The sequence below is a fragment of the Ochotona princeps genome, chromosome 22 (assembly GCF_030435755.1).
Source record: "Ochotona princeps isolate mOchPri1 chromosome 22, mOchPri1.hap1, whole genome shotgun sequence".
Classification (NCBI taxonomy): Eukaryota; Metazoa; Chordata; class Mammalia; order Lagomorpha; family Ochotonidae; genus Ochotona; species Ochotona princeps.
The window spans coordinates 30671598-30959955 of NC_080853.1; the positions used below are offsets into that span (position 1 = coordinate 30671598).

A 288358-nucleotide genomic window follows, 5' to 3' on the forward strand; every position below is an offset into this window, starting at 1 on the left:
ATCAAACAAGTTATTATAGATGGCTGGGGCCCAGCCCTATGGGGGATATCTGGGCAAGTGTAGAACATATGCTACAGGATTGGCTTCCCCAAGGTGAAAGGGAGCTGGGGTATTTACACCCCATCTCCTTCAATCATAGGTTAAAGTTTGTTCCCTGGTTCTTCCAGCTACTCTGGGATGAGCAATTTGGCCTTCAGAGGCCAGAATGAGTCCGTAGGCCACGGCAGCTGAAATTCAATGCAACTGTCTAACAAGACGGTTAGAGCCAAGTGCATAAAGCGAGGGTATAAAGGGTATTAAAGCAAAGGATGGGGTAACTGGAACATGAGTCTTCTATGGCAGTTACTCCATCAGCACAAAGATGATGAGCGAAAGGTCCTGGTGGCCAGAGTCAAGCCTTATTACATTTAAAATGACTCTTCTGTGAGAAAATCATGGTGGGTACAGAGACAGAGACCCAGCAAGCTGTCCTGATAACCAAACCCATGAGGGAAATTACATTATCATAGTGATCATGTGGATTTTTGATACTGGTTGACTGGATTCCAACTTGAGAGTCTTTCCATAAATGGTAGTGGGTCAAATTTTCCATAGCCCAGCAAGAGGTCATTGTTTTGGTGGGAATTTTACAAGCACTTCCCTCTTGCTGCTTGTAGCTCCTTGGCATGCTTCTGCCTCATGCAAGAGAAGGTATCTGACACCAGAAACAGATTTTAAGTGAGAAGAAACTTTAAAACTGAATGACACAAAGCAAAGTACACTCTGCCTGGAGACTTGCCTGACCTTAAATGACTTAATATGCCTCTTAGGAAGTTGCTCAGTTCAGAAAAAATAAATGCACGCAAGAAATGGTGAGTTTGCCATTTCAAACATTAAATAAAACTATTTTTTTAATTAATTGAAAGTTTCTCTTTTTCTTTAAAACGACTCAGACTAGACATGGAAAAAACACCCATATTCGCTTTTTTCAGCTAATTCGGACAAACAGCTGATGCCCTCATATGGCACTTTATGAAACAATCTAATTTTCTTGAATTAAAAAGGAAAATCAGTTGTGACTTTACACATACTCAGTACCTTCTCTGAAATTGTGAAGCAGGATCCATGGCTAGATACACTGCAGTGTTGGAAAGAATTAAAATCATCCCTTTTTTCTAGAGAGGTCAAAAAATGAATTCCCTTGCTTAGCTACTCAGGGCCTTAAACACTGTTTGAATAGCATTCAAATGTTCCCCTGACACTCTCCACTAGAGATTTGAAAATTCATCAAGTGGAGATGCTACAGAGTAATACACTAGATTTAGATTTTATTCCAACTCTGATCTGTTCCCAGACTCATAAGACGCGTGTGCTCTGCGAACCTGAGAAAGCCTATTTTACATTTGACACACAGAGGCATGCATTCATTGTTCCCTGAAATTCCATTTGTTCCCACTTCCATATTTTGCTCCGCACCAATTTTTACAAATTGCAGAAGGGTTTTCTGGCTACCACTGTGCTCTGGATGCTTTCCAAAGTAGGTTAGCATAAAGCTATCAACCTGGCACTAGGCGTAGTAATGTCAGAACAGATCCTAAACTGAGTGTCAGTTTCTCCAAGTTTTCTTATAGTTTGGTCTCTGATATACTTAAGGGACACTTTTTGTTTCATTGAAAACTATTGCCAAAACAGCTTTTCTAAGGGAGAAAGAATCTGACTATTAATTGTAACTTGAATATGGGTATAATTTTACAACAGAGACTTATTCTGCTGATTTGGGTACTTTTTGTATGGCTTTATTTTCGAGACCAAAAAGCCAAAAATATCTGCTATGAAAACCCCAAAATCAACGCTGGCTACTGAGACCCTTGTGTGATAAAACCACATAAAAATATCCATTTTAAAGTACCAAGATAATAAACTAGGAAGGAACAGAATGGACTAAGAGATGTTGCCTAAAAGACATGAGAGAAGAAAATTATATTAAAGTTAGTCATTTCTTCTTTCACCTATGAAAATGGAAAGTAACAAGAGAAACTTGGGGAAAAGCCAAAAAGGGAAAGAGAATAGGAATGCAAATCAAGATAGACACAAAGGAGCCTTCGGAGAGATAAAGACCCTAAAACACAAACAAACAAAACATCTTGTCTTTGGGTGTGTTCATAAGAATGTTCTCAGGAATTAATGCTAAAGTTCTACAGTTTCTTCATTCTTTGTTTTTGTGGTGAAAAGTCTCCATTTAGCCATGAGACAAGGACATATTTCATTGTGATGGTCTCTCCTTTCTTTGTAAAATGATTTGCAGAACAAATTGTCTTCCACGGGCCCCAGTGTTTCCAGTGTTTCCTTGTCATCATTTAAGTACTTGAGAAGCCGTGTCTATTCTGGATTGTTCATACAGAGTATATGCGTATCATGAGGAACATGAAAGGCCCTGTGTGGGCAAAGGAATACTATTGAATCAGCTTACCAAGTTATGTCAGACATGTATACTAAAATAGCTCAGAAAACAGGGAGCAAATGTAACCACATACCAGAATGTTCCTGATGGTATAAAAACCATTGTTACAATCCTGGAATTTCACATATTTCTGGTGTTGGGCTCATAATTTCCTCAATACAACCAAAGAAAATGGAGCTCCTTTGTAAGCCAAGCAATGTAAAACCTTGCAGGCTCAGATATACAGCAACCCAGTACTCAAAATTCTAGGGTTTCTGATTTAAATTATGCAAATAATTGTCATCATTGTCCCAGATTCTATTGCAGAGTACATCCCTTAGTTTATAAAAGACAATTACTATCAATTAATGATGTCTTTATGAGTGTAGGCATTGGAAACTCTGAAACAAAAACACAGACCACCAATTTTCATGTAAAAAAAAACAGTGTCAACATCTGGCCGTTTAAAATGGGAATCAAGGCTTTATTTCTTAGCTCTCTCTGAATTTTGTTCTTTTAGGGTAAAGTGGGCAACAGAATAGCTTATGAAATACTTCCTTTTCTAAAAACAAAATGGAGGGGGAAAAAAAAACCCAAGGTAGAACTCCCAGGGGAGAGTTGGTCAACTTAAAATGATGCTGCTATATTTCAGACTTCACAAGGCTAAGGTCTGGAGGCAGCATCCTGCCACGTGGACACGTGTAGTTAGAAGTGTGGATTAGTCACATTTTTGGAAATCTGGGTTACTCCATTCTTGTTCACTGCAGGGATCCTGAAATCTGACAAGACCGTGTTCTACAATCCACAGGACAGGTAAATGGTAAAGAATATGCTTTTAGAAAAGCCAGAATTATCCACTGTGATTAATTCATGGTGCAAATTAACATTCATAAGAATGTCAAAAATGGAAAAACACATATTGTTAAACTCCATCTCAATGTACTTAATTCAAAATCAACCTAAAAGAAGAAAATCACCGGAAACATTTGAGCATAGGGAAATAATACATTTTTAAAAGATCTTTTGTAAACAAGATAAATTTAACCTTTATTGAGCATTAGTCATACATTTCAGACAAGATCTGATTTGTCCAAATTTGATTTACATGCATTTACACACACACACACACACACACACACACACACACACAATACCCCAAAAAGGAAAAACAAAGCTATAAGAAGTTTGCTCTGGGCCTTAAAAGATACAAATTACATTTAATTTAACTCATAAAAGTAAAGCTCCAATGAATTGTAAATGCAATAAAACTTGTTCCTGCTCCCAATTTGCTCAGCACCTGTTTTAGGCCATGAGAGCATGATGGAGCAGGAAAGGCACTGCACTTGCACTATTATAGAAAAATACTATCTTTGCATTGCTTACATTCATTAGGGACCATATACCAATGTAGAAGAAAAGAGTCCAGCAGCCTCCCTTCTTCCAAAATCAACTACTTACAGGACTGGGGTTATTGTACAGAAGAAATGACACATCCACTACTTGGCGTGGAGAAAGAATATGAAGAGTGTGAGAATTACACATAGAACTGTGACAGCTAGTTTGAACCTACAATTCTGCCACTATGGTAGGTGTTTCTAAACTGCACTGAACTCTAATATCCCCTAAATGTGCTTGAACAGTCAACCTGTGACACACAGGTCTCATCAAATTCATGTCACTCCTTAGTTTAGCATCTGGTATCCACAACAACTTTTACCAACTGGTGCAACACAAACACAGTGACATTGAATCTTGGAAAAAATCAGTTTAAAAATGCTGAGGTATTGTCTTAGATGCCTCAATTTTTACAAGAATTTGACATAAATATGTGCTTAACCTTCCCACTTGTACCTTCTCAGTCATTAGCAACCAACAGATCAGTGACATAAATATGTTACTGCATGTTCCCAGTAAGCTAGGATAGGGGATTTGGATGCATGTGTGACCCCTGCCTTCCAGAAGCTCAGGGAAGATGCTGTTGGTTGGTGCTTCTCTCGCTGCTTCTTCAGCACTCACACCTCTCTGCTCATGAATGTTTTCTACCAGAAAGATTATGCTGGGCAGCCCAGAAGTGCAAAGCAAACTGGCTGTCCCAGAAAATGTCCTCATTAACAAGAACAAGAATTGGGAGATCCATTCATCTTCAGCTTCCACGGTTGTGAGGTGTGTCCAGGTGCTCACGGCCTGCTCCCTTGGTGGCAGTGCTAACCCTCATAAGGAATGTATCATGAGTTGCCTGCCTCACTTCCCCACTCCTTATCAGTGATTACTGGAATCACATCTTTACACTCTTGGGATCTGCTTCTAGAGAATCCCAATCTGAGACAAATTTACAGTCTACTTCTTGAAGCCATGATTAATCTTTCTTGAAAGCAAACAACCCAAGTCTAATTAAATGTTAGGCTGTCTGGAGCTTACCCTCATGAAAGGCGGGGGTGGGGCTGAAGTAAGCTGAAGGTAAGGCATACACTTCTTACACTGGAGGGGAAGTGGGATTTTGCAGATTTTTAAGGATAAGTGAGCTTCCAGCTGCATATGATAGGTGAGACATGTTAAGAGTCAGAAAAGAGATACAGAGTATTTGTCGACTTGAAGAGGAGCAGACTGGGTCCTGCGTGGTTGGATGAAGGTTCAATAGATACCCACTAACAGGCAGGTGCTACTATAAAGTGTCCTCTGATTGCCCCAATGGGCAGCCAAAATACTCAGAGTTTACAAAGACATGACATCTCTAGGTGTCAGTTAAGTTCCCTAGGAACACAATATGTAACCCATGCCATCAATGTTCTGTTTAACCTGTCATGTATTCACTCCCTACCCTTGATAGCAGCTAAGTGCTCTTAGCTGCAATCTTCCCTGAAAAAGTAGTACCCTCAGCTGAATGGAGCCTCCTTGCTGGAAAATTATCAGCAACCTGCAACGGATGATGGATATGAATGTCAATCAAGTACCGAATTTTGGGTTCCCAGGCATCCATGTGCTGTAATAAATATGACAGAATTTGCAGAAGTTCAATAAAGATTGCAAATTTACTTAAGTTCTCTGCTTTTCTTTTTTAAAGATTTACTTTTATTGGAAAGTCAGCTATACTGAGAGGAGGGGAAAAAGAGATCTCCCACCTGCTGATTCACATCCCAAGTGGCCACAATGACTGGAGCTGAGCTGATCCACAGCCAGGAGCCAGGAGTATCTTTTGGGTCTCCCATGTGGCTGCAGGGTCCCAAGACTTTGGGCCATCCTTCCACTGCTTTCCCAGGCCACAAGCAGGGAGTTGGATGGAAAACAGGGCCACCGGGACACAAACCCATATGGAATCACAGGGCTTGCAAGGCAAGGACTTTAGCCACTACACTATTGTGCCACGCCCTCTCCTGCTTTTCTAGAACTTCCATTTAGTGAAAGCATAACTTCAACCAGTTACCTTGAATCTATATCCCTATTTTAGGCTCTGATTATATAGCAGCCGATCCAAAACCTACACGTGCAGCAGGAAGGAACCTCATTCACAAGTCCGTAGGGAAGATATTATGACCCACTGGTCCTTCTCAGTCTTCGACTGATCCTCTGTGGCAGATGAGTAACAGTTTTCCACTTTCCTGAATACATCCTCTGAGGCACCCACAGACTTTCTCAGGGTCTGTGAATAGCCTGAGTAGAACACACCTCCTGAAGTGGCTCCGTCCATGTAAGGGCTGGCAGGCAACTAAGTGATAAGGTAGACGTGACCTCTGGCAGCAACAAATCGCCAATAATAGTAGCACAAAGACATCAGTACTGTCGCTTGGGCCAAGTTGTCCCACCCACATAGTGGAAATACTGAGCAGGTGACTTTCTGAGAGGTCTAAAAATGGATCTTTCAGGAAGGCTTCAGAAGAAAAGAACCATAAAACTGTTTATGTACCAAATCTCACCATCAATGGCATTGATGTGTGGGAGGCCCTTGCTCAAAGTTCTGAGTGCTGCACCTTCAGTTAAACTTAACACAAAGCAAAACAAAGCCCAGTGCCACCATGCCTAACACTCCCCAGATGACTCTAAAAGGGACCATTAGCAGAGCATAATGTTTTTCTTTCTTCTCTTTTTCTTTTAAAGGGGAATTTTTCTTCAAACTCACTGTAACATTATTACTCTTATTCCTACCACTGAAAATAAAATGTGGTCCTTCGTTTGCTACTCTGTGGTTGGTATTCAGTGAACAATGTGTCTCCACGTTAGCCTAAGTAAGCTTAAGCAAGGAGTTTATCTGTGTCTCAGATATACACAAACACAGTTCCTTAATGCATGTAAAACTCAAGAAATAATGGTGTTCCCTTAGAAGGCTGTAACATACTTGAGACCCCAGAATCAACCCATAGGCACATGAGTTACTGTGCTCGAGGAGTGTGCACCTCATGAACTAATCCTCTCCTTTGAATATACCCAATAGAGATCAAATTTAGATCACGAAAACACATTTAAGTATTTCAGAATATTCACATCGGTAATATTTATAAGAACCCCACATAGGAATTACCCAAATCAACATTCTGATAGATGCATGCCAGGGGTTACTTTATAGAGCTATGAATTAACCAATTCTACTATATGTTACCCTATAAGTGAAATTCAAATTATTTGATCAAAGGAACACAGATATGAGTAAGCCTAAAAATAGGCAGGAAACAGTCAGGTCAGTGGCTCGTCCTTGGGGGAATGGGAGGTGGTGAACAGAAGACAGTTAGATATGGAGGTACTTGGAGGTCTCGGGGATGCTCTGTTTCTTGATTAAACTGCAGGTGGCATAGATATATTCATGCTGGGAAAAAGCAATTGTCCACCTTACAGATAAAACTATTTTAACTTCATTTGATATAATTCTTTGAAAATTAAAAAGAATAAGCTAGCTCAACTGCACCAAATGATCCACGGCTTGAAGTAATTGAAATTTACTTTTCTTCTGTGGAATCTGGTGATCATATGTGCAGTGGCTGAAGTCAGTGCAAGATGTTAACCCAAATCGTCCTTTAGTTTGTTTTGGGAAACACTGATGAACTGTACAGATCCCATGAGAATCAAGGGAAAAATATAATAGCCAAATGTCTTTTTTTTTAAATTGGGTTCTCCCCCAGGGGGAATATTACCTTGCAAAGTGGGTTGGAATTATAAAGAGATCTAGTAGATTTTATTAAGTGATATATTTTTAACGTGAGAGTGAGCTTGAAGAACAATTAATATAGTCCATGCATTTTTACAGATAAGAAAATTGACCTCCAGAGGTTAAAGAATTGGCCCAAGGTCACTCGTGTAGTCAGTGGGCAGCCCTGGGAGGAGGTCCAAGGTCTTGAGCCTTGTTTTTCCAGACCACACAGCCTTCTTGTTTTCCAGACTACATGAATACATATTCCATGAATACATTTAGATGGTCTGCTGCTGAGTTTTTAAAGTTCAACATATTTCCCCCAGTTGGTACCACATATAGGATGTGAACTGGCTCAACTCCTTGCACGCCAATGTGTCAACAACAAGCAAGCCAGTAGTCTGCTGGCATTTCTGTTTTGACTTAATAGTTGATTTTAATTAGCACATTGTTTCTGTGTTCACCAAAACACATTAGTTCACATGAACAGCTTTAAACATCAAGAAGTATTCTCAGGAACTAAGACAATTGAGGCCCTCAGGGTCACTTTTTCAAAAGCAATAACATTTTTACATCCCTTGAGAGAATCACAAAGTCCTTGGGACAAATCTTTCCTAATTGTTTTAAGCCTAGTGTAGAGATTCCCAACCCTAACTTATTTACAGTGGAATCTGTAGAGGGTTTTGAGCATGGTGGTACTGTGGTTTCATTCAAGACCTCCCAAGTCAGAGCCTCCAGGGCTACAGGCTGGGCATCTGGAGGCTTTAACAGGCCACAGGTGATTCTGATGCAGTCCCAGCTTGACCAAGCTGGCTTGTTGCATCTCGATGGCATGGCTGTCAGCGCCCAATGCCTCTGTGACAATTTAGATATGTGAATATGTAACAAACAAACAGTAACTGGTAAATAGTTGCTTCAATTCCACCACTGAATATCTGAACTTTTCCTAAAGTTTCATTAATTACAAACAGCAAATTGGTATTTTGCCCACTTGAATAGCAACATCCAGCCAGTTAACAATTAATTTCTTATTCCTGGGTGCTGTGAGCTTCTTAAGGACACATTAATGTGATTTTTGAAAGCCACAGCAGTATTGTTTATAAAAAAGTATACACATATTACAATGAAAGAAAAATCAATGCAGCATATGAGAATTATCAAGGAAGAATCAGACATTTAGCCAGTGTTCTGGATAGAAGGTCAGAGAAGGTTGGGAGGATTGGGGAGAGCTGCATAGATGAAGTAAAAATGGAGTGCTAAGTCAAAACTCCATCTTAAGTAACAATACTGTTCCAACATTCTTACATAACTAAATGAATACTACTGAAAAACATTGCAATAGAGTATCTTGAACTCCATCAAGAAAAACCTAAGAGTTATAAAGTACCAGTATTACCGAGCATCCATAATTACTGAGCTATTGACATTCATCTGATAATTCATTAGGCATTTGATTTATACGTACTATACTATCAAGAGGCATACATACAAACTGATATTTAAAAAAAAATCTATAGCTCTTCCATCTAATGAGATAAAAAGTGGGTAAATAGATTCCATCATGTGGCATTAATAAAAAAAAAATTACAGACACGAGTCAGGAAGTTTCAGGACACAGTTCCTGATTCAAAAAAGCTCACTCATGTGAAGTAACATCGAAGATTAAAAGCCAAGCAGGAAATGGCAGAAAGACACAGAGATCCAGAGATTGACTCTCGCACTGGCAGCGGCCCCAGGCACTCAATTCAAAGATGCTGCTGAGTCTATAGAGCTGCAAAAGTTCAACATGATACAGACAAGGAATTCATGGAGTCAAAACTCCTGTCTCCTTGATTCAAAAATCTCTGTGCCATTCTATATCTCCACTGCCCTAAATACATATATGTATCTTATGACTTCCTGGAGGGCAAGGGCCATGACAGATATCCTACATCCTACAATACATCAGATTCATTGAATTTCCACTGACAGCTTTGGTTAAGATACAGTTTGAGACGTCGACGTACATTATCAGAGCTCCAGTTCCAATGCAGGCTTCTCTGCTCCTAACCTGGCTTCACGTTAATGTACCCAGGGAAGGCAGTGAGTGATGGCCCAAATACTTGGATTTCTGCCACCTGCATGGGAGACTTGGCTGGAGGCCGTGGCTTCTGGTTTTGGACTGAGTCAGTTCTGGCTGTTGTGGACATCTGAGCAGTAAACCAGCAGGGAGAGATAAAATATCTCTATCTCTTCTCATCTCTCCCTATCATTCTGCCTTTCAAATAATAAATACATAAATTATTTTTAAAACACATATTGTAATTCAACTAATTGAGGTCAGGAAGATAAAGCAGACTGTTTTTAGACATTATTTAATGGCTGATCCAGTATTACAAATAGCTTTTGAGAGTTTTTCAGCTCCTGGTTAATATAGCCAAAGAACATTGGTACTAGAAACATGTTTGGATTATTATTTCCTAACGTAGGCATAATGAATTCATTGCAGAGAATGAATATGAGTCACTAGTTTAGTAGTCAGAATTATAATTGCAACTTATCTTTGAAAGTTGGTCATTTCATGACCTATAATCATATATTTATAGCAGCACAATCTGCAATAGCAAAGACATGGAAACAACATGGAAAGTACTCATCAAAAGAGTAGATAAAGAAACTGTGGTACATCTCTTCCCTGGAATACTACTCAGCCATTAAAAAGGACGAAATTCTACCATTACAACAAAATAGTCCCAACTAGAGATTATTATGCTCAGTAAAATAAGCCAATCCCAAAAGAACAAATATCATATGTTCCCTCTGATATAAGGCAACCTTTGTGCAAAATACAAATCAATGGATACATAGGCAAATACACACACACACACACACACACTTATTCACCCAAAGGAACTGTATAATGGAGACTAGTATATTGAGAAGTGAAGATAAGTTGCAGTATGCATTTCTACTCCTGAATAAAAAATGGACTCCCATTGAAATTGTTATATATATATTTTGACAATAGGATGCTGAACTCTCTATCACTGTTATACCTACAATGTCATGATGCACTTAAATAGCAGAATGATGGACTGTGATTATCATAATAATATAGGGGAAACAGTGGAGTTGGAGATGGGGAGATTAGAAGAGGAAATACTTGAGCCTATGGAATTGTAGAGTTCAAGAGAGATAGGGAGACATAGGTCATCTGTCTCCTGTTTTGCTCCCTAGAAAATCCCAGCAGCCAGGGTTGGGCCAGACAGAAACCCAGAGCTAGGAGCGTGTTCCCGGTATCAGACATGGGTTCAGGAACCCAAGCACAAAGGCCGTCTTGCACTGTTTTCCTGGATGGAAAGTAGCCTGCCCAGGACATGAACCAGCACCCATAGAGATGCCAGCATTGTAGACGACAGCATAACTCACTGTACTACAAAATCAGTCCCAGAAATAAAGCATTTTACTCAATTTTATTTGCGAAAATGGAAGGCTGAGCGTTACACTCAATTGTTGCTTAAAATTCTGAATGTTTAGGTTTAGCTCCTCTTCCTCCCAACACCAAATTTGGTATCCAAGCTCCACTTAAAAACAAAAGTTTGTTTTGAGTGGTTCATGACACAATCATTTCCTTGGGCCCTATTACTGGATCAAATGTCATCACTATGCCCTGGCTTGTTAGCATCTATCACAACTCTCATGAACCTACATTTACTGAGTGCTGGCGATAACCTGGGACTGTGCAAATGGACCTTTGATGAGTTTTTCCATGTGAAGGAGGATGAATAAACATCTCCCCAGAGCCAATAACCACCACCATGGCTGCGCTGCACCCTCACCCTGTCCCTATTTTATCCAGCGGTCTGATGTCAAGAAATGACAGGAACACCCAGAGGTGCAAACAAGGAACTTGCCTGCAAGTTAAGACTGACAAGGCATGGAGAAAATGATCAAAGAGAGAAGTATTAATTAGCTGTTGTATATTTCACAGATTTTCAAGTAGAGTGACCTGGATGCTCTATATATGTATTTAGATTTTTCCTAGAAGTTGCAGACAGCAGTTAACAAAACTAAGTCGAACTGTTTGAGGGAGCAGTCCTGGTGATGGAAGTGCTTGGAGACGTCAGCGTGAATGGCAGAGAAGAGGTTTTTTAGGAGATCTATGGCTTTGCTACTCAGAGCAGCTGCTCTAAATTTGTTACAAATACAGAATCAGACCAAACCCCAGACCTACTAACCTAGAGTGCCCTTTTTTAGTGAAATCTCCAGAAAATGAACTGTGAAGGGCACTAGACCAACTGGTAATGATGCATATCCCTCTCTCTGCAAGCCTTAGGGCCCACAGCTCTGAAGAGGACTGCATTTCAAGGAGCCAGGACTGTTACTTTGCTCCTCCTCGAGTTTAGGAGAAAAGCCAAATCTGAGTCTAATATGCTGATCTATGCTAAACTCTGGGAGGAGAGGATAACTCAAAAAACACATGTGCAGGTGAGAAAGACTCGCTTAGAAATGAAAGGACCACCAAAGGGAGCGGGAAACACCTGGACAAACTGGAGAAGTTTCCACAAAGCAGCTGCCGGGGAGGCTGAGTGACAGGGCTCCCCCACAGATGGGGATGGGGTAAGAGGAATCATTTGTATTGGGTGTCATCTAGTTCCACTTATGGGGAAGAGCAGGCAGTTGGTCTGAATGGAAGGATCACCTGCAGTGTAAGTTTGAGTGACCAATTCTATGTGAGAAAGGTAAAGGGGCTATAAGGAATACCTATGCTTCCAACCTGCTGAATTGCAAGAAGGAGATGCTAACTACAGTTAAAATCCAACACTCTGGGCCCAGTATGGTAGTCTAGCAGCTAAAGTCTTCGCCTTGAACATGCTGGGATCGCATATGGGCAATGGTTCGTGTCCTGGTGGCCCCACTTCTCATCCAGCTCCCTGCTTATGGTCTGGGAAAGCAGTTGAGGATGGCCCAAAGCTTTGGGATCCTGCATCTGCATGGGAGACCCTGAGGAAGTGCCTAGCTCCTGGCTTAGTATCAGCACAGCTCCGGCTGTTGCAGCTGCTTGGGGAGTGAATCAGTGGATGGAAGATTTTTCTCTCTGTCTCTCCTCCTCTATGTATATGTGACTTCCCAATAAAAAACTAAAAACAAATCTTTAAATAAATCCAACACTCTAAGATGCTTTCCTCAGAACATACATACAACTGTACCTACTGGCTGCCACATATGTAAGAATCAGTAAAATAATGTTTAATGAACACTTTTTGATATAAAACATGAATTTATAAGTGCTTGAAATTAGGCTTTGTGATTTTTTCCCCCATTTTTCCAGAAGAGTAACCTGAGACACGTTAAGACTACTTAACTTGTCCAAGACAAAAACCATGCCAAGGCTAGGATTTGAGTCTGGTTAGTAATGCCAGAGCCAGCAAACAGCAGTGTGGCTGGTCACAGCCTCACCCCGTCCTTACACTTTTACCCAGTGGTCTAATACACAGGGCATTCCTAAGTTCAAACGAGTAACCCATTTTTTTAAATATACAAATAATTGGACAAGAGATTGTTTAATTCCTTAGAATAGGGAGAATCTCAAAATCCCAGACGTTATTCTTATGAACGGAAAAGCATGAAAAGAGAAACTTCGTTTCTTAGAAATAGTCAAATTGCTATTCAAACTGGGATTGAGTTTGGATGCTGAATATTTGTAGTAATTAGTGATCGTGTCAAGGGAAGCAATTGGCATCCTTTGAATATATTATGAATGTTGATCTAAATGATCCACAGACAAATGGTCCTTTGTCACCCTCTGGTCTAGAATCCTAGCATCTTGAGAAGGAAAAACCTGGAGAACATACAGGAAGAGAGCATGAGAACCAAGTACTGCCTAAATACTTGGCAGGGCGCTTGTACTCACCCTGAGTGCGGAACCATCTCTTTCTCACTTCTTTATAACTAATATGACCCTGACAAATCACTTACTGTCTACATATCAATTTCCCCATCTGTAAGTGGGGGCCATGCTTCATATTTTTGGGTATCATTGGAGGACACAGAATGATAATAATTCAAGAGGAATACATAGCAAGCACCCAGATGATACAACAATCATCAAATTAGTCAGTAAGAGGAACACAGACATTAGACTGAAAACAGCAACTCTTTTTTTCTTTTACTAATTGTCCACCAGACGCAGCATATCTGTGTCTGTCTCCATCTCGCTCTCATTGTGGGTTGAAAGATGAAGCCCAGGTTGGCAAGAAAATTCTCTTCTCGGTTTTCTTTAAATGAGCTCCAAAGGCCTTTTTTTTCCCCCCTTGGCCACTATTATTTATTCTGGCACTCAATGTTAGCAGCAAGAACTATTAGCAAAATAAACCCCCAAATCACATGGATATCAATGGAATAAAAACCTTCCAAAATTCCATAGCCTGCCTAGGCTTCCAATCCAGAAGCATCCACTGACCTCGTAGCACTGACTGATGACAATGCAGATATTCCTGGCTGCTCACTACAGCCTCTGAGCTTGTTTTGCCCTTGGACTATTTTTGCTCACATGGTTACTGTCAGCCACAAGCATTCAAATGGGAACGAGAGAGACCCAAATTCTTGGGAGGAACCTATAAAAACATGTAGGAAGAATCATGCCGTCTGACCATGGCACCCACAAAAGTTTCTGAAGACAGAATATAAAGTACTAGGAATCCAGCCTCTACTTCTTGAGAACTGGCCTAAATCTTTCTTAAATATTTATATATTTCCTACTGCTTTTGCGCATATTAGTAGTATGCTATTTGTGGAAGACTTTGCTAAATATTTCTTTGAAGCCTAGAAGAGCTAGATTTCTACCGATTCATGATTAGAGAGAAAAAAACAAGCTTTGCTTTTAAAAAAATTTTTGAGATTTACTTATTTATTTGAAAGACAGCGTTAGAGAGAAAGAGAGAGAGATTGCCCATTTGCTGGTTCACTCTCCACATGGCTGCAAAGCCACAGCAAGGAGCCAGAAGCTTCTTCCTGGTCTTCCAAGTGTTTGCAGGAGTCCAGGGACCTGGGCCATCATTGGTGGCTTTCACAGGCACATTTGCAGAAAGCTGGATTGGAAGTGGAACAGGATTTGAACCAGTGTGTACACATGGGATATTGGCAATCAGGGCGGTAGTTTTACCTTTTATGCCACAAAGCTGGATGCTGGGCCTCGCTTTTTTTTTTTAATTTAAAAGTAAAGGAACAGGTTTCTTTGCCCAGTGATTGATATTTTGATTAACATATTCTTTTCTCACTTCAGAGTACCCGCGCCAGAGTACTGGCCCAAGACCTGGATCCAGGCTCCTGACTCCAGCCTCCTACTAACAGTAAACCCTGGGAAGCAGCAGGAGTGGCTCAAGTCATGGGGACTCTGACATCCATGTGGGAGAATCGGATTGAATGTTCATTTCCTAGATGTGGATGATTATGAACATGTGGAGAAGGAACCAGCAAATGCGAGTGCTGCCTCTGATTCTGTCTCATAAATACACTCGAAAAGAAAAAGGTCAAGCATTGGGCATTCAGCACAACAGCTGAGAAATTCTCATCCCATATTCATCAGGGTTTGACTCCCAGCTCCAGCACACAGCTCTGGCTTCCTTTTAACTCAGACCTAGGAGGTATTAGGCAACAGTTCAAGCACATGGACTCCTGGTATTCATGTTGGATGCCCAGATGGAGTTCTCAGCTCTTGGCTTTGCTCCCAACTTCTGCCATTACCTTGCAAGCATTTGGGAAATGAGCAAAAGCGCTCCAGTCCATCTCTTTGCTCTCTTTCCCTACCATTGAAATACATAAAAAGAAGTATGTTTTAAGCCAAGCTAAATAACAAAATATAATTTTATAGGTTAAGAAAAATACAGGAAAAATTGGGATCAGTTAAGGTGCCTTTCAATGAAGAAAATGAATTTTATATAAATGGTATCAGTTTGGAAATCAATACGACCCCAAACTCAACTTGCAAATACCTAAATACCATTAGGTATTAAATAACCCTCTGATTACACAGAACTCAGAAATGTGGGAACAGATATGGAACTATATTCCAAACTTCAATTCTTTCTTCCAAAATGTCAAACTCTCCTCTCCTCCCAACTCCATCCACCTTGGACCACATCCAGCCAAGAACGTGATGCGAAAGTAGAAAAGGAGGGAGCACACACCATGAGGCTGCTCTGGAAAAGTCTTCTCATTGGAGCATAAACTGAGCTTACCAGCAGCTTCATTCATCACGCCCTGGGTCTTATTAACTCATCACTGTGTTGTCACCTTTGAAGGATTTCCAGCTACAAATCTCCAAGGCAGGCACTCTAGAGAGAAACAGATAATGTTATCTGAGACCCCTGCTGTTCTTACTTAATGGGAATGTCAGGCCATTGGATCTAAATAAACACAAACACAAAGAAAAAAAAACTCACCACAAAGAGGTAAGAAAACTAGAAGAAACCTTGCTTTCACAAATGGCCAAATCTTTAAACATGCGTCTACTAAATACATTTCTTAAACCACCTAAAAAATGACAGCCTGCCAAAACAAAATCAGGTTACAGAACATTTTCACCTTTTCGCCTTCCAACAAATTGCTTGTTTTCCCATCTGAACAATAACCTTATTGTTTGCTCTAAAGTACAGTGCATGACTAGTCATGTTAGGAAGTGAATGAATTGTTATGCTGTCAACATGATTTTTTTTCCCACATACCTATTATATCTAGGAATTCCTTCCAAAGTTAGCAGCTTTGGAGAACACTGTTTTCAATTGCTTTTGCTATCCACAGTTTGCTCAACATTTAGATTAGGACTGATTAGCAAAATGAAATTATCTTTCTTATTTGTACAGATTTTTGAGTACATATAGTTGAACCTTTGAAAAGGTTAAGTGGGGATTTTAACCTGTGATACTTTGATGTTTTGTTGAAACTCAAGTCGTAACCCTGCCCTTGAAGTTTGCTTACTGAACAGAACACAAAGGCATAGGACTAAAATGAGATGCCCTGATCCTTCCTTTCTCTCTTTCTGGAGTACTCAGCAGTATAGGAGTCTACAGGAAGGAAGAGTGTCTAATAGACATCCATCTATGTCTGACCCAGTGAGTCCAAGCTTTTAATTAACCTGGTGAAAATGGAAATGCATGAGATACTTTAGTTGGACATCATAAAAAAAAAAAAAAACTTCAGCAGATTGTGCATGGAACTGAGAAGACAATTTCACATTCCACCAAGGGTGCACAAACAGAAAATTGCTCATATCTTCCTACTTTGTTCATCAATGTTCATAAAGACATAATGAGACAGAGAAAATGAACATGCATGAAACACACTTCATGAAACATCCACTTCCTGCTCAATCAAGGCCCTGTCCATGTGAATAAACACCTAGTCACCCTCACAAACTAAACCTAAGTTGTCCTCAAAAATTTTACCACATGGACCAACTAGTCTTCAGCATGTAGCTTCACTTTTACCTCACATTTTAAAAAATGCTACATTCATTTCTCCTTGCCTTTATTTTCTTTCAAGGCATTATGTAGTATGGAAAATACAATTTACCCATATGTCCTTGGTATGCTCAGAATTTAAAGAACAGATCCGGTTCACATCAAGATTGAAACTGACTGGCATACATATGCTTTCTTGTATCCTTGCCTGTACCAACACACAAATGATGAGTAATGACTCGGGGAGAAAAGTAAAATCTTGCAATATGACTGTTTAGTCTCCTGGGTGATTGACAGGAATTCGTAGAGGCTAAACATTCTTCCCCACCTTCACCCTCCCTTTCCTGCAAAGGCTAGCCCTGTCATGTCCTCACAGTGAAGACAGGTGTACCATTGGAAGTGGAAACATAAAAGGAGTGTGTGTCCCATCTGCAAACATCTCCTGGGTCTCATGGGTCATTGGGTCACAGTTGAAATCAAGAGGAAGAGGCAGATTCCAGTTACTAGACTAACGGTGTGGAAGCTGAAGAGCAAAAGAACTGCGATCAGGAACTCAATGACTGTGCCATGCGCCTGGATGTATTCACAAGTACGGATAGATTCCATACATGAAAGAATTACGAAAGCTTATCATGACTTTGCTATTATCACGCATCAACCAAAAAATAGAAACTAAGAAAATGTCCATTAAATATATGTAAACAGCTTTGAATCAAAAACAGAAAAAACTTCTTTGCCTGTCTGATGTTTTAGGAGTTGAAATTTTACGTATTTGGAGAAGATAGTGAAGGGCAGATAAGAATAGGATGAAGACAATCATTTGCTTGACAGCTGAAGAGTTTTTTAATCTACTTTGGGTTGCCAGATTAAGCAAATAAAAAAACAAGATGGCAGTTAAATTTGATTTTCAAAAAAGCACTAATTTTTTATTATAAGTATGTCCTGTAAATTTTGGTAGATACAGCAGATTCAATATTTATTTAAATCTGAAATTTGCATTTAACCAGACATCCTCTATTTTATTTGACAACCCTAAGTCTATTAGGAGATCTAATTGTGTATGTATATATATATATATATAATTTTATGTATATACATAATTATATATATAATTAATAGGGAGTGATAGATAAGAAGTTACAAACAAATAAGATACAAATTCATTTTTACAGTCTTTTCAGGGAAATCTAAATATTCAGAATAAAGACATATTTTTTAAAATATTTACTTATTTATATCTGTCTTTGTAAAAAAATATTTATTCATTTATTTATTTATTTGAAAGGCAGAGGTACAGAGAAAGACAGAGAAGAAAGAGACTTTAATTGACTGTTTCTATCCCTAAACGACCACAACAGCCTGGACTGGGTCAAGCCGAATCCCAGACTCTAAAACTCCATCCCGTCTTATATATGGATGGTAGGGATCCAATCACTTAATTCATCTCTGAAATTTTTCTCTGGCAAATTAGCAGTGAGCTAAACCAGAAGCAAATAAGTGAGGACCCAAACCAGAGAGAGTACAGAATGCTGGCATTTGCAGGTGGATTAACCTGCCATGCCATGATGCGGGCCCCACACATTTTATAATGAAAGGTGCCACCTTTTGACATGTTCGTGAATATCTCTTCAAGACTAAACTTTCCACAAAATTATATAAATCCGTATGAGTAGATGGCATGTAATTCCACAACATGGTGTGAGTGCATGGAATTGAATATTTGCAAATGTAAATATAGCTGTTAGCTTTCTGGTGTTGTTCTGCTTCTTTGATAGACATATGAAATTGGAACTTTCTAGACAACACACATCACTGTGAAAGACACCATCCCGTAGAATGGGGCTGGTAAAAGGCTTCAGTAGTTTCAAAAATTTCTTCTTGGGGCAGGCAGTTGGCCCAGTGATGCCCACACCTGTGTCGTACATCAGAGTCTTGGTCTGAACACAGCTCTGGCCAGCTTCCAGTGCATACAGACCCTAGCAAACAGCACCCATTGATGGCTCAGGTGGTTCCCGCCACCTATAGGGGAGACCTAGGCTGAGCTTCCTGCCCCCAAATTCAGAGTAGCTGAGCTCCAGGTGTTGCAGAATGAATCAGCAGATAGAAGTATTTTTCTGCTTTTTCTCACTTCTCTTGCTCTCTCTGCCTCTCAAAACAACAACAATAATAATATGATCATTTATTCTTGGTGTCTTTCACAATATCCCACTGTCAAACACTTACTGAATTCAAGGTGTTGCACCCTGACTAGGAGTTCCAGACATGGTATCTCTGACCCCATACCAGAGAAGCTAATAAATAGTGGAGAGAATGCAAAATTGTATAAAGAAAAAGACAGAAAGGAAAAGGTCAAAATTTTAAAAATTAGATAGATGTAAAAGATTATGCTGACATGAATTTGGCAGACAATATGAAGAGTGAATATTTGCTTATAGCAACAGCTGCTAGTGAGAAGGAATTGGAAAAAAAAATAAAACAATAATAATAATAAAACTTCCTCTGAAATCTGGCCATGCTATCTGTTAAAGCTGGTTCCCATTAACTGTTTGTTAATTCAATTTGTACAAGGCAAAGCCCAATGGCCACTGTCTGCTGCACACAATGGGGGCTGTATGTGTGCAGATGGGCGCCCTGCCAGGGATGCAGTGTCATGCAGGCTGGTATCTTGTATGTAAACAGTATTTGTATCTCTAAGAACCAAAAACTTAAAAAAAAATATTTAGGGCTCCAATATCCTCATAATGCAAAACAAATATTAAGCTTCCTGTGTTCAGTTCCTGTGTTCAGACTATGGGCCTGCCTGTTGGCAACTGGATGTGAGGAGAGGGTTTGTTTGACTGTTTCATTAGGTCCAAGTTTTTACTTCCACTGTCAACAGAGAGGACGTAACTCTGAAAAAAATTCTACATCATGTTTTAAGTTTTCTTGTTATTGGAGCAGAACACTACACTTAGTAAGATTTCTACTATCACAAGATGCTTACTTTTTAAGTTTTTGTTAATTTTCATTTTATTTAAAAGGCAGAAAGACAAAACCAGAAAGAGATCTTTTGATTTTCTGATTCACTTTACAAATGCCTGAAGTGAGTCCAGGCCTGATCCAGGAAATCAGAATTCAATGGGAATCCCTCATTGTGTGGGGCAGGAACACAAACACTTGAGCTGTCAACTTCTGCCTTTCAGGGCGTGTGTCAGCATCACACTGGATCAGAAGCAGAGGGACTGAGACATGAACCAAGCACTTTTAGAGGGGATGTTGGCATCCCAAAGGACAACACCACCAGGCCTATGACCACTGATTTCTAGTTTAAATATTAAACAGGTACAACCTATACATGAATATCTTAAGAATATGTTAGAGTTGATAATTATACACCAAAATAGTGGTAAATGAAAAAGTGGTGCAGATTATCCAGTAAAGTACATTGCAATCTAAATACTATCATAATTATTAATATATACTATAAGAAGAAAAGACCTTGAAACAAAAATTAGGAGGAAAACACTCATTCTCCTTCTCTTGCCTCCATGCACTCTGTCAATTTCCATGACACAACCTTTCCACATTTCTCAGAACACAAGCAGTTAAGGTTGACACTGATTCTCTCACTTTGCTAATTTGGGAGTCTTCGCTGGCCATCTTCATGGTGCTCTGTGCTGTGCTAAACAGAGTGAACAATACAGAGCAAGCATAAACCATGTGTCTGCTCTGCAGGGCACTTCCATTCCAATGTCCTCATGATGGCTGCACCCTTGTATTTCATCATTTGCAGAATCACATCCCGCTAGCAGCCAAGGATCCAGTGTAAATCCAATAGATTAAATGGTTAAAAACACGTAAGGGCACTTAGCTCTTTTCTCCTCCAGGAATTATCTATCAAGCACTCATCATGTTCCACTGCATATAGGAATATGTGTTCTCAGCTGTATGTTTCAGTCTTACTTGGATAGCTCTAACCTGAATGAGCCTACAGAGTACTAAATGGTTCGTAAAGGAAGCTCTCCTCCACCAAAAAGAAGGGGGGGGAGGGATAATTAAAAAGCTTAAATTTTAAATTCAGAATGAATGTTGGATATGATGTAGGATAAACAGGTTAATTGACTGTTTCTTTTTGTTGCTTATTTTTACTGAGCTTTATTTTCCAACAGTAACCAGTTGCCATGATGCTATGCAGATGTCATTTAATTCTCAGTCCAGGACGTCACTTTGGCACAGGCAGAATGTGGTTTGTTGATGAAAAACTTATCTGTATGCAATACTCATGTGAACTTCATTCCTATTAAAATAAAATGCTTTACTTAACCAATGAATTGGAATTTTTAAAAAATTCCTCTGTGCTAAAGTCATCCCTGTGTCTCATTTCAAGACCAACCCAAATCTGTCCCAACCAAAGCGACTGATTCAATCAACACTTCGTCAAGTTCTAACATGTTGACTTCTTAACACGAATTTTTCTTTGTTTTCTTACATCTTTATTTTACTTCGTGATCATTCAGCCAGGCAATTTGCCATTTGAACAAATGGCAGAGCAAAAAGTCTGTGAAAATTAGACTATTGAGATCTACAATATGACACCAAATGAGTCAGAGTTGGGAGCTGGGTTCTAGCCAGGACAATTGTGCATTTGATATCTGGAGATCAAGTTTCAATGTTGGTTCTACTTCTTCCTCGATTGGTATTGGGCACAATGTTAAATGTCTTCTGGGCCTCCTTTCTCAGTCCTCAAGGTAAAGGTGAAACAAACTTACATGCGCTTGAAGTTCCATGACATGTGCTGAATGGGACAGTGCATGCAAAAGCTCTGTAGATGACAAGATATGGAAATGCTACACTGTGGCTTCTGACAGTCCACAGAAAGGGGCAGAGAATTCCCATTTTTAAGGAAATACACAAGCAGAATAATCTAGAAACTCTGAGGAACTTACTCAGGCAATGACTCTGATAAAAGAACCAATGCTGAGATTTTGTTGCTTAGCACTCAAGGAGAGCGAGAGTCAACCACGGCAGATATTTCCAGAAAATATTTTCTGATCTAAACACTGCAATAAGCAGATACCACTGGAAAGAATATCAGGTGTCATATTTTGGAGTCATACATGTAAAATGATTGACCTTGGAAGTTGAACTAAACATATGAAGTGTGAGAATTTTACCAAAAATACTAAATGACTGAACTAATGAAAATATGTTAAGGATTTAGTTTTGTCCCAATCTTTGCACTAACCATGAACAAATTTTTTTAGAGAAAAAGACAATCCTCATTATCATAAAATCTTCTAATATAAGATTTTATTGTAAGAAAACTTTTATTTCTGTAAGCAAATTATGGTGAGAATTTGTTTTTTTAAATTTTCTGTGACCCCTATCAAAACATAATGCTGTATCTTAAGCTCCCTTGCCAATCAAATCCTTTTACAAAATTGTTGAAGCCTTACATCATAGCAAATCTTCTAAAGTAGTTTTAATTTATCCCATGCAGTGATACGTATCCCTCATAAAGTACAAAATAAAACATTGACACTTAACTCACAAAGGTGCATGTTGGCCAAACCAATACAAATACATGGAGAGGGTCTGTTCTGTACGACAAAGGAAGTAGAATTATTCTCAGCATGTGGTCCTTCGAACTCAAGAACTGCATGAGAAACCTTCAGAGCACTTACTGAAATGAAAATCTTCAGAATATGTCCAAGGCCCAAAGGATGGTCATTCTTGGAACAGACCAGAATTGCTCATGGGACGCAGTGTAGACACACTACAGATTCAACACCATATTCAGAAGGTTGAAGGGCATGAAATTTCTGGGTATCACTCTGTTCAGCCAACCATTTGACAAAAGCTTTCTGGCTACTAAACTTCCAATGGTATTTCAAGCTGATTAAATAGCTACAGTGCAAAGAACACCATTCTAGGAAGAAAAATTATTCCTGGAATAATCAAGAACTTAGAATCTTATTCACTTGGGAAACGACAGTACTGAGTGGAAACGGCTTTTCAAGAGTTATCAAAGAGGGTCAAGCAGTCTGCTCAAGTGCCTGATCAAATACTTGAAAGAATAACACACACACACACACACACACACACACACACGTGCGCGTGCGCGAGTATTCTTTCTCTTCACAAAGAAATCTAATTTCCCATGCTGTTAAGAGAGAGCATATCACAATGGAATTCTCTGATTTGTTCATTTTTGAATCAGACTGCATCAGGGCAATCTCAGAGAAATTCGTTGATTTGCAGACTTTTGGAAAGGATGATCAACATGGAACTGCTGTTGTTGTTTCTTACTTGGAAATAATGGATCGGAGAACCTGTATGTTGCACTGTGTCTGACAAGTTCTCGCTTGTGCATCCCTCTGCAACTTAGAGGGGGATTCAAAGATGAACATTGAACAGTATCCACATCTCCAGGCAGCTTATAGGAAATGCAGAACTTTAAACCTCACACAAGGATGACTGAAACAATCTACAGTTCAGCAGAATCCCCAGGTGATTTTTAGCACATGAAACCGGAGAGGCAGTCCTGTAGAACACATTTTGAGAAACGCAGCCAAGGACAATGATAGAGATGATTCTAACCTGGGAAGCTTCAAGAAAGGTCTTAGAATTCTTTCACCTTGGCCCTGAAAGATATTGGTGCAGTTTCCAAGGAATATCTGCTCTGGGGCAGGGGGATTTTTACTGCGACAATTACATTAAAAGCTATTTTTAAAAACATTTCTTTCTGCAGCTGAGAAACAGACAGATCTCTGCTATGCTTCGCAGCTCTCATGGCCTACCAGTGATTTTGATGTGTTGCAAATGAGTCTCACAGAGGCAGAGATATGGGAAAAGTCAGAACTTTGTCTACCATTGGAAACAACTTCTCTCCCAGAACTCACCCATTCCCCAGCTGCAGCTGCAGCTGACAAACAATCAAAGAATTTTCAAATTACTGTTCCCAAACCACTCTGAGTCCCACTCTGAATCAGGTGCATGTGAAATAGAAACAGAGCTTGAGTTGAGAAAGGAAAAGATGAAGCCTGAGCCGTAACAAGAAAAATGCACATTTTAATAAAAGCCATGCACGGCCTCAAGTCCTTGTAAGGTATGGATCAACCAGCAAGAGCAAGGTTCCCATCGGAATCTTCCCAGGGTACAGCCATGACTCATGCCCAGAGCCATCTTGTCCTTGCAAGAAAAGCATAAATCATCATCCTTTTCTAAAAATGATGCCAAAAGTGCATTTTATTCAAATTCATTCCTTAAAATAATTGCTGAGAAAATAATACAGGAGTGCTCAGCTGACAACTGACCCTTCAGTTTTCACATCTGGAAAGATAGGATGTTATGGAGTGGGTAAGTGGATTCCAGAGATGCTAAAAGTTCCTAAGCACACAAAATTCCAAGAACACCAGAGCTCATTCACTCTTTTCAAGAAGCAATGTCTATGTCTTGATCACGCCTACCAAGAAGTCTCCCAGATTTTAGCACACAAATCGTATCGCATTTTTCCTCTGCATTGTTTTGTACTCTTCTCTCAAATATTTGAACCAATAACGTCAGGAATAAATGTAACTGTGTATACAGATGCCTATAAAATCTCCCTTTATGCCTCCTCAAATGTTTCAATCAACCCAGCATTCTTCACAATGAAAATAAAGAATAAAGCAGTGTTGTTTCTCCCATTACTATCAGTCATTGAGTTTACATGTACTGGTCCATCTCTTTATCTTCTAGAAGGTTTTGGTACTTCTAAAACAGCCACTGAGGCACAGATGGAAGGGTGAATAACGTGTTTGGTGGGGGATTCTCACCAACACTGCTCAGGGAGTTGAGGAGTGTGCTCTTGAAGAACAAAAAGTTCATGGAGATTAAATAATCAAATAAGTCAATCCCCTTGGCAAACTATGAGAGACTCGGTTAGGATCAAAGGACAGGTATACTTAGTTATCATCTCCGGATATGTCATTTTTTCAGGGCTGTTTCTCAGTGAATTAACTGTCACTCCAGCATCGATATTTAGGTTAAAGGTGATTTCCAGTCCCCCTCCTCCCAAGCAAGATAAAAATAAGCAACAGCCTCAAGCAAAGAGTTACAGGTGTTCATAATAAGCAGCCTTTGGGATCTAGAAGTGACTGCCAAAGGGATGTGGGCAGGACACCAGCAGCACTGCTTATACCTTCCTTTCATTTCTCCAGGACAAGGCCTTGGAAGAGCTCCTGCTAGGCCCCTGTGTGGATAAAGCACTTCGTTTTTCTCAGAAGTAACGCAGCTTCAGAATTCTGAAGATTATCAGTCTTTGTTTCTGTCTCAAAACTCCCTTTCTTTGGCTTCTTGAGCACATCCTTCTGCGCATTCTTTCCTCCTATTCCTGACCATTACTGCTGGCTCATCTTCCTGGAGCCAAACAAGGGAGGTTCAATCCTTTCAGCGTATTAAACCCTTTCTTTTCTTCTCTTGCCCTCTTTGTCTAGGTCATTATTCTCTACTTTTTCAGTTAAGTATTTGTCTTTTCACAACTGTGAGGATTTACATCTCTAATAGCTCTACCTAGCCTTTCCTCTTACACCTGTACCTGCATCTTCTTGTCCAGGAATGTCTCAATACTGATATCTTGACATCTTCATTGCAAACTTTCCGACTCCCTTGACCTTGAAGTGATTTCTTCCAGCATCTCCTTCCAATGACCTACTACTTTTCATCCTTCAGATGCAAGTACAAACTTAAACTTGACTGCTTCAGTGAAAGCTTTTTCCTTTTCAGGAGTCCTCCAAGAAAAGTGTTGCTTCCCCAGCATTCTATTCATTATTTGCTCTCTTTGTATTATTAATTGTGCAACTATTTGCCTGTGCCAGCCTAAGCTTCTTGGGAACTGCATCAATTTAGTTCACATCTAAATATTCTGAAATTCCTGTCATAAAAGATTCCTATATTATAAAAATAGAGTAACTCCCAGCATGTGTGAAGATACTTCATGAATTTTTATCAAGTCCATTCGCAATTCCACAAATCAAGCATGCTTAGCTGGAGTTACACTTGCTTGATGTTGGTGTTTTGCTTCCCTCCTTCCAGGTATAGGACGTTGGACTTCATCTTACAAATAATGGAAATCTATCTTGCACAATTACTCCTTTTGTTTAGCAAGGTTCCCCCAGATGGGATGACTTAAACAACCTAAATGAGTTGTCTCACACTTCTGGAGGCTAGCAGTATAAAATTAAGGTGCCAGCAGGACTGGCTCTCTCTAGAACTATGAGGGAAGGTTCTATCCCAGGCTTCTCTCCTTTCCTTGTAGATGTTCACATGGCATTCTCTCTATGTGCATCGCTGTGTCCAATTTTTCTCTTTTTTTATAAGAACATTAGCTATATTGGAGTGGGGCCACCCCAGTGACTTCATCTGAACTAATTACATCTGCAGTGACTTGACTTCCAAATAAGGCTGCATTCTGAGTTATTACCAGGGTTAGGACTCCATATAAATTTAGGGAAACACAGTTCATTCCAAGCCATATCCAAGAGTTTTAATCAGGGAATATAGAGCACTATGTTCACAGTGCAGACATATTATGTAGGCCACAGGATGAGGAAAGACTGGATGGAGTAAGACTGAAGGCCTTCCAAATGCTTAGAATCTATTAGAATGCTCTGAGCAATGCCCGAGTGTGCTTCTTCTTAGTTAGCATTGCCTTGGGCCAAAGCTCTGATCCACTGAATGCCAGTACTACGAGTTTCATGAAGCAAATATCAGTTTTCTCATCTGCAAGCTGGCTATATTTTTAGCACTACATAGTTTATAATACCCGATGAAAGAACCAACACCAGATTTAGCTATGTCCTGACTTATAAACTGGCATTCACTCTCTACCCTCAATGTTTTAACATAGCACTCAATTTAAAATTTACAAAAAAGGGTTTAAGATAAATCCATCTATTGAGATAACTCATACCTTCACTTTGTCTAAAGGAATATATTTTGTGTCAAAATAAGAATCATAAATGTATTATTCAAATATTTCTACATGTATGTAGGCATCTTCCAGGTCCAGCTAATAGAAAAGTAGATTTTTATTCTTTACAAAACAAGAAGCATAAGTTAGAGTAGAAGACACACTTAGGACATTTAACCTATTCTCTCTCTATTTCTGTTCAAATCCTTTCCTGTCCTTTCCTTTTAATTGTGTGCCCTAATCCCCACCCAACATTTTACCACTACTACTAATACAACATGGGGCCTTTCCCAAGAGGCAACTTGTTTCCCCTTCCCTCCCAATCTTTGGCAAGTCTGCTGGGTGACCCACTCAGATACCTCAGCGGGTGGTGCCTCACACCCCCTCAAGCCACAAGCAACAAAGACTTAGTCATTTCAAGCTCTTGGTTTTGTCATCATTTTGATTTCTTGAACATTACTTTGTCATTAACTCACTACGCTTATGTAAGGAGAAGCAGCCAGGGATAGGGAAGGAGCATCTCTGATCATTCAGGAATTTCAAAATACTCAAAAAGAAAGCATTATCATTGGCCAATGTCTTGAAGACACTGACCACCTTGGAAAGTAGATATATGAGTCATGGAACAGCACAACTGATTTATTCTATGAGTTGCTTTCTGTAAAAGAAACAAATTAGGCCACTTTTAGTCACTGTTTTAATGATTATAATTTTAACTCCAGAAGAGAAAGAAATATGCCCCCCCATATGAAGAAGGTTCACATGGAGTTATTGGGATCAGACAGTTTAGCTAACACTTGGTGCCTAATAATATCCTATATTTAGTTAAAGTATGTATACATTATAAGATGAAAATATGTGTCATGTGGTATCTTTTTGTATATAACATTATTATATAAGCATATCTATATAATACTGTAAGGACAGAATATCACATAGGAAAGCTATATCACAGGTTCCTGTTTTGGTTTAAAAAGTTTAATAAAATATTATAAAGTGGGAAACTAATGAAAATCACCATTTTGAGGAGAAAAACATATTATCAATGACAAGGAAGGAGCATGGAGATGTCCAAGAAAAGCCTCTTAAACTTTCATGTACTTATGTACTTCCATTTAAAGAAAACTAGACTTTTGTGTGACTAAACCTAACACAATTCAAACAGAAGTGCTCATGCAAGGAGCTCTGAGGTGGCAAATAAAAATACTGGAGTCTGCAAAATAAAATACTCAGAACAAGATGATAGAGCCCCAAGTATACTTGGAATTAAGGCTTTTGCTATGATTGTCACTATTTTTTTTGCTCATCCTTTGCTGAGGTCAAGTTTATAGATTAAAACTCTGTTGAGTCTTCTGCCAATAGCTCACACCTACATGATCCTTTATGTGTATCATGAAAATATAACAAAGTAGTTATAAAATTCAGAAACTGAATTAATGTGAACTTTCTGCATAACCTTAATATAATGTGTTTGTTTTTCTTAAAAATAAAGGAGAAGGAAAGAGGAGAAGAACAGAGAAGGGCAAGAAATGGAACAAAAGGATGAAAGAAGGAGGGGCAGAGGAAAGAGGGCTGAAAAGGAGGCAGGGAGGAAAGGGTGAAGAAACGGAAAGAAGAGGTCACGCGAAATACTTCACTACACTGCAGTCTAGTCTGTGACCCCTGGTCTCACACCTTGGTCAGAAACACACTGCCTGTCATTTTTCCTTTCTAATTCCTTTGAGTGTTGAGAAGTTGGAAAAGTTTTAATCATGGGCTGAGCTTCAGTGCAGCACTTGGCTGAATATCACTTTTCTACTAAAAACTATGAGGAGTTTCCAGGGAGGGCTTGTAAACTAGTTATCTCTGTTGATGACCACATCTGTGTGCACATTTGTGGTGCAAAAGCACTCCATGTAATAAAGTACATCTTCTGTTCCATGACTGTGCGCCATGTGGGCTGGTCTTCCCCACCACATGCAAGATGCCCTTTTCCTATTAAAAAGAATTAGAATACAGAAGAGCAATACTCCACCCTTAGGGTGAGAAGGAGGTTTCTCTGCTTCTCCGTTTATGTCCAAGCAAAGCAAACACCACAGAGTTCATTTTGAGATGCTAAATGAGTTCACCCTGGAGGTATAGACAATGCAGATTGCTTAATGTGTACCAGATAGAACGCTGTCTATTTTGCATCACTTCATTGTGTCCTCCCAAAAGCCAATGAATGAGGCAAGCTACTTACCATCTCATACAGGGGAAAACAGAGTCAAAAGCAATCTGTCCAGCAACAGACGTGAATTGCAAAGTCCAATCGGAAGGCTCTCTGAATCCAAGGTTAGTTTTGGCACTGTAGTCTCATCAGTCCTTATTCCCAAGGTGCCCAGCACCATCAGAATAACAGTACACTTTCCACCTCAGGTAACCAATCATTCATAATTAACCCTTCCCTTTTCAAAATCACTTTGCTAAATGAACTGATTATTCAAATACCATTTTGACTCTGGAAGAGTATGACAGCAACAATTATGAGATACAGTAGGAGAGAAGTGAAACATTATATTTAAAGCAATTTTATACATTTAGACAAGAGTAAAACTAGCAAGACAGGAAGCATAAAAAATGGCCTGCTACAGCAAGGGTTACTAAAGTTAACTACAAGCAAAAGAGAACGGTCTCAGATTTTTTTTTTGAGCTCATGAGGCTAAAGCAATGGGAAATGAATGTGGTTGCTGCCAAGGAATTTGCACCCCAAAGTTGTAACTTGGTCTTCTTAGAAATCTGATATCCTGAAGCATCTGCCCAGAAACGTGACCTCTGACTCCATCACTGCTTTCAGTAAATATGGGAAGAACATGATTTAAAGGAGATTGAAAATAAAAACCTTTATTATTATTTTTTTAAAGGCCAGGAAGTATGTCAGTCAGTCAACTCAAAAAGTATCTGATTTAAAAATGTAATAATCAAATCAGGGTAGGATGAAATGATTTCCAAGTTAATTTCCAGGCATTTCCAATTTCATTTTTAGTGACATTGCAATTTCAGGATTTGGGTGCACATCCACCAGGAAATGTACATAATGGATGCCAGTGAATTATATGGGGCTACAAATGTTTATGGAGTAATATGATGACCTTCTAATCCTACAGTATTGTCACATGCCGTGAACATTAGTTTTTGGTACAGAAATCATTTTATATCCCTATATGTAAACTATATTTTAAATAACATGACTTTTTCAATTCCACAGAGCAATGCAAAGCATGCTGATGAAAAGGCAATAGAACAAAGAGTAGTAAACAAATTCGAATGATATTGAAAGTTACCACAGTCATTGCTGCAAGGGTGATGAATGACATGACCATTTTGCTATCTACTTGTGGAGAAATTTGCACTGCCTATTATTGGTTCAGGGAAGCTACATTTACAAGTTGTGCCACTCGGTCCATTCTAGCAGCAGATAAATACTGTCATTAGGATGTCAGTACTCTATGAACTTTAACCCAAAAGAATCATGGGCAATTGCAGCACCTACTGCTTCTTTGTTTCATCATCTTAAATCTAAAATGAGTATTGGAAAGGTATGTGGACCTGTGAAATTGCTGAAGCCTTCTATCAAAAAAGATGATATGTAAATAAGACAACAATGAAACTATTATGAGAATCTGTGAGCCCTGGCTAAGTCTGGCAGCTGCTCTACATAGAGTCACTTGGCTTTCCTAGGAGGTCAGTGTGCAATTGGCTGCAGGAAGTACTGGGAAGATGAAAGGCATGTTCCAGAGAAATGTCTTCACAGTGCTCCCCTGGATTTGTCCCGGAGCTATTCTAGAGACTCCATGTATGCCCCTGGGGTTTCCACAGCTGGAGGAATTAAGACCTAGCAAGGCCATGTCAAATTGAAACAAACAAGCAAATCAGCAATGCAAAGGGGATTTTGGAGTCCTTAGCAGCTTGTTCATGAGAGTGAGGACACAAAAATAAATACTTTGTATCTCCTCAAAACTATGTGTGTCTAAGATCAGATGTCCCTGAACAGGACAAAGAAGTATGCGCACAGTTTCAGAGGTGTCAATCTGTACCTTTAGGCTAGCTAGTAATTACCAAGATTCACTAGTTCAACTCTCACTAGCATCAGCTAATGAGGGGAAAGATGCATACATTTCTCATTCTGGATTCTCACCAGCACCACTACCAAGCAAGGAAAGCGTGCTTTTCATTGTCAACGACAATGAAAAGTTTTCACAGCTATGGAAGGATGAAGATAAGGTTGTTAGCTACGGGCTAACGCAAAAAGACTGAGGGAAGAAGCTTAATTAACTCGCACAACATGACAGCTGGTACTTGCAAGCAGACCTCTGTACTATGAGTTTTCATTGTTTTGGGGTGGGGGAGAATTAAGCACTGTCGTAAAATCTTGACATGAATGGATGTATCTTTTCCTTGAAAATGTCATCTTTTTGCATATTTATATAAATAGTCATTTATCTTTAAGGGACATCTGTAGAAATATTTTTCTGACATTTATCTTTTCCATACATGTCATTATGTAACAGCTGCCACGAGTGGGGAAAAAGATATTAAGATAAGAATTTTTATTTGCGCCTGAAAATTGGCAATACAATAGGTGAAGAAAAAATGAATCACACATTCTTTATCCCCTTTCCACTCTTACTTTAGATCTAATGACTCTGCTCAATCAAGTCCCTCAGTCAGTATCTGGTAAATACTTGTTTGGGATAATATGTGTTGATGGTACAATTGAATGGCAGGATAACCAACAATCTGTGTATCTCATAACAGTGTTGAATCAGCCTCAGGATTAAGAGGGGGAAAAGCGGGGAAATCTAAGAAAACAAGAAAATAGATCCTGCCATTCTGGAGAGTAATTAGGAGGCAGGTGTCTGAGGGATAGCATCTTTGTCAAGGAAACGGAAGAGATTTTAGGCCTACTGATTCCAGGTCTACAGTCTTACCACTTGGCTTTCCACCATGCACATTTTTCTTGTAGATTTGTCTCTACTTCTTAAATGAAATCAATGTGATATGTTCTTCTAATGTATTTTTGCTTGTTAGTACATTATTTGATGATTTTTTTTTTAAGATTTCTGTGTTTACTGGAAGGGCAGAGTACCAGAAAATGAGGAGGAAAGAAAGAGATCTTCCTTCTACTGATTCATCTCCCAAATGGCCAGAACCACCAACGCTGGGTCAGGTCAAAACCAGTAGTTTGGAACCCTATCCCATGTAGGTGGTAGAAATCCCAGCACCAGGCCCAGCGCGAGAGCTTAGCAATTAAAGTCCTCGCCTTGAAAGCACCAGGATCCCATATGGGCACTGGTTCTAATCCCGGAAGCCCCGCTTCCATCCAGCTCTCTAATTGTGGCTTGGGAAAGCAGTTGAGGACAGCTCAAAGCCTTGGGACTCTGCATCTGCGTGGGAGACCCAGAAGAAGCTCTTGGCTCCTGGCTTCGGATCAGCTCAGTTCCAGCTTTTGCGGTCACTTGGGGAGTGAACCATTGGACAGAAGATCTTCCTCTGTGTCTCTCCTTCTCTCTGTACATCTGCCTTTCCAATAAAAATAAATAAATCTTTAAAAAAGGGAATCTCAGCACTTAAGCTATCTTTACTGCCTTTACAGACACATTAACAAAAATTTGTGCCAGAAATGGATTTGAAAGGGATTTGTGTATTTCTAATACACAATGTTGACCTCATAAGCACTGGCTTAACCTCCTGCACCACAACTCTGGCCCATCCCATTGAGTTGTTTCCATATCCTGTTGTTTACTGTGAAATAAATGTGTGTGTTTGTGTGTGTGTGTGTGTGTGTGTGTACATATATTTAAAATTTGAATCAATGAGCTGTAAGGATGAATATTTTTACCTGACAGGATAGCACAGATTACCAAGGTGAGAATCATAAACAGGTAGATGTATGTATCTCTATGTTTTTAAACTTCATCTTTGACAAGGGCTTCTGTGTGGGTGTTTATGGTTAGTTCTTAACCACTAATTTTATCTCATCTAGACTTTGGAGGCTTTACTCTCCACAACTCACTATTTACTTGCTTATAATGAGATAAATCATCTTTCTATGTAAAAATAATGCAAAATACATTCTGAAGATGACAGCACAAACATTAAAAGGTAAAATGCAGTATCTTAGCTTAGATTTCTACCCCCACCTTTTTCAGCTTGAATCAATGTGGTTTTCCTACCCGCAGAAGACTGTTCATCTTCATTCCCACCTAATGTTCAACTTCGCTTTTGTCTAAAGAAAATGCTATTTAGAATAATGGGGGCACCTCCATGATTTTCAAGTAATCCCTGGCATTGGTTTGCCTTCTCATAGTTCTCAATGGGTATGTCTATTATAGCATTAGTCTGCAATCAGTACAATCATCAAATTAAGGCACTGGTAGGCTCTTTGGTCTTGCTTTCCAATCATTTCATAATGAACAATGAAACATATCTTTATGCTCATTAGAAGTCTATCTCCGGCTGCCTTTAGTCTTCCCCTCACTCTTCATTGTCCAGGCAAAGTTTTAAATGAGTGAGGACTTGGCGTCCCTGCAAATGTGCTAAGAATAATCTCTACCATGTATTTTTCTTACTCTTGATAATTAGTTCATGTTTTTACTTGCTTCATGTTGAAAAAAGATTCTTAGATATTTTCCCCAGCACTAGAAGCACAGACTAAGTTATTTTCAATCATTTTTCATTTCATTTTGACATGTAGATGTCTTCTTACACATATAAATAAGCCACACTATGTAATTTATCACTTTATCCTTAAAATATTCTTCCCTCAACTCTCCTTAAGCCATAATTTTCATCTATCAGTAATTTTCACAGTTTTTAAACTTGAAAATGTCTTGGAAAATGGTGGCATAATACAAATAAAGGGTTTAGTTATTACAGCTCTGTTAAGTCTACCCCACAGATATCCTACAGATTCATAAACATTGCTAGGTTCAATTCCATGAGTTCACCTGCTGACCCAAGAACTCATGTCAAATGAAAGCTTCTTTCCAAGGAAGAATAGTGCAGCATGTTAAGTTTTTGTAGTGGGTGGGTGGGGAGGGATGTATGAAAATTATCATCTTCCCTCCGAATTCAAGTAGAGAACATTATATATGAAATAGTGGGCCAGAACTTTTGAAACTCCAACATCAGTATATTTTCAAGATATGCAATGCCCATCATCTTTTTTTTTTTAAGCTTTATTTTACTTTTTTATTGCAAAGTCAAATATACAGAGAGGAGGAGAGACAGAGAGGAAGATCTTCCATCCAATGATTCACTCCCCAAGTGAGCGCAACAGCCGGTGCTGTGACGACCCAAAGCCGGGAACCAGGAACCTCTTCCGGGTCTCCCACGCGGGTGCAGGGTCCCAGTGCTCTGGGCCGTCCTTGACTGCTTTCCCAGGCCACAAGCAGGGAGCTGGATGGGAAGTGGAGATTCCGGGATTAGAACCGGCGCCCATATGGAATCCCGGCACGTTCAAGATAAGGACTTTAGCCGCTAGGCCACGCCAACGGGCCCCCATCTTCTTCTTCTTTTATAAATTTCTATAGGTTTTCATTCACACAAACTCATCTTCTATATTTTGGCTGATGGCTTATCAGTGGCAAGAATAGTTTGTTTCTCCAGTTGTGTGTCTTTGCAAGATCTATAAATATTATGAAGTAATGTTCGTATGTGTAAAACTAGAATAACTATTTGAGTATAAATTTAATTTCATATTAATTTTCAAATATTTTATATTAATTTTCAAACATAATATTTGAATTAATTTTAAATTAATTTGAAAGTGCTATAGATTTATGGCATTATATACTATAATTAGCTGTTGAGTAGAGAATGCAATTTTTGAATTACATCTAGAATAAATGACTTAAAGATAGAATATAATAACGTGGAGGTAAATGCCCAAAGTTTGAGACAATTATTTTCATTTCTCCCTAGCCTGAAGCTTGCTGGAAGCCTCCCTTGTTCCTCCAGCTCCCGGACCTTGGTGGAAGCATGGTGAGCTTGCGTCACTGTTCATGCTGCTTCTGGTGGTCCAAACGCTGCCTATAGTCAGAGTCCCTTCACGCAATGAAAGTTTCCCACGATAATGACAGATTCCATTACAGCACATACAGGCTCATGCTTTTGGGTCCCTTCAAGGCCTGCAGAGTATTTGGGGATCATTCTTCCATTGCACAATGTAACATCTTGACCCAAAACAAATTTGCTCATGTCCTACACAGTTATTTTTCAAGGACAGAAATGTCTCCCAGCTGCTGGGAGTGAGCCTGCTCTTGGGAACAGCAATGGCAAAATAATAATAATAACTTTTAAAAATGCTCAAAATTCCAGAAGCAGGGAAACAAGGAAGAACAAGAGAAGAGAAAAAGCTCTGCATTTCAAATTGTGGCTAAAGTTTTCAAGAATCACAGACAACCTAAGAATTCATCCCTTGAACCGAGTTTCCATGGTAGATCCAACTAACATGACCTCAGAATGCATCCCACACGCAAGCTGGCTATTGCCGTTCTGGAGTCTGTCATTGCTTTCCTTTCTATCCTTTCATGCACTTCAGCTGCCGACACAAAATCTAGAGGACAGAGAGGAAGCCAAACGTGATCTGAGATTAGCTTCTCTCGCTCCCAAGGTATCTCGGTACAAGAACCTGTGCCCAGCTCCTAGCTCCCCATCAAAATCCATTCCTTTCCTCTCAAGGAGGGGAGGAAAAGGAAGCAAGTTCCAGATGTCCTGGGCAGAGGCAAGTAACGGGTCTTAAACAGCGTCTCAGGAAGCACAGTCACAGTCACTTGATTCTCACCAAATCCCCCTGGAAATCCCCAGGTATGCCATTTACACGACTAAAAATAATTAGAGGAAATAAAGGTGACTATTTAAAATACATAATCGGTGGTTATTAGGCTGTGTCGTCACAGAAGATGGCCAAGATATCTCTGTCCACAGATGGGATTCCACTGCCCCAAATGCACCCGTGAGCACTCAGCTCATCTCCAAGCCATGCTCGTCTTCTGCTGAGTGTTTTCTATCAGCAATCTCTCAGGCCTGCTAGGAGCTCACTTTTAAGCTATCAGATTTGTCTTTTATGGTGATATTTAGACTTTAGAGCTTTCCCCTGGGATAGTTTTATCTTTAGTCTTTGTTTTCCTAAGAGGGTTAATTTTGTTTGCTTGTTTGTTTTTCAGGATGGAGAGACCTGGGAGGGGTGCTATACCTTAGGAGACGTTATAAGACACAAATGCGCAGGGATGATTTTATCCTGCCAAGTGCATTTTCCTCTTTGCTTTCCCTAACACAGGATGGTGATAACGCTGTTAAGAAACAATCTCAACTCTTTGCTTAGCTCATGAGGCTCAAGCAAGGTATGTGACTTTTGGCTGCTACATCTTCCATAAATGCCTATCATCACTGGCTCACAGGAATGTATGTGACTCGGTTCAATCCAAACAAATATCACTGACTTTGCTGGAAAAACTCTGAAACATTTTCTATTTTCATAATTAGATTGGGGAAGGGTGAGGCATACACATGGTGGTGCTTTAAGTCCTCTTTCCACCATGAAGAAAGAGTCCACGTGGGATGGAATACTCACGCGCACACACACACACATACACACACGTGATGGCGGGAGACACAAAGTGATGGCATTTATGTCAGTCCTTACAGCCAGACATGCCGAAAGCCACAATCACTCAGATCTTTTAACTCCTAAGCCAGAGGAGTTTGGCTTAATTCTGAGTTTGATTTTGGCCAAATCTGTGCTGGATTTTCTACTATTTGCCACCAAATCTGTTCTGTTTCAGTACACTTCTCTTTGTGCCAAAAAATCACTTTATCTGAGATTTTATCAGCAATGTTCTCACTTTGTCACTTAAAATTATGCCTGGACACCAGGTGCTCATGATGAAAACAGCTCCCAAGCGAAGAGATGCATCACCAGCTGAACCTTCGCTTCCAATAAATAGAGAAAGTTGGAACTTAATGAAAGCACGATGAAAATCATTCCCAGTGTGAATAATCCTTGGGACAATTCCATTCCCCTTCACTTCAGAGACAGTCAAGAGTCACTTCTCCTTTCCACTGACAGATTAGCCGAAAACACAGCAGAACACCATGCAAAGCTGGGACTACCATAGAAAATAATTCCAATAAATAAGAGCAGGACAGGAAAAGGAATATTAGCTGGAGCTTTGTAGATTGCCACTTGAGTGTTTATGAAGTGTTAGAGTTAAGTTTGATTATAATGAGTGAAGAATTTCCATGCGGTAAAAACGAGGCTAAGACAGCCAAGAAACAATTGAAAGTCGCACAGATCTGCTCTTGGCTTTCCAATGGGTGTGGAAAGAGCAGACAGTACTAACAACACAACTGGAGCTCTGGCTCGGTTTCTAAATATTAGCATGGAGGGACGTGCTAAATATTAGCATGGAGGAGAATGGCTAGAGAACCTACAGAGCTGCTCTAAGAATGTTTCTGTTCCTTTGGACTTGGCCACTTACCCAGAACAGATGTGAAACGTTTGCTGTGATTAGGAAATGACATTACGTGTGAGAGTGTGGATGCTACAATTCTCAGCACAGCTAGGAAGGCTTAATAAATGGTGAAATTTTACATCTTTTGGGAGGAGCAACTTATTATTTTTTTTAAAAAGTGTTGGTTAAAATAAACACCAAATTCCTAAGGAGAAGACAGACTTGGACAGTGCACAGCCCTGACCATTTTATTAATCACACAGTGCAGCCCACTTCTTGTTCATGTTCACAGTTCTCCCGTTATCACTGGCGTATGAGCACTCATCACTAACTTAGTTCTTCTGAGGAGTCAAAAATGGAAATAAATGTGCACCCTCATTAGCAAATAATAAATGAAGAAATGACTACTTGTCACAAACAATGGCAAGTTTTTTTTTTTAATTTTACAACTGAAAAAGCAAAAGTTGATTAAATTCTGCATAAGCACTTAGAGAAATACACTTGTAGTCTGGTTTCCCATTATTCTAGCCAGCTGTCTGACCTGCAGTAAGTAACTTCATTTCTCTGGCCTTCAGTTTCCTGTTATGTCAAAGAAGAGCAATGGACTAGATCAGCATTTCCCAGAGTACAAGTTGTAGAAACTAGTTCTGTGAGATGTTAAAGAAATGTCAAAGCAAACATAGGAATTCACTGATACAGCAAGATACACAAAGGCACTAGGGACATAAGAAATAATACCTGTGGTGCACAGGGATGCTACATGCCTGTCATTCATGAAGCAACGAACACTTACGGAAGACACACGAAGCATCAGGTGTAAGAGCTGGGGACTCAGTCATAAGTAGGGATGACAAGAAACTTTTCAAAAAAGATGATAAAATAACAAAACAAAATAAATCAAATATGTTGAATATTATTGCAGGGAAATAGCACAGGGTCCAATGGAATGTGGGCCCTATGAGAAGTAAGAAACTATTTAAAGTTATTTAAACTCGCACAAAATGGTGAAGTAGGCGTGATTCTGGAAGACAACAAGAGAAGCATTCTGCACAAACGGGTGGGGGGAATGTGCCAGAGCATGGGAACTAAAGAAAATGTTAAGATTGAAGAATGTGACCTTGAAATCTAGGAGGCTGAATTTAGTATGGATGCATAAAATTGGAAGGAAGTAAATATTAAAATTCATGGGCTTTCCTGTGTAGAAAATAAGAAGTAATGAAGGATTTAAATAGATGAACCAAACGGTCATACTCATGTCTTGGGTAGCACAAGATCTCACTGGATAAAATCAAGATATGAAATCTTACTACTTGGGAGATTCCCATCTACTTGGGATGGTAAGTGGAAATAAAGAAACGAGAAAAAAAATGTGAAAATCTTTTTAAAAGATTTATGCCTGAATAGATGTTGGCAATAAACAAGAGGGAAGAATCTTGGCTGACACTCCTTTATTCGGTTTATGTCACAAAGCAGACGGTGAGACCGTAAGTCACAATAGGGATTATACGACAAGGAGGAGGAGGAGAAGGAGGAAACAGAGTGAGAAAGGAAGCCGAGCTCCTTTTGGAGCACATTCATCTTTTTCATGTACTAGATATTTAAACGGAAGAATGTGGCTATCCAAATCTAAAACATAAGAATGCCGTGATACATACACACACACACACACACACACACACACACACCATAATTTTATCTATATGGCAAATAAATCATAAATTCATCTTGATGGCTACAGTAGATGAAATGTATAACTATTCAGTTTCTCATGGTCTGACAATGGACTAACACAATGGCTTCTACCCACCATGGCCACAGACTCAGTGTTTCCTGCCATCTCCCAGCCTACACTCACTGATGCCAGAACAGCAACCTGAAAGGAACAGCGATTAATGTAAAGGACAAGTCGCTGCATCCAGAAATCAAAAACAACACACGCAAAAGCTGGTGTCTGTTTGTTTGTTTGCTTGTTTTCCTTTCCAGCGTCAAAACATACTCATTTTACCAGGGTCACAAGAGTGATTTTTCAATATGTGAATCCTCATTGTATCCTCAGCCCATCTGATTTTCAGACTAAGCTGGAGTCTTCTGGAGTTGATTTCATCAGTGGCTGGTGAAGCATGACTCTGTTTTTTTTTTTTAAAGCTTTTCTTTTTAAAACAACATTTTGATGAGCTAAGCATAAATTAATCAGAAACATATGGATTAAATTGACTTCAAAATACATATGGGTTTTAAAAATAAGAAAACTACTTGGGGCAAAAACACACTCAGGATTTTATAAGCCCAATATGTTTGAGAGCCATAGCAAGAGGAGTGCAGAGTATGACCTGTCCTTCTCTCTCTCTCATGGTCAGCAAAGTCTTCGTTAACTTCTCCCAGAAAAAGCAAGTCAAGAAACAGATGAGCCCCGTGAGACTGCTGGGCCCTACAACCACACTCCTAGACAGTGTGGTTTCAGTCTGTCTGGCTGCTGGTCCTCTGAGGAGAACTAGAGCCCTCCAAGAAACATTGCTTTGCTTTGGGGACCCTGAAAGCTATCATGACAACTTCGGGTTGACTCTCTTCTTTGAAGACTGACTTTGCTATTCTCTACTTCTTCCAGGACAGTTGGATTCTAGGTAACTGTTCTCACATCAGAATCCACAAGCATGGGGAAAGTGTGCAGTGCAAGAAGTTAAGCCACATCAGCATCCCAGTTCAGAGAGTGGGCTTGAGTCTCAGCTGCCCCACTTCTGATCCAGTCCCCTGGTAATGTGCCTGTGAATGCATCAGATAATGGGCTAAGGGCTCTGCCAGCTACAAGGGAGACCTGGATGGAGTTCCACAATCCTGGCTTCAACCCATTCCAGAAGTCTAGGGAGTGAACTGGCAGATGCAAGCTCTCTCAGCCTGTCTCTGCTCTCTCCTCTCTCTATCTCATGCACACATCGTATTCCACTCTCTGTAATTTTTGTCTTTCAGATAGATAGGCAAATGAGCCTTTTCAAAAGCAACATTTAAGTATAACAAACTCATTTTGCTGTTCACTTACAATTTCCCCAGTCCTTTGTTGCACTGGGTCCATCTTTGACTCATTTGTCCTCCTAATCCTTTTTATCCTGCCAGTCACCAAGTCTTCTGTCCACCCTGACAGCTGTCACTCTCATCCAGCCCCTCCTCATCTCACACCTGAATTAGAAGGACAGCCACCAAGTTGACCTCACTGCTTCCAGTATCCCCCCAAACTAGACCACCCCATGACATAAGACTGACTAATCTGTGACTCTGACTTTTGTCATATCATCCTTTCATTTTCCTATCACTCTGCTAAATTCAAATTTTTTTCCTGTCTCCCGTGTTTCTTCACAGCATGAATATGTTTCATATCTCCAAGTAGGTTTCCTTTATTGCTCCATACTAGTTCCCTCCCAGAGCCTGTTATCAGTCCATTGCTATGTACACTTTAAGCTCAAGTTTATGTCTCCAAAATGATTCCCTCACTACTTATTTTCTCACTCTTTCTGACCCTTCTTTATATTTCCTTTCTAAAGATTTATTTATTTTTATTGCAAAGTAAGATATGCAGAAAGGAGAAGAGACAGAGAGGAAAACCTTCCATCCATTGATTCACTCCCCAAGTGGCCGCAATGGCTGGAGTTGAGCTGATCCAAAGCCAGGAGAAGCCAGGAGACTCTTCCGGGTCTCCCACGCAGGTGCAGAGTCCTAAGGCTTTGGGCTGTCATTGACTGCTTTCCCAGGCCACAAGCAAGGAGCTGGATGGGAAGCGGGGTTGCCAGGAATAGAACCAGCGCCCATATGGGGTCCCGGCATGTGCAAGTTGAGGACTTTAGCCGCTAGGCTACCATGCCGGGCTCCTTTGTTTATATTTCTATGGCATGATATCTATTCACATCATGTGAGAAACCTTGCTATTATGGGTTTAAGTGAATACCTGAAGCACAAAAAGGACTTAGATCACAAAAAAAAAATATGGACAGAGAAATAGTTTGAATAAAGACTGTGTAGAACAACGAGTAGAAGAGAGTAGGAACAACTTTGTATGTTTAAGAAATTATAAGTAAAGAAATTGTGAAAAAGAAAGCCATTGTTGCTAATGCATAGCATAAAGGAGCAAATGATTGTGAGATGAGGTTGGACAACAAGCAGGAAGCAGCTCAGAGATCTTGGCAGCTGTGTGAAGTGGATTTTGTTCTGAATTCAAGCCACTGTGTGGTTATTTGATAAAGACAAAATGGTCCTTTTCTAAGAGATAATTGCTACCCTGTGAAGAATGACTGATACTAGAATATGAATGTCCAGCAGGACACAGTAGAAAAGCTACTTCAATGAAACAAAGAACAGAGCTCAGAACTGGTGACACCAATTTCAGAATTTTGGAGAATTTCAGGAGCCATTCTCTAAGGACAACTGGGCAAAGTTGTGATTAAGCAGGAGGTGTATGAAGAAGCGAACAATTACAGATAATTTTTATATTTTAAGTTTGAGGAATTTAGTGCAATTTAAAAATAGAGGAGTGTGGAAATAACACAATAGAAACACTGAATCAAGATTTTACTTTTGTGCTTTACTGCAGAAAAATGTATGTTGAGTAATTCTAAGCCGTGTGTACCACGTTGAAAACAACTACAAGAGCTGGAGAAAATATTTTAAAATCTATTTAAAGGCGTTAGAAAATTATGTAACAGTGTGGATTTCCAGAATGTAGATACATCACAAAGAATAAAATCTAAAGATATGACCCTAACACTTGATTTTCACTTTTCTTTTTTTTTTTTTAATCCATTTTATTGTATTGTTGTTGACAATCTTTACATAGTTAACTATAGTTGAAGGAAAAACAAGAAAAAGAAAAAAAAAAGGTTCAGGGGGATAGGGAGGTGGGCAATGCTATTATGTCCATATTGTTTCCATCATGTATCTGAGGTAAAGGGGGATATTGAGGGAGAAGCCCCACCTGGTTTCCCGCCCACCCCAAGTCCCGGATGTGGGGCATGCTCTGAGATATGTGCTCAAGTGGAGTTAATAGTTCTCCAGTTATGAGTCACTGCCAGTTTCGCTCGATGAGGTGGTCCACTGATTGATATGGTCAATCATGAAGTCTCCATTTGTCCCATATTTCGCTGCCAACATGTAGCTGAGATGAATGATTGTCCTATTCTGTCTTCTGTCTTTTCTTGGTTAGAATTCTGAGTCCAGCAGTTCAAGTGGGGAGATCTCCAAAGATACTTTGAGGTATTCCCAGATTAGTTTCTTGTGTGTTCTAGCAAGCACAGGGCCCGGCACAGTCCATCACCCTGATCAGCTGGTGGTTGCAATTGCTGGGTTGGTTCTGTTTTCAGTCCCGAGTTGCACTGGAACCAATGGGTGTTGTAGTCCAGTCTGGTTCGGCCCTTACATCAACCAGTGGGAGCTGCAGCCTAGTTGGGGCGACCCACAATAACCCCCACCAGACCGCCCCCTATCCTGGTTTGCCAGTATGTGTAGCAGAAGACCAATCTGTCCCCCATCCCATTTGGCTCTGGTACTTGTCAATGGGTATTAAAGCTTAGTTTTATCTAACCAACTCAACCATCTCGGGGGCTGGGATGGCTAGATAGAGAGGTACTCAACAATATCTGTGAGGGCTAGATGGTTGAGTTGGTTAGATTTTCACTTTTCTTAAGGCGTTTTCCCATTATGAAAGTTGAGAACCAAAGAATTAGAAACTGATTTGAGATTTTGTTAGATTCAGCTTGCGATGAATGTGTGTCAAATTGGAGAGTGTTTTCTGTAGAAAACAGCCCTGGCAAAAAACCCAATGTCATGATTGCAGCTTTGAAGACCACATGCAAGGAAGACAGCTGAACTGGAAGCATCCGTCAGGTGGTCAAGAAGTAGTGCTGGACCTGCGTGGTGGCCTAGCAACTAAAGTCCTCACCCTGAAAGCACCAGGATCCCATATGGCTACTGGTTCTAAACCCAGCAGCCCTGCTTCCCATCCAGCTCCCTGCTTGTGGCCTGGGAAAGCAGTCAAGGACGGCCCAGAGCACTGGGACCCTGCACCCGCGTGGGACCTGGAAGAGTTCCTGGCTCCTGGCTTTGTGTCAGCTCAGCTCCGGCCAAGTGTGGCAGCTTGGGGAGTGAATCAACGGATGGAAGACCGCCCTCTGTCTCTTCTCCTTTCTGTATATCTGACTTTGTAATCAGAAATAAATAAATCGTAAAGAAAAAAAAAAGTAGTCCTGAGGTCAAAATATTTCAGTCCAGAGTTGGATCGATGTGATACATAATTTCATTGACTCAACTTTCCTATAATGAAAAATAGTAAGTTTTCTCCCGAGAAACAGTAAAATCATCTAGGATTCCAAACCTCAATTATTAGTGTTGAAATTCAAAATGAACAGAATCTTTAAACAAAGATAGCCCCAACCAACGACCAAAAAGCAAGAGAAAATACAGATAACTGAAACAGACAGACAGCATATCTTGAATACAAAGATATCAGCTACAGAAATAATTATGAAGGATATGTTATACAAAATTTTTGAAACAAGAATAATTTTGGAAGAAAGATGAAACATTTTATAAAATAAAACTCATTAAGATCAAAATATGAAATAACAGGCATTAAGAACTCAATGGACATTTTTAAATAACATACATAGCTGAAGAGAGGACTAATGAAATGGAGACACATATACTAAAATTTCAAAATAAAAAGTTATTTAAAAATATCGAAAGTAATGTAAAAAATCATATTTGAGAAATACTAAAATTCTACTACACAAGTAATTAAATTTTCAAAAAGAAAGGAGAAAGAGAAAAAGAACATAAAAATATTTGAAAATAATTGCCAGGGTTTGTTGAAAATGATCAAAATCTTCAGAATGAAAATCCCAGCAATGTAAAACACCAGCAGTACAGATGGCTACCTCCCGCGTCAGAGAGACCGGGTCCAGTTTCTAGCTCTGGCTTCTGCTTCCAGCTTCTTGCCCATGCAGACCCTTGCAGGGTCCTGACACCCACGTGCAAGTCCAGGATTGCTACATTCCTGCCTTCTGGCTTTGGCCTAGCTCCAGCTCTGGCCATTGCAAATGTTTTCAAGAGTGATTCAACAGATAGGAAACTCCTTCTGTCTTTCGGACATACAAACACACACACACACACACACGCACACTTTAAAATAAATAGGAAACAAATTAAATTATATGTAATTATTAAATTATATATAAAAGGCTATTTGATCAAACACTGGTTGGGATGTTTGCATACTCCTTAAAAATGTCTGGGTTCGTGTTCTGGATCTGTGGATTGTGGCTTCTTTCCAACAAATTCCCGGGGAAGCAGCAAGTGATGGTCTAAGGAACCAGGCCCACACGAGGGACACTTGCATTCAGTTTCTGGCTCAACTTCCTGCTTTGGTTGATTGTGGTCATTTGGAAAGTTTAAACCAGAGGGCAGGAGTCTCATTCTCTCTCTCTCCCCTCTCTTTTTCTCTCTCTCGCTAACTCTCATACACATAAAAAAAAAAAAATGTTTCCAAGTCATAAAAAATATGACACAGAGCATCTAAAAATAATAGAAAAAGAAAATAACAAACATGACAGAAATGACTGAAATAATTAAAACTACAAAACCAAATAGAACATGCCTCTGACAAGACTGACAAAGAAGAGAATGGGAAGGGTAGAGACAGACAAAAATAATTTCTATCATTAAAAGGAAAATTCACTAAAGATCCCAAGTAATATTAACAGGAAATTATCAAATTTGTGCATTAAAACTAAGGTAAATGAACATATCTCCATAAGTATTTGTTTACCAAAATTAGCAGTAGAAATAATACGTAATAAATTTATAAATTAATTTCATTACTTTAAAAAATTAAATCCTAATTTTTCATAAAGTGCAGTATTCCCAGTTTTCTGGTACAGACTGCAAACTGAGTTATTCCACTGACTTCCCCTATCATTTTAACTACCGGCAGGAAAACTTAATTTGTTTCCAAATTGCATTTTTCTTATTTGTAGGTAATGTTTTGAAAGTATGACCCTTAAGACTCATTTTAGTGAATTCTAGCTTCATCAGTGAGTGCCAATATTTGCCACTGTGACATTTTCAGGGGACCTCATCACTTTCTCAAACTATGGGATGGGGGCCCTGCATGGTTGCCTAGTGGCTGAAGTCCTCACCTTGCATGCACCAAGATCTCATATGGGCACTGATTTATACCCTAACAGACCTACTTCCAACCCAGCTCCCTGCTCGTGGCCTGGGAAAGCAGTCGAGGACGGCCCAAAGCCTTGAGACCCTGCACCCACGTGAGAGACCGGAAATAGGCTTCAGGCTCCTGGCCTCATATCAGCTCAACTTTGGCCATTGCAGCCACTTGGGGAGAGAATCAGTGGACATAAATTCTTCCTCTCTGTCTCTCCTCCTCTCTGTTTATCTGATTTTCCAATAAAATAAATAAATCTTTAAAAAATAATAAAAATGTGGGATGGGTCTAAAATGCTGTGAATTCAGTTTTCTCCATGAGTGTAACAGGGAATCTGTTGGAATTTCCTCCATAAAGAACTTCAGTAGTCAAAGTATAAAGATTTGCCAGTAAATGAGACGTTAAGTAACTCTGTAGCTACTAGACTTCCGGTTAATTTTTAGGTGTGTTTACATTGCCAATATCTAACAAAATACCAAGTACAGAGTAAGTTCTCATAAGTACCTTTTTGGTGAATATCACCTATCAGCAGGAAACATAAACTGAAGAATTTTGAACACAGCCCAGGTGGACCCAAAGCTATCAATACAAAATTGTTACGATTCAATCTGTCATGTCCTTATGCAGTTTACTAAGTTTTGAGCCAAATATACAGCTAGTCGCATTTTCACTGCCTAGAATGGTAGATTTGTTGTTCCAGCAAGAGCTGACTTGTCTTCAAGTTCCAGTTCTGCCAAGTCATGACATTTAGGTTATTGTTGCTTCACTTAAAGTTCTGAATACGCTCATCTGAACCCAGAATTGTTTCAATCCCTGGTTTCTTGTTTTTTAGACCCTATAATAATTTAAGACTCAATACTGTCATCATTTCTTACTCCACCCAGAATAATGAGCAATCCTTTCCCTAGTAATGAAAAATAAGCATGGAAAAAGTGAAATGGCCCATAAAAGTTAGCACAGTTAGATAGATAGGTGGGCATCCGTAAAACTGGCAGTGGACAGATCAGCATACATATGAATACAACAGCTTTTGAGAACTTGCCCTGCTTTTATCACAGGCTTACCACTTGTGAACGATGTAGTCACTGCTGGTCTGTGGCGACAAATAAGCTTTGTAGCACCCAAACACCATCAGAGGGTCTATATTTACCTTATATTTGCCAACAACCCATGTTCTTGCATTTTCTGTGTAAAAGAGCTCCATGTGTGCCAGATTTAATTGAATGCAGAAATACTACATGTCACTTTCAATCAAAGCAAAAAGAAGAGAAAGATTCCCACCCTGACTCCTCTAGGATGGCAGCTCATGCTGGTGTTTGGAATTGTTTGGAGGCAACTGTTTTATTTACAGAGCCCTCAAGTTCAAAGAAAGGTGCACAAGCCTGATTAGAATGGCCTTGCAAATCTGTTTTCCAAATAGAAAACACATGCTCCTGTGGGTTGAGCTCTTTACTTCCATCTATAAGTAAATTGGAAAGCAGTTTGACTCTGGGGAGGGGGAATGTAGTATGGAATTTTTCCTTACATATTGCTATTGTGAGTTATGTCCAAGGAAAATTTCTGAGAGTCAAGGTAAAAATGTATACCAAGTGTGGCCAAGGCTTTTACTTAATGTGTTTGCCAAGGGAAGCCCTCCAACAGCATTGTATCCAATTCCCTGTAGGCTCCTCTAGGTGTAGATACTGACGCCTAAAAAGATTATGTGATTAGACCTACAACCACACAACACATCCCTGGCCAACTTGAAACCCTACTGCTGGTCTCCTGATTGATGACTCAGCACTCAATATTACATTTTTACAAACTTATTTAGAAAAGACATTAGGGAAAGTAGGTGATCGTATTACAGTAACAGAACTAAAAAGGCGTGGATAAATCACTTCCCATTTAATACACAGAAAAATCTTTATATATGACTCAAATTAAAACTTTGTAATTCATGTAAGACTCCAGGTCCAAATAAGAATTTTCTCCTATTCCCAGTGGAACATTTTCATTCTTTCCTATGTCAACATGTGGCGAGTAATATTTAAAATTATCCTCTTTCAGCTACATGTAATTATATCAACTTAAACGTTTGCACTATAAAATTTAAAAACCCTAAAATATTTAACTTTGTTAAGTAGCTTATTGTGACCTTATCTCTGAAGGAAATCAGTTTACACAAAAATATAGAAGTTTTTAAGAAGTTTTTTTATAAAGAAAAATGAGTTGGATTTTAAATGTCATAAATCTGGAAAAGGAAATGATATTTACATGGCAGTTTCAGACAACAGAAATAAATCCTCTTTTCCATCCTTTTGTTAGGTACCTGGTAATCTATGTCTTTTTTAATAGGAGCTTCAAGGATCGGAATCTCTCTCTAGAACTATAAAACATCATTACTTCCTGATAAACATCTTGAGATTTCTTACTGTACCATTGCGAGAAAATTGAGAGCAAAGTAGACATTTAAAATAAAGCTTTGTTACTAGAAAACAGACAGTCTCCATTCTTAATCTGAGTAATGTCTGCCTCTGTTGAGTCCAACAGCCCACAAGAAAGTAATAGACAAAAACATTCCAAATGAAAAACATCACACTCTTAGAACCATACCTAGTAAAGAAACACGGGAAAGTGTTTGCCTAAAGTTTTACTTTAAAAAACATGGCACAGTATAGAGTATCATTAAATGTGTTATTATTTTCCCCCATTCAAAATTTGCATTAAAGCTTTTATTGAATAAGGATTTTGTGTTCGTGAAAATCCCATTTGCTTGATTTTGGCCGTGGAGACACTCTGGGCTTTCCCCACTTCAGATCCCGTAGATACTAATGTTGACTCAAAAGCCAACTTTCTTTGGCACTTTCCCTGCTGTGCTCAGTCTTTGATTCTGCCAGTACCCCTTGGCCCACACTGATGATATCACTGTGAGTCACAGAAGCCGCACACATACGGCTCAGACACAGTAATGATGCTGATGACAACACCACTGTTAATAATACAAAGCATTACCTGCCTCTGTATCTTGAATTACACCTGGTTAGTTCTTACACAGTGTATGCCATCCAGATAGAATTAAACCATGTATGTTTTTGCCTTCTTTGCTTTGTCTTTACTCCTGATTGAGGTATGAGCAGAAAACATTTTTAATATCTTCTCAAATCTGACCTCTACAATACGTCCACAGCAAACCTAATCGATGTTTCACAAGTCCCTTGAGGCATAGAGATAGGTCTAGAAGTGAAGAGATAATCTTAAAAAGCTAAGCCAAACACTCTTCTCTTAAAGATGTGCTCCATTTATTTCATCTTGCCTGCCAGTTATGTTGCCACAACGCTTTGCTGCCAACCATTAATACAAGGACTACGCGCTACAGATTTTTAAGTCTGTACGATTTGTATTCCCAAATTGGGAATGATGGTGGCTTTGCCCAGAGCTCCTTATCAGTGAATGCATGGAAGCACATTGCTGATTCTTCCTAGTGCCTGACAAGATTTCAAACAAGATTTCCTAGTACCTTTCAAGATTTTCTAAGCTTGCAAATACAAGCTTAGAATCAGACAGGAAACAGTCAGCATGGATTCACTTATACCTTACTAGGTGGGACACAAAGATTGGTTACTCCTCCCTAGGCTATTGAAGATTTCTCTGCACACTCCTCCTAAAACTGTTCTGCACCTCAACTGTTGACATATGTCTTGTTAGAGTTATAAGCCAGTCTAGACTACCCGAAAAAAAAGCCAGGTTCGGCAAAATTGTGCTTCAACGCTATAAAATGCTAAATACTATAATGAAAATAGACACAAGACAGCTGAATCATAATCTATAGCCATTTTAAGGTGTATAGAATCCAGTTGTATATAAACTAAAATTGAAATGTCAATGAAAAAGTCACAGGATGTGGTTAAGAACTTGCATTTTTTTTAACATATTGGTTACTCATTACTATGTCAATTAACTCCATAACGTTATAAATTGTTGCTGATGTTATGTCAGGGCTTTTAATTGATTGGGATGATACTTTGCCGGCTCTACCTTCAGAAGAGAGATGGTCTCCCCAACAAGCCGTTGAACTTATCTGGACAATAAGATGCTGGACTCTATGCTTGATATATGCTTGCAATGAAAGAATCTCAACTGAACTTGAACTGTGGTAATGCAACAAAGGTGGAGGAATCCACCATCGGGGGAGGGTTTGGGGAGGGGTGGGGAGGAAATTCCAGTACCTATAAAGTTGTGTCACATAATGCAATGTAATTAATAAAAATAAAATAAATTTAAAAATTTTAAAAAGAAGAAAAAATGCAAATACAACAATCATAAATACAACATCATAAAAGCTTAGCCAAAAAGCACAGTCTCAGAGTATTTTTCAGACAATCTCAAGGCTGCAGGTAATGGTCACGCAGGTTAAGCCAGGAAGCCAGTCAGTATTCACTCTTAGGGACTAACACAGGCAAGCCACAGGTTCAGTGCAGGAAGCCAGTCAGTATTCACTCTTAGGGACTGAGAGCTGACCAAATTTACTGCGTGCTACTCTACTGAACAAAGTTGAATAATAATATACCAAATAAAATGAAAATCAATAAGTAACGATCTTCCACATATTAATGCCATTTCAGAATTCACATTAGTTAGGAATTGAAGAAAACAAATCAGAAGAAACAAGATTTGAAATGGCAATGTGACTAACAAGTCAGGGGACTGACATTTTTCTTTATTATTTCAATGTTTTCATTTATACATATATGCAGAATGTCCCATAAGTCATACATCATAAAAACTTCATGCACTGAAGTATGCATGCTTGCTGTGGTTGGGAGAAAAGAAACAGGACAATGTGAAGAACTGAGGGTAACTGTCTCAGCCAGCATTCAATAAATAATGATGGAACAGCTGTAACCGGCCATGCCCGGGCAAGAGTGTGATAATAAATAGATAGGTTTCACACTAGTCCTGTTCCTACAGACCTCACAACACATTAGGAGGTAGATATGTAAACAGTAAATTATATCATATGAAAATCTGGTTTTATAGTGGAGAAAAGATTCATTAATTTCATTGAGAAAATTAAGACAGTCTTCATAGAGAAAATGATTACTTGAATCTAGTTTTTAATAATAGTAACAATAACATCTACGATACTATTATGTATCTTATGTGAATTTAGATCAGTAAAGACAAGGGGAATAGCATTTACAACTGGAAGACTAATGTGAAGAAACGTAAGAATATATCCCAGTTGTGTTTAGAAGGAAAAGGAAGAGATGGTCAGGCAGAAATGATAGGAGAAGAATCAACGAGAAAAGACATTTTAAATTAATTTATTTGAGAGACAGATTAAAAGGGTTCCCATCTGTTTGTCCCCTTCCCAACTGCTGGCAAGAGTTTGGTTTATGTCAAGTTCCACTGGGAACTCAAGCCACATCTCTCCCAGGGATCGCAAGAACCCAACCACGTGAGTTTTCACTGCTATCTCCCAGGGCCTGTATTAACAGGAGGTTGAGTGAAGGGACTTACCTAGGTACACTCCTATTTGGAACCTGAGTGTCTTAACTACAAGGCCAAACGTTTGCCATGGTTTTACATACAACACAATGACATGTATATTTCTCTCTCAGTGGTTTAAGGGAAATGACACTGAGGAAGGATTAGGTAGAGAGAACTTGCCGATACCGGTTAGAGAGTACTACAGTAGCACCAGGGAAGACCAGGACATGAACCAGGACATTGATAATGGGAACAGAAGGAAAGGAGTATATTAACTGGCAGTATCTGTCAGTGGAAAATCAATCAAACTTGGTAACAAATTAAATGTGGGAGGTAAAAATAATACAGGATCAAATATGGGAGATTTTTTTTTTTTGCTTTGGACGGTTGAATTAACAATGATGTCAGTAGCTGAGACAGAAGACACAGAAAAAGAAATAACATCATGGAGAGACTAATTAATTCTATTCAGGACATGTGGGCTTCACATGCTATCAAAACAAGCAATGTGGAGGCTGCCATTGACAAGTGGCAACTACTCCTGTTGACATTAAACAAAGATGCGTTGAGAATAACAGAATTTGCCTTTGCATCCTGGCTTTGTCAGTGGCTTTGAGCAAATCACCCTTTTGTCCCCAATGTCGTTTACTTTTGTTTTAGATGAGTTTTCTTAGTGTCTTTGTCTATTTTTCTCCTTTTCCATATTTTTCTGCTTACAAAATTTTAATAAGTAGTACATACATTTGTACTGCTAACATATTTCCAATCATTTATGCTTTTTTACTGGAAACACAGAAAGGGGAGAGGCAGAGATACACAGAGAAATAAAATGGAGACATAAACAGGCAGAGGCAGAGATCTGCCATCTGCTGGTTCACTCTGCAGAAGGTATTTTACCTTCTACAACTAAGGTTGGAATTCAAGTCAAAGCTTATACTTGGTAATTCAATTCAGTTCTCCTACATAGGTAGCAGGGACTCAACTCCAAGGTTACTCATTAGCAGCAAACCAGAATTGAGAAGGATGGGTGATGCAGGCATTTCATGTGGCATCCCATCAATTTCTAGTTTAAAGTCTTTTATCTCAGTGAAGAAAATTTCACTCAGTCATTCTGCTGCCCCTTCATCTGTTTTCAGGTTTTTGCCTGTAAGAAGAAGCTGCAATCAATACCCTTGCGTGTATATCTTTTGTTTGTTTGTTTGTTTGTTTCTTCTTCCTATAAAAGATTCTCAGAAATGGCGGGTGTTCTGATTAGCATCTTGAAAGATCTCGTCCACTGGACTTCATCAACTGTTGAGCTAAAAGTCCAGCAACAACTCATGACAGTTTGCACACATGGTAGTGAGTGTAGAGTCTGTTGAAACATGATTCCCCAGACCTCACCTGCAGAGACTGTGTGACTATGAACATTTGTTGATAATGCTATCTGCAATTGCCAGCAGTGTGAGCAAACAAGGCCTTATCTCATTATACTTCATTTGGCTTTGTTTTGACTACTACTGGGGGTGAGATTTCCAATGCTTGTTGGTCATGCAGACTTATCCTTCTCTGCTATTTCTCATGTCCTTTTCCTAATACTTTTACATTAAGTTGTAAAGGGTTTTTTTTTTCCTTTCCTGAAATTACATCAGAGAGAACATCAACGCTTTTCCATACTCCTTGTGTGCTCAAGGTAGCCCTCTAAGCACTTGGACAAAAGAAGCACTGTCCCATACATTAATACATCTTGTCATTATGGCATCGAGACAAGCATTATATATGCTGTATTATCTGTGTATATAAGTTATTTATTTGCTTTCATAGAGGCTATGCTGGAGCCTATAGGGTGGCAACTGTGTCCATTTTAAAATAAATTTTTGTTATATTTGCATTTTTTATAATTGAATAACCTTATCTTCATTTCACACTATTCATAAAAGCAGGTTAATCTGCTCTGTAATCTAAGAGAGATTTCCCCTAAATCATTATTTCTCACTAAGCCTTCTGGGAAAGTTAAGGGTGGAAACCCTGGAAACTGGAAACCGATTTCCAAACTTTCAAAGTGATTCAGGTAGGGTACTGTCCAGTTAGAGTTGGAGGCTCATCTTGTCTCAGCCAATCCTGTTTACATGGTTGGCCAGCCACGGACTCCAAGACGGAAGCGTTTGTGGCACAGACATGTACTTGCCAACGACATGAACCCCCACACATCTGGGACTTCTGGTTTAGTGGGACATGCAGTTGTTAGTTGTGCTCTAGAACAATTTCATTTTTAAGCAACTTGCTGAGCACTGAATATGCTCCTGGCACAGATAGAGCATTGAGCATTTATCATGTTTTGCTTGTGATTGTCTTTTTTAGCCAACGAACAAACTGAAGGTCATGTAGGCCAGTTTGCAAGATAAAATGTCTGCCACAGGTTACAGTAAGTGGCAAAACCAGCAATATTTTATAACTTCTTCCTGTAAGAGGGTCTGTTTCCCCCAATGTTTCATTCAGAATACACCTGCTATTTGCTCTGGGTACTAAAATACACAGACATGTTGGTGAATGAGTACCAGGCATAGGGCGCAAGTGAGTGTGCAACTTCCATTACTAGGTAATTGAAGCCCAGAGGCTGTGTGCGAAAAGCTCGAGCCTGCTGGTAGATTAGTTGACTCAGAAATCCCTTTATCTCTAGGTCAAAGGCAGCTAACCCTAAGAGAAAGAAGAAGAAGAAAAAGGTGCACCACACATGCCTAAATAGTCCAAGCAGATCGATGGAATCATCCAAGGAATCCCATTATGTTACTTAGAATGAGACACAAAAAAACTCTTCTTTAGCTAGAACACTTAAGCTTAGTATAATGAGACCTGGGGTTGTATGTTACATGGTGAAAACTAACTGATAGATAAATGCAGGTGTATAAATGGGGTAATAAGGAGTGGTGTGGATTTTGCTGAATGGAGAAATGCATTCCTATCTAAAGTTCAATATAGATTTTAAAAGACAATCCTTGCTATATGAAACACATCTGGAAGGTGCCTGCCAGCCAAGAGTGCTTGCCTTGTGAACAAGCCAATTCTCTCATTCTTACAAATGAGAAAACTGGTCCAGAAACTGACTTTCTTAAATTGCCAAAGCTAGTTCATGCCAAAACAAAAATAGAATCAAGGTCTTCTGATAGGGTTTTCTTCTTTTTTCCTACAAGAGATTGGCTTTTTCTACCTAAGCAGGCATAACTTGAAGATAAGAAAAAGGACAGAGTAGAACTAAGATTGTTCAACTTTTTATTAGGGGGTGTCTTTAAATTCTTTTCTTAGGAAAGCTATTTCAATAAGACAGAATGGGCTCCTTGGTTTAATTTTCAGACAAAAAATATTCTCAAAGTGTTTGTGAATGTAAAATTCTCTGCCCATTGAACATATAAGCCTCTTGCATTAATTCTATCCTTGTATATTATGAAATTCAGAGAAAGTAATAAAGTTCTCAGAGTCTTAAAATGGAAGAAAATGGTACTGCTGCATAACCCTTTCAGCAACTAATGCCCATCAGATTACATAAGAGCATAATAAATCTATAAATCCCCTAAATACACAATGCCACTTTCTGTCGATGTATAAATTACTACCTTTCAAATATTTCCTTACTGTTGGTATAAATCATATTGTAAAAGACAAACAAATGTTTTGTCAGATATCAAGTATCTGGCTCTCAAAATAAGTGGTTGGAGAGCTGGTATTCATTCAGTCTTCTGTCTGTGAAAACAGCATAAACCAAATTATTTCTTACACCTTATGTTTATCTGACATTTCTACCTGGAAGTTTACTCTTCTACCCATATTAAAACTCTTGCATGAAGCCACCAAGATAAAGGATTTCAGTAAACAGTCAGGTTTCATTCAAATTGTCCCTGTTGCCATCTGGGTTTTGACAACAAGGAGATGGTGCTATGTTCGATCTAGTTTCCAGTTTACATACTTAAGACATGAAAATGAAATTATACCGTCAATATAGTGTTGGCATCCCTTGACGTGTTTACATCTGTATATGGTGAACATTTGGAAATGTCTGTTAGATTGTAAACAGAAGTAAGCACACCTACATTTTTGCTAGAGACAAGGGAAGAGCTGTAAAGGAAAAGAGGGTGGCAGGCCCAAAGCAGAGAAAGAGCGCACAGCCCAATTCCCATTACTTAATAGAACACATTGTGAGGCCAGAGCCTCGTGGGAGCCAATCACCAGCTGACAAAATTAGATTCTGAATCATGCTTTGTAATTCTTTCTAGTGCCAGCCAGGGATGAGAGCCTTCTCTGGGGACTTGTTCCTCCCAAGGCCTGCCCCCACCCAGCATTCCTTATCAGCCCCTAGCCAGCTGCCAGCTCTTAAGGTTCCTGGACACAGCCTGTTATTCCCAAGGTTGTGTATTAATATTCAAATTCCTTCTTATCCATAGACTGTGACTTAAGTATGGGCATTTTTTTTTCCATCTCCACCCTCTTTCCTGCATGAATTTCCTCCCATAGATTTTACCCAGAAATCTTTGAATTGAATGAAGGTAGAAAAGAGAGTCATTTATACAAGCTGTCTGGAGCCAGTGCTTCTGCGACGCAGGCATATTCCCAGAGTATTGCTTCTTATTTCCCTACTACAAAAATGAATTTTATTAAACATCCTTTAAAAACATATCACTGGCTTCTCTTCCCCGCCCCCCCTTGATTTGATGTCTGAAGCTGTTGGCAAGTAAACTGGAATTATTTACTGTGGAAAACAGCTATCAGAAAGACTCCAGATATCTTACACTGTTTAGGATGGTCCTGGCTTCCACTTGCTTGCCTTGGAGAAAAGAGATAGGAGATTTCACCAATCTGAAATGTTTGGCAAGATCACAATACAAAACAAACAAATAAAAACACAAGCTGCATGGTTATTCGGATCCATTCAACTAAAACATTGTAAGAGGCATGACACAATTTGTGCAAGCTCACGTCAGACAGCAGTCTCACTTCAACTCGCAGAGTAACTAAAAGAAGATACCATGGAGTGATGCTAGCATTCTTCATCCATGCATGGCATCCTCACATTCCACTTTGATTTGCACATGTGGGAGAAGTCAGATCCAGTTGCGGAAGTTCCGTTCATGAGACTGAATCAATATTTATCAGTGGCAAACTGTACCAGGTACCTCAAAGGACACAAACATACAAGGAGGACTGTTTTTTTCAATTGTTAAGAGCTAGGTAAAATTTCCCAAATTCTTGTGTAAACCAACTACCACACTGACATTTTGAGTAAATAATTTAAATGTCCAATGATTCACGTTCCCTTTCTATGGCATAAATGTAACAAATGTTAAACCTGATCCAATATAGGAACAGTTTTAACATTTTTCCTATAAAACATAAGCAACAGGTATGCTTTATATTAGTAATAATTTGAAAACCCATAACATTAGATGATACACTAGAACACAGATCGAGGCTTTACAAACATTAGGAAACAAATGTGGGAATCTTCAGTCTCTCTGTCAGAGTCTCTTTAATACAACTTTCCAACATCTGAGACATAATCCAGACAACCACATCCCCAGGGTTATGAGAATCGACCTAGACATGGCCGATTACAGTAAAATGCCTTCTCAATTTGTGACCAAAATTCACAAATAACATGTAACATAGATCCACGTTCCACTTAACTTCATGTAAATATGATAATTCCAAAATAACAACAACAACAACAACAACAATGACAACAATAATAAGAAGAAGAATGGTGCCAGGGCTGGTGGGTTCTGCATTACTCATTGTGAATAATGGATACCCTCTTAAGCATCTTCTATAAAATTATGTCTTGTTTCTAGCTACAGAAATGATTGTGGAAAATCCAGGCAAGAATAGTATGCCCCTCAGACCACACTGAAGGACAAGCATCCATCTGCCTAATCCACTTCTGTAATGTCATTATGAGACCTCATACTTATAAATAGAAGCTGGGCAGGCATATGGATCAGCAGGTTAAGCCAATACTTGAGCACCTATGTCAGAAACCTGGTTTGAACAAGTCCTGGCTACTCTGACACAACTTCCTCGGGGGTAGTGGATGAGGATTTAAATATCTGAGTCCCTGCCAGCCTCATGGGAGACCCAGGCTTAGTCCTGGACTCATGGTTTCACCTGCTCAGCCTCAGCTATTGAGGGCATCTGGGGAGTCTCTCTCTCTCTCTCTCTCTCTCTCTCTCTCTCTCTCTCTTTCAAATAAAGAAACAAACATTTTAAAATGGAAGCTAACATACAAACCTAAGAGTTATAAAAACCAGGCAGGCAAAATTATCTCACTTTTCTTAAGCATAATCATTCCAAAACTTGGAATGACAGAGAATACCCAAAACTAATTTAGATTTGAAGAAGAAAAAGAGAATTAACTAGTTTCCTTTTTTTTGTACCATTCTGTAGACAATGCACCTAATTATTCTTTTGATGCTTTGATATTATCATATGTTAATTGAATTTAATTACATGTCTTGAAATGCTTAATATTATATTATTATTATTTTTCCCCAAATGACTATATTCTACACTTTAGTTTATGATCTAATATTTATATTTGGCAATGACATCAGAAACATACAAGTTTACTTCTTAACATTAAAATCTAATAAGGTGACATCTAATCACTACAGTTCATCAGATCTGTCACCTAAACTTCAATTTTTGTTCAATCAATTATTAGTCTATTTCTATGGCTGCAATTCATCAACTGAATGTGGCTGGAGACACCACAAACTCTGAAATGTCTTATTTTTTTAAAAAAGATTTACTTCAAAAAGCAAAGTGATAGATTTTTTTTTTCATCTGCCATTGCATTCCCCAAATGGCTACAACAGTGAAGACTAGGCCGAACTGAAGCGAGAAGCCAAGAATCACATCTGTTTTTCCCATGTGAGTGACAACACTTGATTCATCATTCACTGAGTTCTTGGCACATTAACAGGAAACTGTATTAGATGTGGAATAGACAAGACTCAAGCCAGCACTCTGATATAGAATACAACCTTCCCAAGCAACAGCTTAATCTGTTATACCACAATGTTCCCCAACTCCTGCATATTCTTTTATGATGAAGTATTTTTGTTGTACCTTAATATTACTTAGATAGTACGCTACATATCTCTAGCACATTCACTCTGGTGCATTCAACGTCCTACTCATTGGAAGAACTGATTAGTCTCTTCTCTGTCCTCAAACACCCACTATTCCCTCCTCATTGCTTCTATGAGCTAATAATCCTGCTTGTAACTCATTCAGAGTATAGGGGAATCATATCAGATTCCACTTGGTCTTGTCACCGCAACAACTGCTATCAAACCTAATTCTACTTACTCTGTCTTCTCTCCTTCATTCACAGCTATTAAAACATATTGCTCTAGCAACCCATCCCTCTTTTGGGGGGATCAGAGAGGATTTCCATTTGTGTCTCACTCCTATCTTCATACAATCAGGCTCTTAATATCTTCCATCATTACTGCACAGACGTCTACTGATCCAACTCCCCTTCCCAGAGAACAATTTCTAACCTATAACAAGAACAATTTTACTTATAGCAAGTATCTCACAAGGAAGTAACTGTGTTACTTCCATAAACTCTCCTGAATACACTACTTCAAAGTTTTGGTTCTACTAATAGTGAAGGAAGGCTCAGTGATGTCATTTGTGTAAATAAACTGGTTAACACTCCTCTAGCTCAGTTAGTAGCACCTGACTATTTCTCGTTTGGGAAGAATCCTCTACACAAGACATCAGGATCACTTGCTTTTCTTCCACTCTGTGATTGTTGCAGTAAGATCTTTCCGGATCCTCCTTGTTTTCCTGAACTCTTGTTATCGAAGTAATGTCATCAAAGCACAGTTGTTAGGACCTTTTCTATTACATTCATTCTCTTGTGAGCTCATCGTCTCATTGAGTGTTGCTAGATTTGGACCTCTTTCCAGAACTCGAGGCTCATAGATGGAACATCCTACCAAATCCTCTTTTGAGTGCCAAGTGTGCATCAGAACTTAATCATCAAAAATTAAGCAGTTACATTTTATTCTATCTAAACTTCTCCTTTTGTATTTTAGTCCATTTAAGGAAAAGTAAACTCTGGTTTTCAAGCTCCAATTTCAAAAAACGAAACAGCAACAACAATAACAACAAAACAAATTTTGATCATCCTTTACTTCATGTGTTTAACCCTCCATATTTAAGCTATCAGCAAATTTTGTCTTTCCTACCTTCAAACTTAGATAACAGAAACAACTCTTATCACTTCTATCACTGTTACTAACCCATAAAACTTGCATTTGTCTGTGACCACCCTTCATCATTCTATTCTAAATCAACTAATTTGCTTTCAAGTTTCTGTGGTTCTTGTTCAACCATGGGAAATTCAATCAAGAGCCTGAGGGAATGGGGAGAGTGAATTCAGAAGCATTGCTCAAAGTACTTCAAAATGTTCATGAAAAATGAAAATAAGAGAAGTTTAAAGATTTTGAAATTCATGTATGGTTTTACTCCCATGACTCATTTTCACAATTTTTTAAAGTTTTTGCTCAAAGGCTAACTTAAAGAAGAGAAACCAGAGTTTAGTTTCAATTTTCTGTGAACTTCTTTGAGTATTCTCTTACTCCTCACTCACATGAGGCAGTCCCCCTCATATGACGTGTCTACTAAAGGATCTCATTTCCCTCAAATCAGCTTACCTGATGCAACTTTTACATCTGGATTCTAGAACATGCTATCACAACCCTTTCTGACCTGAAAGTAGTAATAAGTCCTCTGACAATAGGTTATCAGAGTAAACCTTATACCTTCCCTTTATCCCACCTTCACCGCTGCAGATAGTCACTTTATGATTAAACTTGATCGTACTTTGGAAATAATACTTGTTTTCTGATGAGGAATTCTAATCACACTAATGTCTAATAAAATCCACCTCCAGAAATTGATTCTCATCTCCTGGGATCACTCCCTAAATGCCCATGAGAGCCAGGGCTGAGCCAGGTCACAGAATGCAGAGCCTGGAACTCTGTCTCTCTGCTAGCTGGCAGGGGCTCAAGTACTTCAGTCATCATTCACTTTACCTCAGGTTACTTTAACAAAAAGCTACATCCACAGCACAACAGCCTGGACTTAAACTGGCTCTCCAAACAGCAGCTTAACCCACCTGCCACAGTATTTATCCTTACAAATTTTTTAATTAAACCCTGCCTTATAAACCTAGTAATAATAGCAACAACAACAGCAACTCCACAAACCCACAAACGACTTCTAGACCGATAGTATCTTAACTAAAATCAAACCACATCAATAATTAAATCACAATGCAATGATGCAGACGGCATTAAAGATCAGTTCATGTCTACTGCAATAAATCAACCAAACACCCAGCACTTATCGTAAAGCTACTGGTCTGAAAAGTTTTCCCCTCAATATTTCAGTCAATAAGCAATTTTTTATTCTGTGGACAAATCAGTCCTACTATTCTCTATCATAATATAATCTCAAGAGAACAGCATCAGTTTGGACTCCCACAGAATAAAACACTGGTCCACTTGTTCATTCACTGAGCCTGGTGAGCATAACCTATCATGTTCTTTATATATATATGCTTTCCAGGCTGTGAGACAAACTTTGCCAAAGGTCCCTATCCTAGTAGGCTTTACCGTAGTCATCAAGGTGTCATGATGACAAGATAGTCCTTCTAAAGGAAGTGTCAGATTTCTGCAACTTACAAAAGTCCTTTCCAACAGTGACAGTGCTTGGAAGATATCCTTCAGTTTGGAAGGAAGTTATTTAATACATTTGAATGAGTCACTCTGAACCATTTACTCTATTTTATAACTGCCAAACTGGGCAATTCTGAATCAGACTTAGATGACAAAAAAAAGATTATTCAGATGGTGGAGGCATTGGAGTAAGCTGCCCTATCACTGGCACATACCAATCAATGTCCAGCAGAACCAGAGAATCTACACATGGCGAGAGGATTTTAGCTTTTTTAGATGATAAAAAATACTGTTTGAAATGCTTCTTTTACATACTTCAGTAAGTATGTCCATAAACAAAATGGAGATAAAAACTATGACTCTCATCCAAGCTGATCAGCCTACTGCAACTTCCGTGTGAGCTGATGATACAATATCCTGCTGTTCACTGCACTCCTCTGCCACAGACCCAATGATAACTGATGATATTGACCAACTTATGTCATGGCGACAGAAAGCTACAATCTCAAAAGGATAGACAAGGATTGAAGATGCTGAATTACCTTCCCTGTCTAGAGCATTTCTGTAAGCATACACATTTCTGCAGGTGCAGCATATCTGTTCTCCGTCATGGTATTCTGTATAACTTTTTCTCCAAAGAGATTCATTTTACAAATAATGATGCGATGTGTTCACACTCATTGATTCGTCTGACGGCCATCACCCAAAAAATAGTTGGCTTTATGAAAGTATTATATGACCAGATGAAAAGGCAGCAACTAAGCCAGCTGAACGTCAATGCCCAGGAATTTAGGGTGGTATGCTATAGAAGAAATATATATGCCTTGTAATATCCGGCCAATACATTTGTTAACCTTCTCCATATGTACAACCAGGAAACAAATGGCAGGAAGGCTTCTCTCACTATTACACTAATAACCCACTTGAATTTTTTTTTCTTTCCATCCAGCACGGAACAAGAGGTTTACTGTGTTTTGGGGTTCTTGGTGTTTAAAAGAAGAATGCTTTCTCCAGGAAACAAGATCAAGGACTCAACGATTTGGAAGCTGAGACTCCAATGAGGACATTTGGTTACTTGTTCTAGTGAGATTTCAAGCAGAGAAGGGTGACCCTGTACGAGTCAACATGATTGTTTCTGACCATCTCTAGAGATGATTGTTGCTACACCACAGGGCAAGGTCATTCTTAGGACCACATGTCTCCAGCAAGGTACCTATCAGTGATTCCTTGATCAAAAGCTTTTAATCAGAAAAAAAAAAAAGATAAAACCACTAAGGAAACCTATTTTGCACTTTGGAAGTTTTAAATCAACTTCAGCTGGTAAAGGTGCTGGATTAGGATGATTTGTAGAAGCGACTATGATAACAAATTCTGGTTCATGATTAAATACAGAAGCAATGTAGGTATATATTATGTTATTTAATTCTTCCTCTTCTCTGTTTTCCCACAATCTTATATGAAGTATGCAAGTGTTGTTTGTCCTTTTTTTTTTAAAAAAAAGATTTATTTATTTTTATCTCAAAGTCAGATATACAGAGAGGAGGAGAGACAGAGAGGAAGATCTTCTGTCAGATAATTCATTCCCCAAGTGACTGCAATGGCACAGTGCCGACCGAAGCCAGGAGCCAGGAGCTTCTTCCAGGTCTCCCATGCGGATGCAGGATCCCGAGGCATTGGGTCATCCTCTACTGCTTTTCCAAGCCACAAGCAGGGAGCTGGATGGGAAGCGGGGCTGCTGGGATTAGAATTGGAGCCCATATGGGATCCCGGCACATTCAAAGCGAAGAAGTTAGCCTCTAGCCCACCTTGCCAGGCCCTGTCCTTTTTTACAGTATGAAGGAAGAATATTGCACAGGCAACATCCAGAGTTCATAATAATTGATGGGATTTCACCCATTATTTGCTTAAAAGGCACAAAAATTTCCCCCAAAGAAATGAAAAGTACAAACATCAGGATAAAAAGGGTGTATCACTTCAGTGTGTCTCTCCACACCGCTTCTCATCATGCTCTAACCTGCTTCGTGATGTAGAAGGCTGTTCGTACAAGGATGTCAAGGTTTCCTTATTCTGGCTTCCTAGTTGGTTAAGACGATGAAAAGCTTTGGTGTCAGGCAAAAAGAGACAAGTAAGGTCACGGTGTCTGCTGTCCATACACAGTCTGTGAGATCACAGCAGGATGACTGCTTCTCTGTCCCTGCAGAAGTCATTCCTTTACCCTTTTCTGGCTTAAACATAGTAACGGGCTTATCCAACATTAATTACCACATCACCTCTTGTGTTTTCTCTATACCATGATTGCACTTTGTTAACTCTTTCATTAAATGAACTGACAAAGTGTTCCCCATATTATTAAATATTTATCAAAATATCAAATACTTGCTAGTTGGCACCCAACCACTACTTAAACTGATCTAGTCCATTATTATCCTTGCCAGAATTATTGCAATAGTATCATAACTGACTTTACTTGTTTTGTCCTTTCTGCATGTAACGTACTCCCAACATGGCAGCCACAATGATCATTTTAAAACACATATGAACGAGGCACGTTGGATGCAGTGGTTAAGTCATTCTTTTTATGCCCACATTCTACATGAGTGTTCCTGGGTTTCAGAACTCCACTTCCAATTCCAGCTTCCTGCTAATTATGGTTGGGCTGCTATCACCCACGTGGGAGACTCAAGTTGAGTTCCAGGTACCCACGTGGGTGATAGGAGCCCAACCACTTGAATTATCTCCTGTTGACTCCAAATGTACATATTAGCTAGCTGTTGTGGGAATTGGAAAGTGTATTCATGAATGTGAGTACTCTGTCTCCCTCTATTTCTTTTCTGTCTGCCTTTCAAATAAATACATTGACTTACTGAAAAAAAAAAAAGTTATAACATCAAGGTTGTTGGATATTTCAGGCTTGGATCTGACTAGCTCCAGAAAGGTTGAATTCATTTTCTACCCTAATTTTAAGTAAATATCACAGTTTTGGTGAAGTGAAGAATGAACTTCATGAAAAATTTCTTTTCGTTTTATTATGTTCCCCTTATGCAGAACTTTGTTGTTTAGGTTAAAAAAAAAAAAAAGACTTTCTTCACATTCAGAAAAAACCTTGAAGTAAATGATGTATCTGTTTATCCAACACTTCCTGGAAGGGCAATATATCAGGAATAGCATTTAAAATGCTGGACTCATGACACTTACTCTATTATATAGGTCATATCCTTTGGCTGTTTAATGTTTCCCCAGCACTATGAGAGAGTTATGTGTATTTTGTATTTCAGTTGCCTTTTTCAGCTACACAGTTTTAGGTATCCAGTAACCTTTAGAATAAGGAAGTGACCATGTTGCCTATGGAACCATTCACATGTCACAGATACTCAATGAGCCAGGGAAAGCTGACAGTTCTTGAGTTACAATCACTTGTCAAAAATACATATTATGGGTCTAATCAGTATGGTATGGAGAGTGCTAACTCTGTAATTTTGGAATAAATGATGGAAAATTATCAATTGTCAAAGGTACTAGTAAAGAATGAGTAGTTTGTTATAACTGATTCAATTTTGATTCTGTTGTTTAGAGATAATAAGTTGATTCATGTAGATTGTATAAAGCCTTGACCCATCAATTCACTATATTTTAGCACCACAGTACTAAGATAAAGATATTAATTTCTAAAATACCTATAAATAAGAACTAGCCACAGACAACCCTGTTGTTGAAGGTACATTGAATTTTCAATTTGATGTAACAGAATGATAATTCTTTCACATGCTACATACAGGATTATGCACATTTGGTCAATTGAAACACTGTGATAGAGGTCTAACTAAGAGAACACTCTTTCAATTCTCATTAAATCACTCTGCCAGTTAAAGCACACGTCACGTACGATGATCAGAGTGACCCTTCTTGAAAAATTAATGGGCAAGCACTTTGCAAACCTTAATAATAATTTAGTGACATAGTATTTTGTGGAACACAAGGCACTTCTGGATTTTCTTTCATTGTGTTCTTCAATAATACTGTGAACTTGTGGATGTTGGAATTCCCTTATCAGGTAATTTCAGATTCCCACTCCAATGCCTTTATGTCTAACCTATGGTGGTAAAATAGGTTTTAGTAAAGAAAGCCCTGAATATATGTCTGGAGAGAAGTGTAGATTTCCCAAAAGATTTACTATGGAATTCACCCAAGAAAAAGTAGAGGAAGAAATGCTTCCTTTAGAAAGCGAAGATAAGAAACTTAATGCTGTTGGGCCCGGCGGCGTGGCCTAGCGGCTAAAGTCCTCGCCTTGAAAGCCCCGGGATCCCATATGGGCGCCGGTTCTAATCCCGGCAACTCCACTTCCCATCCAGCTCCCTGCTTGTGGCCTGGGAAAGCAGTTGAGGACGGCCCAATGCCTTGGGACACTGCACCCGCGTGGGAGACCCGGAAGAGGTTCCAGGTTCCCGGCATCGGTTTGGCGCGCATCGGCCCGTTGCGGCTCACCTGGGGAGTGGATCATCGGACGGAAGATCTTCCTCTCTGTCTCTCCTCCTCTGTGTATATCTGGCTGTAATAAAATGAATAAATCTTTAAAAAAAAAAAGAAAAGAAACTTAATGCTGTGATGGAGCATGGCTCTATTTAAAAGATCTACTGTCGATACCTGATGCAAAAATCAAACAATGCTTGGACGTTCTCAGGAAGCTGCACAAAGGGGGTTTTCCCAACTCCTTCCACAGGTCTCAGCTCCATCCATGTTTAGAAGTTAACAACATCTTGACTCCCAGAACTCCAACCACAAACTTAGTACACACGCATCATGTATTGTCAACTTTGATTTCAAAGGTTTAGTATAAGTTTCACATAAAAAATATTCTCAAAGGATTTCATATCCATTAAATAGTTCTTTAAATGGCGATTTTATGATTTATTATTTAAGAGATCAGAAACAGATGGTTATACATGGTTTAAAAATGTTCTAGAAAAAGTAATATACTTGGATAAATATTTTGGTAAATGGTTTATATCTAAGAAACTTTTGAAAGCATCTGCCAATCTGAAAAACCAGTATCTTTCTACGGCAGATAATTTTCTCCCATGGGATAAAATTTTTGAAAAAAAAAACAGAGAATACTGATCTTTAACAACAAATAAAAAAATGCAACGTCAAGTAAAATACATCTTATATGTATCCTATAGTTATGGTGAACCTCATGAACAAATAGGAATAGATAAGCACTGTGCTAAGCATTTCAGTATCAAGACAGCACAGACACTTGATCTGACAGTTACAAATGTCTGGGTTCCTGACTTTGAGCTCTGCTTGCAACTCTAGCATCTTACGAATGCACTCTGAGAGGCAGCGGAGGTGGCTGAAGGAAGGGACACAGGAGATATGCACCTGTGTCTGTTTCCTGGTTTTGATATGCTTCATTCCCAGTTGTTACAGGCATTCAGGGGAGTAACAAGTACATGGGACCACTCTGCATACCTGCCTCCTTCCTCCTGTCTTTTAGCCTTGCAAAGAAACAAAGCATAGGTAAACAAAAAAAAATTTTAAACTAGAATCCCAATGTGAATAGAACTAATCTTGCCTTGAAACCAACTTAAACAAATTAAAAAAAACAAACCAAAAAACATAGAACCATGCCCACATTGTACTCATCTTTAAAACCTAATTTCTAGAAACAATTACTCTGAAAGGTTGATCTAATCATGGCTGTCATTTATTTCAACTTAGAAAAGCCATTAAAATTATTCAGAGCAGCTGCCACCCATGAAGAGGTAAAGCATTTTTGCCCTCTGTGGATAACTCAGCACGTGCGAGCGCGTCTGTGTGTGTGTGTGTGTAAAACAACCAAGAAAGAAGGCAAATCTGGCTGTGTCTACATGACCATATATGTGTCTTATATAATCTGAATGCTCGCCTCACTGCTTCAACCACATCCAGGTGTACGTATATAAGACTAAACAAATCAAGATATGAAAACATTGTTTAAAAATGAAATGTTTGAGGGGCCTGGCAAGGTAGCCAACAGCTAAAGTCCTTGCCCTGCACATGCTGGGATCCCTTTTGGGCACTGGTTCATGTCCTGGTGATCCCACTTCCCATCCAGCTCCCTGCTTGTGTCCTGGGAAAGCAGTCCAGGATGGTACAAAGCCTTGAGACCCTGCACCCATGCAGGAAACCCAGACGAGGTTCCTATCTCCTGATTGGCTCAGCTTTGGCCATCTCTAACAACTGGCTGAGTATTAGTGACTTAGTTATAAGAGTACCTTCATAGGTTATAATATAATTTATTTACACATCAAAATATGTTACAGTTCACTACGCCCAGAGACTACTTTAGGCCAAATTTTAGCACTCAAGCACAGAGACAAGCCTGGATCAAGCAACAATATCTAGAGCAATGGCTCCCAAACTTTTTTGAGCAACAAAGTCAGTAGAGTTCTTCAAGAAAGCAAAAGCATTAGCTCTCTAAAGCTGTATGAAGCCTTGGCCCTTGTCTCAGAATTATTGTTCTTGGGGCAAGCATTTGGCACAGTGGTTAAGACACAACTTGGGGTAAATACTGGGGCCCCTGACTTCAAGTGCCACTTCCGTTTCCTATCCTATTTTCTGCTGACGCACATCCTGAAAGGCAGCAGGTGATGGATCAAGTAACTGGTCTTGCTATCCAGGTGGGAGACCTGCAGAGTCCCTGGCTTCTGTTTTCAGCCTGGCTCAGCCCCAGGCTTTTTCCAACATTTGGCCAGGAACCAGGAGCTTAGAATACTTTATTACTTTATTCTTGTGTTCTGTATATATCTATTATGATATCCATGTGATGCAAATAAAGAAGGTGTCACTGGAAAGAAATAAGCAACTTGGAGATTTAACAGATCATTAAGTCTCAAGGGAGATACTACCACAATCCCTCTGTCCACCAGAAGGAAAGATGAACTCAGCTGTCTGCAACAGTGAAAAATGCACAACCTATAGAAGAGCTTGATCACGCTAGGGGAAGTAGCTCGTAACACTAAGAGATAGAAGGCCAATAGCCAAACAATGAGCACACTGACTTTGAGCAGAATATATCATGTGAGAGCCACTTTCTCCGTTATGCTTTGAAATACAATATATTCTTTAAAATAGAAACATTAAAAAGATAACAAAGTGTCAGTTATAAAATGTGGAAATGCATATGAATGGCTCTGCAATGGAAAATAATCACACAGAACAGAGACAAAAGACCTATTTAAAAAGTGAGCATCTAATTGAGTTTTTAAACATTAAGAAGATGAGCAGCCACTGACAAGTGGCTTCACCTCCCTGTCCAAACTGCCATTTTAGAACTGCTTTCTCAGCCTACTCTCTTTGCTCTTGCCCCTTTTAATCCCAAACCTCAAAAATCCTAGCCCCTTCCAGCAATGGTTCTCAAGTTCTGCTTGCATCAAATCTCCTGGCAAGCTTCTAAAACACAAATATGAGCGGGGGGGGGGGGGGGGGGAGGCGGGGCAGGCCTCTGAGTCTTGCTTCAATGAGACTGTTGTGGGTTCCAAAGTGACAGTGTTAATACGTGCAGCACAAATTCAAAGGCACTGTCATAAAGAACGTTCTACTACTAGACAAACACAGCTTTGGTAAATGATAAAGCCAGGGATCCAATTTTAATCCCCAGTTCACTTACTCTCTCACTATCATTTGTAATTTATTTCCACCTCCTCCTTTTAGAAATTCTGGCTTAACCTTGGTTTCCACAGCACTGGTTATGAATTCTATTATTTGCAATACATAATTTCTCTGCAATCCAAGCTCAATTATCACATGGTCCTAGCTTTCATGACTCTCCCACCCCATCCTTAAAGCTGCATCCATGCTGCCTCCCCTCCAAAGGCTGGCAATGGATGTGGCTCTGTACTTCATGTGTTTTCTTCCCTGTCTCTGCCTGATAAATAACCTATTATTCCTTCAATATCCTTGAAGAATTAGCTCATTGGTGGGCATTTAGCCTAGTGCTTGAGAAGCCTCCATCCCATCCATATCTGAGTACTGGTATTTGATAGTTGGATCTGGTTCCTAACTCCAGCTTCCTGCCAGTGAAAACTCTGGAACATGGTGATGATGGCTCAAACACTTGGGTTTCTGCCATCTCAGTGGGAGACCTGGATTGAATCCCTAACTCTAAGTTTCCACCTAGTCTAGTCCTGTTCACGGCAGGTATTTCAGGAGGAAACCAGCATATTGTTTTCTGCCTCAATCGGTGTTTGTGTCTTTTTTTCCCTCCTCTCTCTTCCCTCTCTTCGTCTCAAGTGAATTTCTAAAAAACTCACAAAACTCAATGCAAAGGACAACTCACACTGATAAGAATCTTGACCAGATGGAATTAGGTTTCCCTGACTTGTCTCAGCAGTGTATAGATTACTTCTTATAGTCCCAAAGCAATATAAGCCAAATTGTTTGTTTATCAACCTAATTAAAATATGAAATCATCACAGGGTTATTTCACATGCAGGTATCTCATGTATGGTTGACTCAAGGATACTGACAATGTTTCAGGAATGAATCAATGGGCCAAAAGTGCCAAATGGTAATCATACGAATATGCTGCTTGGTGCCAATGTTTAAGGCACAACTGTTTCTAGACCTACCCTGTTGCCATGCCACTGAAGACATTTCTGTAAACTGATTGTAGAATCTGAACAGGTAATGACTGACAGATGTTTTGCAATGTACCTGGCACAGCAACTCCCAGAAGAAATATGAGATAAGAATAGAACACATGATATTTTCCTCTTAACACTGTAACTACATATCAGTAACAATTTCTAAAAGTCCAAAAATTAAAAACAAGGAGGGTGATAAAACTAAGATACTAAGATATATTTACAACATAGATATATTGTACATTGGGAAGAAATATTGCTCTGATGAAATTTTCTGGAAGGGAAATTCATGTGAACTTCAGAAAAAAGTTATAAAAGCTACTTTTTAAGTATTTAAACCTTGGAAGGATTTAATCAAACTCCATGATTCTATAGAAGTACTACTACTACTACTAACAACAACAACAACAACAACGGGTTGGTATTGTGGCACAGATTCTACCAACTATAATGAGAGCAAACCACATGTACACCAGTCCAAATGTTGTCTGCCTCACTTCATCTATTCCAGCTTCCTGACTGCATGCCTGGAAAACAGCAGCAGACGGCCCAAGTGCTTGCTTGGGTTCCCACCATCCAGGTGAGAGACATGGATGGAGTTCTGCGCTCCTGATCCAGTCCTGCCACTGTGGCCATATGAGTAGTGAACCAGCAAATGGAAGATATGTGTGTGTGTGTGTGTGTGTGTGTGTAAGAGAAAAAAGAGAGAGAATTTCTGTCTCCCCTTCTCTCTGTCGCTCTTTCAAATAAATATTTTCAACAATTAAATAATAGTAATAAATAATTTAAAATTTCTCCATCATTATTTCTTAATCCTGGAAATATTGGGTTAGAGTATTTCACACTGTCAGGAAATACTGTTTATCCTGTTTCTTGTTTTATGACTGTCATTCAAATATTTCTATGTTTATATTATATTTTTTAAAAGTAATTTTCTATACATATTAAGTTAAAATGATGATTTAAGAGCTTGTTTGAAGCTATTATCAGAATTATTTATTTATATACTTAGACCTCACTACAAGATTCCATTAATATTTTAGTAGAGATAAATAAGAAAATGTTTTCACATCAACATATTTGGAAAGGAACCATTTGCCTTGGAAACTTCAACTATTTATGTTTTGAAGCAAGTGAACTCTTGCTGCAAAATAAGGGTTCAAAAGAAATCCAAAAGATAACCAACACAATATTATTTCCCTATGGGCTTTGCATTTTGACATCTGAGATGCCAGCGTCGCACCTGTGTGCTGCCTTAAAGCCCACTGCTCCACTTCCATTCCAGCTCTCTGTTAATGCACAAGATGGCCTAAAGTCTTGGGTTCGTGTATCCAGAGTGCAGACCCACAAGAAGATCCAGGCTCCTGGCTCTGGCCCGGTACAGTTTCAGCTGCTGCAGCCATTTAAGAAGTGAACGAACTGATGGAAAGTATCACCCTCTTTCTGTCACCCTGCCTTTAAAATACATTTTTAAAAAAGAGTCTTAAAAAAAGAAAATGATTTCACTGTGACAAAAGGACATGGTCCTCACAGCAGCTTGCTTTCCTTTTCAGGATGACATCTTCAGTTTGTATTCCAAACGTTTTAAACAGCAGTGCCCACATGGACCTGTCAGACTCCGTGTGACATATTTTTTTCAGATTATTTGGACAAACATAAAAGTTCTTTTGTTCCTATTTTTAGGAATTCTTTCTAATAATTTTAACAAGCTTATGGATCAAAACCAATTTTACATCTTTCCTCAGGGGTATTCTAGCAACTTAAAAAGGTATAATTTCCCTATTTTGTCATGTTTTGAGCCCTTTGAGTTACCTGGACATCCTGAATGTGTTTTGTCTTTGCTTCCTTAAGTTGTTTAGAGCTCACTTTCTTACATTATCTTCCTAGTTTATCTGCAGGTCTGTTTATGGATTCTTATCTTCATGGCCCTTACTCTTGCTGACACCCTCAGCCCTCTATCCATATCCACCATATCTCTGACAGATCATTTGCTCAGTGTTTCAAAAGAGACCAAACAATCATAAAAGAAAAATGCATTCACTTAGGGTTTATTTCTTTGAATGAATGCTTTTATTAATTTTATTTTTAATTTCATGATATAATTTCATACGCTATGGAATTTTCCTTACTCCCTCCACAAACTTCCTCCCTGCAACTGATTTCCTTCATATTATTCCAATAGGATAGCCCTTCATAATCAGCCATAAGTCCATCATTCTGCTATTTAAATGTATCCTGACATCACAGGTACAGACAATGGCAGACAGTCCAGCATCCTATTGTCAAGATGCATTCAACAGTTTCACTGGGAGTCCATCTTTGATTTGGAAATAGAGATGTATACTACATTGTATCTTCACATCTGGATTTGATAGTCCGTATTACACAGTTACTATACATTCCTTTAAACCAAAAGCCATAAAACAAAATCAACAATAGGAAAAAAGTTTAAAAGTTTACAACACCATGAAGTTAAATAACATGTTACTGAATAACCAATGTGTCAATGAAGAAATGAAAAAGAAAACAAAAAACAAAATCCTTCATGGAGAGAATGATGCTACTGTATGATCTATGAGCCAGTGGAGAATTTACTAAGAGAAAAGAAACTATTTTGAAGAAATAAAAATAAAATAAAAACAAGACTATCAAAGCCCATGAGTTGCAGCAAAAATAGTATTGAAAGGGCTATTGAGCTTATATTTGGCATGAAGGTTGCCTTATATCAGAGAGAACATACAATATTTTTCCTTGGATTGACTAATTTTACTAAGTATGATGGTCTTTAGTTGGTACTGTCTGGTTGCAAACAGTAGAATTTCATTCTTTTAATGACTGAATAGTATTCCATAGAGTAGATGTACCACAGGGGACTAATATCCAGGATTTACAAAAAGCTTCAGAAACTCAACAATTGCAAAACAAACAACCCTGTGGAGAAATGGGCAAAGGAAATGAACAGACATTTTTTCAAAAGAACAAATTCAAATGGCCAACAGACATATGAAGGAATGCTCAGGCTCCCTAGCTGTCAGGCAGATACAAATGCAACAACTTTGTTCTCCAGAGCTTTCTCATTCTTAACTCCATAGCCTGCATACTGTGGTGGCAGCAGGGAAAAGAAGCAGGTCTTACCTTCCCATATCGGCTCAAAGATACAAGATGTATATTAGCTTCCTACCCTGGCATGACTATCTTATTGACCAGCAGCAATTAATCAGGAGCAAGGATTGTCAGAGGAAAAGAAGTTCTGTCAAAGCCTCTAAAATAACTATTCCATGAAGTCAGCCACCAAGACTTCCCTGTGTAAAATATCTGTGTTTTACCCTTTGATCAATCACCACTTTTAATTTGACTAACAGTTCTCTCTTCTCCTTATTCCTCCTAACATCAACACACTGCTCAAGGAGAAACGTGTAATTCCAAACTCCAAGCACCTCAATTTAACACCTGTCTCTTCTATGGTATCTTCCTCACCTCGGACACTCACCTTCAGATATTTTTGGTGCAGGTTGCAGTTATCAAACATCCCGCTTCACACCCACTTGGCCCAAGTCTGTTTCTATCCATGGCAGTGTGTTGAAACATCTTCCCACTGCACACAGTGTCCTCTGTTGCCATGTGGGGATTCGCTCCAAGAACCACTCTTCATCAGACAGGAGAACAGTGTTCATGTAAGGGAAGCTTACACATGTCAGTGATGAAATTCCTCCACAGATAAAGCTCAACCCATGAGAGACAGGAGTCAGTGAGAAATACTCCAGGTAGTTTAGGCTTTCAATGAGTAATTTAGGGTACCGTCTACATAGTTCTACAGAGAGTTTCCAATAGCTCTGAGCACGACATGTCTACGTATGCCCATGCTCTTCACTGTGATTTCTGCATTTCCTGTCTCACTTCTTCCCTCATTTGTCCTTTCTGAAATCACCTCCTAAGCAAACTGCCAGCTCCAGACCGTGTCTAAGACTCTGATAATGGAGAAAGTTTTGGCATATATCAACAACTCATGCACATTTGTATGTGCATAAATAGGCATATTGCTGTGCCCTGGATGAATAAAGTGAAGAAATAGAAATGTGAAAACAAGTTGAAACAAAATCCTATTATTAGCTTGCTAATAATAACTTTCTATCTGAAATGACTTCATATTATCAATGTGTCAAGAAACAATGTCTTCCTAAAGTATCGCCTGAGTCACCTTCTCATTAACAGTCTGTTAAAGTCTGTACTTCGAATAGTCTGGTATTTTCTGATTTTTCTATTTTTTTGTATACTAATTGTAATACTCAATTATTTCACTGCTCATAATTTCATGAAAGGAGGATACATCAACATGAAAACATCTGGCACAGATGTTTTCTCTTTCTTGCTTCATTGGTATTATTTCCAAGGTGATGCTTCTTTTAGGACTCCTTTTCAATGAACTTGCTATTTTGTGAGGAAAAGTAAAATAAAAACCCAATACTTAATAACAAAATTTCTCCTAACCAGGGGCACTCAGCCAAGGATACATCCAAACAGAGTCAGAGGACCAACAGGGAGGCTGTCCCAGGCAGCCACATGGCTCTACTGAGCTGACCTAGGAGAGTTCCTCCCCCACCCCCCCGGTGATATCTGACCCTGTGGGATTGAATTGCATTGAATGCTATGATCCTGGTATATACTAAATCATTGTCAAGCATAATTTGTTTCATTTTTAAGATGACAGATCTATCAATAATCATCCCCACTTTGGATATTACCGACCTAAATTCCAAGTGCTAGAGAAAAATAAAAATGTAAACTCCAAGGAACTACTTAATTTAGACTCTTCTTGATTTGCCTTGTGCTTGCTTTACCCAAGTTTATCTTGACTCACCATTTCACATCCTGTGCCTCAGCAGCACAGACTTCCTCGCATTTCTAAAATAAGTCTTGCTCTTTTATACCTTTGAGCCTTTGTAAATACTCTTCTTTTGAGTCCTCAGCTTTTGATTCTTTTACCAACTAAAAAAGTCACAGGATCCACCAAATTCTTCTGGCAGTTGCCTTTGGTGTGCCTCTACCTGTTGGCTCATCTCCAGTGACAACTGAATGTGCACTTGGAAATCCTTGGGGATTTCAGGCCTGCCTCACTCTGTCGGCGGTCCCACTTCCAGCAGGAGCATCTAGTGTGTCTCTGAGCTCTGTGGACCCAGGAATTTGCTAATGCTGTCTTTCAGGGGCAGGCACAGTCATCAGAGGAAGCCTTCCACCAGCGCAGACAGGAGCCAGTGACTAAGTGCTCCGGTTTCCTATCTTCCAAGTGAACAATTATGTAAGGCATTGTATCCATTTCCCAGGAAGTCTTGGTAGAGCCAAGCCTATTGCCTTCTGGGGGACCTGTGATAAAGTTCCCTTAGGTTGGCTTCCTCACTAATGTTTGGGACCTACTCCAAGACGAATGAACTTACACCCAAATCCTTTCCTCAGGTTCTACTTTTGGAAGAAAACAAACCAAGATACTGAAGTTTCTTATGCTGTAAATCTGCCCCTGGGACTGTGAAGTCCCTCTCTGCCAACAGACTGAAGTGTCTCTGTTCTTTTGGCTGCGATCCAACTTACATATAACTAGGCTGTTTTTCTAACCATAGACACAACTTCTGATTATTACACATGTTCTCGGGTCCACCTTTGAGGGCCCTACAAAACTGGCCAGGCAGAAGCTCATTAGTGCTTAGCCCCCGGACTCCTTTTACTATTCATCTGATGCAGTGTTCTGAGGTGTTTGATGACACTGTGTTTCACACGCCTGTGGTTTTCTCAGACATTGACATCCACCCTGATCTAAACCTTCTCCTCTAGGCACGCTTACTCCTAGCCAGGCTCAACTTCCTTTTCTGCTACTTTGCAGTCAGTGTGGTTCTTATGGGGACTCACACTTAGTCCTTGAAGCACCCTGTTCATGTGCTGCGACACTGCTTGGAAGTACTAGTCAGGGATTGCTCAAGCTGCTGCACAGTTTTCCTGTTCACTGAACAAGTTGTTCAGTTTTAACCTGTCCAAAACACCTCACTCATTCTAAGGGTAAGGCAAGAGGCAGCTTCAACCAATAGCTGCCATTCTCTGTTAGAGTGGACTGGGTGTTTGGCATGGCATTTACAATGTTGGCTTAGAACACATGCATCCCATATTTTGACTGCCTGGTTCAAATATGAGCTCCTCTATCTTGGGTCCATCTTCCTGCTAATGCAAATGCATGCCTTCAGAGGCAGTCAGGACAGCTCCTTGCCTCTAATGTGGGAGACTCCGATAAAAATTGAGGCTCCTGCTCAGGCCAGGAGCCAACTCTGACTACTGTGGCATTTGGGGAGTGAACCTGTGGGTGAAAGATCTTACTCCTGCTCTCAGTTTTGCAGATAAAATGAAAACACATAAATATTAAAACTATTACCCTACTGACACCCTTGAATGACTAATTTAGGGTAAATATCCTCCATTCTTGATAATCTGTGTGGCTCAGCCAATTCACTCAATTTCTCTAGGCTTTAGGGTTTTTCTTTTTCAAAGAGAAAATAATAGTTACTTGCCTAATAGGAGACAGTAGACACAATTAGATTATCTTGATGTTTTTATAGAGCTCTTGGGTAAGGTATGTGATTATCACCACTTAACTATAATAATAACTTAGTTTGTTATTCTAATTTAATAGCCAAAACAACACACACACACACACACACAAACGTCCTCCTGCTCCTCTTTGACGAATGCTGTCATTCTTTCAAGGATATTTTCACTATATGCTTGAGACAGAGGTATAAATTTAATTGCTGACATCAATTAATCCCTCCCCCAAGAAAAAGCCCATCATAACGTTGCAAGTGTGTAGTTCTTAATAAAGGATGTGAGATGTGACAATTACAGATATAAATTCAGGCTCCAGCATGCCACAATTACAGCAGCCTCATATTTAGACATCAAACAAGACTTCTACATTGTACAAAGCAAAGGAACAGGAAAACATCGACCACTCGGCATGACTGCGCTGGCTCCAGTGGGTCAGCAGGCTGTTTCTGCAGAAGATGAAAACATTCTGTGTTTCCTGTGTTCCAGGAAGTACCTGGGCCCATCTTGGCAACATGAAGCTCAAAAACAAGCATGCCTCATGCCCACATCATCACTTCTAAGATTAAAAGGGGAAATGAAATCTTTAAGTTCAAATGCAAGACAGATATATCAACAGAAGTAAATAGTAACTACTAAGATATTAAAAGATAAGAAGCAGGAATTAAGATGTATTTTTCAGTTCTGTTATCCTGGTTCATTTATTCACCCCAGTACATTTTCTAATCTTGGTTCATTTACTAATCCTGGTTCATGTATTCATGCCTGCTTTGAAATCTTTGACTCTAAAATCACTGGGAAGGAGGATAAAGGTAATTCTAACCTTAAGTTTAGAACGAAAATATCAATTTGGAAAAATGATTTTATGCGTAGAATTTATTGTGATGGGAATCACGAGCATACCATAGAGCACTTAGGCCAATGAAGACCATAAATAAGGGGACTAAAAGCCTATAGCAAAAACACCTATTGTTTATTTAAAACATTTTTTATGATGCACATTTCAAATTAACCACCAGGCTCCACATCCTTGTAGCTCTCACACTCATCAGTTGAGCAGTAGAAGAGACCAGTAGAAATATTTTTAGAGTTACCAATACTGGGCCACTCCAGCCATGTTAGGCCTTGTAGCAATCTTTAGCATTTTTCAGCTCATGATCACATTTCCCCCTGATGTTTGTAGCCACTATAAATCCACCAAAGAGAAAAAGAGGCCAAAGCTCCGTGAACGTGTGGGTGTTTTCCCATGCATGGTATTTGTTTATTCACACAGTCCCTTCCCGAGGGAAAAAAAAAAAAGTTTCACTCGAGGAGATCCAAAGAACTCAGATTTTACAAGCTCTGGGTCATTAATCCTCATAGCCACTTCCCAGTGACATCAACAAGTGGGACATATTATTATCCCACTTCACAGATGAAGAAACTGAGGACTTTTATGATTACACGTCTCATCAAGAGCCAAACTTGGCTGGCAAGAGAATCAAGGACTTCGTATAAAGCCTCTTCATTTAATTTCTAGACCATTGCCGTCCAACAGAAATATGATGGGAGTGATGCATGATTTTCCAGTAGCCATGCTAAAAAAGTTTTAAAAAAAGGGAAGGTTAGATTATTTTTAATAATATGTTGTGCTTAGCTCATTTTATTTCAACAAGTAGCTATTCTTTAAAAAGTACTGATGAGTCATTTACATTCTTTCACTCTACCAAATCTTCAGAACTGGTGTGTGCCTCACACTCAGGCACATCTCAGCTTGGAGTCTCCGTATCTCAGGCGCTGCACAGCTACCTGTGGCAGGTGACTCTCAGGATGCAGTGCACATGCGTGCAGTAGCGTGTGTTCTCTTCACATCAGGCTATGCTTCTCTGCATGACACACTTAACCAGGATGATGCTCCCGCTTTCTGCTGCCTGCTTAGGGTACATCTGATTTTGTTTTAGTATTATTAGATATTTTGGTGGCGATTATACAGCTGGCCCAATGGCAAGCATGATCAGGCTCTTAGAAAGCGATGTCAAGTCCAACTCTGAGAAGAAGGGGAACTGGACAAAAACAAATAAGAATTGCCACACATTTACAAAAGAGCACACAGGGCATACTGAATCCGAAAGAGCTTAATAAAATTGAAACTGGGCCTGCAATGGGTAAACAAATGCTTTGCAGCAGTACGAGAGCTAAGAAACAGTGATTTTTTGGCATCCGTTCACAGGCAAATATTTAAAATACCTTTTTTTCTGCTGACAAGGAAATAAATTCTGCAAATCACAATACAGACATGGTAAGGGAATACTATTGTGGGGGCAAAATATAACCTGTATTAAATCAGTCCTTAAAAGTATCCACATAAATAGAGCTTTGCCTCTTATCTAATTAGAGCATACTTGAATTTCTTCATGGAAGGTGGGAAATTGACCTTTAAATACCTCTCAAAACCACAAAGCAGATTTGTCAGAGCCTTTAATTTATTTTACTAGAGGTCCCTGAGTATGGCGGTGCCATCAAACAAAACATGCGAAATCTCAAAAGTATTTCACAAAGTCCCCAAACCATGACAAACTAAATAAATCTTAGCATCCGGTTCAGAAATAAACAATGCAATGTTTCCAAAGCCCAAGAACTTATGATCCTAACTTGTGCTCCCCAAATGAATGCTGTGACGGTGTACCACAGCCTAAAGTGAGATAAATCAAGTTTGCAGTCATCAAAAACACATAGCTTATTAGCAAGTAGCCTTGGGATTAAAGAAAATATTACACAACAAGAAATTAAAGTCTTATAAGGAAATGTTCGACACAGGTTTAGTACCATTTGTAAATGGCTAACCATCAGACAATTTTCTGAAAGATTTTTCAGGGGAAAAGTCTGAACCACAGATATTCATAGAAATAATCTGGAAGCGTTGCTCTTATAAAGGTTCAATTAAAAACTAAAAATTTTAATTTATTTATATGGTTATCTGCGCATTAATTTTTCTTGCTACCTACTTATTTGTATTTTTTTCTAAAAGCAATAAATCATAAAACCATACTAGAAGAATGCAAGTGAACTGAATAGGAAAATACTAACATATATCAGCAAAACACAAAAACTGCCCATTTGCTGAATAAAAGATCCATTCAGGAGATTAAAAAAAACATTTTTAATTGAATTCTGTCTGTCTTAGCTATTTTTGAAATTCACCAACTCTTTGATTTATACAAAGAATGTCAACAAAAAGAACAACATGTGAGAGATCTGGTAATGAACTACATAACTACACATTTGCTTGGAAGTGTATGTTACAGGCCAATCAAGCATGGTTTTCCTTTTTCTTTATTTTTTTTACTTATATGATTAAAGCCAATATTGTTGTATTAGCTCTAATTCTCCAGGCTTCTCCTACAAATTCATTTGACTTTACAACAATTCTGGCATCAAGTAAAACCCTTTGTCCACAAGGAAAATGCAAAGCACCCAAGGCACACAGCACCTAAGACGCTGGACAGGTCACCAAGTCAAGTCATCGAGTCCTAAGGAATCATCAATCTTTGAAGAGAAGACCAATCCACGACAAAGGAAATAAACGCATCTCAGCTACGTCACTGTTGCTTTCTTTCTAGAGATTCAAGACACAGAAGCTTCAAGACAACTTCTTGGACAATTTCTCTGACTCCCATTTGGACAAACTCTAGTACCTTGGAGGCAGGTTTAGTTAAAAAAAATAAAAATTTCTCTTTTCTAGAAACAATAGGAAATCATCACATTATCAGATCATGTATGTGCTGACTGTGACTTGTTAAAGAAAAAATAAAGTTGTCGGTAGCATGCATTTTGTACTTTGTCATTCTAAACTAATTCCTCACTTTCTTGAAACACATTTACTAGTATAAAGCTGTGTAAATTTTATGGCACTGTGCACTTATCAGGTACATGGAATCTATCAATGGCAAACAATAAATCTTTGAATCCTAAAGAAAATTTCCACTAATGAAAGGTTTCTTTCGTAGGAGCATCTTTTTTGCCCAGATATTCCATGATCTGGAGAAAGTGGCCATTTGATGAGGCAGGGTATCAAATAGATTGGCCTTCTATCCCTAAGGCAGTTTACTTGGTGGCCCAACATCACATCTGGGATGCAAATCTACTTCCAGTATAACCTTTATGCCCAGGCCACTAGGTTTACACAAAGAGACCGCCCAGCTGCTAGCTGGTAAAAGTCTCCCAGAGTCTCATGTTAGCCTAGGAGAGCTGCATAATTCAGTGTAGAGCCATCCATGCAATTACATGTCCCTGTAGACTACAGTATAATTACATGGAGGAGACAGAAAATAATTGCTTGTAACTTACACTGTTGCTTAAGAAGGCATAAATAAAAATGTATGCACTATGTAATGATGTGAGATCGCTTTGCCACTACTGTGTCACAGCTACCACATTTAGTAGGCAAGTAATATCCACAGGATTTATAAAAATGCACTTGTGGGTTATTTGCAAACTGAAATTTAAGGAACGAAAGCTCTGACATCTATACCTTGCCTTGCAGAAGACTGCCTTAGGATAAATTGTGTAATACCCTCCCCGCAACCTGCATTCACACCAAGAGTTAAAAGTTGTTTGACCTTCACACTAGAATTTGATTTGTGCCATCTGACCCCTATTTCTCAGGACCTAACATTTGTGCTCTGATAGGATATCAATAATAAAATTATACAAACCACTAAAAATTCAAGCTGATGCAGCATTGGTGATTGAGACAACAACTCGAAGTTTTAAACAACTAACATTTGTAATTCATAGAATCCCAAATATAGCTTGCTAAGGTTATACCCTTGATCACTTCAATAACTCCTTAGTTTCATTTATCTGTTGGTTCAAATGAATAAAATAAAAATGTTCTGTGTTCAAACAACAGCATACAGGTTTAAGGTGATTTGCTGTGTACGAGTAATTTACTCATAACTTATGAATTAGTAAATGTACCTGGAGATCAAGTGAAAAATGTATCTTCGAATGACTCCTTTCACATTTAAAAGTAGCTACTTCATCAAATCTTGATCATTAATTAGTGGTATTAGAGAATAACTCTAGTATTACATGAAGAGCTTTGGAATCCCATTTTGAAATGTACTTTGGACATTAAAATAGGGTTATTTAAAAATATTAAAAAATAGTTATTTAAAAATATAACATTTTCATTTGATTTTAAAAGCCCAATTATTTTGAAGAAGTCATCAAAATGTCTGAGACATTTAAGCCTCGTGATTTTCAATTGATGCTGCTATAAGAAATAAATGTGAATGAGAACAGTGGTTTGAATGAGACACTGTTTATACTAGTTTCAAAGTTGCATAGTCAGAGGCATAAAATAACTATAAACATGTTAAGGCATTATTTATTACGGGCGTTCAAACCTTTTCTTTGTCTAGATTTATTAACTATCTGGTTAAAAACTAAGTAACACTTAAATAAAATTTCTGAAAGCTTAGGATAAAATACATAGAAAATTATAGAAAACCAATCCTATGAAAGCAATTTTATAATAGTGATTTGTAATGCAGTAAAACACACACTTTTTATTAATGAATTAATATGTATCTATTAAATGTAAAGGAACCTATTAACTACTATAATATTCTGTGATATTAAACAACTATCAATGCATATGAAATGCCCATGTTCTTTTACAGTGATTTGTTGTTTACATTCATTGAGAAAAAACATATTCTATTTGGGTTGAAAATAAAGGTATAATTTTCCTCATCAAAATTCTCAGTCAAAACTTTTTAAGATTTATTTATTTTTATTGGAAAGGTAGATTTACAGAGAGAAAGTGAGACAGAGAGAAAGACTTTTTTCATCTGTTTGTTTACTCCCCATACAGCTACAATGGATGGAGCTGAGTTGATCTGAAATGAGGAGCCAGGAGCTTCTTCTAGGTCTCCCACATGAGTGCAGGGTCCCAAGGCTTTGGGCCATCCTCTACTGCTTTCTCAGGCCACAAGCAGCAAGCTGGTTGGGAAGTAGAGCAGCCAGTACATGAACTGGTACCCGTATGGGATCCTGGTGTGTACAAGATGAGGATTAGCCACTGAGCTATAGTACCGGGCCCAGGTATTCTCATTTCTATTCCAAGGTCCTCTGAAGTGATCCCTGAGTTGCAAACTATCTTCCAAAAAAACAGCAAACGCAAAACTGTTTATGGTGCCATTTCAGTCTAACTATTCCTGGATTTATAAGAAAGGGAAAAATAATTGTTCATTTTTATTTACAAAGTTATTAGCTATGGAAAGCCACGTTTCTCAAAGATCTACCAACAGGACCACAGATATAAATTATGAGAAGAATCTACAGAAACCAAATGGAAAAATGTATTATTGAAAAACCATGCGTGGAATTTTTTTAAATTTTTAAAAATTAAAGAAAATAAACATTTTTAAAATTTCCATGAACTTTTTTTTTAATCTCTCTCTCTCTCTCATGTGAAATGTGTTTTATTAAAACTTGCATTTCGTTCAGCTCTATGAAGCCAGGGAATCGGGCTGCGTGATCTCTGGTGCCATGGACTTAGATGGAAGCTAACGTGAACCAGGTCTACACAGGAACTATTTTCTCGTTCCTATACTCTCTATCTCACCAGTTTTGACAGCTATAGCAGCCTTGTGACACTCTTGACGTTTTACCAAGCAGTGCCAGACCTTAATTTCCATCACTACTGGAGGATAACTGCAATGCCAACATTTAAACTTCCAAAGCATCCTCAAAGATATAAAATATTGTTCACTCATATAGCCAGCTTTGTGGTTAAGCCCTCCCATGGGATAATTTCTCATGAAACTTCCAAGTGCCCACCTCTGAATGATTATGCCATTATTATTTATTGAGCTGTGAGAAACGCTTCTCAGTACACATGGCGGAGAGGAACAAGCTCGCAATTTTAAAAAGGCCCACAAGATAATTAAGCCATACAATTTTTTCTTCTAATGCCAGGCCAGAAGGACTTTTCGGCCTATAATATGAATGACTAAATGCTTTCATGTTTGAATTTATGCACATCTATAAAAACATTTTGACTTTTTTTTTTTTTCTTTTAAAAGCAACCCTTTCATTTGCCCTCATTTCCTCAGGCCAAAATGAACTATCCCACATCATGCTCCACCTAAAGTGGGGAGGTTCAAGTGGGCTGCATCTCCTTTTCCGTTTCCAAATTTACTCTGAACACTATGCATACACTCACTTACCTGCCCTTGAAAAAGTAAAGACAGATTGCATTTTTATCTCCCCATATTTGTGCACTTCTTCCTCCAAATGAGGCACATCTATGTTCCTGTGAGCTAAACAAGGGTTGGAATGACTAACCTCACTTTATAGATTCATTTTTGTAGTCAACATAACTCCAGAGTTCCCACAGTGATGGGCTCTTTTAGGGACGTGGAATATGCATAGCAAAAATCCCTTTTCTCCAAAATATGCATCTAGTTTGGAACATACCATGTACAGAGAGACAGGGCAATACAAGGGACCCTGCAAAAAGTTAAAAAGAGATCTCAAAGAAGGCATGGGAAGGGAGGCACCAATTCACCTTTGAGGCATGACAGAAACTCTGTAATTTAATGTGAGTAAGTCTTGCAAAATGGCATAAGCGAAGTCTGGATATTGGCCTTCCAAAAAGAGGAAGTGGTATAGGCAAGGCTGGAGAGGGGAAGAGGTAAGTGTTGGCTCACTGTTGACTGTGGAAATCTGGGCACACACACCTTGGATCACAGGTGGTCTTACACATTGGGAGTTACAGCAAACAGAACTTTCTCTCTGTATCTCCTTCTTTCTATAAATCTGCCTTTTCAATAAAAATAAATACATAAATTTCTTTTAAAAAAGAAGTTACACTTATTAACTAATATAAAGTATTATCTCAAAGAAGTTTTGATCCATTGCAGGCATTAGAATAGAAGAAAGGATAGGTGGTACAAAAGGTACACACACACAAAATTACCCAAAAGTATTAGCATTTTTCAAATACATGAAAAATTTAAAACATAATTCTGAAAAACTCCAAGTATCCACAAAAATATTCATAAATCAGAGTGAAAATATCTGATATTAATTACAATCAATACAAGAATTTTTGAAACTATTTCCTGATATTGACAAGGAGAGATAGTCTCAGTGATGTCGGAATGGGCATTTTCCAAAAAAGGAGATAGACTTAATTTCTTTTTTTCTTTTAAGATTTATCTATTTTTATTGGAAAGTCATATATATAGGGAGGAGGAGAGACAGAGAGGCAGATCTTCCATCTGTTGATTCATTCCCCAAGTGGCTGCCATGGCCGGAGCTGTGCTGATCCAAAGACAGGGACCAGGAACTTTTCTAGGTCTGCCACACAGGTACAGGGTCCCAAGGCTTTGGGCCATCCTTGACTGCTTTCCCAGGCCACAAGCACAGAGCTGGATGAGAAGTAGAGCTGCTGGGATTAGAACCAGCATCCATATGGGATCCCGGTGCATGCAAAGTGAGGACTTCAGCCACGAGGTTACTACACTGGGTCCTAGATAGTCTTAATTGCAATTGGCAAGATAATTTAGCAACAGGAAATTTGATTCTTTTAGGGAAAAAAATGAAAGCAAGTAACCCCTTTAGGACAAACCAAGAACGTATCTGCTGACATAAATATGAGGTGGTCTCCACTGAAGGAACGAGTTGAGCATGAAAAAAGAGGAGCCATATCAGACTACTTCAAAATGTTCACACAACCCCCATGCTAGCCCCCGTACTCCTAGGTGGGAACCTCAACCCAGCCAGGGTGTTTCCTTAGCTCCCCAACCAAGCCTGTTCTGGGCTGCAACACCATTGGTTCCAGTGGAACACAGGGCTGGAAACAGAACCAACCCAGCAATTGCAACCACAAGCAGACTGGGGTGATGGACTGTACCCGGTCCTGTACAGTCCAAGTACACACAAGAATCTGATCTGGGATCACCTAAGACAAAGTTTCTTTGGGAATCTCCCCAACTGAACTGCTGGACTCAGAATCCTAACTATGAAAAGACAGAGGACAGAACAAATCAATCAACTACCCCAGCCATATACTGGCAGTGAAAAACAGGGCAAATGGAGACTCAAAGATGGATTATATCAATCAGTGGATTCTTCAGCGACCTCATTGTGCTTGGAATGGCAAGACTGGCAGTAATTCATAACTGCTGAACTATCAAAACCACTTGAACAAGACCCTCGGAATATGCCCCACATCAGGGACCTGGGATGGGTGGGAGACTGGGTCGGGCTTCTTCCTTAACCTCCCCCTTTCCCCAGTTACAGGAAAAAAATGTGGAAATAATAGTTCTACCCACTTTCCTGTAGCCCTTAAGCCTTTTTACCCTAATTAATCATGTAAATATTGTCAAAAATAAACAAAAAATAGTAACAAAACAAAACAAAACAAAAGAATGTTCACACAAAGATGGAATTTGAAGATTTGTTTTACTTCCATAAAACCCATAGTGGCACATGTTTTCCATGAACTTTTTGCATATGCTTTGTATTTGCTCTTGATAAGAAAAGCAATTTCCAAATATCAACTACAAATGACTTTAAGATTTTGTACCAGTAGAAAAACAGTTATAATTATAACTCATTTCATGGCTCTATAGTGAGCCTAAATTATGTAATTATTGTTTTGGTTTTCAGCTGGAAGTCTACTTACAGAAAGGCAGAGAAGACTTGACCAAAGCTACAGAGCAGAAATGTGTGCCCATGCAGACTAGGCCACAGTTCCCCCAAGCACACATAAGACCTGGGATGTGATGGAAGCCCAATAGCGGAGTTGCAATGGCTCCTCTGCTGAACCGCTGCTCTTGATGACGAGTGAGAGAGCTGGCATTATGGGTAGTCAGGTCTAATCACATTGGCCTGCATGTGAGCTGAGTTAGGGTAGAGCCAGGCTGGGCTAAATGATTGCATCCACTGGTGTAAGAGTTAAGAGCAGTCTGGTCAGGTTTGCTACAGCACTGTCTAGCAGGTACTAGGACTGGGGTCAAGTACTGTCAGGCTACCCTGCAGAACCACCTGGAGTATGGAAGATCAGGGGCTGGGAGTGGGCATAGTAGGGAAACTGTGGGCACCTCTATGACAGGCTGTAGCTCCTGCCTGTGAGCATGAGAACCAGGGTAGGCTCAGGCCTGGATGGACAGGAGGTGGCACCCACCAGAATGAATGTGGGCTGGTAGTGGAGTCTGCTGGGTTGAGATAGGCTCAAACTCCAACTGATGTGCATGAGAGCCAAGTGGGATGCGCGACAGACTGGACCAATCTGCCACACATATCAGCATGTAGAGGAAATGCGCCTAGGGACGGGCCTGGTGGGGGTTATTGGGATTGCTAAAGTTCCTGCTGGTATGCATGAAGGCCAAGTGTGGTGGGAAGGGTTAGGGTGGGCTGTAGCATTCATTGGTTTATGTATGAGATGTGACTGGGGACAGAACTAGGTGATTCCAACCAGTTACCAGTGTGTGTGTTTGTAGGCTGATGTGACAGATTGAGACAGACCCTGTGGGCTGGTTGACACATATATGAGTCAGGCCTTGGGTTACCGCTGGTGAGGTTTCTTTGGGGATCCCCCACAACTTGATCACTGGACTCAGAATGCTAACCACAGTGAAGATCATAGAATCTGTGGTGTGACCATGGAGTGCATTGCCAAAACTGAGTCTCCTTTAACTGGTTGTTAAAGACTGTGCAACAGATGGCATGCCCAGATGCATATGGGAGCATGACAGCCAGTTCATTGAGCCCTACAACAACCAGTTCACTGAGCTCTGCAGAAGATGTCTAGTACCATGGACGACAGGACAAATTGGACAGCTCTCCCAGACAAGTATCTGGGTGAATCAAGAGTCTAAGGTGGACTCTGTCAGTCAATGGACCTTGGAAGGATTTCCTGAACCTTGGAGCAATTAAATCAACAGTGTCTCAGGACTATCGAAACAACTTAAGCAGCACCCTCAGAACATGCTCTGCATCGGGAATCCCGGGATGACATCGAATGACCGTCCCTCATTCCCAGGTACTGATGTAGCTGGGCTGCTGGGAGCAGCCCTCTCCCCTTCTCTTACCAATTTCCCTTGATACAGTAAGAAAAAAAAAGATTGGAGGCAGTGTCTCATTCACTTTCCCTCAATTCTTGATTCTTCCAAACCTAATCAGTGGTCCGCATATGCATGCATCCCTCTCAACTATGCAAACATCATCAAAGATCAAATGAATGTATAATTTAAAATAAAATAAGAAGGAGAAGGAGAGAAGGAAAGAAAGAAACATGGTCCCAGCACAATGACTCAGTGCTAAATCCTTACCCTGCAACTGCCAGGATCCCTTTTGGGTTCACGCCCCAGATGCTCCACTTCCCATCCAGCTCCCTACTGGTGGCCGGGGAAAACAGTGGAGGAAGGGACCCCGCACCCAGTTGGAGTCCTAGAAGAAGCTCCTGGCTCCTGACTCCTGGTTTTGGAACAGCTCAACTCCAGCGCTACAGCCATTTAAGGAGTGAACTAGCAGAATGAAGATCTTTCCGTTTCTCCTTCTCTCTGTAAATCTGCCTTTCTTTTTTTTTTTTAATTCATTAATTACATTGTATTATGTGACACAGTTACATAGATACTTGGGTTCTCCCCACCCCTCCCCAAACCCTCCCACCATGGTGGATTCCTCCACCTTGTTGCATAACCACAGTTCAAGTTCAGTTGAGATTCCCCCATTGCAAGCGTATACCAAACATGGAGTCCAGCATCTTATTGTCCAGACAAGTTCAACGGCTTCTTAGGTATACCCTCTCTGGTCTGAAGACAGAGCCAGCAGAGTATCATCCCGATCAATTAAAAGCTCCAACATACCATCAGCAAAAATTTACATCATTATGGAATAAATTGACATAGCAATGAGTAACCAATATGTTAAGAGTAAATGCGAGTTCTTAACCACCTTCTGTGACCACCTCATTGACATTTCAATTTTAGTTTATACACAACATATAACATACATAACATAACATGTTATAGATAACATCATACCATCTTAAATTAAGGCAAACATGTGTTATTTAACCTTTTGGGATTGGCTCATTTCCCTTAGCATTATAGTTTCCAGTTTGGCCCATTTGGCCACAAAGAACTGCATTTTGTTTTTTTAATAAGTCTTACAAGAACAGAAATCTGAAAGTAGACACCCAGGAAAGAAGTGGCACAAAGAATAACTAGAAAAGGCATCTTTTACATATGATTTAATAAACATTCAAAATGAAGGGAATACATATCTAAAGATGTGAATTAAAGATTGCATAGTAAGAGCTCAGCGATCTCATAAAGCATGTTAAGCATGTTACGCTGCCTCTTGCAGCTCCAGCATCACACATCATAGCACTGCTTAGCATTCCCTGATCCTCCATTTCTGATCTCGTTTCCTGCTAACAGAGCTGGAAGGCAATAGAAAATGGCCCAAGTTTTTGGTCCCGTGTCACTCAAGCAGGAGAGCAGAAGAGATGTCCTGGCTCCTGGATTTGGCCTGGCTCAGATCTGGCTGCTACCCCCACCTAGTGGGACTGAACCAGAAGATGAAGATATTTTTGTTCTTTCCTTCCTCCCGTATGTGTGTGTGTGTGTGTGTGTGTGTGTGTATTTCCCTGTCACTGTCTTTCAGAATATAAATAAATAAGTAAATCTTTGAAAACGTTGTGTAGTGGGTCAATGGGGGTAAAGAAACATAAATTAGCTACTAAAATTGGGAAGAAGCAGGGTCCTATATGAAGCTATCCCTCAGTTTTCGTATTTAGAAAAGCGAAGGTACAGGAAATGCTGGTATGACGATGTGATTTGAAAGTATGGCAGTAATCACCAGGAACACACGAGCAGAAACAACATGAGAGCCGCTTGGAAATGAAGCAGGAAAGGATGATCTGGTGGGAAGAAACTTCTTTGTGTGATTATCTGTCATACTCTATTAGACTGTTATTATGTAATATGACAAATCCAACAACATTTAAAAATTACATAGTACTGAGCGATAATGGGAAGAAACTTTCAAATAGGAAAACTTCAACCTTCAAAAGCACATGGGATCCTTTTGGAAGTAAAGAAAAGAAAGGGGAAAAGGCCAGAAATTTTTCCACCAATGGTAGTCTATGTCTTTGCATGCTGAAGAGAAGGGAGATCAAAGTGAGGACAAAGGGTCTGTTAGTAGAAAGGAAAAAATTCTTGGCCATAATTTGGATATGACTCTGGGAGAAACAACCTAAAATTGTATGATTGTAGGTCTGTGGCAAGCAAAAAAAGTATTTCTAACGAATGAAATATATTTAAGAGGAGCCGGCACTATGTGCAGTAATAAGGTGCAGCTTATAAATCTGGAACCCACATAAAGATGGACTCGAGTTTCCTGCTGTTCCACATCCCATACAGCTTCCCGCTCATGCACCTGGGGAAGCAGCAGCTGAGGATGGCCCAAGTGTGTGAGCCCCTGCTACCCACATGACCCACCTGGATGAAACTCAGGCTCCCGATATCAGCCAGGCCCATTGCAGACAACTGGAGAGCAAACCAGTGGATGGAACATTGATTCTCTTTCTCTGTTTCTCTCTCCCTCCCTCCCTTTCTCTGTTTTCAAAGTAAATATCGTTTTAAAAGCTCTGACAATATGGCACAAGAAAAAATAAATCTCGGTTGAATAGGCTTACTTAAAATAATGAAAATTATTTGAAACCGACATGGAGAAAGAATCGAAGATTACTGAAGTCTGAATGGCAGAACTGCACATTAATAAGGATGTAATTTTAGATTTCCATGAAGTTTCAGTCTTTTCAAAAAAGATATAAAGTATGAGTGTATGTGTCTATGTTCAGAAGGCAGAGAGCCAGAGAAGGGGCTACGATGGACAGAGAACGCCTCCACCCCTGTTTGCCCAAATGAATGCAAAATAGGCAGGACTGGGCCAGGTCAAAGTCAGGAGCCATGAACTTCGTCCAGGTCTCCCTTTACGGAGACACATCTGCTTATTTCCCAGGCAAATTATCAGGAACTCAGCAGCAGAGCAGGCAGGATTCCACCCAGCTGTCTGATACGGGATATTGACATAGTGAGCAGTGGTTTAACCTGTTTTCTTTTTTCTCATTCTTCTCCTTCCCTCCCTCCTTCCCCTCTTCCCCCTCTCCCTCCCTCCCTTCCTTCCTTCTTTCCTCCCTTCCTTTCTTTCTTCTTTCCTTTTTCCTTCCTTTTCTTTCTGTCTTTTTTTAAAACCTCAACTCTGCTCTTCTGTCGATATCCTAAGAGTTTATGAAGTCTGACTGGGTTAAATTGTTAAAAATTGCCAAGCATCAAGACCTTGTGTTCTTAAAAACTCTAAATATGCTTCCTTCGAAGATTCTTAGAATTCCAAATATAAGCACCAAGAAACTATCACTCTCACTTTGCAGAGGGGGGCACATGAAGTCTGTCGTGTAAATAAATCTTTTAATCGAGGTCATAAGCTGGATACAAGACAGAGCCTGATGTCCAATCCAACTCTCAGCCTCAGACAAAACACTTGTGTTCTTCCTCCATTAACATTCCACTTTCCATCATAGTCAACAATCACCCCTTCAGACATCTACTTTTTAAAACTCCCATGTTCAACACCAAAGGGAATATAAAATTTCTCTTCTAGTTTTCTACACAATGTTGCTAGCGAGAAGTATGAAACATTGAAAATACACAAGTCCTAGAAACTCTCTAATTCTCCAGCAGGAATTCTAATAATATTTAACATGCCTTCCTATGCTGATAATTAAAAAAATGGAAGATAGCACAGTTCTCAACTCAGAAAAATGTCGAGACGTTTGCTGCATACTGGATCCAGGAACTGGAAACATCTTTAATGGCAGTCTCTTTCCCCTCGTACTCATTTGTTCTTATAGCAATGCTATTCACATCGAAAGTATTTTCATTAATACTCATCAGAAAACATGCTCTAAAATCAATGCATTTTTCTCTGTCAGGAGTAATACAGTCTTTATCATAAGCATCGCAGGTGTATCTTATTTTAATGTTCTTATCATTATTATTATGCATATATAGCTTAATAGGCACAACCCACTCCCACCCCTTCCCCTGTCACTGTTTTCCTCCATTTTATTAAAACAGTATAGTCCTTCAGCAGCAGTCACAAGTCCAATATTCTGCCATGTAGGTGTCCATGGCATTGTAGTTTAGACAATGGTAGAAAGTTCAGTGCCATATCGTCAAGGTATACGTGACAGTTTCATTGGGACTCCTCCTTTTATTTGGGAGTAGAAATGTATACTGTGTTATAAGTGAACTTTTTGGATTAGAGGCCAAAGTATCTTTCCAAGGAAAATTAATTCATTACTTAAGAAATGATAAATTTGTGTTTTTGTGTTTCTTGTATAAAAGTGCACTAGAATGAGTTGAACTCTAAAGCATTCACTGTTTTTATAGGTAGTTTAATGTGCAGTAATATTTGATTTGCTTTTCATTTTACTCAGCTTCTTTAACCTCGGGACAGTAATGACTTTCACCTAGCCAGGACTATTTTTAGAACCTTAATTATCTGTCCTTAATTTTAGCCCTTTCTTTTAGTGACTGATTGTAGCAAGAATTATAGCACCTTTTCAGATTTCCATGGTATCGGCTTCTTCCAACTTAAAGGCCAATTTGATCACTGAGTACTTGGCCTTCCTTTCCCCATAACAATCCCTTCCACTTTTTCTTTACTTCCAACAAATCCTTCAGGACAATAAGATTAAATGCATTTATCAAAGAGCTCTAAGTCATATAACATTTTAGACAAATATCAAGCAAGACAATCACTTTTCAAAGAGATTTCAGCCATGTGGCTACTATTAAGATGAGTAGTAAAATCTATCTATTAAAACACTTTGTGATATTTGGGTTGGAAATCATATTTTGCACATTAAATGTACAATAAAACATAAATGTACAATAAAAGTTATATCTAAGATTGATAAGTTTCTCCAATTTCGAACTTTAGTGAATTTGGCTATCTCCTTTGGAATGCCCCTATTAAAAAAACAATGTAGGCTAAAATATTTATAACTTCAAATTCAGTATTTCTTTTTCCTGCCCATCACACACAGCAAAGTAAGACACCAAAATTTTGTTCAGAATTGGTTTATCTTAATCAAGTAGTTAGAAACTATTTTATACTCAAATAGGGAAATGGCAAGGAAACAGATCCTGCCTCATTGTACTTTACTACTTTAAACCTCCATTGTCACCAGCAATTAATTTTTTTTTTGTAGAGCAACAATTGTTGTTTGCCAGAGGAAGAGTAGTTTTGAGGGACACTGAGGGAACAGCTGTGGAAGTACAGAATTAGGCACCCCATTGTACACAAAATAATAATATTGACTGTACTTCTCATTGCATTTAATACTTTCAGTGAAATATCATATCCCCTGAAATGTGAAAGCAATTATCCAAGCTTTTCATCAAGAACGAGGTATACAAAAATGTTTCATAAACTCTGAAACAAATCACAAATAGAAGGAACTAGACATTATCCCTTTGGAGTTATAAGAATGCACCATTATAGTGCATTAGCAAAGGGAATATCAATATACAGGCATATTCAAGGTCAAATTTTGAAACAAGAACATTTGCTCCTGCACTTGGCTAATTTAACCTTGGTCTTTTAGAGCAAAACGTGCTTTCACGGGACAAAATAACCATATGGGCTCCACATCCCCAAGGAAGGTTAACCCTTCAGGAAGGTACTAAATGGCCCACATTATCTTGTATGTCTTACTAGGCACATTTTAGATTGTACAGACTACAAAATAAAATCTGTGCTTCTTTTAAAAACACTTTCCATGTAAGTTTTCATTTGAAAAAGTATATAGCACACAACACATCAAGACTTACATGACATCTGGCAAAACAATCTTTCAAAATCTGAACTATGTCCATACCAAATGGCCACAAAGCCTATGGTGAGATAAGGAGCTTTATCCAGGTTTCCCACATAGATGCCAGCACCCAAGTACTTGGTCCCTCTTACACTGCTTTCCCAGGCACATTAGCTGGGAGCTGAATGGAAATTGAAGCAGCTTAGACTCCAACTGGTACTCAAGTGGTATATTAGCACTGCAGCCGATGAATTGTCAGCTCGTCTTCTTTGGAAGTCTAAGCTCTCATGGAATCAGGTGCATGATGGGTATGGGAAAGTCAGTAGGGATACAGTCAGCAACTGTGTTGGTTGCTACAGCAGTGCGTTCAGACTGTCGGTCTTGGGATGCGTTTTTAGAGCAGTCGTGGAGGAGAAGGTGTGGATGTGTTTCCTTTTGTCTATGTGATTTCTGGCTGTCTTTTCACATGTAAGAGTTCCCCCTAAAAGTAGAGCCTGAGCTATTCTGTGCACAAATTGTGAGGGAAAATGATATTAAGAATAGGAACAGAAGACTGGGAAAGTTCAATGGGCAGTTCAATTGGGTCAAGTGATTAAGGACTGTGAAATGTGAGTTCCACAAGCTACCAAGGCATACACAGTTCTCTTCCCACTGGTTCTCCATGGGGTACAACCATTGACACTTTCTGGCTATGCAGAAAATGTGGCTCTTGTCCTAGGGCAGAAAGCAAGAGATACACAGGTAGGACACATTTATCTGAGGTAGACACCATCAGATGAGACCTATACCAAGCCAGACGGTTCAGAAATGACAGAAGATAAAGGTGAGTAGGCATGTGAGAGCTCTTCCAAGAGGTAACTGGATTTGCTTTCCAACTCCTTTCACTCAAGAAGACATTGCCTTTTTGAAAGTCTTTCTTCCATATCACCATGGGCAGTGGACCGATGCTATTTAGGCCTAAAGAGGTGGGAGAACATTGGATGCAAAGTCTGTGAGATAGAAAAACAGAACTTCCAGATGATACTTGGCAATGTCAACAAAGCAACTGCCAGACACAAGCAGTTGTGCATCACTGAGTCCATAACAGTCGATACATGTCAAGACACCTGTTCTTACACAAGAAAACTCCAACAAGCAAACACCACCTGTATGTATATCTGCATACAATTATGTATCAATTAATTTTAAAATTAGGCAGAAGAAGGGGGTTATGTATCCAAGGACCTTAGAAGATGCAGAAATTACCTTGAACTTGGTTGCATCATACTTATTCTAGCAACTTCTGTTACCAAAGAGAACTGGCAGGCATTATTTATTTTAGATCCTCTTGGTGTCACGAAATCACTGACAGAAAATACAACTCTTGGAATACTTACCTTTAAATTTTTTTTTTACATCTTTGTAGTTTGAATAGAACAAGATGATTGATAGACTGTTTATAGGCCATGTCTCTAAGTGGGGGAAGGTGGAGAAAACATGAATGTGCTCAGAATAAAAGTCAAAATACGCAGTTTCGACGTTTTTATGGTAAATGGACTTAAGAGATAGTGTGCATTTGCTATAAACTCTTTGAACACTTCTGTTACAGCAGAAGGGGAGAAATATTGGCAAAACAAATGAGTTATGGACCCAAAAGTGAAAGAGGAAAAAACCCATAAACCTGCTGCTTATCCTTAATCACAAGTGACTTATTTAAATAGACAAAATGACAGGCTGACCTCCATCTATTTTAACTGCCAAATCCTATCAGCAGGGTGTGATTACAGCCTCAGACCACCTTCTGGGGCTGGGGGTAGGGCTGTCTTCAACTTTGCCCTAGTGTTCCGACATTTCTCCTTCCATCCAGAGATCCTGAATCCTTCTAAGAAGACAGTTGTGGCCATTAAGCCCACTGGAGTTGAACCCCTGTCCTCAAAGGTTGATGAGGTACTTTATTAATGTTCTCTAAAATCAAGTCAGGATTCAAAAATTCTTAACACAATTCTCTTTTTCTTCTTCAAGTTTGACAAGATATTAGGAACCTTCAGATCTGCACCTAAAGAAAGCAACATTGTAGTTTATGGCCTAAAATCTTCTGTACTTATTTGAAAAAAATCTTTATCATTTATTTCAAAAATAATATCAGAAGGAATTAAGCCTCAGGGAACATTAATTAAAATTGTGTACTATGAGTTAAAGAGAGCGAGAAACAGTATAAAACATCAGAAGTACTTTCTGCAAATATAGTACCTAAACTAGTAGAACAAGGCAGCTTCTTCAAATATACAGATATATATGTATACATATGTATATGCATACTCATGCATTTATATATATGTACACAATCTTATTCATCAGACTTTTAGAAATAGTCTAATAAATTACTAAACATTTGGTTGTATGTTTTCTTGCTTACCTGATGGAACTGCTGTCCAAGTTAAAAGACCTAATCATATGTGTATGTAAAAGAATAGAATTTAATGTTTGCATCTTTATTCTCTTTCCAAAATGATGACTGGGGTACAAGCATAAATATATATTTTTTTTTATTGGAAAGCCAGATATACAGAGAGGAGGAGAGACAGAGAGGAAGATCATCCATCCGCTGATTCACTCCCCAAGTGAGCCACAACGGGCCAGTGCTGCACCGATCTGAAGCCGGGAACCAGGAGCCTCTTCCAGGTCTGCCACAAGGGTGCAGAGTCCCAAAGCTTTGGGCCGTCCTCCACTGCTTTCCCTGGCCACAAGCAGGGAGCTGGATGGGAAGTGGAGCTGCCGGGATTAGAACCGGCGCCCATATGGGATGCCGGCGCATTCAAGGCAAAGACTTAGCCACTAGTCCACGCCGCCGGGCCCACAAGCATAAACCTTTATGGGGAGCTAAGAAATAAATGAATTTGTGAATAATAAGTGTGTAAAACTTTATGCTGTGCTTTCAACATCAGCAAGCTCCAGGATATGAAAATTCCAAGCAAAGGAAAATAATTTCATATTGTATATTAGCACAGATTTTCATACTCATCTAAGAGGCCTATTAAATTAATTTCCAATAGATTTGCCTTGAAAGTCAGAAAATTGGTTTCGTAAACATCTAAATTTTTCTGTACATGCAATTCTGTTCTTTCCAGAAATCAACTGTGTAACTAAAATGTCTCAACCTAGCAATTCAGATTTCCCTTCGTATTTATAGGTGTTTTTTCGGAGCAGAGAAATGCTCTTAGACGATGAGATAATGTCATCCTGCTGCTTCAGTCATGTCTAAACTGTATTACCCAAGGACCATTATGGTTCTTCCCTTAAGCATCCATCTTTGTTAGATTAACAAAGAAAACACTCCATGTAAAGCAAGGACATGTTGTCTTTGTTCAAAATGATGAGAAACAAATTCTTCAATATTTTAACTTTTCACAGCCCTGATGGAAAATAAAACATCCCAAGATAAAACAACATTTTGAGGTTCGGCAGCGTGGCCTAGTGGCTAAGGTCCTTGCCTTGATCCCATATGGCCGCTGGTTCTAATCCTGGCAGCTCCACTTCCTCTCTATCTCTCCTCCTCTCAGTATATCTGACTTTGTAATAAAAATAAAATAAATCTTTTTTAAAAAAAAAAGATAAAACGACATTTCAATGATCCTAAGTAAGAAGAGAAGCGGGGAAGGCGCAGACAGGAGCACCCATACTCCTGAGCGGGAAGCCACAACATACTCCGTGTAGACTTGCTAAGTGTTTTCCTTGTTCCTTTGAGCTCAGATGAAACAGCTGTTCATTGTTTAAAATAGCATCTCACATTTAGAGCCCTCTTCGCGTCAAAAGGAAGCCATCTTATCCTTCCAGTTTGCTAACATTAGAGAGGAGTAAACATTCATTTCCTACCTATATTATTTATAATGCAGACTTGGGAACTTTCATATCCAGTGTCAGACTGACCTTTCTCCTACTAGGTTTTGAACCTCCCTTCCCCTGACCCCATCGCAGACCAGAGTAACCTGAAGGTCATCTTTTCCTTTCATTCATTTCATAAACACACATTTCCTTATTACTGTCCAGCAACTCTGACTAATCCAAGGGCTATTCCTATAAAAGGAGGGGATGGCCATTATTTTATGACATTTTATCAGTGGATTACCAGAGCTGTGAAAGAAACATTTTGATGGCAATGAGCTCTTTTAAACAGTGCCCTCTTCTCTGTTTCTTTACTCAAAGTTTCGCAAGGACTCCCTAATTTGATTTGAAATTTGATTTGGGAGGAAAATTTTTTTATAACTAGCAATTCTGAAGTTGTTTGATTTAAGTAGTTTGAAACATGTCTGCAGACCCATTAAGTGGAAAGTCAGGAAGATATATCTCTTTGAAAGGAGTCCTTCAAAAAATATCCTCTGGCCTTAATTTAGGAGGAATTGTGAAACCTGTTACACCAAAACTAATCATCCATCCAGACTCAAGTCAAGCCTCCTGCCTGCTCAATTCCTTTACAAATAAAAAGTAAGCTTCATTAAATTACAATGCTTTGGGGACCTGGCATGGTGGCCTAGTGGCTAAAGTCCTCGCCTTGAAAGCACCAGGATCCCATGTGGGGATCTAATCCCAGCAGCCCCGCTACCCATCCAGCTCCCTGCCTGTGTCCTGGGAAAGCAGTCGAGGACAGCCCAAAGCCTTGGGACCCTGCACCCGTGTGGGAGACCTGGAAGAGGCTCCTGGCTCCTGGCTTCGGATCAGCGCAGCACCGGTCTTTGCAGTTGCTTGGAGAGTGAATCATCAGACAGAAGATCTTTCTCTCTGTCTCTCCTCTCTGTATATCTGACTTTGCAGTAAAAATAAATAAATAAACAAATCTTTTAAAAAAAACAATGCTTTGGGGTTTTCCTATGATATCAGCAGCAGTTAATTAGGAAAATTCTTGAATTATTTTCATTTCTCCTAACTCAGGTGCAGAAGGATCAGAATGGGACATATTTTTTTTTTTTTTAGAAATGCAAGCATCTTTGAGGCATGCTTCCAAATTATGACTCTTTTTACTGAAATTTTAAGGCTGTAAGACATCAAACAATTCGAAGAACAAAATATGGAAACCAATTTATCACAACCATCAATTTCTAGACAAGGAAACTGAAGCCTAGAAAGATTAAGGACCTGATACAATGAGAGTTTATAGAATTTTGTTGTTATTTATTGAATCAACTATGTGATTCCTTTATTACTCTCTTGAATAAGACACAGTGTGGGACACTGGAAATGAGCCAAAACAATCACAACTGTCAATTCGATTTTAAAATAAAACTAACACTGAGACTGAACTGGTTATTTATCCTTGCCTAGTTAAAACCAAACAAAGTAACGAATTACGTCATCTGTTTTTCAATTAATTGGATTGCGTTCATGCTTGAGGTCCTAAAACCTCATGAAATTCTTCCAGAATATGAGAGAAAGATCTTGTCCATTATGTATTATTTCTTGTCTGCCTTTGCGTATTTATTCATTCAAATGTGGCTTTCATGTCCTCTAAGCTCCTCTAAAAAAGCCATTTCTTTTCACAACCAATGATTTAAATTTTATCTCCAGACATTTTGGAAGTTTGTGAAGCATGAATGCAACAATAGTCAAAAGAGAATGGAGAACACATTTCAGAAATGATGTGTAACCTTTCCCTCTTCCCCATCTCTAAATACCACTGTTCTCCTCTTGCTGCTAGTGGTCGGCATTTGGTCCCTATTTCTCATTTTGTTCACTAAGAAAATGGGGAAGACTCTAGAAGAATGGGCCATGTCTGGGATCCGGCTGGTTCCCACCCTTTTGAGACCCTGTCTCGCCCACGCAAGTGGCACTCTGTAACCTTATTTCCACTGACATTTTTTTTCTTTTTGCATCTTAGAAAAACTGGCACAAGGAAGTATATACACCCCCAAGATCTTGAATTTACTCAATCAGGCCTTACTCAGCAGCTCGGTGTCTTAACAACCCTGGCAAAATGACATGGGTCATATTTTCACATGGATGAACTGTTCCTGAACAATTTCTCCAGTGTATGAGATACAAACAGGCTTTTCTTCAACATCAGGCATGCATGTCTTCCCCGCCTCTTGCTTTTTAACAAACATATGTATTGTGGCCAGAGCAAGAGAAATTCTATTCCCTATTACTGTTTGAGTTTCTCTCCTACTAACCCCCTTTTCCTACCCTTTTCAAATACCTCTCTCTTGACATTTAAAGGATGCAACAATGTGGAAGACCTCTGTCCAGATTTGCGGGAACAGTTTTGCTTATAGACATGGATAACATTAAGTGGTCCCTTCATCGTCCTCCTACATGGTTTCCACGTCGGAAATTGAGGCAATAAGAATACAATATCACAGTCGTCTTTGTTTTTCAAAAGTTCTACTTATTCGAGAGCTGGAGTGATGGTGGAAAGGTTGTGGAGAAGAGGGAAAGAAAGTGCCTCCATCCACTGGCTCACTCCCCAAATGTCTGCAACAAGCCAGGGAAAAACCAGGCAGAAGCCAGGAACCTGCAACTCCATTTCTTTCTCTTACATGAACATCAAGGAGCCTTAATCTGGGGCCATAATCTGCTGCTTTTCCAGCTCCATCAGCACAAAACTGGATCAAGTTTGGCAAAAGAGCTTGAACTGGCACTCCACTAGGGAATGTGAGTGCCCCAAGCAGCAGTCTAACCCACCGAATCACAAGTCTAGCCCCCATCATAGTCATCTTGACACTTGAAAATCTACCTTCCTCTTCACTTGAAAAGATAATCTATCCCATTTCAGGACATTTTAAGTGTGGGACTATGCAAACAAATATCCGATATAGGACTATCTGGCTCCATTTGTATTGCCATGACAAAATGCCCAAGATTTGGCAATAACATAAATATAATTTTTACAGTTCCAAGTTCAAGGCAATGTCTGGCAAGGACCCTATGTGCATTTCCAAGATGGCACCTGGTTGTTGTGACCTCCAAAAAGGGTATACAGCTTCAAAACATTTGGGCCCAGCGTGGTGGTGTAGTGGTTAAGGTCCTCGACTTGCATGCGCTGGGATGCCATATGGGCGCTGGTTCTAATCCCGGCAGCCCCGCTTCCCATCCTGCTCCCTGCCTGTGTCCTGCGAAAGCAGCTGAGGATGGCTCAAAACCTTGGGATCCTGCACCTGCATGGGAGACCCAGAAGAGGTTCCTGGCTTCGGATTGGCTCAGCTCCAGCTGTTGCGGCAGCTTGGGGAGTGAATCATCGGACGGAAGATCTTCCTCTCTGTCTCTCCTCTCTGTATATCCGCCTTTCCAATAAAAGTTAAAAACTAAATCTTTAAAAAAAAAAACATTGATTTTGAGGGCCCACTCACACAACAGCAATTACAATGCTGTATGTTTTGCTGGTTCTACTTTGAAATAATAATGAGATTTTTTAATCATCTTGGTTTCTACCACTTATTATCTGAGTTATATAATACCCTCTTAAACACAATTACAAAACAATAAGCAGTTAATTTAGTATACCAAATTAAAAAATAAGTGAATAAAGAATCAGACCAATAGGAATTTCATTTTTTCACTTATTACCCCTGATTATTTTTCATAAATTCAAATAACTTTAAAACAGTCATTCTTAGGGATAAAATAAGTATATTTCTTTATAGGAAAAAATGGAATCAAGGAATCAACTTATTGACCAATAAGGCAATGAAAAAGAGAAATTTTCCACGCTGTTACATATATAACATGTTTCAAAACATTGTAAATTGGGCTCTGACTGAGCACACTGGCTTGACTTTATGGCTTGGTTGTCCTTCAATTCATAAAATCAAAAATTTCTTTCTGCATTTTGAGATTGCTCCTAATGTCAGCATGATCAATAATAAAGAAGTGGCCTACAAAATCAATGATCTTAAAGGGAAGGGAAAGGCAGTGCTCAAGGGCATGAGGAGTTCACCAAATCCTTCTCCAGAGGTGAGTTTTCTGGAAAGATTGACGAGTGGCACAGAATCATCTCTCAGAAATTCCAAAGTGTGAAACCCAAGTGGTGATACTGTAAAATGATTCTGAACCCATCTCTTTCCTTTCTTTGATGCTGTTCTACACTTTTCAGTCCGTTAGATTTGAACTGTGTCTGCAGTTTGTCCTCTGAATATAGTCATTTCCCTCTATTTTTAAAAGACATCTCCAGTTAAATTTTCCTTCATCAGTTTAATGACCCGCATTATATGACTCTCTGGGGGCTTAGACTATTGGGAAGTGCTTTAATACAACTTGTGAAAAGAGAAAAAAAGATCACATTTCTGTTAAGTCAAAACAAAGAAATGTCTTGATGGGACATTCTGTTTTTTCAATACTAAACCTACCAAGGAGAGCTTTTCTGAGTTTTCCAAAGAAACTCTGAATATAATCTCTAACTATTTCTTGGTGAGAGGAACCAAAGAATTGTTGGAAGCCAACAGTGCAAATTTAGATAAGAAATGCTGTATGACTATACATAAAGGAAGACTCATTTTCCTTCACTGGTCAGCACCCGGGTCTGAGGACAATTCCAACAATGAAGCTACGGATGAGAAGATGATCTAAAAGCGAGAGCTGTCATCCGTCATCCCATTGACCTTCAAGGTTAATTCACCTGATCTGGCTGGTTGGCTAAGGGTCATCTCCATCCACCCTCACGATCCCATGGGCATCCCCTTTGAAACTTCTTGATGATAATAAAGAAAGGAAAAGGAAGCCCTTCTTTCACTAGGGGTGGCTATTCATTCTTTCAACAAATGTTGATTGATCTTCTTCCATATCAAACATTGTCTGAGATACACTTGGGATCAATACAGGTCTGATTCTTACACTCAGGGTAAAAACACAGGGAATAAAAAAGACAATAAATTAACACAAATAAACTGTTAATAAACGGAATGAAGAAAGATGGGGTCATCAGATTAAAAAGTCTTTTCTATCAGCAGGTTGGACCAGGCCTTTCTGTAAGATAGCATCATTTCCAGAAAGACCTGAGTGAAAAAAGCTAACAATCATAAGAAAACAACATGCAGGATTTTCAGGCTGAGGGAAGAAGCAGTCCTAAAATGCCAGCATAAGTTGAGCCAGGTGGTTTCCTAGCACTTGGCAAAGCTCAGTTCCTGTGTGCCTGAGCGCGATCCATTGTATATCCAAACAATCCTATTCTCCTGCCCAGGGCATTATCATGTCATTGGAGTTCTCAAGATATTCTAAGAGAAAGTAGCATGTGAACATTGATAAATGCTGATCACCCTGAGTGATGACTTGACAAGAGACAAAACTCCCATGGAGAGAAATGTGCTCAGGTGCTACCGTCTAAAAGAAGATATCTTCAAACTAAATTAATGTAAGGAAGATGATAGTGGTATTTAATTTGAGAATTTTTCCCCCTTAGGCCTAAGCATTTGCTTCCTGTTCAGGCAAGCTTGAGAAGATGGGATCAAGGGAGTTTTGTGGTCCAGTGAGCAAAGGATGGGAAAATCAGAAAGATTTTGAGTTATAATCCCAGTTGAGCTACCAGGTGACCTTTAGGCAAGTCATTCGACCTCCCTGTGCCTCATGCTCCCAGCTGGAAAATTGGATAAGACCAGCAGGATATCACTGAAAACCAGATGCTGCACCAAACCCAAGTTTTCCCAGCTAAATAAATTACTACCGAAAAGGAGGGGGAAGACTAATCTATCGGCCCATGTGAAATACCCAATTAATGACACTCTATCATTTTTTATATGGAAAAGTTTTTCACTTCTCCCATATTCATCAAAAGACCCTCATAAAATAAGAAGTTCAGACACACGTACTATTTGCTAAAGCATTTAGCACTGTCATTCATATTTGCATTGACTTTGCTATAGCATATTTGTAGGTTAATAATTGTTACAAGCCCGGTCTTGCCTCATTACACCTTCCCATGGCCAGTCAGGTCAGCGTCAATGACACACAGCTGGAACAACAAAGAGAGGGTCAAAATAGAAGTTTATTTCCCCATTTTTCAAACAAAATAAATGTACAGTTTCTTTAGGAAACAAGACAATGATGTTTTGTGTCTAGGTATTATTGAGATATTTAAGTATAGAGCAAGAATGTCATCAGTCATTGGAATGTTTTTTTTCTATCAGGTTTTATTTTATAAAATCTAATTCAGAATGTGAAATTGTAAAACTGTCACTTTCTTCAGTTTAAGACACTTCTAAGTAAAGCTAATGGGAGGCAACAGGATCATTCATGGAACTAATTTATTTTTCAGTAGAGAGAAAACTGGCATTATTTTTTCCCTTTGAAAAAGGTAATATTTGGATGTATTTTGATAAGTGCTGATTTTCTGATTCTTTAACCTGAAATTAAACCACAGGTAGCATCAAGAAACTAAGTGCCATTTACAAGGAGATTGACTCAACATAGACATGTTACTATGGATATGAAGTAAATACCGGTATAGTCAGCCATTTCTGTCTTGCTTAGTTTTGCAGCTTTACTTGGATTTTTTTTTGTCATGTGAAAATACACAGAAATGAAGTTACATAGGCTAAAGACATTAAAACATCACTGTGGTACAACCATATACTTAGCATTACTGCCAAGAATTAATCATATAGAATGTATGTGGTATGCAAAGATTCTAATGGAGGTAGGCATGTGGCACAATAAACTTGTAGAACCAGCATCCTATATGGGCACTGTTTTGTTTACTGGTTGTTCCACTTCCAATACAGTACCCTGCCTATAGCCCAGGTAAGCAGTGAAGGATGGCCCAAGTCCTTGAGCCCCTGTACGCACATAGGAGACTGAGAAGGAGTTCCTGGGTCCCAGCTTTGGATGGGCCCATTCTAGCCATTGCAGCCATGTGGGGAATGAACCAATAGATGGAAGGTCTCTCATCTCTGTCTCTCCCTCCCTCTTTTTGTAACTCTGAATCTCCAAGCAAAATAAATATATATTTAAAAAGAAAGAAAAGTCACTAATAAAAATGTACTAAGGGGCCCGCCGGCGTGGCCTAGCGGCTAAAGTCCTCGCCTTGAACGTGCCGGGATCCCATATGGGCGCTGGTTCTAATCCCGGGAGCTCCATTTCCCATCCAGCTCCCTGCTTGTGGCCTGGGAAAGCAGTGGAGGACGGCCCAAAGCTTTGGGACCCTGCACCCATGTGGGAGTTTCCAGGTTCCCAGCTTCGGAACCTGGAAGAGTTTCCAGGTTCCCAGCTTCGGATTGGCACAGAACTGGCCGTTGCGCTCACTTGGGGAGTGAATCATCGGACAGAAGATCTTCCTCTCTGTCTCTCCTCCTCTCTGTATATCTGACTTTGTAATAAAAATAAATAAATCTTTTAAAAAATGTACTAATTCCTTGCCCACTATTACCAAACAGCATACAGTAGCAATGTCCCTCTGGGAAACATGGATGAAAACAAGATGCCTTGTTGAGTTGCAAGGTCTGTGAACAAGACAATTTTTGTGTGATTGCTTTTTTTTTATAATCTCTATGAAATGCTTCTCTAAGTCAATATGAAGGTCATTTAGTTGTACCTTAATTTTTAACCAAATGTTGTTGGTAGCCTTAATTTAAGTTTTCATATTTATTTATCTAGTTAAAAGGCAGAGTTACAAACAGGGAGATAGAGAAAGGAATTTTTAATCTGCTGGTCCACTCCTCAAATGGCTCTAATGGCCAGGGCTGAACCAGCCTCAAGCCAGGAGCCAGATACCCAATCTATGTCTCCCATGTGGGTGGCAACAGGTCAAGTACTACAGTCATCATCTTCTGTCATTCCAGGCATATTATCGGGGAACAGGATTGGAAGTGGAACAGCTGGGGCTTGAGCGGGCAGTCATACATATTGCCAGTATCAGCACTGGTAACTTAACCTGCTGCACCATATGCATTTGCCAGCCCCAATTCAATTATAATAAAAGTATTTTCCCCTAATAGCAAGTTTTCATCTTGTTAAAAAATCATTGTCACAGGTGGGAATTTGGCACAATGGTTGAATCACCAGCTGAGACATCATTGGAATCCCAGGTTTGCGTCTATTCTTCGTGCCTTGCTGCTTAGGCACACCTTGGAGGAATCAAATGATAGACTAAACATTTGAGGACCTTACAACCACTTTGGAGAGCCTCACTGAGTTCCTGCTTCCTGACTATTGTGGGAACTTGGAGAGTTGACTCATGATGGAAAAAAATCTCTCTCTCTGCATCCCTCACTCAATTTCTCTACCTTTGAAAGAAAACAATAACAAATAATTAAATGCAATTTATTTTTAAAACTCCACTGACAATGTGATCAATGGATGAGTATCTAAACTACATGTATTTCAGATGGTAATAAGGTCACCTTATCTAATATCTCAGAGACTCATTTGCACTCATCATATATACTAGAGAAGAATATAACCTCTAACTTGAAACACTGTGATAGGAATTCACAAAATCACAATATTGCATCTATTATACTATACTCCAGAAACGGTACTTAATGTTCCATGAGGTTACCCAGCCACATTGTCCTTCATTCCCCCTCCCCATGTACCAAGTACTTCTACCAGGTTTAGTCAGGTATGTGCTAGACCTGAACAACACACACTGATGAACAATTTTCTAAGCGGCCTCCATCCTGGAGAGCCGGCTGAATCTGCATGGTCACATTCCATCATTTTTCAACCTGTACAGCTGTCAAGAGAACAGCAGAGAGAAGGCAAGAAGCAGTGGGTAAACTGAAGAAGAAGAAAGGGAAAAAGAAGAGCCAATCCTTGCAAAATCATCAACAAGTACAAAAAAGGTCTTTTGGAAGCTTCTGTGGATATACACAGTAAGTATAGATCATGTACAGAAATCAAAAATACTATCACTAACTGGCTTTCAGGGAACACGTTCCATGGGTTTTTTTTTGTTGTTGTTGTTTTGTTTTTTAGGATATAGAAGTGACTTGGTATAAGCAGCTTTCTTTACAGAAGGATATGTTTTTTTTTTTGTTTTTTTTTTAAGATTTTATTATTACTGAAAAGCCGGATATACAGAGAGGAGGAGAGACAGAGAGGAAGATCTTCCATCCGATGTTTCACTCCCCAAGTGAGCCGCAACGGGCCGGTACGCGCCAAACCGATGCCAGCACCAGGAACCTCTTCCAGGTCTCCCACGTGGGTGCAGGGTCCCAATGCATTGGGCCGTCCTCTCCTGCTTTCCCAGGCCACAAGCAGGGAGCTGGATGGGAAGTGGAGCTGCCGGGATTAGAACCGGCGCCCATATGGGATCCCGGGGCTTTCAAGGCGAGGACTTTAGCCGCTAGACCACGCCGCCGGGCCCACAGAAGGATATGTTTTAGAGGTCTTTTCAAATAGAGGCTTTAAACACTAATATATCTAAATTTCTAGCAAGCAGATTAGTTTAAAAATTGAAGGAAAAATAGTATATTCTGGGCCCAAAATGATAGCCTACCAGCTAAAGTCCTCATCTTGAATGCACCGGGATCTCATGGGGTTAGTTCTAATCCTGGCGACCCCACTTCCCATCCAGCTCCCTGCTGTGGCCTGGGGAAGCGATTGAGGATGGCCCAAAGCCTTGGGACCCTGCACCCAAGTGGGAGACCCGGAGAGGCTCTTGGCTCCTGGCTTCAGCTCCGGCTTAGCTCCAGCTGTTGAGGCCACTTGGGGAGTGAATCAATGGATGAAAGATCTTCTCTGTCTCTCCTCCTCTCTGTATATCTGACTTTCCAATAAAAATAAATAAATCTTTAAGAACATAGTATATTCTACTATAGAGTGGAACTAGATCATCTTGTTTCCATTTTTCTCTGTACACTGACGTGTTACCTTCTTTTCAATAGGCCATAGCTCGGCCATCTTCTTGTTAAGACTCATTATTACCACTGCGGTTACATTTGCTGCCTAGACTCAGAACTATGTTAAATAATACAAGTTCCATAATTCATTTCAATGAGCAATCATTAAAGTCAATGAAATACATAAACGTTATTATAATGACGTTTCATAACAAGGATTTTAAAGCCTCAGCCTGGCAACCTTTGATAGAACAGAGCTTCAATATTGAGCAGATGTGTTTCTTTGAAACACATGAGCATATTTATAGTAAAATATATTTTTCAGATGCTATGTTCATAGGCTACCCAAGTAACTGGCTTGAAACCTTTTTACACCAGGCATTTAATATCACCATTTAAAATCAACCATTTATTCCTCCTTTATGACTAACAATTCTTTAAAACAGTTTGCACATGTGGAAAGCCCTAGACATGGAGTTATCAATAAAAGAAATGATAGAACTTGGGACATTGCCATCATTCTTTGTTCAGTTAGTATCAAAAGCCTTGAGAGTTTTGCCCATACTTCCATACCCATAGCAATGGCTTTACAGAATGATGTGCTTTCCTACTGTTGTGTTTACAAATTTCTGGCATGTACCTAAAAGCAAATGACATTTGTTATTATGTTCTCATGAAAATAATCAGATGAGAGAGTATGAAGTTTTTCAGTGATAACAGTTACAGCCTCTTGTATTAATAACATGCATTTGTGGTCCTTCGAATTAATAACATGTTTTCTGCAATAGGTCATTGTGGCTGTTAAGGCTTGTATGGTCTCTTGGATTAATATGATGGATATTTACAAAAGAAAAGCCACTGATCTTTAGTAAGAATTTCTATTACCTAGATTATATCCAGTATGTCCTTAATAATTATGGGAAGCCCAGATGCCAAATTGATTGCTCATTAACTCAAAATAAGTATTCACACAAATTCATCAGTGCAAGGCACCTAGAATTCAAACGCATGAGGAAAAGGAAAGGTCTTGGAAAATGTATGTTGTGAAGAAACAGTTTTAAGAACCCTTCCATCAAAATATGCTTACATTTTAATTTTTCTTCCATATTGAAGTCCCCTAAAGTTTGGAAGGAAATACAATGCTAGCCCATACAACTTGGTCAGCATCAATGGCAAAAAGTATAAAATAATTTCACAGGTACTAAGCAGAGAAAATCAGCAGCTGCTACAATCATACACTGAAACTCCAAATATTACCTTGGATAGACCCATATTAAGGTTTTTAATATGTTCTAAAACAGTTCATTTAATATTTGGATACATGCCAATTCTTGAAACTTTTCCTGGTATTTAAATGTGCTTTTAATAATGACTTATATTCCATGATACATATTCCAAAATGATCTTTCTGGCAATTATTCACTTGTCTTTACTCATAATCAGTATTTTATACATGATAGGTGATACTATTTTCTCACCCACTTAAACCTAATGCTCACCTTCTTATATTTGTGTATTTGCACACTAGAACAACGCCTAGACGTTCATCTCCAGTCTCCATTGCCACTCCCCATACCTCCTGGTCATCCCATCCACAATTTCTTATTTGCATTTGCAGATGGAAGACTTTGTAATTGGAAGTGAAACAGAATTAAAATGTGAAGCACTGGCTCGGATTCTGCCCTGGTTGGAAGGTGTGTTACAGACTTCAGGTTTAGGATGTCACTAATTGTCAGGCACAGCGATGGAACGTGAGATACATTACGCAAGTTGTATCCCCAGTCTTTCATTTCCAGGCCCAGGTATCTAGGAACCTGGATATCTCAATGGCACCTCAAACCCCAGGCTTTAAAAATCCCCCCTTCCTTCCTCCTCCCCACCCCCTGTGCATTCTCAGCAAACCTGTCTCACTTGCTGTTTCCCACACAACAGTGAGTGGAACTACCACCTACAAGAGAAGAGGAGGGGGGTGGCAGGTGGGGGAACACGCTTATAGGGACATTTAGAAAACTGGATGTTAGTTTTGTATTGTGCGTTTCATGTGTAATGTTGGTCAAATGTACTTCAACATTTTTACTGAAAAATAATATAATAAATCTCTTACAGACTTATTATATTAAGTGATTACATTTCTTTTCAAGTGTTTTTCCAACTCAAAATTTAATTCTCTTTTTAAGAAAAGTGAACAACTTCTCATCATTGCTTTAAGACCTTTAAAAGTAGATTTCCAATCATGTAAAACCCTATAGTTTGGTTTCTTCCAAACTGCCCTCAATATCTGAGAATCCATAAAAGCCAAAGCAGCGTGATTACACAGCTGTACAAAACTTGGCTCTGTATAAAATATACTGGCAAAATTCTTTGCATGCCAAGAAACTGCAGTATAAAATACTTTGAAATCGAATAAACTATTGTGATAATTAATACCCCAGATGTGAGCATTTTTATTTATTCCAAGCAGGATTTGAGAGTCTTCCAAAGAGCAAGTTTTTCTCCTCTGAGTCCCAGAAGAAACATCAGAGTACAAGATGACAAGTCAGTTGTCATTTGTTCAACATGCACAGTCTCTCTCTCCCTCTCAAGATAGTGCCAACCTGAGCAAACATTATGCTGATCGTTTGTTGTTGTGTTGTTGTTGTTAGCTGAACTCCAAACAACTGCAGTCTTGACTCAAGCCATTAACTCATTTCACATAACTGACTACACAACCACCAGTCAGCCACAACATTTTTTCATGACTTACCTCTTAGGTATAGTCTCTGAGGTAGAGTCGGGATTTGAATCAGTGCCTTGGGGGCAACAGGCTTCAAAGTACAACATTAATAACCTCTGCATTCCAGTCACACTAGATAAGGCCATCTGTGCTGGAGGAAAATTCACAAGTCCTATCTCTTCGGGCTGGCATTACTCTTCTGCCATGCTTAGCTTAACCAGTATAATTTATCCCAAGCCACGACTCTACCTTTGGGGGATAATTGTAAGATTTCAGCTATGAGAAAATTGCAAGTATGCCCCCCCCTCCACACACACAAAGTTAAAGTAAATACAGCAGCAACCTGTAAATTTAAGTCTTGCATTTGTTTTCATAGTTGGGCTGCATTTGTTCTATCAATCCATTTCTATAATAAATACAGTAGGATAATTCATTACTCTTCATTTCTTGGTGACTCTGATTTTTTTTCTGTAAAATAAGTTACTGAGAAAAAATCTTACATTTTAAAACCACCCACATTAATTAAAACTAGAATAGAAAAAAAAAGACCAAAAAAAATTAAGAATCTTAACAGATTTTGAAAAATATAAAGACTTTTATATTCTATAAAACAGTATATTTTTAGAATATTTTCTAATCATCTGTTCAATTAACCTCTTTACCTTGGCTTTCAATCTTTTATCAATTCTCTCTCATCTATAGCACTAATGATGTTCACACTGATATTTTTGCCTTGTAAATTCAACTGCTAAATAAATTGGCCATATCTTCTCTACCTGGAATTCTGAAGATCTTATCATTTTATTATTAGAAAATTCTTCTTATGTCTATAAGATTTAAGTTAATGAACTTCTTATTTCTACAAAATATTCCATTGCTAAGAAAAAACAGCAGGCGGGATTTGGTTTTCTTGTCTTGCATATACATTTCATCTTGCAAATAATAATGCATTTGAATCATTAACTGGTTTTCTGGCATTGGACTATAGTGTTATTAGTTACATAACGAAGTGCTCAAATTAGAATTTGTTATTAGACTAATCAAACTGTAATGCCTTCAAATTAGGTTAGGGGAATGTCAGCACGTATTAATTCATTTAATTTGAAAATTACATATCAGAGACCAAAGTGATTTGCAAGGTTAAATTGTCTCTGAGCATATCAGATTTGTGATCTTCTGGGTTCACAGATCAAGTTCCCTTCTTCCCATGTGCCATGTGAAATCTGCCAAACACTGTTTAGCTTACACAATGTGTTATACACTGCAAGTCTTGCTCCTTCAGTGGGTACAAAGAAGGTAATTCAATCTTAAAGTCCTCCTGCTGTCATAAGTGTGTATGACATCACCAAGACCTAACAGCTGAATTGTAGCTTTGTCTTCCTTCTGCTAACATGCATTATCAGAGATGGCCTGTCAACATCTCAGAAGTCATTTTAACCCCTCCTTTACAAAAATCGCTGTTTATAAAAATTCCCTGAATTGCCAGGATGGAACAAAATGACTATTAGTCTTCTAATCACTCTATCCATGTACCAAAGAACAACTGCCACTGTTAGTTCTCAGAATTCACACACAATCATGCTTTTCATTTCCAGACCTCAAAAGCTCTTACAAATTAGGGAACATTTTTTAAGATCACCTCGTTTCATCCAACCCATAAGACTGAGTTCAAGCCCCACTTCCTGGATGAAGATGGTGTAGGAATAAGGGAAAGTGCATGGGGGCAGAGTTGGATAAGACAGACACTTCAGATGCTGTTTGCAGCACCTTCTAGTCAATGTGGATGCACACGGCCTCTGCATTCTCCCTCTGCATTGTGGGGAGCTAAGAACTTTGGATGCTGTTAATCCTTGTCCATTGTTTGAAGGATACACCTTGATCAGTTAAACCAAACAGTACACACCCATTGCTAAGGTGTCTTTTAGCAGTGGACACAACCTAAACTTAAGCTAATTAGCATATGGCTTTTTCACAGCCACAGTAACTGATTCCTAAGTGAACATGTTCAGAGACCTAACTTCAGAGCATGCAGGAAGCCTGACCTTAAGGAATCCTGCAGTGAAAAATTGAAAGGTCTAGTAACACTCACTGAAGATTGATCTACTATGCTTCTCTTTTCAACTATGTGAGCTAATCATTTCTATTATTTAAGGCAGCTGAAGTTGCAATCAAAGCACCTAAACTGATTTAATAACCCCATCATCTGCATCGACAACCTTATCTGTGAAGCGAAGATATCAGCGACTATTTTGTAAGCATTTTTGAGGATTAAATGAAAGGGTACACATAAACGAACTCCACATGAACCTCATGGACAGTGACTCTTCAGGATCCAAGAGCACGTGTGTGCGCTCTACACAACTATTTTTCTGCACAGGCACTTTGAATCGGATTGCTGATTTGTTAGGGATTCTTTACTGGAGATCGAGGCTGGCTCTCAATGACCACTTTACAGACTGTTCACCAGGACAATAATGCAAACACTCCACATGTGCACTGAAAACAAAGTGCACACAGCATCATCCATGGAAAGCATGCCCAATGCATTAACAATGACTGACGACACAAATTAATGAAGCTTCCTCAACTGATATTCATCTGCAACAAATATCATGACACCATTAAGTATGCTATCAGCCTGTTTCACCCATCGCTGAAACTCACCGACCTAATGCTGCAGGTTCTACTCTCATGCTACCTGACTGACCCAGGCGGTCTGTCCCATGAATCAAAAAGCTTGTCTTCCCTTTTCTGACAAAACAACTTACCTGCTTAAAAACCAAAATGGGAGAAGGCCAGTCAGGAAAGCCACTGTTCCTGCAAGGACAGGAGGTAGACTAAGTAGGGCTGGCTTATGGACCCACCAATGGGCACGAGAGATCTAGTACTGGGAGAGATTCTGATGGAGAAGCTTGGGGAACTCCTCTCAGGATACAGTCCCTGCAGGTGAGTGCAAGAACCATGATAGGGAGCAGCCCAGACCAGGCCAGAGAATGGTACCCGCTAGCATACATTTGGCCCAGGTCAGGGGCAAGCCAGGCTGGGCCAGTTCATATCACCCATTGGCAAATCTGAGCACCACAATGGAGCATGGGTTGAGCCAGGTTGGGTTGCAACACAAGCCAGTTCACATAAGGGCTAGGACTGGAGGCTGGCTGGGCTGGGCTAGGCATAGCCCCCACCAGCATGAGCTGGAATAGGAGATGGGCTGGGTCCGGCCAGGCTACAGAACCCACTGGCAAATGCTGAGGTGAGGCGGGCCATGCCAGACTGGGCCGCAGCACCAAACCAGCACACGTGAGAGCCAGTGGGAGGGTGTGAATCCAGTAGGGGGGCTGTGTGGGGTTTCCCTGCTGGACCACCATTCCCACCCGTGAGTGTGAAAGTTGGGATGGGGCAAGCCAGGCTGGGTAAAGCTTTAATACCTGTGGGTCTCATGTGAGCTGGATCAGGGAAAGCCAGGCTGGGTTGCCTGTTACTGATGCATTTGTAAGTCAGAGTGGGTACAGGTTGGTTGGGCTTTGCCATAGCATCAATTGGTAGATGCTGGCATGGGGGGGGGCAAAATTCTTTCAGGTTAAAATGCAGAATCACGTGGAGACTGCAGGATTTGGGAGTGAAAGTGGGCCTAGTGGGAAACAGTGGGCACCTCCCTCTTGGGTTGCTACTCTAATTGGTGAGCCTAAGAACCAGGACTGGAGCAGGCATGGCTGGACAGAGTGGCACCCACTGGCACGTGTGTGGGATAGTGGGGCTCAGCTGAACTAGGCTTCAATGCTCATTGACATGTGTGAAAGCTGAATGGGATGTGGAACAGACTGGACCAGTTTGCTGTACATACTGGCAAGTACGGGAACCAGGGTGGGGTTGAGCCTAGTGGGGGTTACTGCAGGCCACTCCAACTAGGCTGCAACTCTCACTGGTGTATGTGAGGGCCAAAGGTGTGATGGGCAGGATCAAGCTGGACTGCATCCATTGGTTTGTGTAGAAGACAGGGTTGGAGACAGAAGTGACCCAGCACTAGCAACCACCAGCATGTGCATAAGCTGACTGGGGCAATGGACTGTGCCAGACTCTCTACTGGCAAGCACACACAAAACTCAGATCTGGGATCACTTCAGATTAAGTTTCTTTGGGGATCCCCCCAACTGAATTGCTGTACTCAGAACCCCAACCATGGAGAGAATTTCAGGTTCCATGGTCTGACTGCGGAATGCATGTGTCAGAGCTGGGCATCCTAAGTAGCTTAGACAGAGCAGTAGCTAGCATACCCATGTGCACATGGAGGATATGGCAGTACATTGGAGCCTGTAAAGGACACCTGTTACCACAACAGAGGAAGGAGGACAGAACAAATTGATCAACTACCCCAGCCAAGTGTTAGCAGTGAATATTTAGGCAAATGGAGACTCTAAGGTCTCCATTTGGGAGGCTGGGTGTAGCTTTTCTCCATCCCCCACATATAGGAAGGGAAAACAAAAAGAATGTGGAAATAATGGTCCCACCTCCCCGTAGCCCTTGACACTTATTACCCTAATAAACTATGTAAAAATCATCAAAAAGAAAATAATTACCAAAAATAAAATAAAAAATAAACTTACTTGATGAATCTTTGTTGATTACATTTTAACCTGGTATGTTAAGGTGCCAAAGCTAATGGTCTCTAACTTCAAGTACTATATATTTATGCTCTCTCCTTCCTGCGTCTGATTGTTAGGAAGCCACTAAATTTTATCCTGACACTTATATGTTTAAGTTATGGATAACCTAATTTTATGCCATCTGTATCCATTTTACTTTCTATAAATATAAGATAGCACAAGGTGACTTTAAAAGGTGATCATTTATTTAGTTTGTGGTTCTGATGACCAATAATTGGACCTCAGTTTAGCTAGTTGGTTATTTTGGTTTTAGCTGGGCTCCCCCATGTGCCCCTGATGAACTGAGAAAGGTTTGCTGATCTTGGATGAACTGAGACTCAGTCCTATTCCTTGTGGCCTTCCATCCTGCAGGAATCTAGCTGGAGCTAATTCTCCTAACGAAAGAAGTGTGCTGAGAAGGAATACAAACATGAACAAAACCTCCTGAAGCCTGATTTGAGGACTGGCACAATGGTACTTCTGTCATTTTATCATCTCAGTGAAAGCTTAGGACTAGCCCACAGTCGAGGATGGTAACATGCACTTGACTTTTTGATGCAAAGTATATCAAATCACTTTGCAAAAAAAGGATGGTGCAAGAAGGAAATAACTGTGGACAGTTTTGTTGTTAATCTACCATATCTGCCTTTTTTTCATTATAAATCCTCAAATACCCCTGTGTCATGCTACTTGTGGGAACAGTTACCTGGAGTGTCTACCACTATGCTTCCCATTCAGAACACTTCACATGTACTTTGCGCCAAGTTCCCTGTATGTCTTGGTGATGATAACGTTCACTGGCATATCCATTTATAACAAAGCTGGTCAGCCAGAAGACATACTCATTCATGTGGAAATAGAGTCACAGCCATCGTAAGTGGTTAGGTTAATTGGTTACCAGACAATATTTATCTCAGTCATTTCACAACCTTGGCTGTACAATAAAATCAATTGCAGTGTTTGAAAACTGCACATGCCCACCCATGTCAACTGAATCAACATGTCTGAGTGAGGTAGGCGGCTAGAAGAGAGGATATTGAAGAAAATTTGTGATGAATGAATAAAAACAGTACATTTAATCTGGCACAGATTTTTTTATTCATGAATCTATTTTTCATAAAACACATTCTCCATAAATTATTTGGAGATCCCTTGCCTATATTTTGAAAATTGCATAATAAGCAATTTTCAATTCCATTTTCCATAATCTTTTTGAGTTTTCCACGCAAATCTTTAGCACAATTATGTTTGAAAATGACCCAAGGACCTATCAAACCATTTAGCCATCCAGTAGAGCAGTGGCTCTCAAAACCGAGTGTACGTCAGAAACACCCAAAAGCTTTTTAACTACAGACTGCTAAGTTCAAAACCTCAGCGCTCTGAATGGGATCTCAGCTAGTGCTGAGGGTTCCACTTTAAGAACTACTATTGTAAAGGAACACAGCCCATTGGCATTTTTGAAATGTTCCACCTAAGAGAGCACTCTGTCCTTACCATAACGCGGAAGCTTCTGTTTACAGAGGTGTGCCACATCCAGGGAAGGAAAAGCAAGGCTTCTGTACACTCAGCAATCTCAGGTCCCACATTCAATGATTCTGATTAAATTGGCCTGGCTTACAGCTCAGGCATCCCACTTAGTAAAAGTTCCTCCCTGTGATTCCCTACTGCTGCCAGGATTGAAACCTACCACTGCAGAGGCTTCACAGTGTAGCCCTACCACCACCACCATCCACATCACCAGAAGACACGTGAAAAATGCAAATTTTCAAGCTCTGCCACATACCTACCAAATTAGAAATTGGGGATGGTGCCTAGTAACCTGTTTTAACTAGCCTTCCAGGTGATTCTGGCAAACACTAAAGTTCAAGAATCTCTGTACTAATGTATGCTAGCGGCACAATGAAGCAATTCATGCCAAATGAATGAAACATATTCCAAGCATCATAGTCATTCCCAGAAGGGAGTGAGTGAGGGATTTTGGTAACATTGGTTTATAAAGAAAGGGTAGGATCTGAACAAAGAGAAGCTGATCTTTCAATTCCTCAAGTCAAAGGAGACGTATGATCCTGTGTGCAAGGGTCACAATAGTCAGATGTGAGTCTGGGGTAACAAGCTGGTCATGCTGGAGGCTACAGGTACTGTACACAGCACAGCAGAAGTTCTAATTCCACACTGGATCACAGCCCATTCCAGAATTTCGCAAAGTGATGGAAAGCTGTATAATGGACTTTTCTAAATTCCAAGCTGAAGCAGGAAATGACCTTCAGAAACTCAGTTACCTCCAGAGAATTGGAAAGAAAAGGATCGCTGGTGGAGAGGTGAATTCTTCTACCATGGGAAAAAGGAGCAAGGAATGGCTCACTCTGAGAATATGATACTGCCCCCTTTCAAAGAAAACAGATAATGCCACAGGCACTATTTCCTTTTCTCATTCAATAAAGTTTATGGAGTGTTTCCCATGCGCTGGGGATCATGTTAGTCACTGGGAATACATCCGTGAATAAAACTCAATCCCTGTCCTGAAGCAACTTGCCTAGTCAGAGAGGAAGAGTCAAAGGCATCTCCAGGACACAGTATTTTCATATTAAGGTATTTCATCACATTCAGGAAACTCCACATTTTCTCTAGGTATCTTTAAAATTAAGACTTCCATGGAGGACTGAGCACCTGAATCTTGTCCCTCATCCCTCCTGCCTTAAGGAATTCCTCCTGAGAGTGATGCACAATGAACACTTGAGGAACTGAGAAAAAGCACCAGGAGACTGCAGCAAGTCAGTGCACAACACACACTGGATAGGAGAATCTGAGCATTCCTATTTCCTTAAATCCAAAAATGCTGATCCTTTTTTTCTTTTTTCAGAGAAAATACTGAAACAGAAAATCAGCTATGGGAAAAAGACCATGAGTAGAAGGCTGGAAAAGGAAACGACACCAGAAGGTTAATAAACTGCTTCTTCAGGACAGGCTAATGCATGGGAGAAGAGCAGAGAGGATGGAGAGACAGGGTTTGCCAGTGCTAGAGAGTAACGCTGCTTTGGTGAATCATCACTTGGAAGAGCAAGGGCAGAATAAAGGACTGAACCATGGGGGTCACGATTTTTAAAGCACAGCATCAAGGTGAAAAACACCATTACTCCACCTCCTGTCTTAGAATGCAGTAAGATGAAGGGAGCTGGATCTTACACAAAGAATGAGAAAGTGATCCTCAAATTCACATGTAGGTTATTACCCCGGAATTCTCAACAAAAAACTAACAAGAATTTCCTTCAGCAGTTATCTGATTACCTTCTGGGTTATAGCCAATCTCTCGGCTTTCACTGCTCATAGCTCAACCAAGTTGTCCATTGCCCATCCAAACTTATTCCCTGAGCTGTAACTTTACATAAATTGTCTCTTCAATATTCCAGTTCCAAATGTGACAGAACTCTAAGATTTACATAGTAAAGGAGCAGCATTGGCCTAGAGGTTACATTGCCACTTGGGATCCTCACATGCCCTATCAGTGTACATAGATGGAGTCCCAGTTCTATTCTCACTTTCATCTTCTGTGAATACACATGCTAGGAGGCAGAGGTGATGGCTCCAGTACTTGGGATCCTGCTGTCCACATGAGAGACACAGATTCCATTCCTTGTTGCTGACCTGTGTTAGCCTAACCCGACCTGCATTCACCCAGTCTAGATGTGAGCTTAGGATTCTTCCCCTGGAAGGTGCTCCTTGGTAAATGACAGCTCTGACCAGACAGTAACTCCAGCGGATTTGTAACCATTGAAACCTACAAGGCTGTACATTATCTGTATCTGATGACCCCACTGCTCTTAACCTCATGTCTTTGACACGTGCAACCATAATTGTGCTTTTGCTGTTCCTGGAATATGTCAACTAGCATGCCCTGTGATTTGTTTCTTCCTTTTCTTTCTTCTCACACAGACCCATAGACCTTCCTCCTTTGGTACGTTAGGTTGCAGATCACGTACTACCTTGTCAGAAAAGACCTTCATGAAGATCCTATCCAAAATGGCACTCCCTTTGGCCTTTAAGTCCTTTAATCTGATTTAGTTCCTCTCTTTTTACTCACTAAAATGTGAAACCCAAACAGAATACAGATTCCCTGACAAGTGTGCCTTATCCGTTTTGTTCTTCAATTGTCAAATTGCTCGTGTACAGTAGACGGTTGCTAACGATCCAGTCCACTCACTTCTTCAGAAACTGGATGCATGGCCAGTGAGAATGAGTCTTGAATTACAACACATTTCCCATATGTTAAAAAAAAAAACCTTGAGATTTCTATAGCAAGGAACACATGACAGTTTTAGGGTCATTAAGCTCCACTGCTTTTATAAATTTCAGGCTTGGTCTACCACTTGCTTGATTCTTGGTTATAAATTCAACTATTGCCAGCCTCCCTAATCAAACAGTTCAAGAATGGTACCCATGTCTTCAAGACTCCCCCTAGCCTCCCGTAAGATGTGTGGTCTGGGAAATGACTGCCCTGCTGCTTCCAGCTGTGGTATGACTCTTCCACATGTGCAAGGCAGCATGAATGCACAAATATTAGATTATCTGGGACAGTTTTATGGTCAGTGGAAAACCATAACATAATAGTTAAATTTGGAACTGCCAAGGGATTACAGGTTGAATAATCATTATAATCCTAAAGTGTTTATTTCTCTTGAAAGCAAATTGAAAAAAAAAACTTATTTAATAGAGCTAAAGATAGATGGTAAAATTTAGAAATCAGAGATTTAAAGAAAATTTCCTAACAATAATTTACTGAGGAATAAAATTTGGGTCCATATGGCTGCTTGTTTATGGCTTACTGTAGTTGACACAAATCTTTGCAAGTTTCAGAATTCTTAATGGCACCTATAATGCATTCAACTCTAATTTGACACTTCAAGCTTTTGCTTAAACTGGAAAATCATTTGCAGACCACTGAAAATAAACATCTATATTCATGGGTCATCCAAGAAACAAACCACTCTGAAAATTAACAAAAATAGTCAATTATAACATCCTTCTTTTTGCCAAACACTCTCAGTGCACATCCCGTCAACCTCCACAGGGTGACTTCGATCTCATTTTTAAGACTGTACCCTCCATGCACGTCTGTCATTTGCTCAGTCTTCCATGCATAAAGAATGAGTACCAATGACACTAATCTCTGTAGGAAAGGAGAAAAATAATCCTGAAAACCTTCATTAGGTCCCCCTTTCCCTTTAGACTGTCAAATCTAATCAGCACTCCCCTTTGGTAGTGCCGGTCAGAATGGTAAGTGATAATAAGTTTTATTTTCACCAAATACATTTAAACCTCACTACCTAACATGTTAGCAAGGCTGGATGAAGATCACAGTCATATCTCCTAACACATTAAGGCAAGAAATGACAGTAATATATGTTCTGGTACATTGTTGGTATAAGAATCCTCATGTTCTCAAAAAGATTTCTTCAGCAGTTGCATATAGAAGTACTTCAGAGTCCACAGGAAAATGGAATTTGAAAAATGAACTCATGTGAAAACTCTTACATGTGTAATTTTCATGAACTTTTTTGGAGATTTTATCATGCAGAAAAAAACTTAATTAAGTTTCACATACCTTTTCTCCATTATACTTTGCTTGCAACTATAAAAAAATAACTAACCAATTTTTCCAGCAGTTTTTCTCTAAAATAATAACTGCTTTTTCTGTGTATTATCTCACCATCTGCTAGATCCTTAGAACTTGTGGGTTATAAAATCATCACAAAAATCCCAAAACTATATCCAGAAATATAATAGACCAGGTATAATTTGTTCTCCTACTAATGGCAAACCAAGTAACGTTACTGAGCACCTACTATGAGTTCCTGGGAACAGCAGTAGTAGATGCTATACTCCACAGAGAATCATTCAGCAGAACACTAGCATTTTCATACTGAATGGACCCCAGACTGCATTAAAGCAAGGGTACCATTTAGGAAGTTGGATTTCAGCATTTGGGGGGGCGGACACTGTACACAAGAGGAGCCTCCTTATCCATATGACAGAGGTTCAGAAACATCATATGATTACTTGGACTTTCAATTTGTGTTTCCTATAATTTTCATTCAAAATTCCAGGCCCCTGTGTGGGGAAGAGATAGAGTCACATGATGCTGATGTTCACGTCAATTGAAGGAATGCATTTCAGCACAGACAAGGCCATCAAAATGTTTACCCTTTGACAACAGCAAAGGGATCACCCTTCCTTCTTCATGTCTTTCAAAGGATAGTCACCATCCTGAAAACCCAAACCATACAATCACTTATATCCGATGCTATGTCTGTGTTGTGACTTCCTGCTGGAGCAACAACCCAAAATACATCCAGTTCAGGTAGCCTCCTATTTTGGAAACAAACAATACAGGTGATGTTACCAACAGCACACTCTTCCTATCTACCACCGAGAGACACACTGTATTTCTCAATTATCGCAAAACCTAATTCCTAGCTGGCTCTTTTGTAGCTTGATTTTTCTCAAACTTTTGATTTTTGTCCCTTATCTGAATATCCCTCCCGGCTTTCCCAGTTCATGTAAGCTCACTGAGGTCACCCAACTTCAAAGTTCCCCTCTCTGGCTCAGATGGTAGAGTTCTACTCTGTGCGGTATCTTTGGGCTGCCTATGGAAGGAGGAATAATGCCCTTCTGTAAGGCGATCCAGAACCATGACAATGCTGCACTCTCCATGTCATGAATACCAGTGGTGATGTCGGCATCACAAAGAGCCCTGATAATGTCTCTGAAAGACATCACTGTTTTCAGAGGTGCTTCCCAGGTATCCTGTTACGAGATCTAAAGGGTCTGTGGACTGAATGTACTTGCTCAGTTTGTCATAGGCGGTGCCAGAAATGCTAATTGATTTCAGATACATTCCCTGAAGAGTGGTAGAAATGTTCAGTTTTAAATCCATGCATTCAAACGGCCAGTTACAGGAACGCCTGTCTGCATAGCTTCAACCTTTTTTTTTCCTTTTCTCTGGCCGCCCCTCCTCTGGCCTCCCCTTCCCTTCCCTTCCTTTGGCCTATTAGAGATCACAACACTCAGTTTCCAGCCACTGCCCCTTCCTGATGTGCAGTCATCCATTTGTGCCTGCAAATAAATCCACTTGAATATAACCATTATGAGCTGAGGGCTTTAGTAATAACTTCTTTCCTCTGGATCTGGCCAACAGGCATCTACAAAGCATCGAAAGAAACTGATTTCTCTGATGCACCACCAAACTGGACAAGTCTAAATATGCAAGGCATAAAAGAGAGATGCAGGGAAAGTCTCATGGTGACACATCCTAAGTTCTAACAAGGGGAGGACAAACACAGCACAACTAGACAGCCTAGGAGGCACAGCCTCTGTGCAGAAAGCGCTGTCTGCAGCCATGGGGCTGTGACAACGTCTGGTACTGTGCCCAAGAAAGTTGGAGACAGAGGGAAACCCCTTTATCATCTCAAAAATGTGTCTCCTTGGCAAAAAGGCCAGGAGCGCTCTGTCTACTCATATAATCAAGTATCCCCTTGTGGTTAGTGGCGTTTGCCTCTTTCTTTTGAGTTCTGTCAGCAATGCCAGGAGACGGTCTGCAGCTGTGGTTAAGTAGATCCAAATCTAATATTCATCACTTACCAGCTGTGTGACACTGAAGAAGTCCCGTAACTTCTCTGTGACTTACTTCTGAATTAAGAAAACAGTAATAACTAGACCAGCACTTACTTCCTTGGTATGGTGTGAGTGTTACACATAATAATTTCAGTCAAAACATTTAGCATGATGCATGGCATATAGTAAATGGTCAATAAATAGCCACTACGGTTATTCTCAAGACAGAACAGAAACAGTCAAAGCAAGGAAAAGACAAAATATCATAGGCCCCGCTGGCACAGAGGGGCTTGCCTTGGTCCAAAGCACAATGGCCTGTCTTCTCTGGAAGTCAAGCGTGATAATGGGGAAGGTTCCACTGGAGGCGGGAGATGCCCACAGGGGCTCCAGGACAGAGAATGTTTTCATTGGCAGGCTTCTAACTAGACGAAACCTCTGGAAAGTCATGACACCCACTTGGCAAAGTTGATGCTATCTGTCTTATTGAAAACACGCTAAGAGTACAAGAAATAAAACACATTTTTATATCCATAGTTTAAACTTCTAGTTTCAAGGGCCAAGAGGCTGTTGGACAAGGGAAAAGAGGGAGTGCAATACGAACTCACTTAGCAAAGTTGGGTTGACCAAAGTAAAAGGTCAGCAAGTAGCTCTTTTTCTAGACAATAACACGTTTTCAATTGGGACAAACGAGGCACTTCCCTGAAGGTCCTAGGTCCTGGCAGGGCACACTTCCCACAGCCTGGTACCAGAAATGTTTTCAGAGTCACCCACACACAGAGAAGACGCCATAGGTCTCAGTCTGTTTTGTGGCTATGCAAGATGGATCATCAAGACTGGAAACTCATGAGCCTGCCAACATGTAAGGCAAGCACAAACACTAGGCTTGTACAAAATGATGGGAAGGCAGACAGGACTCCAGGACTACTACTAACTTGTGGTGCTGGGCTGTAGGGCCATGGCCTTGTGAACTGGTAAAAGAAGTGGAGTGCCAGAAAGGAGTGGGTTTTTCTCATGCCAGTAGCATAGCCCATGATAAGGTGGCACAGGCCAAGAAATGCTGTTTTGAAAGTGGTGGAGGAAATGATGCATGCGGCTTAACAGGGTGGAATGTATCATTGACCTAAAATTCAGTGCCTTGGGCAGCCAAGCAAGCAATGGTCTCAGGAACAAAATAGAGCAATTAAATGCAAGAACTCTAACTGGGTTGCCCATGCACTTACATATGGGGAACAGTTAGAACAAACATACTGCAGGTTCCATATCCTCACAGCATGGAGCTGGCACATCCTAAAATGATAGAAAGGTCAGGGAAACACTGTATTTACAAAGTTAATCTGTCCTTTCCCATAAAAATGCATGCATGACTCTAGGATTTAGGTAACAAATATGTGGATGCAAATGATATTTGAATCTACTGTGACCTGTGAGAATGAGGTCACATTTTCTCTAAAACCAATGTTACTACTTCTACCTTTCCCCACCTGCATCTCCCCAACATCCACCATTATCAACATCTCTCTATCATCCTCAACACAAACTCCACCAGCTCTACCAAGGCATCAACCCCTCTGCTTCTAAAACCACAAGCTTTGCCACTACTTCATCCACCAGCTCCCACCACAACCACTTCCACAATCTCTCCTTCCACTGATGCTCCCTCCTCTGTCACCAATAAGACCACTAATTCTACCCTTCCCCAGCTCAAGAACCACCTCATCTTCCCTTCCCCCATCAGATCCCCCACCACTGCTGCCATCTTTATCTTCATCATCATCTGTATCACCACATCATCACTGATACCTTTAAATAATGTATATAGATTTCTGGCAGTACATGTTTTTTTTAACATCATTATCTCTGTCTAGTTTGTATAGGAATATTACATGTGGGCATTCCTAGTTCCATTTCACAGATTAAAGTCAGAGAAATTATACCCTTTGCTCCAATGGCATGATATAAAAAAGCAATATCATGTCTCTACCTCACATTTCCAATTTCAGCCTCCTCTGTTTTGTTGGACAATGGACATTTTTCCTCCAAAAAAAATAAAGTAAAGCAATTATAACAAACACACATTCCTCAACTGTTTATATAGACACAACAGCATGTGGAATAAGTATTTAGAGCAGAGATCTATGTAGCTTAGGTTGCCCATTTATTTCCAATTCTCAGTGCATATTCTGCCTATGTGTAAGGCTTATCTACACATTTTGACTGTGGATGTTTTTGACCATGGAAGTGAGACAAATATAACACTCATAGATATGGAGCTATGAAAAATGTCTTTTTATATAACACTTAAAGTAAATCTCATTTCTTTACACTAAAATTTATTTAGGCTAATATAATTTTTTAAGTGGGAAACATGTAAGAGATCAAATAAAGCAAAATATGAAAATACATACAAATTGGCTATTCAAGTATATCTGTAAGTTCATATTCTACATAGTAAAATATAAGAACTGGTCATTTATGGTTAGTGAATGATAATTCAGAATATCTGAAGGATACATTACAGGAAAGAGAATCACCATACTCACTAGCATTTACCTCTCCTACAATGTTGAATCCACTTTAAAAATTAAAAAAAAAAGACATCATGCTCACATACTTTAATTATGGTGTGAGGATATCTTTCTGACAAAAACTATCCTCAGAATCTGTATTCTAAAACTCAGGGAAGATGACCACATGAAGTGGTTAAAAAAAGTATCTGAACTGAATTCTCATCATGGTTTTGCTGCTTATAGTTCTATTACTGTAGACAATTCATTTAACTCACAATTGCAAACTGATTGGCTGAAGCCTACATATTTACAGCATATTTAAGTGTGTCAACAGGTTGATGCTTCTTTCCACAAGGGAAGCTTGATTGGCCTTGGGACCCATAGCCTCAGGTCTGCGGCAGTCCTTTACAGGACCTGTATCACATCCCATGTGTGCTTTGACCTGGAACATCTTCAGAACCGCTGACAACCTCCAACTCTCAAGTTCTTCAGCTGTGATACAGTCAGAAGGCCACAGACAGGACTGGTGAGACAGCAGGAAAACTACATTGTTCAGGAACCCACATGTAGCTGGCATCTCCCAAAATGGTTTCTTTGCTATCTTGAACATCTGATTCCTTATATTGAAATCAGTTCACCAAAAAAAAGAAATGGCTTGATCTTGGATGCTAAAAGTGAAAAACAGACTATAGATTTTTAGCCACTAGCTGGACTATTATTTTCTTGGCATCCACTGTGTACAAACACAGCTTAGCCGTAGCTCTAACAGGCATGACTTCTCCGCACCACCTACACTACCATCTCTTCAAGTTCTTAAAAATACATGAACGGCTTAATAATTTATTTCGTTATGGTTGACTTCCCTACTGAGTTCCAGAAACAAGTTTCAAAATTTCTTCCTAGCCATCACAGATGACCCATTAACACTGACTCACCCACCACGAACCCCAACCGAGCCTACTTCCTTTGTGTCCCTTGTGCTGACTAACGGCCTTATTATAACACTGGTCACTTGGGGCCACAGCTTCTGTTCCTTCACTACATCATGTATCACTTTAACATGCTCCCCGTGCCAACTTCTGAGACAGCCTTTTATGATATACCAAACATACCTTCTACCTCCATTGTCACAGTTCATCAAGCCCCACTTTACTTCTCCCTGGCCTGTTATTTTAGTCTTCTCAATGGTTAACATGCCCCAAATCTCACTTAATCTTCATGAATTCAACAATTGGACTAACATTTCATATTTTGCAATAAGTGAATCTCAAAATGTAAACCCGATGTGTGCTGTCAACACAAATCTCTTTTTTTCTTATATTCACCCCGTTTGAAATGCCTTCAGCAAGATAGAGAATATATTTTGCCATTTTTTAAATACTCACAGGTGCACAAACTTCTTTTAACTAAAAAAAGTGGCAAAATGTTAGGATGTGAGTTCCATCTATGGACAATGCAAAACATTTGCTTGCTTCTGCTTGCTCTGCTCTGAAGTTCTTGTCTCCAAATAAATAAAGCTCACTGCCCGACTGGAGGCTAAAGGACAGAGAAGATAGGTAAGCTTCCCTTTCTGATTCCATCCTTAGCTTCCCTGTGCCAAAACAACCCTGTAGCTGGGATGGATAGATGAGGAGCCCAGTCAAGATGAGCCCAAAATGCAGACCCTCAGTTGAATCACTGTGTATTACAATGAAAATATAATCACTTTGGAGTTGGCATTTAGTCTAGTGGTCAGGAGGCCCATGTTCCTCAAAAGAGTTCTTGTGTGTAATTGCCAGCTCATTCCAGTTTCCTGCTAATGCAAACCCTGAGAGGCAGTGCTGAGAGCTCAGGTCATTGTACTCCTGACACCCAAAGAGAGGAGAGACATATGTTAAATTACAGGCTTTCACCTTTGCCTGGCCCAGTTTCAATCATTACGTGCCCCTGAGGAATGAATGCTCAGATGGGAGTTCTTGTTCTGTCCCTCTCTGCCTCTCAAATATTTTTTTACATGAAATAACTCTAATCATTAAAACTAAAACATTGCCATCCACTCTCAACCCAGAAAATACAGGACATAAGAAGCATTCTACATCCTCTCAGACATTTTTAAGAAAAGATCTGGCTACCCATTCATCTTTTGATTTAATATAGTACAGAAACCATTTTTATTTAGTGCCAAATAAGTTATTAAATGGTCCTTAACTTCAAGTGGAGCTGGAGTTTTAAGTACACTGACATAAAACCAAGGTATTTGATTCCTGTGGGAACTCTGGCATCACAAGTGTAACAGAGTAAATACCAGGAGAGATGAGTAACAAATAGACCAGTCTAGGAAAAAAGACTAAAGGAAGAGGTGAATGGGAAAAGAAGCAAAAATATCATGACCTGAACTGAACCAGGTGAGAAAAGGGAATGTGTGTGGTGATAGCTCTTTTTAGTGGATCAGAGAAAGGAAGCAGGGGTGAAGATAGTAACGTAATTCTTGATATTGCTGAATTAAAATTTAAAAATAAATGGTTGGGGGAGCTCAAAATCATTCTGAACTTTAGGTTGCACTAAGCATGAATTGGCAAAGTTTTAAAAAGGAATATAAAATCGGTTGAAGGGGGTAGGCTTTGGTGAAGGTGTTGAACTTTTTTTAGATGTGATTGTTGTGCCAAGATTGCAGCCCAGTGTTGATGCACAAGGCGAGGAAGACTTCGTGAGGAGCTCGGAGGAGGTGCTGCACACAGACACTTGGCAGGTTCTGTTTTTCATATACATGACCTTTCCTTTCTTTTTGTGACATCATCAACTTTTGGACAAATGACAATGTTTGTATAGCTCTCCAATATCATCCAGATCTATGGGCAAGAAATATGTAGGCTAGGTAAAGTTAGCCTTGAGAATTGGGTTATGAAACAACATTATTGCACCAAAATCTGATGAATTTACTGTGTGTATGACAGAAATGAAAATGTAAGAAACATGTGAGAGTCAAACTTAACTTTGCACTCCAGACACTAGAAGAAAAGAGTTTGGAAACATCACTTCTCCATATACTCCTACAGTACAAACCTATCTTTTTCATTTATTCTTTATGCTTAGTGTTTTTACACTTTGTGCATAATAGTAAATAATACTAGAGTATGGGGTCCCAGACCCTTCTGGGAATGAGGAAAATCATGGAAACTGCCTTGAACAAATTAGTTTCATAAACCATCTTTGCACAAACTCTGAGAGTTAAACTGATAGTAAGAAAAAAGGTTCTTACTAACATTTTCCTGATTAGATGTTGGAATTTGCTTTTCTCTATGCCCTGTCTGCAACGATTCTTATGATCAACATTGTTCTCCATCATGAACAGGGCTGTTCAAAGTTTCTACATTTCATTTTAAGAAATCTTTGGCCAAGTTCATTGCTTGGTAGATAAGCAAAGATACATCACGATATTTAAGATGGGCAGCTTGTACAAATTAACATTCACTAATCTTCAATCAATTTAGTGAGAAGTGTACCATTATATAAATAAAAGTAGAAAGCAGAAATTGTGAAGTGTAACTCATTTCCTTCAAAAGTAGAATGCAAAAGCATTTTACTTAAGGAAAGTTTTAATTAAATCTAAACTTATAGAAGTACATCTCTCCCAGCTTAGTAATGTTCGCTTCATAAAAGGGACAAGTTATTGCAAATATGAAGGATAAGATGTGTGTTTTTTCACACACAGGGCCATATTTCCTTACACAGAACTCTCACCTTTATACTTCTAGAAGATAAAATGTTTAATAACAGACATATCTGAAACACTGAACCAGGACAAGAGAGGGACATCATTCACCAAAAGGCCACTTGGACTCCTCCCATGTGAACCTCACCCACAAGCTCAAACTGGTTCTTTTGTCCCTGGGACTCTATATGTAACAGTTTTTACTTGAAGGTGGGAGTTGCATTTGAAATAATGCGAAAATACTTAAAGCAGCAAAACTAAAAATGTTCTTTGCCTTGGCCTGCCACAATTGCTTCATTGCTATGACATATGACATCACAGTGAGTCCTCAGACTTGGGGGTGTTTCTAATGAGCTGGAGTTGGAAGGGTCCCAGTGGAATGCACTGAACCAAAAGGCCCACTGTTCTTTCAAATTCCAACATGATATCAGGAGACAAAACAAAGGGCTCTTCAAGATCCAGCCTATCAAAAGGTGACAAGAATGCAAAGAGATGAGTAGTTCAGAACACAGGAAGATACCTATCTCAAACATATTTTCACTTCTAAGACATTAATTATGAGAGTAAATATGATATTCTCAAAATATCTGATTATTTAGCATCTTATCATAGGATTTTTGCCATATGACTATGTCAATGGAAAGTCATTATAAAGTTATTAGGGCACATACATAATTACTAACAAATACTTTAAACAAAGAACACCATTAAAACGATAAAACAAATAGAAAAATCCAACTAGCAATATAAAAATTTGAACTACAAAAAGAACTGTGTAACATATCTAGATACAGAACTTTAGAGCCAACAAGTTTAAGATGTGTTATTTTAGTGTTTGTTACAAAGGAAAATTCCAAAAGGACATAAATAATAAGGAAAACGCAGTGAAATTTCATTGTGTTCATCAAGCAGCTGTAGCACTGCTACATCAGGATGATTTTCTGTCTCGTGGATTTCTATCCTTTCCACGTTTCCCTTCACCTTTCTGTTGGTGAGTGTATGGGGTGACGGAATACACTCCTTCATGTAAATGTTTGTTAGAGAGTTCTTCATATAACTGCACATACTCCTCCCACTACTGCTGCTTCTCTGTGCACTCTGTGACTCCTGTCACCAGCTGAACTCTTCAACGCTGAGCACAAATGCAGAACTTGGCTTAACCAGAGTGATGCCAGTAGAAGTTCCACAACACTGAATCAGTATTTATGCCCATAGTTCTTGTTTCAGCCATCCTATAGCAAAATGCCTGAGGTGGCTGACAGGAAGCAGAGACTTCCAGTCGTCCTTGCTGAGCCCATCCTTGATCAGTCAAGAGCCAGTCAACTTCTCTTTCATCACACACGTCTCTGCAGAATCATCAGAAAACTCTAGCCAACTGTGCCTGGAATGAGGGCAGGAAGTGTGCATGATTGTAGGATACTGTAAGTTTGTATTTGTTTCGTAGCATTTCTTGACAGTGAATACCTGACAGAGAACCTATGGATTGTATGCAAACATGCATTTCTACCAAAATACAAAAGAAGTACACAAACATTTCTGTCTCACTCACATTGTGTCTGAATCTCCTTTGTGTTGCTTTTCCTGCTCTTTTTTGCTGCCTTGCTCCATTTTATAATTCGGTGATACCAGAAACTGGGTAATTAATAAAGCAAAGAAATTTATTTCTCACAGTTTTGGAGGCTACCAAATCTAATATCAAGATTGGCAGCATCTGACAATGGTCTTCCATCAAGACTGGCAGCAGGGCCTGGCACAGTAGCCTAGTGGCTAAAGCCTTGCCTTTACCGGGATCCCACAGGGGCACTGGTTCATATCCCGACTGCTCCACTTCCATTCCAGCTCCCTACTTGTGGCCTGAGAAAGCAGTCGAGAATGGCCCTAAACCTTAGGATCCTGTACCCATGTGGGACATCTGGAAGAAGCTCTTGGCTCCTGGTTTCAGATTGGCTCAGTTCTAGCCATTGTGGCTACTTGGGAAGTAAACAAGTAGATTTGAAATCTTAAAAAAAGATTGACAGCATCTGGCAATGGCCTTCTGTGTGCCATACCATACTGCAGGGTCGTGATGGAGGTAAGGAAACTCAACTCGCTTATGCAACAAAACCATTGCCACAAAAATCCATTCCCAAGGATGGTATCCACATGACTCAGTCCTCCTAAAGCCTCCACCTCCCAATGCTGTCACAGTGGGTACTGAATTTCAGGATGGGTTTTGGGGATTGATTTTTTGCTGTAGCAATACCCCATAAACACATATCAAAAATACATAAATGATAAATGAGAGCTGGATAGATCTCTTTTTTTTTTGGCAATTGGATAAACTATCAAGAAACAAACTATACATTAACATTAAAACAGAAAGTAAGTGACAAGAGAAACAGAGGGAGCTGATAATACCGGCTTTGGAACCCTGAGCTAGACAGAGATATTGTACATCTGAATTCCTAGGGTGAGGGATGTGATCTAGCCTCATATACACCAAGATAAGGATCAGATCACTGTGTGAGTCCAGGCATGGATTCAGTCAGGGCTGCTGCAGAGCAAACACTAGCTGAGCAAAACCATTACTACTCACACACATTTACGTTCAACTGATCTTCAGTGAGACAATCCCATGGAAGGAAAAAATAGTCTTTTCACCTAAGGGTGTTAGGATACCTGTGGCTACCCACATGAAAAAGAATGCATCTGGACTTCTACCTCCCATTGTACATAAGAGTTATTTAAAAGGCATAGGACGCCTAAACATACAATAAGAAATCCTCAAACTCTTAGAAAAAAAAACATTGCTGTAGATCTTCACAAACCTCTATTATACAACGGTTTCTTGGTTATGCCATCAGAATTAAAGTAACCAATAAATAAACAGACTAGATTCTATTAAAATTAAAACCAGTTGGGGGCCAGCATTGTGGTGCAGTGGATCAGGCTTTACTTGCATCCCACACTGGGGTGCCAGCTCAAGTCCAAGTTTCTCTGCTTCTGATTCAGCTCCCTGCTGATGGGCCTGGGAGGAGAGTGGAAAGTGTTCTAAGGACCTGGGCTCCTGCCTCCCGGGTGGGAGACCTGGAGAGCAATCCCCCCTCCTGGTTTCAGCCTGTGGCTAAATGGGGAATGGTCAGCACAGGAATATCTTTGTGTTTCCCTCTCTGAAACTCCACCTTTCAAATAAAATAATTTTTAAAGAAAATTAAAAATCAAAAACATTTTTGCTTCAAATAATACCATCAAGAAAAAGAAAACCTACAGATGATAGAAACACTTCCAGATTTATATATCTCTTAATATTTATGTGGTATCCAGAGTAAAAAGTAAAGAAAGAATGCTTGCAACTCATATATCCTTGTCCAATCTAAAACCTGATAAAACATTTGAATAGACACTTCTTCAAAGACGTAGAAATGGCCATTGTACATAAAAATGTGTAGCATGCGACTGGTCATCAGAGAAAGACCAATCAAAGTCACAATGTGAAACGATGTTATCCCTCTAGACTAGCTCGAATCAAGACAGACAAGGGGTGGGCACTTGGCCCACCAGTTAACGCAATGGTTCGTTCTGATGCCCCCATCCCACACTAGAGTGCCTGCGTAATTCCTGACTCCCCTTCCAATGCAGACCGTGGCAGTTCCAGGTAACAGGTCTAGTAGTTGAATCCTCGCATCCATGGAAGAGACATGGATAGAATTCCCTGCTTCTGACTTAGCCTGGCCATTCCTGACAATTGTAAGAATCTGGGGAGTGAACTACAAGATGGGAACTCTTTATCCACCTCTCAAGTAAAATTTTTGAAGAAAGTAAATGATAATAAGTATCGTCCATTATGTGTGAAAATTGGAATGCTTATTCATTGGTAATGAGAACATGAAATAATGTAATTACCTTGGGAAACATTTTAGCAGTTTTTCAAGTAGTTAAACATGCTACCCATAGACTCAGAAATACACCATAGGGCCCAGCACAGTAGCCTAGTGGCTAAAGTCCTCACTTTGCATGCACCAGGATCCCACATGGGTGCCAGTTCATGTCCTAGATGCTCCACTTCCACTCCAGCTCCCTTCTTGTACCCTGGGAAAGCAGTAGAGGACAGCCCAAAGCCTTGGGAACCTGCACCCGCGTGGGAGACCTGGAGTAAGTTTCTGGTTCCTGGTTCCTGGCTCTTGTGACTACTTAGGGAGTAAACCAGCATATGGAAGATCTTTCTCTCTCTCCTTCTCTCTTTAAATCTGACTTTTCAATAATAATAAATCTTAAAAAAGAAATATGCCATACACTCCTAACAATTCCCACCTCTAATTATGTACCCAATAGAATTTAAAACGTACAGTTTTAAAAATGCTTGTACATGACTGTTCAGAGAAATAATTGGTAGTAAAAAGGTATAAATAACATAGGTGTTAACCAACAGATGAACAGATAAATAAAACAGCACAGAGTAGAATATTATGTAGTCATGCCAAGTGATGGAATACTGATATATGTTACAACATTGATAAACCTTGAAAATATTATGACTAACTGAAAGAAATTACACAAAAAAGACCACATGCTGTATGATCTAATCAATATGAATTGTTCAGCAGAGGCCAGTCCATTGAAACAGAAGGTAAATTAGTGGTTTACATGGGTTGGGGAAATAGGGAATAGACACAGGCAGTTCATGGGTAATTATTTTCTTTTGAAGGTGATGGCAATGTTCTGGAATTACAGCATTGGTGGTTGTATAACCTTGAGAATATACTAAAAAAAAAACACTGAATTGGGCCACTGGTGAAAAACATTTTAACAGGATCCGCTATGTGTTGTGTGAATTGTATTTCAATAATAATAATAGTAACAAAGACATATGCGTGATTGGTTAAAAAGATCCTCTGACATCTACTATGGGTTCCACAAAGACAGAAGAGAAGAAGAAGAAGGGTATCAGAAGTCAAACAGATAATAAAGGAGACCTTCTCCATTTTTGAAGGTTTGCTCCGCAGCAAATGGCGAAAGTCATGACCGGTCAAACATGGGACTGCCAATTACTTATAAATCTACTAGGTTTAAATATTCAATATACAACTCAAGATAATTATCTCCAGTTTGATTATTTCCACTTCGTTTCAGGATCATTTTATGTACAGTGAGAGATTCTAGTGCTGTATCATTTTTCTCACCGACCTATTTCTATTTCATTCCCATCACGTTTCTCTTCTCTATTCTTGTTTCTACTCTGTATCTCTCACTGCCTCCCAAATCATTTCTATTTTTTAATGCATTAACTTCACATGCTACACATGGATGCTCAGATAGAACACAGGATTTGGTTATTCGCAAAACCTCGTTATCTCCTAATATCCTTGTCGTCCTTGTGTTGGTGCTGCTGAGTCTGTCTTTTCACTACGCTCAGTCCTTCCCGCTCTTATCTCATCCAAGTCAGGTCTTCTTCTGCACACAATATCTAAATCCATTCCCAGGTTTGTCACAGTCCCACTCATCCCCTGCTGACGTTCCTGCCAGTTTACTCTACTCTGTCACTCATCTCCCACTCTTCAGACGTGCCAGGCATCCAGGCCTGTGTACATCCCCTCATTTTACACCTGCAGGTCAGACTCCTGCCTCCACTCTGGGCTACAGACCAGAACTCCATCGATTGCTTCTTGTCCCGGAGTTATAGTGCTCACCTTTTGCTGCTTTTGAGTTCTCACAATGTTTCCAAACATGTTCTTTCAAGTTCTCCTTCATGTTCATCTATACTATGCAGGAGTCTCTGTGATTCCTTCCTCATTCTCACATTTTTTTTCTGGCTAATTTTATCATAGTAGAGGGAGAACTAATCTCTGCCAGGATGCTTCAGAAAAAGTCAAATTTAGAGGGAAGGAGAGGTAGAGAGAAAGATCTTCCATCTGTTGGCTCATTGGCCAAGTGGATGCAACAGCTGGAGCTGAGCCTATCCGCAGCCATGAGCCAGGAGCTTCTCATGGCTCTTTCACATGGGTGCAGGTTCCCAAGGTTTGGGGCCATCCTCCATTGCTTTCCCAGGTTAAAAGGAGGGAGTTGGAATGGAACTGGAGCAGGCAGGACATAATCCAGGGCCCAAATGAGGCTCTGGAGCATACAAGGTAAGGATTTAGCCACTAAGCCATAGTGCTTGGCCCCATCTGACACTTCTTAAAAAGTAATTGGTGTATTTCAAAGTGAAAACTATTAGAAGTGAAGAAGGACACCACATAATGATCAAAGGTTTTCTCTCTTGCTTTTCTTTGCTAGTCTGGCTAAAAGTTTGTTATGCTCTTCTTAAAAAAATCGCTCCTTCTTGTTGCAATTTGTAGTTTTTTAGTTCCAATGTCATTTATTTTTGTTGTGATTTTTATCATTTCTTGATTCATGTTCATTTTTGTTTTCTTAATAAGTTCTTGCATGCATCATTACATCATTTATTTGAGATGCTTCTATTTTTTATAAGCACCTGATGCTATAAATGTCCCTCTCGATACCGGTTTTGTTACATCTCATGGGTTTTGATATTTTTGTTTGTATTTTCTTTTCTTCAAAAAATTTTTTCTTCTTAATTTCTTCAGTGACACATAGGTCATACAGTAGCATCATTTCTTCAAGGTTATGGTTTTCTTTGTCATTTCTTCAGTGACACACTGGTCATTCAGTAACAGATATTTAACTTCATGCTGTTGTAAATTTTCTATTTGTGTTCCTGTTGTTGATTTTGTTTTATGACTTTTGATTTAACGGTACATACAGTAACTGTGTAATTGAGACTATCAGATCCTGATGTGAAGATACAATACAGTATGCGTCTCTATTTCCAAATCAAAGATATAATCTCCTCCTCCCCCCCAAAAAAAAAACCCAGATACATTTTGACAATAGGATTCTGGACTGTCTGCCACTGTCCATATCTATAATGTTAGGATACAATTTAATAGCAGAATGATGGACTTACCACTGTTTATGAAGGACTATACTATTGTCATAATATAGAAGGAATGAGTGTTGGTGGCGAGAGGATTTGGGGAGGCACAAAGGGAAATCCCAGAGCCTATGGAACTGTGTCATAAAATAATAACCATAATAATAAAAATATATGCAAGAAAAAGTAAATGGTGAGAGTTGGGGGAGTTTAGGTGCCAGTTTAAGACACCTGACTTACACCCACGAGCACAGTTATCATATAAAAGACAGCAGGGCTGGGAGTTTGGTGCAGTAGATGTCAGTTGGACTCCCGAGCACCTCATCAGTGTCTGAGTGTCTGAGTTCACCGCCCAACTCAAGCTCCTGACTCAACACAGATCCTGGAAAACAGTGGTGTTGACAGAAGTAACTGAGTTCACACCACCCACATGGGTGATCTGGTTCGAGTTCTGGGTTCTTTTCAGCCTGGCTACAGCTGTTGGGGAACTGGGGGAGTGAGTCCTCAAATCTGACAACACTACTCTAGTGCTTTGATTATCAAAACATGTTTTAAAGATTCATTTTTATTAAAAAGGTAGATTAATACAGAGAGAGGGAGAGACAGAGAGATCTTCCACCCCCTGGTTCACTCCCCAAATGGCTGTGACGGCTGGAGCTGAGCTGATCCAAAGCCAGGAGTCAGAAGCTTTCGTCTGATCTCCTGTGTGGGTGCGGGTACCCCAAAACTTGGGCTATCCTCAACTGCTCTCCCAGGCCATATTCACGGAGCTGGAGCAGCCCAGGCTAGAACCGGTGCCTAGATGGGATGCCAGCACTGCAGGTGGAGCACTAGCCTTCTACGCTCTGGCAACAGCCCCAGACTCTCAAAACATTTTAAATAAATGTAATTTTAAAGCAAATAATTGTACAATATTTAACAAATGGACTTTAATTTCTATAGGCTTAAAAACTCCACTCTCACTATTCATGTACCTTTATCTACATATTACAGGACAGTACTTCAAAAAGCTCATTGAAAATGGAATTAAAATAATATGGTATAAAACTTGAAATTCATGTATAATTTTTGTATAACTGGCATATTCCATGCACTTTCTGAAAAACCCCAAATCTTCACTAAAATAATGTTTCATAAGATTAAAACTTCAGAATCTAATTTAAATTTGAAATGAAGATAAATTAGAATGTTAACCTATATATAGGTCAAAATGCTAACAATACTTCTGTGATTGTATTACATTTCTCTAGGGCTATTTTTCTTCTTTCTACCTTTGTGAATTTCCTAAATTTTCTATTTGTGTCTATGTGAGTCTCAAATGAGTGACTGTAAACTCTATCCCCTTTCCAAACTGCATTTTTTGGCAGAATGGTTAATGTAACATGGCATACATGTTAGAGATACATATATAAGACACATCCTAGACACACAAGCATTGCATATGCCCAGACTTCATCTCGTCTGTTACTGGTTTTCTTTCTTCCTCTGTATTTTCTTTACTGTCTTCACCTCCCTCTATTTCACATTTCACTGACGTAAATGCTCCTACCCACGCTACTTCAAAAATTCCTGAATTTAAGCACTCAACAAATTTTCAATATAAAAGATATCTGAAAGAAAACTGTTTTTTAAAAGTTTCCTAATAGCTAAATGAAGATATTAAATAAAGGACATTTTCAGATTCATCATGATAATGAATTGAAGCATTTGAACAGGAAGAAGTTTCAAACCATTTTTCATTTTGATTCAGCATTAATATTTTGCTTTCATCAGATATGAACACAAATATAAACCTTTTAGAAGTTGATCCATTGCTTATAACAAGCCCAGAACAGTTTTTAAACAATTCTCCTTTATCTGATAGACCAAAGATTGTCAGAGATGGGCCCCAGCTGGGTCCCAAATTAGAGTAATTAAGAAGCAAAAAAGTCTGAGTACTTTCTTTCAACTTGTTTATTTTATTAGATGATTAAACAGTATATTTGGTGGGGAATTTATCATACTTCTAAGAACAGGGAAAGAGCAAGAGAAATGTTAATGTGTTGTACAGAACAGATATGATAAATGTTAGCGTCCCACAAAACAAGACTAGACCATCACATAGTAAGAAACTACTATTAAGACAGCATGCAATTTTACTTTTATAATGTGATTTAAATCATTAAGAAATAGAAAAATGATTCGTTAAAGCTATCAAAAAATCCCTCCATGGTTGTGAGAAATGATGTGAGAGAGACTTGCAAATTTCAATCAGCACTAATTTGTCTGAGAATTTTAAAAATGTCGCATACTGAATGTATGCGGGAAAAAGAAAATCTTTGTGCACGGGACAAAAATGTTTTAAGGATTTATTATATTTCCTTTTTTGTTTCCTAGAGACTCTAACTCACAATTGCAGAAATTTAAATTAAGGGTGAACAATTAGAACAGCTGTTAAAATCTCACTTGGAATGCCTGCATCTTATTTCCAAATGCCAAGACTTGAGTTCCATTTGTTGGCACTTGACTCGGGCTGCCTGGTAAAACAGACACCCTGGGAGGTAAGTGGGATCCTGACTCCCAGTTGGAATACCCTATTGAGTCCCTAGTTCCCACACATTTGAGAAGTAAACCAACAGCTGAATGTCAGTCACCCGCTTGCTCTCACTCTCTCTCTCTCTGGTGTATGCACTCTTGCTTTCGCTCCCACACACAAATAAAATGAATCAATAATTTTTCCAACATAAAACTTTAAAAATAAAATCCATTACACCTCATATTGTTTAGAGCCATCTATCCTTACTCAATATTGTAAGCAGTGTTCCATAAAGAAATACTCAGTTACTAAAACTGGCAGTGGTATCTTCAGCTTTATCTGAAATAGCTTTCACAAACATGGTCAATGTGCTGTGTGCTGTCCACGTCCCCAGGCTTTCCGCATAGCCCTTTATTTCCATAAGCCCTTATAAAGGTAGACATCCTTTAAACTTAATTTTTAGTGTATTGTTTATATTTATTTGCAAGAAAGAGTGACCTCACTTCCTTTGTTTGCACTCCCAAATGCCCGCAATGGTCTCTGCAATGTCCCCTAGTTAGGGTTGTTGCAAGCACTGGACAGCAACTCAATCCAGACCTCCCACATGAGTGACAAGGACCCAAGCACTTGGGTTGAGCCATCAGCTGCTACCTCCCAGGGTCTGCACTGCCAAGAAGCTGCAGTCTGGCCTGGAAGCGCGTCAAATCAAGAACTCTGCAGTGAGACCCAGGTGTGCTCACGCTCTTCTCAACTCCCTCCCCTTCTAACTTTGAAATAAACTCTTTTCTGTACAAATTAGAGGCATAATTGATGACATCACTTTTAGTTGTTTTTCCTTTCCTGATGCCAGCTTGTATGGATTAACCTAATCAGTTCACCTAGGTAACGCAAATATTGACAGATTTTAGAAAGAGAAACTGATTACAAAATAGACAGGGGCCGGCAAAATAACTTACAACAATGGTTGTCACGGAAACAATCCAAACTCTCTCTTGCCAAAATATCAGGGCAATTTAACCATACTGTAAAGATCACCAAGAACTTGGGCAAGTGCGGTAGCTTAAAGGCTAACGTCCTTGCCTTGTATGCATCAGGATCACATATGGGACACTGGTTCATGTCCCTGCTGCTCCACTTCCCTTCCAGCTCCCTGCCTGTGTCTTGGGAAAGCCTTAGAGGACGATCCAAGGCATTGGGACCCTGCACTTGCATGGGAAATCTAGAGGAAGCTACTGACTTCTGGCTTCAGATTGGCTCATCTCTGGCTGTTGCAGCCACTTAGGGAATGAAACAGCACATGGAAGACTGTATCTCTGTGAATCTGACTTTCCAACAAAAAAAAATAAATCTTCAAAAAATTATTACAAAGAACTTTAATATTTATTGACTCACTAAACTGCAATATACTGAATAATGCTACTCCTTTTTAAATTTTATTTATTTATTATTCATGATACAGTACCATAGTCTCCAGGATTTCCCTTATCCCCCAAATTCCTGCCCCCCTCAACTAATTTCTGCCATGTCATTACAATAGTGTAGTCCTTCACAATCAGTTACGAGTCCATCATTCTGCTATTTAAGTGTGTCCTGATATTGAAGGAATGGAAAAATACCGGATCGTCCAGCATCCTAATGTCAAGATGCATCCAACAGTTTCACTGGGAGTCCATCTTTGGTTTGGAAGTAGAGATGCACACTCCACTGTGTCTTCACATCTGTATGTGATAATCTCTACTACACAGTTGCTATACATCCCCTTAAATGAAAAGCTACTCTTTTTTTAAGCTGCCTATTTTATATTCCATACTCTTGGCAATAAATAAATTCTTACAATGGAAATAAACAAATGATGAGAGGGGTCATCCAGTCAGTTTTTGTATGAGAAGAAACCACTGAAGAATGACCAGCAGGAGAGTGGCTTACCCACATTTTCTCTCACATAGTTTATTCTGGCAAGGATGGATATTACAGCAAAAGAGAAACGGAAGCAAGGGATTAGTTTGATGAATTGTGTTACTTCTGTGAAATGATATGTAAACAGTAGGAATGGAGTAGAAGGGACAGGTTTAGGTATTATTTGGACTAAACAGTCCTAGGAGTTATATAGGATGTGACTGGGCTGATGGGAAGACGAATTTAGGATAGATCGTGGATTTGGGTTCACATAGCCGGGTAGACAATGATACCATTACAGAAAAGAAAAAGTAGATCTGTACAGGAATTAGGAGAAGCAGAGAAGTTAGAGGCTCTGTCAGACATGATAGGAAATATCAAGCCCTTGCCAAGACAGGTAACACACCACAGAGATCACAATTTCAAAAGAGAAATCAGTTCTATCTTTGAGATGGTGGTTAAACCACAAGAAGAAGTTCAACTAGGGAAAGACACTAAATACTAAAAGCTTGAAGAAAAACTGTAAGCTCATCAAATGTCCAAGAGAATCAAATGGTATATATGCCAAAGAGATCTATATACTACATGGTTACAGAGGAAATGGCCAACATTGTCAAAGAGGAGGTTGCTACAGAATCTAGTCACAGCCCGTCTGGTGGCATCTTCTCCAGCATTAGAGAGACTAAGCCAAGTTAGGTGACAGAGAGGGTAGAATCCTGAGAAAAACCCATTGAAGAGATTTAGCAACTACCTTGGCCGTGTAGCCAATAAAATGGTTTGTGGGGCCGGATGAACAGAGAAGGAGGGTGGGAAGTGTGCACGATTGTTTGCTTAAAGTTAGGAACTGGACTCCTGTCTCTCTGTTGTGATGGTAATCATTGAGATCATGTCACCTGCTGGCAGTGTGAAGGCTTGGGTTGTGTAGAGAATGTGAAGAGAGCAGTAAAGTTTGGGGATGTATTCTTCATGAATGCAATCAAACTGGAACTATGCCAGGTGATCTTCAACGGCCTGCTGAGGTTGGGGGAAAATGACACATTTCACTTTTGCTCTCTTTCATCTTGCTCCCTGTTACTTTAGCTTCTCCACTTCCACTGTCCCACTCTCTCATTCCAGTTAGATGAATGAAAACGCTGACTAACTAACAAATGGCAATGAAGAAATGGTGGTTGCTAAGGTGGCCACAGGTTAACCTGAAGCTTGGGATACCTGTATGCATACTGGAGTGCCTGAGATAAAATCCTACCTGCACTTCCCCTCTCACTTCTTCCTGCTAATGCACCTGGGAGGCAGCAGGCGATAGTTCAAGTACTTGGATTTCTGTCACCCATGTGGAAGATCCAGAAGGAATTTCTTGCTCCTGGTATCAGCCTAGTCCAGCCCTGGACATTGTGGATATTTGGAGAGTAAACCAGCAGATAAAAGGTTTCTCTCTTGCTCACTCTCACTCTCTGGAACTTTGATATTCAAACAAATCTTGTTCAAAAGGCAAATAATATAATTCACCCCATAACAAGGTGGGACGAGGATATAAGGACCTAGCTGTAAGGTGTGCATCTGCATGAAATTACAACACCATACCTTTACTCTCCTCTCTGGAAAAGAGAACAGATATTACTGCTGAACAAGACTATATGTGTGGATTAACTACAATCTATTAATTGAGATAAAATATGCAAAGGCCTAGAGCACCATTTGGTTTATAGCATATTATCAACAATATTGTTTTTTCCTTTTCATTAAAAGAGAAACATAATGATCAATGTGTTAAAACGGATAAAAGGAGGAGGAAACCACATCGGATAACATAACAGGAAATGGGGCAAATGAATGGAAAAGAAGCTTGCTAAGTAGATTCTCACTGCAAAGAAAAACATATGAGAACACAAGACATGGATGGAGATGGATGTTGCTAAAGAAAGATGTTCCTAGTACAAGAAGTGTGGAGGAGGGCAAGGGAACAACTCAGACACCATTAATCACTTTCCTTGATGTCAATCCCTCTGGGATTGGAGGAAAGAAACAGGCATTAAAAGCATGTGTAGCACCATATATCATTCAAAAGAGCAGCTGCTACTCAAATCTGGAAAGTCAAGACTGAAAAAAAACAACAAAAAAAAAGAGCCAAACAAGATCCCAGAAATAGCATACTTGTAGAAAAACCACTCACTGATTCTGGGAAAATAGATTCAGAGTTGAATTGAGGATAACATTGCACAAAAAGCAAACTCAAAGAAAAAGGAAGCAGGACTCAACCGAGTTGATCTGGAAGGTTTTTGTCACTGATTAGTTGGGCAAGTAACTACCAAATGCTTACTGTGTACCCTCTGCAGGAGAACTTTCTTTCCTTCAAGTGTATTCAAAGTTCTTCAAAACAGATGTGGGCCTCAGGGATCTGGAAATACCAAACATTTTTTTTAGAATGAAGAAATTCAGTCCAATATGAAATAGCCTTGTCCTGGAAAGACAGGAGAATCATTTCATCTTTTACCTAAATTAAACAGCTGTGCCTTCAGGTAGCTCGCTGCATCACAGCCTCGTCTCTCAACACAGAGGAGCATCTCTGACCTTGATTGCCAAGAGGCAAACAAGCTTCTCTTGGATATTATAAATGTTATTTATAATCACAAAGCTGATTTTTTTTGCTAAATGAGATTTAATATAAGAAAACAAAATAACCCTAACGCAAGGAAGAAATTCGGTTAGTTATGATTTGTAATTTCTTGAGGACACTATGTAATGAATAAAAGGCCATATCTGTCAATGAGAAGAAAATAAAATTTCTATGATATCCAGATTTTTACCCAAACTATACATTATATAGAATCACCTGCTGCTTGAATAACCCTGATGGGAATCTGTCATAAAGTCTTTCCTATTGGTATTCATACGAACACAGTCAAGAAGATTTAGGGTCACTCCAGATCAGGAATATAGGAATCATATGATAACCAGAATCAAATAACTGCATACATACCAACAGGATCAAACAGTTGATACAGGCTGGGACACACTGAGGGGAGACAAGAAACAGAAAAACTCCCCTGGTTCTTGGGAGCAGCTCCACTTGCTAGTGAATCAATTTGATTCAATTTTCAGGCCCAGCACTATGGCTCAGTGGCTAAACTCTCACCTTATGAGCACCAATTCATGTTCCAGCTGCTCCACTTCCCATCCAGCTCCCTGCTTGTGTAGGAAAGCAGTGGGGGATGGTCCAAAGCCTTGGTACCCTGCACTCACAATGCAGACCTGGAAAAAGCTCCCAGTTTCTGGCTTCGGATCTGCCCAGCTCCAGCTGTTGCAGCCACTTGTCAAGTGAACCAACAGATGGAAGAGCTTTCTCTCTGTATCTCCGTCTTTCTGTGCATCGGCATTTTCAATAAAAGTAAATTAATCTTTGGGGAAAAAAAGCTGTTTAATTTTCAACTCATGTAGGTCAATCAGTACATGACTGGGTTCAGATAAGCACAGGACGTCATCTAAGGTGTGCTGAAGAGCAAGAGTCGAGAAAAAAAGCTTGTGAATCCAAAATTTCATTCTAGTTCTGGAACTTACTCTTGAGAGAGCTGGACCAAGTTGCTTAGCTTATGAAGTGTCTGTTTTCTCACCTTTTAAATACATGATCAAAACCCCAATTTGCCTCAGGAAAACAGGAACATTTTGTATCTATAGCACAGAGAATTTAACACAGAACTTTGGTGAACAGGCATTGGAGCAGCTAAGAAAAAGAGGATTTCATATAACCCAGAAATCAGCAGCCACTGTACACTACATCTATCTTAGGCTGGATGGAATGAAGAGATGCCTGGATGGAACCTGGAGGCCCTGGGGGCTTCCTGTCCTGACGAGCAGCTTCAGGACAAAAACAATTTGCCAACTTCAAATTCACTCTTTCTTCTTTATCCTTCTCCCAAGCAATAATGTCTATGAAACTACAGGTCTGAAATGTGACCTTTATTAATTGTAGCTCAGTTAAAGAGTATGACTTTTAAACATAAATACATTACCAATGTCCAACAAAACAACCAGACCGGCCACATTAGTTCCAGCATCTACCCATAGATACCAACAGCCACAGATGTTCAAGTCTCCTATAGGATATGGTGTGGTATTTTCATATGTACATCCTTTGGCACACTTTAAATCATCTCTATATTACAGAACATACAATTTATATTGCAATGTATATGCTCTGTAGATAGACTTTATTGTTTAGAAAACAACAACAAAATATATACATGTTCAGTGCATATGCAATCGCTAAAAACAATTTCAATCTAAGGTTAGTTGAATCTGCAGATTTAGTCCCAGGATATTGCTAAAAGACTCAAATTTGAAGATATCTGAGACAGAAACCCAGAATGGAAACATGGGACAGGGATTTATACAAACACTCAGAAGCAACAGAGCTACTCTCCAGATGTGGGAATTTGGTCAAGTAAAGAATAAACCTTCCATTCTTACCTGCTAAAAGAAGGTTGGTTCTGGGTCCTGAAGAGAACCCAGCCTAAACATGGGATATAGGAGACTATTCAAGGGGAGGGGACTCAGAGAATCAGCACACAGGACATTCACCACACTGGGGGTGTAGCTGAACAATCTGTGACCTGTATGGTAACCAAATAAGGACGACTTTGAGAGGAAAATGAAATCCGATGAGACCAGAACTAGAATGTTAGCCTTGCATTACAGCGGAGTACAGTACAGTCCTCCACATGGCAGCACCTGGCTGAGATGCATGTACCCGTGTTTCAAAGCTGCATGAACCATGTTTAGGAGTGTTTTGATTGAGGTGGAATTGCAGGAGCTGCTGTTTGCATATGTGTCCAACGGAAGAATATGAGACCGAACCAGTATGGTTTTTCAAAACCATTTCTCTTTTGGCAGACTAAATGCCACACATCCAATAAAGTGGATATTATAAAATAACTTTAAGGGTTTTTGTTGTTGTTGTTGTTACTTTCTTCCATATATAGCAAGCTTATACATGCTACAAGATCACCATCACCGTAAATGAAACATGAAGTATCCATTCAGTGACGTGGATACAGAAGAGAAGATGACATCTTAGAAAGAACATAATGGAAAAAGGCATGAGAACTGAATGCCATTCAGAGACAGAGACACATTAGTAGGCAAAAATGACTTTGGGGTTGTATTCATTGGAAAGGAAAAAGGGTCAGCCGTACATGAAATGAAATGTGCCCTTTCCACGGAGGCCCCTGAACCTAATTTATCTTGCTTCACTAAGACGGGAAATGCACTACAATATTCAGGATAGGGGGAAATGACAATTTAATGATTACAGAACATCTTTCACGTTTGGTGGTAATTGAACAGTCTCAACATCAAAGGCAAAGCTAGTAGCCTGTTGGAAAATGGAATGTCGTTTTGCTTTCCTTTTCACTTTTTTACTACATCAATGAACTTTCACATCTTCTCTGGCTTTATTTTTCCATTTTCATTTAGCAGTGACACAAAGCAGACCTGACTTTAAGTGTGCATGCAAAGTAGTAATTTATGTTGGAAACTTTAAATGGATGGGACAGAACCACTTTTGTCTCTACTACCTTTTAATGACTTTAAATATATCCAGAAGAATAAAGTTAACATATTCACTATTACAGGTGAGGGGAGCTTGACATAATAGATGTCCAATTCTGCCAACCACCTCATAAAGGGAAATATACACACTGTAGTCTGTAAGACAAACTGTCCTTCAAACTCACCAACTGTCTATCTATAATGTAATCAGAACCATCACATTTCAGAGCTGCTTTAATATCAGCATTTCTTTATACTTTGCCGCAAGTACCATGTACTCATTTCAAACTGAAAAATCCCTAAACTGAAATTAGGGAAGGAACACACTTACAGTCACAATAAATATGTGATACCTTTGCTTTTTTAATATTGAAACATGTCTGAGTTCTCAAGCAGTGAAATTTTAGGGTGATAAACAATCTTTTTCCAGATTAGCAGCTTGATTATAACTTGCTACCAATGGGCCCATTAAGAAGTGTCCATACACAAAACCAGCACTGCCTACATGAGGGTGATGAACAGATGACAGCAGGGGAGAAACACACTGTGTTTTGTTTCTGTGTTTGATTTTTTTTAATTCACTTTTTACCATAATTAATTTGCAGTCCCCACAGATTTTACAAATATTTGCATTCTTTCACCTTGACATTCTGTCTAAGAAAGAAACCAAGGTGTTGTTAACTCTGTGGAACTTATGAGCGAAGCATAGTTGTTGCATATTTTACAAGGGGTCAAATCTAGAATTTGAGCTCTCAACTCCTTTGACTGCCAAGTCCATCTTCTTTTCATGTGACTATAAAATCAGCAACTACAAAAATTTAGAAGAAAAATAAATTCTTCTCCAGATTTTAGGGGAACTCTGGCTGACTCTATTCCCTCTGTGTTGTCTCTAGGTACTGAGACATTGAAGTACATTTTAACTGAGAGGAGAAGAGCTTATCTTCTCATTTTTTCCCTTTTGGAGTTATAAGTCATTTGATGTTGAAAGTCTTTTAGAGTATCATGATTTGTCATTTTATTCAAGACTAGAATACATTCAGTTTAGGAAACATTTTGATTCATTTTCTAAAAGCAGCAAAAAAATGAAAAAAAAAAAGAATATTTGGCTTCTTTCTTGGTTATCTAGAAATTGAGAAAGACCAAGCTCATGAATATTCTTTGCTTTCCCTCCATATCACCCAAGACAACTTTTCTGAGTTGAAAAGTAGATAGTGGATCAAAGTAGCCAGATTCTACTGCACCAACGTTGTTGAACAACAAACCCCAAACTCTTAGAAGCTTTCAGCAACAGAGATTTCACCCACACTCATGGATTTTCAGGTGAGTTTAACGAGTTGTCTCAGCTTTTCTGGGCTGAGCTGTACTCTTAGCTTTGGGCCAGGTTCAGGTTTGCTCAAAAAGTGCTTCATCTGAGAGTTTGGACAGAAGATATAATAACTGCTGGAATTAAAGTCACTGCATGACAGAGAACAGAGTGCCACTGGAACTGATGGGTCATGTCATTAAAAGCCCCTGACATACTGCCACTTCAAATTAAGTTACACTGAACCGTCAGATCATGTGGCCAAGACTTTCCAGGTCTCCCACATGGCTTCAGGAGCCCAAGCACATGGGCCATCTTCCAATGCTTTTATTAGACCATTAGCAGAGAACTGGATAAGAAGCAGAATGGCCAGGATTGGAACTGGCACCCATACGTGTGGTACCAGCATGACAGACAGCAGCTCAATCCATTTCATCACAAGGCAGGCCCCAAAAACCTTACTTTTAAAGATGACTAGCTTAAAGGCTGGAGACCTGCGGTAGGCTGACAAGTTCCACTTTCATTCCATCCCAAAATATCAGGTCCAAAATCTTGGAACCTATCACTGTTACCTTTTATGGAAAAAAGAATCCTTGCACAGGTGATTAAATTTTAATGACTGGGGTTGAGGGTATGATCCTAAATTAGCATTCTTTGAAAGAAAGATGGTCTAAGGCACACACGGAGGAAGTGAACATGGGATCAGAAGAGGGAGGGGTGGGAATGATGAGGCCACAGGCCCAGAAACGCCCACAGTCACCAGAAGCTAGAAGGGGTAACACGGGGCTCCTCCCCTCACAGATCCTGTCCAGAAAAAGGCCTGTAACAGCCAAAATTTGGAAACACCTCAGATCTCCAAAGGTACCCCAACCTCGTAGGCATTTGACACAGAAAAGCTCACTTTGGACTTCTGGCTTCCAAATGTGTTAAAGTAAGAATGAAGACAATTCGTGACAGCAACCACGGGAAACTAATACAATGCCCTCTTAAAGTAATTTAAATGATGAAAAGAGAAGTATTCAGGTGGGCTCAATTCCCAAAACAGAGGGCAAACAGAAGCAACGTGCTGAGCAGTAGTGTGTCATGAGAGCCACTGACGTCAGACCATTTCATACTAACAGATTTTCTATATCTCTATTCTATTTTAGAAAATAACTGTCCCTCTAGTTAGACTTAGCCTCCAGGAAATCCAAAAGGGAATAGGAGAATAAGAAAAATACTCCACAAGGAGATGCCATTTAAATTTATAAGAACAGCTAAAATCAAAAAGATTTGGGATTGATGTCTCTCTGTTAGCAAACATGTGGAACAACTGAAACCATCATACATTTTCTGTGAATGACCACTCTGGAAAAAAAAAATTGGCCAGTTGCTTACAAAGTTAAACACGATCAAGTGATTCCACCCCTAGGCATTTACTCAAAAGAAATCAAAACATATGTCCAGAAAAAGACTTGTACAGAAGTGGTCAGAGAAACTGAATCTGTGATGGCCAAAGCGTCATGGATGCAGGAATGCAAAAGAGTGAATTATTAGTATGTGCAGCAAAACAAGTGAATAGCCTTCTTTTCCTGAAAGAATTTTGAAGTCTTCCATAGTTTTCTCTTTCCAAGAAAATGCTTGCCTGAGGCCTATGTTGGGATGTTCACATTCTGTTGAGTAGAAGAAGCCATGCATAAGCTTGCACTGTGTGATTCCATCTGTGTGAGTTCTAGGATAGGCAAAGTTAATTGAAAGTGCTAGAAATCACAACAGTGGTTGTCTTGGGCAGGGCTGGGGGAGAAGCACTGCAGATGGATAACAGAGAACTTTTCTGGACCGACCAGAAAGGCATATGTATGAACTTTTGAGAAAGCAGTATACGGACATTCATCTCACTCATCCAATCCTATATTTAATAATATTTTATTCTATGGAAATGATACTTCCATTATTTTTTCAGATCTATTTATTTTTATTGGAAAGGTAGATATGCAGAGAGAAGGAGATACAGAGAGGAAGATCTTCCATCCACTGGTTCACTTCCCAAGTAACCACAATGGCCGGAGCTGAGTTAATCCAAAGCAAGGAACCAGGAACCTCTTCCAGGTCTCCCACACTCCCAGGTCCCAAGGTTTTGGGCCATCTTCAATTGCTTCCCCAGGCCACAAGCAGGGAGCTGGACTGAAGTAGAGCAGCCAGGATATGACCCAGCACCCAAACGGGATCCCAGTGCATGCAAGGCAAGAACGACTATACTGAGCCCCATAAAATAATTTTTAAGAAAGTATCTTTTTGAAACAGCTCACAATAATATTAAGTGATATGAAACCCGAATCCAAAATGCTATCAGTGATTGGACACAGCAATTCAGACCCTTATCCTCATGAAAAGCTCGATCCAAATGGCAGGAATGGGAAAACAGCAAGTGAGAGAAGAGAACCCAGTGCTACTGGTCTTCTGGGTCTGAGCTAGCTCCAGGATAGTAGACAGAGCTCACCCCTGGCCTCTGCCAGGAATGCTGATTCTGCCTGTGCCTTTGAAGACCTCAGAGGAGAGTGAAACTAACAGTAAACACAGAATCAGGGTTTGCTCGCCAACATGTAATTGCACTGCCTTCTTTTCCTGAAGGATTTTCAGGGTCTCTCATGGTTTCCTCTTTCAAAGAAAATGCTAGAGTGAGACTCAAGCCTGTGGGTTTACATCTGCTTTTGCAGTGTACCTTGACAATTTTAGATAAAATTAACCATCTGCATGCTGAAATACTTAAGAAATCATGTTATAACCAATCAGATGAATGCCTGGTGGACTATCATCAATTTAAAATATTCGCCCCGTTCCTAAAGGTTCAATTCATTTTTGTTATATCTTTGGCGTTTTCCCAACACTTAGTACTCCAATAGGATCGACTGTTTGTTTGTTTGTTTGTTTGTTTTTCACTTCAGGCTCTTTTGGGAAGCATCAATTTTCTACTCTCAACTTATTTTAAGGAGAATGAAAGCTCTGAATGTGAGCAGCCACAGCATAACCTACTTAAGCAGCAGAAAAGTATATTCCACAAACACTTTCACATAACTTCAAGTGTAAACAAACTATCAGAGATTAACGATAACCCTAACCATGGAGTTAATTATTCAGTAATTAGATGGGTGGTCACCAGGCTTTTCCAAAGTTTGGCACGGAAATTAACATATGGTAATATGTTGCTCAATGATTGGATGTTTCTGGAAGCAAGGATTGTGATTATTTCTTTGCCCTGCAGTACACAGTTACGGAACAGATATCACAACCTGCTGACACAGCAGTGGGAAGATGGCCTTCCTCCAAATTCTCTTCTCTCCCTTTATAACCCAGAATGATTTTTTGTTGTTGTTGTCATATATACTCAAAAAAGGCCCATAATTAAAGATGCCCTGGGAGAAATTTCCAGAAAGAAACAAGAAAACTAGAGAAAGAAAAAACCAAAACAGTGTTTGGAAGCAACCATGTCAAAGAAAACACACAAAAAAAGTTAGAAATGTCTCAGAAAATCAAGAGACCGACACTGGTGTAACAGGCATCCCATCGGCAAGCATTAGATTAGAGAGTCATTTTGTTCATATATACAAGGTGCAGGAATCAATATCCAATCTTGCTTCATGGTCGTTATTTCATTGGCCTTCCCCTTGAGAAAAAAAAAAGAGCTCAGGCTGAAGGAAATTGCAACTCATATTTTATGTATGTTTACTTTATATATCATCTTTCTTGCAAGACAAATCACCGCCACTGGAATTCAAAAGAAAATGGAGAGACGGGCTCCTTCCTATGCTGACAGTCATAATCTTTAGGCTTGGCAAAAAAAAAAAATCTTTCAAGAGAGAATCTGATTTCAAACTGCAGCCTTTTTACCTAGAAGTCTTTTTTTTTTAACTTTTTTTTTATTGTATTGTTGTTGACAATCTTTACATAGTTAATTGCGGTTAAAAAAAAAGGTTCAGGGGGTATAGGGAAGTGGGTAATACCATTATGTCCATATTGTTTCCATCATGTATCTGAGGTAAAGGGGGATATTGAGGGAGAAGCCCCACCCGGTTTCCCGCCCACCCCATAGAAGTCTTTTGTTAAAACACAAATGTAGACCATCAGAGTTGCGTATTTGGTAGTTTTACTTCTGTAACAAGTTCTCAAATGATACTGATGCTGCTGACCCAGGAGTAATGGTTTGCAAACCACTGAGGTGGTAGTTGATGCTATTTGTTTTCTTAACATCAACTCCTGTATCCTTACTTCCTGCCTCACTATTCACCACAGATGGGGGTTGGTCCCTTTGTAATAACAATCAGGTAGTAAAAGCCTACAGGTTTGAGACAAAGAATAAGTTATAGATGTCCCCAACTCAGGATGGCTTGAATTGGAAATTTTCAACATTAAGATGATATAAAAGTATACTCATTCGATAATTATGTTTTCCGGCAGAATATTTAATAGGCTATATTAAATAGTCAACAAGTGTTAAAAATATGCTTGTGTTGGATGTAACTGCTTAAAGGTTAATGTTAGCTCTCTGAGCATATTGAAGCTAGGCTAGGTTAAATTATGCTATCTGGCAGGTGAGGTCTATTCATTTTCAATTTATGATGAACTTTTCAGCAAGTAGCCCCATTATATATCAAGGAGTTTCTGTATTCTATATAGGGATGATGGCTGCTATTTTTGGACCTTCTAGTTCTGTAGGAATTAACTTTAGAGTCCAGGAACAGATGGTAGATTTGCAAAGAGGATTATTGCTTGTACCAATCCACCAGGAGTATTCCTTCCAACCTCCACCCATTTAAGTGATATAAAAAATAATACTGAAAAGGAAGGTACATTCACCTGCAGTGGATTTCAGAATCTCACCTACCAAATTGCAAAAGTATGTACAGGATACCTGGAGCGACAAACAGATGAAATTCTCAATGGCTTTATGCCAGAACGAATGACCCACTACAATTAAAAACAAGTTAAATCAAACTGTCTGGGCTTAATTGAGCCCATTCTGACAGTTTCTCTTCAAGCAAACATGAGGCTTCCCGTAGGTGAGAATGAAATAGTCCAGTCCCTTAATGCCCCTCCCCTCACTCTTCTGCCTTTCAAGCAAGGCTTTTTCTGAGCGACAGTGAGATAGGACAGAAAGGATGCCGCAAAGTGAAGAAGCCAACTCCAGGGACTCAAAATTTCTCACAATTCATATGACATTCTAGCTAACTGATGCCAGATGTTCTTTGGTAATTGTGTGGGGCTGGTTCCATGGAGATATGGCAGAGCCATTGGCAAGCAGCTGAATGCGCAATGCCTGATGTTGACATGCACAGAACACATCTGCACACACACCTCTACAGTAATATCGGAAAAGGCAACTCCGAGGATCAGGAAAATGAATTCAGGGAATTCTAAGCAGACCTGGCACATCTCCCTGCAGGCTCCATTCCTACCCATACTTTCTAGATTGTGAGTAGACGCACAACCAGACAGACAAATATAGTGGATCATAAATGATGTGATATTTTGGAAAAAGTCAAGAGAGGTACAAGAAAGCTATGTGTCTTCACCATCAGAGGAGCAAATGAATGCAATTCTACTGGCAATGCTTACTTTGCCCTCTGGCTGTCAGAAGTTGCAGACTAGGCCTGGACTTGCCTGAAGAGGGTGGCTCTTGGTGGCTCAGCCTGTGTCCAGAGGATTTACCTATTAGTCATTAACTTGGTCTCTCCGTGTGCTAAGAAAGAGCCATGATTCATCTTGACAACTGTCAGTATATTACCTCAAATGGGCACAGGAAGGGATGAGCAACCTGGTACCGGAAAAGAACACAAAGGAGCTGATGCCACTTCCCGTAACACTTTCAAAGTTTAGGCTATGAGAATTTACGTGGCAAGAACACGAGGCTGGGAGCAGCCTGGCAGAAAATGGCCATGTCAGCACACTTCCAACATCCTGCCATTCAAACATAGGAACTGACAGTGTTAGATCTGAAGACCTGTTATTCATTCCCATGGATTTAAAAAAAAATGTTATTTTCCTTTACATTATTCATTTTCCTCAAATGGCATATGCAGCTTCAAAAAGCTAGTGTCATGAGTCCATTTTTTTAAATAAAAGTATGCCCTTGAGACAATATTCTATAACTTGGTACATTCTCCAGAAAAAAAAAGTGTACAGGTGTTCACTGAAGGTATTCATTAGAATGTTATTGACAGCATTATTCATAACAGCCCCAGAGTGGAAATTTCTCAAATGTACATTACAGTGAGATGGATGAATGAGAAGTACATGTTTATATGATTGGCCATTATGAAGCAGTGAGAATTAACAACCGCTCACAATATACGGATTAAACTCACAATCGCAAGGTTGAATGACATAAGCGAGACAGAAACGAGTAATGGCCAAAGAGAGGAATTCAAACAATTCATGAAAATGGAATTAAAAGATTTTAATGCAAAATGTTGAAACCCATATATATGTTTATTATATTTTGTATTTTTTTGTAAACTGCTTTTGTTTCACTATAAATTCCCCAAAACATAATCTGTTGGGTTATCTTGGTCAAGATTTGTAAAGTTTAGGATATGAATGTAATGAGTGATACAAATAAATGGCAAAAGAATTAGACACATGAACTGTCTTATCCCAATTATCATACATATAAAACAGAGCCAAATGTTACATAGCACAAGAAGTTAGTTCCCTGCATGAAATAGTATTATTGTAAGTTAATCCAACAAAAGTGCATCTGATAACACAAACTTCAGATGTAACCAAGCAATTTGCTATCCGTGAAAAACTCGAAGGACCGTTTGGATGGTATAACTTTCGCTCAATATTCCCCGGTGGGGAAAATTCGTTTCCCATCATCCTTATTTCGTCTATCTTTAGATTTCCACTCCAAAGAGTCAGTGTAATCAAAGGAGATGGCCAATCAATACAAAACTCATTTTTCCTGGATAAACAACAAATGAGTCACTGAAGCCCATAGATCATTGCTTTCCCCTTAGCTGAAGTTGGTCAGAAGCCTTTCCCTTTAAAGAAAAGAATAAAGCAGGATAACAATGAAACTTCTGAACTGAACCTTTGCGTTGGAATCTATTTCAGCGGTGATAGCAATGGAATTGCTAAAAAAAAAAACAAAAAAAACTAATACCTTGGATAAGAAATTCAATAACTGGTAAGTCACATGAATTATGCTAAACCCATGGGATAAAAGCAATAAATAGTTCAACTATATAGGCAAGGATGAAAAATATTTTCACTTTAAACATATTAAGTAGAAATGATTATGAATTATTTCAATTGTCAATTTTACCTGGACATGGGGCTGACATGCTGGCAGAGCCAGTAATGTTGCAATGCCAAAGTCCCATATGGACACAAGTACAAGCCCTGGTTGCTCCTGCTCCAGGTCGAATGCAGCTCCCTGCTACTGTGCCTGGAAAAGCAGCAGAGGATGTCCCGGATGATTGGGCTCCTGCACCCCCCACATGGAAGACCGAGAAGAAACTCCAGACTTTTGCCTTCACCCTAGCCCAGCCCCAGTCAACGATGAGGAATGAACCAGCAGAAGATTCATATTCATTATCTCTCTCTCTCTCTCTCTCTGTCTCTCTCTCCTCCTCTGTCCCTCCCTCTCTCCCTTCCTTCTTCCCTCCCTCTTTCTCCCCCTCTGTAACTGAGTTTCAAATAAATAAATACATCCTTTTTTGAATTTTTATTTTTCAGGATAGAGTCTCACAGACTCAGGGATTTCCCTTTCCTCTCTCTCTCTCTCTCTCTCTCTCTATACATATATATATATATGTAGATATATATATGTATATATATATATAAAGTATATATATATAAAGTATATATATATAAAGCATTATGATACTAGGTCATGACTTTAGTGAGCACATAATAAATTTTTTTGAAACTGCCTGGTTATAGACCAAAAGGAATTAAGAACTTTATGAATTCATGTTGTAAAGATGGCTATTAAATTCAGGTAAGAAGGGAAAGTGAGTGAAGGAAGCAACCTTAACATCCTATAACCCAGTATTTTACCTATTGAAAGAAAACCAATGAGAATCAGAGAGACTGAATATGTTCTCCAACAGTTACCCGTTGTTGCCGTAGCAGACAATTATAAAGGAATGTAAAAGATTCTGAACTCCAACTTTCTTCTCTTCTATGGATAAGAAGGACTCCAGTACTGACTTACTCAAGATTACACAGGACAAGGAGGCAAAGCAAGAATCAGAGCCAGGACTGCCGACTTGCAAGCCAGCTCACTTGTAACATAGGATGCTCCATCCCTGAACAGCCTATGCACTATTTACTTGGCTCAGTGGTCCATGGCAGCTGTTCCCCTGCGATCACAGAATGAGGCTGGCAGAAATGGACAGAGGGAGAATCACCACACTCCCAGCCAGCAAACCAGGACAATTCTCAGAAGCAGAGACCTCAGCATTTACAGAAAGTGGATATTTCAGGAACTTAGCAAATGACTGGTTTTTAAACTCAAAACAGAGTTTAAATTTTTTATTTTTATTTCCCAACCTTGGAATTCAGTTGCTGCATGAAAACATAAGTATTTTCAAGGATGGAAATTGATTCAGATACCATTCATAAGGCAGAATGCAGAATATGTAACCATAGGGCAAGGTCATCCTCCCATACACAGTTACCTCCATTCTGACCGTGACTCTCGTGTTCTTCTGTCTCCTTCAGATACACAACCAATTAATGATCCAGCTCCCACAAGTTTCTTGGGGAGAAACTTGTCAGCAAACAGCACTCAGATATGGGCCTACAACAAAACTCCACGCTTTGGATGATGTTTTTGAGATACTTCATGAAAAGATAAAGTGGGTTACCTGCAGCTTTCTCTCCCAGCATTTACCAAGGCTTATGTCAAACAAATGCTTGGAAAGCCATTCACATCCACACGGAAAGTGGAGTGAAGCAGAGTGACTTGCTCGTGTACCCTGCTCCATTTGTTTTAATAAAATTGCTTGGAGTCTTGGATCAGAGTGCAAAATTCTGTAATTATAGTATAATGAAGCCAAAGTTCATTTTGGCTCCTCCTCCTTGAAAATCATTCTGTTGGTAAATAACATGTCACATAACAACAAACTGAACATGTTCCTTTTAATATACTCATTTCTGCATAGACAGACAAATTACTGGTATTTAGAAATCCTCTTGGGTATGAATCAAGTTAATTTGATAATCATCTTACAATAAGAAAGCTGAAGCTAACTGATGCAATAGTATAATTAGAAATGTATAATTAGTGTTCATAATTTTTATTTTTAGCTGGCATTGTCCTTACAAGGCTTATTGTTCAGAAAAATCCTCCTGACTCCTTTCACAAAATGCATTATGTAAAATTAAAGTTTCTTAAATCTTACTTTGTTAGCTATTCCTGTGTAACAATCCACCTGAAATGTAGTCACTTAAAACAATAACCCTTTATTTAGATTATGATTCAGCAGTTAGGCAATGTAGGCTGGATGGGATGGGATATTTCCTCATTTGGCTGGGCTCCATCATGTGGTCTCCATGGTCCTCCGGCAACTCTGAGTCTGGAAGCTGAGTGGCTGTCAGCTGGGACAACTAGAATAATTAGGTTATGGGGCTCTGATCGTCCATTAGTCTAGCAAGCAAGAGCAGAACCATACAAGAGTTCTCGAAGACTACTGGCACACCCAACTCTTCCTCATTCTCTGACTGAGCAGGTTGCAAGGCCAGACCAGAGCCAAGGCCTGGGAAAGCAGATTCAGGCACAGCTGCAAGGCTCACTACCTACAGCACAGGTACATGGGAGGTTAGCCGTCTTTCACAGTTTAGTCTACCTTGAACTAATTCTAGAGCTTCAGTTTGCATTGTCTTGGAAACAAGAGGTCAAGCAGAATCAGTTCATGTACTAATACATTTCACAATCATTTTCCGCTTTCTGTGTAAATTGCTACAGGACAATAATCATATCACAGTTTTATATTGAAACCCAAACAGATTTTTCCTGGAAGCACTACCTCAGCAGACCCTCCAAGACTCCCACGTGTGGAAAAGCTGATGAGGACACTCAGATTTGCTGACAGCGCATTCGGAAGAGAGCACTGAGTGCTAGGTAAATGTTAACTGACATTCTTATGCAAAATACGACAGGCTTCTCCACCAGGATTCATATCTTCTCTGGTTCTTCATTCCACTTGTATCTTTCTAACATGCCTCAGTAATTAGCTGATCTGTTCTATTTGTCAATGTGGTGAGTGCATGAAAGCGTGCCCTAGGCAACAGACAGATCCCATGCCATTCTAGCCTTTTTCGTTCTATCAAAATTTCTTTGTTCTGGCACTAACGTCAAGCTCTCGGCACTTCCACAGAATTTAAATACTGTCCCTGCAGCCTCAAGCTCAGTAAGTCTCACCTGTGCTGCTCATTAGAATCACCTGGGACATATACATATATATGTATATATATGTATATATGTGTAAATATATATGTGTGTGTGTATATATATATATGTGTGTGTGTGTGTCTTGACTCTATCCCTGACTTGCTGAGCTAATTCTTCCAGGATGTGACCTGAGGATTGGCACTTTTAAAGCTCCCCAGTGTGCGGCCAAAGTTGAGAACTACTAGCTTTGTGGGTCCTCCCACGCCACACTCTATTATGAAAGACTTTACAGCACCACTCCAGCATCCTACCCTCAAACCCATCCCCTGTCATACACTTTCATGTCAATATTCCACCTTCCTTACTGGAAATTATCAGAGCTGAAAGCTGGGATTGTACATTTATTTATGTCTTTTTGACCATTTGTTTCTCAAAGACTTTGGTTTTTTTCTACATAACGTCTACTAGAACAACGGTAGTTACTACACACAGTAAGCAATTGAGAATCACTTGTCTAATGTGTTAATTTACTGTACCATGTGCACTTATGAATTATAGTTTCAATCTAATAACATTTTCAAAGTTCAACCTGAATCAAAATCACCTAAATGTTTTTAACATAGCTAGCTGGAACCCAACATCAGCTTATGAGCCAGTAGTTCTGGAAATTGATAGGAAATAGTTTTCAATAATAGTTTTCAAATAATAGTGATGTTATTAGTGCTTAGACCAGGGTTTGACAGGTTTTTATCAAGGTGTGCCAAATTGCAATGACAGCAAGTATGACCTGTGGATCCAGACTACCTGATTCAACTTCTAAATGTACTGTGTATTAAGTGTGTGGCATTGACAAAATGCCCAGTCTTCTAAGTGCAATTGATCAGTTACATGACCATGGGTAAAGATGCTTAATCCATGTTTCCTCTAGGTGCCAAAACTCATTTTGTCAATTCATTATAAGCAGTAAGTGTATTAATGTTCATAAAATGCTTAAAGGAGTGCTTTACAGCTAACGAATACTCTATAAATATATTCACGCTTTACATTTTTAATGGAGACCTCATGATATAATACCTTGCAAAATTACTGTATAATTTTAATTAGAATATGAAATGTAAAAACAACCCTCACCCCCCCCCCCCCAAATACACTTGAATATAATAGCAATCACTAAAGACATCCAACTATCAGGTGATGGCACATCAGATTCATAATCATCATGATAAATGCCATCTAATAACTATCTAACCCAGGTTACTGCTTTACAGGGGCACCTTATTTTATTTTTCCGAATATGAAATTTTAGTAACATCAATTAAAATTCAGAGAAAAGTGAGGCTTAGAGGGTAGTGACACTTGAATAACTCAGTCAGAAACTTTTAGAATTAAGGTATTAAAAATTTCCTTAAAGTTGGAAAGCATGGAACCAGGCAGGAAAAGGTCAGCATGGACTCACACATACCTTACTAGGTAGGACACAAATATTAATTACTCCTCACTAAGGTATTGAAGATTTCTCTGCACACCCCTCCTAAAACTGTTCTGCACCTCAATTGTTGACATATGCCTTGTTAAGAGTTATAACCCAGTTTAGACTATCCTAAAATCTGCCAAGTACAGCAAAATTATGCTTCAACACTATAAACTGCTAAATACTAAAATGAAAATAGACATGAGACAGCTGAAAAGTACCCTATAGCCATTTTAAGGTGTATAGAAGCTGGTTCTGTGTATAAACTAAAATTGAAATGTCAATGAAGTAGTCAAAAGATGCGGTTAAGAACTTGCATTTTTTTTAACATATTGGTTACTTAATACCATCTCAATTAATTCCACAATGTTGTAAATTGTCATGATATTATGTTGTGGCTTTAAATTGATTGGGATGATACTCTGCCAGCTCTGCCTTCAGACAAGAGATGGTCTCCCCAAGAAACTGCTGAATTTACCTGGACAATAAGATGCTGGACTCTCTGCTTGGTATACTCTTGCAATAAAAGAATCTTGACTGAATTTGAAATGTAATACAGCAACAAGGTGGAGGTATCCACCATGGAGAGAGGGTACGGGGAGGGATTGGGGGATCCCCAGAGCCTATGAAACTGTGTTGCATAATGCAATGTAATTAATAAAATATATATATACATTAATAATAAAATAGAAAACTAAACAAAAACAACAACAACAAAAAAGAATTTCCTTAAAGTAAGCAACAAGAGCAAGTTAGATGGTGTATAATTTGGGAATCTTTAAGGCACAAGAAACGGAGAACTCAAACAAAATCAGTCTAAAGAGAATCACTGGCTCATGTTCTAAGGGTCCCATGGACTCTTGCCTCAAGTGCAGCTGGATGCAGAGGTTCACATGTGGACCTCTCCCCCATGCTCTCTCTCATTCCTTTTCTCCCTTGCTTCCTCCAGTGCCCTTTCTCCTGTGCTCTGCTTTCCTTGTATTAGCCTCACTCTCAACTAAGCTCCTCCAGGAGTGGCTCCCAACAGACCAAAGTCTATTCCACCGACAGGGTTAATGGTTCCAAAGTCATCTACTCTACACTTAAAGGGGAAAAAAAATCTGGAACTGAGTGTCACTGAGCCAGGATGAATTTCACGCCTGTCAGTAAGCAATCACTGTCGTCAAGGATACAGAACATGCTCATTCATTTGGCCTGGGTCACATGTCTACCCTCAGCGTTACAGAAGGATCCCTCACAGTTAGTTGGCCCAGGACTTCTAAATGATCAAGGAGGACTCCCCAAACGAAAATCTAAATCTGTTGGCAATCAGCAGAGAAATGGATGCCTATTTCTGAGTCAACTATTCCTTGCCACGTCTACTGCTCTCTTGGAAGGCCACTGGGCGAGAAGTCAGACTATCTGGGACTATTTTTCCTCTATGTTACCAAGTTATGTTGATTTTGTCAAGCCTATCATTTTCTCTTGGCTTTATTTTTCTCATCTGTTAAATTAAGGAGTTGGCAGGGAATTCTAGACTCTGTCTTATCAGCAAGATTTGAAGATCTATATTTGCACAGTCAACTCAAACTATCCCAATGCAATAATTTTCAAAACTTTTCATTGGAAAAAAGAGCCTCAAGTAAGCCTGGGAATCAGACAACCCAAGAACTAGAAATACACAGAGGTGAATGAGTCGGGGGAATACTGGTAGCACTAGCAGCATCGTGCTCATGTGTAGTAGGTATATGCAAGAACAAGAGCGAACATCAGAGGCCAGAGGAGGGAAGATTCAGTTAGGAAGAAGCTTCAGTAAGAAAATGATGTTTACACTAAACCTTAAAGCAACAATGAAACACTGACAACTGGATGCAGGTCAAGGGGCTCTTCTGGCAAAGGCATGAAGAACTACAGACACAAGCAGGAAATTGGGTGCCTGAGGGTGGAAGAATGGGAGAAAGACTCAACTGGGAAGATAAGCCAAGGGCATACTGTGAAAGCTAACATCCGCATTTGGGTGTTAGGAATTTATGTATAATTCAGGACAAGAAGGAGGGGAATGTAAGGCAGGAAAGGAAATCATGTCAAATATTGTATTATACATTGCATAATATAATTATCATCAGGACTCATTAATATTGATTACCCCATTTTACTGAATAAAGGAGTCTAGGATTAACTGATATCAGCACTCATAAAAACGTTCATAGGACAGGGGAATCATTAGAAACATGTATGTGTTCATAGATTTCAAAACTTTTGGCACCAAAATAAACTTACAATTTAATTCCATTTTCCACAAATATTTTGTACGTGAAGGTATAGAACCCCTCGTACCCTGAAAGTATGTTGCTGAAGCTGGTGATCTTACCAGACAGATAGCTGGCACATTTGAAACCAGTGTTTCTTCTTCCACTCAGTCCTTGGCGTCTCATCTTTCTTCCACCCTAGAGGAGTCCTTTGGGAACTGAACTTAGTTTTCTACCAGTAGAAATTTGGACATGATTAGCTAAAAGCATCATCTCTGTTACTAATGCTACCCTTTGATGTTCCCAATGTTTTCAGCAGTTAAGTGCACCATTATTCTCCACTTGGTCCACTAGCAGTTGTATCAAAATCACAATAATATGATGCTCATAAAACTTAGTAAGCAACAAAAGGATGAACTCTTTGCAATTGTTAAGACGTATAACTGGTTGTTTTTGCCAACAAGTTATTGTGCAAGGTTACTGTAAGGTGGATAGGAAATGTTAGAGAACAACTATAACTCCAAACATAGAAGAGATTTAAATCCAGTAACTTTTCATCTAAACCAATGGACATAGGCTCCTAGGTTATCTTACCACAAAATATTACTGTGGAAAAAATATCTGTCAAGCTCACAACTGCTTGGTTTGCCTATGAATTAGGGGACTAAAATTGAGATTTAGGCATTAAGGATGAAAACCTTTCCTGAGCTATGGGCATGATATCAATTAACGGTTGGCTTTGGATAGCTTAACCCTCCTTTTCTCTATTGATGAACAACTTCAGAGAAAAACACTAATTTGATTTTTGTCACATATCACCTTGGCATTACTCATCTGCAATGCCAAGATGACAACCCATAAGTCCATCCTTCCCATTTCAAAAGACCCAGAGAATAGAAGTCTGTGTGAAGTAATGCTTCAAGAAAACCCTCACTAAGGGTGTTGGTCCTGTATTTCTAAAAAGAATTGAAACAGTCACGACCGTAAAACTTGATGCTTTACCTCCAAGTATGTCATTTAGCAATTGCGCTCCAATTTGAGCCATTTTATGACACCACTGAAAAGTTTGCAATACAGTGAAAGTCTAAGAACCTATAAACAATTATGTAATCATTATGTCCTATGTATGAAGTGTTGGTTTTGGATTGGTAACAAATGTTCAAACTCCTTTGGAAAAGAAAAAGAAAACAACAAATTGTGGGGCCAAGAGGATGACTGGATCAAGTGTCAGCGTTTATGTTCAAGCAGTGTGGATTGGCTCCAGCCTGAGGTTAACTTAGAATTAAAATGGAACTGGTGGTCTTTCTTTGGCAGACAAGAGGTTATAACAAATCTACGACCACATGCATTCAGACACCACGGTCGCCAGCTAAACCACACACATGTGGCACACTCAGAGAGCTTTAGTAAGGCAGTTAGCAACATAACTGGAATCGTCTTTCTTCCTTCTCTAACACAGCAAATCTCATTTTTTTACACAACAGTTAAAAGAACCTACATCACAGTTTACACACAACACTGTCTTCTATCTAGAATTTAAATTAACAAAGTTCATCCTCATATCATCATCCATGTATTTATCTGTTTACCAAAGTGATCATTTCAAATAGTGCCTCATCTTCACAGATGCTTATATATAACTCCTTTGCTTTTTTTAAAAACCTAGTAAGTGAGACTCTTTTTCACACGAGAAAATCAAATTAATTGGCTGCTCCTGAAGCAACCAAGATTCAAGTCACAGTAATTAAAACTTTTTTTACACAGATTAAAACAGCACCATACATATTAACATCAGCGAATTACAAGGATTATTTTGGAAGGCAGAAAGAACGGGAGAAAGGCGGCAAGATTCAGGATGGTGGGATGCAAATGCTAACATGGTGTACCTCAGATTATGGTGGGATTTGAGAATTAGCCCCTGCGTCTATGGGGAAAACTTGTGTGACATGGAGAATGAAGTATGCTCTCAGTTCTTCACAAAGTTGAAGAAGATATCCTGTCTTACAAGGTAAAGGCAGGATACTATAAACTTTAATTTTTATTTTTGATGATGTTTACATAGTTGATCAGGGTGGGAAGGATTGAGAGTGAGGGGAAAGTGAGTGAGACCATTTTTTTCAAATTTTCTTTTTCTTCCTCCTGTATCAGAAGGAAGGAAAAGGTAAGGGCAGAAACCATAGCCAGCCTCCCAACTGCCCCAGAACCCAGAGATGGGGAACAGCCACCTGATACAACCCAAGGACTATGATGTGGAGCATGTTCTGAGGGTTCTTCTTAAATGGCTTTGATAGCTTTGAAATCCTGTCAATCTCACTGATCCAAGGATGAAGAAATCCTTTCAGTGTCCATTGCTGACATAGTAGACCTTAAACTTTCCATTTGCCCAGATATTTGCGGTCATCACTTCCTTTGGATAGTTGTCCAATTTGATCTGCCCTCCTTCCTCTGCTATGGTACCAGATGTCCTCTGCAGGCTCCAGTGGGCTATCATGTCCTCCACATGCATCTGAGCCTACTACCCACTGCTCCATTTTTCCACTGAGGATGCCCAGTTCTGATTCAAGCACTCTATGGTCAGACCACCAATCCTGGATATGGGCTCTCATGTTCCTGCATGTCCCCACCTGTGCCATCTCTGAGACTCCCTGTACCTCACATGAAGCTCTCACAAGCATGCTGTCAGGTGGACACCCCACCCCCGGGGCTCATGGACCTGGCACACCCTCCCACACACACACATCTTCAGAAAAAAAAAATAGAATAGGCTAGGCAACTATTCTGATACAGTGGTACGGTTAGCACAGCTTGGGCAGGATACGCACCAGCTTAGCTGCTTTTCTCCCAGCAGAGTAACACTTGACTAGGTACAATGCAATCTAAACCATTACCCACAGCTGGGGAGAGGTTATGAAATGTTTACAGGGAAGTCTCATAGTGCTGTTTCATGAGAACACTGTAGGTCTAACTGGTTTCCCAGGCATCAGGCAATATCAGTTCTTTTGGTTTTGGTTTTATTTTGTCATTGTTGTTGTTGTTGTTTTGTCTACACAATGAGACACCCCAGACATACGAACACCAAAAAGAATAGTCAAGATGATAATTTATGGTTTAGGCCAAGTTTGGCTGACATAGGTCATATTCATCCATAGCCAGTCAGTTTACGGCTGGAACGGCTCACTCTGCATCTAAGCACTGGGTAGTCGCAGGCTGTGGTGATGGAGCAGATCGGGCCGTGTGTTGGTCATCCTTGTGGTACACTTGGTGTTCTGGTAGTCAGCAGAAGCACGCAAAGCCTCTCCAGAGACCTACAATCACTTTTACTTCAACTGTCAAAGAAATTCAACAGGTAAACCATGCTTCCTGGGAGTGGCCACAAAGTTATATTGCAAGGGATAGATTAGAGAGAGAGAAACTTTGGGGGCCATTCTTTTTTTTATTATCATTTCATTTTTATTTTGAAAGACAGAGAACCAGAGATAAACAGAGAAATCTTCTATTCCCCTGTTCATTCCCCAAATCTCAATCTGAGTCTCATATGTTACTGACAGGGACCAACTACTGGAACCACAGTCAGCTGGTACTGATCATATGTATCAACGGAAGCTGGATTCAAGCACAGGAAAAACTTGAACCCAGAAACTATGATGTCAGGGCCACTTTTAAAAGCAATCTGCTATTGTCATCTCATCAGGAGCAGAGTTTGGTGGGAACATTCATATTTCAAAGTTTCAGATTCTATTATCTCACATCAAGTTGTACAAACTCCAATCCCTATCTTATCCATAGACATCAAGAAGTCTAAAGCTTGCTCTCTTTACAGCTGTATGTTCTGTCATTGCAAGCTCTGCATAAACTTTCTAGCAATTATTTAACCATTCTGAAACTTCTAATTGTTTATCTTCAAATAGTTAATAATAGATTCCAGATCACATGGTTATTGCGAGTACTAAACATCCATGATGCTTTAAAGTACTCAAAGTATTACCATCATTATTGTCAACAGTCTCATCATCAGTATTGGCAAAATGAGATTCTGGTCCATTCTTCGCCCCAGACATATCTTTCTCTCTACCACAAGACTCTGAAACACAAATATTTCTCAACTAGCAACCAACTAAGCCTTTTTTGTTGCTCTGTACCCTCCACACATATCCAACACATACACACAACAGCGGAAGACCAATACTTCTCCATCCATGCTAATTTTCTGGACAGATTGTGAACTCAAATTTCCAAATCAAGCTTTAGGCCTGGGGGACTGCCTGCCAGCAATTCCTGCAACTTCCCGTAGCTTGAACTCTAAGAGTTTGGAGTTTGCCTTACTTAAATGTGGTATAGGCTTAGATTCCCCACGTCTGGGAGTTCTGTTGTGGCAGAGACATTTGTGGCCTTCATTGGCTACAGAATTTATGGTGTGTGTGTGTGTGTGTGTGTCTGAATGGGTGGGTCTTCCCATGTACAAACTCACCAAAGTTCGTGACATTGGTAAAGAATATTGTACATATTTGCCATGAGGAAGCCAATCCCTTTATGATAATTACAGAACAGCATTTAATCTTCAATCACACACACACATTATATGCAAAACTTCAGAGTGCATAAAGAAACAGTTTCATTTGCCTTCTGCTCATTTTTAGGACAACATAGAACCTACTTTTTAAAAAATGATCTCATGAAGGCAAATGAATAGCATGAGAGCAATTCACAGTTTGCATTTTCTATTCTTTTTAGCATTCTTCCTCTGTATTTTTTTTAATTCAACAGGAGCTTAGACATGATCTCCAACCCTTGACATTAACCTGTGATGTGTGTGTTTCTACAGTCAGCTCCTATGGAAAGCTTGTGGGTCCAACTACAGACAAGCAGGACAAGATCTTTGGCAAACCCTCTGTTGGTGATGCTCATTGCCATGTGAAAAGCCTTGGAGATCTCCAACAACAGCAGGGAGGATGTGGGAAAGGACTGATTTCAGGGCCCTGTTCCTGGAGAGTCTGATGCAGCAGATGTCCCGAGAGGCTCAGGACTCATATCTGACAAGTTCCCAGGTGCTGTGCATGCTAGTCATGCAGATCATACTTTGAATAGTGAAGTCCAATGTTTTATTTCACAGTGGGAACAACATGACTTGGGTAAAATGGGTGCATATATGTACTAACTAATCACTCAGCATCTTAAAATGCAAGGCCAGACCCCAGTCTCTGAATTTCCTTCTCAAAACACATTCTGATGTGTAATGCTGCTTTCAGTTGGATTCCCATCCTTTTTTTCCCCCTTCATGTTACATGACTCCTATATTTTCTTTTTGCCATATGACCTATGCCATTCTCTCTCTGGTTTTCAACTGACAATTCCATTTCTGTAACCTTTCATTTCATTTTATCTTCTGATTTCTCAGAATCTTGGTAGTGGGTTGAGTGAAGAGGGAAACAGACTTCTCCTGTTTCTTTTCTCTTTCAAAGTCTGTTCTTTTACCTCCTCAGTTTTTCTAACCAAAGATCATCTTCCCCGCCATCGTCTCTACTGACCTTGCTTCTTCATATGCCCTGAGGTCTCTTCCTGTCTCATCTTATGCTTTATCCCTCACTTTGCATCAGCTGTTTTCCTATACTTTGCCTCTCAGCCACTTCCCCAACAGTACGAAGTGATAATGGGGGGGGGGGGAGGGGACGGCAAATAAACTTGATTTTGGGAAAAACTGCATACACATTTGCTCACCAAACATATACTCAAAAATATTCATACATCACCATTCATGATAGTCTAAACCTGTAAAAACCTACAAGAATAGAATAACCAATTACGGTATTTCCATAAAGTAATAAGTAGTATAGTAGTGAGAATGAATAATCAGCATTAAAGTGAGACAAAATGACGAAGGTCACATACTGAATAAATTTTGAAGAAAACAAACCAGACACAAAACAGAACATATATTTTGATTCGCTTACTTAAAGTTTCAAAGCCAAGCAAAGCTAGTATTAGGTACAAAAAGTCAAAGTGATGGCTATCCTTGGGGATATGGTGACTGGATGTGGGCATGGGAACCTTGCAGGCTGTTCTGTTTTCATCAATTTAACCGCTGGTTTGGTCTCACTTTATGGAAGTCATGGAGCACTTAGAATTGCCATTCTTTATGTAACTTGACGTTATCCTTTAATAGGACTTACAGTAAACCTTCAAGGAAAAGATGGGAACTTGCTGAACTCAGACATGTTTGTGTAGCAAAATCAATGCCATTACCATCAGAGCAATTATCACCATAATCAAGACACTGTGTAGAAGAACTAGCACAGGCTAAGATTGGTTCTCGGTACTTCGCTTATAGCCATCTCATCTGATCTTACTAATAATCCACAGATGGTTTACTGTGAGGTAATCATTATCCTGCACTTTTTCAGATGAAAACAAAATGTGTGAACAGGGAACGGCAGTCTTTATAAGTAGAGACAGATTTTGAAATCAGGAGCCAATTCAGGACATGAGAAAAACAGGTGTCTTTCTCTCCTGCCTTCAGCCACAACAGGATTACAGGCAGAAACCAGGAACTGCAAAGAGAAAAACATTTTAAACTTCCTCCCAGTCATTGGCTTTCTGAGACCTGAGATAACATGAAATCTTGAGAACAAGCCATTCCCTCCGTGCTGAGAAATAAATCTGCATTCTGGATTTGACTCAGTTACCTAGAGTTAATTAATAATTTCTGCAATCAATACCCAGTTAAACAAAGAAGGAAAAGTAAACTTCCCTTCAGTATTCCAGCTGTCTCCATTACCAAGTAGCTAGCTAAGGAAAAGGCATAATATAGTTTAACATTCAAGCCAACAGATCCTCCCATATAGTCCCACAAACATACACTCACTTCCCAAGGCTACATTTACATAGCCTTAATAGCAGTGCTTCTTGTCAGTCTTTCTCAAAATTCACAGTCAGGAGGAATCAACTAGAGCTTGTTTCATCAGATTTCTGGGCCCTGTTTGCAGGAGATTCTGATTCAGCCAGCCTGAAGTGAGCCTCATAAATGCGCATCCCAAAGGAACCTGGAGGGAAACTGATGCTGTTTGTCCTTGCATCACCCTTGGAGCAGGACAGTTCTACATGAGGTTCAACAAACTGCCCACAACAGCTTTGTGTGGGGACTGATATCTCTGTTTTCCTCATTAACATGTACGACTGCTACTCTGCCTAAGTCCACATGACAGTCTGAGAGGCAACTGGGTTCCTTGACCTACCTCCATGTCACCATGTTACCCTTTCTGTCTCAGTGAGACTATGGGCTACACTGCTTCCTGGGGGCCTCAACTCTGCTTTGCTCTGAATTCTGCAACCTTTCAGGTCCAATTTTCTTCACATGATGCGCATGTTTGAAATGTTTTGACTTGATGTGTGCCAAAGATAAAAGACAAACAGGCAAAAATGGACCTGTAGGAATTAAAGCCATATCCTGCAAAGTCCTGTGGTTCATTTTCACATGACCCCACCCTGCAAATCTAGATCATTTGAGATTGCAGTAAATGCATTGTGTTCTATTGATCTGTGGCAGGTAAATGATCTCCACAGATTCTATACTGATTCTCAGCACCTTCTTCACTTTCTTCTCCCCATTAGAAAACCCAAGGCCGTTCTTTCACTGTTAGATGATCAACTCTAAAATTGTACACATGGTCAGCTTCCTCAGATCTGAGTGAAAAATTTTATCACAATCTAGCAAGCATCTGACTATAGGAAGGTAGTCACCTCTCTGTCTCTTCATCCCATCAAGGTATGTGGGAAAACACCGCTAAGTTTAATTTTTGCTCCGAACTGGCAGTATCGTTCTTGAAAAAGCCACTTGATAGCTCTTCCCTTCAGCTTTAAAGTAGGAACTGATTCCAAGCGATCCTCGAGATTCTTTATCTCCAATAGTCTGCAAGCTCTTCATGCTAAAACAAGCGTCAACATAATGGGGAAGGCGTTTGGTCAGTGATTAAGACACCCATGTACCTTACCCAAGTGCTTGGCTCAATTCTCAACTATAATAGTCCAGCTTCTAGTGGTGGAAAACCGAGAAGCAAGCTGGGCTTAGATCCCTGTGGGAGACGTAGGTTGAATTTCCGTCTTCAGGACCAACGGCCATTGCTGATATTTGGGAACTGAAGCAGTAGATGAGTGTTCGTGCTCTCTCTCTTTTCCTCTCCCTCTCCCCCGTTCCTCTTTCCCTTCCTCCTCCCATCTCTTAAGTATATAAAATATTTTGCTTTCTAATTCACTCAGCATTAATGTGGATTTTGTTCTAGGCAGACAGAGCCACATGATCCGTGGGACACCAAGAGATACTGTGCAAATAGCATGATAGGAAAAAAAAGGACTAAAGACAGAAAAGATGGACAGAATGCACCACTTGAGGAGAAAGCCTTTGGAGTTCTTTCTCTGTCTCCGAAATCCATGAAGAAAAAAAACAATGAAATCTGCCATGGGGTTATCCAACAACAATATCAACCAGAAATCACTTCAACCAATATACTTCCACATTTTGATGCTACAGTATCCAAAATAAAAAAGAAATACTAATGTAGCTGGCTTCTTCCCAGGGGCTCATGGGTAGAGGGCATCCATCAAATCACAGACACACCCGCTATTCAAACTCAATTTGGCTAAAATGACTTTTTTATGAGAACCCATGAGAAAATGGTTGACTCCAGTCCTTATGTTATCAGAGTTGTTTGACATTGAATTACATGAGCCTGGACTATAAATCTTTACTTCAGTCTCAAATGCAAGGCATTTGATGTGTCTGGGAACCTGCTGGAAGAAAGAAATTAGCTGTAAAACAAAGTAAAATGCCTGTTCCCATGGGAAGACTCGGCAGGGCTGCTAATAGATCATGTGTTCATTTGGAAGACACTTGTTCCTTTGGTCAAACAGCAACTAATATTTTTGCTTTCCACTGCCTTGAACAGGAAATATGGTAGTAAGGGCTGATAGACAGGGCAAGGTATCATATTAATTACACGGTCCGTAAACATTTGCTCACCCGTGTTTCCTAACAGTCTGAAAGCTTCCTGGTTAGAGATCAGTGATGTTGTTAGCCTCTGTTAACTTGTTTTACTCTTGTATAAATGTCTGGGAAGATGAAGTACATTTTCCAGGGGGCTCAGATTTGGAGGAAGATGGGGTACAGGACAAGACAGGAGCTCTTTCACCTAGGAATGTGAACAGCAGCCTTTGCTTACAGCCCAAACCACAGTTGCACAGTCCACTCGCTGCAGAATGGTGCAATATCAGGGGACCTCGAAAAAGGGCTTGATTTCTAGCAATTTGATGCTCTTTAGAAATTCTCTTTCAGTTTGAGGATTTAGCATCAAACAGAGGTTCGGATGTGTCTGAAAGAATACAAAAAGCAACTTTCCTAGGAAAGAGAGAAGTGGCAAATACATCATAGGAACACCTGCAACTGCCAAGGATAGACAAGATCACATCTCCCCAGGGGTGCTCTTAAAAGCAATGATTCTCAAAATATGGTTCCCTGGGTCAGGTGCACAGGCATACCCTTGGGAACTTGCTGAAAAGGCAAAATTCCAGGCAAGCCCCTCCCTGACCTGCCCAATAGGAAACTCTTGGAGTACATCAACAATGGGAATTATAAAAAATTCTTCAACTGACTTTGTGACACAGAGATGCTCAGTTGCCACTGGCTAGGTAGATGCTGCCAAAGGCCTGAGATCAAAACATGCACTAACTTCATGCTTAATTGTGCTGCCTCTCTCTGCACTTTAAATCTTTCTGTTTTGTATATATTTTTGAGATTCATTTTTATTAGAAAGGCAGATTTACCAAGAGAAAGAAAAACAGAAAGATCTTCCATCTACTGGCTCATACTTCCAAAGTGGTTGTAATGGCCAGAGCTGAGCTGATTCTAAGCTAGGAACCAACAGTTTCTTCTGGGTCTCCCGCACAGGTGCATGGTCCCAAGGTTTTGGGTTGTCCTCCACTGCTTTCCCGGGCCACAGGCATGGAGCTGGATAGGAAATGAAGCAGCAAGGACACTAACTGGTGACCATACGGTATGCTGGCTGATGCAAAGTGAGGTTAGCCACAAGGCTACTACACCGGACCCTGTGTACCTTTCATAATGCTCAACTTACTGACAGAAACATAAGTTTGAAGAAGAGTGTCTCTATGGATCCAGGGGACAAAATCACAATGCAACAGGTTCCTTTAGCGGCCTTTCAACAGCACATGCTTGAATGGTGCTATTTTTGCCTGCATGATATGTTAAATGCATGCAAGAGACATTACAGTCTGCTGGGTCCCAGCAGAGATGGAAGCATAGCACTGATGACAGTGCGTTTAGAAGGAGGCAGACAGTGCCCACGTTGGCTCCATTACTCTGTCATCGGGGATATCAGCTCTAGCTTGGGTGCTAAGCATTAGCCCATGTAGCCTGAGATGAGTTCATGAGACTGGAATTCAAAACACTAACCAGCTGTGGGAACCCAGGGAGAAGTCTGTCACACTGAACGGTGTCCAGATTAGAGCTGTGAGAATTTAGGAAAAAACCCTTCTTGCTAAGTGATTTGTACTACTTCATCTTCTTTCTGGCTTGCTTTCTAAAGTTTGCAACATTCAGTCAAATCCCGAACCTAGGGTCATATATATTAACAATGGGGAAAAAAAGTTTTGGGGCAATCAAAGAAGTTGTGATATTGATTGGATATTTAATGACTTTGCAATGATAACTTTTGAGTGGGATTATAGCACTATTATCCAGAGTGAAATATCCAGAACTCTGAAGATGTGCACTGAGAAATACAGTGATGGGATGAAGAGACATCTCAAATTTGTTAGTAAATAATTTCTTTTAAAAAAAGGGAGGGAAAATAATGGACTCGACAAATACGGCAAGCCCTTCGCAATAGCTGAATCTTGGGCGGATTACAATAGATTAATACCCTATTCTGTTTGTAAAAGCATAAAGATTCTAATAGTTAAAAAGAAAAACAGCATTAGATGACATGAAAAATTATTTCTTAAATAATGCAAAACGCCTTTTCAAATAAGGGTTTTCTTAAGTGAGCCACTGTCATTATTAAGCTACAAACTCAAACACGGGAAGCTCCTATTCCTACGTTCCTGGTTCGGTTGCTTTTGCACCAAGAGGAGAAGACACAGAAGGTCTCATCATCGTTATTATTAACAACAGCAGTAGTCACAACAGAAGCAGGCCAGGTAAGGATGTCAGAATCCCAGGATCTGCTCCTCAATTTTCTTTTCTCCTGAATATCTCTGTGACCTCCAGTTTCCACCTGTAAAACCTGGGGTTGTAACAATGGTACAACTAGGGTTTCTTCTGGGCCCAGAAATACAAATTTCAGATTATATTAACAAATCTTCCTCAGTAACATGGAAGTTAAAAAGGTCGAATTCCACATATGAACAGGCAAAGCAGGAGACAGGAAATTTATTAGACCTCTGGTGAATTCTCAACACAGGAAACACAAGTGTAGCAATCTTTGTCTTTAAGAAAGTCTAATTGGCAAATGAAGCAATATGGAACATAAACAGGTTCTCAAAGAGATCTTAGCCACAGCATAATTCTATTAAGAAAAGAAAATATTGCCAACCCAAATATTTTGTGCGTTTGTTTTCTTAGCACAGAAAAGGATGTAAATGACCTTCAGTTGTGCATCAAGAATGTTCAGAAATACTCTTTATTTCCTACACAGTGATTGAAACTGTACAAAAACACATAGCTCCAGTGAAATGAAACTGTTGGAAGCAGGAGGACTGGGAGAACAGTGCTGACTTTCCAAGATCACCCAAACCACTGGTTTGCTAATGTTCTCTGACAAGGTTAGCAGGGTTTGGTTTTGCAAATTCGTTACTGATTTCAGAAAGATGCCCTGCCTGGAAGCCCCATTTAGATGATTTTATTTTGGGGTCTTGCTTTATTCCCCAGGTGGTTTCCAGATTTCTTCTATTTGTGACCTTTCTACTCAAACGTTAAGTTTAATGAGCCACTAACCCTCAAGCATACAGGACCCTTTCGGCAGTTCACCAGGACGCTGGGACTGCTCCAAAGGGAAAGAGACCAGATCTCCTTATGCAAATTATTCTTTAAGAAATAATGAATGAATTTTAAAAAAAAAACTACTTGATAATGCTATCTCAAGATTTCTTTTCTAAAAATAGAAAGGTCTCATGTTACAAAAAATATGTCTGTTAGGTTCACCTCTCCACTTACGAGTCTTGCCCTCATCTCCCCACACATCCCCCTGCTCCTTTTATTTTTCAACCAGATCTTCCCAAGCCACAAAATACTGAGGAAATGGTGGCTGGACAAGAAGGAAAAAAAAAAAGTATTTTTCTAAGAAATCTTGAAAAAGGAAAGAGAATTTACTTATTCCAGTGAGTTCTAGTCACTTAACTATCATTTATGTGCAGAACATAAAAACACAGGATATAGGCATCCAAATTTGGCCAACAAGAATTTTGCCCTTAAGTCCCAGCATAGTAACCTAGCAGCTGAAGTCCTCACCTTGCACATGCCAGGACCCCATACAGCTGCTTGTTCTAATCCCGACAGCCCTGCTTCCCATCCAGCTCCTTGCTTGTGGCCTGGGAAATCAGTGGAGAATCATCCAAAACTCTGGGAACCTGTACCCATGTGGGAGACCTGGAAGAAGCTTCGGATTAGCTCAGCTCTGGCCCTTGCAGCCGCTTGGGGAGTGAATCAGTGGACGGAAGATCTTTCTCTCTCTCTCTCTCTCTCTCTCTCTCCCCTCCTCCTCTCTGTATATCTGATTTTTCAAAAGAAAATAAAATAAATCTTAAAAAAAAGAATTTGCCCTTATATCAGAAAATGATCAATTTTTGTTTTAGAAGATTATTAAAATATTTTCTCAATTTCTACTTTCTGGAGACCCATTCCTCTCTCCAGCCAAAAATGCTCCCATAATTTTATAAAGAACATCAATAAGGGCAAAATGATTCACCCTAGGGACTAGTCTTCATTTTACCGTAATCCTTTGACAGTGGATATGGTCCCACAAGATTAACCATAATTATGTATAATTCCCTCTCATTTCTGTATTAGAAGAATCTCATAAAAGCTACGAGCTTCAGAAAAATTATTTCACCTGATAGAGAAGATTTCATCAGACTCAGCTAGAGGATTTGTTAAAACGCATATCCCTGGTGAAACTGACAGCATTTCAGAATTATCAAAACCCTCTGGGCAGGACCCTCAGTACACACGCCACCTCAGGACTCAGGGTTGATATCCCTGGGTACTGGGGCAGTTGGGAGGCTGGGTATGGCTTCTCCTCTTATCTCCCCCCTTCCCCCAGAAACAGGAAGAAGAAATAGAAAACTTGAAAACAATGATCATATCCAGTTTTTCCTAACCCTAGATCCTTCCCACCCTAATCAACTACATAAACATCATCGAAAACAAAAAATAAAAATAAATAAAAATTTTAAAAACACAGATCCCTAGTGCCCACGCCAGTATTCATACATTCTGGTCTGGAACCTTAGAAATCACCGTCTTAAGCTCCAAGGTGATGCTGAGCCTGATGCCACTGCTTTTAGGATCACACTCTCAAAATAACATATTTAGACATAGAAGGGTACTGCTGAAGTTCATGAAAAATACAATCAAAAGATAAGCTAACTTTTGGTACAACAGAATTTTGAAATTCATAAATAAAGGGGTTTGCAAAAAGGTCAGTGGAGAAGGCACTGTGGCACAGCAAGGCAAGCACCTTTATGGGCCAACTACATTGTGTAGAGAGTACCAGTTCAAGTATCGATTACCCTCTTTTCAATCCAGCTCCCTGCTAATGCATCTTGGAAAACAAAAGATGGTAGTATAAGGACTTGAATCCCTGCCATCAACATGGGAAACTCAGACGGAATTCCAGAATCCTGGCTTCAGCCTCGCCTTGGCCTGTCAGTTGCTGGCATTAACCAAGTGAATCAGCAAATGGAAGATTCATTTCTTCTTTCTCTCTCTTCCATTCTCTATCACTCTGCCTTTCCACTAAAGAAACAAACAGGCAAATCCCACCTTCCACATTGGAGCACGTAGATTCAGCAGTACCTCCAGCTCCTGACTCCTAGCTTTCTGCTACCACAGACCAGGGAGCCATCAGGGATGGCTAAAATAATTATGAACTTGCCACGCATGTGGGAGACCTGGATTTCATTCTCAGGTCCCAGCCTTGGCACCGGCTCAGTCTCTAACTCTTCAAAAATTGGCATGTTGGGAATGAATCAGCAGAAGAGAGTTGTGTCACTCTCCTGTACTTTCTCTCTCTCTCTCTCTCTCTCTCGCTCTCGCTCTCGCTCTCTCTCTCTCTCTGTCTCTGTGTGTGTTTATTCCTCTGCATTTCAAATTCATCAATGATTTTTTTAAAGCTGAACTTTTAATAAATGTCAGATTATTTTTTTAAAGTGCATGGAAATGCTCATTATAAAAAAAGTTTTGGGGCCCGGTGGTGTGGCCTAGCGGCTAAAGTCCTCGCCTTGAAAGCCCCGGGATCCCATATGGGTGCCGGTTCTAATCCCGGCAGCTCCACTTCCCATCCAGCTCCCTGCTTGTGGCCTGGGAAAGCAGTCGGGGACGGCCCAATGCATTGGGACACTGCACCCGCGTGGGAGACCTGGAAGAGGTTCCAAGTTCCCGGCTTCGGATCGGCGCGCATTGGCCCGTTGAGGCTCACTTGGGGAGTGAATCATCAGACGGAGGATCTTCCTCTCTGTCTCTCCTCCTCTGTGTATATCTGGCTGTAATAAAATGAATAAATCTTTAAAAAAAAAAAAAGCTTTGTAGGTATTTAAAGTATTCTTACACCTAAATAAAGTTACCATGTAATTCGTGTTTCCACGAGCTTTTTGAACTACCTTGGTATGCAGCACAGGTGCTTGAATGCCTCAAGCCATCCAAATATTCTGGCCCACGGGCACCTCCTACCAGTTTGGAAACCAGATCTGAATATAAATAATCCTTGGTATAAACAGGTTTGAGCTCAGCTGGAGCAGAGTTCGGTCAACTTAAAATTAGGAGAGCTATTGCTTAATTTTCAGTCTCAGGAAGTTCGTGTGGCCTTCACAGCCGCCTGGTCAAGTAGGTGCACAAAGTATAAAGAACAGAGGGGAGTGGGGGTCAGTGAGAGGAAGTGCTTCGCTTTCTCCCTCCCCTAGGACTGTCATTAGTAACATGACAAAGCATCTAAAACCCTCTGAAGTTTCAGGGTGTGATCTAAAGTCCTACGGATGTGACCCTAGGAAGTGAAGTCCACCACCTCTGCTTGTGGCCATTGATCCCTGTGCATAATCGGTTCCATCTCCATTATCTCTGGTTCCTTGGGTATCCTCGCTGGCCTAGGCCCCTGCTTTCGTCACTGAACCCTCTGCTCGTTCCATACACTAAGGTGATGATGACATCAAGAATAAAGAAGTCATTCAAGAGTGATTTCCTGTATCTTGCTTATCCCAGCTCGGAAAAATCTTGCCATTCAAATGAACTGGCGTCACTGATGCACTGGAAGAAGGGAGGGCTGGAGGAGGGGGGAAGGGGCAGGGGGGCAGGACTCTTTTCAAAAGCTCTCCCTGTGAGAGAGGAGACAGGAGCAGGAAGAGGAGGAGCCCAAGGCTGGTTATTTTTAAATTGTAATGGGAGCCCTTTGGTCCCTTCTCCTCTTTCTCTCCCAAGCCCCTGAACATCTTGCCAAAGGCGTAAATCGCCTCAGCGATTCATTCTGTCTGCATTTTCTCTGCACTCAAATTGGCAAGAAAGTGCAGCCAAAGCCACGCAGAGAACACTTTGGGCTTTTCCCTCAACATCTGTAGCCTCTTTTCATAAAATTCTCTTCCACCAGGATCAGTCTCCCAAATTATGTAGCTCAGGGAAGGATTTAGGGGAGAAGGAAGAAAGACATATGGCAGTTCGGAGTGCAAGTTGAATTTTCACACACAAGGGACCAACAGGCTCCTAAAGCAAAGGGAACAGCCCACATCAGGAGGGAAAGGGAACAGTCAAAGCTGTGGGGTTTACCAGAGAGTGGGTGATTCACTTGGTGCACAGGCAGACATCTGACCCCATTCCTGGTCTCATCTTGGGGCTGGATGAAGGGTCCACAATAATGATTGTACTGAACCAACTGCCAATGGACAGAAAGAATCAGCTCCGCTGCTGATACAAAACGGACAGAGAGAGCTCCACCCTGTGCCTCTGGCCTACTTTACTGTCATAGTCAAAGGAGTTTTGTCTGCACCAGGAAAGAAAACTGATGCCTGTATTAACACTCATTGCCGAGGTTTTATTTTTAGGCTCTTCCATCAGAGAAAGGAAAACAGAACCAGTTACAGTTCAGGGTTCAGAACGGTTTTCTCAGGTTCCCTGAACACAAATGCCTTCAATACATTTCCGCAGTGACCTGACCAGGCAGTGTGGCCAGTTCTTTGTACAACCACTGAATGTCAGCATGCGAGCCCACTTACCTGTCTCCGATAGACACATAATCACACCATTTGGTTTTCCCATGCAATTGGTGGGGTTTTTTGTTTGTCTGTCTGTTTGGTTTTGGTTTTTTTTTCTGAATCAATGCTTGGTCACAGAAAGATGGATGGAAGGAAGGAAGGAAGGAAGGAAGGAAGGAAGGAAGGAAGGAAGGAAGGAAGAAAGGAAGGACGGACTATAATGAGGATGCTGGTGGCAAAGTAAGGAAAAATGAAGAGCTCTAAGGCCCAAGGCATTGGTGAAAGTGTCAGTACATTGACAAGATTCCAACACTGGGGGGCTGGGACAAGGGACTTTCTAGGGTGCTGTGCACTCTTCATTTTCCCTATGGGGGAAATGTGGCTGTCACCTAAGACACCTAGGAAGTCTACAAACACCCATGCCCCTCCAGGAAGAGGGGCTCCAACCATGCTGCCCACCAGACTGCCAGGAATTCTAACAAGAACAACTCCAGACCAGCTTTAGCACTATTTACTATACATTATAGCTGAACTACTTAGAGTTTTCCATCACTTTTTTAAAAATTTAATCAGGTCATTGAAAACCACCCAATAAATGTGGGACAAAGTGCAAAAAGAAGCACGGAATAGAGGCACCCACATGTTTCAATGGACAGCAACACTTGCACAAACCAGCAAGCCTCTGGGCCTACCCTCTGCATCGGGGGTGGCTGCTTTGCTCCGCCGAGCTGCCCAGCTGGGGGAGAGGCCGGAGCAGTAGGAGAGCAAAACAGATACAAGAGCAAAACAGACACAAGAGGAAGCAGAACTGGAATATCCATGCAAAGTGGGGCTTCCAACCAAAGAATGAAACTGGAGGTTAGCTTTCCGACATAAAATCCCGGGACAGGATGATATCAGCTGGCATTTTGTCACTTAGAAAATAATCTCACGAACTTTTATTTATATATTCTGGTTCTCTCCTTTACAAAATAACAGATGCTGGGGTGGGTGTTGTGGCATAGCAAGTAAAGTATCTGAGACTGGCGTCCCGTGTAGGAAATAGTTTTGAGACCCAGCTGCCCCTCTTCTGATTGCAGCTCCCTGCTAAGGAACGTGGGAAAGCAAGAGAGGATGGCTAAAGAGCTCAGGCCACTGCCAACCACGTGCAGAACCACAGAGCTCCGAGACTTTCAACAAAATAAATAAATCCTTACTTTTGATTCTTTATAGCCCTTCTCTCTATTCTTGAGGTACAATGGTACTTCTACTTAGTACTTGTTGAATTCCTTACTTAGTGGAAGGTTAAGCTTGTGAATATGAGGACAACTGAAAGCATGTCACTGTAAAAATTAAAAGAAAAAGGGAAAAAGAAGAGGGGTGAGGGTGAGAGGGGAAGAGTGGGAAGCATCCCTATGTTCTTAAAACTGCAATATAAAAAAATGCATGAAAATTGTAAAAAATAAAAACAACAATTGTAGTACAATCTTATTTTTAGACTTTTATGATTGTATGTCACTGTCCTTAATTCAGTTATTTACTCTGGTCTGAGTCATTATCCCAAATAAATAATTTGAAGAAGTACTAAAGTTAGTATTTTCCTAATTTATTTTCTGTGAGGACCCACTGGAGAAGCAGATTGTAGTGTGCAAACTACAAGCACACACACACACACACACACACACACACACACACACATAAATACTCATCATTAGAAGCTGTAATGCACTCTAGTGCTTTTTGTTCTGTTCCATTTACTTTTTTTTAATGTTGAGTGTGATCCACAGACATTTATATACTACAGTTTCAAAAACTTATTGCCAGACCCAGCGCAGTAGCCTAGCGGCTAAAGTCCTCGACTTGCATTCACCAGGATCCCATATGGGCACCGGGTCTAATCCTGGCGGCCCTGCGTCCCAACCAGCTCCCTGCTTGTAGGATGGCCCAATGTCTTGGGACCCTGCACCTACGTGGGAGGCCTGGAAGAGGCTCCAGGCTCTTGACTTTGGATAGGCTCAACTCCAGCTGTTGCAACCACTAGGGGAGTGAATCAGTGGATGAAAGATCTTCCTCTCTGTCTCTCCTCTTCTCTATATGTCTGACTTTCCAATAAAAATAAATAAATCTTACAAAAAAACTTACTGCCTTAAGTATTGGGGGACATTAGTTAAAACCCCATTCCTGACCTCTATTCAGTGCAGAAATCTCCTCCATTTCATTGCATTATCCTATCATTACTGTTCAGCATACCTGAGCTCCTATGTACAGTTATTCTTACTCAGCTTCCTTTCTTTTACACTAAAAGCAGAATTTTTCTCCTGAGCTAAATTGTCAGTTGTTATAGACTAGAGAGAAAAATTTTAAAGATGATACATTTAGTTTAGTGGCTGAAGTCCGGTGCCAGGATCCCATTAGGGTGCCATTTCCTGTCCTGGCAGCTCCACTTCTTTTTCAGCTCCCTGCCTGTGGCCTGGGAAAGCAGAAGAGGATGACTCAAACCATTGGGACCCTGTACCCATGTGGGAGACCCAAAAGAAACTCCTGGCTCCTGGCTTCTGATGGACTCAGCTCTGGCTGTTATGGCCATTTGAGGAATAAACCAGCAGATGGAAGATCTTTCTCTCTGTCTCTCCTTCTCCCTGTAGATCTGACTTTTTAATAAAAATAAATAAATAAACCTTCTAGAAAATGATCCATGATTGCAGCAATTACAATTAATCTTGACACACTGTTGGATATGTGAAAATTTCCATATTTTTTCCTTAGTAATTTAGTCTTCACACGTAAGGGTACTATTATCAGCATGGTTGTCATTTGTTTCAGTGAAGATGAGGCAGAAATGATTTATTTTTAATTAAGATTTATTTACTTATTTGAGAGAGACAGAGAGAGAGAGAGAGTGAAAATTTTCCATGCATTGGTCAGTTCCCAAATCACTACAACAACAAGGGATGGGCCAGGCAGAAGCCAGGAGCCTGGACCTCCATCCAAATCTCCTATGTATGTGGCAGTGGCCCAAGCCACCTTCTGCTATTTCCCAAGCACATTAGAAGGGAGCTAGCTCAGATGTGGAGTAGCCAGACTCAAATGAATCTGTGTATGGAATGCCCTCCTCACAGTCGGCAGCTTCACTGGAGATGCTACAATGCCACCTCCTGATTCCCCCGTTTCCTGCTAGATCACCTCCCAGTGTTCACAGGTAAAGCTTCTCTGTGTCGAGAGGCAGTGTGGCTCACACACACATCCACAACAGACAAACCTGGGCAGCACCAGCCATTCTTGGCACAGTCACCACTCTGACCACTAGACCACACTGGAAGGGACTGTACCAACGTGACACTGCATCACTGGTTTTGTCACCAGGACGACTGCAGCTTTAAAAAAAATGCTGAAAATAACAACCTTCTTCTGATATAAAATCCTGGGACAAGACCCCATCAGTTGGAGTTTTATCACTTACAGAACAATCTCAAGGAATTTTAACCAGGGACTCTCATTTTCTGCTTTGTGGAATAACAAATGTACTAGTTTTTATTTTTAGAATCTTTTGATTATATGCGATTGTTCTTAATTTGAAACTCCAGACACAAAATTATATTATAGAAATGGCAAGACAATAAAATTGATTGTTATCCTGTTTTTAGCCTCAAAATAACTTCAGTAACAATAGCTTGCATTTTGAAATCTATGTGCCGTGGGCTGAACTAAGTACTTTCTTGGCATTTCGTCCAATTAACCATAGTATTAACCCTATGAGGTTAACCTCCTATAATGCATGTTTTGAATTCCTGGCTCCAAGGTGATGGTATCAGAAACTGGGGCTTGGGCAGGTAATTAGGTCTTGAGGATATAGCCTTACTGAGCAAAACTAGTATTCCTGTAAAAGAAATCCCAAGAAAGCCCACTTAGTTCTTCCCTTTGTGGAAACACAGCAAGAAGTTACCACCCTTGAGAAAATGAGCCCTCAGCCGTCACTGGATGTGCTAGTGCCTTGATCTCGGCCGTCCTGGCCTGGAGAATCATAGGTAGTAAGTTTCTATTATACACAATCCACCCAATGTAGGTGGTTTTCAAGACGAAGGTAATTAGTTCTTCCCAGGATTGCTAAGTTACAGAAGAGACAACTGAGGCTGAAACACAGGAAGTAAATTTCCAGAGGTCATGTAACCCTGTGACACTTCACAACTGGACTGAAGGCCTTCGCTCTCAACAAATTCTCTGCTGGCAAGTAATTCAATGCATGTCCACTGTATTAAGACACAGGAAGAAAACACGACACACAATTAAGATGCTTTAGTAAACCCCCAAGCAAAATGATAAGGCGATGAAATGGATTTTACTCAAGCATTCTCTTGCCCATATACTACATCAGGATACCTCCAATAGCTTTTCCTCTCACCGTCCTTCCACCACTAACAGACACAAGCAGCACGAGCTGCACCGTTCTTTCCCACACTGATGCCATGAGTCAGCCAGGTAGTTAGCCTTCCCTGTGGCAGGAGGCAGTGTGTCCTCTTTCCTGAGAAGCTGTGCATGTTCACTATCGTTTTAATGGAAAATGTCTCTTGATCTGTTTATTTGTATATGAAAGGTGAAATTCTCACTGTCTCTGGGACTGAGCTAATCCTGAGAGGGGCAGTTATTCTGGGGACAGACCCATATATCAAAACATCAGAAGACAGAAAGATGGACTAATTCTCTGGCTATCAATGGAGTTTTTCCTTTCTAGGAGAATTACCATCTGTAAGGATAGGTATAAATGTATATAAAACAATTCAGGGCACTTTCTTTGGATACATTAAATACCCCCAAAGTCTACAAATATTAGAATACTGTGCACTTCTTTCTCTATTTCTCCAAAACAGTTTCATGTCTAAATTAAAGGCAATCAAAATCTCTTAAAAATATATAGCACACTGAGGCATTTCCAATGGACTATTTATTTAAAGCCTATGCTTAACCTTCAGAATGATCAGTGAGACAGCTTTGGGATCAAAGGCACCAGATAGCTTCTTTGGATTTTCACTCTAGAATGTTCCATTTAATTTGTTTTTCATATGGTGCGGGAGTGGAGGATCCAAATGTGGGACCCAATTCTAGTTGCATGATTATGAGCTAGTAAATTAATCCTTTGTGATTTTATTTTCCTTAGCTGTGCATCGGGCTGTTAGGTGAGGAGATATTTCAAGGCAGATGTGGTTCTGTCTACATTTAAAAGGCCAAGGGAAATCTCTCACTGCAAAAATTCCCTTGATTAACACAAGGCTTTTGACCATAGTCAAGTACAGATCAACTTTTCTCCCCAGTGTGACCTCCACAATCTCAAGGGTAAATTTCTGAGACAGCCCAGTTCACATGTCCATCTATAGCAGAAGTTCTCACTGTTGGTTGCACATGAGAACTACGCAAAGTTTGAAGGTGGCCATGACTGAAACTGGCTCCCAGAGATTGCATGTTGGCTAGGGTATTTTCAAAAGTATCTCACGGTGACTCTAATGTGTAACTAGTGTTGGTAATCCCTGGACTAGAACAAGTTCTGGAGCATTCTTTTAACTCGTTGTGGTAAGTTCTGCAGTTCTATGTGAATATACGGCAGGTGGCTGCTACGGTAGCATTTTTTTTTCTATTTAAGAAAGAGAAGTGGTAGGAAGAAATTGATTTAGAGCCGATGAATGATACTAATGAGACCAGGAATAGGATGTAGGGTAGTTAAGAATCACTTTCTACCTTCTTCTGATGGGAAGGAGAAAGACTGTTCGGCCCGGGCGCTTTGGAGATGGTGCAATGCTCAGCTGTGAGTGTTTCTCAGGAAGCATGATGGCAGGGCATTCCTGTAGGTTCCTGTACATGTGGGAGTTTTCAGGCAGCAGATAGCCTTAAGGGGATGCCAGCATAGGGAAGCACCCAATGGGATCCTTTGTTCTTCCAGAAATGCTGACCAGAAACAGAGGGATGAGATTTGCCCAGGGGTGAATTCTTGGATTTTACAGTTGAGAGCAAGAATGAAGTTCATGACCCCTGCTTTTACGCCTTCTGTAGCCACACCTTTCACTGCCTAACCTTGAGAGGACTGAAAGCTCATTTCCTTTCTGCTCCCATTCTTTCATTTCTGTGTCTGCCGTGTGAATGCTACTCCCTAGGTCTGCTGAAAGTCAACTGATCCCAAACACGGCAGCAAGCCCAGCGGAGGCATGTGCACCAAAGGTGGCTCACTGATTGCCACTTCCTGGTGTTCATGCTTCTTCCCTTGAGTATGTGTGAACACTGTGGCCTCTAGTGAAGGGAATATGGCACAAACGACGGGATGGCACGTCCATGAGTATGTTGGTTATAGAAGACCATCTCACAAGAGTCACTCTTGCCCTCCACCTGGACTCGAGCAAGGAAGAAGCCACGTGTAAAATGTGGACAGGCCATGTGTCAGGACAAACTTTGACAGGTCTATAAGAAGCAAGAAACTCAATCCTCTAGCTGAAAAAGAAATTGAATTCTGCCAACAACCTGAGTAAATCTGAATGAGACCCTCCTCCAGTCAAACCCCCAGATGAACACACTATCCAGTCAGCAAGGATTACAAACCTGGTGAGACACACAAGCAAGGAATTCAACAAAGTCATACCCAGATTCCTAACCTTTCAAAAACAGGAAGTAATTGTGGTTTTAAATATTAAGTTTGTGTTACTTTGCTAAACACCAATGGACAACTAACACACCAAACAAGGCCAGAAGAACCATCCAACCGACCCACGCCGCCTTGTAATCTAAGTAAGTGATTGTTATACACATCACTGGGTTTTGGAGGGAACCAAGCTACTTCTGCGCATGCCTCTGTGCCCGCCCTAGATGAGTAAACCTCCATATAGGTGAATAAACAGCAGCTAAATCAACAAAGCAATCACTATTGAAGCCAAATGTGAACATAAATGAGATGAAGTAAAATCCACCAAGTCCAGCAAAGATGAAGTAAAATCCACCAAGTCCAGCACAGATCAGCTGAAACCCACAAAATCATTAGCTGACTAGATGTTTAGCAATTTATGCAATTGGGTTCTTGCTATTAGTACACAGCACTACATTATCAATAGAAGGTGATATATGGGCAGTGAAATGTAATCAATGATTTAATACTCAGACAAATGAGGTTTCAGGAAATTGGTTATAATTTATATTATAATGTGACAAAATAGCATTATTCATAACTTGAATATTACCAAACAATATAGAATTCCTGTAATCTAGAATCAGCAATGATTCAGATATATAATCCTATCCTGGGGAAGCTGATATATAACATTTTCTTTAACATTGTTTGATTGATTTATTTTGTTTCCTATCTATCCCAGTACAATGATTAGTTGTATACATGTAATTTTCCATAGAGTTTCAAAGAAACAGTTGCTTGCAACTCTCAAAGTTCATGCTTGATGTATATATACACATTAACTGAACATCTGGGGTTCTAGCTACTGCTTTTATAGAAGCACATGCAATCACTATTATCATTTAAGGCTCTTTCTCTAATGATGGTCACTGTACAGTTATAGCTATCAAGTATTAGAGTACATCCTACCAGACGCTGCAATGTGATAGGCTTCATTTTCCTCCCTCTCTCAAAGCATCCACTCATTCTCCGCTCATCCTCCATTCCAGCAGCTGAAGAAACTAATATCTTTCTGTTATTAATGAGTAATGAGAATCTCTGAAAGAGTATGCCCTGATAAAGAATTTGCATCAATTTGTACCAAAAAGATTTATACCAATAGCTGAATTAGAACACCTTCTCCATCTTGATGCAGGTAACTTAGCAGCCATCTTTAATTGTTTATATTTATATGTACAAATTAAACCATCCATGATTTGGAGATCATTCCTATAAAAGAACAGTTTCCTTAATGTATAATGGAATGCCAGAAACACAATGCAAGAAGTTCTGTGTTAATTTTAACATCGGTGGATTTTTTTTTGTTTGTTTGTTCATTCAAGGGAGTTTTGTTTATCTGTTTTTGGACTCATCGAAACAGCTAAAATAAAGTCACAGTCAATATCAAGTTTGGCAAGGATGTAGAGGACTTTGGGACACTTGTTTACTGCTGCTTGATGTATAAATCATGCAGCCATTTCAGAAAGAGGCCGGCAGCATTCCCTAAAAGCAAATTTGTGCACATCTTACAGCCCAGCAGTTGAACCCCAACACAGTGCATGCATATTGTAAACACAGGGTTGTATAGAGATGTTCATACTAGCATTGTTCATAATAACCAAACTAAGAATAACCAAAACGCCCATGACATTTAAACGATAAATCAACTGTGGTTTATTCATACAAAGGAATACTATAGAGGTTTTATAATGAATGGATTTAAAACCTCAGACAATGACACCATGTATTTCACAAACATGCAGTAAATAAAGCCAGGCACAAAAGATGGCATTCTTTGTGTTTCCATTTATAGCAAGTAAAAAAGCACAGGCAAAATTAGTTTATGATGTTGGAAGTCAGGCTAGTGGAAGTCAATGGCTAGTAGTGACAAGTTGGGAACAAACAGAGGGACTAACATCCTAGGAATACTGTTTCTTGGTCTAAGTGTACATTTCCTGAATGTGTTTAATTCTGAAAATTCATCAAGCTATATACTTACACAGTGTGTACTGCTCTGTGGTTGAGTTACACCTTATTATAAAGTTCATAGTTCACTGAATTACCTTCCAAGACCAGAATGCATCTAATTAAGTATGATTTACTGTAATTCCCCTTTGGCAACTTCAAGCCCATCCTTATGAGACTTGAGGAGGAAACTACAGTTGAAGATCTTACATTGCAATAGAGGATATCTCCAAACATGTGTCTATACTAAAACCAAGAGATCTCTGTCCTAGGCGGAGATTCTGAGAACTCACTAGGCTTGACAGCCAAACACATGAAGCCAGAAGCCTGAACACCACTTTGATGATTGTAGGGAGGTTTCCTTGTAATGTGATAACTGCCTAACTTGTGAGAATCCCTGGGCATTGATACTTCTCATTTCATGAAGCACTCTGTCCCCACTTTAAGTCTATTCCAATGGTACCATCTCCCTCTGGAGCAACAGTAAACCTGTTCTAACAAGAAGAAACCATCGCATCCATTAGCATATTCCATAAGCAGCAGATTTCAATCTCCAGAAATTCTGTGAGTATGGGATCATTTTTCCCATTTCACAAACAGTGAAACAGGATCAGGAACTTTGCCAAAAGTCACAAACTTGGCAAACTTGGCTCAATACGCACAACCAATGCCTTTTCATCCAAATCTCTTCTTCTCCTATGGACCAAAGTAGAAATGATATCTTCACTACTGGGTCACTCTTGAACATAAAAGGTGATTTTCCACTGTATTATCCTGACTAAATTTCATCTATGTGCCCACACTACAGTATCCGCTGCCACCTGCCAACCCATGAGTTCAGGAACAAGGAAACAAGTTGTTTATCTAGGCCATGGCCAACATGAAAACAGAAATCACTTATTGACAGGATTCATAGATTTTTGCAACATAAGCTTCCCACATAAGAACCATGCAAAATTCATGAACTTAATATATGAGTCCAATAAAATGTTCTACAGCAAATACTTTCTATAAAAGGAGAAATCACAAAATAAGGAAAACAAGTCCAAAGATGAAAATATTTAATGAGGGTAAGGAAATGTGATTGTTATTCCTAATCAGCAGCCTCACCATTTATCAAAACAAGTCTCACTCTCTCTTCCTTTTAAATGAAATGAAACTAAACACATAAAATTTTGATCACTATACATTGTATATGTAGCAAATATAATACTGTAAACATTAGATAATAGTGAATACAATATGCAGAAATTTTAAAAAAAGAATAAACAAAATCATAGTAAGTTACTTAGCAGTATTCCAGGGACCAAAAACAAAACCAGAGATCCTAGATGTTGAGCTTGGTCATCTGAACTGATAGAAGTCCTCAGCACAATTATGATGCAGTTTATGGTCGAAAATAGAAGAGTTAGGTTAAAGAACTATTGGGAAAAGTGTTAGAAATGCTTAAAGAACAGAACAACAGGTCAATTCAAGTTTAAATAATAAAACAAAGATCACTGCTACTTTCAGGGAAACACACAGACACACAAACACACACAGACCCCAGAAGGAAACAAAAAAACATGAGTGATGATTAATAAAGAAGGAACAAATCCTAAAACATGAAAAGCAAGCCTTTTCTCTTGAAAATGATTTTGCCCACATTCTATGATACTACTAGTTGCAAGCATTCAACAGTGTTTTATACGGAGAGAACTATGTAGCAAGAAAGTATCTTAAAACCTAGCTGCAGTCGATCCTACTAGCTATACTTCATTGTGCACTGGACTTCCTTCCAGTATTGCTTATTGTCCTATTTTAATCTTCCTCTCTTAATCTTTCCTCTTCCCTCCCCTTAACGAGGACATGCACCTGCCAGGAGAACACTAAGGACAACGGGCTCCCTTATGGAAATCCTCCATTTAAGGACACTGACTTTCAGAATCTGCTTTTCATATCCCAGAACTGCAAAACTAATGCTTTCCTATTTCAACTACAAAGTACTGCTGTTAGAGAAAACCCAACTGATTTTACTACAGCACTTAAATTTTTTTTCATTGAATTATACAGATTTTTATAAGTCAATTACCTATTTATGCAGTTCAGTGTAATTTTTACATACATGTATATTATGTGAAAACAACAGATCAGGGTATTTATCCATCCTCTTACATATTCAGCATAAGTTTAAAATCCTCAAAATCTTCTGCAACAGCCAGTCTGAAATATATAATTTAGCACTGCCAACTGTAGTTACCCTGCTGTGCTGTTACACAATAGAGGGTTATTCCTCCTATCCACCAGCTGATTATCCTCTCTATCCACCTCTTCTCTCTTCCCAACTTCCGTTAACCACTATTCCACTCATTCTTTCTTCTTTATCTGCTCTCTTAGCTTCTAAATGTGATAATATGTTGCACATTTCTTTCTGTGCCTGACTTACGTTACTTGACACACTGTCCTCCAGGCTCACACTCACTGTCATTTGTAAAGGACAATATACTATACTCTTCATGACTGAATACTAGCCCATGGAGTACATATGACCTAGTTTGTTCACACATTCATCCATCAACACTTAGGTCAATTCCATATGTTGGCTGTTGCTAATGATGTCACAACAAACACTGAAGTGTGGGTATCTCTTTAGCATACCATCTGCTAATTTTTTCCAGATATTGAGATGTTGAATTTCACTCAATGGTTTTCTGTACCTCTGAAATGCCTATATTGGCCTTTTCTCCTTCATTCCATTGACGTATGTCAAATTTGTTGATTTGCATATACTGAACCATCCTTGTATGACTGGGATAAACCCCATGTGTACATGCTTGTATTCTAGAACTTTAAGTGATAGTTTTCAACTCCACAAGCATTGTGAGGTGAAGATTGCTTCCACAAAAAAAGATTCACTTTTTATAAGCTTCAATCCCCTCAAAGGGAAGACGGCTATCTTATTATTCCCCACAAGAGGAGTCCTTAACTAATTAATTTTGGTAATTTTTCCAAAGGCTCCAAAGGGAAAGCAAACAGCTTTCCTCGTGGAAGATGAGAAACAGCATGACCTAGAATGCAGGTTTTAGCTCATGCACCACTCTAATATTTAACCCAAGTGTCTCAGGCATGTGCTCATGAGACCATCCATTACATCAGCAAAACTAAATCCTTTTTAAGAAATCCTGGAGGAAATATGAAGCAATTGGTTTCAAATGCCTGAAATGGCTTCCCAAGGTCAGTGAGCAGCATGCTCTACAAATCCAGCTGGGGAGTCTATCTCACTGACCTCGTACACCAAAGAATTCATCTGGTTTCTATTTCTAACTTTTTCAGTTGTGCAACTCTGTTCCTGGGATGGGAGAACTGTTAACATGCTTGAGAACTTTTTGCCCTTCCCCTGAGTTAAACTATCAATCTTTGGACAAGGGACATTTCTCATCATTTCTCATCAGCAGTGAAAGTCCTAGACTGAACTTTTAGGTGCGTATTGAACAGGCCAATAGGCTGGAACTTCATAAGGATGGCACTGTCCAGCATCCAAGAGAGGAAAAGCATGAGGTTTGCTCAGGGAGCAAATATCCCAATTTTAAACTCAAAAACACCCTACGTACAAAACTTAGTAACAACAGGCAGAGAAGTAAGGAAACCAGTGGACTCGACAATAGGGGAAAGACATTCAGAGGAAGACATTTGGAGATTGCTTCATCAACATATTAAACTAGTACTATAACTGTTCATAATGTAGATTTCACCACAGCCCACTTTCTGAGAGAAAATTAGGGGCAATATCCAACACAGAAGACCAGACTGAAAATCAAGCCAATAGTCTTCATATGCATGGCACAAAGAGAGGATATCTTGGACAAAATTTCCCGGTGCCACATTCTGATTTGATTCTAAGGAAGCTATTTCCCTTTTTCCTCTCGGGATTGTACCTGCACTTCATACTACTCTTAGACTCATTCCCTAATATATTCAGTTGCTTCTGGGGCCACAGATACAACCAACTTTGGATCAAAAAGAAAAAAGACAGCTGTATCTGCATTGAAAATATACAGACCCTTTTTCTTGTCATTATTCCCTACTGTGTATAACAACCAGCTACACAATACTCATAATGTGTATTTGGTGTTTTAAGCAACCAAATGATGACTTAATGTATATGGGAGGATTTGGGAAGCTTCTGTCAAATACTACACCAATTTAAGTAAGCGATTTGAGCATCCTGGGGATTTGGTATGCAAGGTGGAAGAGTGCCTCAATGGCATAACTCAAGGATTATCAAGGGATGACAGTGCATCATACAGGTGAGCTCTGCAGCTTCTGTTTTTCAGGCACCTGCACCAGCCAATCAAGTTCATCTGTAGCAGACCCTAGTAGGAAGCTAGAGGGCAGAAAGTGAAAGAAGCCAGGAGATCCCTCCCTTTACTTTGTTGTCATGGCTGGTGTCACCTCGCCCAGAGCTGGGCCTTCTCCAAGGTTCTGCTGTCAACTAGAGAGGCTGCTTGCTGGGTAACCTCAGCTCCTACTCTCAGTGACACTACCTTCTTCCCAATGCTTCTAGCCAATGGGAAGATGACGGTATACTGGTTTTACAAATTTCTACACCACCTTGTATTTCAGTATCTCAGATTTTCCATCAATCATGTGTGGACTCCACACTTCAGCATCCCAGGAAAGGTGGTAATACAGCCCCCACTTTGACATCCCTCACTCACTGTTCATCCGATGAGGTTGTCAGTCCTTTGGTTAGATGAATTCTTCTCCTTCTGTCAATATGCACTGCTCTCTCTCTTTCTGCAACCAAAGACAAAACACGTCAGTGAGTCTTGGCCTGTCTTTTACTACTCATCCTGTGCTTTCTACCACAAGCATATGATGTCTATAAGGAATTAGTAAATACCTGTAGTGCATGTAAGTGCTGAAGCTATTACATTATGGTAGTCCACTTCAACATTAAATCCAGATAAATGTTTTTGTGCAGTTTCTGAAGCACTCCAAATCATGCTTTATGAGGAATTGTCTAGTTTACAATATTAGCAACTGCGACCGGCCTAACACGGGTTGGAAAAGCAGTGGAGACAGAGCAGGAAGAAAGGGAAACTGTCCAGCCCAGAGAACAGCAGTTGACCTTAACTGAGTGCTTACTGCCTACACAACATTGTCCTAAACGTTACATGGGTATTATCTCATTTCATTACAACATAGGAAAATAGAGAATAGGCAGCTTATTTATCCAAGATAATATGCTTGATAACAGAAGAGATAAGATTCAGGTCAAGACTATAGGGAACCCATGGGATATAGTCACCTCCTAGCAGTGAATCAAAGTAAGGAGAAATTAAGTGTAAGATAATAAAAGCTATCATGTTATTAATAAATCAACATAAAACAGCATTTGCCCTCTTTGTTTCTGAAATTTCCTGATGCCCTGCAATTATAGGGCATGTTATGTGTTTGTTCCAGAAAAAGCCATCCACTCAGTAACAGGCATGCTGCAGAGGGGAGTTGCTCCAATGGGAGACAGCATAATTAGTAACATGGGACAACTCCGTTCTGTTATCACAGCCTGGCGGTGATTTTTTTTAGGCATGATGACTTTGCAAGGCTGGAGACATGCTTCCTCAGGAAGAGGGAGAGTGACAGAAACATTTCCTCTCTGGAGACAGGATTCAGCTAAGCATGGTTCATGAGGGAGGGACTTGGCCAAGGTACAACTTAACCCATACCTGTAACAATTACAATCTAAAAGATGGCCAACATTTTTGTATTTTCAGTCCAGGGACAATAATACACTGAGAGATTTGTGTAGCATACTTTGGAAAAATATCAAGGAAGATACCAAACCATAGTAATTAGAAAAGAAAAGGGCACAGAAGAAAACACTGTTGCCATTCCAGTTTAGGTTCTCTAAAATAAAGATGCTGGTAAGTGTCTAATGGAGATGCATTCATCAAGAACCCTTCTGGCAAATGGAAAACAAACCTAACTCAACTGCTCTATAAACACTACAGTGTTTTGTTGAATCAGTTGCCAATAACCTGTTTCAGAACTACCACATCTAAGAAGTCAAATGATATCCTGAAACATTTCAGAGCCACACCCACCCTCTGTGGACTCCTTTCAGAGTTCCCACATATATATACACACAGCACAATCCAAAGTGGCAAATGGTGGTCCACAGTTCAGACCAATTTCTTATTTACTGATTAGAAAAAGAGAGACAGAGAGCAAGAGAGAGAGCAAGGGAGAGAGATTCCTCAACCACTCAATAACTCCCCTAAATGTCTGAAACAGAGTCGAGGCAGGCCATAGTTAGTATTCAGGGTCTCAAAGGCAGTGCATTGGCTCAAATGGCGAAACTTCCACCTCCAAGAATCAACATCCCATATAGGTTCCAGTGCATGTCCCAGCTGCTCCACTTCCCATTTAACTTCCTGCTTAAGGCCAAGAAAAGCAGAGGAGGATGGGACCCTGTACCTGTGTGGGAAACATGAAAGAACCTCCTGGCTCCTGGCTTTGGATTGGCTCATCTTCAAGCATTGCGGCCATTTGGGGAGTGAACCAGTGGACAGCAGATGTTTCTGTCCCTTCTTCTCTCTAGAAATCTGCCTTTCCAACAAAAATAAATAAATCTAAACACTCAACCAATTGGACTGTCACCTGATGCCTCCTAGAGTGTTCATTAGCCAGGAGCTGGAATCAGAATTGAAGCCAGGACTTGAGCCAAACATCAACATCCTGCCACCTGATCAATGTGTTCCTTTACCAACAGCAAGGAAAAGCCAAAGCCTCCTGTGATACCTTCTCCTTTATTTCCTTCCAAAGCTCCTATGCCTTCAGCAGAAGAATAGAAATGTACTGTGACTGAGTGGGTGAGGGTTACATGCTCATCTGCTGAGCCTGGCCATTCCAACACCCTAGGACATAAAGGTAAAAATTAGCTCTACTTAAAGAAAGATGCGTAAGAAGGAAGAAAGATGTGTAAGAAGGAAGAAAGATGTGTAAGAAGCATACAAATGTTTCTACCAGAAGAAAAAAGAATAGTGGATAGAAACCCAACGGCAACCATCGAGTAAACAAAGATACAGAAAAAAAAAGTTTTATTTTGGTGTAAAAACCAATAGTGTATGAAACAATAGCAGCAGATAACTTCCAGAGAATGGAGAAGATGAGAAAAAAAGGAAATTGAGAAGGGCTCAGTCATTTAATCACATGGTAGTTGTTTGTTTGATCTTCTAGCAGGACCTAACTCCAATACACTTTCAACTAATCTCAGGGCAAGTTTGATGCAATAAAATTTAATATTTAAAAGTATAATTTTGAATAACAAGTATTAAAAAGGAGTGTTCCTCGAAGGGCTTGCTAAACCCATGTATACCCTTTCCCCCTCTATATATTTAAATTTATATTTCACAATAGTATCTGGTTTTCCAAGAACCATTCCCAAAGGTGACTTATTTTCTGCTATTTTAGAACTAAAAATCTAACTCTGTACTGTTTAAACACTTAACCAAAGGAGCCACCAAACCACCTAAGTTGTCTTGGTGCTTTTCAAGCAATTATTCAGAAATGAAGGTATATATTTCAAGCATTTTTGCTTTGTTGAGTTGAGAGCAGAAGACACAGCAAAAGAAATGGAACAAAGGCAAAAACACATGGCATCCATTTCTCATGGGTTCTGCCTTATTTATGTATGTATTTATTCACAGAGTATCATTTGTGTCTCCACACCCCAAGCAGCTCAGAGCAGTAGTGCATCTATTTGTTTTGGCACTGCCAGAGTTACTGTATGAGCCTCTTTGGCTTGCTGAGTTCAAGGAACAATAAATATTAATAATGAGAAATGGCAGTTGGATGGTATGACTCAGTGGAAGTTGGGAGGTCATGTGACAGCTGACCCTCAACAGTAAAACTCAGATTTCACAACAGTAAAGCAGCGGAGACAGAGCGGGCAAGAAGTGAGGCGATCTCACTTTCTTCTGTTACATGCAGTGACACTACAATGCCTTGAGAGAGACAAGCACAGCTCCCCAGTATTTTTCTGCCTGGCCAGAGGTGAGGTCAGCAGTACAGCAAAGTGGAGGTGGCCATGCCAACACAACTCCTGCTACCAGAGAGCATTGCAACCAGGACTGGTCACACGGAGTTTGCTTCAGCTGAAAGCATTTCCCCTATTATGCTATCTCCGTGTTTTTCTGATCCACTGAAAATTAAGGTTACCAATGAAATGTAATTTGAAATGACTTCCTTCTGACTTAAAAAAAAAAAAAGAAAAAGGAACCTTCCCTCCTGAACAGAACTAATTGAGCTGCTCTCATGGTGGAGTCTTATGCAATTCCTGTTGAGAACCACACTCCTTCACCCAGATCTTCCCATCAGCCCTGTCACCCTGAGCCCTCATCAGGCTCTCTAATGAGGTTCTCTAATGAATGTGACTGTCCAAGTCGCCAGGGGATTTGAATCCTTTCAGCTTGTGATTGACACACATGATGTGCACTGTGTGGGTAAAAGGTGTGGATATTTAATTTGACAAGGACACAAATTTGGAGAAATGCACTTCTCTCCCCAACTAGAAGGGGGTTAAAATAACGCAAACTGTTGAAAATGATTCTATTAAAATGGTGATTTTACAAAATCACTTTGTCCCAATCATACAATAGGATTAGGACTATTTTGACAGTTTTTTCCTGGTAGAAACTGGGCAAGAGAGAAGGGCTTCTCTCCAAGTGGCTCTGAACATAATCCTTACATTGGTTCTACAATTCCATGTTAAGATGCTTCTGATTCTTTCAGCTCTTCCAGAACAGGTGTGCCAGGTTTACAGGTGATTGTAGACTCCTTCCGGAATACATGGGTACTTTGTTCAGGCAGAGGAATGGTTTGATTTAGTAATTATTGGGGGTGAAAATAATTCTTGGAGATAATCTGTTTCTAGTGAGAAAGGCTATTAGCCTGGATCCTGAAAAACCACGTACAGGCTTCCCCACTGGTAAGCACCATCTGAATGATGCTTATAAGCAGGAAAAAAAATAATTTTCATTGTGTAAAACTGCTGAGACCAGAGCAGCGGTAGTGTTTTCATAGCAAGCAAATGCTACTTAACTCCTCCTCCAAAAAAACTTAGAAAACAGAGACTGATACATTTTAGGATGTTTTATTGGCAGCTTTGAAAAAATTATAAGGTGCTAAACAGATGTCAGTGATTGCTACTATTATATGACCACCAAATTAAGCTTAAAAACCACCTTCTAAATTACAGAAACATGGAATAACCCCATAGAGTTATCCTAATAACTCCTCTGAGGTCATAGTTCCTCGGGAATCAACTCTGCTTTCTATGGTTGCCTGAAAATTATAGCCTAGCATTAGGATTACATAAAACAAAATCCATGGGTTTAGAGCTGGGGATAGGAATTTTCCAGCTCCCAAATATGCTCATGAAAATCCCATGCTTATCATTAAAAACAGGACTGAAGATTATGTGAGTCGCCATTTAACAATAACCATAGTAATAACCGTCAACAGTCACCAAAGCAGGTGGCCACTTTCCACACGAGTGAAAGCACCCTCATCCCTGTAGGAACAACTCACTTTGATGTCGCTTTCACTTTCTGAAATTTGGAAATTTCCTGCTAATTCAACCCTGCAAAACTCAACTGATGATTGAAATAACTGGGTTCTCACCACCACATGAGAGTCCTGGATTGAGTTTCAAGGTCCTGGCTCAGGCCAAGACAATACCATTATCGATATCTGTAGCATGAATCAATGTATAGGAACACTCAGTCTCTCTCTCTCTCTCTCTCTCTCTCTCTCTCTCTCTCTCAATCTCTACCTCCCTCCCTGCCTCCCTTTCTCCCTCTCTCCCTTTTTCTCTACTCCTCCCTGCCTCCCCATCTCTCTTTCTTTCCTAATCCTCTCAACTTCCTTCTTGCTCTCTGCCTTCCATTCAAACAAATTCGATTAATAGCTTAACCTACTTTACCACAACACAGGTCCTGATTGAATACTTACTGATAAACCCTGTTTCAGTTAGATGAGGGTGTAGGGATTTGGGGTGACAGTATGTAGTCAAAGAATGCCTCATGGGAAAAAGATGAACTCCTTGGGACAACGTAAAATAATGAAATAAGGCCAATAAGAGAGGGCAAGTATGGTGTCCCAGGTGGGAAGAGAGATAGTGAGAAAGTGCATGTGAATTCTCCAGACAAGTCAAGCAGCAGGTTGGTAAGACATCAAAAATAGCATTGAGCTCACTGCCTGGGAGATAGCAATGACCTTTACTGCTTCCCAAACACCTAACGGTGGGGGTGGGGACACTGTCGCCCACTCTCTGGGCAGAGGTTGTCAATCTAAGTGGCTGCAGGCACTAGATAGGTGACACCACTGAGTGAAAGACCAGAACACACACACAAAAAAAAAGACATTTAGGAAGGAGGGGGACTATGCCAAATGGAAAACTCACATTCCATCAAGGAGACGGTGCTTCTACAGCTCCCCAGTTTCCTGAATAGCAATTAGCTCACAATCTTAGAATCTGACTCAGTTTTTGAAGGCGAACACTGCTCAGGCCCACAAACCAGTTTTTGTCTCAAAGAAAGGATGACACTGATTAGAGGAAACCTGCTTCAAGTTAAGGTCTAGTCTTTGGTTAATCACCTTATACTCTGAGATTCAATCTCTTGGCCTACAGTAGGAAATCCCTTACATTGCTTGATCAGATGATGAAAGAGTCTGTGATGTGCAGAATTGTCATAAATGAATGAATGATCATCAGATCCCAGTTAAGAGAATCTACAAGAGATGTTGTTGTCTAAGTTATTTTATGGAAAACTGTAAGAAAAAAACAACACTAAAAACAAGCGCGCCAAAGTATGTATGTTCTCTAATACTTTTAAAAATACAAATATCTTTCCCAATCTCCTTTTCAATGAACAATAAGTCTCCAAAGGTTAAAAAAAAAAAATAATTGACATGAGAGCATACAGAGGAGGCACCAGATTGGCTTTTGTGTGTGTGATAGCACACAGAATCCTCGCCAGTGTTTTCTTCTATTAACTACTTGCTCCTTGCTCTCTTCAGAGAAACACCCATTTTCTGGACATGAGCTGCACTTGGTCAGCTCTGTAAGATTCTGAAAGCATCCTGGCCTCAAGGCAGAACACTTTCCAAGGCTGCCTGCAGCATTCCAGCTGCTTTCTCTTTCCTCACGAAGAGCAGCCCAAGAAAACTGCTCATGTATTCTTCTCTGAATACAACACTTCTTCGTAAAATCCAGTCTTTTCTCTGTTTGAGTAGAAATCCTGTGAAGTCAGGTCTCAACATTTCTGTCTTGTCCCCAATCTCACAGGCATGCTCTGCCTTCTTTCCCATTCCCACCACTGTATCCTTCTCCAGGGACACCCATATCCTTGCGCTTGAGGACAGTGCACTGGGGGCAGACCCCACAGGGTGCTGCTGTTTCTTTTCTTTCTGGTTATCAGGCAGTATCCGCAGCTCTCAGCAGATGTCAGTGAACGTGTCAGATCAGTGGATTTCTTCTGTCGATGTTTCCTTTTGTTAAGACCCTCTGGGTCTGTTAAGGTCTGTAATTATTTCCCCTGTAAACATATCTGCATTTCTCTTAACTCTTGGGATATCTCTGGGTGTTATAGCAGTTTAAGGAGGTGAGTCTTAAACACATGTGTGTTTCTAGTCTAGGCCTGTCTTTCTCACTTCTGCAAAAACAGTTCAGAATGCTGGGAAGGTCAAAACAACCAAGCACTTCTAACTGCAAGTTGATCGTTGAAAGCCAGCGTGTCTCTTCACTCCTGTCCAGAAGTCATTATGCATTCATGTACACCAATTTCATGACAGTCTCCAAGTTTTAGGAACCTGACCCTATCTCCACACACAGCAATAGACATTTGCTTATACGTTCCTAATCTAGTCTTTGACAGGCCGATAAGCTGTAGAATAGTTGGTACACCCTCTATCACCTCAAAAATGCTTTTCATTGATTCTACATTGCCCATAGATAAAGAAATGCAAAAGTCAGGTTTCTTCATCAGATCACCAATTTCTTGAGATGAAACAGTGTTCTTCAAAATGAAAGCGACTCAGCAGTTCAAAATGCAAGCTAATTGCTATTCAGGAAACTGGGAAGCTGTAGGATCATCCCCTTGATGGAATATGATTCTTTTGGCATAGTCCCCCTCCTTCCTGAATGTCTTGTTCTGGTCTTTCACTCAGTGGTGTCACCTACCTAGTGCCTGCAGCCACTTAGACTGGCAACCTCTGCCCAGTCTATGCTAAGAAGAGTCAGAGACAGCACCCACCCCCCACCATTAGGTGTTTGGGAAGCAGTAAAAAGTGTGGAAAGTTTTCTTCATAAACTAAAGCAAAAGTACACATTTCCACATTTTTTTTCCTCAAAGGAAATGAAAAGAAGAAGATGATAATGAGTACTGCCACCCCTTAGCTCCTGGTATGAAATTATTTATACTAAAGGAGCAAAGCAAATAATTATACAATACTAAAGGAACAAACTTCCGCACGCAGAAATTATTTTACAACGTGAAATTTGGGCAACCTCTTCGACTTTCTTGCCATCCTTAGCACTTATATTGCCTGACAGGAAGAACATTAGAAGCAACAGATGGGCTTCCACTTTAAATTCTTTATTTAAGCCACATTATTTATTTAAAATTCAAGGCAGATTACAAGACAGTTACATTGTTTTTAAAAGTGTTCATTTTTATTACCAGATGCTACTGATTTTTTTTTAAAGATTTATTTTATTTTTTTTTTATTACAAAGTCAGATGTACTGAGAGGAGGAGAGATAGAGAGGAAGTGGAGCTGCCGGGATTAGAACCAGCGGCCATATGGGATCAAGGCGAGGACCTTAGCCACTAGGCCATGCTGCCGAGCCCTACTGATTTTTTTAAAGAGCTATCCAGTTAACTTGGGTCTTTTGCTATTGTTACTGAAGTGTCTAGTTGTTCACCCACATTTGAACACTGTCGGGTGTTCTCTTTCTTGAGAAAGAGATAATTCTACAAAAGAGAAATCAGATGACACCTTTTTAAATTTAAACATATGGCTGTTCTAAAGACAAAGAGACACACTAGAATATGGAAGGACAGAAGGAAAATAATCTGCTTTTCACTGATCCACGCCCCAAAGTTCCACAGCACCTAGGGTTGGGCCAAACCAGAACCAGGAGTCAGGAGCTCAGCTGTGGGCCTCCCATGGAGGCAGCAGGCACCTGACTACCTGAGCCACACCCCTTCCCTCCCAGGAAACCCAACCCCTGCCTCCTGGGGTACATATCACCTCCTGCCTCCTGGAGTCCCCATCATCCTCTGCCTCCCAGGGTACCCGTGATGGGTACCCCTGTCTCCTAGGGTCCCCATCACCCCCTACTTCCCAGGGTACCCATCACCCCCTGCCTCCGGGGTACTTATTTCTTGCCTCTCAGGGTACATATCACACCCTACCCCCTGGGGTACGCATCATCCCCTGCCTCCTTGGGTACCCAATCCCTGCCTCCTGGGGTACCCAGTCCCTGCCTCCCAAGTTACCTACCCCTTGCCTCCCAGGGTACTCATCACCTGCCTCCTGGGGTACCCATCACCTGCTGTCTCCCAGGGTACCCATGACCCCCGCCTCCCGGGGTACATGCATTCATCAGCCAGAAGCTGAGATGGGGAGCAGAGCTCAGACTTCCACCTAGGCATTTTGATAGGGGATGACATTTCAAGTGATGTCTTAACAGCTATGCTAAATGCCCACGCCCTCAAAAGATGCTGTTAAAGACACACACAGCACAGCACATCAGTGAGAAAGACAGCCGTCACAGGAAGCACTCCATAAAACCGGGAGGGACTCCTGTGACGCAGTTGGCTTTAAACGTTTACAAAAGCAGGAGTAAAATGGTCTCATGGTTCCTCTTGATAGGAGCCCTCAAACGCAAGCTTTTCTGCGTTTCAAGTCTTTCTCTCATGCGAGCCTGACAACAAGCATCTCAGAACTATGTAGAATTAGAAGATACTAACAAGAGAAAAACATCCTGCAGGCTCTTGCTCCAAGTACCACCAACATCAGCATTTCTCAACTCCCCACAGTCCTCTCTACAAGAGAATAGTAAAATAACAACATTCTCATTTGACTCTTGTATTGATTACATTTTAGCAAGTGCTGTTCTTTGACATAAAAATTATTTCTGTATTGGAACTGTTCATTTGAATAAGTCACATCAAGAAGGTCATCAAAAAAGTTCCCAGGAAATGCATGTTATTAAAAGAACTGCATGGATTTCAAAATATTTTTGTACTAAAATAAACTTATTTTAATTAAAAATTTATTTTGTTTTTATTGGGAAGTCAGATATACAGAGAGGAGAACAGGCAGAGAGGAAGATCTTCCATCTGATGATTCACTCCCCAAGTGGCCGCAAAGGCTGAAGCTGCACTGATCTAAAGCCAGGTGCCAAGAGCCTCTTCTGGGTCTCCCACATGGGTGCAGGGTCCCAAAGCTTTGGACCATCCTCGACTGCTTTCCCAGGCCACAGGCAGGGAGCTGGATGGGAAGTAGGGCTGCCAAGATTAGAACCAGCGCCCAAATGGGATCCTGGGCGCGTGCACAGCAAAGACTTTAGCTGCTAGACTACTGCGCCAAGCCTGAAAATCAACTTCTCTTATAACTTCACTTTTCCATGAACTTTTTGAAGTACTCTTGTACATGTGCTTCGAAGGAAGAGCCTAAAAGAAGAAATAATTCAGTTTGGTTTTACCAGTGAGTGATAGATGATAGGCCACTAAATGGCAATGCCTTTACAGGTACATTTACACATTTAAGGATCAACAGAGCACACAAAAAGAGTTCAATGTTTCTGATTCTCTACTTGTTCTTTATAGTCTACAACTCCCTGGGCCTATGGAACTGTATCATGAAAAATAAAACTTTTTAAAAAAATCTACAACTCAGTTTCTCTGAAAAAAAAGAAACTTTCAGAAAAAAAAAATGCCTCTGAAAAACAAAACACCTCCTCTCTTCACTGCTTCTGCTCCATCGTGCCGTAGGTAGTGTGCCAGTGCTTGGCCAGGACTGGAGTTTCCCTGGTGACTCTTTCAGGTGGAATGCGTCAGGTAACAAGTCATATCAGGCAGGTAAAGGCCCACATCCAGTGGATCAAGGATTTGCAGTCACTCATTAAGTAATTTGTTTACTTTGTATCAGGACTAAAATCTCAGGCTCAAACCCTGCGCTACAGTTGCTGGGTCCGTAACCATTGTTCTGTGTGAGAGATCACATCATTAACCTGTGGGGTCCAGCCCTGTGTGAGTTCTGAGGTCCTCATTCTACAGCCAGAGTATGAAAACAGCTGGTGGGGGAGCCTCTTCCTTTGTTCTTACCCTCCTGGAGAAAAAGTAATTTGATTGAACACAAAATGGGGCATAGAAGAGATAAACCCTTGGGAATTTTCACTTCGAGTGGGATACCAGGTGGCAAGGTTCCATGAGGGGAAATTCTATCCACATATGGGCAACTCAAGAACCACTCATTTATTGCATCGTGAGAGGACGATCCATTCACATGTCTCAAGTAGTCAAGGATAAATAAGAGTTTATGAATGTAAAAACATCTTAGAAATAATGCCAGTATGTTTTCAAGGATGTATTAGTTTTCTTCAAAACATCCCAAAACAGCCACCCCTTAATTGGGGTCTTTATTCCTTACATCAGCTGGGCAGTTATGGTCTAGACCAGCCAGAATTACACTGCCGCGTGCTCGTGGGCAGCTGGAAGCTGGGCTGATCTGGGTATAGCCTGATTCATTAGTCCAGTCATTAGGCCAAGTTATCTCATCTTGCAGCATATAAGCCCAGACTCCTAGAATCCTTTACTTTGTGGTCACAAGATTCAAAAGGCAACAAGAAAGAGTCAGCCCTGACATTCAAGAACATATCAAAGTTTGAATGTTGCACTTGCTGCTGTCCTTCAGCCCAAGAAAGTCACTCAGTAGCGGCCAACTTAGTTCTGTAAGACCATAAGCTCTGGCTGCTGTCTTTGCTGCACTGTACCTCCCCTGTTCTAGGATACTATAGTGACATGATCTCTGTAGTGTTTGTAGCAAAGCAGTTGCCACTGCTACAGCATAAAGGCAGAAGGGCATTTAGGGACGGAGTAAGCAGCACATAAGCATACTTATGTCTTTAATTAAAAAAAAAATCTCAAAGGTAATGCACAAACCCATTCCTCAAACAAGAATATTAATACAGCAGAGAGTAAAATCAAAAGCTTAAGTGAATTTTTTTCAAAAGTAATAAAGCCACCAAAGGAATTAACAACTCCACAACAGAGGAAGTTGCAAGAAGGCTAACGAAACTATATTACAAAAGTGATATTGCTTTATCAAGTCTGTGTCCCCCGTTGATCCACTTCTTCGCCATACTGTGACAGGGAACTTTCAAAACAGTTTTCAATAACTTTCTACAAATCGTTCTAATATCTCTTTTGCTCTCCTCCTCCCGGGAAAATAAGGAATAGAAAACTGGAAATTTAAATAATTCAACTAGATACCTTGAAGGAACAAAAAACTGGGTGTTTGTTTTCCTGGAGTGCTGCAATGTGTTAAATAAATCTGACTTTTGCCTCCATGGTTAGTTCACTGTATTAACTTCAAAAACGAGTTGAAGAGAAGGGAACAATAGCTGTCCTTACTCTAAAACGCAGTGTATATGTTTTACCGGTTGTGTTTATCCAGGGCAGGAAGCCTGTCATGTTTATTGGAAATGGCTGTAACTATTTTGCCTTGGTCTGATGGACCATGCTGCAGTAGCAAACATACAAAGCTACGAGCATAAAGATGGTTTGTTGGAATCAGGGCACCACCCCAGTCCTTGAGATCATAGCCAACTGGAGACACAGAATTCTGTTCAGGTTGGATTTGTCACATCATCACTGGGAACACACAGGAGCTGGAATGTGTCCATCCTAAGGTCTCTAGCTCAACATGCGCCTACACATGAGTGTACACACAAATAACATCTAACATAATGTTTGCTCCCCACCCCAGCCCTCTGACAGGCTACTCATCCATCAGTCAGTTTAGATCCGTGCCATTGCTCAATGTTCTTCCAGACCCATCCAACTCCCTTTGCTCCCTTCCGCCCCAAGGGAACGTCTTGAGCGAATCACATCACTAAAGTCCTGTCTCAAGCTCTGCTCCTGAAGAAGTCAATACAAGACAAACTTAGTACTTATCTGGAAAATTTCGATACCATTCTTACTCTAAGTTATTCTTTCCGAAGTCTCCTACTAATGAGTCTTATCACTTTGAAGGCATTTGCTACTGACTCTCTGTTTATTTCTCTCCCCGTCCCGGGCCAGCCTCTGCCATTCAGAGTGTCCATTGACTGCTGCTGTGAGAGCTTTCTGAACGGATCCCTGTAGATCCTCAGAGTCACTTGTCCTCTTTACACACAAGCTATGAACAAATTTCAGAAAGTTCACTGAATTGAATTCAACCACAAGTTTATTTCAACTCAAAAATATGCTGAAAATGTTCATAGATTTTTTTTAAATAAAACATACTTCCTATGGCCTTTGTGACAACATCATGTGGAGATTGGATTGCCTGCACTTCGCTAGAAAAAGAGAAGTGTTTTTAAATGGTACTATAGAGACAGTAATCTCTCTTGAACAAGAGACTGGCTAGTCCTGGAAAATGTCCCCATCATAATAGCATTTTGTGAAACCAGCGAGGCTGACCCAGTCCTTGATAAGCTAACTCTGAAGGGCATAATGTCAAATATTTCCTTATCAGCTTCTTCCCCTGTATATTTTCAGATCAGAACCAACAGTCTTTTTTTTTTCTCCCTCCTCATGTAATTTAATTTCTTCTTAGGGAAGGGTAGTTCTCTTAAACACAGTGTAGAAAAAAGAATTTTAAAAAGACAAACTTCAGAGTAACCACTCTCTAAACTACAGCTAAATATCTATAGAGAAGAAGGTCTCTCAGAACACAATAAATGCATCCATCCCTCAAGCTCAATATGATGCTGGACTGTTTCTTGTCATCAGATGCAGAAAGGAAAAAAAGCAACTACATATTACAGATGCTTGCTCATTTGCTGGCAAATTAATCACACTTGTCAGAGCTGATGCCCACTAAATACTCTCTAGACGCTTTGCTCTAATTGCTTTGCATCTATCACCCCTGGCAAACAGTCCCTCCATCTTATAAAGAAGGTACTGCCTTAACATGTGAGAAAATTATATCTCGGGATTTCATACAGGATTTTTTTTTGCCATATTGATCTTTCTTTCCTCACACAATTCCTTTTAAATTTTTACCAAGTTGTTTAAGGAAGAGACTGTGTTCTTGACTCCCAGCTGCTGATTCATTCCTCAGATGCCCATAGCAGGTGCGGCTGAACCAGGCCAAAGTCAGGTGGTAGGAAACCAATCCTGCTCTCCAAAGGTGAAAGAATGGCAGTGACCCACCCATCACTGCTGCCTCCCAGGGTCCAAAATCAGGATCTGGAGGCAGAAAGCAAACATAAACACACCCATGTGTGGCATGAACGGCTTAATGGGCAACTTCGCCACCAAGCCAAATATCCACTCTATGTAATTTCTTAATAGTACATCTGCCGTTGAAGGGCCAGCATTGCAGTGCTGCAGGTCATCAGTCACTTGTGGCACCAGCATCTCATGCCAAGTTCAGGTTCAGATTGTCGGCTTTCTACCCCTTTCCTTGGTAATGCACTGGCTGAAGCAGCCGAAGATGGTCTAGTGAATGGGCCCCTGACGTTCACATGGAAGATCTGGATGGAGTTCGTGGCTCTTGCCTTCAGCTTGGCACAGGCCTGGCTGTTGCCGTTGTAGGCATTGGGGGGAAACAACCAGCAAATGGAATGTATTTATTCTCTCTTTCTCCTTCTCTTTTTCTCTCTGCCTTTCAAATAAGTCTTAATGAAGCAAAAAGAAATTCTCAAAAACCCTTTGAGAATTGTTTCAGTTAATGATACGCTATGTTATTTCAACAGTCAGATTTTTCTTTAACACACATTATAGTGCTAAAATAACACCCTTTTAATACAGGTTTAGTGTGTGTAGCCAGGCAATATTCCTTTTAAATGTGCATTCTCTTCATAATAGCAATGAAATAAATATCATTATTTCCCTTAAAAGTGGAGAAAATTGAGGCTTGAAAAGCGATGTCACTTGCCCACCATTAGATATAAATCTGTCTGATAGCTGATGATCAGGGTAAAAAAAAAAAAAAAAAGCAAATTTGAGTCCTGCCACCTTTGGATTTGAACCATTTCACTACCACAAGGAGACAGGCAGATGTTACAGGCTACCTGGTCAAGCTTTAACCGTACCCATCCACCCTCCACACAGCTGCCCACTGGGCACTCCTCAGGCCTTTTGGGGGTGAATACAGCAGCAGTGCCACTTAACTTCTGAAGGAGAACTGGAGCCCATGGACCCTGGAAAAGAGAAGGTGCAGGAGCATGTTTAACACAAGGAATGAGGGGGTCATCAGAGGACACAGCAGCTAAGATGGTGCTTGGGATGCCTGCACCCCACAGCACAGAGACTGAGCTTGAGCCGTAGCTCTTCTGCTCCAGATCCAGCTTGTTGTGAATGTGTGCCCCGAGTGGTATCAGGTGATGACTCAAGTACCTGAGTCCCTTAACCTACAAGGGAAACTCATGTTGAGCTCTGGACTCGCCAACAAAATAAAAAGTAAAGAATGAAAGAGAGGGATGGGTCCCTGTAGTCTGCAGATAACTTTTCCTGTAAGGAGAGACACGTAGTCAGAAGAACAAAGACATGACCTTCCAGAACTCGGGGCCCCAGGCCCCGGGCCATGATTGCCAATTCTCAGACTGGACCTTGCTCCATAGCTGGGAGATGAGAGAAGAAGGGTTTGACTCCCGAGTTCTTTGACTCCACCATTCTACCAGAGCATCACTTCCATGGTTTTATAATGTGGACCAGTACAAAAATGAGTCACTGTTTTTCATGCTTTAGATCAGAACATCAGTGTTCCTCGGAGGATTTCATGGGCAAATAAGGCTGGCCTTTCCACAGTCCTAAATGGCAGGTAATCGATAGCCAATTCTCAGCAGAATTCTTTCCATACTTAGAATGTTTCTCTTGGGAGTTCAAGACCCATGCAAATGATTAACAGGAGTATACAAGCCTACTTTCCTGAAGGCAAAGAAGAGCTAAGGCAGGGGCACAAGTTCAAGGCCTTCATCTTAAGGTAAGTTGAGAGGGCAGGAATAGCGACTGAGACTTAGCACATGGAGTGGTACCTGGAACATACTAGGTGCTCAATGAACTTGTCAAAAAGAAGTAAAAGGCAGCCTGGCTTTGTAAGTAGAAATAGGTATCTGATCCTGCCCTTTCCTAAGCCAAAATGTATCTCTTCTTGGTATTTGATTTGATTTACCTTATCTGTGTAAATAACCAGTGTCAACCTGGTTAGTTTCTGTACAACAAACAACCTCGTATTGGTATCTTAACAGAGACTTGAGTATAAAGAGACCCATAGTATTCCTCAGAATTGGCAGACGCAAAATCTACCTTACAATTCTAGCTCCCATTTTACTGTGTGAGATGCAGAAGTCCTTTCCACCTGCTTTTCCTTAATAACTCTTCAATAAGTAACTGCAATACAAATCCAGAAACTTGAACATTTTCCTCTCTAAAATACCAGTTGAAAATACAATAAACAAACACCTGACTATGGAATCTTAATCTCTTATGGAAAGTATCATTCAATTGTGTTGGGCAATATAGCCTTCTCCTTTTCTTCCTTCTTACTAACATTCTATTTAATTCAATGTTAACCAAAAACTTTCACTTGGGTAGTCCTACAGGAATAAAAAACTACAACCTTTCTGTTAGGACATATTTCAGCCCCAGGTTCAGGCAGTGAGTCTTTGGTCTTTTCTGGAATATTATCCTGAGACAAGAATTTGAAAGGAAGTAATTTCTTGGGGAAGTGGCTTTGAGCAAACACCAGTAACGGCATGAAGAAACAAGCCAAAGCAGAGAAGAAAATCCATAAATGGATTATGTTAGACCATTTTCTCCATGCTATAACAAGGTACCTAAGTACCTGAAGCTGTATACTTTATAAAAATATACAGGTTTAGCTCACAGTTCCAGAAAGTTCTAAGCATAGTGCAGCATCTGCACAATTCGATTGAGGGCCTTTTGGTTCCATCAAAACAAATGCAGACAGCATCTGGTGAGAGTGCATCAAGATGGAGAGGTAATATGGTGAGACAGGAAGCAGGAGAGATTCAGAAGCTAGCCTTGTTCTTTCCATAGTAACTCCCACCTGTAGAGGCCAACCAATTCCCCATTAATTCTTTCCAAGGGTGATAGTCCCAATGACCTTTTTCCCTCTAACTGGGTCCCATTTCTTAAAGGCTCTAATGTGTCCCACCACTACAGTGGGAACAAAGCCTCTGAAACACCTTTCTTTTGGGAATATACTCAACCCCTATCCAAGCTATTGCAAGGGTATGTCATCCAGATTCATTGTACAGGAAAATCTGTGTGACAGGGTGTGACATGTCACTCAGTTATCCTTCCCATGAGGCAAATGCATTGTCGTGACTACTCATGACAATCATTAACAACACTTATTTACTTGCTGGACATTAACTCCCTGGAGTTTCCAACAGGCATCGTACATAGGCAAAGTGGTCTCCAGACATCGGACTCCTCAGCATTCAACTCCAACTCCAATCAGAAATGATTGAGCATTCATGGAAATAGCAAGGATGAATGACATATGTATAGGTTAAGGACAAGATCTGCTGCACAGTCCTTTGTGGTGGGATCCGTGGAAGATGAAGATAGGAGGAAAATATTGAGTGAATGGGAGACAGATATGAGAAATTTATGACTTCCTGTATCCAAAGCCACATAAGTCCCTCGATATTATTCCCATGAGTCCTATCTCCTACATTCTCTCCCTAATAGCTACCCAATGTTAAATAACAACAATATTGTAAAGGAACACTAAGTTCAAACTGGTAGTCAATGAAATTCTGAATACAAATGCTGGGGTACAGATGTCTATATTCATTTTATATTGTTTTTATTCCATGAGTATACAAAGACAATAAAGAGTTGATAACCATACTTTTAGAATAAGTTCAAATTTGACTGTTTGCTATGTTTTAACTTTTCAGAAATTTAAGACTACTTTAGTAATACTTTAAAATCAAATTTTATGAAGTCTTTTATCGTTTCTGTCTTCCCTTAACAATGTAACTATTTCAACTGAATACCTTTTAAGTATTTTAAGTATTTTGAACCTAAGTTATAAGTAATAAAATGCAAACTTTTGAAATGCTGTTATTTTCTGTTTGATTCTTTGCATACCATTGTGATTTTCTGACCGGAATACTTGGAATTAAATTGACTTTGGTTATCACCTTATGCATTTGTGAAATCTATAATAATACATATTTCAAGGCATATAATTATCTGGATAAAGAAATAGTCAGCTAGCCCATGTAATCTCGTTAGTTCAGTTGTTTTATATACATTCACATGCATATCACATTTACCAAGCATAACTTTATTATTCTGCCTAATCTTGGAAATAAATCAATGATATTATATTATTTTCATTCAGCAATGTATTTACATTCTCTCTGTCTACATACACACACAACACACACACACATGCACACACTTGCCCAACACAATTGGTTAAAGAAGGAAGAAAAAGAAGAGAAAGAAGGAGAAAGAACAGAAGTAAGAACAATATTTGCAGGACTGTCTGTGTGATATTCTCTAGACTGCTGCCTACCAAGCCAAAACTTTAGCAGACTCTTAGGTTCCAAGGTAGGAGCAGGTTGGTCTGGTACAAGTTTGGCTTTCTGGTGTGGACTATCCATTAGAATGTTAGCATGGCTTGGCAATGTGAGGGAGATGCTAGCCTAGAGAACAGAGAGTCTCTCAATAATATTCAGTAAAAAGGTTTGTCCAAGTCAGTTAATCTTTCTGGATCTTGGGGCTATGATCTGAATAGGATATGGCTCCCAAACTCATGTAGACAGTTATATGTCAAAGCCATGTCTATGGTACTAAAAGGGTGGAAACTCAATTCAATTATTGTATCTAAGAATGAACCTAGAAGGAAGTTCTTAAGTTCCTGGGGATCTGTTTTCAGAAGGTAGTTCTTACAAGAGAGGTAATGATAAAAGCAATGTGATCACTCCTCTATGCACACTTTGCAATTCCTGTTCTCTACCCAATAGGAAAGCTCAATCTCGCACTTGAACTCTAAACCATGAAATAATTAATATTACCTTCTTCCTTCATAAGCAGCTTATCTTAGGCATTCGTTTTAGTGGCAAAAGGCCGCTTTTTTTTCTTTTCAGTATATTAAGAAAAATAAAACTTGCCTATGATGACCTCAGAGGGAAAGAAAGTTCAATCAAGACAAGAAAGTAGAGAGAAGTGCCATGAAAGAAGTAAATGTTTACTCAAAAAGCAACAAATTCAGTAGCACAGAGGCAAGGGAAGTAAGCCTGTGGCTGGGGGAAATCTCAACAAGGAAGCAGACACACTACTTTCCACCCACATGGACAGAATTTGCTGGCCCTCTGAACAACTCTTAGAGCTTGGAATGCTCAAAAAGAATCCCCAAATCCATGCATTTTTACAAAATCTGATAATGATATGCTAACTAGCACAAATTTCTGAAAAACATAACTGGGGCCAGGACCTTATGGGCCAAACAACACAGAATCCCCTGCTTCATTTTTGCTTTGGCAATCAGGTTGCAATCGCTGGTCTTTTACAAATAAGCTTAGAAGAAGTGGGTAACTCTAAGGCCAGTCTTGACCACAACCCATCAATTAAAATATTCCCCCAAATAGACCATGTACCAGTATTTGGTCATGCAGGACCACTCCTCATTTGGTTTATCCAGAAACCAGAACACTTGAGCAATGAGCTGTGTCAATCTCTCACAAAGGCCCATCCGGTGGTACCCTTGCACAAATGAGTAATTGAAAAGAGGACACGTTTTCTCTTCAGCAACTGTTTAATCAAATAAAAGTTTGCGCAGACCATCAGTACACAGGTTCCGGATGATAATTCAGGGGTCAACCGTGTTTATTTCATGGAGGTGTGAATGTCATCATCCACCTCAAACAGAGCAAACCATTGTGCCCCTAAGCAAAAGCAAACATGCTTCCCACGAATATTTAACTAACTGCCACAGTTTATCAGTGTCTGGCACAACTGGGCTGATCCTATCTCCCTGCGTCCTGGAATATGTACGGTGAAGATGTTCAGAACATTTTCTCCTTAGGCTTTCACTGCCTCTGCCACCTGCCACTTTACTCTTCAGCAATCCTGAATTCACAGGATCCTTCCCAAGTCCTTTTTGGAGGGATGACTTCAAAATAGTCTTCCCTGCAAGGGTTTTAGAGACTGATCTGACTGTAACAGTGGTGTCTGATGAGGTGAAGCCTCCCATTTTTGCAACTATGTTGAAACACAATGTTATTTGGAGTGAGTATCTTCACAGGAGGCACATTAAAAATGATTCAAAAGAAAATAAAACAAGAGACCATCCAACATGAGCCATGTAAGTAGGGGAGGAATATGCATGCATGTGGGTTATCTTGTTGCAGAATTCTGCACCTTCTAACTTAGCAGGTGCCTTTGCCTAGGCTGATACATAATTTCTCTTGAGAAAGCTGCTAAAAGTTAACAGTTATTGGTTGCTGAGTCCTTGAGTCCTGGTCTAGACAGATGTCCAGGAATAGGTCTATCGCCCTAGTGTCACAATTAAGTGCTCTTTTCCTGTCTCAAAAATATAACAGCTTGGATACTAGTCTCCATGGTCACTGTAGATATATGTCGCTCCAATGATCACAATGATTTTCTAATTCTAGGACGTAGATGAAACTCTTTCCCCCTGACTTTACCTACATGTAAAATCTGAACAATGATAGCAGCTACTAAGGTTGGTACAAAATAGTACCAAAAATAGTACAAAATAGTACCATCAATTTAAAATACTCTGCTACAGAGCAAGCACTCAAAAAATGTGACTATTACTATTTAAAAGTATGTTATACTGGCGGAACTTTGTCATATGGGATTAACCTATGATAACCACCAATTACTTTGGCCTTTTAGGAGACTTTAGGTAAAACATGAGTCGCCCACCACCTGAAGGAACCTCACGATATTCTCCCACAGGGACACACTCGGTGATGGCCACAGTTTACCACCCCAGCATTCCTCCAAGATGGGGCCACCAAGAAATCAGGAAATATTGAAAAACAAACAAAGAACAACAATAACAAAAAAACTACCTTCAGTCTGGTAGCATAGAATACAGGCAAACAGTGCCTCAAAGCCATGCTGACAAAAATGAAAGCTGGGTCAGCTGGGCTTTTTTGCTTCACTTCCACAGCATCAACTGTGACGACAGGCCAGTGCCTGGCCAGCCAGCAGCTGCATGGCTGTGGAGTTCCAGTCTTTCCCCCCTTAGACATACTTCACTTTCTGAAGGATTTTCCCAGCTCCACATTTCCCAAGTGAAGCCCCGTTTCTCTCCAGTGGTGAAGGACAAAGCCCAAATGTGATTTCAATTATGGCAATCACAAATTCATGAGGACCCGGCAGCCCTTGCCATCTGTCAGAGGAGTGTGTCAGGCCATTCACTGGTTGTGATGGATACCATTTCAGCCACCACCTAAACAAATGAGAATATGCACGTGGTTTTCCTGCAACGGCTAGATCAAATGGGGAGCAGAGCTCTCCACACCCGGCCAGGGGTAAAATGTATCACTTTGCATTTGCATAATTCAGTGAGACTCCCCTTGTGAAAACTGACAAGAACAGCTTTGAAACAGTGTTGATTAGAAAATAGATGGCAGATTTTAAAAATTTTAAATTATCTGTCAGTCTGTTCCCAAAGGGTAAAAGCCTCTCCCTATTATGGGGATCTTGGTATTAACTGGTAACTAAGTGTTTTGTGTGCATGGATAAGTGAACAGAATAATCAGGGTGTACTGAAGTCTTCTCAGCATCAGAAATTCCACAAGTACTCTGATGCACTGAATCCTCACAACCGCTTTATAAATTGAACCCATTCTGTAGGCAAAGACTTGAAGTTCAGAACGAGGAATGAACTTGTCCAGTGTCACAGAATTGGGCAGGTCAGTTAAAAACGCAAAGCCCCTATTCATCTGCCTGAAGAATCAGTAGTTGTATCCCTACCCTATCGTGGCCCTTTGCACATACACACAAACATGCAGTAACATTCTGTTGTCTGTGCCAGCACAGGAACTGGCCTGAGCCAAATCACCTCCCTGGCGGAGTAGGGAATCCCAGCTTGGCTCAGAAAGACAGCTGGTTAGGTGTGGATCTAAAGGGAACGTTGAGACAAATGAGGCTCAAACCACAGATAAAGCAGCCCAGACATGAAACTGCAGGGCAGCAAGGGAACTGAACGAACAAACTAACTTCATGGTAAATTGCCACTATTTAGAATAAGAGCTGATCACACTCTTTAAGTGCTTACTGGGTGTCAGAAACTATCCTAGGCATTTCTGCATGAGATGGCTCATTTAACGTTCAACATTGTCTTTTAGACCCATTTTGCGGGTGGGAAAATGAGGCACAGGGATGCTACGTAACAAGTGCAAGATCACAAGAATGGTAACCTAGTTGGCTTAGGAACACACACTCATAATCCTAACGCAGAGTTGTACTCAACATGCTCATTCTCCAGGTTTTGGGACTGAAATTCATCCTGAAATCCAAGGAAAAAAATAAAATAAAAAAAAACACTGTCCTTCCCTTTCTTCTTCAGATACACAGCTCCCTACAGCATAGGGTAATAGCAAGCTTTCTAGCCCCTGCTGGCTAAATCACTACACCTGAGACTATGAAAGCCATCTTGATGGCTGCCAATATTCATGGCAATTAATCATGTTCCCAGAACACTCCTTTCCAGTTGACATCTGGAGCTCAAGTGAATGGAGTCGAGATGTGTGGTTTCTCATTGTTACATATTGATACGACTCTTCTGAAAAACTGGGAACATTACCCGAGGCATAATAACCCTCATAAATAATCTACCAGCTTAAGGACATGAAATGTAAAGAAAGCCTGACCTCTCACCCTCCATTCCCTTTAATGGTGCTTCATTAGTCTCTCAAATGGAGGCAAATTCATAACAGGGGGAATCAATTCTGCCACTTGGAAATAATTAAGACACATACATCAAACAACAGCTTTTTTAATTCTTTCTAATTAAGTGATCCATCCCAAAGGAGTGCTAAATTGGTCAGTGCAAATATAAATTACATGAAGCCTGAGTGTTTTAAGATCAATGTGGAGGGCTCCCAAGCTCTCCCTATATTTTCCAGACGTTAAACTACTGTGCCGAGCGTGACATCAAGAAACTAAAAACCCGGATTCTGTTGGCAGCAGATAGTCAGAATTCCCCACAAATGGCAATCTGTCTGCCTGCCCTACTGAAGGAGCAATCACAGAGAGGGGGCTGACATCATGGGAAAATCCTTAGCATTCCATCTGCCGTTCCTCCTCCCCTGACACTTCCAATGGATCTACGGAGTTAATATCTGGTTTACGGCTCAGGGGTTCAAATGTTGAAGGATTATCTTATACCTCTAGCCCCTTCCTGAGATACCACTCTTGAACGGGTTCATCAAAAAGTCCGTGGCTGGGTTGTTGCCAATGTCTAAGGCCTCGGCCATCAGCAGAACGAAACTGCTAGCTGCAGAAGGCCATGCCCAGCTTTTCTAAAACCTTCATCACGCTTCTAAATGAACTCGCGTGAAATACAGACAGATGAGACTCACCCTGTTTTGCTTAGGAAATGGAAGCAGAACTGCATGCTAGATTTTTCAAGCAGCTTAATTTCTGGGATACAGAAAGAAGTGACAATGTTTGAGTCAATTACAGTCTACATGGATGTCGGTGGTCGCATAAGATAACACTTCGTGAAACTGTCTATTCAACTTTGACATTTAATGTCTTGGATTGAGTCTTCTAGAACAAACTTGACAAAAAATGCATAAATGATTTGTTAAGAAAGTTCTCCAGAGCCTGGTGTGGTAGCCTAATGGCGAAAGACCTTGCCTTGCACATGCTCAGGATCCCATATTGGCAACGGTCCTAATTCTGGCAGCCCCACTTCCCAACCAGCTCCCTGCTTGTGGCCTGGGTAAGCAGCCAAGGATGGTCCAAAACCTTGGGACCCTGCACCTGCGTGAGGGATCAGGAGGAGGCTCTGGCCTCCTGGCTTCAGATGGGCTCAGTTCTGGCCATTGCAACTGCTTGGGGAGTGAATCAATGGACAAAAAAATCTTCCTCTCTGTCTCTCTTCCTCTCTGTATATCTGACTTTCCAATTTAAAAAATAAAATAAATCTTTCAAAAGAAAAGAACATTTTCCAAAGAGAAACTGGTGGAAGAAGCAGAGGAAGAAGGGAACCTATCAAGCAAGAGTAGAGTGTCAGGTAGTATCCAAGTTTCCAATAAATCCCAGGGAACCTCTGCAACAAGGAGCCTGCTTCCAACGGTTCTGTCTCCAGGAAAGGAGCTGAGCGGTGGTCATGCTTCCTCACCTATCAGTCATGAGCTAGGGCTCCTCTGAGGCTACTGAACATCCCAGATACAAGATCAAGGTGCAAAGCAGGAACCACACATGTTTGGATGATGCGCACTCAATCACTCCAAGCAGCCCGCAGGATCTATCTCTTCTCTCTCTCTCTCTGTCTCTCTCTCTCTCTCTCTCTCTCTCATGCCTCACACACACACACACACACACACACACACCACACACACACACACACACACACACACACATCTTACCATACAATTATCGACACACCATGGCATGATACTTAGAGCATGAAGCATCACTATCCATTTATGGCAATCAGGGATCCTGGGTCTAGTGGAGACAGATGATTCATTGCTGCTAAAACTAAATAAACAAAGAAAAGATCCTCCATTGTAAGATCACCACTAGAGGATAAGTAAATCGTTGATTAAGGTTACAGACACTGAGAAAGGGTGGAGTTTGTGAGGCTTTGCTACATGTCTTAAGCATGGACATGATATGATTGTGTTGCGAAGCAGGGCAGTCATTCTAATAGAGAAAGGCGAGAAGAGGGAAATGTTGGAGCAGAAGAGAGTGGTTCAGGGGTATGGAACTGGGGCATGCACCCATCGCTATGGGAGCCTCAAAAACACCAATCAAAGCTGGACATTTAGCCTAGGGGCAAGGTGTCCATGTTTCTTGTTGAAATGCATGGTTTGATTTCTGCCTGTGGCTCCTTATTCCAGTTCTTGTTAATACAGAGCCTCGCTGGCAGCAGAGGACTGCTAAGGAGTCCCTGCCATCCACATGTGAGAGCTGGATTAGGTTTCTGGCTACCAGCTTCAGGCTGACCCAGCTGCAGCCATTGCAGACATGTGAGGAGTGCTGAGCGGGCTCTCTCTCTATCACTATCCCTTCCCTTACTCAGTCCCTAATTCTGTCTCTCCACTTGTGCTTAAATCTCTTTCCGACTCTGTCTTACTACCTGTCAAGTCAGTAAGTTTTTGAAATCAGAAACAATCAAGTCAGAGTAACCAAGGTTCAATAAACTACTACCGGGAAAAATCCACACGGCAAATGTGAATAAACTGATGAGAAAAGAGTTTAAAAACAATAATAGTTAAAACTGTTCAGTAGATTGAAGGGAACACAATGAATTGTCCATTTCTATGTGTAAGCTGATGAGGATTGCCGTAAGGCAGAATTAACAGAGTACAGATAAAGAAATAGGAAAAAACGCCAGAGAACCTAAATTTTGGAAACAAACAGTGAAGCACATGAATTAAGGAACAATCAGAGCATGCGAACCAGGAGGCACAATTTCTACATGGGTAAGTTGCATAGACTCAACTTCTGCTTTCAACAAGCACACAACATTTTCATCCCCTTTTGCTGGCCTGATTTACCTCATACCCAGAATGCTTTTTCTTAAACCTACTGTGGCAGGTGTCCGAGTGAGAAGCGGTCGAGTGGTTCTGACAACTGGCTCTCAAGCTGCTCCAATTTTTACCACAGACCTCGACCACAATGCACACACACTGCCATGGGCTGAGTGACAGCTGCCAGCAGTTACCGTGGGCAGTCAGCTCCTTGTCCCAGACTGGCAACTTAAGAGTCTCAAAGAGAAAATTCAGTGAGAAAATGCAGATGAAGCTGCTTTATGCAATGCAATAGGGAATACTTGTACATAAATATCAGTGAGTTCTACTCTTGGGGATGCGACCAGCCTCAAAAACAAAATGACAGAAAATAAGCACCGGATCTTTACAAACAGAAACAAACTTTTTTCCTCACATTATTCCCTCAATAATGCAACAGATTGCCTATCTGTATAGCATTTACATCATAGTTAGTATTGAAATAATCTAGAAATGATTAACATGTACAAGAGGATGTACACAGGTTATATGCAAATACCAGGACATTTTATGTAAGGGATCTAAGCATACTCAGATTTTAGATCCCAGAGGTACCCTGGAAGCAATCCCCTAAACTAAAGCATATCAAGGAACTAGCACAGCTATTTCATTTTTTAAGATATTTTTGTATTAGTGGTAGCTTAACCACTATGCCACTACACCCTTCAGTCAATTCCTTCTAAATAAGATGACTGGCAGCTGTCAGTTTGCTAGATTCCCACATAATTTTATTCCCCCCCAAACAATCTATAATTGTCTATTTCTGACAAGGTAATATTGGAAATATTCTTAAAACTTAAATACATGTTTTATATATATTCAATGTATTATTAAATGTATTTATTAACTTAATACATGTTTAATAAATATTAAACGAACCTGTACACGTTAGATTATTTGAACAAGGCTTAGCAACTAATAAGCTCTCATTTTACTTGTTCTCATCACTATTACTATTATCAGTAATATTATGACCCTAAGAGTTTCTGCTGCTAGCATCATAGCAAGCTTTTGTGGAGACAGTAGATCAATTAGGATTCATTGGTAATCTGGGCATGTTATATTTCCTGCTTTCCTTATATAATTTCAATAAAAACAAAATATGCATGTAATATCACTTAATTCTTTCACTCTAGATTAAATAAAATGCTTACATCTTAACATAACATATTTTGTTTCCTTTTTCGTGGCTAATTCTTTACCTTGTGCACCTCCCCATTCCATTAAAAGTTCTCTTACAAATTACTTTTCAGCACTGTGTGAACATCCATCATGTGTATACACAATAATTTCACCAACCCCCTTCTGTAGGCCATTAATGTTAATGCCAGTATATTCTTTGGAATAACACTGCAAAGAATGTTTCGAGGCATAATTGCTTGAAAAGACATATTTATAAACATATTCTCATCTAATTTTCACAACAACCTACCGAAGTAGATATCGTTGTTATTTTTATTTAGCGAAAGTGTCATTGGGGCTTAGAAAAGTTAAACAGCTTGGCCAAGGTCACAGGGTTCTCCGACTCCCGGTTTGATGTGGTTGTTCTCATTGTCCGTAGAATAGTTCCTTCAGTCCTGCCCTGCTAAGCAGCTGTATCACCACGGTCTGGCATTTCCTGCAGCTTTATGAGACCACGCCACTGGTCCTCAGGTCTCAGAGTGCATTTTTCATAGTCTCTGTGATATCACGTGAACATACATCCTTATTTAATGCTATACCCATATAGAAAAAGCTGTCGATTAAGCCATGATGTAATGCTTCTTTTTGCATATATCCAGTGTTTTACTTATTGAAAGATCCCTTATTTAACCTTTTTAGATACAGAAGTAATAAACAATATGAACAGTTATTACATTAAAATTCAGGTATACAATTGACATCCCAATTACATCTTACTGCCAAATGACTGACATTTGGGGGCATATCCATTTACAAAGCCTACTCCAACTTCAATATTAACATGCAAAATTAGGGGTGCCTTAGAATCGATATAACATGGTGTCAGCAAATTGAGACTGACTTCTTAATAAAATATCAAGGCCTGAGACATTACTTAAAGGGGAAAACTGTTGCACAATCTGTCATTTATGCGGTTATCCAAGAATCACCTGCAGCCTTTTCCCACAGCACTGTGGTTTGCAGCTCCACTTACTCAACTCTTGCACTCAACAAGTGGAACACAGTTGTTCTGCTTATTAGGAAAACATCCTTCAGAGATGCTGCACTCGCAAGTCTAAACTGTTTCACATGTATATACTCTTACAAAGGAGCTGACGATCGTCCGTTCACACTATTCTACCTTGCTACATCGTTGGAGAAAAACTGTCATTACATTTGCTGGTGGAAAAGTTCCTGCTGACAGGCACTAAGCCTCCCCCAGCTGAAGAAAGTTTGAGTCACAGAGAAACAGGGTGAGAGCCCTTCCTTCAGACTGAAGACTCACTGCAGTAGCACAGGATAAGCTTGGTGTTATTCCTCTTAAAGCAACACCCGGGTCTTTTCATCTTCTGATTCGGATTCATCCTGCCGGATCTTTTGTTGGAATATGATAACTGCTTCAGTTTTTTTGTTTTTTTAAAGAAAAGAAACGTTTGGTCCCTATCCTGTTTGAAATCAAAACCACTGAATTCTAGGATAATTGGCAACCAGCCTCATTTCTCTATCCTTTACGAGACACTGAGTGTCCTGTCTCAGGCTCATACCCACTGCTTTGATCCTTTTCATTTAAAAAAATGCAGAAATTTCAATGGGCCTACGGGTCTCATTTCAATTCTGAATAAAGCCAACGGGGAAGGAGTCATCGCCTGTGTTCCCAGGTTCAAAAGTGCTTTTGTCACTCTGAGACTAAGTTCAAAAGAGAAATCAGAACAGTACGTTAGAAGACTGTTTCCCCCCCCCCCCCAAAATGAGAAAAACCACACATCATTATTTGCAGTGCCTTCTCACATAGAGCTCAGATGTGTCGCGTAGAGGGAGGATTCTAATGGAGATTACCGGAGGGGAGCTCCTGGGAAGAGCTGAACACCTGACGTCATAATCCAAGCTGGGAAAGGTGCACCTTAGCAGGACAGAGTCCCATTTCCTCATCAGTTTGGAATATTCCAAACCACGTATGTAACTCCACTGATGGCATGTACAGTGATGCTGGCAGGGAAAACGGAGGGTGCACAAGGAGGAGCAAGGAAGGAAGAGACTATCTGCAGTGGAATGCTGTTCTAGCAGAGGGATGAAGAAAAGCATCCCTCCAGCCTTCCCGCCCCTCCCCACGCCTACTACTGGCCAACAAAGCTGCAGTCAGAAAGACCCAGGGGTGGATAACGGAAGTGATGGACCCAACAACAGATGGAATACTCTCCGTAGGTTGTCCCTTTTGCCTTGTGCAAAGCTGATGTAAATAATGTCTCTCTGATTCCTTTTAACCCTGTCAAGGGCATCCTTTCCTAATCCACAGCTCGTCATGGGCTTTTCTTCTTTGATTCACAGTTGTTCTATCAGATGAACACAGCGTTTACACTTATTCATATCCTCCTTCATCCTAAATCTTCCATGAAAGCCACACCTTGCTGGTAGCTAACTGGTCAGCCAATTAAAGAATCCCATGCAGATAATCTTCTATTTCTAATTTAATATAATCATAGATGCTGGAGCTAGGAGAAATCTCAGAAAATAAAATGGGGCATACTTGCATAATAATCTTTAATTTCACAGACATAGAGAAAGGTCTTCCGTTCACTAGTTCCCAAATGGCCACATTGCTGAGGCATCAGACTCTGTCTGGGTCTCTCCCATGACTATGGGGGTCCAAGTGCTTGGGGCATCTTCCTTTGCTTTCCCAGCACGTTAGCAGAGAACTGGATAACAGACAGAGCAGGCAGAACTCACATCCTATTTGTGATGCCAGCAACACAGGCAGGAGCTGAATCTGTGACACTTGTCCATCAGTATGAATATTTGTATAGAAGGCAAACATGTTTTAAAAGCCCACAAAGTTTATGCACCGTCCTACATCAAAGACATTTCTACTCACCATCTTCAAGAAACCCAGTATATTCCTAAGTGTGGGGCTCACTTTAATTAAGAACTAGTAATCACACAGCATTAATCACAATGAATCACCTGATGAGGACGTGACACTTTTCACACTCAACAACTGATTATATCAAAGAAAACAACTGGGTTTGGAGTCGGGGCTTTTAATATCTACTTAAACACTTGCTACACTCCCTTTGTTTAAAAAAAAAGAGGAGAAAGTATCAAACAGACTTCAAGTTCAGGCAATGCTCAATAGAATTCATTTGATCATGTTTTATTTCCCTTGAATTTACATTTTGTGTTACCTTCTAGCTCATGATGAATGATAATGGCTTTCAGTTTATGTTAAGGATATTGAAGATTCATTCCTAGCACATTTTTAAGCTGAAAACATAACCAACTTAAAGAAAATATATGCAAACAGTGCTATAGCTTTCAATGTTGTATAGCAATAGCAAAAAATATTAAGTAAAACAATATAACTTCAGGACCACTATTCCCAAGAGTTTTTATCTATAATCCTATAATGCACATATATATAAATTATGGGAAATTATATGTAGGTGTGTTTATAATAGGCAGAATTCTATGATGCTCCCCAACAATATTTGGGTACCTGCTTTATACAATTCTATCCCCTTGAGTGCAGCAAAGCCTGGGAATATCATGGGATATAACTACCATCAGTATGTTAACATCATATAGCAAAAGAGTTTTCACAGATAAAATTTAGATTCTACCAGTTGACCTTGAGACAGCCCAGAGGGAAGTGATCTTTGGTGGGTCTGACTTCATGAGGTGATCACAGACAGCAGCAGAGGGACAAATGGTCCTATTCTAACAGGAGGCAGCCATGCGCCAGTGACTTAAGAGCCACACCCAGGAGCTCAGGGCAACTGACCACCAATAGCTTGCAAGAATATAGAGGTCTAAGTCACACAACCACATGGAATCACACTTTTTCAACCCTGTGATTCAAATGAGACTGCAGCCCCAGCTGATCCTGCATGTTGGCCTGATGAGAAACTCTCATCAGGGGTCCCAGGGAACCCACATCCAGACGTTTGATCCCTAGAATCTGCAAGGTGACACACTCAACAGTTTTAAGCTGTTCAAGTTATCATCCTGTTATCCAGTAGCAGAGGAGATACCAACATACTACATATTCAAGCACTTATGGTGTACAGTAACCTGGGAGAATTAATTGGAGGAACAAGATATGGAACCCTTCAGATTATATGGAAATTATGCTAGCTGCAGGATATTCAAGTGGGTCTTTACAAAGTTCAAGGACAGTGCCTAATATGAGAAAACTATGTGTGAATTTCAAAAGGTTGTTGCACCAAATATAAACTTTCTTTTTTAGTTTTCTAAAATGTATTTATATTACTTAGTTGAATGAGAGACAGAGAAAGGACTCTCCTATCTGCTGGCTCTCTTTCAACAATGTTCCCAACAACCAAGACCAGGTGAGACAGAAACTGGAGGGCAGAAACTCAATCCAGATCTTCCACATGGATGTGAGAGATCCAATTACTCAAGCCTTGACTGCCACCCAAGTACCACATTAGCAGGAAGAAGCCAAAGTCTGAAGTAGAGGCCAGGGGCTCTGGCCTCAGAAGCGAGTATCCCAAGCAGCATCTTAGCCAACATGTCAACTACCCTCACTCCATACATGCAGTTTTAATTCCATTTCCCCATGAACTTTCTTAAGTACCCTGACAGGTAGTATTTCACAACTGAGGAACCAACTGCAGAGAAATTCACATGGCAAAAAGAAACTTCAGAAGATCAGGAATCTTCTAGACTAGTAGATATTTCATATAAATATATATTTCTATAAACATATATATTTAGAGTTATGGACATGGTAATTAGAAAGGGATTTTCTATCTGCAGTTCCATTCCTTAAGTGACCACAAGAGACAGGACTGGGCCAAGCAAACGTCAGAAGCAAGGATCTTTTTTCAGATCTCCCATATGTGTGGATGGTCCCAAGGACACGGGTTATCTTCTATTGCTTTCCCAGGTGCAATGGCAGGAAGCTGGATCAGAAATGAAGCAGCCAAGTTTTGAACAGATGCCCCTATGAGATGCTGACTTTATAAGTAGCAGCTTAATCCATCACCACACAACAGCAGCCTCCAAACTGGTACTTCTACTTCAGTGTGCATATAAACCCCTGGAACATCTCATGAAAACACAGACTCGACTTGGTATGGTTTTGGGCCCAAGAGTTGGTATTTCACCAAACTTCCGGGTAATGTGAATAGTAATTGTCCAGATTCCACCCCTTTTTCCCAATAAGATTTTATCTAAGCTACAGCACAAGGTTTTCTAACTGGATCTGGAGAGTTATGAAGGTGATAATATCTCCTTTCTATTGTCAAGAATAACTGAAGCCCACCTGCTATTCAAGGTCCACTCATAAAGTTGAAGGGAATTGGGAACCAGCCCCTTGAAACGTAGATAACCAAGACACAGTTTCACAGGCCAGTTCTCTGACTGAGGGTGGGTCACCATGAGACCGGAAGTTCTGTTGAAAAGTACGCCCAAGATTTGCAGCCTAGTCTCCGTTCTATTCAAACTTCTGAGACTGTGAAATTAGTCTGGAAGTCTCCACATTTATTATAAGATTCCTGGTATTTCCTGTTTCCAGTCCGGATAGCAAGATCACAAGCACAGCTTCTCTCGTGGTTTTTCCACTTAGGATCCCAGCTAGAGTCAAGAGTTAAGCAGCACACAAAGCATTCAACTTCCAAAGCAAACACTATGGGAGATTTCATTTATGTCACCTGCATAGGGATTTCCTCTGGTTCTCACCACTACAGCAGAACACAGCTAATTTCTTCAACTGCCTAAAATTATGGGCTTGATTTCCCTTCCTCTCACCTTCAGATTGAATGCTAAACATACAGACCAGAATTTGCAAACATTCTGGAGATCAGTTGTCTATTTGTTGCAAGCCAACTAACAGTGTGTGCAAAGGAGGTTTTGGTTCTGACACAGTGTGGCACAAGCTCACAGTATGTCCAAAGGAAATAAAGGTCAGATTGATCAGGAAGAAAGTCTTCGGGCCCCCTGCTTCTGTGAAGAAGCAGGAAAGAGTTGGAGAGGAGAGTTGTGAGCAAGTCAGGAAGGAAATAAATTGTGGTTAATGAAGTGGCTGACGATTAAAACTACAAAGACAATCCACTCCTCATGCATCCAGACTAACCCTCAAACCTAGGAGCTGATTCAGGAGTGGAAATGTATCCAGACCAAAAGAGGGAAAATAGGAAAACTATCTTCAGAGGAGAACAAAACCACACCCTGTTACAAAGATTACCAGCCGTTTCATTGTCAAGTCCTAAATTACTGCTTGTCAGAAGCAGTGAGGTATTTAGTCTTATACCTACGGAGACTACCCTTATTGAACACATGGAGTTTTGTGGCAAGAAAACCAAGAGACAAAAAGGAGCTTCTTTAGGAATTTGGTGGCAGACACAGGGTTGGGTTCCCTTGCCCCTGGCCATAGCTAGGAAACTGAAAGCCAGGGCTGTCCACCAGGTGTACTGCTCCAAGCCTCATGCCAAGTCACAGCTATTTCTTGACCTTCTGAGAGGTCTGTTGTAAAGCAACTTTGATACTGTACACCAAATCCACTTCTTCCCACTTAATTTGCAGGAACTTCTCAGGGAAGCGGGCTCCAAAGCAGTCCTACTCCTGAGGATGCATGACAGGGAGGGCATTCCATTTTATCCCCACAAGGTGCCTTGTAACACCATTTAGTCAATAAGTTGAATAAATACAGACAAGTGGACATACACACACACACACATTCCATTTGCTCATTCACTCTCCAAATGCCAGCAAAAGTCAAGATTGCACCAAGTCAGCACCAGCCACTCAGAAACCCATGCAAGTCTCTAACGCTGTTGGGAGAGATCCAAGTCCTTGGGCTACCATCCTGCCTCCCAGGATGCACAACAGGAAGCTTCATCAGAAGCAGAGCAAAGGTGCCAGGTGACGTTGCAGCCTGTAATGCTGGTATCTCATGTGACTGCTACTTAAAGTTCCAGCTGCTCCACCTCTCATTCAACACCCTGCCAATACACCTGGGAAAGCAGCAGCAGAAAGTTCAAGGACTTGAGCCCCTGCCAATCCATGTGGGAGACCCTGATGGAATTGAAAGCTCCTGGCCTTCAGCCTGGGTCATTTTCAGAGTTGGAAAATCCCTCTCTCTTTCCAAATCTCTCTCTTTTCTCTGACTCCATCTTTCAAATAAATGAACAAATTTTAAAAATAAAAAGAAGCACAGCAAGGATTCAAACTCATGCATCCCAACAGAGGATAAGGGTGCCAAGCAGCATCTTAGCCACTGTGCCAAATACCGGTCCCTCTTTTATGCTGTTTTGAACAGCAGGGCTGGCCTGTGCAAAGGCACATTTCCAGAATGCCCCTAGCATTGGGTTTCAGGTTTGACTGAGTCAGTGGGAAGCCTCCAAGGTCAGGCGCAGGAGAAATGAAGGGACCAGGCATTCATCTCCCTGCTTTGAACTGCATCTCCCTGGTGGTTCCAGCGCCTGCCAGAGAGGCCTTCCTGAGGTCAGACACACTAAGCAGCCCTTCAGTCTGACAATGCCTCCCTGCTCTCTGCTTGGCGTGAGCGTGGCCATGATCACATTCTTCCACTATGAACCTTCAGATGGCCTCACCACCCCCTGTTTTGGGCTGTCCAGACACCTCTGTAACTTACTCCCTATATACATTTCTAGGAAATCACTCTTGACTGAGCTCATTTTTCATAACAAACCACAGTGGACACACATATGTCCTTATTTTATGCTTCTCCAAGAGGAGGAACACAAACTTATTTGCACCTTTTTACCTTCCTTTTGCACCAGTCTAGTGACAACCTCCAGAAAAACTGGAAAACTCGACCAAGATTTATTTTTTCCTGTTTTCTCATCGCTCAACTACTTAAAATCATGTTTTGTTCCTGCAGAGTGAAGGACACCTTGGAGGACACTGTCTACCATCTGAAGGCCAAAGGCATAACTTGGTTTCAGCTACGAGCAGCTGAGCCGATAATTAAGACTCCAAGAAGAAGGGTTGTGAGCGTTCCTGAAGAGATGACGGCCACCTTTGAGAACCCAGGTGGTTCCCTCAAAGAATCCAGGTCAGCCACATGAGCCAGTGGTTTTGGAAAGGCATAGATTACTGACCCCCAGCATCACACCCTCAAGCGCTGGCTCAGCTCTCAATCCTACTCAAAACTTACACAGCATTTTGTATCTTCAAAGAACGTTGCAGACATTAACCAATTATTCTGTTCTTGGCCCAAGGCCGGCTTCCACTATCAAGATTTGACAAAGTCTTTGTACTCCCTGTAGTCCTGCAGGAATGTAGGTCTGTCTGTTTCAATCAAAACCTAAGCCAAGCTGGGACCTTCAGCTGAAGGAAGCCTTCACAATCTAATATTTAATACAAACATCCTGTTCTCATAAACTGAACCTCTTTAACAGAAAAAAAAAGATGTCATTAGAACACAGCTGAGCAAAAAGGGAAAAAGGTTACAAACTTTGAAGAGAGCAAAATAGTTGATGTTTAGGGCTCTTGAAGGGTTTGCCAGCACACTGACAGTTGCGCAGCTGTGGTAAGCTGGCTGTATCATCTCTTTCATCTGCCTCTGGGTCCTTTTCCTAAAGGTTTACATCGTGTTTATGCTCCTCCTGATGTGAAGAGACTTGCTTTTTCTGATACATTTCCTCCCTCTTGCTCCCCGCTCTGTGACTTCCTTGCCTTTCCGTCACCACAGAGTTGATGAAGAGTGAGAGAGAAATGAGACCTTGAAAATAAAGTTGTCTGCTGAGAACAAGACCAAGCCAGGCGCTGTGGAGGCCGCTGCAACATGAGCCTCCCAGCCCTGTTCTTTCGTTAGTGGGGCACCCAGGTCCCACCGGGACCACCCTCTCACTCCAGCAGGCCTTCTCTCAGCACCAATGCCATGGCAGTGAATCACACTTCAGAATTCCTCCCCTGCAGGATGGAAGTCATGGCAACTGGCTACCGATGCCAGATTTTCACTGTGGCAAAAAAAAAAGAAAAAAAAATCTCCACTTTTCGTCAGACTTCTAAGCATTAGACAACTGGAAAATGACCAAGACCCACCAAATACTATTTGCCATCTGGTCTTGATTTAAAAGCCAACCACACGGCATTTGCACTTCTCCTTGACTGACATGTTCAATCACAAACCCAGCCCAGGCTTTCCCATATTACTGGTCCATGGGACTTTTATATAAGCAATTTTGGCACTGAATATGCTCACAAATATCTCACCAGGGAAGGGAGTGATACAATCAGGCCAAAACATAAGGGATCAACCCTAAGAAAATGATGCGACAATCAAAGACAGAAAACAAGAAATGGACACAACTTGGGTTTCAAATAGCATTAGCAGGCAACAAGTTGTTATTCCATGGTGGGCACATGGTCAGTAAAGTTTCCACTGCATATTCAAGCACCGCCAATGGCTCACATTAAGAAAAAAAAGAATCCGAGATTTATAAGAATTCCAGAAGAATCCCCTCCCACAGATTCCCATGGCCAGAATTCCATTTAACAATGCATTGAAATCATGTTCTCACATAGAAGCATGACTCCTATGACCCCACTTTTGATGGATTTCTTCCCTCTAAAATCTATGTATTGGTATCTATTATTTATTTTGTATGAGGGTACAGGCAAAAGCTCATGGAAAATGTGTTTGTAGCAAAGATGTTTTCAAATCCCTGCATCTCTTTTGTTGTTATTGTGAGTACATATTTTTCGTATTCTTTTTGAAGAGGTCCTGTATGCATGGGCTTCAAAATGTTTTGTATCTGGGGAGTCTTTCTGGCATAGCAGTGAAGACGGTGGTTAAAAAGCCCACGTTCCATATTAGAATATCTAGGACCAATGCCCAGTTCCAGCTCTTAACTCCAGTTTTCTGCTAGTGCGGACTCTGAGAGGCCCTAGTGATAGCTCAATTGTTTGGGTCCCTGCCACCCACATGGGAGATCTGGGCTGAGTTCCTGTTTCAAACCTCAGGCTGGCTCAACTCCAGTAATTGCTTGGATTTGGGGGGTCAGCCAGTGGGTGGGAGATATCCTTCTCTCTCCTTCTCAAATAAACTTTTCTAAAAGAAATGTTTGCACAAAAAAATAAACTTAACTTTCAATTCTATTTTTTTGACAAACTTTTTGAAATACTCGTGTATGTCTGTCCTACTATACTGCTTTGTAGTAGCATATTACTGCTTTATTTGTGAGTAGATAGCTTGTCTTATAGCCTTAATTTGGGAAGACTCTAAGACAAGAAGAGAATGGGAACTTAGGTGGCTTGTTTGGAAGATGACCCTGGAAGCAGGCATGAAAGGACAGAGAGAATGAGGCAGAGAGAGAAAGCTAATGCAAGGGGACATACCCAGGCCAGAACTGTCAATAGTATGAACCAGCTCTATGAGAGGCGCTCCTGAAACCGTCCAACCACACAGTGGAAGGCTGGCATATTTACCCACCAAGTTATATCCCCCACTGGCTGAGTGTCACCCCCAAGGGTGTTGATTCCCTAAATCTTTTGAGTAGCACTTACAAGCCAAGCCAGCTCCAGCTTCCCTGGCTTGGCAGCCAGCCCTGGAGTAAAGCAGAGAAACCCACACAGCGCGCCCTTGAAGTGCAAGGCTGGCAGCTGTAGCTAAGGTTTTGGTTCATGGAACTGTCCCCCAAGTGTGGGTTGAAATTAGAAGTGGGCTGTGAGTTGGTGATGAAAATTCCAGAACCATTTGCTTCTTATCACACCAACTGAGACCACAATTTTCTCAGTGCAGAGGCTGTCTTCCATGACTGCAGTCACACAGTGCACTGAGCCCAGTGCCAGATATTTGGAAAGAGGGAAATATTTCTGATAGGAACAAAGTAAGAATAAATCACTCATGTGTCACATAATTCCCAGGGCCTCGTCTTTCTTTTTCTGTATTACTTACTACTAATTTCATATACCAGCCTTCTTATGTACACACCTACACATACAGAGTACTTCAGAAAGAGGTAAACAGAATCTAAAAATAAGTGTATTTTTAAGAGGCAAAAAAAGTTGAAATCCAGGCATGTTGCTTCATAAACTGCATTTCCCATGAAGTTTTTGAAGACCCCAGATAAGTGTTTATGTATGTGCACACACATGCATGTGTACATGCATACACCCATACGTAACAAAAGAGATAGCTGAGCATTGGAACATCCATGGCAAAGGTGTGATTTCAGTATTAGGTCAACTTTAAGCTGATTTTAAAAACTCTCTGAGCTCCGTGCATTTGGGTGTTTTTTTTTTTTTTAATCTATTTATTTCTTGTAAAGGCAAAACAACAGAGAGTTCATTCTTCCACCTTCGGGTTCACTCCCCCAGTGGCCACAAAAGCCACAGGTAGGTCAGGCTCAAGCCAACAACAGGAATCCCAAGCACATGAGCAAGAGGCTAGATCAGAGACAGAACAGCGAGGACTTAATCTGCACTGTGATATGGGATGACTACCTGCAAATGCCAACATTAACCTCCCGTGTCACTATGTCAGCCCCTTCTCTGTGCTTTCACTTCCAAATGTATGAGATGTTTACCTTGTGAGGCTGATACAAAAATGAGCACGCATCTGTGTTAAGTACTTGGAAACCATGAATGTACCTTCTTCCCACTCACCCCCTTCGACCTCTGTTTTCTGAGTATTCAAGTCCTGCAAATTACTAGGTGCCTAGGAAATACAAAACAAATGAATACGCCCAGCCTGAGCTACTTGACCAACTCCAGTCATTACACAGCGGCACAGAAGAATAGATCCCACCAACTTCCTTCAGTAAGTAAACCCTGTCAAGGCCAGCTGGAGTCGCACTGTCCTGCTACTGACTCAGACCCCTGCTGATGTATCTGGGAAAGCAGCAGAAGACGGTTGTCAAAGCAACTCATAAAACCAACCCAGGTTAAACGACAGAGGAACAAACAAAAAGAAGAGTGAAGACATAGATCGTTTTTACAATCTACCACATCCACTCAAGCACATGCTAATTATTGTTCCCATAAAGCAATGGGACCTCCACAGTCAGAGTTACAGATCCACTCGATATTGATCACTAACCAACAATAACACATTGAGGACAACCAAAGTCTAGAAGTTGGGGGCTGGCACTGTACAGCAATGAGTTGAGCTACTGCACGGGAAACAGATACCCCATATGCAAGGTGCTTCAAGTCACCACCTGCTCCACTTGGGATCCAGCTCCCCATTAGTGCCCTGGGAAGTCCGCAGAAGAAGGATCCTACTAAGCACACAAACCAGATGGAGTTCAGGCTCCTGACTTTGACCTTATTAAAGCCCAGCTGCAACAGCCATTTGGGGAATGGGCCTGCAGCCTGAAGATCCCTGTGTATATGTCTCTCTCCAGATCTCTTTCTGCCTTTCAAGTAAATATTTTTTTAAAAAATTCAGCTTCAAAAGGTAAACATCTCATACTTCTGAAAGTCAAAGCACAGACAGTAGGTAATGCCACCATTTGCCACGCAGATATCCCATTATCAGAGTGTAGGTTAAGTCCTGGCTTCAGATCCCAAGAAAACGGATGGTACCCTGAAATCTGTGGCTACTGCATCCTTATCCACAGTTTATAGTCCATGATTTCTGCCATACATGGTCAACAATGGCCTGAAAATACTAAAAGGAAAATTTTAATAAAATTTTAATAAAGTGTATATTATGATTATATTTGTTCTATTTTATTGTTGGTGATGACTCATCTCTTACTATGCCTAATTTATAAATTAAATTTGATCACAAGTATGAATTCATAGGAAATAACAATGTGTATAGGGTTTGGTACTATCCATAATTTTAGGCATCCACTGGGAGTCTTGGGACATTTCCTCCATGGGTCGTGAGGGGCTATTGTGTATTGGTTAGGTGAGGCAGAAGACCAGGTGACAGCAGCAATTGCGCTGCTGGAAAAAAAAAAGCAATCAGGAAGTGCACATACTTGCCATTCGTGCTCAGATCTGGGTCCCACAATCTCCAGTCATCTCTGTCATGCATTCAAGTGGCTTTTCCTAAATTGATGGGGTTTCCTGTACATTCCCTTCTTTGGGCGATTCTTGAAGAAATCACTGCTTCCTTATTTCCCCTCACCTGCTGTCTGTGGATCACCTGTTGTAAACTAAGAGGAAGTGACTGCCCATTTCTCCCACAGCACTAGCCTTCCCTCTGCCCAGCAGAGGTCCCAGGATCTTTGAGCCAGACTTCTGTCATCTCCTGTTCTTCATTTTCTGAGGAATCACGCTGACACAACCAATGCAGTCCTGTGTCAGAAAATAAACTGTCTTTTTGTTCTATGTCCCACAAACATGCCTGGGGTGAAACCTCCCAACATCATTGGCATCACAATCACAGACAAGGGCCTTGGGAAGCTGAGGTTGGGTGATGGCAAACACTACACTTCAAAAACCAGGAAACCTAGGCAGCCTTGCCCTCTGCAATGCCAGGCTGAGTGGAGCATCTTTCAACAGGCTTGTGTTACAAGTCTTGGTAAAGAGAAGCAGACGGTGAGAACCGCTTCCTAATAAGGACCACTGTGCTATTAGTAAGCAAGCAGTAGAACCCAGCCTTTCTTGTTAGCCACTTACTAAACTCCAAGACTATGAGATTTATTAGTTTTTAATTAGTCTTTTCATTACATCATGAGTATCTTCATCACTAACGCAACGCAGAAAGAGCAGAAAGGTATACCATTATGGTGTTTACTGATCACGTTATTTGATTAAGGATGACAACCCAGCCTGCCTAGCATTCTTATGAGCTGAGGAAAGGAGACTTGTGCTAGGAGGAAGTAAGGGTGGGAGAGGAGTCATGGGGTGGGGGGTGGAAAGTACTTTCAGCACAACATTAATGAAATCACAGGCTCTTTCTCCTGTCCTGTTTGTAATGAAAGCTAACAGCTAGGCCCATGAGGGGACTTCACAAAAAAATAATAATACAGAAGGAGGGAGAAGTAAGAACTGAAAGATTCATAGCAATGACTCATTTGATATCAAATCACAGTGCAGATGCTGTCAGAGGGTCAAGTCACACCCACCCCAAGCACAAAACAGACGTCTCCACGCACTGGACCCTGATGTAGACTCTAAGAGCAGATGCTCTAGCAGACTTCCTGAGCCTTTACACAGATCTTGACTTCTTCAGGGTCAGTGTCTTCATCCATGCCTGGCTTTGGCTTGGCCTATTCCTGGCCATCGTGGCCCTTTCAGGACTGAGCCAGCAGATGGAGGAGTGTCTCTGTGCCTCTCTCCCTCTCTTTCACCCTGCCTCTCAAATAAATGCATACATCTTGGGAAGAAAAGGTCTGTCCGCAGGTCTCTTTCACAGCAGACATTTCAGGGTCCCTAAACCAACATGCAAGGTTGGGCAGCCCATTTTTAGCAGGCCCTGCTACCAGTGCACTGAGTGATCACAATTATACTGGGAGCTAAATCATTCTGAACGAAATTAGGAATCATTCTGAACGAAGAGGAAACTGGGGCTCACATTGGTGGGAACTTGCTGGATTCTCCACTACTCACAGTACTGTGGAGGATTAGTTCCCACTCACACCTACGGAACAGTCAGAATCACCATGTGAGCACCCCACTCAAAGTAAGTACACCAATGTTAAAATTTACAAAGCAGGGCCCAGCATGGTAATCTAGCAACTAGAATCCTTGCCCTGCATGTGCCCAGATCCCATATTGGTGCCGGTTCTAACCCCGGCAGCCCCCACTTCCCATCCAGCTCCCTGCTAGTGGCCTGGGAAAGCAATTGAGGACAGCCCAAAGCCTTGGGACCCTGCACTCGTGTGGGAGATCCAGAAGAGGTTCCTGGCTTTTGATTTCAGATTGGCTCAGCTCCGGCTGTTACAGTCACTTGGGAAGTGAATCAATGGACAGGAGATCTTCCTCTCTGTCTCCCCTCCTCTCTGTATGTGTCAAAGCAACAAGGCAAATTGAAACCCCCAACAATATGCCCTGATTTTTTTCTACCAATATCATATCCATTATTGCACGTTCCAGAACAAACTGGGCACTGGTTAGTCCATGGTCAGGGTGCCAAACAAAACTCTGGATTCCCTCTGCAACCTCTTTGGGTGAGACTGAAATCCAACCTACACTGGCCCTACACCTCCATGTTATTACATTAGTCTTTAATCCAAAATGTCAGTGTTGTCAGTGGCCTTGGAAGTAGTGGACAAGCCAATTTTTCAGACTTTCAAGTATCAAACCCAAAGATAGAACCTAAGAAAAAAAAAATTCAGTCCTGACTGTGAAAAGATTTAAAAATAAAAATTCTTCCATTCATGATGGGGTGGCAAAGGATTACTGTACACCCCAAGAAGGACTTCCTTGAGGCAGAACTGGCCTTGGCTTCTCTCTCGATGCTCTGGCTTAGAAGACATCAGAGGGATCGGGGGACCTCCACCGAGCTGTGAACAGGGATGTCTGGAGACCTGCAGACAGGCCAGTCCCCCATTAGCTGGGTTACTCTGCAGTTGTAAACATGGTATTCTCCCAATCTGTTTTCCGAGATGAACTGTATATAAAGCATGTGTGTGGCGGGAGATGATAGCATGCTGGAGGCTTCCAGCAATAGATGTTTACAGACTATAATGGAAACCACAACTTTCTTCTTTAACTCAAGTCAGTATACATTCCTTCAACCCACAGGCAAATTGGAGCAGGGAGGGGGTAGGGAGGGGTTCACAATGAGTCATCATTTCACATTTTTAACAGCTTAATGAGCATCTAGAAAAGTGGTATTAGCCAGCAAAAATATAGTCTTTTTTATCCCATCAAATGCAGCAATGACCCTATTTGGATGTGGAATTCCTTGAGCATCCAAACTTTAAGTGACTTCTCTAAAGGTAGGTGAGTAACTGATGTGTCTATGCCAGCATCACAGATGAAAGGTGTCCCATCTAACTTCAGGTTAATAACCTTCCCTCATGTGGCCTCCAAGTTTTGGAATGGGGGATTATTTCTCCTAGATCTCATGAATCCTTTGGAAATCCCATCTTGGGCACTTGTACAAGGGGACAATTCTCAGCTCTGCTAAGCAGCACTCTCAAAACTCAAGGTGCTCACAGACAGAGGGTCAACAGAGCTGAGTTCTGAAGCTGCAGCTGTGTACCCAGGGACTGCTGAGATCTGTGTGTTCATCACTACAACTCTTCAGGTCATCCTCCCCCCACCGCACCTCCCCCAAAACAGGGAGCCTCTGATCTGAGCAATATTCCTGGTCCTCTTTTACCATTTATGTTCGGAGACCAAAAGCATAATGTAACTAAAATAATAGGAAAATGCCTATGTGTTTGTGCTGCATTAAATAATCAGTTTTCAATAACTCTTTCATAAGGGGGAACAGCAGAAACTGAATTTTTCCCAAATTCATGAGCATTTTGTGAGATTTCCTTGGAATTATTTTTAAAAATTAAAATATAATCGTCCCTTGGGATACAAGGAGTATTGGCTTCAGGAGCCCCCACAGAAAACAAAACCTACAGTTGCTCATGTCTCTTAAACGAAATGGCTGAGTATTTGTTTAGAGCCTACTTTAAATCATTTCTAGGCCACATATACCACATATCACAATGTAAGTGCTGTGTAAAGAGTTGTTCTATTATTGAAGGAACAATAAGAAGTAAACTGATCTGTCAGAATTCGGTATACTAGCAATCTCCAAAACGATTTTCAGTCCAAAGTTGGTAGAATTCACATGCACAAATCTACAGATCTACAGGGCTGACTGGATATCGTTTCTGGAATAATGCCAGAGCACATGAACTTGAGATCTCATGAACGCCTCTTCATGTCCTTTTCAATTCCTGTTGAAACTATCTGCTAGTTCAGATCAGAAATTCACCTAAGGATTGACTGTAACTCCTACAGAACGTGTGGCAACTGAGAAAAACATCCCTGTTATATAACACGGTGTGCATTAACTTGAGGTGCAGCTCAAGAGAATCTGGAAACCTTCCACTGGATACAAATAGAAAAAAGGATTCTGAAAGTAAATACATTCTTTTATCTGCTTTGATTGGGTAAATTCTTCTGAATAAAGCTGATTCAACTTTGTTAATTCACCTTAAGGAAAAAAAGGTCATCTCTGTGTGCTTACTGTTAGATCTTGCTGGAGCATGTTCCTGTGCAGTAGTGCTCTGGGGACTGACTGGAACAATCACTGACTCCTGGGGCAGTTCTCACTCCTGTGGATTGTAGGTCCCCCAAAGAACACAAAAGCTCACGGGTGGACAAAGAATGCTCCTTATGGGTTCCTTCGTTCATTAGTCTATTCTTTCAGCAGCTTCCTGTTGAGAATCTAGTGTACATCCCGTGTTTCTTGCCACAGAGTCTCCAGTGTAACAAACCTGACCAAGAGCAGGCACTCATGCAGCTTTAAATGGTGAAGACAGATGATTAGGAAGACCATAAGCAAATTAGAAAAATAAGAAACTAGTAAACCAAAAAAAGTATGTCAAGAAAAAGATCAATTAGCTATGTAGAAAGCTAAAGATAATATGGACTTTACTTTGTTCCTATCTGGGAAAATCCATTACAAGAAGACACGGTGAGGCAATCAAGGAAAACTGAATGCATTCTGTTTTGATAACACCTGGTTGGACTTTAATAACCACTTCACCGTGCATGCAGGGAGATCCAAGCAACATGTCTTATAGCAAATATAAATAATAAAAGATTTCAGATGAGATAACCTAGTCCTCTTCTGTTGCAGACACATGTTGAGGTGAATTTGCAAGGATTTTTTTTTAAAGCTGTCAAGGATGGGGTCAGCATAATGGCTCAATTTGCCAATACTTTATCTGCAAGTGCCAGCATCCCCGTTGGGCACCGGTTCAGGCCCACGCTGCTCCACTTTCCATCCAGCTCCTTGCTTGTGGCCTTGGAAAGTAGTAAAGGATGTCCCAAGGCATTGGGACCCTGTACCTGCCTGGGAAACCTGGAAGAAATCTTCTGGTTCCTGGCTTTGGATTGGCTCAGCGGTGGCTATCACCATCATAGCCATCTGGGGAGTGAATTAGTGGACAGAAGATCTTTCCCTCAGTAAATCTGCCTTTGCAATAACAATAAATGTATCTTTAAAACAACTGCCAAGGATGGGGGTGTTGAAAACAAATGGAACGAAAATGGTTAAAAGACAGTGATTGCTAAATGCAAAAGACTTTGGTCTACATTTATATTGATAATAATAATTTTTAAAGATTTATTTATTTTTATTGGAAAGGTGGACATACAGAGAGGAGGAGAGATGGAGAGGAAGATCTTCCATCCTATGATTCACTCCCCAAGCAGCCGCAACGGCTGCAGCTGAGCCAATTCGAAGCCAGGAGCCAGGAGCTCTTCTGGGTCTCCCACACGGGTGCAGGATCCCAAGGCTTTGGGCTGTCCTTGACTGCTTTCCCAGGCTACAAGCAGGGAGCTGGATGGGAAGCGGGGGCTGCCGGGGTTAGAACCGGCACCCATACAGGATCCTGGTGCGTGCAAGGCAAGGATTTTAAGCACTACACTATTGTGTTGGGCCCGATAATAATAATTTTAAAAGATAATACTCTACCATATTGGTGTATAACATTAAGACTCCCTATGCACTTATGATATTACAACTGTCTATACAAAAAGATACTTCACAATATTCATGTTAAATATCAACAAAATGAGATAATTTGGGTGCACCATTTTTGAAAACCATACATACAAGGAGTCTCCAAAGTTTGTGAAAATGCAGGTTATGAAAAAAAAAACTATGCATGGATTTCAGTAAGTTTTTTTTCTGAAAAATAAATCTATCTTTTCAACTCCAGTTTTCCACAAGCTCTTTGAAGTGTCCTTACATGTGACTGTCATGGTTACTCCATGGGAACAGAATGGGCTGCCAGCCAAACTTTGGGTTGAATGTCAAGAACGATAAAGCTCCCCACATATCAAGAAGGTACAAAAACCTCGATTCCCACACCAGGAGGGGGCTTCTGGAGGAGAGCCTCTCAAGTCAGTCTGAAAGTGGCCTGAGAGCAAGGGAAAGTGACTGGCTGGGAGCTCCCAGTGCTGGGAAAAGCAGCGAAAACGTTTCCATGTGCAGGCCAGGGTTTGTGTGGCTTGCATTTTCCACCAACACTGAAAGAGGGAACACTGGCCTTCCTTATCAGCTTTCCCAGGATGAGGGAAATAAGGAGGGTTGAGACTTCTAAGCTATCAGCAAACATCAAGAAATGGAGTCACACTGCAATCACTTCATTTAATCTGCATGACAGCCCTTTAAGGGAGATTAGTAGCTCATAGAAGAGGAAATTGAAGCTCAGCAAGGTTAAGGTGCTTGCCAAGATTGCAAGGGTCGTGACATTGGAGCCACAATCTGTCATCTTGGGCAGCCTGCTGTACTATGTCCTTTTGGTGGGATAGTAGGCTCTTCTACCTGTAAGGATCACATTGAAACTACACTCCAACCCAGAAAAGTCATCAATATTTATTATACCGCAAATGAGGACCCGGACCAGGCAGATAAACTGAAAATCCAGTAACCGTGGCAGCCATAATCATGCACAAGACCTGTGCTGAGGAAATGCCTTTCCTCTCAATCAGGACACTTTTGGTTGCACATAGCAAAAAAAGGCTTAGACAAAATCGAACCAATAGGAAGGAAGTGCAGAGTTAGGGAAGACCAGAGCTGGCATTCTTTGGGGTTCTCAAGAATCCAGACTCTCTTCATGCTTCCACTCTGCCAGCCTGGTTTGGTTTCATTCACAAGCTCCAAACAGGATGAGTACCAGAGTCACAACCACACGTAACATCAAGAGCAGGTCCCGGCGCAGTGGCCTCGTGGCTGAAGTCCTCGCCTCGAATGTGCCCAGATCCTATATGGATACCGGTTCTAATCCCAGTGGCCCCACTTCCCCTCCAGCTCCCTGCTAGTGGCCTGGGAAAGCAGTAGAGGACAGCCCAAAGCCTTGGGACCCTAAATCCATGTGGGAGATCCAGAAGAAGCTCCTGGCACCTGGTTTTGGGTCGATTAACTCCGGCTGTTACAGTTACTTGGGGAGTGAATCAATTGACAAAAGATCTTCCTCGCTCTCCTCCTCTCTTTAAATCTGACTTCCCAATAAATACAAATAAATATTTAAAAAAAAAAAAAAACATCAAGAGCTGGCAGAGGAGAGCAACATCTCCTGGAAAAAACTGCAGGTCGCCCCTTGTGTCTCATGCCCATTCATGAACAAAGCACTAAGGGGCACCTTAGGTCAGTGTTAATCCAAACAGATGTTGGACTGGGAGTTTGCTTGGTGCTGAGAGCTAGAGCCAGGCCCTCAGTTTTGCCAGAATAAGCCAGAAATTTAGATGTTTTCTTTTTACATCCATATTTTTAAATGTTGGTGAAAAAAATAAAAATAATTTCAGAAAATGTTCTGTAGGCCAGCATTCAATTGTCCATACAGAACAGGCCCACCAGTTAAAAGCAGTCTTTGGCTTGACAGTATACAGCTTTGAACAACAACAACAACAACAAAAAAAAACATATTTCCATTCTGAGCAACTGGTGTGAGGACCGAGAATCTACCCTTTTAATCAGCTCTGGGATGACGCTGAGGCTCCTGCTCTGGGAACCGCACCAGGTACTCTACTTCTCTGTTTGGCCTTTCTCCATTCCATGGAGTGATAATAGAAGAGACAAAATTTTGAGTCCTGTCTAGATGCTCTGATTTGAATGATTCGATACGTCTTGCAAATTTTCACATTATGTTAAAAGCTTGGTCTTCTGGGTAGAGGTATTAGTAATGTGGACCATTGAAGAAGTGGAACCTTGTGGGAATGTCTTAGGCCAACTGATGGTACTTCCCTTTGAAAGGAATGAGGGTGCTTCTCATGCAAGCCCGGCAGCTGACTCCATCTAGCACAAGATGTGATATGTAACCTCCACATGTATTCGCACCTTTGTCACCCCATGAAGGCCTCCCCAGAGCCTGACGTTTGAATTCCCAGCCTCCAAAACCACAAGCTACATAAACCTCTTTTCTTTGTAAACATAGCCTGCTTTGATACAGCATTGCAGTAACAAAAACCAGACTAGCGCATTGCATCGGCTTCTGCCTCTTCCTTCCTCCAAGTTCTACTATGCCTTACCTGCCTCTTGACACTTCTCCCTCCCTCTCCCAGTCCTAAATGTTCTTTGGGGACAAATTGGATTTTGCAGGTGAGTCACCTCTTCTACCTCTTCCAAAATAAAATGATAGGAAAGCATGGCATGATATAGAAAGGCAGAAAAAAGATTCAAACAAAGCTGGATCACTATTTCCCCCTCCCGCTAGGGAAGAGCACAAACAAACACATCATTCATGGGAAGTGAACGCAGGCTGGGCCTGGATTTTGCCAAGAAGTGACCTCCTCCAGTAAATTAAACTCCAGAGCCTCACAGTCTCATCTGGTCCTGATTTTCAATCGGCAGTAAATTGATATGTTTTGTTGTGTTTTTTTTTTCACTTTCATTACAACTTGTTTTCATCTAGTTTACATTTCCAAATGTTCTGGTCTTCAAGTCCAAACTTTCACATTAGAAACATACATGCAAAGGCACATGCCCTCAAAAAGTGTAGGCAAGCTGACCCTACAGCACCAGGAAGGTAGAACAGAATTTTTCTCGGTTCAGTCCCCCACTGGGCATCCCCAAGTAAGTGGATGGAATGACAAGTGAATATGAAAGGTTCAGATTGTCTTTCCTACTCACACATGGTGTTGAGTTGAGTGGGAGAGAAAGAACAGAGGAAGTTCTAGACATTTCTACCTGCTGTACTCTCTGACCCATCCTAGCAAGGGAACAAAAAGACTTAGAGGAGCGGGGGATTGCACAAAGGGTTGCTAATCATGCAGCACAGATTCACAAACCTTCCAGATGATGAGGGGGAAAAGGTTAATCCTCCCAACCAGAATGAGTAGAGGCCCATGATTTGTGCCCAGAAAAGAACAGCCAAAAACCCTTCCCTCTGACTAAGTCTCAAAAGAATTAGTCAGCAAATGGAATGAACACAATTGAGAATAAGCAACGAATATTGCCAGCACCCACTCAGAGATGCATGGACAACACACCCTTATGTAGGACAGAAATCACACAAGGTGACCCTGATGGACCTCTTCCAGACCTGCAGCCACACAGCAGAGAATGGGAACATGTTCCCTTGGTTAGGCACCTGCCTTCTCTAAGCTCTCTGACACTGGGTCCAGGCAGTGTCCCCTGCCCACCACAGGGAGCATGAGATTGGATGTGGGTACGGCTGGAGGGAGGTGGTAAGTTTAAGAATTCTACTAGCCTTGGAATACAGAAGACGATATGGTGGTGAACTTGGATTCCAGATCCCATTTCCTATAGTTCCAAGATAAGTGCAAAAACAAGCTTGTTCCTAAGTAGAAGTTATTATGAATCTAAACTCAAAATGCATTTCTTCCATGTTCAGATTTTCATATAGCAGTATAAAAAAACATTCAACATATGCGGTGTTGTCCCTCATAGTTGTCAACTTCCTCCTGGATGAGTTCAAGGTTCACCCTTCTGTCTTATCTCCATTCTTCTCTCCATCCCAGGTGGCAGCCCTCTCTCTCTTCTGAGGATGCTTGTAAATCTTGGCTTTTTGCTATTTTCAACAAGTTTCTATTTCTATCTGCTGTCAAGCCCAGAAGTCGACATGTTTTACCCAGTTCCCATTTTTTTGTAAATGTTTTGGGCAAATGAACTCTCCTCTTGCTCTATTACCCCCATCTGGGCCGGTGGTTTTCTCTCTCTCTCTCTCTCTTTCTCTCTCTCCTTCTCTCTCTCTCTCCTTGTGTCCCTCTCTCCCTTCCTCCCTTTCTCTTATACCTTCATTCTCCAGCTGCAGAGACCCATGGCTGCTAATTCACCCTCTATCCTGCCCCAGGCAACCAGCACTCTGCTTTCTGCATCCATGAGTTTGATACTTTAGGGACCTCCACTCAATGGAAATGATGACACAGTTTATCTTCTGTGACTGGGTTACTGCACTTAGCAGAATGTCGTCAAGTTCCATCAATGTTGTCACATATCACAGTTTTCTTCCTCTTAAGACTCCTTTATATTCCTTTGTATGCAGACTCTATACTGTTAATCCACTTGTCTTTCAATGACATTTAGGTTGCTTCTTCTTTGGACTGGTGTAAATAATGCTACGAAGACGTGAGTGTACAAACATCTTGTTGAGATCCCATTTTCTGTTTGTTTGTGTATATACATAGAAGTGCAATGGCAGGAAGCCAGAGATGGGCAGGGAAAGTCGCTGCCTGCACTGCTGGCATCCCATATGGGCATTGATTTTTGTCCTGCTTATTTCTCTCCAGATCCAGTGCCCTGATACTGGCTTGGGAAAAGCAGAAGATGGTGGTCCAAATTTGGGGGCCCCTGCCACCCGCATGGGAGACACAGCTAAAGCTCCCAGCTCCAGATCTGACCTGGCTCATTCCTGATCATTTAGGAAATGAACCAATGAGTGGAACATCTCTCTATCTCTTGTTCTCACTCTGTAGCTCTTTAGCAATAAATAAGTAAATTAAAAAAAAAAAACCAAGAAGTACAATTGCTAAATCTTGCATTGTATACCTTTAGGTTATTCATTTAAATATTTCTGAATATTTATTTTCCTTTTGTAAAATTCATACTTATTAAACATGGTAGGGATATAGCCATGAACAGGACTGGCGATGTTACACCCCTAGAAGAAACAATTTTACTCTAAGGTATCAGAGAATGAATGAGATAGCTGAAGATTTCTATCTTTCAGTTAAGATTTTATCTAGAAAAGTCTTGGCTTCTTAAAAAGTGCTAAGATCTTCCGCATGAAAACCAAAATGAATATATCTACAAATCTGAGTATAGTGAATACCAAAGAAGGCACAAAACCTGGGTCCTAGAATTTTAGCTGGGCAAGAAAATTGACAGTTGGCAGCAATGTTTCCCCATAGGCTTGCCATTAGCAAAGCATTCCTGCAGGGATATATAATTAAACATTTTGATGATCCTTCCCCAAAGAAAAAGAGGACACCCCCATTCCAAAGCTCAATTTACACAAATATCATGCATTCTCAAAGAGATTTCAGAAACATTTCTGAGATAACCTACAACTACATAAACCATGAATTCTACCAGTCAAAAATTGCCATGTAACAAAAGAAAGAATGAGGCATACATTATCAGGCAATCGCTATTTCTATAAATCTCTTGAAACGTTCAAAATCAAGGGTGATATTTTCCTAAAGTAACAAACTAGAGAGCTGAAACAGAAAGGTAGAAACAAATACATGACAATCTGGAATCTCCATGCAGGCATATCTTAATTATTCCTGTGTACCTAAAAATTTTATAAAAATGCAAGAGATAGTAACAAAAATTTACAATTTAATCTAGTTTTAATGCACCTTCTGGAGGTATAATTTACATACAATAAAATGTATATTTTACATCTTTGATAAACATGCATACACCTGTGTCACCACAAACCCCAATCAAAACACAAAACATTCCCATCATTCCAGAAGGTTCCCTCATGCTTCTGTGCAGTCAGCCCATTTCTTGCCCAGGGGAAAAAACACTAATCTGACTTTGATCGTTGAAGATGAATTTTGCATGTTTTAGAAGTTCAATTAAATGCAACCTACAGTTCCTACCATTTTCCTACTTGGCTAATGTTGCTCAGAATAATGTCTAGGAGACTCACATGGTTTGCATAAAACAGAAGTTCATTCTTTTTACTGCTGTGTTATATTCCCTTGGAGAGAGGAAATGCAATTTCTTTGGCCATTTTCCAGGTTTGTTTGCTCACTGAAAGTCTAAATCCTTTCTAAACCAAATATTTTTTCTAAACCTAAGTTTTTCTTTCTCTTGGGCAAAATACAGAAGAAGAATTGCTGGCTCAAAGGTTGCATGGCCTGTTAATTTTATGAGTACCAAACTGTTTTCCTGCTGGTTGCAGTTTTACATGCATATCAGATATACATGATATTTCCTGTTGCTCTAGATACCTGCCAAAATGTGGCATTGTCCATTATGACACTTTGTCATTCTGGTGCATGTGTAATGATGATTCAGTTTATTCCCAATTTGCATTTTCTCACGACTAGTGACAGCGGACATTTATTTTTTTTTCCTTAGTTTTCATGAAATATATTAATTGTTGCAGACTGCCATACAAAATACCACATACAGGACAACTTATGCAGCAGTGGCTTGGGGAGGAGAGAGAATGCACACACTCACAAATTCTCTAGTGCCACTCCCAACAGTCTCCTGATCTCATGTAACCCCAACTTCCTCCTAGAACCTCTGCTTTCAAATACAGCAACTTTAGGGGTTGGAGCATCAACAAACGAATTTCTAGGACCATCAATAATTCAGCCTACAACACTACCCATTTCTATAATTTCCATTTGGAGTGTCTCTTCAAGTCTCTCACTTGGGTTTTGTATACTTATTTTATATACTTATCTATATACTTTTGATAAACATCCCTCAGCATATTGCAAGTATTTTCTCATATTCAGCATATACCCACTGTGTAGTTTCTTAATATTTCTTGAGAATTGATTTATAATTTTGATGCTACACATGTAAACATTTTTTTTCTTTTAAACATTGCACCTGATTAATACCTAAGAATCTTTGCTTATCTCAAAATCATAAAAGCTTTCTACCATACGTTCTTCAATATATTTTATATATTTCATTTCTGTAGTTAGTTTTATACTTTCAGTTTTTATGTTTAGGCCTAGACTCCAATTTGATTGACTGATTGATCGATCTAGGCCTGATCTCTCCTGCTTTTCTATGAGCGTATCCAGGTGTTCCAAACGCATTTACTGAAGTCTATCTTACTGTCTTATCAAAGGCCAGCTGATAATACAGCTATGGATCCATTTCTGGTTGAGGTGCTTGTCTTTGCAATCATATCACAAGGTGAGTTCTTGTAACTTGCACATGGATGTGGACACTTTTTTCTTGGCAAAGGCTTATTTGGATATTTATAACAGCTTTTACAGGGCCATATAACCTTATCAACTTAAAAATTAGCCTTGGGGTTAGTGCGGTAGTGCAGAAAGCTAATCCTCCACCGTAGAGTAAGTCTTTAAACCAGATAGGGCAAGTCCTCCAGCATTCTTTTTCAACATTCTTATGATTATTTTAGGTCTTATGCTATTCCATACAAATTTTATCTTTTCAATTTTAATATCAAAAGCCTGATAGGATGTTGGTTAAAAGGCAATATTTGGAGAATACAGATAGCTCAATATCTTGAGTCTTTGAAACCATAAACATGGTATACAATACCATGACCTTTCATCTTTCTGAATTTCTCTTTCAACATGTGCCACATTCTGTAGATCTTGCTTGAGGAAGCACTGGGTACCCACCTCTACAGTAACTAGCTATAATATTGGCAACTTAGTGATGGTGCCTGGCAGGGACCCTCAGTTCCTTAACTACACAGGCCTTCCCACAGCCCTTCTATAATGTTCTTTTGACACAGTGGCTGCCTTCAAAGACTGAACAAACCAAAAGGCTACTGTCCTTCCCTTACTTGCGTACAGCATTACACTACACAGACCAACTCTGATTCAGTGTGACAGAGGATGACAGAAGGTAAGTGTGTCTGGAGAGTAGGACCCTAGAGACCCTCCTGCAGGCCAGCCACAGAATCAGTCATGGTACCCATCCAAGAGCTCTGAGGTCTTTGCCCCAGCTGGCATTGGTAATGTAGAGTGTTAAAAAATTAAGCTCAGACTTTGGATTTAGACAGAGCTGGGTTCCAATTCAGATTCTGTACTTGGCAATGTATTATTTCCCTGATCTTCAGTTTCCCTAGTAGTAAAACCTGGACAGTAGTGTCTAACATAGGGTTTTGTACCAAGTCAAAACTGATACACTGATCAAACACATTTTGAGGGGCAGGAGCTGTGGCTTAGTGTATGAGGCCACCACTTACAGGGCTAGCATCCCATATACACACCAGTTCAAGCCAAGCTGTCCCATTTCTGATCCAGCTCACTACTAATGTTCCTGGAAAAGCAGCGGAAGATGGACCTAGTCCCTGAGCTATGTACCAAGTGGGAGTCCAAGAAGAGGTTCTTGCCCCTGGCTCCTGGCTTCTGATAAGCCCAGCTCCAGTTGTTGCAGCTACTGGGGGGATAAACTGACAGAAGTAAAATATCTCTCTCTCTCATTCTAACATCCTTTCTCTCTCTGTAATTCTGCCTTTAAAATAAATTAATACATAAATGCAAAGGGTACATTGAAATCTATGCAGTTTTTGCACAGTGTGCATTTTCTATGAATTATCTGAAGACTTCTCAAAAATCAATACATTGACACATAGTGGACATGCAATAAATATTCCACTCTATTATTAGTATTTCCTTAAGCAATTGTGAATGCTTAAGGCAATATGTACCCAGTGAACCCACGAAACCAAAAGACTAGAAATATTAAGTGGGAAAAATAAACAGATTAGGGTCCCCACAAAAGTGAGAGCTTTTCCTTTCTAAGGAGTTTGCCTTGGGTGGCGGAGTTGCTGGCTACATCTGAGGCGCCCAGGTTGTCATCACCATATGCTCTGTCTGTCCCCAAAGGAGCCTGCACAGTTCCCAACCAGACAGACGTGGTTCTTTCTGTCTTTCTCTGTCTAAAGACCAACCTGAGTAGGAAATGCACTAATACCTTCCTGCAGGCTGCACACATTCACATGGCAGGCTAATGTCTCTAGTAGAACCTTTTACACAAGAGTAAACAGTACTGCAGAATAAATGCCTGAGCTATCCATCTGCTTAGCAATGGTCCTTGCTAAAGACCATTTTACACAAGTCAACTGGGAGGTCCCCAGCACTACTGAGCCCCGAGGGGACAATCTGCTCCCTCACAATTCTCGATTGACCTCTTGCTTTCCCTCTCTCACTCCCCCCACCCCCCAGGCTCGGCGTTCTTCCTGGGATATGCTCCCAACTAATCTTACACCCAGATACTTATCGGATGATCTGTGTTTAAGGCAACGCACACGAAAGCAGAAATGCAACGGTTTGGACACACAGAGGTGACATGCTTTGGGTGAAAGATGACCCTTTCCAGAGAAAGTAAAGGATTGAGGAGCGAAGCATTACAAATCAACAGTCCAAGTCAGAAACAAAGCGGAGATCATCACTAAGCTAGGTTTTGTGCCCAAACCTTCCATGGTGTCACACCCACAGGGTCCAATAATATTTGCTCTGGAGTTTCCTCAGCCAAGTGTTCCAAGGCATTTGGCAAAAACACCTTGCTCAAGGTAGCAGTCTCATGAAAGAGCAGAGTTCCGTCTGGGCTGTGCCTGCTGTGTCTAGGAGAAGCGAGCCACAAGCCACAAAGAGGACACACCGCAAACGCAACATTTTGGCAACACAGAGGGTTTTCTCTGGGAGAGCTGTACAAACACATTTGTCTCATTTGGGAACCTCAGTAGAAGATAATTATTCTTTATCATTCTTTATAATATATATATTTTAAAATGTTCAAATGTGGCTTTCTGGGGAATTTAGCTAACTATTTTCAGGCCCCAGGTTCAGTTTTATTTAATTTATTTAGTCTATTAGAAAACTCCCTTTTATACAGTATGAATTTACTAAAGAGGTTAAAATATAGTCCCTTTATGGTAAACACCTAATTTAAAAATGCCTTCAGGGTTAGGATCTGCGGCCCCTCTGCCCTTCCCATAGGTGAGACAGCCATGGAAAGAAATTAATACATTTCTGAAAAACTATATATTTTTATAGGCTTTTCTGACCATCATGAAAATAAGATTGTCACATTCAACAAGTGCCATACGTGAGCCCAAGGCAAGAAGGCTGTTTTGAGATAAACAGTATATGTTGTACTACCACATACAGTATGGCAGCCACCGCACTTCTCTGTTTTTATAAGTGCATGCCAAAAACTAGCACCCCGCACAAAGGCTGCGCGAAAGGTGGCATTTGTTGGAGTGTTTGTGTTGGCTTCCTTAGAATCGGCTGATTTCCAGATCTCCTTCTCCACCCCACCTTAGTTATATTTATACTGTTGTGCAGAACAAACTTGAACCCAGATTTAAAGATGAAATGCTTTGTGGCCATTTGTGCTAACCTCTTTATCGGGGTCTCACACATTAACGCCCTTCACAATGGACGGGCAGGCCGATTGTTTGACATAACGTTTCTATGAGGCTGGTGCCACAGCGTCACTGCCTTGTTTTGGCTTCAGCCAGCTTTCCTGGACATTCAAAAGGAAGCGAATGCAGCCAGTTGTGCTGACGGCTGGAGAGGCCCCAGGGTCTCCTCCCACCTGCTGTCAGGTTTTGCTGTTCTGCTCCTTTTTTTTTCTTTTCTTTTCCTTTTTTTTTTTTTCCTTTTTTTTGATGGCAGAGCTGGACTATGTATTTTCAGTTTCTCAATGCTTGTATCGGTTGCATATGTTTTTCCTTTCTGCCTCCAAGTTACTGTGGTGAAGACTCCACAATAATCAATTTCATCACATCAGACTAGTTACCAATTTCAGCAGGATTGGGATCTATTAACTCCCCAAGGTAACAAAGATTGAATGTGAACCATGGGAATTCAAAAGATTCACAGAACACAAAATTAAAACATAAGTTTATTTTGGTGTGATAAAAAAGTTGAAATCTATGCATATAGAATTTCCTCTTTCCATGAACTTTTTTTTGAAGATCCTTCAAGTATGTTAAGGATGGGAAAAGAGATAAAGCCCTTTGTGGAAGCACACATTCAGCTTAATGTGAATTACCTCATCTCTCCTTAACTCAGGGGCTGCTTTAGAAGCTCACAGGCTACACACTATTTTCTCTCCATTTTCCTCCTTGGAGGAGAAGGGTCGCAACGCAGGTACATCAAAGTGCAAAGACTCCAGGTGGCCAAATCACTTGTTCTCTGGGAAGAATATTCCCACAAGGCATTCCAGCCAGTTACTTAGCTTCTCTAAACTAGAGTTTCCTCTTCTGTAAGCTAGAGATGATTTATGTTTATTGAGTGCTTGCTGTAGCTACTAGATACATGAGGTGTAACATAACAAACAGTAATAACATCTGTCTCACACGATGGTTGTGAGGGCTGAATAAGCTACAGCCCATGAAGCCTAGGGCACAGAACCTGACAGGTAGTGAGTGAACAAAAATGTCAATCACCATCCTCCTCCTCATCATCATGAATCATGGTGAGAATTAAGAGGTGCAGAGGCTGACAATGCAAGACTCACCAAGGGTAATATGGTGATCAAGAGTCCAGGCGTACCATTGCTGCAAACCTCTGCTGTATCATTTCCATATACGTGACCTCCAGCAAGTTTATCCAAGCTCTTTGAACCCCAAGCACCCCACCTCTAAAACTGGAGCTGATAAAGCATCTGCATATGAACATAACTCAGAACAACCCAGAGAACAAATGTGTATCTACTCATACATGTACCTTAAGAAGGCAAATTATTTTCATAATCAGTCGATTTAATTTTAAACACATTCTTTATTCTTCGAAAATGTTACAAACCAATGTGCTACTGAGTCACATGGGAGTTGATTGAGGGTGCAGAGCAATACATCAGAGAAAGAACCTAACTTTTCCTGGGAGAACACTGAATTTTGCCATAATTAGGGTGAGCAATCTTTGCAGTTGTACAACGCATTCTCCACATCATCATGGCTTCATGCAAAATACGGTGAGTTACTGCTATGGAACAACTCAACAGGAAGCCTCTGGGAGAGCTCCCTCTGGTCAGTCAGGGACAGAGTCACCTGCCAACTGGCTCTGCTGTCCTCCAGGGCTTCCAAGTCCTCAGCTGGATTACTCCCCTCCACTTTGTAGAAAATGAGAGATACTAGCGAATGATCCTTCGAGATATTTTAGGATCCTGATGTCAAATACATTCCTCTCCAAATATTCTACTGGCTAGTATTCAGATGTGTGACGCCACCTACCTCAGGAGACACTGAGAATTCTAGTCTTCCCGGGTACCCAGAGATGTGAGGGTCATACACTACTATTCTAGCCTTGGGGAGGCAGAAAGAGTTCACTCTACAGCTGTCACTCTAAGCTCAATTAATCAAGCAACTACAAACCTCAATGAAAACACCTTACAAAGACTGAATATTTCATCCTTGCAAATGGTGATTGCATAATTTACTGGACAGTCAAAGACTATTTTAAGAGTAAAAAAAAAAAAAGTTGCTAAAGCAAATAGAATTTTAGCTAATACATGGAATTGTTTAAATTAACCAGTCAGTTGATTTTAGCTCATTGTTAGAACCAGAAAGTAATTCTTGCCAAAACTATTTTCAGTGACCAGCACTGTAGCACAGCAAGTTAAGCCATCACTTGTAATGCCTGCATCCCATGGGCTAACACTGATTTGAGCCCTGGCTCCATTTCTGAATGCCTCCACATGAGGCGGGTGCAAAATGCAAGCATGAGCTCCTCAGTGTCATTTAGTACTGATCCTGTGACAGGTGTCATGGCAAGAGTTAAGCACCACCTGGGATTCTGCCATCACTCACAGGAGCAGCCAGGTTTGAGTCCCATTCCAGCCTCCTGCTAATGAACATCCTGAGAGGAAGCACACGATAGCTCAAATCTTTGGGTCTCTTTAACCCAAATGGGAGACTTAGACTGAGCTCCTTAACTGCATGCCTTTGTTCTGGCCCCAGCACCGGCTGTTGCAGGCATTTGAGTGGACCAAGGAATGGTGGAAGTACTTATTCTGACTTGCTCTCTCTCTTTCGCTCCCTCTCCATCTCGTTAATCCCTCACTTTCCAGATTAAATACGTCTCAAAAATGATTTCATATAACCTTAGTTATCTCCAATTACACTCACATTCTGGAATTTCTGCATGTGAGTTTGGTGGAGACAATCACATAATTCAGTGGATGAAAAAGGCCATTATCAATGCTATTATTTTCATTGAAATATGTAAGTATTGCTGCTCAAATATTTTCATAGATACCAGCTTTTTGTCTATTCAGAATATTTTTCTTAGGCAAACATTTTCACAGCAAAAAATCCATGTAATTTCACTTATGATATTTTTGGATGTCTCAACAACCTATCTAGTCATGCAGTTTCTCAATCTTATTCTAAATCTATCAACAGAATGCTACCACAAGCTAAGCTTTATCACAGCATAGAGTTTCAAACAGAGATCTTGCACATCATTCAAGTAACTATTATTTAATATGAATAAAGTACTTAAAGAAATCTGAATACACTATATCCCATTTTTTATTTATTTCAGAGGAAACAAAGCAGAGAGAGAGAGAATGTGTATACTCCTGTTTGCTAGATCAAGCCTCAAATGCCCCTATTACTGGACTGGAGCCAAAACCAGGGGATAGGATTTTAATCCAGTCTCCCATGTGGATGGTAGGAATCCAATTATGTCCAACCATCACCACTGCCTTCCAGGGTCTGTCACAGCAGAAAGCTGGACTGGAAACAAATGCAGGGATGCACATGTATGGCGCTGGCATCAGAAAAGACCGGGCCAAATGCCCATACCCATATATCTTTTGGTCTGTAGGCTTTAGTGTCAGTAACTTCAGATCCCTAAAAGCTTTGCCACTGAAATGGTCTTGATAATCAATTTGTGAAACACTTTGGTTGAAAAGAATCCCAACTGCAATCAAATCTAGAAATCATTTCATAAAGAAAAAGAAAAATAGCTTACGCTTTAATCTAAAATCTTCACTTAATTTCTGTGGACCAGTTGAAGAAAAAAAAATCAAATCGTTAACAGAAACACCTTAATCTCTCTTTGAAGCATTCTGCTGGCAGTCCCAGGCAGGCCACATCATCCAGAATACAGATAAGAGACAGAACTTCCTTTTGACGTCCACCTAACACATGTAGAAAAAATTACCCCACAGTACTTGCATACACCCTGCATGATGTCCTTCAAAGGGGGGTGTTCATTTTGACATTTCTGGAGCTGTGAAAAAGTGGGGGCCAACTCCATTCCTCTGCAGATTGGGCCACTTATTGATGTGAGAGCTCCTTAATCCACATGCATCCCACCCACTACCAAGACTATGGCAGGTAATTGTAATACAAATATTGACCATGATTTTCAGTTAAGGTAACAACTAAAGAATGAATGTTAACCTGACTGGATGACAGAGCAACAGACAGAAACCTGGAGTGTCCCCTTTAGTCATCAATTCCTAAGAGCTTTCCCAATGAAAAACAAGTAATGTGTCCATCACTAAGGTACTGCAAATGAGCAAACAGAATGCATCATGCCTGAAGAGACTTTGGGTGCTCTGGCCTCAGGCAGGACTTGCTGACCAGTCAGTCTTTGGCCCCTTCCAAAGCCTCTTATCCTCTCAATTCTGAGTGGAGGACACAGTGTAAAATTCACCATGATCCTCTAGCTTAGAAAAGCAAGGCACAGAAGTGAATGTACATTTCACACACAAGAAACATGAGGGTGCAGGGTGAGGTTCTAGGAGCAGGAACAGTGGCCCTAGGTGCAGTGCCTGTCACACCACCTCAACATCTGTTTATATGCCACTCTGTGATTCCAAGGTGGACACAGCCAACACAGAGCTATTCATCAAATCTTTGTTTTAAATACTAATAACTACACTCTGCACATAATCATCAAAGCTCAGGACAGACAGTCATAAAATAAATTAATGAAATCCAGTTTGATACTACAGCTAGCAAACCCTAGTATTATTTATTTCAAGAAATAGTTGAAACTAAATAGGTAAACAAGTTCATGGAAAAGAAATAAAGCCAGCATTCAATTTTGCTATTGCTTATATCTGCAGTTCTCTCCCTGAAATACTTCTTCCAGCATCTTTAAGAGATAGATCATTATCTGCATTTAATTAAGACAATTCTTATTCTTATAGCTGCCACTAGGAAGTGAGGCAATTATACCAAAGCATTCATTCACTATCTATTCTCTCCACACACATTTATCAAATCTTTTTGAAAATAAATGGCACCTCAGGTTCTGTAAAACCACAGTATTTTCCAGAAAGGAGTTCTGTTAAGGTTGCAGGGTATTCCTTACATAAAGCCAATGGAAGAGTCACAATATTTTACAACAGCCTAATTGAATGATGCATCTGTCACTCAGCCCATATAAGCATGGATGAAGTAGACAAATATAACATTGCTGCCCCATTACTTATCAGCTGAAGGCCTGACAGCAATGTCATGACAACAGATCTTAGCAACTAATGCCTCTCAGTGCAGCAGTAAAAGCAAAAATCGTTTGAGATTTAATCTAAAACTACCTTCCAGGTTATTTTCCAAAGAACCAAAAGGAAACACTGTCTAATACATGCATATCTTGGTTCTTTCCACTGTGACAAATCAAGGTGAAAACCAGAGAAATTACAAGGTGGTTACTACACATACACACATCTTTGTCTTCCTTTCATAATCTCTAACTCTCCAACAACATAATGAATATTACTCAAGTCATTCTTTCAGATGGGAAAGAAAATCTTCGAGAGTTTTTGTGTTTTGCTGAAGTCATGCATTCAGCTAAGGGTAGTGAGTTTCAGAACCAAGGCTGTCTGGCTTAAGTGATCTCTTCATTCCCTCCTCCCCTGTGGGAACTCACTTCCTCCATCGTATGTTCACTCTCAGAAGGAGTATCAATTGGCTAATCCTCCATCTGCAAACACCAGGATCCCATATGGGAACAGCTTCATGTCCCAATTCTTCACTTTTTTTTTAAGATTTATTTATTTTTATTGGAAAGGCAGATATACAGAGAGGAGGAGAGATAGAGAGGAAGATCATCCATCCTCTGGTTCAGCAACCGCAACAGCCTGTGCTGTGCCAATCTGATGCCAGGAGCCAGGAACCTCCTCCAGGTCTCCCACGCAGGTGCAGAGTCCCAAGGCTTTGAGCCGTCCTTGACTGCTTTCCCAGGCCAGCTGGATGGGAAGTGGGGGCTGCTGGGATTAGAACCGGTGCCCATATGGGATCCTGGCGTGTTCAAGGCGAGGACTTTAGCTGCTAGGCCACTGCACCAGGCCCCCAGCTGCTTCACTTTACCCTAGCTCCCTACTTGTGGCCTGGGAAAGCAGTGGAAGATGGTCGAAAGCTTTGGGACCATGCACCACATGGGAGACCTGAAAGGGCCTCCTAGCTCCGTCTTTGGAACTTCTATGCTCCAACCATTTGGGGAGTGAACCAGCAGATAAAAGATCTTTATTTCTGTCTATGTACTATACTCCCTTACAGACTTGAGCACCTTCCCAATTGTGGTTCTATCCTCCCCTGCGTCCCAGGAGCCCTCACAATTTAACCAGCACATGGGAAAAGGGAAAAGGAATGGGGCATGGGAAGTTCTGTCAGTCAGGCCCGGAGGTAATGCCTGTGACTTTTGCTCCCTTTGCACTGGACAGAGCTCAGGAATATGGCCACAACAAGCTATGAGCAAAATGTGGTCCTTCTGTGTCCCAAGTGTTCCAAGGGCAGAAACGTGAGCACATCACTGCCACACGCTCCTAGCCAGTTCTTACAGAATCACATGGGTGAGATTCAACCATTTTTGCTTAGTAAATCACTCCCTATCAAGCAGTACTGCAGGAACATACCCATGATTTTATTTATTGTTGAATAAAATGTTATGAAAAATGTTGTCCAGGCATCAGAATTCCCAGAATCTGCAATTACTGTATTTGCTGCCACTTAAAATAAAGAGACAGGAATCTCCAGTTTAGCATACACTACTGTCCTACCACAGTATTCTGTGCTTCTACATTCCTGCCCCCAAAATAAGCCTGGGATTTCTGGAAGGAATGAGGGGGAAAATCTACAAATAGCCACTTTCTTTTCTTTGTCTCTCAAATACCAACCCTAGCAGTTTATTAACCACTAGATTACTTTTAAAGTTTTGACATAACTTAGAATCACTCCAATACACTGGGAGAGAGGGGGGTTCGCTCCTTTTCTCCTTTCCAGTAAGCTTCTTTATCCTCTTCCAACTTCATTTTTTTTTTAAATCCTCAGGAAAAACAGACTTATAACTGTGTCACATTAATGGACAGACTCCATCTACATTTTTCTTTTCCCATGATGCATTCTACATACCAAAAAAAAAAAAAAAAAAGACTAGACTCAAAGTGGGATCCCTCCATTCACATTCCAAGACACGCTCCAGTTACCCAATCACTGCCGAGCACTGCCAGAGCCCAGGACTTGGACTGGAAGTCAGCTCTATTCAACATATTCCAGTTCCAGAAGACCAACCAGCCATTAAGTAACCGACAGACGTGTCCGAGGAAACTGCACGGAGGGCGCCGCTGCAGTCGACCAGAGCTCTGGGAACCACACGGCAGGCCTCTCAACAACTGAGATTACAAAGCACGGTCCAGGAATGCATAGACTCTCATTCACTGTTTTTACATTTCTCTGTGATTCCAAAAAGTTTGGCTGCTTTTTCTCTCTCCCTCCACCCCTGGCTCTGTCAGGGAGAAAATAAAATCTAATTCTCAAGAAACAATCGTTTTCCAAACTATGTGAAGCATTTGGAGACGTATTAGAAATAGTTTTAGTCCCTCGTTAATCTAAAGCAAATTATTATTGATTTACAGCCTGCAGCGCATCTGATATCCTTCTGGCAGTCAGGAAAAAAAAATAGTCTGAGCGTTTAAAATGGTTGATGTCTTCCTGGCAAGAGCAGCTGAACTCAGCCAATAACAGTCCCTTCCAACCGAAGGAAGAGTAGCCCGGTCTCATTGTGTGTTCTGCTCACTTCTATGTAAGAGTTCCAAACACCCTGTCTTCATATGCATTCATCTTCATGTTGAAGTCATTTGTCAGACACCCCGTTCCCACCAGAGAGATTTTCAAAGCGGGAAACATAAAGCAGGACACATGTCATTTATAGCATACTTAAACTGAGGGGTCTCAAATCTCTTACACGTTCTCCATGACAAGAGATGAATTTTTGCTGTGTACCTACTGTCTAGGAGTATGCACTCTGGAATCAATTTGTCAGGTGTAGGTCCTGACTCTGCCAACTGGAGTTATTAACCTAGAACAAGCTCAGCCTTGACAAGTTCAGTCTGCTCTCCTAAAAGAAAAAAATTGGAAATGTCTAAAGTATTTATATCAAGAATCAGTATGAAGTGTAAATGAAGTTTCTAATTCTATCATAGTGCCAGGCACATAGAATATTATCCATCAACACCAATTATCAGCAAGGGCTATAAATAGCTCAACAGCCAAGGATGATGCTTCACAAACTCAGTTCCTCCCTCTCCTCTGGTTCTCCAAGGAGGGTCTGGCATTCCCAGACTAAATCTTTAGGGATTAGATGATGCGACATCAATATAAAGAAACAAAGGTTAAGGGGTTAAGGGCAGAGGGAGGTACACAGGTTGAGACAAGTTCAGGATCTTTAAACAGGTGACCCTGAGGAGAAAAACGCTGGCCTAGAAAGTTAAAAAAAAAAAAAGTTGATGTTTGTCCCATGTAAAAAGAAAAAATCTGAATATATATATTCTCATGGCATATATTACTAATTAATCATCACACATCACACAATGATGAAGTTGTTTTTGATGATAATATATATGTGTGTGTGTATACATATTTATATATTGGATCCCCAACATTTGTTCACCCTGCATAGCTGGAACTTTGCACCTGTAACCAACATCTCACTGTTTCCTCTACCCCTCAGACCCTGTCTCTGCATCCAGGGGTGTGACTGTCTGCGAGTTCCCACAGAAGTGAGGTCATGCAGTGTTTGCCCTTCTTGGCTTTATTTCAAATGACATGTCCCCCAGTTTCATCCATGCTGTGACAAATCTAAAAATTCCTTAAGTGACACTAAATTGTTTAATTTTAAAGGACAGTGATAGAAAATAAAAGTCTATTATGGAGTTCTGAAGATGAATACAGTAAATTATTCATGGCTCCCTAATTAGAAACTGTTTCAATAGTTTTTTTTAATAATTTTATTCCTGACAAAAAAAAAAGACACTTAGAATGTAATATGGACCTATCTCAAGCCAAATGAACATGTTTTCGACCTTCCAGGGAGGGGAGTGGGATAAACAGAGAAGTTGAAAAATTCTACTGTTGCTAAGTGAGTGACCTCAAGGTTCGGCTCCCTGGCAGTACATTTTTGTAGTACTTAATTGCTTCTCAGGTCTGCCTTCGTCTTCCTCAGGCACCTGCACCGTATCTTTTACTCTCAGTCTTGATGTTTCCAAAATGATTCCTTAGCTCAGTCCTTGAACACCAATCAGTAAAATGTGTTCAAGACCTTGGAACAATAGTTCCATATGTGCTCATAGAATTCCACAATCATATTCTTAGGAGATATGTTACAATTCATTGAAGTTGGACTCAGTGCTCAGCATGAGCTCACAAAAATATCCATGAGAGCGGTCAGTGGTGATTCCATCATCCTAGGATGAACTCATCAGCTTTTTGTTGTTTGCTTGGGGGAGTCCCATTTCCATGACAGAGAGATCTCCAAAGTCAAACAGAATCATAAATGCTCAAGCACTTCTGAAAAAAACTCACTGCATGTAGATACAATGAAGTAAAAGTAATGCTTTGGTTGACATCACTTTGAGAGAATGAAAACTGGGTCATACCTTCACTGAAGTTTAGATGAAATCCCTTGGACAACACCAACACATAGACAAATACGTACAAAGCTATGCAGAGGACTCTGATAAAAAGTTCCAAGTCCTAACTTGCATATGATCTGTTAAGCATAACTAGCTCTACTAAATACACGAATCTGTGAAAGTTTCTGACTGCATGACAATTTTTTACTTTACTATGCTATTCGTAACTATTCTCATATTGATCACCTTAACTCATTTTTTATTTACCCTGTTCTCAGATGTTATCATTCTATTGTCCACTATATACTCCATTTTTAGACTTGACATGACAATATTATGACTTGATGTTAACTGAATTGCATTTTGCTTCACAATATTTTGTCTCTAAGTTGTCTTCCAAAATTTTTAAATATGTTCTTGAGCTATTCACATAAAAGCACATAATAACATGGTGATTTCTGGTATCGTTTCATTTTCTCCAGTTCAGTTACGAAGAGAAACAATCACTTCATTTAGTGGTTAAGATACCTATATTCCACATAGAAGTACCTGAGTCCTATGCCTGACTCTGGCCCCTGGCTCCTGGCTCCAACACTCTGCCAATATAGACCCTAAGAGTCCATAGGGATGGCTCAACTAATTATATTCCTGATACTCATGTGGGAGTCCTGGATTAGGTTTCCAAGCTCAGGCCCAGCCACAGCTGTTGCAGCTTTTGGGTAGTGAGCCAACCAATAGGAACTCTGTGTACTAATTCATTGTCATTCTTATTGTCTCATCCTCTCTCTCTCTCTCTGCCTCTCTTCTCCTCTCTCTGCTTTATCTCTCTCTCCCTCTTCCTTCTCTTTGGCTCTCCCTCTGCCTTTTCTCTCTCTCCCTCCCTCCCTCCCCAGCTCTGCCTTTCAATAAATAACCAGAATGAAAAGCAATTAGAGTATCCATGCCAGAAAAATATTGCAGAATCCAACTTTTCAAGATTTCCTTCATGAAAAGTACCTAGGAGTGGCCTCTCGACTACTTGTCAAAGCGAAATCTTTGATACTGGGTCAGTTATCCTTACTGCTCCCTGAAGACTCACCTACCAATGTAAGGAGGGAGAACAAAAAAGGTAAGTAATAAAGTGACAGAATCCAAGAGAAAAAGCGATGTCAGAGTATGACTGCCTCAGAGGGGAATTAGCCTAAAATTCTAGGTAAATAGAAAACCCAGCCTTGGGCTGGGTAGAGGAAAATAAGCTTTCAGTAAGAAAAAAATTATTGTCAAAACAAAAAAATGTGGTACCACAGGGAGTAGGGCACTAGGAAAATTGCTTGAGGGTGTAACCACAAATGGCAGATGGACAAAGTTAGGTGGAGCCCAGAAATAAAGTGAAGCTTTATTAGCAGACTTGCTAATATATAGATCTCATTGTTATGTAAGACTCAAAGAATTCCTCCCATGATCCACACCCTTCTTAACAATCAACCCGGTACCTGGTTAAGATGCAGGCCTTTTCAGGTTCTTTGGACTTACAAGAATGCCCATGGCAGACAGAGCTATGTTGGAAGTTTAGCCAACAATCATTCCACTCTTGATACCCTCCCTGCAGTGTGGAAATTAAAACAGGATAAATGCTCTTGTCGGTAATTATTTTGATAGAGAAACTGGGCACTGGATCATCAGTCTTTGCTGAAGCTCCCAAACAAAGGTCAGATGTAGAACCAACACCTGTACTCCATGAACTTTCCTAAGCAACGCCTCTTCGGAACATACAAGGTGAACTGTGAAGTTGAATCAAAGGACTCCTAATGGATGGAGTGACTGTAATTAAGCATGTGTTCCTACCTCAGGAGCTTTTAGGAAATCAGCAAGTCCTGCTTTTTTATCATATGCTACGTTCTGCAACAGCCCTGCGGCTGATCTGTGATTTAATGCATGCCATTCATGGAGAGTCCAAAAGCACTCACTGCAAAAATCCCAATTACTTACAGAACTATACAAACAGTCCATTCAATTAATGTTTTCAATAGGAACATATTTAGAGACAAAAAGAAGTAGAGTCTGAGTATATCTGGGATCTGCACGGCTGGTCTCAGCTTGAGCAAAAATATAACCACATGTATTATATTAAGATTTCCTGACAATGGGGGATTTTTTTCTCTGGTGTGTTTTTTTTTTTTTTTCTAGTTTAAGAAAACTGTGAGGTTAGAACAGAGCTATGTTCTCCTCCTTGTCTTGATCCCAAGACTCCAGCAGGGTGGAGTTACAGGGATTACGAAAGCTACAAATCAAAGGCCTTGAGTTTCCCAAGGAAATTCTGAAATGTAGCATAGCAATAGACATTTGTTCATCAAAAAATAAGCACCCAGATTTCAGAAAAGCACACAGGACTTCAGAGAAAACTCGCAGGCCTGACCCACAGCACATCAGTGAGGTAACGTACAGCTTGTCTTCTTTTTCTGCCAGTGCTACAACGCAAGTGGTGCTCACTAACCCTCTACAAAGACCTCAGGTGAGAGCGGCTCTTTACCACCAAACTACACAGACACATATCTGTAGGTGTCTCAGGTCATTTTCTCAGATGAGGAGGCAAGCAGGGAAAGTCAGCAGAAATGGTGTACTTGCAAATTACCCCAAGTTTGGTCCTACAGAGAGCTCTAAAGAGAGAGTGGTACCCAAAAGTTGACCTTCTTAGAGGGAGTGGCTGCTAAGAGGTGTTATCATCAGTGGACACTTACCAGGAGATGAGTACGCCAGCCCAGTGAAAGTGAGCCACAGCATTTGCCTTAGGAGGGCATGTGTGGACACTATTTAAAGATGGACCATCTTTTGAAGTAATTGGTTTTGTTCAATATTTGAAGAAATATGACTTGCTATTATTTTTTCCCAAATGAAAAAAAAAACTTTTTTTCTTCATGCTAGGCATAATAATATACTTTGAAGATAAAACCATAGCTTGCAATATCAATTCTATCATTATGTATTTGTGATCTCTCTAATATTTATTTGAAGAAAGGTCTGTGTTCCAGAGATAATCACGTGACCTGACCTGTCTAAGTTAGTATCTTCTTAGTTTTAGTTACTAGTTAAGACAAAAGAGCATTAAGACAAGGGGAGCCAATGAGAATTTTTGGAACTTTCATGAGAATATGAAAATCCCTCTCTTTAGAGGCAAGCTATATGGAAGCCAAGACTGGTGGGTACCACATTTGCCCCCAAAACAAGGCTCAGCCAGCAGAGCTAGAGTTAAGAAACACCTGGGTATAGCTGAGTGTGAAGTCAGCTGCTGCCATGGACTTCTCAAATGCCTGCCAATTGCATTACAGTCACTCTTAGCCAAAAGAATGCTGGCCAGTATTTTTTACTTACTAGTTACAGCCACACCATAAAATCTAACTACTTTGTAAAAAACATCGTGTTCTACTAACCTGCAGAAATCCTGCACCTATCAACTCTCCCTCATTCAGATGCATACCTTACAAATTTTGAGCAGCTCAGCATTTTTCAGCCTCATGCCAGCAGACCTTTGAAAAGGCAGTCCCTGTTGCCCAGAAGGCTTGTCTCCTATTTTATTTAAGCTTACGACGACTGCTAGATCACTGCCCTTGGACCGCCTTACCTGACAGCCCCAGTCCTTCTGGAGAGGCTTGTCTCCACACACCTCCTTGTTGAATTCCCTGCCATTACTATCTGTCATCGTCATTTCCTCCCCAGGCTGCGAGTGTCTCATTCTGCATCCTCAACCTGAAGCAGCGTGCTCCACATGCAGTAGAAATTCAATAATTTGATGGGGATAGGGAAGTGAAGGAGGAAGGAAGCAAAAGAAGAAGAAAAAAACAAATGAAAGACACATAGGAATACCAGAAGAAAAGAAAATTACAGAAAACAAAGTATCCCTCGGCACAGGGAAATGCACTTTTACATATGGAACATCATACCCTGATACTGAGAAATGAGAAAGATTTTGAGGTAATTTTCTTTTTTCTTTACACATCACATGTTTTAAACGCTTGTCTCATTTACATAAGATTTAGACTATCCCTTGCCAACAAAATATTCTTATACTGATTTAATCCTAACCACGTTAAAAAAAAATGCCTGCAAGGCCAGCCCTACTGATATCTCCCACCCAAAAGCTCAGAATATATTACATTCCACTGAAGTTAACAGAATCGCCTATTATAAAAGACAAAATCATGAACTACATAGCTTGGCACTCAAGTTTCTCTACACTTTGGCCTGATACTTAAATTATCTCATCCTCAGGGTTTTTATTTTTTTCTCTGTGAAATGAAAGATGACATAACTTTCTTCACAGCATGGTAATGAAGGACTAAGGAGGATGACACGCAGAAAGGACTCAGGAAGCACCAACACTGTCTTGATCTTCATGACGAGCAGCCCTCTGAGCACGCCTTCTGGACCCACTCCCTGGTTTCTCCAACCTGCAGTGTCTCCCACTTAGTGCTTTCTGCATCTCTAACTTCTGTCTAAACCAGCCTGATGACTACCTCCCTGCGGCTGGCATTTGACACAGCATCTAAGACATCGCTTGAGACAGCCAAACGCCATTCAGACTGCCTGATTTGATTTCTGGCTTCACTTTCCTTTATTTTTGTTCGTTTGTTTAATTTTATTTTTGTGTGTGTGCGTGTTACAGTTCCACAGGCTTAGGGATCTCCCCTTCTGCGAACCCTGGGATGCAACAGATTTGGGAGGTCTGGGTCCAGTCCCTGGTTGCAGGTTACTGGTTGCTGGTTCCTGGCTCCAGCCTGGCCTAGCCCTACTTGTTCCTGGCATTTGATGAATGAATAAACCACTGTATAGAAGATTTCTCTGTCCTTCTGCTTCTCAAATAAAAAGACCCAATCCTTAAAATATCTTCAAATTATTCAACCTGTTCTCTTTTAATCCTTACACACTTGAAAAACAAAATGACTTTGAGCTAAGTACTCTGCCAATTCCCAAACAGTGGAACATTTTTATTGGTCAATAAGCGATTTTAAAACTGTCTCACCTCTAATGGTGATTATTCTCTTTTTGGGTCCCAACTGCTGATGCTTCTACAATATTCACTGTGCATGTCTAATTTGTTCTCATTTCCCCAAAAGGCTCTTCTGTCAAAGAATTTTCAAAGCTAGATTTCCCCTCCATGCATGTACTTGAATCCATTCAAATGGATCCTGAGATGTCAAAGAATGCAGTTTACTCGAATCACCTGTGTATCCTAAACCGTTAGACTGGGAAATCCAGATGTGGGTCATTAGACTATGAGTCCTGGTTAACCAAATGGTTAACAATTTACCAGTGTCTCCGTTCCTTAACTCTTAGATGAGATTTTCCTATAAATCTTTACCTTTCCAAAAGCTTAGTGAGAAAGTCACGGTGCTGAAGTCACTGTGTGACAAATCCCTGCCTTTCACACCGGGAAATGTTAATTATCTGCCAGCTCTCTGTAATCCTTCTCCACACTCCTAGAGAGGCGAATTTCAAAGTGACCAGTGAGTGTGAGGCATATCCCACACTAACCTGGGAGAAAGGGCCTCTTTTCCCTCACCTTGCTTCTTCTCATACTTGAAGTAACAGAAGTGTTAGAGAGCTGTGTAAGAGATAATCCAGGCCCCGGAAATTCAACTCAAAGTTCGCAGGGAAAACTGCTCAAATCACTCAACCCATCTTGTAAGTGCTCCATTAATTTTCCTTTCTTTTTGGGGGGGTGGGAGGAGAGGATTGGAAATCATTGCATATGTAAAAACACATCCATACAAAAATTCTTTACACAATCCAAAGATTTTCAGTTTCTCTGTAGGAAGTGTAGAATCTGACTTACAAAAATAAACTGTGTAGCATTAATTAGAAAAAAAACACTCATCCAGCCGACTTTCAAATTCCAAATAGCCATTTTGTGCTGAAATACTAAATAGAAGTTGGTAAGAAATATTTATGCTTATTTGCATACATTGCTACTTTTAGTAAGAAATGATCATGATCATGATAATCAATTTTTTTCCGTTCTAGGAAAATGCAGAATACCAATTTTTACCCCAAAAATTCATTCTACATGAATTCTAACCATGCCAACATCTTCTTATATATTTCACAGGTTCCAATAATTAGTTATAAACTGCCAATATTAATAACAATAATATAGTTAATTATTAGTTGGTTTCTACAATGTATATCAAAAACTGCTATGACATTGACACTCATTCACTGATTTAAGCCTTATTAAAATGCTAGGAATTGACTGAAAACCTGTTTAGCTGATAAGAAAGCCAGTCTCAGAGTTTAGCAATTTGCCAAATGAAATGTAAGGCGAATCACAGCAAACCACAGCAACCAGAACTCCACCAGCAAACAGGTGAGAGGTGAACCCAGACAAAGAACTGCCCGCCATCCTGGTTTGTTCAATTTAAACAGGAACAGAGACAGACCACAGATCCCAAACAGGTGGTGAGGGTACAGGGTGGATTTCACAGCCCAGACACCAAGTACAGCCAAATCTGGTGCCATTTTGTATAGAGAAGCAAAGACTATAGGACAACATCATGTATGCACCAAGCCGGGAGCAAATGCAATGCTGACTCAGTGAATTGCAACAACATGAAATCCCTCAGGTTCCACTGTAAACAGGTTGGGAAGCCTCCACATCTAACAGACAGCAGATCAGGACTCCACAAGTGACACATCAGGTACCATTTTTGTACAGTGTGCAAAATGCTCTGAGACTGCAGGGACAACAGTAAGTTGCACATGCATTGAACTGAGAATGAACTCACTGAGCCCAGTGCATTGCAATGGTCCCACATTGAAAATAATACTGATTTTGGCATCTTACAACTCAAAATAGGTCTGTGTGGCCCTCAGACATAAACACCTGCAGGTTCCAGCAAGATCAGCATCACCAGCAACCTAGCTATTCGGGACACTTGGTGTCTCCCAAATCCTGGGATCTGTGCAAACCAGAAGTGGGAGAAAGGTTGTACAGACAACAGCGCATCCCCAGCACAGGATCAGAGGAGGTAGAGTGCTGAGCCAGGAGCTGGGGCTACAGAGACCACGGTGGAAGTTTAACATAAGAGCCTGGATCTGCAACTTGCTGGAGGGAGCAGCACAAGTGACTGCAAACAAAGAACCATGTACCAACTGCAATAAATAAAATCAACCTGTAGACCTGTGGGTGATACAGCTTAGAAACCTGACCTAGGGCCCGGCACGGTGGCCAAGAGGCTAAAGTCCTTGTCTTGAAAATCCCAGTATCCCATATGGGCATCAGTTCTAATCCCAGCAGCTCCACTTCCCATCCAGCTCCCTGCTTGTGACCTGGGAAAGCAGTTGAGGATGGCCCAAAGCCTTGGGACTCTGTACCCCCATGAGAGACCTGTGGAGGTTCCTGGCTCCTGGCTTCAGAATGGCACAGCACCAGCTGTTGCAGTCACTTGGGGAATGAATCATCGGACGGAAGATCTTCCTCTCTATCTCTCCTCCCCTCTGTGTATCTGTCTTTCCAATAAAAATAAATAAATCTTCAAAAGAGAAAGAAAGAAAGAAAGCTGCCCTAAAAAGAAGAATCTGCTCTCCAGAAGCACAACGACCAAGAGCAAAAATAAAAAAAAAAAATACAGTAGCACAATGAATATTACTGAAGACGCACCTGTGAAGGAGCAAAAGCCTTTGCCAACCTCACAGTTAACTGAAGAAGACATCGAGAAAATAGGGGATACAGAATTCAGAAAACTCATTATAAAGCTTCTTATCAACAATGAGAAGCACATACAGGAGTTCAAGGAATTTAAGGAGTATGTCACACAGGAAATAGCAACACACAAAAAAATCAAGCCATATTATTGGAAACGAACGATGCAATAAAGATTAAAAATTCAGTAGAAAATCTCAATAATAGAACAAAGGAGGCAGAAGAAAGAATCTCATCATTGGAAGATATTTCTTATCACAGTGGGAAAACAATAAAAAGCAGAGCTGGGTCAAGTTAAAACAAGTATTCAAGAATTAAAAGACATGATTAAAATGCCAAATATAAGAGCTATGGGAGTTCCAGAAAGTGCAGAAAGAAAAGCTGGATTTAAAGTTGTATTCACTGAAATAATTTAAAAATTCCGTTATCTGGAGAAAGAACTGGGAAACAACATCCAGGAGGGGCACAGAACTCTCAAAGGGGTTGACCAAAAGCAATCCTCACTACAACACATGATAATCAAACTCTCTTCAATCGAGCATAAGGAAAAGATCCTTAAGTGTGCACGTGAAAAAAGTCAATTGACATAAATAGAGGAATGCCAATTAAATTCACAGCTGATCTCTCACAGTAAACTCAACAGGCAAGAAGAGAATAGAGTGACATATTCCAGATTCTAAAATCTAAAGAATTGTCAGCCCAGAATAACATACCCAGGAAAGCTTTACTTGTCTTTGAAAATGAAATAAAATTCTTCCACAGCAAGGAAAAGTTAAAAGAACACACCTTTTTCAAACCTGCCCTACAAATGATACTTGAAGATGTTCTCTTGGCAGAAAAAAAGGAACAGCACCCACCAAGACCAAACACAAATGTAAAAAGCATCCCAATAAAATGACAACAAAAGACTAATTCAATGAATAAACCATTGCTAAATGACAGGAATAAATAATCACCTATTTATATTAACCCTGAATGTATATGGCTTAAACTTATTAATCAAACATTACCGATTAGTAGATTGTATTTAAAAACCTGTGTTGCCTACAGGAGACATATCTCACCAACAAAAATCAGCAGAATCTATATCTCATGGATTTTTTTTATTACAAAGTCAGATATACAGAGAGGAGGATAGATAGAGAGGAACATATTCCGTCCGATAATTCATTCCCCAAGTGACCGCAACAGCCAGTGCTGTGCCGATCTGGAGCCAGGAGCCAGGAACCTCCTCAGGTCTCCCTAGCATTGGGCCATCCTCAACTGCTTTCCCAGGCCACAAGCAGGGAGCTGGATGGGAAGTGGAGCAGCCGGGATTAGAACCGGTGCCCATATGGGATCCCAGCGTGTTCAAGGCAAGGACCTTAGCCTCTAGGCCACGGTGCTGGGCCCCTATCTCATGGATTTTGATGTTTTTGTTTTTACTTTCATTTCTTCAAAAACACTTGTTTTCTCATTAAATTCTTCACTGATTCATAGATCATACATTAGCATTATTTTCTTCAAGAAGGTTCTTGATTTTCCTTTCCATTTTTAGCAACACATTACTCCTTCAGTATCATGTTATTTAATTTCATGAGATTTCTATTTTTCTTCCTGTTGTTGATCTTGTTGTGGCTTTTCACTTGGGGGGAGGGGTGTACAGTGACTGTGTATGTAGACTGTCATGTCCAGACAGGAGGATATAGTGCAGTGTGCATCTTCACTTTCAGATCGAGGATGGACTCCCAGTGAAACTGTTGAATGTGTCATGACAACGGGATGCTGGACTCACTGTCATTCTCCATGCCCGCAATGATGGGCATCTGACTGTTCATGAGGAATATACTGTTGTAATGATATGGGGGAACTCACTGGGGTAGGAAGAAATTAGGGGACGGTGAGGGGAAATCCCATGGCCAATGGAACTGTATCATAAAATGACAATAATTTTAAAATTAAAAATCATTAATTAAATCTTAAATGAATAAGCCTATGTTGCAGAAGTAGAACCCACACAAGCAAACTTGCAGTTACCTTAACTACAAGGATCCACTAGCCCTTGTACCTGTCTTACTAGCCCCACCAGTTCATTCACCCTCTGGACTCACACCTTACTAGCGCCCTCTCTGTTCCCTCAACATGCAATGCTGCCTTTGGATGCTTCATCATTTCTGCTCAAAACATTTTCCTCCACCTACTTTGCTCTCCTCGTCTGTTTATTGTGTCTTTCTTCAACTCTAGTGCAAAGTGCTATAGGGGACTAAGTTAGGAAAGTGTTGGCAGGCTCTAAGATGTGATTTTGGTTCACACCAGTCTGCTCTACTTCTCTGTATCTACCCCACGGATAGCGACTGGATCTATGTCCCTTCTCTCTATGTACCTGCATCTTTACACCCAGCATGGGGTAAATGTTCAACCAATATTCATCAAAGAAAAAGGACAGTAAGGAGGAAATAATATGAGTAACAAGACACTAGCTTTGTCCAGATTACATAAATTTGTTTGTTAATTCTCCCAATAAATATTTTTTAAGTGCCTCTGCAGGTCCAGTTAGCTCTAAGCATTGAGGACAAGCTGCAATTAGGTTAGGTATACTTCCCAGAGCATCCAAGTAGACACAGACCCGGGCCAGCCCGGGTCTATTCAACCAGCCAGCAGCACGTTATGATCCTCTTTCAGTTATTTCATCCTCCAAATGCCCATAACAGCTGGGGCTAGGCCACCCTGAAGTCAGGAGCCCCAAACTCCATTCAGGTCTCCCACATGAGAGACAGGGACTCGAGCGAAGACTCACTTGAGCCATTGCAGCCTTGAAGTGGATTCCAACTTGGCAGCTGTTATAAACCAAATGTCACTCTAATTTTGAGACTGAGGCCCCATTGTGGGCCCCATGATGAGATAATCTTGATGAAACAACTGACTCTGATGGATGGATCATGAATGGGTTTATACTATGTGAAAAGATTGGGAGAAATGAGTCAGATCCTTCCCATCTGCCCTGCCATACCCCTCACCAGAGAACGTTAACACCTGCCTGCAACAGAGGTCACAGCCGCCCCATGTATGGCTCTTGGACCTACCAGCCTCCAGAACTACAAGGAAATCGATGTGTTATCTTCCTAAATTACCTGTCTTTGGTATTTTGTCATGTCAGTACAAACAGACTAAGACAACAGCCAAGATAAGTTCAATAATGCAACATTTGTGACAATCCTGAACAACACAAAGCCAAGAAGAGTTCTACCAAAGAACAAAGAACAAAGGGAAGGCTGCTGTCAGCTGGGTGGGCACAGAAGGCAGGTGTGACTGAAGCAGCACAGAACAGGAGGCATGGGGCAGTGCAGAGATCCCTTCATACAAGGCTCTTCTGCAATCATAAAAGACGTTCATATCACGGTTGGCACTATGGTGTAGTAGGATAATCCACTTCCTGCAATGCCACCATCCCATATAGGTGATACTCAAATCCCAACAGTTCCACTTCCAATGTAGGTCCCTACCACAGCAGCTGTGAAAGCAGCAGATGACCGAACTCCTAGGGTACCTGCACCCACATGGCAGATCCAGATAAAGCTCTTAATTTTTTTACTTCAGTCTGGCCAAATGGCTATTGTAAACATTTGGGGAGAGAATCAACAGATGCGAGACAGCTCTTTCTCCGCAGATTGTAATTCCAGAGATCTGAAACGAAACATGAGATTCTGGACTTCTAACAGATTGTCAATTGATGTTGATGCTGCTCATCTGAAGAAAATAGTTTAGATAGCTCTACAGAGCTTAGGGTTAGGTTGGATTTGCAAAAATAAACACATAAAATGTTTTTTTTTCTTTAAAAATGACATAGCTATGGGGTTGGCAAGGTGACACAGCAAGTTAATCTTCTACCTGTGGTGCTGGCGTCCCACATGGGCATTGGTTAGTGTCCCGACTGCTTCACTTCCGATCTAGCTCCCTGCTGATGGCCTGGGAAGGCACTGCAAAACGGCCCAAGGCCTTGGGCCCCTGCACTCACGTGGGAAACCCAGAAGCTCCTGGCTCCCAACTTTGAACTGGCTCAGCTCTGGGCATTGCGGCCATGTGGTGAGTGAAACAGAAGAGTGAAAAGCGCTCTCTCTCTCTCTCTCTCTCCATAACTCTTTCAAATAAAAATAATCTTTTTTTTAAAGAAAAGTGACATAGAGAATAGAGACATTTATAAAGTCAGATATGCCATCATCACCACCACCGCTGCTTTCTTGGATTTTATTAGTATTAGTTATTATTTATTTCAGAGACAGAGGGAGTACTCCCACATGCAGGCTCACTGCCCAAATGCCCACAACAGCCAGAGCTAAACAAGGGAGCTGGGAATATAATAGAAATCTCCCACATGGCTGACAAGAACCCAGTTACTGCAACCATCAACCACTGCCACCCAGGGTCTCCACTGCCAGGAAACTAGAGTCAAGTGTCAATCCAGGTACTCTGAACTGGGAGTCTAGCCTCTAGAGTTTAACAGCTGCATTAAAAGCATTAACCACCTGCTGCCAATCCCTAATTCCTAATTTAATTTGCTGTGACCTACAGGGACTAGGAAACAGTTTAGCAGGGCTAAATATCAATGCCTTTTAACAAAATTTGCCTAACTTAGGATTGTGATAGTGTTTCACATTTGTGGAACAGCAGAAAAATAACAGAAGAACTAGGAAGATTCCAAGTTTTTAGCAGTAAAATGACAATTTTCTGGTGAGTAGTCACACATTGCCAAATACTTGGCTCAAGAATTCTTCATGTCTCCCTCTTGTCCCAGAGACACCACATACCCTGAAAGGGTGGTAAGAAAATTGGATCACAGTCCAGCTGTAGTAAATGAGATAAAGAGGACAGTCCTGCTTTTGCACATACTATCCTGTAAGTGCCACGCGCTCACCAACTGCACTACTGGAGCCACCTGCACATACGATCTAACACCTGTTCTCTTATCCCTAACAAGCTCACAGTTTATTTTCTTGGCAATGCTTAACTCTGTAATCAAGGACTCCCCATCCTCAGACTATAGCTAGGTTTCTAAAAACTAAAGCCTGGTCACAGAACAGTGCTATGTAACTGCTAAGGGTGCTCACCAATAAAGTCTTTTACTATTTAAAAACCGAAAGCTCTCCTAGTACTCTCTGCTTCACTCCGACATACTGCCGAAAGCCAACTGAAAAGTGCCTGGCCCTAACTGTGCTTCATAAAACTGCGTACGACTTTATAGGGTGTGCAACAGCATGGGTCGTTCCTAGAAATGGAAAAATGTGGCAGATCCAAGGCTCTCTGTGCCATTCAGGTTCTTTTTGTGGCTCGTCTCCTCAGCTTCTCCTGAGTGTCAAGGAATATTCATCTGATACAGCTCAAAATGAGGGTGGGTCTTGCAAACATACATTCAGAAGTTTAAGGACCCTGAAAGTGATGTTTATAATAGGCCCACAGTTGTTCTGATTTTGAGGGATACTTTAACCTGTTAAGCATGATTTTCTGGCTTGAAGAAAAATTTTTAACACTTGCAAAACTTCCCATAAGACTCTTTGGACATTAACCTGATTGAACCAAAGGACATGATATAAATGGATCAAAAACATGTGGCTTAAGTTTCCCCTGAACAAAATGTGAGTTTTGTTTCAGGGGGAGGTGACAGGGTCGATGTCGGAAATGGTAAGACAAAACAATACAAAATCTTTGCTAAATTAAAACCATCTGAAAAATCTACTTTTAGAAAGAATAAGTCTGCTACTGATATTTCAGCTTGTTCTGTCTTAAGATGGTAACTCTGCTCCAGCTCAGAGAGATGTACTTTGATTTTACTCTTCAACAAAGACATGATCACACAGAGAAAACAATTTTACCAGGCTGCTTTTTACAATACTGTTGGGTTCCACTCAGCAGTTCTCAGGAGGCCAATGGTCTTTCAATATTAGCTCCAAGGAAGCAATACAGGAAGCCTTCTCCATGATCATAATCTAGTCATGGTAACTTGTCCAGTGAATACGAGAAGATTGAGGAAAACTCAGTTACTTGGCAGTTGGGAAACAGATCTGAATTAAGGATTGTTCTGGCAGTACTCAGAGCCAAATGCTGAGCAAAAAAGGAGATGACCTCTACTTATTTCGTGATTTACTTTAGTAGCAATTATAGTAAAAACAAATCTCCCAAAAGTGACCTTGATAACTCTCCTTGCATAGAGCCAAGGTCAATTCCAACTTGCATTCTTTTCTAAAAATGCTGCTTTGTCACAATGCCAAGGACAAAGGAAGGTTGAATCCAATTGCATATCTTTAAAAAATCTTGTGAATGTTTTAACAAAGTGGGGAATTTTCTTGTAATTACCATCTAACATGCCTGACTTCAATGCTTGCAATAGGGCTGCAGTTTGAAAGCAGTCAGCTGTCCTTTCATCTAAAATCGTGTTCGTTTCATTAGTCGACTTAGCAAACCATCCTCTCAATAGGCAAAGTGAAAGTAAACTGCAGTTCTGACCAACTGCAGCCTTCATCGCCACAATGCAGGCTGAAGAACTCATTCCCACCACTGCATGGATCACCAAACCTGACTGTGCTGGTCTCTGCCATTCATGACCTCTCCACCTTTTCCTCATTCCTCTCCGAGTAGCCTTCATTTTGTTCTTCAGAAACACTGGGCTTCTCCACACATTAGGGCTTTGACCACAGCCATTCCTTTTGTCTAGGCACAGGGCCTTCATGTGCCTACGCAGCTTCCTCCTCCTCTTCATCTTGGCCCCTCCCAAGGAACCCAACTCCACCCTCACCTCCACATAAATTGTCCCTCTGAAGCCAAACTTTGTCTCAGTCACTCCACAACCTATTAAACTGGAGAAAAACGGTCTCTCTAGCAGCTGAAGTCCTCGCCTTACACAGGCTGGGATCCCATATGGGTGCCTGTTAGGGTCCCCGCAGCTCGACTTCCCATCCAGCTCCCTGATTGTGGCCTGGGAAAGCAGTCGAGGACGGCCCAAAGCCTTGGGACCCTGTACCCATGTGGGAGACCCAGAGAGGCTCCTGGCTCCTGGCTTCACGCAAGCGCCAAAGCTGGCCATTGCAGTCGCTTGGGGAGTAAATCATCAGATACAAGATCTTCCTCTCTGTCTCTCCTTTGTATAGCTGGCTTTCTAATAAAAATAAAACAAATCTTTAGAAAAAAAAAGAAAACCACTCTCTCTCAAAAGTCATTCTGTTCATACTGTTATCTACTAGTTTCTGACCATCTTTTCGCCCCTGCTTTAGGCTTCCTGAAAGTAAGACCTTACCAACATTGTTCATCAGAACAGCAACTTAGTAAAGAACTGCCGAATGAACTGCTTAGTTAATTAAGCTTCTACTAATTGCTCTATTTGGGTCTGTGTTTCAATTTGGCCACCTCCAGTTGCTCTGAAATTCCATCTTTGCAATATTCTCTGCATATTTCCCTTGGGCAACTGGAGCCACCTCCTCTTGTGCGATGTTCCAATGCCCCTGTGATACAATGACTGATGGTGTAGGGAGACCAAAAGCCTCATAATGTGTAGAACAAACTGTCCCTGCTTCTTGCAGGGCTAGGCAGAAGCTAGAGTTTACCTGCAATATCACCTTTCTACTCTTCTTCCCATCTCATGTCTTCCCACTTCTCTCCTAAGAGCCACTCGTTCATAAACAGGTTTTCCTCAAACCCTGCCTTTGGCTTTACCTTTAATAGCATGAACCATCCCATTGCTAACTGTAGACAAGATCCAGCCAACATTCAACCTCTGTTGACAAACAATTCATACTATGTGTTCTGAATGTCACCAGTAAAAGGTACAACTTTAACAGCAACCTAGTTACTGACAAGAATCTGTCCTCCTTTGAACACCAAGCTTTGTGGATTAGACATATCTCATACCAATATATGCTAATAACAACAAATAAATACAGATATAATATACAAAAAATGCATACTACTATAAAGCATTTAACTTAAGGTCACCCTTGGTCTTTTATATTTAAGAACCTCAGTACTTTTGTATCTATGATTGCTTTAACATTAAGATAGAAAGGGACTATTATTGATTTAGATACATTTTCAAAGTAAAATAATCTAGTGAATCAATAATCTTGTGAATCTAGTGAATATGACCTTAACGTCCCAGGGTCAAATTCCAAAGAAAGTTGCTTCCTCTGGTCCATAATTACTTTCCACATCCTCTTTCCTAAATGGTCTGATTTTGTTGTTGTTGTTGTTGTTAACTAAAGCATTAGAAGCTTAAGATCCATTCAAAATAAAGCAGGATCTCATTTAAAAATGCTATTGAGGGGTCTGCCATTGTAGCACAGCAATTCCATATCAGAGCTCCAGCTTAACTTCCCACCCCTTCTGATCCAAATCTCCACTGGTGTCCGGACAAAGCAGGTGAGGATAGTCCAAATACTTGGTTCTCTGGCCCGTACCAGAGAGTCCCAGATGGGCTGGGCTCCTGGCTTTGGCCTGGACCAGGACATGCCTATTACCATCACTTGAGGAGTGAATCAGAATATTCAATGCTCTCTCTTTCTCACCGTTCCTGCCTTCCAAATAAGTGCATACATTTTGAAAAATGCTATTGTGAAGGTTGGGGATCAGTAACCATCTCTACTATAAATTGAAATTGTCAATCCATATATTCAGTAAACATTTATTGAAAGGGATTAAGCTAGCTCAAGAGACAAAGTGCCATAAAGAACAAATCTTGCCTTTAAAAACAAGCTTTCCCTTATTATCTGGCTAACTAACAGTGAAGGGAAAATTTGGGGATTGGAAGAATTCCATGTGGTTGGAAAGACACCTGGGGACTAGCAAAGGCTGGCGTCTAAAGCACTGAGCAGGTGAGAAAAATCCTAAACACTGAAGACAGCAAAACGAATTCTGATCTAGTTAGAACTGACAACAGGAAAGGGCAAAAGACCCTCCCACCTCTTCCCACTCTATCCAGTGGATCCCCATTTTCAAACTCAGTTTAGAGCCATAGATGAGCCACTTCTTGTGTTAAATAAATGCTACTGATCTAAAATGGTTCAGTTCTCAGCAACTGATTTCAGTCACTTTCCAGATGACAATGCTATCTGTCTCACACACACAAACACATGCACACACATTTAACTCAACCTATGGATTACTAGGTCTTTTTCCACAGGTTTGTCGTGATACTATTTTTTAAATATGAGCTATGATTGGGAAATAGACCAGGCCAATATTTTCCCTTATGAAGTAACCTTTGTATTGGTTAATAAACACTCCCATGTTCAACACAGGAAACCTTTGTTACCACATAGACCTTATTGGTTTTAGATACTATCTGGAGGTTTGAAGGGAAAGTTAGACATTAATTCAGAAGGGCATGGATTGATCACCTGTTATGTACCAAGAGCAATGCTATGCCTTAATGTCCCGAAGTCATATTAGCTAGACATCTTATTTTAAGAAAATCACACTTGGGAATCCCAAAGAAGTAACAATTAATTCTGCCTAGTTGAATCACGGGAGGATTTAGGAAGGAGCCGAAGTTCTGTCTGGTCCTGAAGAAATATAGGCCCATGGAAAAGGAGGTAAAAATGTCAGCCAGCTGGGAAAAAAAAAATCTGTGCAAAGATAGTGAGGTAGAAGCTTTAATGGCCCAGTTGAGGGTATTGGAGAGATTGAGGGTATTGGAGAGGGTAATGCTTGCACTACTTTTCATGGATCTGGAGCCACTGGTCACTTATACGTGCTCTTTTATGAAGAGCCTATTCAAGACTTCTGGCTGCTGCACAATTCGAAAATTTGTCTTTTCCCTTTTTATTTATAGGCATTTCATATATACATGCTCAAGATGTAAATTTCCAGACTTAATAATAAATATTTTTCTCCTCAATAGGGTGCCTCTTCTTTCTCAGTGGTACCTTTTGAAAAACAGATCTGAATTTAACATAATTCATTAAACATCATTCGCCTCTATGCTTCAGCTTTTGGGGTCTTATGAACATTTTTTATGATCACATTATTCATAATTATCAAAAGTTGGAAGTAACCCAAAAGTCTGCTGAGTAAAATGTCTAAGTTGATTTCCAATAGAGAAAAGAATGTCTGGGCTGGGCATTCTGGGGCACTGGGTTAAGTCATCACATGGGACACCCGTATCCCATATTGGAGTACTCAGGGTGGAGTCCCAGCTCAGTTGCTGATCCAGCTACCTACGACTGCACAGCCTGGAAGTCCACAGATGATGGTCCAAGTACTTGGGTTCCTACCACCCTCTTAAGAAAGGTTGAACATCATGGTTTTTGGCTTTGTCTGGTTTGGCCCTGGCTGCTGTGGGCATTTGGAACAGTGAATCAGCAGATGGAAGCTCTCTCGTGTATGGTGTGTGTGTGTGTGTGTGTGTGTTTGTGTGTGTGTGTGTGTGTGTTTTGTCTCCTCATTGCCCTGTCTTTCAAAATTAGATTTTAGAGTAGAAATGCTAAATAAATATAATGTTGCATCACAAAATAATGAACATGAATCAGCTCCAACCATGTACATAACAGTGAAGCAACAAAATGCTGACTGAAAATATAGGGACAAATATACACTGTAATCTCATGTATTTTAAGTTCCCAAAAGAAAACCTAACCTCTGGGGTTAAAATCAGGACAATGGGCACCTACAAGTGCTTCCTGACTGGGAAGGAGCCAGAGAGACTTCTGTGGTGGCAGTTGTATTCTATTTCATGATCCTGTTACTGATTACAATCATTCATCAAACAGCAAATGTGTCTTTCCTCATTTGTTACATTCTAGAAAATATTTACATTTGAAATATAAAAACAGACCACCTAAGGAGAAATGGTGCCCAAAAACTAGGCTGGAAGAAATCAGGGTTCTAGAATCTGAAGGTTTCCACTTAAACGTAGGATGTAGAGAGATTAAATTGATGTGAGCAGTGAGAGGAGTGGACGCGATGGGAATAAAGGAAGCTGATTGGGAAGGTCTATAGCAGTCCAAGCAAGAGAAGAGCAAGCCTGTTTTGAAGCAGCCACAGCAAATAATGAGAGAGAGAGATGACCGAAGACTTTCCCACTGCATGTTTCTTTAAAAATCCATTCACTCAAGTCTTAAGACCAGAAGCACCTGCCCAAAGTGTGGGGGGCAAAGACCTAAAGTCTTTGACAGATGTAGAGTTTTCAAACAATGCTAGGCCTTGATAAACAAGCTCTCTCCTGGATTTATGAAGTCTGTGCATTTCTGTCTGGCTCTTGTCTTTGGTTCTAAGACATGAGCACTGATACACATCCACATATGGATTAGTGGAAAGTTATAGAACTGACACAATACTGTTTGGACACATTTTTTTCCTTCCCTCCTTTCCCCTTCTCCTCCTTGCACACTATTCAGTTCCTCTTACTGGGTGGTTTCTCCATGACTCCCAACTTACTCCTCTGTCTGCACGCTCATTAGTACAGAGAGTGACTTTTTTCTTGCAAATTAGGAGGTTCAAGACGTGGCAACCGCACAGGAAAATCAGGCAGGCAGTATGGGGCAAGACAGACCAGGACCAGGACTCCAGGCTCAAACAATGCTGCCTCAGTCCTGCACAGACATGGCCTCAGAACTGCACTGGTGCCACCACAGAGGCAGGACAAACACCTTGCTGTCATCGGCGTTCCTCTGTTAAGTATGCCAGCAAATATTTATTGGCCATCTCTGCACCACCCACTCACTCCCAAGCTCCATGGGAAAAGTCAGAAGGGAAACATGAAATCTATACCAACTGCTTGAAGTTAAATCATGATCAAAAGAACTGACATCCTCCATCCTACAACTACAAGCAGAGACTGCCTGTCAATACTCCCTAAAGACAAAAGTAGTAGTATGTGCAACAATCTCTCCAAGACCAGAACTATAGACTGAGAGCAAATAGAAATTTTAAGGTCAAGTGATGGGGCTTGGGGTTTCCTAATTTCTCCAAGTTTTCTCTTTAGAACTGTATTTTTGAACTGTACTTTGAAATCCGATGCGATTTCATGACAGTCTCTTCTTGTACATTTCGTTGACTCGCCTCACCTATGTATCTGGTTATCTTATGAAAACCATTGAAGTGATCCAAAACCAACTCTAAATTCCATCTGCTAGAGTTTGCCATAAGGCCCTTTCGCAGGTAGAAGCCAAGATTTCAGAAACAAAGTCAGCCTGCCCAGAAAAATAACTGATCTGGTCCCCCGATGGGGCTTCTCTACGCACCTCTTCTAAAGCAGCACAATGTGTGCCATCCATAGGAGCTCCAACACTGGCTTTCCCGTGTGTATGAATGCGACACACACCTCCACTGACAGGATAATTCTTAAGTTGATTTATGGTCGCAGGATGACAGTTGCAGAGCAACAGCATCACAGTGATTTAGACTCACGAGACAAGTGGCCAGTACTGTGGAGCAGCAATGTCTCCAACACCAATGTCTGCATCCCAACAATCCTACCCAGCTCATTCATAATGCACCTGGAAAAGCAAAGGAGATAGCTCAAGTGCTTAAGTCCCTGACACACAGGTGGGAAAACCAGATGCAGCTCATGGCTCCTCCTGGATTCAGTATATATATATATGTGTGTGTGTGTGTGTGTGTGTGTGTGTGTGTGTATATATATATATATATATATATATATATTTCTTCTTTCACTTTTTCTTTCTTTCTTTCTTTCTTTTTCTTCTTTCTCTCTCTCCCTTACTCAATTCCTTACTCCTTTCCTTGCTTCCCCTTTTTCCTTTCCTTCCTCTCTCTCTCTAACTCAGCTTTTCAAACAAATGAGTAAATCTTAAAAAAAAAAAAGTCATGAAAATCATGAGAAGAAAGGATCTTCATATGATGTCAGCTTGAGCTTGCAAAATTCCCTGGACCTAAAAGCTCCCAATTTACTCATCAAACAACACACCTCTCACATCTCCTGGCCAAGAGTCATAAAATAAGCCATTCATTTAATGTGCACCACCTTAATCACTCCTGAGAAGCAAACCTTGAGTGGCCATGCTGCTTATCTACACCAGTGGAGTCAACAAGATTTGTGCCTATTTCCTACATGCCAGATCAAAATTACATCTCTCTGAGGTAATTCTTCATGATTTCACAGAATGTGGAAGACAATTTTTAGCCAGATCAAGAGCTGATCACCAAAACTTGGAATATTATTTGCATCTCAAATCTTAGGCTGAAAGGCGTGAGAAGTGTTTCCAATTTATCTTCCCTACTACTGCAGTTCTTCTTTTCATGTACTGTCTTCTAAACAGCAGAAGTCAGACCTAGCAGTTTTATCAGATACTTGCCCCAAACTTGTCCTTTTAGCAGGGAGAATATGCCCACTATCCTATACCAAAGATCTGAGGGGTGAAATCCTAACACTCTAGCCTAATCCAATTTTTTTGAAATCTCATGTTTATGCTTAAGGTGTATGTATTGTATGTATTCTACTCTAAATTATCTTTGCTGATTTCAATGTAAACTGCTATTATAAATTATGTAACATCACTTATAGCTAGTATCCCACAAAGTTGCATCAGATAATATAACATTATCACGAAAAGCAGGAAAAAATTTTATAAGCCCTTTAAAAGAGAGACACAAGGAGAATCAAGATGGTGGAATAGGGTGAGGACACATGTAAACAGATGGAGAAACATTAATGAGGGTGAACCAGAGAGGGCATATTCCAAGAAACAGGAGAGGACAGACCAACAGCAGAGGGGCACCTGGAGACTGATGAACACAGGAAAGCAGCGGAGACAACAGTGTGGTATTGCAGTGACCAGAATCACCAGCGGCATTCAGCAAGAGGTGATCTGAACTGCACCAGTGACCAGAACTCCACCAGCAAACAGGTGAGAAGGGGAGTTCACCAGGAACTCAGGAGGTGAACCCAGACAAAGAACTGCCCTCCATCCTGGTTTGTTCAATTTAAACAGGAACAGAGACAGACCACAGATCCCAAACAGGTGGTGAGGGTACAGGGTGGATTTCACAGCCCAGACACCAAGTACAGCCAAATCTGGTGCCATTTTGTATAGAGAAGCAAAGACTATAGGACAACATTATGTATGCACCAAGCCGGGAGCAAATGCAATGCTGACTCAGTGAATTGCAACAACATGAAATCCCTCAGGTTCCACTGTAAACAGGTTGGGAAGCCTCCACATCTAACAGACAGCAGATCAGGACTCCACAAATGACACATGAGGTACCATTTTTGTACAGTGTGCAAAATGCTCTGAGACTGCAGGGACAACAGTAAGTTGCACATGCATTGAGCTGAGAATGAACTCACTGAGCCCAGTGCATTGCAATGGTCCCACATTGAAAATAATACTGATTTTGGCATCTTACAACTCAAAATAGGTCTGTGTGACCCTCAGACATAAACACCTGCAGGTTCCAGCAAGATCAGCATCACCAGCAACCTAGCTATTTGGGACACTTGGTGTCTCCCAAATCCTGGGAACTGTGCAAACCAGAAGTGGGAGAAAGGTTGTACAGACAACAGTGCATCCCCAGCACAGGATCAGAGGAGGTAGAGTGCTGAGCCAGGAGCTGGGGCTACAGAGACCACGGTGGAAGTTTAACATAAGAGTCCAGAACACGGCGTTGTAAATTTCTGTTTTTCTTCCTGTTATGTATTTTGTTTTGTGGTTTTTCACCTGGGGAGATGTATTGTGACTGTATAATGGAGACTGACATGTCCAGACGTAAGGATACAATGCAGTGTGCATCTCCACTTCCGAATCAAGGATGGACTACCAGTAAACCTGTTGGATGTGTCTTGACAGTGGAATGCTGGACTCTCTGTCATTGTCCAAAGCTGCAATGATGGACTTACGACTGTTTATGAAGAACTATCCTATTGTAATGGTATGGGAAAGCTCAGTGGTGGGCGGAAGGTGGGGGAGGTTTAGGGGAAATTCCAGGGCCTATAAAACTGTATCATAAATGAAATAATAACAAAAATGAAAAAAATAAACTCCCCATAAAGGAGGGACATAAGAACTAATTTTACCAAATGTTAACTGATTTTTTTAATTTATTTTAATGGTGACATGCTTCTAAGATATTATGTAAGACTACAGTAAGATAGAAGGAAGGGAAGATAGAAGGAAGGCATTGAGGAATGAAGGAAGTAAGATATGATCCCTTTTACCCATTTTGGAGGTAAAGAAGAAAAGTTAGGGAACATTCACTCCTTTTTGGATGCCTCAACTTGAAATAAATAGAATTTGGGGTTTAAGTGGGTGGTTTGTTCTTTATCACTTGCATGCCCAACTCGATCTACAGGTAATTGTCTCTGTATATCTTAATGCAACAAATGACAATTATTCTTCCCTGGAAAACATGCTTGTGACCCTAACCATTCAAGACTTCACCATCAAATACATACCTACTCACAGCACCTCAATCATCCTCAAAGTCTTAGCGGCAGTCTTCAGTGGGTGGGGAAGAAAGTAACTGTTCTCACGAAAGCAGAGCTCCACAGTCACAAGCTGCTGAGCGTGGGATCTGGGACGGAAAGCACCCTGGCTGTGGGAAGACTCTATGTCTAGGTGGTATTATGCACTGTAATAATGATATAGTTTATGGAAGTCTGCACATATGATTTCTATTTTATCACCAACACAAACTCAGATAAGAGAGACACTGAAAGAACCAGTGGCCTGTTAATTTGAGTTTCAATGTGATTTTGCCTATAGTCCTGCTGTCATTTATGCTAGCACTCAGCCCCTCCAGCCTCTTCTCCCAAAAACTTAGGCTCAAAACTACACCTGTGATACACTCCTGCCAGCAACCCGCATCAGAAAGCCCTGGAATTGTTCAGGGTTGAATTCCTCCTTCCTTCCTTCCTGTCTAAAGTCATGGTCCAGCAGTAGAGCCCAAAATGAGGATTGGCTTGGAAGTAAATCACTGATAAAAGAAAAGGGAGGGAAGGGGAAGGAGAGCCGGGGTGTGGTCTTAGCTGGAGTCCAGCTTCACTCCAAACCCACCAGGAGCTCTGAGGCAAAGATTGCACCACAGATCTGTCTCCCTCCCTTTTTAAGGCAAAGGGTCCTCTTGTGCCCCAGCATCAGTCAGTCATTGGCTGTGGGCCACCCCCAGGGGGCAGGGGAGTTGCATAACTTCCCAGCAATTCCAGGCCAGGCAACTCCCGTTTGGTGAAAGGCAACTCTCCAAGGAGAGAGGCAGCTGTAAGCCATTAACAGACAAAGCTCACAGCATGGAAGATAGGGAAACACCAGCATGGTAGAAACCTGGGTGGGTCAACAATAGCATCCCTACACATCATCCTGATTCATCTGAAAAGATATTTTATCAGTCAGCGTTTGGGTTTCTAATACTTTCTTTAAAACAACCATAGTACAGCAGTATATAAAAATATGAATCCATTACATATTTTATGGGTGTATTGTGTGCCTGACACTTTCCTAACTGTATCAAGTTTACACAATAATCCTACTGTTATCCATATATTACATGCAAGCAAATGGAGGAACAACATCATTGCAGAACTCACCATGCCAGTGGCAGCCAGCATTAGGGTCCCGTTTTCTCAGTATTTCATTAAACTGCCTCTAGGTTGTTGCCAAAAGGTAGCAACCAAAGAGAGAATAAAATAAGCTCAGAGCTCAAGTGACAAATTTCATTTATGTAAGGCACCACACCCAAAACAGCGAAGAAAAAACAGAAAATCCGTTTGACTTATGGATATAAGAGTTTGAGAACGGTTAATACCCTTTGTGTATGTGTGTGCGTGTGTATGTGTGTGTGCTTTCAAAAACATGTTGCAGTTTTGTCCAATGAATTGATGTTCACATTTGAACTTTCATCATTTAAATCCCATGAAAGTGCAGTTGCATAAGACATGACCCAATGCCAAATAAAATAATAGCTAACATTTGTTAAGTGCTTTCTCTGTGCCAGGCACTGCTCTAAGCAATTTACATGGATTATTGCATGTCCTCCTCAGAATCACACGATGAGGCAGCCCTGTTTCCAGACAGGAAACTGAGGCACAAACAAAATCACTATCACGTGGCTAGAAAGGATATGGGCCAGATTTCAGAGTGATCGCCAGGCTCTGGAGTCCATGTTCCAAACGTCACAATTATGCTACCGGAAGACTCATGGACTGGAGTTAAGAGTGACCTGGGTGAGTCCAACGCTCCCACAGTGTAAATATGAGGAAATTGAGCCCCACCCCCCAAAATTTTAAAACATCATTATCAATATTTTGATAAGTCTGGCCAAAAGTAAAACATACAAACAAACAAAAAAAGCACAAGCCAGAAACACTACTGCTTATAGGAATTACAGGATAGCTTTTAAAAAGTTTGAATTCTCTTCCCTCTTCTTTCCCAGCAGACACACAACACCAAGAAGTGTTATGTTTAAGAGGACAAGGAAGAAACCTCAATGTCCTGTCCTGTCCAGCCCCAGAAGAAACTTCCTGTCCCTGCACAGTGCCGAGTCCCTCACTCATGCATACCTTCATGATGCAACTTCTACTGTTTTATTTTTTGGCTGAAATCTACAAACTCCAATCTGACACTTCTTTTCTTAAGGGGGAAGGGGAGGAAGACAAAAATCAGTGATAATTAAATGCCCGCTAAATTCCAGTTGTATGTGTGTTACATGAATTTGTCATGAAATAATCACTGGAATTGCAATGTGTGTCACTTCACATTTGCTGCATAACCAACCAATTCAAAATGTAATGGCTTAAAACACAACCAGCTGTTATTACTGTTGAGTGTCTAGGTCATCTGGAGAGTTCTGCTGAATATTGCCAAGCTTAACAGATTTCAGTTGGGTTCAATAATATTCTTGCATACAAATTCTAGATTAGCTAAGGGCTGGCTGGTTCAGGAAGCCCTCCACTGGGATGGGTCACTTCCATTCCACACCCTACAAAGTGACAGGGACAGAAAAGAAGAAGCAGAAGCACACAATGCCAAATCAAGTCACAAAATTGGCCTCATTGCAAATGGGAGGGAAAAAGTTGCCACTTCTTCATGAAATGAACTGTTAAAATTACACTGTCAATGGCACATATACAAAGACCAATGGGAAATGGGAGATTTTTGTACTCTGTCTCAAATATCTCAGAATGGATAGCCCAGATCATTCCAGCTGTACTTTTTTCAACAATACAGAAGCAACAGGAATAAATACATATTCTAGACATTATAGATAAGAGATGTATAAAATCTGTAATAATATAGGAACAACAATGGCAATTTTGTTTCTATTATTTGCTAGGAACTGTGTCCCACGCTGTTTATAAACCATTGGGAAAAGCAAAAAGTTAAGACATATTCTTTACTTTTCAACAACAGAGTCTGATGGGTGAATTTACACAAACTACACATGAACTGTGAACAACAGCGTATAGAAGACTCACGTAGACTCTTGAGTATGCTGGGAGTCCGGTACCATTGCTTTCCTTTCTTGCCAAAGCCATAATTTGGTTGCTCAAACATGTTGATGACTTCCTTTTTACAGTACAGTCATTAAAAGTGATTTAATCTCCTCAATATCTTTCTTGTGTTGTTGAAGGATTTTGTTTGTACGTTGAGAGTTAAAAAAAAATTCATTGTTTTCTAACAGAAATAAAACATGGGCACTCTTCACAGACAAGAATGAGACCGCCACCTAACACATGGTGTTCTATTTTTTACTTTCCATATCATCCTCATCTATTATCTATTATTTCACTGGGGCAGAATCAAAGTCTGATGCCAGTACCTTTGAATAATCATCCTTTCTTTCCATTACTGAGATGTCATTATTCAGGCAAAGCATGTTCTCAGTTGCCCACAGTAGTCCAAGAGGCAGAAGGAAACATTGTTCAGAGATAATTCATGCCCTATTAAATGTCAACTCTTGACTCACGTGATTCAACTGCTGCCTCACCCAGTTGCAGACTGGAAAATTCATCTGATCTAGCATCTCTGTGAATGGTGTGGAGGGAAGGTGCTCATCAGGCTCCACCAAAGAGCAGGAAACAATGATCGAACCATGCAGATGAAGGTCCTTGTCAGATCATAAAGCAGCAGTGATCGCAATTAATTGCTGATAAAATATGAAAGACTCCCTTGTTGCTGGAGATCAGGTGCTAGGACAAAGTACACCACAACTCTTTGCTGAGAAGCTTGGGAAAGTCATCCCTCTAAACTGTGTGTGTGAGAAGGAAGATTAGTCGATTCACATTGTGGGCGGTTGTGGGGAGAATAACAGAATGGAGCTGTAGTGAATCAAGAGGCAATCCGAAGGGAGGCCCCAGTCCTCCAGATTGATGGCACTTCCCTGGATAGTGTGGGTCTCCCAGAAGCAGGCAGCTTTTGAATTATCTCCCTACCAAGATTGCTGACGGTAAGAGAACAAATCCCATGGTTGTTTGCTTGTCACAAGAATGCAAGAAAAGTAAGACAAAAGGAGTATGTCTGCTTGAGTTAACATGAGTAAACATTCCAAAATCTTTGGAATATACATTTTTGGAATAAAGCCTGAGCGCCATTTACTCTGTGATGACATTTAGGTCTTTTAATCCAAATATACAAAGAGCAAGGTAAAAAGCAGATGATATAGTAAACGCATTTCTAGGAAGAGTTTTCCAAGTATCTTTGAAGTCTAAACTATATGTTCACTTAGAGCACAGACACAGGCTCAGGACGGGCATGTTTATGTATAGAGGCTGAACGGGTCATAAATGGACACAATTTTTCTGCAGGATATTGATCTCAGTGGCTTGGGAAGTGATCAGAAAAACACGAGGGAGCCTCTATGCACTGAGAAACTAACCATCTAAGATGAAGATTTAGACCACGGTCTCTGCAGTTAGTTCATTGAATGAATAAGTCAAAATAATCCGAGTGTCATATTAAAATTCTGACTCCTATGCTCAGTCACATTAACCAAGTGGGGATTATGAGAAAGAGACTCAGATTCCGGCATAAAGCTTCTCAACTGATAGCTTTCAGTTTTAAAGCATCTAGATCCACAAGTGCCCTATGTAGGACAGAGCACTGGACATGAAAGGAGAGAACTGGTCCCAAATCCAGCCTCTTGGTTCTGGAAAGCGTTGTATCCACGCCTTTGGTCCTTCCAGCACAATCTGTACAATACCCTTGACCTTTATGGAAAGCTTATTAAAAATGAAGACTCTTGGGCCTCCCCACCACCTACTAAAGCAGGTTCTGCATTTTAACATGATCCCAGTGTGAGTGCTGTACACATCACAGTTGGAGAAGAACTGACTAGACCTCATCACTCATTTTCCCAGGGTTGCACTGGGAAAATGGTGTTCTTACATCAGATGATTTCTAGCTCCTCCCCCAACCTTTCAGTTGCATGACCTTTCGTGTGAAGATGCAAAAGGGAATATAGTGAAGAGTTCTGGACAAGATGCCAGAAAAGGGAGAGTCTGAAGTTAGACACACATGCACACTCACTTTTATGCAAACCATCTGTCAGAGAGGAATGCAATTCCCACAATATAGATGCTGTCATATAAGACAAAGAGATTCTGTTCAAACTGAAACTATCCTTTGCTGAAGATGGGAAACTGAAGAAGTGGCAAAGGTTGTGGACAACCCACAGTTGCAGGGCAAGTCCAGGGAAGAGGAGGGACCAGAATCCAGGTGTCTGCACTCCCAGCCCTGGACCACCCTGCCTTGTTGTCTCAGCTGCATCAGGAAAAATTAAAAAAATAAAATAAAAACAAGAATAGGACTAATAACGAAGAAGGCAGGTGTTTATAGGGGTGGTGTATGGACGTGGCTGTTCAGTCCCATTCTGGAGCCACTTTAGTCTCTGTGTTACTATTTCAGCATTATTAGAATTCATATGATTAAAACATAACCTTAGCGCCCTTGGGTTCTGACAACCCCTATGTCCCTCTTCTCGTTATCAGTACTGTGGAGCAAACACCCAATGAATATTTAGTACTCTGCTTGTCTCCAGGAGTTGGAACTCATGAATCCTGACCTGTCTAGTTGCCGCATCTCAGGTTCCAGTCACGTGACCTTCCTCGGGCTCTTTGTTCTTCATTCTGTTTCCCTTGTCAGGAACACATGGGATTACACAGCAATGCAGAGTGACTGACTGCTTTGAATTGCACAAGAAATTCATGAATGTGAACTGCTAATATTGAAACATTAGAATACCACAGAAATGTGCAAGAATGTGGTGCAAATCCTGCTATTCGCAGGTCCCCAGAAATAACTGCCACCATCGGTAGTCATATATGCTCTGTATTTTAATTTGTGTATGCATAACGATTATATCTCATGCCCTGTATTTTCATACTGAAAGTCTTTTCTTTAGTCAGCAGAGATGATCAAAATGTGAGTAATACTAACGGTACAGGAAAAGCAGATGAGTGATGAAGAATCAGAAAATGAGTCTTGGCCATTGTTTGAGTGCAAGAGATTTTGTTTGTCATCAGCAATGTATTCTGTCTTTCATTTCTGTGTTCTTGGATCCTGGACAATTCCTAAGAATCCTAAAATGAAAGCCTCTGAGAGGAATGACTATGTGGTAGTCAGAACGTGTGGTCACACACTTTGCAACTACCTTTCCTCACTTCACACCTCCTAGTCCTTCTTTCAAACATATTTGTAAAGGTCTCTCCTCCTCACATGGCCTGCCTGGCATTCCAACACTTCCCTAGTCCTGAGGCTGTCCAGGGACACTTGGATTGCTCTGACTTTTCTTTCTCACCCACTGTACTGTATATGTGACTTCAGAACCCCCCAGTGAAATGGCAAGGCCTCTGCTCAATGTTGTTTGCTGATGGCTGATTTTTTTCCCTCAGCGTGGTGAAGCAGGCTGCATTTACTGGAGGTACAAGGTATCGATGTAGGACTCTGTCCGAGAAGTCTGACTGTGCTCCGCACAGGTCCACTTTTGCTGTGAGGGATCTCTCGGCCACACTACATAGCATCCATCTTTCACAGCCTCATCATTCATCCCAAGGAGCCACTTCCTTCATTCAAGTCACTGCTCTCAAATGGACAATAGTCTAGCAAGGATATCAGTGAGATAAACAGAAGGAAAAAAACTCAGAAGGGAAGTACTACCAGGTAATAAGATGCAGAATGACTGGACTGAGTAGGGGAAGACCAACTTTGAAAAAGAAATGCAGAAATCACAATCATTAAAAATTCTAGAAGTATTAAAAATCAGCATAAAGATACATGAAATTGGACCTCACTCACTTGATTCCTGACCAAAGAGTTACTTTCCCTCTGACAACCAAAGTTTATTATGTAATCTCTAGAGATAAACTGTGTCTGTGCATCTTCTTTTTACATATTTTTATACAAATGGTAGTGTCCATCTTTTATCTACCAATCCTTAATTTTCTACTTAATATATCTGAGAGACTATTCTATTCTGGTACAAACTATAAATGTTAATCTTTTGTGTGATTGCACAATATTTTAATGTATGGGTATACCATAACTAGACAGCTAGTCTTTTACTAATAGACACTTAGTCCTGTAATATTTTGCCAACTGATGCTACAATGAATAACCTGAACATGCATCAATTTGTGTTTATACAGGTGTATCCGCAGGATAAGTTCTTGGATGTGGATCATTTGGTCAAAGAGGACTAAAAGAGGACTTGTAATTTTGGTAGATACTGCCAGGTTGTTGGGCACATATCAAGAGGTTGGCAGGTTTCTGTTACAGACGGTGTAAGAGTAAATATTTCCAACTTCCCAGACGATACAGTCTCTAACACAATTGCTTAAACTTGTTATAGTTAAAAAGCAGAAACGAATGGCCTTGGCCCTCTTCCAATAATACTTGCAGAACATGAAATTTGAATTTTATATAATTTTATGTGCCACTCACTTTTATGAAATTATATGCTTAAATATTTATTTTAATATGTATCTACATACTAAGTATAACATGGTGTTATGATGTGCTTATCTAGAATGAAATGATTACTATAGTTAAAAAAAAGAACGATGCCTCTTTAGTGTATGTGGTAATTTATTCTTGGCAAAATTTCTTTATATGATTATGTGTGTGTTCCCATTATCTGCTTATCAAAGTCTGTTTTTGCTTGCATTAATGTCAGATACACACCATTCAACTTAGGAATCTTTGCCAATTTCATAGCTGAAACTGTCCCACTGGGGAACTTTGTTCTGCGCATCTCTTTTCAGAAACAACGCAAATCACTTTTCCTCGTGAATTTGCTTCTGTAGAAACTGACTTTTCTGGTTTTTTTCCCATGATGTACCTGATATGAGTGTTCTTCTCATCAGCTGGTAATTTCAAAATTGACATTTTGACAAAATAGCGAATATTTTTCCAGGATCATCATTCATTTTTGGACTTCGGCAGAGATATTTAGCACCAGGTGCAAATACTTGATTTTTAATCAATCTTCTGTGATACAACACATGGAGATTTTTTTTTAATATCGTTAGAAGGGTTCCCCCACTAATTACATAGGAAGTTTTGAATATTCTTGTTTTTATCACTTCTTAACATTACGTATTTTATTTATTGAGAATGCATTATACTGTTCAGTTTAATATGTTTAGTTATCACAACTTCATTTGGTAAAATATCATTCCTCATTGAGTTTAGAGGCAAAATTTATATTAAATTCTCACATGCATTTTGGTTTACTTCTGAGCTTGCTACTCCAAACAATTAACTAATGAGTTTTTATAAGGTTTCACAGAAAATGATAGCAGACCCTCATTATATTTCTCTTCCAGAATGTCATTTGCTTACCTTTCTACAGAGATTTTAGAACTAACTTTAGCTTTTTAAATCTTATTATTATATTTTAATACTACCAAATCTATATATTGATTCAAGAATTGGTATTTCTCTATTTCATTCTTTGAACACACACTCCTACACTATCATTCTGTGTCACTCAAATCTTTGAACTGCTACCCAAATTATTCATCTACATCAAAACATTTTTAAATTTTTATGTATCTACTTTCTCTTTTTGCTTTTTGAAAAGTAGAGGCAGTTAGAAAAACAGAAAGAGTTCTTCTGTCTGCTGATTCACTTCCCAAATGCCCACATCAGCCAGTGCTGGATCAGGTCACAACCAGAGCCTTCAGTCCAAGTCTCCCCATGAGTGGCAGGGTCGTAACAACGTTCGACATTAGCTGATGCCTCCATTAGTGTGAATTATTAGCAGGAGGCTTGATTAAGTGTGCAAGATCCAATACTCAATCCAGGCCCTCCAATGCGGGATGCAGCCATTCCAAATGGAGAATTCAACTATTGCACCAAACACCTGTCCCATTTCAAAATATTTTTAAAACAATTTAAGATTTACATATAATGAACATATCAGATTTACCAAGAGGAAATAGAAACAAAGAAAATGAATTTGAGATACCAAGGCAGGGACACTCTCAGAGAAGGAGAACACAAATATTCTAATTCTCACTCAGTATTATACTACAGAGATGGTTACCCCTATTTCCTAAGAAAAGAATTGATACTAAGAGCACTTGGCATACCAGACCCCCTAAGTGTAAGAGGATGGGTGGAACACTAGTTGGTGAACAAATACTAGCCTACTCAAGCAGCTTGATCTCGATTTGTCTTTAGCCTGCTTTTCACATGGAATACAGCACCGATTCAACTCAATAAACATTGATTACAAGGCAAGATCATCTGCATAAACGTTCAAGATGCCTTCAAATTCCAGGATTCAAAACAGGCAGACAGAAAGACAAAATTTTAATTTTCTCTTCATAACTTTTTTGCATTATTAAGCAAAGACAACACAGGCAAATGTTAAATACAAAAACTCGGAGAGGAACAGAGAATGCCATTCTTAAAATACTTTCTCTACTATGACCTCCCTTTAATCATTCTCTTATCCACTGGACCGTATACCAACCAGCACAAAAATATCGCTCTCAAATAGACAGGAAAAAAAATAAATTACTGTGTTGAAGACCTGATTGGATTTTTTGCGGTGTAGCCTTGATGTGACATGGAGAGCAAAGGAAGGGGTGTGTGTGTACATGTGTGCGTACATGTGTGTGGTGGATGTAAAAGCAAGTTCTACAACAGGTGGATTTTTTTTCTTTTTTGTCATGAGACCATTTTGGTTTCCCTCAGAAAGTGAAATATGAGCTCAGGTAACTGATATATTTTATTCCTGGAAACTTGGGGTCCAACGCACATCACTGCTCTGGGTTTCTCCAAAGTTGAGCCACTGTGACATTTAACCTTGCTCAGATCTGTTTTGGAAATTAGTCTGAGTAGCATGGCAACTCAGAAACTGTCCAGTGATAAGCCATGTATGTGCATCATGCTTTCATTCACAACTCACACTGTACATTTTACCTTCCAAAGGTTTCTGTGCATCACAGAGTAACCCAGTAATGAATAGGAAGAAGCAGAAATAGTCAGGGACTTCAATGCCCCAGGATACCTTCCTGTCTAAAAACATTAACATGGTAGGACTAAGATTCCTTACTACAAATACCTACAACTTTCCCCTTGCTAAGTGGTAAGGTGTTAATGTTCTCAGGGGCAAGAGTTTGGTCTTGTAATTAAAACACTGCTAGGGTGCTCACATCCCATATTAGTTCAAATACCCATTCCACTCCCAACTCCCACTTCCTGCCATCGCGCACCTTGGCAGACAGCACCAGTGACTTTGCAGTTGGGTCCCTGCAGCCCACATGGGAGACCCAGATTGAGTTCCCAACTCCAGACTTCAACCTAACCCAGTTCCAGCCCTTGCAGGCATTCAGGAGTGAGCCAAATGGGGGTCTCTCCCTGTCTTTTTCTCTAATTCAAAGAAAATGATTTAAGACCTTGGAGATAACAATAAGTTAGTACCTTCAAAATT

The 288358-nt window shown here is 40.4% G+C and overlaps 1 long non-coding RNA gene across 1 annotated transcript; it reads right to left on the reverse strand.

The window, feature by feature from the left end:
• Positions 1 to 14025: 14025 nt before the first annotated feature.
• LOC131483010 (uncharacterized) lies at positions 14026 to 189838 on the reverse strand. The gene is made up of 3 exons (XR_009247483.1): positions 189755 to 189838; positions 15755 to 15850; positions 14026 to 14131 (listed from the first exon to the last, which is right to left on the reverse strand). It is a non-coding gene; the product is annotated as an uncharacterized LOC131483010 (long non-coding RNA).
• Positions 189839 to 288358: the final 98520 nt, after the last annotated feature.